Raw genomic sequence first — 288,358 nt, forward strand, 5'->3', positions numbered from 1 at the left:
CCTTGTACTAAAATCAGGAAGTCTGACATTGGAAGTATGACCCTAACATGTGAAACCAGTTTACTTACCATGAACTCTATTTCCAAAAGCCCTTGAAAGGTATTAGATATTTTATTAAACAGTAAGACCGTATCAGAACAGGATATACGGTTCCAGTCAAGGGACGGTGAGTGTTTATTCCACAGATGCAGACACACTGGGCCCAGCCCTGGCCACAGCTCAGTGCAGGATGTGGCTGGGCCTGTGAGGGAAACACGGAATTGGGAGAAGCTCCAGGGCAAGGCAGGATGAGAATGTGAGTGAACAGCACATTCCCAACACTGGAGCACAGTGGTGAAATCGTACAGAAGTTGTGCTCTGCACTTCAGCTGCTGATGAGCTGTGCCTGACTGAATGAGAGGTAAAAAGAGGAGTACACAAAGTATGAAGTGTCTTGCACTGACACTATTTCACCCAGATGTTTTAACACTAAGTACAGCTTTAACTGGGCTTTGTCTGTTTTCCCAACCTTTAATTATGAGCAAGTTTTCTGAGCTCCGCTGTTTTGGCCTTATGAAACAATGACAACTGCAGCTCTCAGTGAGTCAGTTTGTTAGAAGAGGGATTGAAAATAACCCAGCTTCTGCTGTATGGCTGGTGCAACTGGAAGAGCATTCGGTCACCTTGTGTTAAACAGGTTCTGCTTCAAAACTGAGTCTTTTGCCCAGGGCCTGTTTTTGTCTAATGCCACTCATGGATGGACTTCATGTTCAGCTGGTCCTTTAGAGTCACATACATACTAAAGCAGCCTTCAAGATGTCTGGATCAGCACACTCTTCAGCAGCCCTCTGAACACAACTTCTAACCATGCTTGTTGCTGCTAGTGTGCTGTTTAATCCAGCAGCAAGCAGGGCATGACCTTTTTAATGTAGATAGGTAGATCGATAGATAGATAGATAGATAGATAGATAGATAGATAGATAGATAGAACGAATGAACATGAGGCTAGTCCTGAATATAACTTTTTGGGGTTTCTTTTTGAGCAGAACTGTGTAATGATAGCTGCTCAGATCCAAGGATATCACTTGGATCGATTGATCTTAAACAGCAAATTACATTGTACCAAGAGAAGTGCAGAAGGCAGAAGAAAGTGTCAACGTAAGATTTTATGTCCACTTTTTAAGAAAATCCCTTTGAAGTGTTTATGTCAAGCTGGCATCTTAAATAGTAGTCCTCCAGAAAGGACCCTGTGTCTGGAAATTAAAAATCTGAACATTCACTCTCTATTTGTCTATTGGGAAGCAAATGTTTGAGTCAGAGTGTCATTAGCACTGGATAAAGTGGGATCTTCAGGAAGTACACTCACTCTCCTGAAGTTTTTACCAGATAACACTCAAGTAGTCCTTGAGTGGCAGCAGGAAGTGAGTGGGATGTTCTCACACTACAGCAACAAGCTTCACATGGGACTCTCTTGCAAGCTGTGAAAAATCTCAGCTCAGTTGCTTGCCCTAAACAAGGCAGAGCATCTGGAGTGTAGCATCCATATGAGAAAAAAAAGGGAAGGGCACCAAGGGGGTGGGGGTGGGTGGAGATATAATTAAATAGATACAGGCTGACCAATTTATAGTTAAGGGACTAATAAAATATTCCCAAAAGAAAAACAAAAAAACCAAACAACACAAAGACAACCCCAAACCAAAACAAATCAGCTATTCTGGAAAGTTTCCTGAGTGTTTTTAGTATGAGTCCATGGCAGGATGAAACCACTTGTGTTTCAGCTTAGTTACAAGAATCTTGCTGGGAAACAAGTGTACCAGGAGAGCAGCACCTGGAGAAGCTTCTGCCTCATCCAGTATAAATTTCTGGCCCACTCTGGAGTTACTGTTGGAGAAGACACTGCTCACTGGAGAGAGGACATTAACCTGCATTATGGCAATGTAGGACACAAGAGACACCAGTGAGGATGGCCCACTGCTTGTCGAGAGCGAATATGCAGAAAGTGGAATCAGAGGAGAGACTGAAATGCTCCTTCAGTGGCTTCCTGAAAGGGGGAAGGACTTTTAGCCTCTTTGACTTCCCATCGCCCGTCTTCCTGCTCTAGTCTGTCCTTATCAGTCATTTAATTACCAGCAAAATCCTGCCAGCACTGGAGTCTGACAACAAAGAATGAAGCAGGTCCCTAAAAACTACACAACATTCTTCATTAAATGGGTATGACTCAGTTTACCGCTCACAGGGGAACTCCTGATGTGCTAGAAATCTTTTGGGACAACAGTAGTTGTTAAGGAATATTCACTTATGTCTTATTCCAAACCAGAAGTTTATTCCTATGAGCTTCCAATGCAGGTCTAGCTACCAAACCTAGCCCACATTTGCCCACCTGCCAAATTCCGTTCTGTGGCTGAAGACTGGATCTCCAGTTCAAGGGAGGGGTGGGGTAAAAATCAACAGACCTTAAGAACACATCAATAGTATCTTAACTCTTCAGTTAAACTGTGCAAAGGCCATGGCAATAAATATTATATTAATGCTTTGAAATACAAGGGAGGCACACAGGGAATAAAATAGTTCAGCTGAATTTAGCAAGTTAGTGAGAAATTCAGAATTCATGTGCATGTGAGGAAGGGAGGGTGGAAAAAAAGGGGTTTAGATTGGCTATTAGAAAAAACTTCTTCACAAAGAGTTGTCATGGATGTCAAGGATGGTGACTCTGCCAGTTCCCCTGTTGCTCAGGGAACTGATGGAGTCACCACCCTTGGAGGTGTTTAAAATACCTTTTGCACTTGGGGTCATAGTTTAGTGATGGACTCAGCAGTGTTAGGACAACAGTTGGACCTGATGATCCAAGAGGTCTTTTCCAACCTAAATGGTTCTCTTTCTGTTAAAGATGGTCCTTTCTTTGAAGCAGCTGAACTCAACATTTTGAAGAAATGCTCCAAGTGGAAAACTCATCACAGCTCAAACAGAAGGCAAACATCCATGCTACGACTCTCAGCACACAGAATATCTCATGGTTATGCGGAAATTAATTTCAGATGTGAAAATGTGGGAGCTGAGCACTGGCTGTGAGCTGAACCCACAGCTCCAGGTATGTGGAATGAGAATGAGGCACATTGTGAGCTGACTTAGTGCCCTTGCATTGATCAACTGCATGCAAAAATCCATATGGTGCAGTTATTAGAACAATAAAAACTGAGTATTGCTCAAGTCAGCATGTTCAGCACCAGAGAACTTCAGAAAATGGACAGCATTTGTCCTGACTTTGTAATTTAATGGAGCCTCCTTGGGAAAAGACTGATTTGGTCTATACAGCAATAATAACTCATGGGGGGAAAAAAGACTTTTAGGAACTCTGATTAAATCAGCACACTGGAAAACACTTCCTCATACTCAACAAATTTGAGCAATGCCGTTTCCTTCCTTTGCAGAGAGAAGAACGAGAGTTCCACTGTTAGATCAACAGCCCCCCTCTGTGGCTACAAAGAGCAATCTGGACACCACAGCGGTGCCAGTGGCCTTAGGATTTCCTCTAAGGCTTTTCCTAAGGCCTTGAAAAAATATTTCAGCTTTAGTAGTATCACTTTGCTTAATTAGTTGAGCATTGGAAAAATTGACATCCTTTCCCCACTGCCAGGCTACACAGCCACCATTCCTCAAAAGTGATGTGCCGCAAGTCCTAAAGCAAGAGGAACTGGAAAGTTCTTGCAGTTCAATAGGGAAAGTCCACAAACCAGGGCAAAAACTAGTCACAGCGGGTTTTTACTTCTCTTCAAGCATAGTATCCCAAAATTCCAGACTAGCCTAATGCAGTCAAACTATTTATTTCCTGTATTTATTCTGGTATTTCTTTCATTAAACTATCTAAAAGGAACAACTTTTTTTTCTTTCCTCTTCAACATAGGTGTGTTCAGTATCTCTTTTTCTATACCTGCTCACCACACAAAATTATTTCCCCACCTTTTCAGTAGCACTATTCACTGGTTTTGTATTCTCTAAATAACTATGACTCTTGTTTATAATATGAAAACAAGAACAGTGATCACATTGCTGATATCTACATCCATAGCCTGACAGTAGACAGGAATGTATCAATAAAATAATATCAATAATAAGAAAATGCCTCAACAAACAAAAAAGTTACAGTATATTGATGAGCCATCATCTTTCTGGTTAACTACTTCCACCACAGAGACCAACTCAGAAATTAGTTCAAGTATTCTGTCTCCCATCTGTATCAACATCATAATCCTCATCTTCTGAGGACTCAAATGGTGAGAGCCCAAGAAAAAATACAGAAGTGAATACTCAGAGAAGGGGAAGTAGCAATGATGTGACACAGTGGAAAACACCATAATGGCACTAAATAAATCAACTCAGAGCTAGCACTTCTCACAAACACACTTTGAAAAATGCAAATCATTAAATTGTGCAAATACATGTGGAAATTCCGTCCTATATTTTACTCTGCCTTTCCACAGATATAAGGTAGAAGCCACTGTCCAGGCTGTGAGATAGGGCTGGGTTTTCCTATCTCAAAGTACAGATATTTTGAGGTTTCTGATTCAGGTTGGTAAGCCTTGAATTTATTTGGTTGCTGAATCTTACTTATTAATTGCTTTTTTAATTGATTCTCACTTCTGTGCCTGTCCAAGCAGGACCCTGAAAATGAGAGTTTCTCTGGCCCCTGGGTAGCCTCAGCAGCAGACCAGCACTGCTCATGAAATGCAAGCCCCACTGCAAGAATCATGTTCATGGAGGGAACATTTAGGCCATAGAAACCAACAAGAGCCTGCTTCTTGCCTTCACCCCAAACTTAGAGAAAGAAACAGGTAGCTAACCTAGGATAAATTCACCCCAAGAAACCATTGGAAATGCCCCATGGCACTCATCCTGGCAAAATGAGAAGTCACTTTCCCATCTCTCCACTCAGTAAAATTCCCATTGATTTCTCACAACCTAAATCAGCAGCACTCCACTGCCCTCATGAAAAAGCCACCTGGTGCTTTTTGGAGCTGATTTCTGAGGATGACTGAGATTAAGGCAGACAATAACCAAACAGAAGAAGAAGAGCCCACTTTCCAGCATCCTGTACAACAGCTGATGCAGTGAAGCTGCAACAGGGATTTGGAGGGGAAAGACAGTGCCTGGATTCCTGAGGACTGCAAAGCATGGGAGAGCAGGGAACAGGCAGCTCTCAAGGATTTTGTCCACAAGCCATGTTTCTCAACCAGGTGTGATAAATGTGGCTGTGGTAAGGCTGTGGCTGTGCCAGCAAGGCCAGAACTACAAATCCCCATCTCTATTCCCAGCACTGGCGTGCGAGAAGGAAGCCCAGGCTGAGGTGAATCTTACTGACAAATTTCTCACTAGCAATTCTTAATATAGAAAGCTTTAGGAAGCTCATCAGGTGACTAAGACATCTACAAGTTGGGCGAGCTATAGCTTGCAAGTGTCTTTTGTGGATTTAAGTCAAAGTGATTCTTGCAAAGCTTTGCTGATGGCAGCAGTGGAGCCAGAATCTGGAGTGTGCAACTCACTGCCCATCCAGCCACACAGCCAAGGATGAAAGGTGGATTTTGTGTGCTGAGTCAGCCCATGGTACCACACAGGACCAATCTAGATACGCACAGCAAACACAAACATTGCCCATTTCCTCAGTAAATAATCACTCTATTGGCTGATATTTCTTAATAAGCTTTATTCTAGCTCCTGCCATCAGCCACGTCACACAGGTGTTCCAAAATTATCCCCTTCCAGGGACTCCTCCCACATAGGTATTGTAAAGCTGTATTTGCCACACAGCTCCCTTTTTTTTAAGAACTAGAAGTTTCATGAGAGAATTCTAAATCTAACAAGGAACTGAGAAAAGTCAAAGAGGCTCCTCTTCAGCCATTTGCCTACAGACCCTGAAGTTGTGGATATGGCCACGGCATTTCAAGGGAACACCCACTCGAACACCCACTCGCCCAAACTTGAAACTAAAGCTGATTGAAAATACGAGTTTGTGGGCTGTGAAAGGAAGTCCTGACACTCATGGGAAATTTGGTCAAAACACAACACGAAGAACATGGAATGAAACATCACAGTTAGAGGAACAAAATGGGGCAGGAATACCCCCAAATGAGTTAGTTCTGCTGTCAGAAATAAATACAGAAAAACCCATCAGAAGGACGGTAGCCTATTGGTAGCTAACAAACACTATTCCAGACCTGACAGATGTCTCTCAAACACCTAGGCAGCTTCACCTCAAGTTTGTTACCAACCTAAAACACGAAGGACATTTTATCAACATTTTCAGAGCATTTCTAGAGCATAAAGTAATCTCAGTGATTTCAATGCTTGGTTCTAGTGCCATCATCTGCTTCATACCCATATCAGATGGTGGCAATTCAATCAACATCTTGAAATACCTAAAAAAAAAGGTGAATTATTTCAGTATTGCATTTCGGAACTTTTCAAATCTGTACTGTAAGCTAACAGCAGCATTTTGAGACATAGCTACAATTTAAGCAATTTGTAGAAAAATAATAAGAGCACTTAAAAGCTATCTTGCCTTCATGTAAACACGTTATACTGCTCTTATTTTAGAAACTCCAAAGATCAACTTGCCTCCGTTTCAAAATGGAAAGTGCAGGTGCCACTGATATGCTGAGCCAAAGGAAAACTAAAAGATAAGCAGCCCCCAGAGTATGATCTTTGGGATGTTTCACTGAAGTGCAGGATCTAACAAACACTACAAGAGGATTCTCAATTCTGCCAGATTAAATACTACTACATTCCCAGCACATTTCCAAAAGAGATGCTGCACAGTGGGAGAGGGGCTGGTCCATGCTGCAAAGCAGCCCTTGCCCATGAGGAGTGATGTTTGAGGGGACGTGTGTGGGCACCACACCACCAGGCCAGCCTTGCCTCCACAGCAGCCTCCTTCCCTCCCTTCCACCACTCTCTCTGCCCAGAGGAAGGCAGTGGCCACTGCTGTGGGGCCATTCTGGCTGGCCAGGACACCCAATGCAGGTGGGAATATGCAGGTGGCTGCAGGTGGAAGAGGATGAGTAGGAACACCTGGCTGGGTCCTGGTGCTCCCAAACATCCCCAGTGTGTCTGTCATGCAGGACCACAGAGTATTCTGAGTTAGAAGGACCCACCAGGACCATCGAGTCCAACTCTTAAGTGAATGGCCCATACAGGGATCAACCCCCCAACCTTGGTGTTAATAACTCCACACTCCTGGCAGTTTCCTGGTGTCCAGGATGAAAGGCCCCAGGTGACCCCTGTGTCCATGTCAGTCACTCTCGCTACTTACCCATTTCTTGCTTACCCCTCTTCAAATCACACTGTGATTAAATGGATAAACTGCATCCATCCTGAATTGTGAAAGGCAAAATATTTCATGAATTCAGAGAGAAAATTTGCCTGACATTTAAAGCAATGTGAGAAAAAGAGGTTGCTGTTATGTTTTCCCCGTCATTGCCTAGAACTCTTGTAAAGTCATTGGGAAGAGCTATTTTAAACAAACCCACAGCAACAACATACAGATCCAAAGTTTCTAAGATACAATAATCCTTAGATATATTTAGGAATTCACAACCTGAAAAAGGCTGAAAAGGCTCACCCTTGGTCACCAAAATTACTTACAGTTTCATCTGATGAGGCCTCTTCCTCTGGTTTAAACAAGTGGTTTGCTATTTTTTGTTGTACCCTTCTTGGTTTTCTATTCTCACATGCATGTTTTGTGTTTCATCTATGAATATCTCTTCTCTTTTGTGACAGTACATGTTTCAGACTTTAGGCACACTTGTGGCAGAAGTGCTGTCAGTGCCCGCACCCAGATGCCTGTGCCAGCACTTCAAGCCCTGCCTGAAGGGCAGCAAAAGTCATGGGAAAGAGATGGAGCTCTGCTCCACAGCAAAGCACGTGGCCATTGCTGCTCCCAGCAGCTCCCGATGGGATCGTTTACAGCCCACAGAGCCACAAATGCCCTTCATACAGCCACAGGGGCACAGGGAACCCAGAGTCACAGCCACTGCGGGTTCCAAATGGAGCAATCTTTACAGAGACACATGCACCGGCCTCAAACACTTCCCGGAAGCTCAGAATGCCTTTTAGAGGAGCCAGATTTTCAAGCATTTTTTAAATACCTCAGCTTTTAAAACTAAGACTAATACTGTGTGGTGGTCTCTAGACCAAACTACAGAGGGCAATTAACTCCCTTGAAGAGTGTGCAACCCCTACACTGCCTCAGTTTGCAAGGAAACTCTTCTCCTTTGGGAAGTTCCTTTTTTGAGAGATTTCCTTGTGGGTCAAGGTGAGCAAAAAGGCTCCAACCCATGAGCCTTTGCAGTTCTATGTTAATATTTCATACCCCATTGGTTATTCCCCTTGTTCCTGGTTTTTACCCTTCCTGATTGGTTCTATTTGGATCCTTCCCCTGATTGGTCCCTTTTCCAATTCCTTTCCCCATTGGCCAAGTTGTGAAACCCCGCCCCTGGCTACCCTCTACCCTTCCCCTGTCCCCCAGGTCTCTTTGGCTCCTTCCCCTCGGGTGTACAAAGGGCAAATCACTCTGTGCCTGAGAGTGCCTGTGCCTTCGTTTAGCCGGGTGTCTTTTTAAAAGAACCTTCTAGCAAGGAAGGTCATGGCACCTTCACCACTGGACCAGACCATGACAATACTGGTAGACACTTTTTTAATACCTATTAGAAATGTTTAAATCCATGTGTATGTATGCATCTATCTATCTATGTACCTACACGCAGATGCATTTTGCATTTGCAGTTCAGAAATTCCTACCTGTCAAGCATCTTCTCTTTCTGCACTTCAAATGAAAGCAGTGTGGATTTTTATCTTCTACTGTTTTTCCTTTTATATAACTAAAAAACCTAATTCGTTGAGCTCCACCAATGCTCCTCAACCCTCTTTCATGCAAAGAAAATTCTATTTGGCAGTTCTCAAAATCCCAGTGGAAACAGAATTCTATTTTTTGTGTTCTATTCTTCATATTTTACAGAAATCTGAATACTCTGAATTATTGTCTGTTACACTATTACATAAACTTTATTTAATTTGAAATCAAGATAACAATCAACAAGGACAACCTGTCCCTGTTGAGAAGCAGCCCAACTGCAAAAGCTGCTGGAGGAATGTCTTGGCTCAATGGGAAGCAGCAGCAGAGAAAAAATTCTGCTAATGGAAGGAAAAGTGCAAGAACAGGGAACAAAGCTCAGGAAGTTCTTATGGAATATTCATGGAGAAAGTAGATAAAATTAAGGAAGAAAAATACCTCATCTTGCTCATTTAACTGCTGCAGCACAATGTGTAGCATGTGGGACAAGCTGGTGCCTCACTTAACTACAGAAAATTGGTAGCAGCTGTTCTTTAGCAGGGGTTAGAAGTAACTACTTCCTGACTTGCACATCTGTGTAAAATGCCTCCCTGCACAACTTGGCTTTATATGCTCTCCAACAGATAAAAGTCTATCAAGTCAAGGAGCCTGAAAGTGTTTATTTTCACTTACCACAAACGCATTAAAAGCAAGCCACCACTGGTTATTCTTGTCAGTTCTTTATTGGTTTTCATCCTAAAGACTAGCACATTTACAGCATACATGGACTGGATGAACTAGAATATATAAAACAGTAGCCATATGTTTATGATATATTAATACTGCCCAAAACCAAATAAATAAAAATATTTCAATGCACAAAGCTTGGCAAATACAGTCGTGTTGGGACAAAACTGTGTCGTATTATACAATAATTTTACACGTATAAATGAAAAAAGGCAACTGTGCTGTAGGTACTTTCACAGAACATACACAGAACATACTTGGCAACAAGTTTTTTCTTCTTTTACCTTTGTATGTTTTATAATTTAAAAAATGTACTCAAAAAAGGAACATTAGACAGAACTTCATTTTACAGTAATCCTCAGATTCGCCTCTCCTGTGCAACAGAAAAGCTCCCTTCCCCCTTGTGAGGGTCCCGTGCGGATTCCCCGTGTCACAGTTTTCTCTGGAGGAGCCGCTCCAGGCCTCGCTGTCGGGCTGCCCTCGGAGGAGCCTGAGCCCGTCCCGGCAGTTCCGTGTCCAGGACGTGCCATGGGGACACCGCGCTCGCAGCTCCGCACCGCGGGGACACCGCGCCCGCCCGGGGCTGCGGATACGCCACGGGCAGGCAAAATTCAGCAACTTTTTCAGATTACATTGCTATACAAAATAAATAAAGGATTGCTAAGCTCTACAGCAGGTCTAATGATTGCTGGCCACCATCTAAGAGAGCGGCGCTGCTAATCGTTACAAGAGACATTTGTTATTTCCTTCTGAAGCTGAACATTGGAAGATTTTTAGTGTAACAATACAAGACTTAAAATTACCATGTCTGAAATATACAAAATAAAATTATCAACTCATAAAAACTAAGGGATATAAAGAGCATAGTTTATACAAAAATAAAGTAGCATTTAATAATGAGCCAGGGACTGAAGGCTGAGCAGAGCTAATGGTCTAAATAGATCCCATTGAAAAATGTTTCATCCTATATTTGTTTACTGATTAGCAAAAAATAAAACAAAATCAACATTTATTAATTGCAAACAAGATTAATAACATTTCCAAGGGACTGTTCTACTGCAGATGATTTGTTCAGACCTGGGGTAGGTACTACAATACACTGCTTTTGCACAGAATTCCGTGTTTTGTTATTCTAAACAATGGTTACAGCCTAGTTCAGCAGAACCCTCTGACCTGGCTGTGTGACATGCTGCTCAGTGTTAAACTGCAAAAAGCAAAATGCAAAAACTGCTGGGCCTGTAACCCCCAAACCTACATGGGAGCAGAATGAACATGGCTGATTGATAGAGCAGTGACAGCACAGACAAACATCAGTGAGAGGGAGAAAGAAATCAGAAAACAGCCATATACTTACCTGGCTGTTGCTACTCCCACAAGAATAGATTTTTTTCTATTCTAAAACTTAGATCCTTAGAAATCAAGAAGAAAAGGACAGTGTGCTGAATGAAGCTAGCTAGAGGTTACTGGATCCTGTTATTTGGAAATTTGGAAATTAACATCTAGCTGCTTTTTAAAATGCTATCTAGCATTTAGCCGTTAGCTTCTAAGGCATTCTTTGGGAGATTATTTCAGAGTAGATCTGTTGAACATTTTTTATCAAATGCTACCCAACTGACCACCTTTGTCATAAGCTAGAACCCACCTGTGGTTCTCAGGCACAAGCAGTAGCACTGAGCAGTTCCTCTCTATCAACACAGGGCATTGGCACCCTCCTCAGAAATACCCTGACACCGGTCACACTTCCCCCCACCAGGATTCTCAACAGGTGAAATGCAAAGGTAAACAGAAAACCAATTTTGATTTTGGAGCAAGGGGGTGCATTGGGCACTTTTGTCATGACATACAAAACTGATACAGAGAAATCGTACGCTGACCAAAATAATGTAACGCTCCGAGATTCTAATGCTTACAATCCAGAAGTGATATAAAAAACCATGGGTAAAAATGTGTTAATTAATGTACAACACCATGGAATATACTGAACATGTCATGTGCAACATCAGCAATTTGCTTGTTGCACTTGCCTTAGAGTGGGGAAGGGCATGGGGAACTCTTTGCTGGCATTAATAGTTAAGCATCATGATGTCTCTGAAATACTTTTTAAAATCAGTTGTGTGCCCAAGGCCTTACCTGCCAAAGATGACAGGAATTTGTCTTATTTGAACAGAATTACAAACCAGACCTCACATGTCTGGCCTTTTATATATTGTTGATTTCATACATGAAGATGGGATCCTATATACAGTAAAACAATTCCTTCTCCTGCATCTTATTGTGCTGATTTTTTAAAATTAAACCCCGTTTCACTGATTGTAACAATGCGTTCTACAGTTACTAAACTGTCTAGGATCCTTTTTATTTACAACTTTTGAGTTTTACTCTCAGTTTTAAAAAATTTAGGAAAAGCTCAATCTCAAATCAACTCAGTATAAAAAGATGTTATGGAAACAGCTGCCTAAATACCATTCCTAGAGTCTTTGCCCATCCAGGAGGTACCTAGCTATTTGCATATAGGTAATTATTAAGTAGCACAATATCTGCTCATCTTACATACACTGAAGGCTATTGAAACGGGCAGAGAGTCATCACACTATTCTCAAGCTAAGGTGTCAGAATAATTGTTACTATAGATTCCAATTCGGTAACATGCTCTGTATGACCTAGCGAAACGTACAAAAAGGTTATCTCTTCTGGATGACGAAATCATGTGTTAATCTAGAGTGTATCCACATGTTTTAATGGAACAGCAATTAAAGGACATAGTATGCTTATGTTTCAACTTTTCCATAAGTTCCTTCTGGAGGCCTGTAATACTTTGGGAAAGCCTTCAGTTGCAGGGAATTAAATGCATACTTGCGACATCCAACATTCTTCATTGTATTTTCTCGGCGACAACCCTCACTGGGGAAAAAAAACAAGCACAAAAAATGACAGCAGTAAAAGGGAAAAAAAAAAAGAAAAAAGACTTAAACTAAGATGAAATGAACTGGTTATTTTATAGCATTAAAATAAAGTTGGTTATATTTAATGAGCGTTTAATTAATTTGCCACTGCAAATATTAAAAGAGATGACTCATCATACAATGCCGGTAAGAAGCACACAGAATGGACACAAGCTATGTCTGATTGCTAGTTTTGCATTTCTAGAAAGCAGCAGCCCATCTACTGAAAAGGTTTTTTCACGCTGGTTTCATGTATTTCAAGGTGCACTGTTGTGGAGTTCACATGCCATTCCCTGCACAAGGGATCCCAAGGGATTGCTTAAAAGCAGTTCTGCTAATTTATTAACACATAAAGCTGAAAACCAAAACCTGCTGATCTCTCTATAAGAGCTTTAAAATCATTTTATTGTTGCCTGTATGTCAGTATTATAAGTACTTAAAGATTAGAGCTGATACAAAAATAATATATGACTTTCCAGTTATCTCTACATGCATAAATGGATGTGAAAACCAATACAATCTAAAAGAAATCCTAGTCATGAAATAGCAGTGCAAAAAAGACTGGCTGCATTGACAGTCATCACCCCAAAGAAATAAAGCTGTGCAGAATTTAATTTTCACCCAATGTTTTGGTGCAACTGCCTCACATTACAAAGAGGTTCTGTGCTACAATAGAAAACTATTCCAGTTATAAGGCTTCTTTACACTTGTAAATCTAATTCAGAGTTCCTTTGATTATATCCAAAAAACAGACATACAAAGAGGAAGCACTATCTTTTAAATATATATTATAAATCAATTTAGGCTTGCAGGAGAATGTCTTTCCCTGATTGAGGACTGGAACCTAAACAATGAATAGTAGACCATCACGGCAAAGTGTACAGTACAGCATCTTATGGTGGAAATGTCACATTAGTCCTGCCATGGAGATGGCTGCAGCATCTACCAGGTAAGCTGTGATCGTCTGATTCAAAAGGAGGGTTTGGATTCTGGTTCAGTTTGAAAGTTCTCATATCTTACAGACCTCACAGTTCTTCTAATTTTGGTTCATGAGACTGGCTGCAACTGTGTTCTGTAGGTAACACCTAGTTTAACTTCACAAAATACCATCTTTTTTTTTTTTTTTTTTTTTTTTTTTTTTCCTTTAAGGAACAGTTAAACTAAGTTTGAAATTTGTCTCTGGAGCACATTCTGTGCCTGCCTTTTATAGAATGGATCATCTGTGATGACACTGTTTTTCTGGCACTGGCTTGTGTTTCACAAAACTCCCCCGATGGCTCTTGCAGCCAAATAGATACATCAAATGTTTGCACAAATCATACTCCAGAGTACTAATAAAAGCAGTAAGTTTAACTAGCAAATATGTGATGCTAGGTGAGCATTTTAACTGCAAAGTGAATCATTCTCTTCATAACACATTTCACTGCATCTGGTTATTGTATGTGTCCCTTACGGTGCAGATACGGTGACAGGGATATATTTCCTACATTTCACATGCCATCTTTCTTCTCTTGAAAGCACATAAGCAGGATGCACTACTGCATCTTAAGTCTGAATGCCTTAACAAAAGCACAGGCCAGGCTCCAAAAGGAAAAAAAACCCAAACTTGTCCTCATCGAAGTGTAAGAAGAAAAAAAAAACCTACATGTTTTCAAAAAGTCTGGGCTTTCATTTCAAACAGTTTTAAGGCAGTCTTACTGTAACCCTAGCAGTAATCATGAGCAGCACTTTCATACTTAAAACAGATTGATAATCTCAGGGAATTCAGTGAATATGCCTGCCACCAGAGTGTGGCTGGACACTGGAACAGGCTGCCCAGGGAAGTGTTTATGGCCCCAAGTCTCCCAGAGGGCAAGAAGTGTTCGGACAGCGCTCTCAGGCACATGGCGGGAGGCCTGTGGCTGTTCTGTGCCAAGCCAGGAACTGATCCTTGATCCTTGTGGATCCCTGCCAACTCAGGATATTCTGTGATCCTAAAGTTATTTTCACATCTGGTTAGACTGAACCCAAGACACTCCCCACATTGCAAGATTGAGGCCACAGTCCAACCTGACAACTGCTCACTTTGTAAAAGCGTAGCCTGGGGCACCCACAGCAAACAAACCAGTGCTAACCAAAAAGAACAGATGATTTCTATGGAGACACAGCAGCATCAGGTATCAGCAGAGCACAGGGATGTGTTCCAAACCACCATATCATTACAAGCCTCAAGAGCAGTAAGAATGTACCAAAACTCATTGCAACTATAAATAAACAGAATTACATGCTTTATATATTGACATATAAACATATATGTCTTTGTGGTGGTTTCAGTTTTCTGTTTTGTTTTTTTGTTGGTTTTTTTTTTCCTTTTAAAAACAAAATTGGAAGAAGAGTGAGGAATAATATTAAGAGATAGTGTACTGTACAGTCTGATTTCATGAAGACACAAATATAATCACACACTTTTTTTTTTAGTTAGAATAATTAAATCCAAATGTAGGATTTAATTCTGATTTTTATTCTAACTGTGCTTTTTTGGTTTTTTATTTCAGCATACTTCTCTTAGCAGCTCTCAATTCCATTAATATTTATAATAAAAGCTAAAGCTACCTATATTTTTTCAGCAAGTTAATAATAGTAGAAAATACAAATCACAGTACTAGTTCTCCTTAGAAGCCCAATGTCATCTCAGGCACCAAGCAAAGTAAAACCCTTTATGAATTTATCAAACTACATTAAATGAGGTTAGGTTTTTTTATCAGCTATTGCTATTGACAAGCTCTGCCAGACCACAGCATCAACAAAATCTGTCAGTTTAAATAGGCCTCCCCTAGTTTGATGTTATATATAAATGATGATCAAATTTCATCTGCAATTACTCTGCGTCACTAAACTAGGAAGCCACTTTAGTCTCACCACTTAAAAAAATGTTATCTTACCATCGCTCGCTTATCACTAAGTCACTATCAGCATCATAATTTATTAAAGCTGTGCAATGCTTAAAAATGGAAGTAACAGTAATATTTAGTCTAATGTAATTAAAATAAAGCCCAGTGGAAAACCTGAAACCCAGCTATTAAAGGAGATAACTGATACCTCCCTCTTCTTTCCTGAAAATTAAAGATCATTATCTTTAACTTCTAGGATGACCCTATTTCACAGTAAGTTCTATAGCAGACCACCTAAAACAGATAATGGATCATTAGCAGGCTAATGCCAGTCACATCCCCTTCCTAACCACAAGTCATTCTTCTCATGTCTTTAATACATTGCAAAATGCAGATCTACAAATAGAATGAAATAATTCTGCATGCAGCACACTGCAGTTTGTTTTCTGAGTGTTTTCTAGTCTACTAGAATATATTTAACCATGAGAAAGGAACAAGACTATGGTTCTACAAACTGTTCAGTAATGTAATTTGGATATTATACTTTGAAATTAAGGTATAAATTTGTTTCTTCTTTAAATAAATTTCTTACAATTTCTTATAAACCCCACCCATGTTTTTATTTTTCTCTTCATATCTCGTAAAAATGAAAGGCAAGATTAGCATACACCTTAAATATACAAAAAGATACAAATTCTTTTCAGACAGAGTTCCTTTCTCTGGAATACATGAAACAAGTAACACAAAACTGTATTTGGTAAGAGATCCTCAGGCCGGCTAAAGTAACGAGGTAACAGGCCAATGTCAGACTATGTTACAAGCACTGAAAGCAGAACAATAATTTAAAGTTTCAATACAATTCTTTTTGATAAAATAATTTGATGTATATTTACAGTTTAGTACAATAGAAACGTAAAATTGTAAGGCATAATAATAATTCTTGGCAGACAATGCTATGACACATTCCTTTGTCCAGCAGTTACCAAGTGGCAATACACATTCAAGCACTTTTTAGTTTTTGTGGGTTTTTGTTGCTTTTTTTTTTTCTTTTTTTTCTTTTTTTTGTTTTTGAACTCTATCTTCACTTGCAACGTAATCTGGCCACCAGGTATGCTATGCTCAGAAACAGCCACACAATCAGTAAATTGGGGCTGAGAGCTAGTAAAGGAATAGAGTAGAGGAGGCTGGGATCTAGTCTGAAATCTCGGATGGGCACCAAGCCACTCAAGTTCTTCTGGGTGACTATCTCCCGTGTTCCAATGCTGTGAAAAGGAAGAAGTTTGGGAAGAGGGAAAATAAAACAGAACGGAAGATGGACATGCAAATGAATGGATAAAAAGAGATGGCAACACAAGGTGGTCAGGAAAATGAAAAAAACATGGAAGAACGCACAACAAAAACAGAAGATGAAGTAAAGAAAGAGTGGAAAAACATCTCAAAAATATGTTTCAGCACAATTATAGAAATAAGGAGAGGGAAAGAGAATAAAAGAGAAAAATAAGAAAGAAGTACTGTAGTCCAGTGAAAATAAACACATGTAGGTTGAACATTAATGGTTTTCCATGTTCATTCTTTCAGATTACTAAGCAATAATACCCCATGCTGCTCTGCCATGCTTTGGCATGCTGCAAAGAAGTGGAGCTCTGAAAAGCAAGCTGAACATGAATAACCATTGTAGTATTTGACCCTTTCAAACATCTTTCCATGTGGGCTGCAGTGATTTAATTTAACCTCCTAATTACCTGTCTAACACATTAATTAAAAAACCCAAACCAAACCACCCACCTATTTTTCTGTTTGGACAAGAATCCAAGAGTATATCAACAGGCATTTTTCTGAAGACATGCTGCAAAGCCCATCTCATTGTGCACCCACTTCTTACATTGAGCACCAAAGGCTACATTGAAGAACAACTCAGGTAGACTAGTAGACTTTGTGGTGTGGTCTTTAATTTTGGATCACTCTTATAGCCTGAGTACTCCAACTCTATTTTTAGTTCACAAAGAACAACTACATGACCAAGATGAACAGAGGGATGGAGCACCTTTCCTACAAGGAAAGGCTGAGAAAATTGGCTTTGTTCAGCCTGGAAAAGAGATGGCTTAGGGGTGACTGAAGTGCAGCCTTCCAGTACCAGAAGGAAGTGTACAAGAAAGCGGGAGAAAGACTATTTACAAGGGCATGTAGTGACAGGACACGGGGGAATAAGTTCAAAGGGAAAGAGGACAGCTTTAAATTAGATGCAAGGAAAAATACTGAAGGTGGTAAGGCAGCCACAGATGCTCATCCCTGGAAGTGTTAAAGGCCAGGCTGGATGGAGCTTTGAGCAACCTGGTCTAACTGAATGTGTCCCTATCCATGGCAGGGGTGTTGGAATTAGGTCATCTTCAAGGTCCCTTTCAACTCAAACAATTCCATGATTCTGTGATTCTAAATACACTCTGTAAGCCTGATGCTGTTAGAGCTTGTGCACTTGCTCCATCCGTAACAAACCATCCATAACCTCGATGGTTGTGTAGCAGAGTTATGTAAGCATCAGACAATGTCCTGCAAGAAATCAGATAGACCCTGGAGGTGGTGAAAAAGAGCATTCAGATGCTGGTGACACATCAAGTCAAATGGAATTAGGTGGGCAGGGAACTAAACCAACTGTATTTCTGATACGGATTTGATCCAAATTGGTGATGAAGACGTTTTCACTCCTGCTGCCTACAGTGGACAAGGACAGATTGAATCTGTGATGCCTACAAATCCCAATTACCTTTGTAGCAGTGGGGAGAGGGGTGTGTGTGTGTGTTATCAGGATAATCAGCCAGTGGAAACCTAGTGCTTACTGGAAAGTGGTGGATAAAGGCTCAATGAAATAGCTTGGAGGAAGAAAAGTGTTTTAGAATATAGATAAAATACAAAACAATGGGAGAGGGAAAGACAGAAGGCTAAAAACGCTAAGTTGGCATTATGAACATCACATGCCACATCATCATTAAAAATTAGTATCAAGGTACTCAGTTTTACATGAAGATGTATGCACAGACACATATGGTAGGAATGGAGGCAAGAGCTGGAAAGTGATTTCCTTGTCACTGTTGGCCCATGTAGATGCTTCCCCCTGCGGGGTGAAAAGTGGCCTTTTGGAAATACCAAATATACCAAATTTTACAGTGTCTTAAATCAAAACATTCATCAGCAGACTACCTCTAGGAGAGGAGTAGGGTTAGGAGACACAGCAATTTCCCTTCTAATTTAGCTGGCATATGGGAATTCTCTGTGAGGAGAGGCTGGGGCTACCTCTTGCTGGACACTGCTGGTTCCAGCCAGCTTCAGTGACTCCCTCCAGGCACAGCTGAGCCCTCAGCCATGCTGGTGCCTCGGGGAAGGAGTGTGTGAGAAAAGGCAAAGGACTGCACTGCAGTGAAGAGTGATGGGAAAAGATCTGAGGAAGAGCCCTGTAAGCACCAAAGTCAGAGAAGAAGAGGAGAAAGAGCTGAAGCAGTCTCCCCTGCAGTCATGAAGAGGAATTATCCACACTGCAGCCCATGGAGGAGCTCAAGTGCAGCAGACGAATATTTACTGAAGGAAACTGGAGATCATGGAGAGCCCATGCAGGAGGAGGTTCATCCTGAAGGACTGCAGCCCATGGGAATGACCCACACTGGAGTGAAAGAAGAGTGCAAGGAGGAAAGGGCAGAGGAGACTGATGCCTTGGGAAGGCTGACTTCGAACAGAGACTGGACAGTGCTAAGAGAATAATGCAGGTATTTATTAAAAGGCCTTTAAGGATACGCCTAGGGCAGTACAAGAGCCTGGCCAGGGATACACCCAAGGTGGACCCAGAATGGTCACCAAATGGACGGTCACAAGGTCATACACTTTTATAAGTTTTGGTCCATTTGCATATTGGGGTTAATTGTCCAATTACATGGGACTTCAGATCATGAAGTCCCATCCTTCTTCTTTTCTCTCTTCAGTCCACCGTTGTTTATGCTTTTGGACCTGAAAACTTCTAACAGTTCTCTTTGGTCTCCATCTGGAAAAGGATTTTTTTTCTATATCTATTCTGTGAAGAGAGCTTACTAACACTTAATATGAGACTCAGAACTTCACCCCTAGGCAGCACAGAATCTGAAAAACATGAAAGCTAAAACTTAAGGCATCAAGACCTATAATGGACTGACTGCAAATCCCTGTTCCACATCCGCTGTGCATGGCTCAGCATGGGGAGGAAGTAGAAGAGCTGAGAGAGAAGCAGTGGAATACTTCGGTCTGGGACAAGAAGGGAGGTGGAGGGCAAGGTTCTTAGCTTTCATCTTTATTTCTTAACATCCCCAATCCATTGGCAATAAATTAAAAAAAATAAATCTCAGAGTCTGTTTTGCCAGTTCTGTAGCAGTAACTGGCAAGAGACTTCCCTGTCTTCATATGAGCTTTTCCACTTATTTTTTCCCCCTGTCCTGTTGAGGGAAGGTTGTGAGCAGATGGGTGGGCATCTGCCAAGTGATTTAGCTCAACTCAATATGATTTTATTTTTAAAGCAGGTCAATCAGTGAAGAAATCCAACCAAGCTTTTTATCATAGCTGCTTTACTGCAGTGAGTGGTCATATCCAAACATGACTACTATGACTTTATTATGTAATCCTTTTAGACAGCAACATGGTGATTTTCCTCACCTCATTTCCAGCTGCTTTTCAAGAGCCCCTATCAGAAATGGCTCTTCTCTGTTGCTAAATTGCTTGTGTTGCACCTTCCTAAATCCTTTAATGAAAATGAGCTGAGCTACCCAAAACATGTAAAGGATTTTGCTACCCAGGATGATCTTGACTGAAACTGCCTTAGAACATATTCCTACAAACAGCTCCACTTCTGACAGGACAGAAACTTGGTAGGAAGAAGGAGGGTAGGGAGTCAAAGATCTAGTGGGGAGCATGGGCTGCAGATGGAAGAGCTGGATTTTGACTCTTGTTCTGCCTTTACTGATCAGGTAGCCATGACCTCTTATCTTAGACTTCCAGATAGATCATCATGATTTTACTATTGGTGAGCTATTTGAGTTGGTTTTTTTTTACTATTTTACTGTGTGTTTGATTTAGGACAGGAAAAGCTGTAACTTATTTACAGAAAAGGAGTTTATTCTAATAGGGTATTTGTTTCTAAGGTGAAAGTCACAAACTTGTATCTGTAAATTTCTACAAGAATCTAGAAGAACACTCCATATTTCCTCCCTGATGTCCCTGTTCACTGAACACAATTATCATAGATACATAATTATCACAAGGCTAGAAAATAAGGGAATCCCTGAGGACAAGTAAGTGGGAACTAACACCTCTGAAGACCATCACATGGAAGATGATGATGCTTTCTTGATTTTTTTCAAGAATGATATAAGCAAAGACACTTTTCTTCTCTGGGAAGTTGTCAGTAGAGAAGAGATTAAATACTTTGATTCTCACAAATTACTAGTACTTGTTTCCTGTACTTCCAAATGCCTCACAAACTTCAAAAGTCTTTAAGAAAGTACCAAGCCTTCCTTTTCCAGTACAGCTACATAAAAGATCCAAGTTAAAAGAAAAAAAAAAAACATGTTTTGTGAATGTCTTGGAAGCAATTTGAGTACAATTTGCTACCCTTTCTTATCCTGTATCTGTTGTCTAGGTCAGGTCAAACTGTCCAGGCTGGAATGGGATTTGGTGGATTTGGACTCCTACATATTTGTTTCACAATCCTACCTCCTCTCATTAAGCTCTGTTAATGCTGTGCCATTTTTCCCGAGTAGAATAGAGAAATAATTTTAAAAACACAACCATCTATCCTGAAGAGCAATAAGATGTGAGGAAGAATGATAGGCTTGCAGAATGGTCTAATCTTGCTTTTTCTTCTGTAGTAGTCAGTATTTGTTCTGCACAATCTCTCTTAGCCAAAGATTTAACAGAAGAAAAAGTCATGTCTTTCACTTGCCAGAGCAAGTTCCTGATGTTGGTAGAACATTCAAGCCAAAGGCTTTGATTAAATTTGCCCCCTTTCAATATCCCTGTGTAGGTCAACACAACGCAGTATTTTTCTTAGGTCAATATTTTATCTGATCCTGTGCTATATTAAATTGGTAGACTGAAGGACCAAAACAATGTTATTATTAACCTCTCTCTCTATTGTGTCCGCGATTGCATTAAAAAAAAAACCAAACCAGTGACCCAGTAAAAAATTTGAAGAAAGTAACAAGGTTCCCAGTATTTTCCCAAGTTGGTTTTATTCTTATTAAATACACAACTGTGAAGCTGTATAACAGTTTCAGATGTATATATCAACAAGTTGCATAATTTAAATAAAGATATTTGAAAACCACTTAGTCCATTTTAAGTTAGTAAATTCTCCCTGACAAAGCTGTTTCAAGTTTTGTTTCTAATATCAAGGTTTAAGTGTGTTTTTCTGAGTGCACTTTTTGTGTACTGTACTAACTCTGTGACAATGTAGCAAAAAGTGCAGCAAAAAACTGAAAAAAGTCCAGTGCCACCCAATTAGATGTAGATATAAATTACTAGTGTAAGAGGATGCAAGTGTTATTATATGAGACATTTTTCTTCTAGGTAACTGAAGAGTAAGAAAGGGTCAAACAGCAAAAACATACAGAAAGGATAAGAGAATTGAACACTCTAGAGAATTTGGTGAGAAGACACACAGTACAGTACATTCAATAAGAGTGAATGTTGAAAAACAGGACTGAACAGCATTGTTGAACTACATTGATAAAGACTAAAGCTAGATTTCTTATCCTTTCTTTTGGTATGTGACTTACGGAGTTTTCCAGCAGTGCTTGAAACAAGGCATTGAACAACAGTAAACAGATTTTTTTTTTAAAGTACAGTACTTAATTCTGCAAACATCTCTGCTGCTTCAGAATACAGAACATCATTATATTGATATGACAACAGCACACTGACACGTTGTGATGAAATTTGGTTACTGTAGTGTGAAACACTCATACTGACATTTCACCCAGTGAGCAGTGTTTCACTGCTAAAGAATACACATGGCAAACCAGTGCAAACTGCAGGTGTCTGTGTTTCAAAGAACAAAAGACAGGTCATCCCTGAGTAATTTCCCTGATCTAGAACTAAGAAACCTAGTGCTATGACAGTTCAGGTAAAGTCATCAGTAAACAACTTTCAAAGAAGCACCAGTTTCCTGTTCTGTAAGCTCAGCATTAACAGAAAAAATATTTTTACATGCTTGTCTGAAAACTCCTCATTTCTTACTGAAAACTCAAGCCCATCTGATATAAATCTGTTAACAACTAGCTTTAGCATATGCAACTCACATGCACAAGAGGGATGAATTCTAGCAGTCAGTTCTACCGTTTCCTGACTTTATTTTACTTTTTTTCTCTTTTGATGGAAACAGAGACCACCACTCCTCTGCAGTTTGCATGGTTCCTTATCTAGGAATAAGTGAAGCAGTCAAACTCTTACCTTCTCATACACTCCAGAGCCTGAGTGAAGACCTGTGGAGCCATTCCATGTTCATGCTGTAGGATCAAACACTGCTCCAGGGTGATGGACATGGCAGTCCTATCCTTGGCACTTTTACAGCTCGTAAATCGAACACCATTAAGTCTGCGGCATATCTAGAAATGGGATAGACAATCCATCACTCCTCCTACATGCATAACTTTCTGTCAGAGACAACACCTGTACATCCCCTTAGAGAGACACAAATGTTGTGCAGGGCTTTGATGTCCAAGTTTGGCACGTTTGAGAGAGCAGAACTTCACTGTATGAGTTGAGGGGAAATTTCTGATATGGAAAATACATTTGATCTCCCCCATGTCTCACTCTAGAGGAGGTCTAGCCTGGCAGCATTTCCAAGCTACATGCAAGCAAATGAAGAAATTCAAGCATATCAGTAACAAAAAAGGGGCAAATACATATGCATAAGAAAATCAGCTGAGCTATGCAGAGATGCTCAGATGAATAAATACCTCAGCAGCTTGCCAAAGGATATCAACATTCTTGTTTTTCCTTGCATGTACATTTTGTCCCAGAAATCTTAACAGTTCAGGCAGGCACGTCTGACTACGAGATCGAGGTAGACCTATAAAACAAACAAAACCAACTCCACATACTCATCTGTATTCAACAGATCTTTTACAAAGTGTTTCTATATGCCTATTGCTGTCACATCTGTGTTTTCTTGAAACTAGAACAATTATTCAAGTTCTGATTTACTTAGTACCATCAACAAAACAAATTCAAGCTTAATTAAACTCAGTTCAAAATACAAATTTCAGTTATTAAAACTTCAAGGACTCAGAATCTAATAGCAATATAACAAGAGAATGAACAAAGGGAACAAGATTGGTATAGTCTTTTGGTTTGTGTGTCACAGAGATGACAGGAGAACATGCATGTCTTCAGAGCAACTCTGGAGATATTTTCTATTCTGCTCACATTTTCAATTTTAAATTTGCAAGCTGGTCAGCTTTCAGTTACAAGAAACACCCACAGAACACCACATTGTCATGATCTATTTATTAATATTTCACTAAGTGGAAATAAAGTAGTCGAAATTTTTCAGACAGATTTTTACAAATCTTTAGTATCTTCTGTGTTCAAATTGTTGCACATTATCTCTTACATATGTAGCAAGATACTCCAGACAATCAATTAAAAGCATTCAACAAGGTTTTTTTTTTGTTTGTTTGTTTTTGTTTTTGTTTTGTTTTGTTTTTTCTTTAAGGAGTAACAACGGAGAACACCAACTAAAGTTGTCACTGAAAAAATATGGAGGCATGCACTGTAAGAGATGACATTGTGACAAAAAGAATCCTACCTGGGTGACATATTTTAGGCCTACTTCTCACAGCAAACAGTATGTTAGACTAACCTGATCTCCTCCCACAAGAAGGTGAACCACTGAGTAGACAAGGGAAGGCTGTGGACATTGTTTACCTGGACTTTAGCAAAGCCTTTAATGCTGCTTCCCACAGCATCCTCCTGGACTAACTGGCTGCTCATGGCTTGCTGGGACATCCTGTTCACTGGGTAAAAATCCCAGCAGGACGGCCAGGCGCACAGAGTGCTGGGGAATGGTGCTACATCCAGCTGGTGGCTGGTCACCAGTGTGGGTCCCCAGGGCTCAATTCTGCAGCCAGTCCTGTTTAAAATCTTTATCAGTGATCTGGAGGAGAGGATCAAGTGCACCCTCAGTCACTGGCAGATGGCACCAAGCTGGGCAGGAAAGCTCTACAGAGGGCTCTGGACAGACCAAGGCCACTTTTATGGGGTTCAGCATGACCAAGTGCCAGGTGCTGCCCTTGGGTCACAACAACCCAGTGCAGTGCTACAGGCTGGGAACAGAGTGACTGGGAAGCTTCTGGTAGAAAAGGACCTGGGAGTGCTGGTCCACAGCAGCTGAACATGAGCCAGCAGTGTTCAGGTGGCCAAGAAGGCCAATGGTGACCTGGCCTGTATCAGCAATGGTGTGGCCAGCAGGAGCAGGGCAGGGATTGTCCCCCTGTGCTCAGCACTGGTGAGGCCTCACCTTGAGTTCTGTATTCAGCTCTGGGCCCCTCACTGTAAGGACATCCAGGCGCTGAGACCTCAATAGTGTCCAGAGAAGGGCAGTGGAGCTGGCCAAGGGTGTGGAGCAAAAGTCTTATGAGAAGCAGCTGAGGGAGCTGGGACTGTTTAGCCTAGAGAAAAGGAGGCTCAGGGGGGACCTTAGTGCTCTCTACAACCACCTGAAAGCCAGGAGGGCTCTTCTCCCAGGCTACCAGTGACAGGACAAGAGAAAACAGCCTCAAAACCGCACCAGAGGAAATTTAGATTGGATGTTGGGAAAATTCCTTTACTGAAAGGGTTGTCAAGCACTGGAACAGGCTTCTCAGGGAACTGGTTGAGTCAGCATCCCTGGAGGTATTTAAAAAATGTGGAGATGTGGCACTTGGGGAGACAGTTTAGGGGTGGACTTGGCAGTGCTGGGGAAACAGTTGGACTTGATGATCTCAAAGATCTTTCCCAACCTAAATAATTCTACATTTCTATTCTATAATTAAAAATACTGTGTGCCTGTCCTGGTCTGGTCTGCTTGAGTTCTACACCTAGAATGGAAGTAAACCTGTAAACAAAAAGTGGGCACAGGCCATCTCCTCTTTCTAATGACAAGGAGAGCTAACAGAACAAGGACAAGGAGCTAGTGAAGCTAATAGAAATTCTGCAGAGTTTACAACTAAGAACACAGGGACATGGACAGTAGATAAGAAATCAACTTTCCTTGTGTACTGTTCCTGAAGGCAACATTTCTTGCGATCTGCCAGCAGATACTTCACTGGAACCTTTGTCCCCTATAATGATCTGTTTGTTTTTCCTTTTGCCTCTACCTAGCACAGAATACTAAGTGGGCATAATCACCTGGTTTGCAGTTAAATGTAAAATGCTATTCTCTCTAGATAAGGGTTCACAGAAAAGTACACTTCATTTTGGACATCCTAAATATCACCACAACTTTCAGGAGGAAAAAAAAAAAAGGCAAAAGCTAAAAGATCAAACATAAGAGGTTTGGGGAGGAGGGAAGAGACTGAAGTTAAAAAAAAAAAAAAGGCAAGCAAAATTAAAGAGGAGAGGAAGGAGCTGAATGGGAATTATTATTATAAAAGACTAGACAGAGGCATGAACAAAATTCATTTTAAACTGATTAATTTTTGAATCATACAAGAAAATCTGATGCTAGACTACTATACAATAAAAAATTAAATTTTGCAGCTAACATTCCGGAGTGTTTATTATGCAGCATTATGAATGCCTGGATGGAGGGAAGCAGGTTCTACTCTCAGCAGTATAAAAAAAAAAATCAGGGTAAATAAATGTGCAATAACACACTTTACCAGACAGAATTCTTAATATACTGTTGCATGCTGTTGCATTTGAATTTCTGGAATAAAACTGCAACTGTAGGCCACAAGAAATAACCTTAGAAGAGGTTTGATTGTAATAGTTGTATGATATTGTAATAATCAATAATGAATTGATGAATTTTCACCATTTTTGTGGTTACATATAAGTAACACTTACGCCACTGTCTTCTCAAAAAAAAAACCCCAAAAAACAAAAAACAAAAAACCAAAACAACAACAACAAAACCACACAAACCCCCCCCCCCCGCCCCAAGCAGTAACAAGGAAGAAAATAATCAGGAAAAGAACCCCAGTAAAATTTAAGCATGTAGGTTTTGTCTCTCTTCCAGGTTCTCTGTTGTTGGCTGCAGACGCAACAATTATAGGGAAGTGCCAAAGGAAAAACAGAGGGAAGTGACTGAGTTCTTAAAAACTGGTAGTTGCTCTTTTTTATCTCTCTTTTACAGTGCAGGTCTTATCATAAATGCAGGGAGCATCATCAAAAGCTGCACATAAAAGTGTTGCTGCTAGCACCTGTCACTTTTACACCTTTACCTTAGAACAATCTCACTGCCTAACTGGATGATTATACAGTACATAGTGCCACTCAAAAAGAGATGTAAAAGTAACCTTAAAAATGAAAGTAATCAATCTGACCTTCAAACCTCTTGAATCCACTCTACTTAGTACTGAAGTATTAAAAAAGAGTTGTATCATTTCTTCGAGGTTACAAATGCTGGTGTATCATCAACATTTAAAAAACCATCATAGAGCAAACAAATGAAAAAATTAGCCTGAATTGTGCTACTCAAGCAAATTTGTCATTAATCACAAAATACTTACAATCATCAGGCAAAACTTCCTTGAACTGCTCAAAATATGAATTCAATCGCACTAAGCTTTCCATGTTAATTATTTCTTGCAGTGAGGTGTCTCCAAACCTTTAACAGAAGAAAGGAGCAATTAAGCCCAAGATAAAATGTTTCTCTTTTTCTTCCAAACAGCTGCCCTTGGCAATATGCCTCCCAAAAACCAGTTTAAAGATTCATCCCAGGATTTCCCTAACCATTCAAATGCCAGGTGAAGTGTAACAGAGAACTGTTGTAACAACTCACTACGGAGAAAGAAAATACATGAATATGAGGGGGGAAAAGGGAAGGGAGGTGTAAGAAAAATCTTGTAGAAAATGGTATTTAAAATTCTTTGGCTTTCGTGTCTCTCTTTCAATATCAAATTCCTACCTGGCAAATTGTTTTACCTAAATTTAAACTTTTAATAATAGATTTACTAGTTTAGTTCATAAACTAATAATAACAACCATAACATCAGTAGATAGGACTGAGAATGCTGACTTCAGGTATGTAAATGAAAAATATAGATCCAGGAGTAATAAACTATGAATGTAGTAAGTATTATCAACAATGCCCTGATTCATCTCATCTAAATATATGTGCATACACAGATGTACACACAAAGTGCTGATATCTGTAACTGAACTAGTAATCTTGGGCTTCCTTTGTAGGCAACAGAGGACAATAGTAATTGCTGGAATGCTTTTGTTAGACTTTTTCTCATTGTCCACCACCACAGTGCACACTCCAGCCCAATACTGAGGCTGCTGTCACAACATCCATGTGCCTGGCTTCTCTGGAGTGCTCTGTTGGAGCAGTGCTCTGTCAACGCACTCTTTACATGATGTGGCCATAACAGAGGGAATCTGCTGGCCCTTCCAGAACTGAACAGTTTCCCGAGCAAATATGACTACATAATTACATTTTTCACCTTTAAAACAGCAGTGTTGCATTACATAAATACTGCATGTTAAAACAGAGGTGCACCTTGGCCACTATCCTGAATTTTGACAGTGACCAGGAGAGGGAGCCTCAGGGAGAGTGCAAAACCAAGACAGCAAACACACAGCAACACCCAGAATGATCTCAGCCTCTAATGATCTGTCACTCACAGAGATCTTAGGTCACAAGGCAGCACCTGAGTGATAAATAGCCCTTGATAGATCTCCCATTGCAAATTCACATCTGAACCACATAAACCTGCATTAGTCTCAAACACATGAGGTAAGGAGCTTCACAGCTACGTGGCACATAAAGAAGGACATCATTTAGTTTGGCATTTGGCAGATTCATTTAGAACAGTGTTCCCATGTTCATGTATTGGAGAAGCTGAATCTCTCTTAGTTATGCAAGAGTGCAATTCCACATCAATGTAGTTTCATTGCTGAACTGCCAGTAAAGCTGAGCTTGCCTGACTGGATACCTACTTCTCTGCTAAGGTTTGCTGCTCATTGATTCCCACGTTGAAAAGAACAGGCTGAACCCTCAGTAACATTCCACTTTGAATCTCACGTGGCAACAAATCAAACAAGGCGCTTGGCAGAGGGATCCTCACGTTAAATCCATCACTGAAAAGAAATAGACATTAGACATAAGGATCAAAAAGGTACATTGCAAGAATGTGTTATTTATCTAAGGAGGAATAACACCTAGAACATAATATAACCATTAAAAAACAACCATCAGTCAAAACTGACTCTAAGGAACTGCCATAACTTGCTTCTAGTCAGAAAATCTATTCTAGTTCAAAATCAAACCTGCAGCAACCTGTAACGTTGCATTTATATCCTCACGGACATTCAAATCAGATCTGCCGATTTCCTGACAATAGCTGATTTTGCTCTGCTGATTAATACTGCAGTTCTTCTACAATTTGGGTAGAAGAAACCAAATTCTGGCATATTCCCACTCATCAAGGATATTTATTGGTTTTTACCGATTTCCAGTGATGACTGGCAGCATGTCAGTAGATGTATTTGATGTAGCCTGAGTTACTTTAAAGGTTACATTCCTCAAGTCCATGATTCCCAAACTCATGTCCTCCAGCATTGCCAGCTCCTCACCTAAAGCCAAGAGGAAAAAGTGAATTGTAATTACTTGTTTTTCACAAATTCTCTTTGTCACTTTGATGACAACAGTAGATCATCCCTGCATGAAGATGTTCCACAGGTGAAGCAGTGCTGCAGCCCAGGCCTCCCCTTGACCTAAAGACAATGTCATAGCTGATTTTTTGAGTTCAGCAAGTCTAGAAAACACAAGTTATCTGGAACAGTCCAGACTACTGTTCGTTTAAATAGTTTATATGCTGATTTTCCAAATTAGATTGTACTAATAAGTACTTCTCAGCATTGTCAGAGCCATGATATCCTTTGCACTGGAGTAGCTACAAGGTATTCTGGATTTGTCTGGTAAAGCATTCCCTAACCACCATCTAGACAGCTTTTGAGACACAGGAGTGAAACACTTCTGAGTCAAGTACTTTCCCTTTTTATATTCTCCCTTCAGTCTCACATTGTGCTGCAAGGATACAGGAGTTTCAAGAAAATTCAAAAGGAGTATTTTGGGCACAGTTTCTGCCAGCTTACCAAAACTTTCATCCAATTGTTTTCTGAAAAAAAACCCAAACACCACTGTGATATATTTTAGTCTTTCTTAAACCTTTGACATTCTATTATAAAAGAAGTACACTGTATATTTTAGATGCAATTCAAGTAAGTGTGAAGAAATTCAGAGTTGTTAGGCAGTTCAGTACTTCAGCTATAATTTAGTTTTGCATTTTAGTTTTCAAAATCATTTTGTGGCTGAGCTGCAGATCATCCCAAACACTCAGATCCTGCTGTAGCAAATTTAATACAGAATTTGCTGACTCAACAGCTAATCCCACCCCCTGGCCCCATGCCTTTACCATAAGTGCTCAGCAGGCTCTCAAACTGTGCCAGCAAGCCAATGGTGTAGAGTTGTCTTAGAAATCCATCATCATGCAGGCAGTTCCTCAGCTTGATAATGAAACCACAAATGAGAGCCGTCAGCTGTGAGAGAGGAAACAGACAAGAATGAAATGATTAAAAATAAAAAAGGTTCTTCAGCCCCAAACAAAAATGATAGCATATCTAAGAGGTGCAATAAAATCTGTCAAACAGATGCTCTTCTCCCTTTAACATCTTCTTTTCCTTGCAGCTGAAGACAACCAACCAACGAAAACCCAAAACACTCATAAATCAGATTCAGGGCACGCTGCCTTTATCTCACAAGCTGTCTTAAAATGGGGCTGGTGAAGATCTCACACCTTTTTGTTTTGTTTTCTGAACACGATCACTTATGGTAGGGTCCACAACTTATGATTTAGAGAAATTGCTCCTTAGAGAATTGTTTTAGTTTTAGACAGAAAAGCAACACAGCTAGTTCCAGATCAGGAATTTTGATAGCATGAATAAATTACTGTTTTTCAAAAATGACACTTGGGAAAGCTTAAAAATGCAGTATGTTTGCATTAGGCAGATTTAAACTCTGGTGTTACAAGATATTCAGAACAAGATCCTGAAGAGCTAGTACTAAGGTCAGTACTATTATCTAAGATTAATGCTAGTCTTGATTCACTGTCAACAAAGGAATTTCCCAGGTGATGGCCATATACTGTGTACACAGGTGTATAACTCTGTTATAGAATTAAACAGAAGAGAATAAAGTTCTGATTATGATGGATAAATATATTCAAGGGGTTGAGTTAAAAATTATCTGCATTATGAGGTTGGTTTTATACAGGAAAATTCTCTGATTTTATCTCTGTGAGATCACAGAATCAAAGAATCATTAAGGCTGGAAAACACCTCCAAGATCACCAAGTCCAACTCAGCACCAGCACCATGTACACCATTAAACCGTGTCCTCAGCTGCCATATCCACACGTTTTCTGAACACTTCAGGGATGGTGACTCCACCATTTTCCTGGGCAGCCCACTCCATGTCTCAACAACCCCTTCCATAAAGAAATTTTTCCTAAAATCTAATCTAAATCTCCCGTCACAGCTTGAGGACATTTCCTCTCATCCTGTCACTTGTTTTACATTTTTGATATTACATTATGGGACAAAAGCTCTGCCAGTGATGTCCAAGAAAGAAATTGTTTGAAATCAATGAACAAGATAGTGATTTCACAGGAAAACAAACACACTACAGAAGTGTAGTGGGTGAAGAAGGTTTTTTTCTGTGGGACATGGAAATTTTTTTAGTGCAGACACCTGCTAGTCAGTGTCTGACACAAGAGATGTCAGCAGGTCCAGAAACAGAACTTCTGGAAAAAAAACCCCAGAACTAATTTCTCCTCCCACAGCTGGACTTGTGCCCTTAGGTACCATACGTGCTGCTGGGTTTCTCAATGCAGGAAACAATAAAAGGTAACTGAGGGAGTAAACCTCCTACTCACAGACCTTTTTGTCCCCCTCTTTCACATCTTACTACTGCTTTGGCTCAGTGGCATTGGAAGGCAAAGGCTGTTTCTGAACACAGCAGTGTATTCTTACTAGTTCTGGAATAATTTTTGTTTTCAATAGCGAATGAATGTATATCCAAGAGGAGACCTAATTTTTATATTGTCCAAGGCATGTAAGTAACCAGTAAGGACAGGATAGCACAGCTTGTGAGGGGAAATCAGAGTCAAACTGGGGAAGAGATATGAAAAATACTCAAAAGAGAAATCTTTCATATTTCATAGAAACCCCACCAAATGTGGAAGTGAGATTCAAATCATGCATATCTGCTTGCTTACAGTCTGGCAGAAGACAACATCCCTGCGATACTGAAGGCTCAGGCAGAGCCCTATTGTCGGGGCACTGTCCTGCATTAATAAAAAGACCATGGCTTTCTTTGCCTTGTCGCTCATCATGGCTACACAGTCAGTGAGTGTGGTCAGCAAGGGATAAAGAGCTTCACTCCATTCACCTGGTTAAAAGAAAAAAAAAAATTAGCAGCAGTGGAAGCACTTTATTAGAAACAAACACAGATTAAGAAGAAACTTCCTGTTGCAAGTCAAAGTTGTTGATAATTCACCTTTAGAACTCATTTTATTTTGGCTGGATGGCTATTCCCTGTTCTGTAATAATTAAGTAACTTTACAGTGTGGTTATTGCATGAGGAAAATATGGAGAATTTTACTCTGTAAAGCTGTTATGACTTTCCAAACCACGTTAAAGTTACCAGAATTTGCACCCACACAACAGGCTGCAGCTGTACAATAGCTGATTTGGAAATCATAACAGAAACATGAATAACTATATACAGAAGTGTATATAACTGCATGTTTGTATTCAAACAAATCCTTTCACTGCACATACATGGACAGACAATACGGAGTCCACTGTATTACAGAAATAGGGACCATCTGCTTAGCCATTTCTGTTAATGAGATTCTTCCCAAATATCCTGCCTTTTGAATCTCTAGGCTCATAGATGTATCATTCAACTGCCTCACCACCTTATTGATCCTTACTGCACCTCAGTGAGGCAAGATGATGCTCATCTCCTATTTGCAGCTAAGAATAATAAGGTGTGAGGTGAAAAATTAATGTAGGTACTCTTTTAAGTGTTTCTTGTCTCCTGAGCAGTTTAAAAGGCTTTAAGCTAGATAACAAGAAATACTAAACAGTGATTTAGATAGGAGTCATACAGGTTGTTGGAAGTACTTTGGAGCTTTTCTTCCACTGAATACAGAAGAGATGACCCAGAGGGATTCTGTTCAAGGTCCTGCACAGGGAGCACAGAAGTGAAACTGAGCTGTCCAAGCCCTTCCCTTTTTAAATGGCAGGACAATATGTTTTATTTTTTAAAAGCACCAGAGCTCACAAACACCACACAGTTGGCTGTAGGAACAAGGCAATGTACAGACCAGAACCTGCATGAATGAGACATTTAAAACCCCTAAAAGGAAATTGTTTGGGATTTTGACTCAAAGGCAGAACTAAGAGTCAGTAATCATAAACATTCCTTTGATAACGAGCCAAAGAAGGGAACTCTGGAAGTCTGCTAACAGAAACATATCTGGCAAGATTAACAGATCTATCCTTTCGGCTTTTGTTCTATGTGGTAGATAGATAACCTAACAAACTACACAAAGGGAAAGTTGACTCTATTTCATTGCCTTAAAAAAAGCATGAAACATCAAAAGAACAGGCAAGGAATCACAGCTTGTCTTTTAAATTCTATTAAATATTTTATCTCAAAATTAGTCATATGCCATAACATGGCCTTGTGAACACTTGGAAAGCAAAACAGAGATGATGCTAACAGTGTTTCTCTTACTGCACTTAAAAGCTTTTCTGCAAGCAAATAAGAATAACAAGAACTGAAAATATCTTCCAGCACATCATCATTTCATTGACCATATGTACATACGTGTATTCAGTTACTAACTCAGCGAAGATTTAAAACTGTAGTGTGTCTGACAGCACTTCATTTGAAAGATACGTTTATCTTTGGTAATCACAAAGTACCCTGGTGAAGATAATGCAATTATTAGATGGGGTTTTTTTCTTCCAACATTCACATACAATGCAGGGACTCATCCAGCATAGTGAGCAAAAGTCCTCTGTATGTGTATTCTCTTGGTTTAAAATTCTGGCCATGAAAAAACACACCCTTGTCAGTCTGCAAAGTTCTGAAGGATTTTTGCTTCCTACTTCACAGAGGTGTCACCTGTGTTCTTCTGGTTTTTAATCAATGGCAGTCGTTATTAACAGTAAACAGGAATAAAACAAATTGCAATCCCAGTCTCAGATTAGGCTGGGACAAGGTAGGGGTGTTGGGAAGACCATTGAGTTCACATAGTGAACTTCTGCTGGCTATATACTACAGACTATTTAATTTTAAAATAATGTCTTATTAAGAGAACCAAATACATAAAGCTTGTAGGATGTAACGTCAAGTGGGGAAAGTTCTTGCTTTTTTTTGCTCTAAGAGTCTCTCTTCTCCAGAGCAATAAAAAGATTATTCAAACAGCTGTCCTCCAAGGCCTTGAAAAGATATTTTAGGTCTTTTCATATTAAGTACAGAGGGACAAGGACAGAAGAAAGAAGGTTTACACTGGGATGAGACTCCTAAATTCTGTTTCCTGAAATATGAGACTTGCAATCCCCCATACTACTTGGTGTGCATCCACAAAAGAGATTTTTCCAATCAGCCTTGTTGACTCCTCCATGTTCTGCTCAGCTTCTTATTCAGAAAGACCAGCTCAACAGCCTGTGTGAAAGGGCATGTCTGAAATGTTAGACTCCCACAGATTTCAATGACATTTGAAACAGGCCACAAACCATTGTCACATGCATCATCAGTTTGCTAAAACACATCACCTGGAGAGCCCAAAGAGGCCTTGAACAAGCACTCTCCCATATATGGACACATGAAATGACTAAATACCCCCTGCAGTCTTAGGAAATAATAACTTCTCAACAGCTTAGGTAACTCACGTGGTGTTGTAAAGCACTGCCATTTCAAAATGGTCCATCTTAAAGCAAGGCACTTGTTCAGTTAACTGTGAACAAACCCCTGCAGTTTTCAGAAGAAGCAGAAGCCATGAATGCACGTACCTGGGGCAGATTCTTCCAGAGTAGGGCTGCAATCTGCACAGAAATGGAGGGGCAACATGCATGATTAAGGAGCAGCAACACAGTATAAATACAAGCAACTCAAACGCTGGATGCCGGGGTTCTCAAGCATTTTCAGGGAGTGAAGAGGAGCTCAGCAGGAATACTTTGCTGCCCACAGGCACTGAGGGCATGGGCTGTCTCCTCCATTGTTCTGATCAGAGGAACACCTGGATGGGGACTTGGAGGAAAGCCAGTACCTGCTAGCTCAGAGGCTCACTGTGGATTACCAGCAAGTGCACTGTCAATCCTCAGTGATCCACAGGGCACAATTTGAGAACCACTGGTTTACTGCAATTACAAATTAAGCTGGCAGTAAGGCTGCTAAACAGAAGAGCAAAAGACCAGAAGTAAGTTCAATGCACTTAACAGAAAATGACATTAAGGCACCCACAACGCAAGAGTAGCAAAAAACCAGTACTTTGCTACTTTAGTCAAATTTCTGTTACACAATTTCTGAGATAATTAACAGAAACATTAGAATGTGTATTAAGGGCAGAAAGCCCACCAGAGAAGTCTGTGAGTGTTTCATACTCACTTCAGTGGGAGGATAAAGTTGTCAGACGAAAATATACTACAGGTCAATGCTAACAGTAAAAAAAAATTAATATACGCCCTCTTATAGCAACTCCTGCATTAATGAAACATAGTTTACTAAGCTAACAGGATTTAAGCTTCTGTTTTTTATATCTAGATTCACTAGTTAATGAATTATAAATCTGAACATTAACAACAGAAAATATAAAATTCAATAGGATGCGTCAGGACAATCATCTCGGCTAGGTAATCAGAAAAAAACTCTCAAGAAATTAAAATTCATCATGTTCACTAAATAAACTACATGTCCCCATGTGATTTTAGTAATGAATATCTAAGCCAATAACCTAAATACCTTTAAAAATATTATTTTGAAGTTTCCCTTTGACTACTTCAGGCAGTATTTTCTTTCACGCTCATTTCTAGAGAGATCTTCTCAAGTCCTTCAATAAAATTGTACTGAATTTCTCTTACCAACTGTGGAACTATCTTGCTTGGCTGGTTTTTACATTGCTTTCAAAATAATTTCTGTCTGCCTGCTCTTTGCTCCTTTATTCAAAATGCAGAATTACTAACAAGAAAAACATTAATTCTTTGAATACACAACAAAAATGTGATTCTCAACTTAGAGAAAGGACCGTCTTTGTCCTTCAATTCTGCCCCAGGTTCTGTTGGTTAAATTTTCTAAATTTTTTTTTCCTATTTTGGAGGGACAGCAGGGAAAAATTACAGAAATTCTTTGCACTAACAAAATCTTTGGAAGGCCCATGCAGCCAATCCCACTTTTATATGGTCTAAGTGTCAAGATCCAGAGTAGAATTAAAAGATCCATCAAATATAGTCGAAAAATATTGCTCAATTTGATGTTTTCTGCATCAAATTGTCTTGAGAAAAGCTTCTGATATCACTCATCACAGTTTTTTCCTGTGAATTTTTAATATTAACAATCCACAACATTTAATAATTTATGTGAATGTGCATTGAAGGTTACTGATTAAACTTACATGTAAATACATACAAAACTTTGTGTAAACTAGCTAGCAAACAAAAACATTTACAAGTATCAAACTGGCAGAAGAAATTTAGACAAAGATTAATGAAATAAGAACCTACTCTCCTATTTTTTAATAATACACAAAAATTTCAGTCTAATCTAGAAAAACATGGTTTTCTAAGATACTAAATAAACTACAGGTAACATGCAAAACTACACAAAAATATATTAACATTTATTTTTACTTTCTTTTTGCCTTTTTTTTCTTAAGGCACTGCCTTCCATTGCAACCCTAACAATGCGATGGACATGAAGTCACAGACACACATAAGGGACAAAGGGCCATCAAATGATAAGACAGAACAGGACAAAGGAAATGAGAACACAGATCAGTCTTTTTAGAGCTTCAATTCACCCACTGCACTATTAAATGGCCAAATCAGAGTGACCACATTTGAAGAACGTGAGAATAAGTCAAGTATATAAGTAAATTTTAAAAAATGTGAAATTTAATGCACAGCTGCCAAACTGTCAACGTAAACTGATAAGGGTATATTTCATTCACATGCTCACAACTTTATACTACAGCACCCATGTGAACTTGAATTTTGAATGGATTATTCAACTTCCACTGCCAATTCCTACATTCCAGCTACAAGAAGGCAAAATAATCTAGTGCCTCAGCACCACAATTTGGGTTAAAATTTGCTTTGAACGCTGTTAGGTTCATCTACATTCAGCTCAATCTAATGGGACTGCTTGGGATCCTCTCTCAAGCTTTAGCAGTCCAGATGGGACTATCTTTTCAGTAGTGCCTGCACTTCTCTCATTTTTTATTTACCTGTAATAAGCTTTGATGGTTGCAAAGAAGCTGAAGCCAACATGAAAGCTACCAGAGGTGGTGTCTGTCATGGGATAACCTATACGAATGTTTTACCAGCTTAAAACACAGAGTGAAAATCAAGTGCCACTGCCATCAATGTATTTGGCAATGATTTCAGTGGGACTTCAAAATAAGTAATGGACTTAGCAGCTCCCAGTATTTCTGCCTGACATCACTGCTTAACACCACCACTGAGCTAAAAACACATGAGGGCTGTAAGGGAGGCTTAGGAATGATGCCAGCACACAGGAAGAGAGCAGCAGTGGGATGCAGCGTCTGGCATACGCACTTGTCTGGAGAGAATGGCATGCACAGGATGGTGTGGATGAAGATGGTGGTGAGGATGATGAAGATGGTGAGGATGATGAGGCCTCATTTAAATCTTCTGGATTTATCCAGTAGGCACGACTGTCCCGATTACCTTTCTTACTAGTACTGCTGACGTCACACTGGAACACGTCCTCACAGCTGTCACTTTGCAGGCGCTCCTTCTGGAGAAGTTTGTCCACTCTCTGTATGATACACTCCAGACTTTTGTCCACATTCAACCAAACTTTCTCCTTAAAAGAAAACATTTCTTTCTCAGTTTAAAACCAATAGAGACTTTGGGTAACAAATCCCTTGGCAATATTTTTCCTCCTGTGACTCTAGTCACAATTCCACTGAGCTATTATGGTTTTATGTGTGCATACACAAATTATGGCTATAAGTAATGTATATCAGGATGTCAACAATATGTAGTCACATAATATGCGTGGTAATTTGCAAAGCTATTTTCTGTGCAAGTTTGCCAAACAATTTTAAGTTCCTCTTGTACTATTCTTCCAATTTCTAGCTAGCACTATCATTTTCTCCTGAAATTTATGTTTGACGTAATAATTGTATACAATTACACATCCTTTTTTTCTCTGTAACTCAGTGAACAACAGATAAAATTACTGTATTATAGTACTGTCTAAATACTGAACTAGCTTTATTTGTATCTTATTACTGTGACTTTGACTGTTAGTCAAAGTATGCCAAAATAATTACAACTAGCAAGGATCCATTTCCAAAATGAATTTAATTGCTTTTAAAAATTGGTACTTCATAATACTAATAATTGCTTTAATTAACCTTGACTATTTGTGAAATTTAGTTAACTTCTGTCTATTTAAGAAAATGACAGAATTTACACAGTTCAATTCTCATTTTGATTGGCAGTGTGGTAGGGAAAACCCACTGAATAAATACTTTGTGCAAACAGTTTTAAAATGCTGTTCATAATCAAAACAGTGACTGACTGCAAGTTCTAACTGGTTACAGGAGAATTTTTGTAAGAGAAAGGCTAAATTGCATAGCTAGCACCCACAAAATTCTCTTCGTTTGGGAGAATGCAAAAGCCCATTTTTGTATGGTCAGATTTTCACTTCAAAAGCTATTTACTTTCCCTTGGACCTCGCCTTAAAAATGTTATGCATCTACTGTAACAATTTCTACCCTTTAGGAGACTAAGAAATATTTATTAAAGCCTGCTTGTATTCTCCTACAGGACAGAGACAACATCTTTGCTAGCTGACCAATACCTCCTACATACTCATCCTACGCATATCTTGTGATCAGCCCCAGAGCTTATTAAAAAAGAAAGTAAAAAGAACAAAGGATTCATCACTCCACTATGCAAACATACCCATTCTTCTTCATGCCAGTCCACCTGCAGAGAAGATCGGCTGTTTCTTCCTGTCCATCTGGCCACAAGTGTATCTTGATCATTTCTTAGCATCACTTGTTCCCCTTCTCCAGAGGTTGGAGATGCTTTTGAAGCTATATAGTCTGGCCTTGCAGCATTAAGTCCGTGTATTGAATTTGCCAACAGCTTGCAGTCACAGACTGTGACAAGTTGCCGGGTCTAAAAAGCAATAAACGCCAACATTTTGAAAACTTTTCATTATTCCATACACAATCTATACTGTATATTTTTAAGAAAGAAAAAAAGGAAGTAGTATCCTGTAAAAGAAACTATTGCTTTAAGCTGCCTGTTGAATACCTTTACAGAATGACCTTAAAAATAGTATAGGATCCCAAAACACAAATGATACATTTCTGAAGTCTGTACCACTATATTAGACTTGCAGTTGTTGAAAATGTCACTAAGGAATGTGCGATTCATCTTTATTTGCACTTCAGCTTAGAAGAAGGTGGAGACATATGTGCAGTGTTTGAGCACTGGAACCTCCAGGAAGCTCCCCAGGGAAGTGGTCACAGCACTAAACCTGACAGAGCTCAAGAAGTGTTTGGACAATGCTCTCAGGCACATGGTGTGAGTCTGGGAGTGCAGGACCAGGATGATCCTGATTAGTCCCTTCCAACTCACTATATTCTATATTAAATGATTTTATACCCCTCACAACAGTTGCCACACCAGAAGGATTAGACTTCATCCCAATCCTCCTGTCTGAAATCATAACAAGGCTTAAGAGGAGGGCTGAAGGTATAACCCACTAATCAATGCAATTTGTTCCCTGCCTTATTTAGCTGTGTTGTATTAAAGGACTTCTGTAAGCCATATGAATATGAAAACTATGTGGCCTGTGTGTCTACTAAAAAAACCAAACAAGACATTAATATGTTATATATACACATAATCCAGTTGTAGAAAATCCCACAGATCAGTTGTACACTGTACTATTTTGGAATGAATATTATAATAAATAATACATTTACATGAAGTCCCATTATACAAAGTTGTATGCATATCCCTTCCACTGGGACAACTTATGGCAAGCTGATTGGGCACTACTGCTGTTTAGAACCTTCAGATTTGCTTCAAGGACAGAAGAGGTCAGTAAAACTGTATTTGGGTTTTTCCTCCCTGTAAGATTGTGTTCAGCTGTGGGTCCAGTCTGTTTTTGGTTAGCACACATCAAGAAATAACTGGTTTACATCACTATAATTCAAGCAAAGGCTCTGTTACCATTATTCCTTATTTCACCAGTGGAAAAATACAGAATTGTTTCAATAACTTTCACACAGTTTCTGCTGCTTGACAGATGACTCAGAACATAAAAAAATCCCAGGTGGCTATGGAGAAAAGTATACAAAAGAAAGCGAAGAATGCACATTATTGCAATGTGATGAATGAATAGAGGGAATCAGAGGACATTGCTCTCCATTGCACTTTCAAAAGGAGGTGAAGCGAGAGTGTCAAAAGTAGGAGACAATGTAAACAAAAACAAGAACTTTTAAAGGCTAATATAGTTTTTTAGGTCTGTGCACGTTACAACACACTACTGAAAAAGGTAAAATAGATGTTTCAAGAAAACCTACTAAAGGTACAGAAAGAACAAACAATACACTGGACTTCAGCAGGGAAATGAATTATTCTCCTACCTTATCTGCCAGGATGGCAAGTGTTCTTTCAAGGCCATTAGCTGATCTATCCTTGGCAGCTCTTGAGAGCCTCTCTGCATAGTAACTGACCTGCGTTTTCAGGGTGTTGATTTGTGCAATAATTTCCTTTGCTCTAACGATGTCCTGTGGGATGTATATTATAGACTGGGAACTTGTTGAAGTGCTGAAAAAGAAAGACTGATTTTAGGGGGGGAAATTGATCTAGAGGTACACACATTAGAGTGGCATGCTGGGGAATTAATGGCAGACAACAAAAATTTACCTAAACTAGTGATCAACAGTGAAAGTCCAGTGGGCAATTGCACAGCAGGAACATGATCCTAGAGGCTTCTCTGCCTTTGCTAAAAGCATTCAGATGCAGATTTACTAATCCCTAATACCAAGGGGCTGTGGGCAGAGTTTCTACACCAGAGGGACAGTTTTGCTGAGAAGGATGTGGGTGAGAGATTTTGCCATCAGATACAGAACCACTGTTTGCAGAGACATCTTGCTCCATTCTCCCTCTCCTTACAACACAGATACTTCAATGAGGCCTTGCTTACAAACATGTTTTTATCACATACTACCAACATCATGAAAAGAAAATTTGTGTTCCTTCTAACAAAGAAATGCCACCCAGATCCATTATGCAAACCCTGTGGTATTAACGAAAAAGTCCTTCTGCTAGTATATAATTTGCTCTATTGCAGACCAGCAAAAGCAATTTTATGATATGTGAAAAATCAACATGCATCTTCAGGCTAATCCAAGGACACTGTTCTTTGTGTAGTTTCTGTTAGCACACACTTAATATACTAAACTAGGGACAAACATATCTTTATATGGGGATAAAGCTGCTACACTAAGACTGCTTATTTGACACTGGATAACAGTTTATGCCCTTTTAAGTTTAGATGTCTACAGAAGTTGCTTATCCAATCCAAGACAGGTGCTCTACACAACTGCTGGAGAAAGAATAGCACTTCCAAAGGGTAATATCATCTCACTTGAAAGAGACATTAACAAAAGCTGTCTTATAACTTAGTAAATTACTCAAAGCTGAAGCTGTGCTCTTAGTTAATTATTTGGAACCAACTGACCACTACTCCCTTTGTTAAGCAAAATGCTGGGTTCTTCCTTCCCAGTAGGAAAGGTACCCAAAGACCAGGCCTTTACATCATCTCCAGCTGTGCCAAGTGTGATGGCATGGCATCAAGCATGAGGGGACATCAATTGTGTATTATCCCAATTTTATTATTTTTTTTTCAGTCATGAATGGCTTCAGCATAGTAACAGCACAGAAGAACCTACTGTTTGCACCAATCTCAGCACTGCTGAATGGAGACAGCCACGCTGAGAGGTTACATGGAGAGGAGTTTCTTTTTCAGGCATGATTACCACACATCACAACCTCCAACTCCTCTGCTACCCTTCGAGCAATGCTGTTAATTTCTGCAGTGTATCTGTGATGTAGGACATGAGGGTTGCATGGGGAACACTTCAAAATCAGGCCACAATTCCAATTCTTGTCCCTTAATGGATATTAAGGCAAGGAAGAAGTCTAAAGCCAGTGTCTGCCTGAGTTCCATTACAAAATAAAGATGAGAGATTTGTTTTCAAAGGATGTAACTCAGACGTGATTCTTGAAAGAGTTTCCTTGTTTGTGCTCTGGTCACCTACCCAACTGAGGCAGAGAAGCAGAGAACAACCACTCCCCAGTACTGCTGTGTCATACAGCAAATTAATCTTAGCTTTTAGGGCTTTCCCTGTACTTGGCTTGTGCTTTCTAGTGACCAGTGATCTTAGTGACAATTCCTCTGAGCAATTTCTTTCCACGACAGTGTGGTTAACATGCATAAAGACATAGCTGGCAGAAAAGGCCATGCAGCATACTGAGACTGGATTTAGAATTATTCTATTTTTAATCATAAATGTTTGGTAGGATGACTGGGGGAAAAATTAGGGTGTAAAGTTCACATATACTTACTTTCCAACCTGCAAATGCTTTTTTCAAATGAACAGCTCTCACTGTATTATACCAGCAAACTGTAACACAGACTTAAAAAATGCTCAGTGATTTTGGGGTTCAACCTTAATAAAAGTAATTTAGAGCAGAACTTCTGCATTTTTAAACCACCCCATAAACATCTGCTTTTGACAGGACTAAACACCACAAAATGAGGAAAAATATTATGCGAAAATGCTTAAATAAAGACATGGATTACAAAAATATACACCATGCCAAATCTGTCACTATTAAGGTTTTTAAATACATAAAATTGTCTTAATTATCTCCCATCACTGGCAGAAAAGTTTCTCATTCCAGATGATTTTCACTGTAAATAATACAAGAAAATATATAAAATTCTTGCATTCTGATTTTCAGTTTTTTAACTTCTTATGATTTGAGAGAGCCAGGAAACTAGCTGTTCATTGCAAACAAACATTGCAGATGAAATGAAATTCATTCTCACATCATGTTCTACAAAGCAGCTACAATTACTTAGAGCACAATTAGGGATGCCATGATGCATGACATTAAAAAGCCCTGCACACTTTAAAACACACCAGACCTTTGCCAAAGAAAAGGAAAATAAAACAACCCAGAGAACAGAAACCCTCTATATAACTCTCAGAAACAGAAAACTCACCAACACTCCTCATAACTGCTACAAAAACAAAAAACCAAAATAAAATTAGCAGATTGTTAGCAAATACCAAAAGCAGAAACAAAACGAAGTATGATTGGGGAATAACTTATTTGAACCATTTTTTCAATAAGGTGGGTACATGAACTTGTAAACAAAAAAAACCACAGATTGCCAGATGACTATGAGCTGATTTGGGGAAATGCTGTGAATGCACCAAGCACAGTTATGCCAATGAAAGAAGGAACTGAATGTAACAATGAAACTGAGGAGATGGATCTCAGTTCTACTACACTGTTTTTTTGATAACATAGATGTACTTAAAAAGAAAGTTGTTCGCCAAATGTTGAACCTGCAGTTTTCATGGACCCAAAAGGAACAGTTCTGAAAAGCTTAGAGGAAAAGTACTGGATAGAAATTAAGCTCTCCAATCAACTTAAGTATTGGGTGAGGGGAAAAGAACAAATCCACATGGGAAATCAGCTATTGCAGGAGTAAGAACCACTTTAGTGGCTAGGCTGACAGAAGGAGGTTTTTTCAAAAAGAATAGTGGTATCAAAAGAACAGAAAGGGTGAGCCTGGCATAGTGTTCTCAAGTTTACAGTTTCCTCTAGTCCTATCCTAGTGCACTCTGTCAGCCTGAATAATTACACTAGGTATTTTTGCACCAGTCTTTTTATCAGTGCATATCTGACTGACGCTCACAAGATGCTGCTATTCATTTCTCTACTGCCAAAAATCTGCAATTGATTCCCACGTCATTCCCTCCTCCTATCAGCTCCAAATCCTACTAATCCTTTCTTTGGAAGGGCATTATCAAGGTCTCCTTTTCCCTGACTACAACAACTCCTTGTCCTGCTTCTCTTGTGCCTTAAATACAGTAGCAGAAGCAATGCAGACCCTGCAGCACTCTCCCTTCGCTGGGAGCTGGAGTGGGTGCCATGTTAGCAAATGTGACCTTCCCAGCTTCTGCACCTTCCTCTAGTTCATATATCCACACTTCTACAGAGGTCACTTGGCAGCCCCTGCAGACAGGACCATGGGGGCCAAGTAGGGCAGGACCAAATTCAGAAGCCCAACCTGTGCATAAACCCTTAAGCAATGCAGGAAGGCCTCCAGCAATAGTTTCAGAACTAAAGCCACTTTGTCAACAAGGAATTTACCAATGAGACACAGCAGGTTCCTACTGCTGTAGGAGAGCTCAGCAACAGGACCTTGAAGCAATGAGAGGGGTGAAAGTCTCCTGAAAATAATGGATTGAAGCATGATGTAGTGCAGCTGAGGAGGTTCAGCAGACAAATATTCTGACCCACAATTAGGCAGAACCCAAACCCAACGCACTAAATAGCAAAATTAAATGAATCAACAAGTATTCAGAAAAATTAAAATTTTCATAAAAAGACTCTTAGAAAGAGTCCATCAGTAAACAAATAAATACAGTAATATAAGGAAGAAACTGTTTTCCCTCTCCTTCTTTGGAAAAAAAAACCCACAGAAAAATCTTCAATACAAAATATTGTATAGTGGTACTATTGAATGAAATAAAACCAGAATGGAATGGTTTTCCAAATAACTGAGCATGGACCAGGAGAAAAAGGCACAACAACAGCTGACACAATAATATTTCTACTTACTGTTTCTTTGCCTCTTCAAATTTATGCAGCTTTTTCCGCAAGCCACCTGATTTAAAGCCTTGACAATGAGCTGCTGGTGCTCCTATGGTGACTATGTCGTAGTTCTGATCTGGGATGGACAAAAAGGACTTACAAATGAAAACTTGTCATCTTTAACACAGACAAACAACTGTGTAAGTTCAAAAACTTTTTTGAAAGTAATTTCTGGAAAGGTTTGCCATGGTTTGAAAGACATGGAAAACTGAATTGTTCTAGAGGCCCTGGAAAGTCAAACACTTCTTCAGGTGAAAGACCCATATGTGAATGCAGGTCCTCTGTTTCCTAATCTAGAAGATTGACAGTGAAAAAGAAGTCTTGAACACTCGTCTGTATACAAAGCTTGTAGTTACTGGAATCCCTCACATGGACACGTGAGACAAGTGTGTGTCCATGATCACAGGGGATTACTGTTAAAAGAAGGGAAAACCCAGGTTATTTAGGATGAAACAAGCTTGATGTGAAAAAATGTGATTTTGTATAACCATACATGTTGAATCTGGAGAAAAAAGCACACAAGCTTAACAAGAAACAACAGTCAGAACCTTATTTATGCTACTGCAATTCAAAATGTCTGGAAGGGACACAGCAGCTTAACACAACTCTAATAAAAAGGCTAACTTGTGCCACCTAGAGTTCAGTTCATTCCAGAACCTAGTTTTGCCACCTGAAGAACAGCAGTAATTATACTTATATCTCTTCTTTTGCGAAGAGATTTGGAATCTGAGAATGCAAGCTGCTACAAAAATGCCCAGTAGCACTACTACAGTAGTTTGTAGAAACTTTTCTGTATGGTTGAGGATGGTAATAAAAAAAAAGTGGAGAGAAAAGTAACAAGATAAGTGAAGAAAGAGAAATTAATACCTGATCCACCATCATCCTGGACTCTCATCCTCTGTATATGTAGATTTGTAGGAACAAATTCCAATTTTTTATCAGCTTTCAAGCTACTGGCTTTAAATGAAGGACCTGAGAAATGCAAGACAAAAGTAAGCATAAAACCCTTCTCCTTTTGTCTATGCTAAAACATTCAAGAAGCATCATTCATCATTTGCTATGTGCTGAAAGTAAAGCAGAGAAAATTAAAAAGAAAAAACCAAACAAAATCTTTCTGTTGCTGTTCACATTTGTCCTCTACTTCCAGAGTAAGATAAGAGAATTAATAGAACAGACAAATATTCCCAGGTAATAAGCAAACTCACAATAAATATAAATAAAGAAATATAATAGCATTGTTTACTCATCATAAACCATTCTGGGTTCCCAATTTCTGAGGAGCATTAACAATCCTGGTAGAGAAGAATCACTTTTTATATTAAAAAAAAAATCACCTTTATACTGGTGCAGGTCAGTTAGATTTTCCTGGTACGTTAAAATAATTGTTTGGTACTGTGTAACTATTTGTCGACGAAGGCTTTCCCAACAAGGAGACAGTTCTCCCAATTCTTCTAGTTCACAAACCCTGAGGAAACAAAAGAAAATGAGTGGGAGGGAGGGAAAGAGGAGTGTTTATGTCCACAGCCCACTTGACCAAGAATGAGTTTCACATCGTATCAATGCTGACACACTCTCAATTTACCGTGTCTGAGCTACTCACTAGACTGGAAAAGCTTCCAAACACACATCCCAAGGCACATCTCAGAGCATAGGTTAAGCACTACTCTGAGGTAGATTACTTCCTGACAGGCAGAATACACTGTACTCCCCCTAGCAGCCTCAGGTGTTGGTCATCAGCAGAGCTTCCCACCTTTCTGCAGGAGCTCTCAAACTATATGAGGATTGGTAAATGATGGGAATTGTCATCATGTCAGGTGACTTGGGACAATGAGGACCTTTCAAGTACACTTTACTGAACCGTGGTGGCTCTTAAACTAATTAAGAACTGTGACAGAGGTTAGATGAGATATTAGCACCTATCTAATGTTAGGTACAAGGAGTATATTCACTGGTAAGGTATGCAAGTTTGCAAGGCCAGGGAAAGCCTAAAAAGTGTAAGCGTTAAGGGTTTGGAGAGACTGAAGATGAGCCAACAAAACCTTCATCTGAGATCCAGGGGTTTGGGTGCTCAGGGTAGAATAAAGGAGGACTGGACATCCCCAGATATGAACAGGAAAACCCCTGGCTTTTCCCTTGTACCCTGACTGCCAAGTTTCCAGTCACGCATGGCAATCTTGCATTACATACTGTTCCCCAGCAGTGCTGCTGAAAAAATACTCAGTGTATTTCATGTCATGTTTGTATTACTGCCTTCTTGGATTAGTGTATTACTTGGAATAAAGGAAGAAAGGGAAAAAGTAAACAAGTCAACACCAGACACAATTCAACAGCACATTACCCCAGAAAAGGCAGAACAATCATCTGCCAAAAGGATTCAGCAGCTCTTTTTGCAGTTCTCTCAATATCCCTAATTCCATGGTTTTAACCAATTGTCTGTGTATAATTTAAGACAGCATTTCACTGAGCAATTCCCACTCCACAGTACTTAGGATATTACCAAAAATAACTAAATTTCCACGAAAAACATCAGATTGATTTGCCAACAGGCATGGCAAAAAGTATATTTATCAGTGACCTAGATAAAGACATTTCTAGTTTTATCTTAAAACTTGCTTTCTACATAAGATGCTATATTAGAATTACCTCATAAAACTCCCTGCTCAAACCCAGCCATGAATCTGAGCCCTAGTCTTCCTGAACTAAATTCACAGCTTAACTCTTCAAGTTTATTTGTTTGTCCCATAGAGCCAAGACAGCAAGATGTATGCCATAAATAATGATGCAGTCAAAGTATCACACCCCCGAGTGAGATGTTTCTTTTCAAAGGGCTCTGGCCCAGAAGAGTTTTATCTAAGAGACAGCAGGATGTCCAAGGACATTTTAGAAGTCACCAGGATGTGGAGACAGAAACAGCTGTGCTTGTGTAGCTGTCTGTCATTCCTCTGGGCTGCAGCATTGAGAATGGAGAACAGAACACTTGGTCAAATCTGAGTGACTCTATGAATACAAATTGTGATTGTGCACATTATTGAGGGTCACCTCAACTGAACAGAGACAAGGGAGCCTTTCTCAGTAATCACACAAAGGCCTATTTACCTTTGAGCCACACCACCCAGTGTACATATACAAGGTCCTATTAACCATCACCTGCACTGTCATTAACCTGTACCTGTTTACAACAGGCATCCACCAATCTCTGCATGATTTTAGCAAGAGCCTCTGAACAGTCACATTTCATGGCAAGGCCTCAAACTTCACTGTCTACAGTGTCACAGAAAGACACATCTTTTTGCTCATTCACCCTAAATTCTCCTTATCTTCAAGTCCTTAACCTAAGTATCCATCATACATGTCACCTTAGAGCTTGCCAACTTTTTATTATTATGGCTGTACCTCATAATGAATAGGTGCTTTTAAACCTACTGTGAGGAAAGCTGTAGAGAAAGAAAGATACAAAATAAAAAACAAATAACTCATGACTAGATGTGCAATAGCATACCCCTAACCTGCTCCACCAAGGTTCTAGCAAGACAGCTGAACAAGATACAGCATTCAATTTCTAGAATCTAAGTGCACATAATTAAAAACATAACATCAGAAAAAAAGAATCAATGTGAAGTTCAGAAACTGAATTAGTTTTCCCATGCATTACAAAAAGTCTCTGCCATCTTCCTGTGAGAGTTTATGATTTTCACAAAATATGAAAATACCTACAATGAATGGATTTAGCCATGATTTATTTCACAATATCCCAAAGGAACTAAAATGTCCTATTATACAGAAATGAGAGCACTAGTCAGTTTTAATTAAAGTCAGATTTAGTTAAGGTCTATAGGATGGGATTCAAACACAGTCAAAATAGAAGCCCAATACTCAAAACACAGCTAAAATTCTTTAACATTCCAACCTTGGCTTTTATAAAGAATACATAAACCATTAGGTTTGCAAACCACAGCCTACAAACATAGGGAAGAAACACTCATAAAGGATTATGTTGCCTGGAAGAGAGTTAATTGCTTCAAATAGAAGCAAATTCAGAATAAACCTACAAAATGCTTAACAGATTTCCTTCTCCCTCCCACTTCCTAAAATGAGGTAATGTCATTACTGTACCACAGTGTTTCATTTTACTTGACTTTATTCTGTTTTGTTTTCCATTCAAAACTACTCTTCTGACTCTCAAAGCCATTTCTTATGTCAATGAGTAGTCAGTGCATTAACACAGATCTATTCATGCCTTTGTAACTTAATAAAAATTACACCACTGCTGTACTACTGCACATGTAAACCATCCCAAAACTCACCTTGCTGCATCTTCTTCTAGAAGCAGCTTCACAAATTGTCTAGGGATGTGCAGTGACAGGATGCTCTCTGCCATCTGCTCCAAGATTCTCAAGTGGTTTCCATCAGTGGTTGGGAAACGATACATTCGGCAAATGGCACCACCAAACACTACAGAATTAAAACCATATTATTTAAGCCTAGAGTTTGATTTAAAACTGTACAACGTCTCTTTCTTAAAGTAAATGGCTTCAGTTCACTGACATGCTGAAACACCTGCTGTAAAGATCTGGCTTAACCAGGCATCAGTTTACCTTTTGCAAGCATGGTTGTTCTCCCATGACCATTCTTCAACTGTTTGCAGGAGAACCTCCACTACAAATTACTTACTACACTGCTAAGGAAATTAAATGAAATAAATATTCACCTTTTAAAATAGTCACCTTTTAAAATGGTTGGGGGGGGGTTGGTTTTGGTTTGGTTTTTGGGGTTTTTTTTGTGTGTGTGATGGTTTTTGTTTTTTGGGGTTTTTTGGGGTTTTTTTGTCAATTACTGTGCATTTTCCTCTCATGCAATCATTTGCTGGAAAAGTAACCTTTCTGCAAGATTCTTTGTTTAAAGCAACTTGCTTTCCTCTGTCCTTCTCCTCACCCTGCAACAATTGCTTAGGAACAGACTATGAAATTGTATGGAAAATGTTACATTACAGACAGTGGCAAAAGTTTGCTTCTGCTGTTTTTACAATACAGAATAGTGCATAGGATAAAATGATTTATTCTGGTATGACCCTCAAACGACTGCTCAATCAGCAGCCTGTTCCTATTCAAATGAAACATCTGCTGAAATGCCCTGGGGGCCACAGGCACACAGGGAGAGATTAGCTTTTACTGATACCTAAAGCTTACTTGTTACAGCCCTTACCAGATTTCAGCAGTGCATCCTTCCGCAGTGAAGCATATTTGGATCTGATTCCTAAGGATTCTGTTAAACTTTCATCAACTGGCAACACAGTCTGAATGAAAACAAAAACAAGAGAAACCAGAAATAGTAAAGAATGAAACCTCAGTGCCCAACAATATGCAGTGATGACCTAACAGAGAGACTTCAAAGAAATATTCAACTCCACACATGCTTTAAATAAACATTTCAAATATTTTTACTGTGGACAAAAAATATTGCAGGCTAGAATAACAAATCCTAAGCATTCCTATTTACTTCTACTGCACAATTCAAAATGCCACAAAAATTTTCATCCAGCCTTTCAACTACTTATGCTAGCACAGCTCTAGATTCCTGTCAGAAGATACTGCATCAATAGGCACGAACACATCTGGAGGATAGTAAGGGATTCTAATGCACACTGTGAATATAATACACATATAAGAGTTCAATGATCACCAAGATACTCAAAACACAAGCTTTACAGAATTAAGTATACGTCTAGGCTGATAAAGTGTTTCAAACATCTGCTCTCTAACAATTATTTGGGGATCAGAAAAAAAAAAAATCCAGTAGTCGAGTAACCTCTTCAGCTTTACTATAATTCTGGGAATTCCCTAGCATCCTCATTACAGTTTTGCTTAATGGTACCTTCCAGTTCACAATGTGAAATGAAATACCACGTGTCTCTGAAACTGGTTATCCACGCACCAAGTGCACCAATGAACAGTACCAGAAACTTCTTCCAATGAAGAACATGAGTACTTGATACTAAAGCTTAATCATTTTAAATTAATATTTTCTCTCAAGACTTTTGACTCCTGTGGGTGCTCCCACACAGGAGCACCAAGAGCTCTGCAAAACTCAAAATGGCTTCATCACCTTACAGTATTTTGAAAATGTAAAGCACTACTAAATATCAAGATGGACAGGAAAGTTGATGGGAGATGTCAACCTAGCTTATTTCAATGCTGGCAATAAATCTGCATTCTTCTGAATTTGGCACAATGCTCATACTCACCCTTCCATTAATTGTATCAGGTGACCTAGTGACTGGAGGCCTTTGGTCAGATTTTTCCTCCATCTGCCATCCAATAACTGTGATGTTACCAACACGGTCACTTTCAGCCGACCTGCAACAAATACTCTGCGTTGAGATTTTTTTGGAGGAGGACCTGTTCATCAACAAGGAAACACTTATAAAAGGCTATTAATCTTCAAATTTAAATAACATTTTAAACAGGAAGCTTTTCAACTTCATTTGAAATAATTTTAAAATGTGTCATTTCAACAGGAGAACATTCCCCTTATTCCATAAGGATGCAATACAGAATTGAAGGCAGCCTAGGTAGTGCTCTGAGCTCAGCTTATACATTTAAGGGTAACATGACAATGAGAAGAAATGCACATATTCACACATTTTGATAATCAGAATATATTTGATATCAAAACAAGGGAGTTCAATGAAGTCCATTTTCAACTCAGACATGAACTAAGACGTTTTCATCACATCTTAAGCATATTTTGAAGAATTAACACTTAAAAGAAGGAAAATATTACAAACCTTAGTGTTATGTGCAACCTGTGGTACTTCTCCTGAAGAAGATCCTTTACAGTGAATGTCCCAGAACCCAACAAATACATCTGAAAGAAGAGGAGTTCCAGAACTGTATTTACCTTTACAGTGAGCAAAGGTTTTGACTACAGCACTGAAGTGCAAAATATAGTTATTATGCATAAAAGTCCAAGAGTAAAACCATTCCTAAATATGCAATATATAACTAATTACAATCTCTTAAAAATTAATATATTTGATAACTTATAGAAGTTTTTTCTTCTACTGGAGAACAATATGCATTTTTGTTTCTCTAGGATATACGTGGAGGCACCTCAGTACATATGAGCTTAGGCCAAGCAATACAGGAACACTGAAAGCAATCACTTGAACAGGGCTCAGGCTCCATCCTTGACCCAAATTTGCCTCCTCCTGAAGAACTTACTTCCTCTGGAGGTATTAATTTTTCCCTAGAGCTTCCCCATGAAGCACTCAACAGAGAAGGAGAGCTCTGCTGCCCCTGAGGAAGCCATAGAAGAGCAGACACATGAGGCTTGAAACAGTATTCTGGACAACAGAATAAATGGCCTGTATTGCTCACAGATCCGAGTAGCAACATGGGAGCACTGACGCTTCAAGTTTTTTCAGCTAAGAAACAAACCTTACCCCTGAACAAAATCTAATGTATCGGGGCAGGCTGATTCCCCGAATTTAGGTGCTTTGTCCCAAAGGACAGTTTCATTTTGGCATTTTGGCACAGGCTAGAAGCCTTGGTGAGGGATCCTATTCGTTATCTAGTTCCCTAAAGATGTCCACAATGTAAAAGCACAAGTGACAGGACCTTTTTAATTTAAATCCATGGTTTTCCAACTTGCTGCAGACAAGACTTATTTGAGAAAACTGGCAACGCTTCTCACTCTGCCAAGCCAATCTCATTTGTTCCTCCTTTCCTCACCCATCTTGTTTTCTGCATGATCAATGCTGGTATCCCTTTGTTTTCTTCCCCAGATGTTACTAATTTTATCTCTTTGCCTCTCATTTTCCTTGCTCCACACTGACTAGGCAGGCAACAGAATAAAGAAAACTTACTGTTCCCTGAGATCTATCTTTGACGTCATATACGGAGAGTTTGATTTGTGTCATTTGATTGATAAGAGAGTCTTGGAAAAAGGCAATGCTGCTTAGAAAGATAGGATTGCTTGTTCCCTGTAATCATAAACAAAAAGTCAAAAGTTAATGTAAGGTGATATTTGTTAGGGAAGAAGTGATTCCTTTGTTTAGCTTCAATTTTAAATCTAATCTAGAAGTACCTCAGCACTTACCTCAATAATTTCTGTCTGTGCATGCTTCGTCCAGAATGCCTGGGGAGGTGTAGTTACACTCACTGCTACAAAACTATTTGGTTTTCGATCTAGCGACGGGGTTAGCAGCTCACTGCAAGCTTTAGGTATGCAACAGATAAATAAATTTAGATTCAGGATCTTTTTCATACTACTTTTTCTTTTTCATTTCTACTTTTTTATAAAACCACGTTATATAACCTGAGCAATCAAACCACAAAGAGCTTAATATTGATTCTATCGTCACACTATAAAAGCAGATATCACTCACCTTTGTGCATGCAAACATTAAACATGCAATTAGCTCAGTCTGGCACCAAGCTCTAGAGCTGCAATTTAAACTTGTTCTCTTCTAATACATGCCCATCCACCCCCTAGCAGGCTCATTCTAACAGCCTACATGCATAGGTTTTCCCCTGGGAATCTCATGAGCGTGGCTGCATTTGATTAGAAGTAATGCTCCATTAAGCCCTTTATCAAATGTCATTTGCCAAGGGAGAGCCAAAAGAAGTGCCTGGATCAAGTAGCACTACTGAGGAAAACCAGCTTGAAATTGTAAGATGACAACAATTTATTTCCTCTAAAATGTTACTGTGAGTTTAACTGCTGGGGAAGGACCATGGTGAGTAGGAAACAACTTCCAAAAATTTCAGTGAGTGACTCTACACAATTACATTAAACTTCAGAGCCAAATTCTATCTAGCTAGATACAGATAACTACAGTATGGTCCAGCTGTGCTTCAGCTACTTGCAGGAAGTACATTCTGAAATTTAGCTACACAACTTTGTAATTCTAGATATTTTTAGATAAAAAATAATAGAAGTACTTTATTCAACTCTGAGAATGCTTAAGATTATTATTCATAACACAACTGCACACAACTGAGAATTTTTTTCTAATTTTTCATTAGCACACTGTTAAGAGCATAACCTTCCAAAAACCAGTCCTCTATCAAGCCAAGAAAACCTCCTGCAGCTGAAAATGTGGACTGAATTTTCATGAAGAAAATATTTTTCACTTATTCTTCAAGCGAGGTGAGTCAATGCACAGGCTTCTTGTCCAAATTCAAGCATCTCAGAATTCAGGTCACTTCTGCATCTTGTATTATCACTTGACAGCAAAGACCCCAGGGAAGAAGTTACGTGTAATACACAATTCTAAGAAAACATTCTTCCCTAAAATGGTGTTTCCAGCAAATCTTCAGTTTACTTGAAGACCTGAACTGCTGATTTACTGAGAGTAAAGGCAGTTTCACTGCATCTTCACATAAACAGTGTAAGCATTTAATATTATTATTAATAATAATAAGAAGAAGAACAATAATAATAATAATATGCACAAAGTAAATATTTAAAATTTTATATGACTGATGTTTTAGTTACAGACTTCTAGAAACTTCACAAAATGAAACTGCTGGCTGCTTATCAGAAGATACTGTACAAGCAGCACAAAAATTGTACCACATCTCCATAAAAATCAGAGCAAAGTTGCAAACTTTACTATATGAAATGCACTTCAACATTTACAAAACCTCACATACAAATTATTAAATATATTCAACAGTATGCGTTATCAAAACTAGCATAAAAATCACTAAGCCTACCTAAACTGAACTCTAAAATTGGCTCATCTGGATCCTGAATGTTTCCTGTAAATAAGAAAAAATTAACACAAGATTAGCCAGTTCACATCACTGCCATGTGAATTCTTTCCTGAAGTTGCAATCACGCAAAGAAAAGATTACATTTATACTAAAAATATTTTTTTTAATTTAGTGAGCCGTGAATGTTATAAAAAAAAACATTTATCTGGTAATCCTTGGTATCTAATAATTATTTGAAAACCTGGGATGATCTTAGTTTAGAAAACATTAAAATATGTAAATCTCTATGAGATTATATGCAATATGGGAATATTAAATGCTTAATCCCAATAGAAAACAACAGGATTAAAGCCTGAGCCACTATTAACACTGAATTATTAAATCTGTGGTAGTTAATAGGACAAATTTTAAATGTACCTGTCTCTCTCACTAATGAAAGAAAGCCTCTGAGGGTTAGAATCCAATTTTAATAACCAGGAAAGATAAAGGAGGCAAGCCTCAACTCCCCGAACTCTCTTGAAAATTTTATACAATGTCAAAGAATGGGGTTGCCAAGACTCTTCCTAGACCATGACATTATTTTGTTATTTTCTCCCCCATTGCTTTTTTTTAAGTGATAAACATAACTACATAACATCTAACTTAATTTTTGATCTCTCTCTGATTTCAATGTTTTGTCTATTTTAAAAGTAGCAAATTCAAGATTTTTATAGAATTTTTCAGCATAATTCCTTTCCTTTATCTCATTACCTCCAGATAACCAGACAGATCTAAATCTTTAAGCAATTAAAAGAAAATAAACCAACATTAGTACAAGGCAGATTCTGAAAGGAGCAGCAACAGAGCAACAGCTGTCAGGAAGGTCCAAACCTGTAAGAGAAAGGCCAACCATGTCGGAGGTGACATCGATGGTGGAGGCCCTCTGCACAGTGCGGGATTTGGCACCATGGCGGGGGCTGTGTTCTCTTGCTGTCATTTTCTCATGAAGAGCCCTTCTTTTCTTGCTGCTTGGTTTTACTGATGTTTGTCTCACAGAGTAGCAGAGTGCAGCAGGTTGTCTCCAACTGCTATTCCTCTAACATTACCATGCTAAGCAACAGAGAAAGCAAAAACATACAACAAAATTTTAGGACACTATAACTGGTCTTTTTAACAGCAGCAAACCTACTGCCATAAAAATCATCTCAGGTCATTAATATAAAATGTTCAAGCCAGATCCAATGCACACTAACTCCATTTGCATGAACTGTAGCATTTTACAGCGAATTGTTGAAAATTGGATCTCGTGCAAGAAAGCTTTTCTGCCAGAGAATAGGGCTTGAGAGAGACACATTAACAGAACAGCTGCTCTTCTCCTTTGTCTAAGTTATTAAACCATCCTTAATGAAGTTTCCTGGTTTCTAATCCCTAGGGAGTACAAGTAAATTTGTCAGATGGGGCCTCTGTCTGCAGAGGAAGCACTAGGGATAAGGACAAAGGGACAACAGGTTGGTGGAGCGCAGAACAAAAGGGCAGGAAATGTTGTCAGTGTCAGCACACTGTGTTGTTCTAGGCTCTACTGCCATGAGCAAGGGATAATGAAAACTATAAATAAAGCCTACTGGGCCAGAGAGAGGTTGAAGTTCTGGGATGGTGGTGGAAAGAAAAAGCAAAAAGGGATGCCTGCTGATGTGGCAGATGGCAGCGTTTGTGCTTTTCCTCCACCCTACACTTTTCTGGACTACAGACATCCATGATAGTTCTTCTCCTCACAATGCCTATGAAGTAAAAAACTACAGTAGGAAAGAAAGCCTACAGAAAATTTGGTTTTAAAAATGAAAGTTCCTTCAATCAACTGTGTTAGCACTGCAGTTATGGAACTTCTGTATTTGTTTCATACTCTTGTGACAAACATCATTAATTTCGCAAGTGAGGTCTAAAATCTGATAAACCTGAAAAGTACTATTAGAGTAACAAACACCTTCCCAGCAGCCCTTTGTTCATTCTACAAAACACTTGAACCAAATGGCAAAATGGGAGAATATTTATTTTCCTTTTAGTTTGATGGACCTAAAAATTAGCAAGATGTGTTCTAATTAAATAAAACACCTAGCTTATATTTTGTTCTAAAATGCCACTTTAAATCTGTCTGAAGACCTCCAAAGGAACATTCAACCTCCTTAATTTAAGTCACTAAATTTAATTTGTCAGCATCTCCCTCTGGAGGATTTCAAAAGAATCTTCCTCTCTCCACGGGGTACTCAAGCTTCTTCTTAACTATCACTGCTTCACTGGACATCAAAAATTCAAATGCAAGTTAAACATGTAAAACAGCGGAACTGAACACAGCCCTGGCCATTTACATCAGCTTAGGAATTAGATTTTAAATGAGCAGCTCATTCTAGGTCGGAAGGAATTTGGGCTGTGTCTACAAGATAGGCCAGTCTGTTGCCACTCAGAACTAGGAATTTGATTCAAGTCAGGTTTATATAATATGTCATAAGTCAATTCCAAATAGGAAAAAAATTAATTCTTGAATGGAAGAAGAGAAATTGAGATCTCTGAATATCTCATCCCCAAAGCTCTGAAACTCAGTGAAGCATACAAAACAACACTGCCTATAGATATAATTTGTGACAGCCAAAAATTAAAGCAGGCAGTTTTCCAATTTATATTGAATAGTTGAGGTTGGATAAATTCTGGAGTTTATCTAACCCAACCCCCTTGCTCAAAAGAAGCTTCTCAGGACTGTGTCCAGTTGGTTTTGGACATGAATGTATCTCTCTAGCCAACCTAGTTGTTCCAAGGTTTGATCACACAAGTAAAAATGTTTTGTTGTATTTATTAATGCTTGAGTGGCTAGTAAATAACCAACCTTTCTCAAATAGTACTGAATGTCCTGGTATTTATTCAAATAAAATTTCCATCAAAATTCTTCAACAACTTCTAAGGCTTTTCATTCTCCTAATTTTCCCTTCTATCAGCAATAGGCTTTCCTTGGTTTGTTCTTTATATAATGTGCTGTTTAACAGTCTGTAAGTCTATTAAACCTAATTGCCTGATGAAAAGACCTACAAAATGTACTTGTAGAGATTTAGATAGGATGCCATAGTCCCTTCCTCCAAAATCTACAAATAACATATTAGAGAATAACTAACATGTTCACCAAGGTACAGGTCAGGTAGCAGGTGGGTTCAAGAACCCGGCTGCTTTTCAGCTAAAATCTCTGCAATTCCTGAGATCCTTAAAAAGGGTCAATCCTTGATAAGTTAAAAGAGGGCCAAGTATCTAATTTGTTTTCAAGCTCTTTCTATTTAAATATTACTGAGTGTGGTAATTTTACAAGACTCTCTAACACCTCAACTATTCATTTAAATTCCAATATTCATTTATCATCTAATGATACATCTTTACATTACTTACAAGGATCATACTTACAGAGGGCTCCTTTCCTCATGAGGGGAGGGATTTTTTGTATCATAGTATCAGTTAAATCCACATCTAAAAAAAATTAACAAAATAATCATAAATTCACAGTCTTTTTATACTGCATAAATCATAATCAGTGGGCAGGTACCATTCTCAGATTAACTGTAAATTTAACTTCTGATTACCAGTGCTCACAATAAAGTTTACTGAAAATAGAAAAACTGTATGATCTTCTGCTGGACCTCGCCCAGCATTAGTCATGGCAATACCCAGCCAGAGTGGGAGCACAAAGAAATAAGCTTATGATGAAAAGGACTGACTTCAGGTCAGCATTTGGTGAGTGGGTAGAACAGCTGTAAGAAACATACACTAACATTTGGTTTACCAAAAGGCTTGGTGCTATTAAGAAAAGGGAATGTGTATGTTATGTTGAGTATAAGACAGCATTTGTTACTATGCTTGCATTTCTACAGCTAAAATTTCAAAATGTTGTTGTTTGGAAGAGGTATAACTGCTACTGTCATGAGAAAAGCTCCTGTGTCAAAACACAGAAGTTCAAAAGATCAGGATGTAGGTCTCTTACTGCATTGGGTAAAAATACTATGAAAGGGAGGCTTCTACAAACAGCTGGCAATGAGCATATAGCAAAAGCAAATTATTTTACAGTTTACTACAGGTTAAATGAAGGTTTATATTTGATAATGTTGCCATTTCATTCAAGTACATTTACACTAAAAGGCTATGTCTTTTAAGACCTCCCATTTAGGCCACATTACAGTAAAAGAATTTGGGAACTCCAGTCTCAGTTTCTTGATTTAATCACCAGCCCTACCAATTACCCAAGACTGCTTAAGAATTTAACACGAGCTCTTATCACTTATAGAAAGATTTTCTCTCACTAAAAGAACATAGGAGGCAGGTATCTGATCTCAACTCACCACTCAGGTTCTCTGTATAGTCACTGGTGAGACACAGGCACTTCCAGAGAACAAGTCACTGTTTTCCAAGGTAGGTGGGATGAGTCATCCCACGGAGATACCTCTCTCTAATTATAAAATTTAATAAGATGACTCACTCAGTCCTGATGCTGCAGCTGGGCAAACTGGATCCCTCCCACAGTTGTGCTAGCTTGGTCAGGGGTGAGCTCCTTTTACTCAGTGCATAGCCAAACAACAGGTGCTCTGATCCCTTTCCTGAATGATAATTGTCTCAACAATTACAACCTTATGATCATGTTTTTGATAAAAACCAACGGAGGTAGCATTTTTACCAAATTAAAGGTAGTATTAAGAGATCACATAGTTTCCTTAGATGATACCTATCCTTAAATGGATAGCTTCCAAAGACTGGTACCACTCAAGCAGACAGCAATGCCAAAGGCTGATGGAGTTCACATTGAGGAAACCTCTCCTGAAGATGGCATGATTTATCTACACATAGCCTTTGGCTCTGCCCTTAATAAGATGGCAGACAGTGAATGTTGGCAAGTTGTGCAGCTTTGCACTTCATGAAGCTTTGCTGCAAGCCCAGTTTTCAACAGAAACATGAGATGTTTTGACCTCCAGTATTGGTAAAGGCCACATCCACAATTCACGAAAGGCTTCTGAACAAGCCTCTCTTCTGGTATATGAATATTTATTTGGCATTCTATTAGCACAAAAGCGTATGACCTGAAGAAAAGGTCTTAATCTGATGCTACTTCTGCCCTGCTACCCTCAGTCCTGTCAGTTAGTTGTGGAAAGCAAATGCCATCCTGCTCAGCTACGTGACTTTGTGTCTGCTGGGACTGAAACTTTGGGACATTTGACTTCACTCTGCTTGCAAGATCTCAAGCAAAAATGATGATCATCTCAGCCCCAGAATAAACCCCTAATGATTAGTTTGTACAACAACAAGCTAATATTCTCCTCATCTCAACAACTGTTTTGGCAACATGCTTTGATTCTGCTCCCTTCTTGAAAAAAAAATCTTCTACCAAACTACTCCTTGAAACGAATGTGTGAGGTGAGATTAAACCTTATTTCAACCTAACATCTACTTTTTTGACGCTCCTTACGCAACTGCAGAAAACAGAAGTTTTCCAATTCACAGATCAATAAGCAGGAGAAAGATGATACTCCAATTACTGACTGAATCAAAGCCTACTTTAAGACTGTACTTTTCTACAGCCATAGTGTTCTAGGCTTATGGCATTTGATCAGGTAAAGAGGCATGCCATAGCAAAAAATGCAACAGCAGTGGAAGCTAAATGTTATTGACATATCTACATGAAGAGAATAAGAGACAAAAAGGAAGAGTGTGACAGCTTCCTTAATGCTTAAAAAAAACCCCAACAACCACGGGTATAAACCTATTGAAAGTTTACTACCATCTCCAAGAGAGCGTGAAAAAGTAGTTGCGGCTTACTTACTGAACTGCAATTAGTTTTAGAGTCTCAAGGCTCTCTAGACTGTAAGGACCATTGCCTGAACCTTACCAATTAGGATTCTTGTTCCTGAAAAATCCATTCTGACACATCAAGAGGGCTCCTTCAGCCAATTGCATTCTTCAAGTAATGTCTTCATAAATAGTTTCTCTAATTGAAAACGTTTTAACAATAGACAAAATCATGAAAGTGAATATTGTCTCAAACAGTATTTTGGATCTGCAGCATGGCCTGGTTTCCAACTAACATTCTATTAACCATATCAATATGGACAAAATAATGGAAATGAAGAAATGCCTGATTATGCTAGGTTATGAATATGTTGCCTTTTGTGTAAGAGCACTTCCTCTAGTATAACTAGCATGCAGGGAGTATTTATTTATTTATTGCCTCTCACAATAGAAAATCTTGGTAGTGAAACAAGATCTGACATGTTGGCTCAAATCCAACCTTTCAGCAATTCCAGCAACCCACTTCCAACAGCTGTTTGAAAGATGATGCAAGGAACTTTATTAACCGCGCAAGGATCTGAGGCGTAGGTCTAGATCAACCCTATCCCTCATGGCTGCAGAGGCAGCCCAAGAGCAGAGCATCAGCTCAAAGGACAGCAGCTGCCAGCTAAACCCTGCTCAGACGTTCTCCAATTAAGAGCTATTTTCTTTACAGTCTGACATGCACTTCACTCTTCTCTCATTTAATGAGAGACTGAACATCCTGAATCTTGCACAGGTCAAAGCCAGGACTTTGACACCTTGAGTCAGATCCTTCCAGCCAAACTCACGGAGGCAGCAATAGGCAGAGTATGTCTACTGCAGATCCATAGGTTGACAACAGTTTCAGTCCATTCATTCCATGATCTAGGCCTTGGGACGGCAAAAGAATGCAATGATGCCAGCATCCAATATGAACCTTTGCCTCCCACTGACATTGCTTCCCCACAAAGACACGCTCAGCAGGTGACAATTTGTCAGCTCCACAAAGAGGCTGTATCTCCTCCTCTCTGTCCCCCTCATAATCTGGTTAGATGTCCCCTTCTCCCACATACCAGAACCTTGATTAACAAAGACAAAAATACTAAATTTTGGCCTGAAGAATCTTCTTGTCACTCTCTGAAGCTCTCCTGAGGATACTGAGTAAGTGAGTAACTCAGCAAGAACAAGGAAGTCTTCCACAAGAAAATTCAATCAACTAATGCAAGATATAACAAATGTATTTGTGCAATGTGGAAATCCCCGAATGCAACCTTTCAGTGATATTAAGATAAAAGGACATTTCAGCACCAGGAAGTGGCCTGCTTTCTTTTTGCTTTCCTGTCCACAGGTCCCACTTAGTTGCAGATAAGCTTGTAAGTCACAAAATTTCTTCTTGATACTTCCCCACTATGAACTTCAGCAAACTCAAATAATCTCAAAACCTAATTTTACCTCTTCAATATATTTGAATACTTTTAACAGGAAAGTGCATTTCAGGCCACTTAGTTCTCTGTGCAAATTAAAGCTATTTCTCTATATTCACAAGGGAAGTACAATTAGCATTCTTCTTAATGAGATATTGTTTTAATTTCACTTGTCATTGCAGTATTTTTATTCCTTTAGTGCTTCTAGGAGCACAAAAATACGCACATCCAGAGGTGGAAGTGAGCATTTGTAACACACACGTCTGTTAGCTAAAAAGGAAAAAGCAGATTCACTTTTTTTCTGTTTCACTTTGCAGAACAGCTTTTATCAAGTTGAACACAGCCCAGTGCCATGGAAAACGCTGAGTTTTGTTACAGGGAAGTTTGAAGTCCAACCCTCTCAGTCTCCCCCGCCACTTTGCCAGCAGAAACTGAAACAGCTTACAAATGGTCTTTACCCCAAATTAACCTTTACCCTCTTCACAAGAAATGTGCTGGGCACTTTGTGGTAAAGTTTCCTGTGCATGGGATGACTTCTCTCCTCATGACCTGGGGTTCTCACAGCACCTACACAGACATGGAGAAGCCCATGAGAACAGGGGGAATATCCTCTGCTGAGGAGTTTGGACTGGAAACACCTCTCTGAATCTGATGGTCCCTTCAACACCCTCCCAACACCTGCCTCTCCTAGAGCAGTCTTTCATCGTAACCATGAAGCTAACAATGCAGAAATGCACTCCTCTAGCTGGAAAAGAAAAGAGAAAGAAAGAAAGGAAAAAAGAAAAAAAGAAAAAAAAAAAGAAAAAAGAAAAAAGAAAAAAGAAAAAAGAAAAAAAAAAAGCTTACTTAACTCCCTCTCTGAGCTCCTCCTGCTGCAATAAAGAGTGAGGCAGGGGAACACAGGCAGAGAAAAAACCCAATCAAACAAACCAAACCAAACAAACCCACAAAAAACCCTAAGTACCCCCTAAAACACACACATAAAAAAAGGAAAAAACTCCAAACCAACCAACCAACCCCAAAAACACAATCAAACAAAAATCACCAAAAAACCTCCAACAAAACAAAAAACCACAAACAAATCCAAACCCCAACACTTTATGATCTGAAATGGAGACGAACTAGACACACATAACATTTGCTAAAGATTTCATACTGCTGTTGATTACAGATCAATGGCATTAACATACTCTCCCTCATAAAGCCAATGAGAGGGGGACCACAGACAAAGGGATCAAAGCACTGAAACAAGATCTGTAATCTGATGTTTTGGTCAAGTCTGGATTATGACAAAACGTCTAGGAAATTATGTGATCCACCTGTCTATAATGTTCATCCACACCACAGAGTAATGTAGCATTAATTAAAGTTAGTGTATACTGGTCAAAACGGGCCAGGAATCACAGTGTACTGATAGCACTGTCCTCTATGTGTGCGATGGGATCTGACAACCTGCTCTGAAATCACTGAGCTTCACTTGGGCAACAGGACTGCACCTCTGTTACAGTGGAAACTTTTTTCTTGACACTACATTTTCCCACATGGAAAAAATGACCCATTAGGTCACAGGCACACCAAAAAAATCTCTCAAGCACTCTTCATTTCCACATGGCATTGTTCTGATTCACTGTGGTTCTTACACTTACTATTTTAGATGTTTATATAAATGAAAAATACACAACAGCAGCTTAAGATAAACCAGCAATGCATTAATTCTTTCTCTAATATATGTATTTTTAATAAGATATAACTAATTTACTCAGGATTTGAAACAGTGTCAAGTATTTAGAAAATTAAAAATAAATGTTAGCGTAGGAGTAATATTCCACAAAGGCTATTACTAAGATTCAGGCAGCATAGCAAAACTGGAGTGTTAAGCTACAAATGCAAATCGGTTGGTGCATATTTCTCCATCAACACTTGTTTTGTACTTCTGAACTGTGTTTTGTTCATGTATTTCTGATCATGTAACTTTTTTTCTTACAGAGTGCATGCCTACGCTATGCCTAATGATTACAATACTAGATAACTTTTCAAATTTTTTTTCTATCGTTCCAGTATCTGATTCCTTTGTGCTGCTGTCATTCCTTCCTGGAAAATAAAATTATTTGTTTACTTACACTGACCTTTCTAAATCAATGGGAGAGAGGGTTGCTGTTGGCCAAGATCCTGACTGCATGGCTCTTCCCTGCTTTTCTTTCTGGAGTCATGTGAACAAGTGGTGGGATGCTGGCAGTTTGGAAGCATAAGCATCTAACTCCTCAGAGGCCAACAACAGTCTGTGCTTCCCACCACTGTTCCCGTTTCGACGCCTCGGTGGAACAGCTGTCCCAGTGAAAGGAATCCTTTTTAGTGCCAGTACCACCCTGTGGGTAAACACTAAGATCACCCTGTAACATATAGTAGAGGGGGTGTGCTGCTTTGGTTTCCTGCCAATTTCTCCAAATAGTTTCCTTGACAAGTTACAGGAGGCCTGTCTCTAGTGGTGTCCCCCAAGGTTCAATTCTGGGCCCATTACTGTGTAACTTATTCATCAAGGACTTGGATGAAGCGGCAGATGCTTCCTCAGTAAGTTCTAGTGACATAAAGCTAGGAGAAGTGGCTGATACTACAGAGTGCTCTGCAGCCCTTTGGAAAGACTTCAGTAGGTTGGAGGGACAGGCAGAGAAGAACCATTTGAAATTCAACAAAAGCAAATGCAGCTTGTGAGGAACAAACCTGGGCACCAGCACAGGCTGGGGACTGACCTGCTGGGGAGCAGCTCTGCAGAGAATGACCAGAGGGTCCTGGTGGACAACAAGCTGTCCATGAGAAAGCAGTGTGGCCTTGGGGCCAACAAGGTCAATGGTGTCCTCAGGACCATCAGGAGGAGCACTGGCAGGAGGTTAAGGGAGGTGATCCTGCCTCTCTGCTCAGCCCTGGCAAGGTCACATCTGGAGTGCTGTACCCAGTTCTGGGATCCTCAGTGCCAGAGACATGGGGCTCCTGGAGCAAGCCCAGGGAGGGCAATAAAGGTGATTAAGAGACTGGAGCATCTCTCTAACAAGGGATGGCTGAGAAGGCTGGGCCTGTTCAGCCTTGAGAAGAGACTGAGAAGGGACCTCATCACTGTATACGAGTATCTGAAGGGAGGGCACGAAGAGGATGGAGCCAGACCCTTCTCGTTGATGCCAAGCAATACAGGACACAACAGGTAGAAACTGATTCCCAGGAAGTTCAACCTCAGCATGAGGAAAAACTTCTTTACTATGCAGGTGAAAGCACTGAAACAGATTGCACAGAGAGGCTGTGGAGTCTCCCTCTCTGGGGATATTCAAAAACTGTCTGGACACAATCCTGTCCATGTGCTCTGAGATGACCCTGCTGGAGCAGGAGGTTAGACCAGATGTCCTACTGTAGTCCCTTCCAATCTGACCCATTCTTTTAAGTGATTAATTTTAAGTGATTAACTTGTAGCAGAGCAACTAAAACCCAACCATGTAGGAATTGTGATATGAATTGATGATCATCAATCACTTTAAAACATACTGGAATAATACTTGGAATATATTGAAACTGGCTCTATTTGGCTGCTAAATTTAAAAAGCCCACATCAGTAACACAAAATTGGAATAAATAAAGAACACAAGGTACAAAGAAAATAGATAAGTGGTTTGACTGTTGCAAGAGGAAATCAGACCCAATGTAACTGAAATATTTCTATGAATTTAATTACAAATCAATACCTAAGATCAATAGCTTTCTATTGGAACATCATATTTCAACAATTGTTCCATACATGTAAAAATTCCTGTGAGTTCCCCCAGCTTTGACTATCAGCCTTACCAAAATACTATATTCTTTGTTGAGGTGTGATTGAGCAACATAGCTATTAGAGAAAAAAAAAGTCTTGTAGTAGATATTATGATGTTAGCTCTGAGACAGAAACAACAAAAAGTAAAGTTTGGTAAGAGTAACAAAAAGTATTTCAACTGCTCTGATGGTTTTCACATGTAAGATGAACAAACATATGAACACATGAGGATAAATAAAAATGTTGCAGGTACTTATTTCATGTCTCCTCATGCCAATGTATTACAGGTTAAAATGCTCCTTTCAGACAGAAGGTAACAAGTATTTGTGTAACTGCAGAATGTGTTGCGTACGTATTTTATTCTGCCATAACAGTCTTTTCTTTCACTCTCAGCCCCTAACAGACCAGATGTAATAAACAATTAAGTCAAAAATTCCAAGAATTTGAAGAATATAAAGGTTCCTATAGGGTATGACCATGGATTTCTGGAGTACAGGGCTTTTAGAAACAATTTTCAAGTAACCACAATCTACTGGGGTTTTTTTTCAGCAGGTAGTACTGATCAATATTTAGAACTGAAGCAGTATAGTGGCCTTCAAAAATTTATTTAAAAAAATAATAACTGCTGCAGGGATGATAGCAACAATCACAAGAAAAAAATATATAAATGGTATGCAAAGACAAAGAGTGTATGTTAATGCTGAACTCCTTGCAGCCCTCAGTGCTCAAAAATATGAATTTAAATGTTAAAGTTTTGTCAATTCACCAAGTACTTATGTGACTTCTAAAACCAATATGTTACTACAGGCCAAGTTTACCTGAATTTCACTTTCTTAAAAGCAAATTCTGCATGAATATAAAAAAGCTTAAGAATGTGAATGATGTATCTCAAATTACTTTCCTTTCTTAAGTTCATGACTAACTCACTCTCATGACTGATATATTTGACTCCCTACTTTTGCATGTTAAGGCAAGCCATGGTGACGCCAACTTTTGATAACTTCTGTTGCCTCCCACCACACTTTATCAGAAATTCATAACCATGCTGCCTACCTCAGCACTCAAACCTCCAAGGCTTGCAAGGCAGCAGAAATGATCATTTTGCCCACAGCTATCTGTCTTACTCTTCAGGCCCAGATGAGAGCAGGCAGCAACATTTCAGCCACAGTGCATTTACACTCCATCACCTCATCAAAGCCACTTTCAGCAAAAGGTTAAACTAAGCTACTGAACTGCATCACAGTGTGGGCACATGTTCCTATAGCCAGTGTTTCTGCTGCAGAGGCAGCATCTTCTGGCCAAAGGGTGAGACCAAAAGCTGGATATAAAGACTGGGTCAGAACAAAAGCTTAATCAAGCCTGGAGTCTTCTCTGTGAGCTGGCAATGCTAGAGACTGAGAAATCCAGTATGAGCCACACTGGTATCCTGTGCAGCATCTCATGTTTGCACTCCCATATTCAGCTGACAAGCATCCTGAGAACTTCTGAGCTGGGCATCACACCCAGATGTCCACATTTAGGGTCTGGAGGCCACACAACAGACAGTGTGTTAGCAGTGTCCCTTGCTGGTCCTTGCAGCTCTGTTACCGTACAGATACCACACTGCCATCACCAGTGACTGGCCAGAAGCCTTGCAGTAGGGTTTGCAAGCACTGAGCATTTAGGGTTTTTTGGCTTGCTTTGTTTGAACTTCTGTTGACTTGCCTGCAACTTTGTTTTAGCCAGCAATTAAACTTGGTTCAGTTGTGACAATTTTTTCCAACTGCACATTTGGAAATCAGTCTACAGCTGATTTGTTTTTATTTTTGTTTATATTTGCTTGGTATCATCATCATTTTACAACTCAACACAATGATTTAGTGTAGGAAATATAAAGGCCTGGTATGATAGCAGAGGTCTTCAGACTTGGAGACATAGGATGGAATAGAAGCATGGGATAAAAAGAGAGAGGGTACAGAGCTGGCAGGGACTTGGAGGGACCATGGCTATAGCTCACCCATGGTCACTTAAAGAACTGTACACTTAAGGCTGGGCAAAACTGGTTCTATAGTGATCAGTTGTATGTATGGTATCACATACAGTAAATCTGGACATAATTTTGAGCTTCAGACCAATGAGAAAAGAGGCAAGTTTAAAAGCTTGTCATCAAATATAAAAATAACCTTAAGTGGATCCTAGAGTGGAGAAGAAGAAACAAGCAACACGAACATCCATATTCCTCAAATATTTAGACCCTTCATATCTGAAGTTCTCTGGATGCTGACAGCTGCTGAAATGCCTCCATATACCCACCACCAGAATGAAAACACCTTACAGTTCAGAGGGGGAGGAAAAAGGTGAGCATTACAGCATGACAGAAGTAGACTCTTTATGTGTTCAATGAAGTTAACTGCATAGTTACTTATTGAGACTTTCCCCTATACAGAAGCATTACTTCTTTTCCAGTAATTATGGGATCCAGCCAAGTAATGATTCCTGGATCAGGCTGTAACAACTTTTAATTATAATAACAACTGCTGGTCTTTAGATATAACATGGGTTTCATGTTTGCACTTTTATATAAAAAAGATTCTGAGTGTAACAGCACGTATGTAGAATTTTGTGCCATTCTTCACTGTTTACATGTTCAACAGTCAGGAGCACTAATTTTACTGTTTCCAGCCTTTTTAGGTCCTGCAGATCTCCTCTCGACCCTACAGCTTCATTTACTGAGTTATTATAGACTAAAGATGCAAGAGGCCAGTCAGGAGAGTTTGTGATCATTTGGATGATTTCCACATTACAAGCACAATATATCTGCTTTCATTGAAAACATAATATGATTGTCTGCTCATAGAGATATCACTGTGAATCATAGACATCCCTGTAATATATCTTTGTCAAATAATTTTTTTAAAACAGCGAATGTCACAAAACCCAACTTTTTAACTTTTAGAAGTGAAATAAGCTAGAACTGCTTGACAAAACTAAACGGGACATTATTAAACTCAGTTATCAATAGCTTTCAATCTTTCCTGATTCAAAAACACCCTGAAAATTTTCCAGTGTAAGAACAAGCTAATTTAAAGCTACTGATCGTGGGCTGTATTCCTCAGTCACTTCCCACCAACTTTATCTGCATAGTTCATGGACAATTTAAACCCATCAATTTAAGCATTCTAAGAACTAAACGGTTGTTTCCATCTGCTCAGAACTACACAAAATATTCACCTAACATTCTAAATTTTTCCATGTTTGGTCTCAATTTAGAAGCAAATTTGTATTTGGAAAGTGTGAGCAAATGTCTTTCTGGGTATTTTCCAGTTCTGAAAAGGCGAAGTCTATTAATAACTTTCTCTATCCAATTAAGAAAGAAAAAAGAGAAAGCAATCTTTTTTCAAGAATGCAATCTTTTTTTAACAAAGAAAAGTGTAACTGAAGCCCTACAGGGCAAATAGTTCTCCATAAAGTATACAGTTACAAACAATTAGCACACTTGCTAATCCAGAAGTGAGTTAGAAAAACAAAATTCTGGCATTACCTATGTGGAAGAAGTCAGGAACCACGGGTTAAAATCAAGGAGAGTAACCCTGACCTTTTAATACTGAAGCAACAACATTTCAAAGCCCTGTGAAAACCCAGCAACTAAAGGATTATGCAGAAAAAGCGGCATTAGCGTGCATCCAATAAACACTTTGTTAATTCTTCCATTCTGAATATCTCTGTGGCTACACACCTTAGGAGGGATGGCTCTGGGGTAATACAGACAGCACCTTTAAGGAGCACTCCACAGGTAACAAGCTACTAAAGTGCATCCTTATTTTGGCTATGAAATTATCTGAGTGCTAGAGAATGTCAGGTATGCAGCCTCAGTTCACAATAAAGACTGTAAGAGTCACAAAAATACTGTCCTTTATCCTTCATTTACACTCTGAAAGTTATTATATTACCTAAGCCCCAAAAATTATTTAACTAATCTAAATTATTGGTACCATAAATTACAATCTTGCAAATGATTGAGCATTTTCATAGATCCAGAGGGGGTGAAAAGGTATAGAGGTTTGACTGTACAGTCAGGTAGAAGATGCAAAAATTAACATATTCATTAACATTTGCATAAAAGCATATGTCATGAAACTGCAGCTGTACCTACCTTTTACAACTGCAGATAAAATTAGATTGCCTGGGAGTGGACACCAGCAGCATCCAAATAATTAAACATATTCAATTTTTTCTCCCCAGTGACAGTCCCCAGGCCCATCTTGCATAAGTAAGAACAGAATTTGCAAACACTTATTCAAATGAATTTTCCTAATGCATCCTGTCATGTTATACAAGGACTCCTTAATGTCCCATGATTACAACTCAGAATGCAGGATTCAACAGGGCAAAAATATACTGTTAACTTCTCCTCAGTTCTAGGAAACCAGTGACTATGTGGTAATTGCTTTGTCTGTTTTCCAGGCACTTTTACAAACGAAAATCCTTTCAGTCCTCACGTTCAGATTTTCCTTTTTGATCACATTATGGAAACTGACCTCAGGACAAGAGATAACTTACTCCTTTTGTGCTAAATTACTTCAAAGCCAAAACATTAAGTTACAATATGCCAGTGTCATCTCTGTAGTGATGGATGCAGCTGGACATAGAAGAGATCATTCCTATTCTGTGAGGCTCCTATTTAGCAAACTGATTTAGCTAGTCCAATGAAAGATGTTTTGTAATGGATGCTAAGTACTTATTGGTACTTACTGGTGCTCCTGAGGAAGGGGAGGAAGTACAGTTTTTAAAAAAGACCCAAAAGAGAGGCACCAGATGACTGGAGCTTTGCTGGGACAGTTACAAGCTGCTTTAAGACCTGCAGAAAAATCAAGAGACATTTTTTGTCTGCACTTGCCTCTTCCCTTCACTGCCTAGCAAGATATCCAAACTCTCAATTGCAGACAAGCTGGAGTACAACCAAGTGCATTTCTCCAGCTCCTAAAGTTGAACAAATATCAACAAACACACAGTAAAACACAATCAACTGAAACCACTCATTCCCAGTGCTCTGGGCATCTGGTTTGACCTTCATATCATAACCACTGCCCCTCAGCTTCACTTTTGCTCCCAGAGGAGCTTTCTTTAAAAAACAGTCCTCAAAACTTTTTTCTTTCATTTTTTTTTCTCCTTCCATATCAAATACTATCTGAAAGCATTTCTCTCCCAGCCTTCCTTCTCAAAGAAATAGAAGACTGTGTGTGTGGCAGGGTTGACTTCATAACTATTACTTAACCCATCAAAGCAAATGGGTAAACACATATAACCCATTGTTTGAGAATAAAATGCACCAACAGGCACCACACAAAACAATGCTGATTTGTCATACTTTGAATCCAAAATAGAAAAAGCTTTTCTTCTAACAGTATATGTTTTTCAAAGCTGATTAATGGAGAAATATCAGGAAATTATTAAAGTTTTTTATTATTATTTAAGTAAGTAAAGTTCAGAAACTAAATGCTACTTGTAAAACTACTGATACGTGCCACATGTCTTAAATATTCACAAAAGACTTTTTTTTTCAGAATTTATCTTCAACAGCCATTTAATTACACAGTCAAAAGAACTCATCCTTGAAATAGCAAGGATGAACAAAGAGCTCATCCTTGATAGTGCATCATTGTTGACTTCAAAATTTTGTATTATCCCCAACCTTATTGTAAAAAATATGTAAAATGCCCTTAAACCTTAATTTCTATTTTTATCTAGTTCATACCTCTACAGCCTATGAACTACAAAACAGTAACAAAACAAAGGAGTGATGGCTTTCTTTCCTTTTCAGTTACAACATAAACATCGAAATGGCTATGTTGATAAATAGCTGCAATTCTATGCCAAGTTTAAACCATCTTAGACTGGCATGTGAAGATACTCATAACTCTTCTACTGAAATTAAAAAAAAATACAATGAAAAAAAATTAGAGCAGCAAATGAAACTATTTATACATTTATATAAACAATTAGAAAGTAAGGCTTATTTTTTTCCTAATAACAGTGGATGGTGGATTTTGCTGTATAAGATGGCATTGCACAAAACAGATTGCAGTCTGATTGTTTACCATCTTTTCTGTATTTCCACTACCAACAGATTACTAGCATGACATTTTGATCACTAATTTGACATCTTTCAACTTGTTTTTTACATCTAAAGTGGTTACTTTAATTCTGCAAGGAAGCTGTTAACTTTTTTCCTTTCTTAAAGTTTAATAAATCTCCTTCATAGCAGAATTATAGAGTTCCTGTATTAACCAGGGCTCATGCATTAAAAAAAACAGAATACATGGAGACTCCCACTAGCTTAAGAAATAAAGCAGTAGAAAAATATTTTAAAGGAGTGTTTTCCTTTAATTTCTGTGGCAGTTTAGCTAGGGAGAAAGTTTCCCTTCTCTCTGCACTGAAGAGAAAGTCTTTGCTCTCTACCTCATACCAAAATGAAAGCCCTTAAAATAGGAAAATCAAAGCTAGCTCACACGTGTTGCTTTGCCTCCCACCACCCATGAAAATCGTAGTTGGTGCCTTCTGGGTTCAGTTTAAAAAGTCGGGTCTTGTTCATCTAGTACTAACAGTCTTCAATGAAGACTAAGAGACCTGTCACATTTATTAGGTAGAGTCTGAGTCATCTTATAGGATGGGATTAACAAACATTAAGAGTGCCAGCTAAATAACAAGAAAAATACTTCAAGGTATTTTTATATCTACAAGCTTCTGAAAAATCACAGAATCATTGCAATAGTTGGAAAAGACTACTAAAATCCAATCCAGCAGTGCCAAGTCCACCACTAAACCATGCCCTTCAAGTGCCACATCTACAAGTCTTTCAAATACCTCGAGGGATGGTGACTCAACCACTTCTCTGGGCTGTTTGCTTCAGTGCTTGACAACCCTTCTAATTACAGATTTTCTCCTAATATCTAAACCTATACCTATATCTAAACTTCCCCTGTTACATCTTGAGGCTGTTTCCACTTGTCTTGTCACCTATCACTTGGGAGGAGAGGCCAAACTCCACCTGGCCACAACCTCTTTTCAGGAGGTTTTAGAGAGTAATAAGGTCTCCCCTGAGCCTCATTTTCTCCAGGATAAACAGCCCCAGCTCCCTCAGCTGCTTCTCAAAGGACCTGTGCTCCAGACTCCTCATCCGCTCCATTGCCCTTCTCTGGATATGTTCCAGCTCCTCAATGTTCCTCCTGAACTGAGGGGCCCAGAAATGAATGCAGATTAGAAGTGCGGCCTCACCAGTGCTGAGCACAGGGGGACAATCCCTGCCCTGCTCCTGCTGGCCACACCATTGCTGATACAGGCCAGGTCACCATTGGCCTTCTTGGTCACCTGGGCACACACTGGCTCATGTTCAGCTGCTGTTGACCAGCACTCCCAGAACCTTTTCCACTGGGCAGCTTCCCAGCCTCTCTGCTCCCAAATTGTAGCACTGCCTGGGGCAGCTGTAACACAAGTGCAGGACCTGGCACTTCACCTTGTTGAACCTCAAACTTTTGGCCTTGGCCCATCAATCCCACTCTCCCAAGATGCTTCCAGGACACTAAACCAAACCTATATATGTACACAACTGGAGTTTCCTCCACACAACTGTTTTTCTCTACACCTCCACTTTTAATGTTTGACAGTATTTGTAAGATGCCTGGGACAGCTCCAAAAACCACCTTGTCTCAGATCTGACTGATGGAAAGCCTCCAAAGTGAACATGCACAACCACAAGTGAAAATGCCTCCCCTTAGAAACACCAGATCAATGTTCAAAAGTCCCAGTAAAAATAACTTGGTGTTAATAGCCAAGCAGCACTTTTAAAACTCTTTCTTTGCTCATGTTAAAATGAAGCAAAGGCAAAAGTTTCATTTCAGACAGCTTATTATTAAAATGTTTCCAAAGACAGTATGCTCCTACAAGGTCTGTGCTATTATACATTTTTCAGATTACCTTATCTTCTAGACATTTCTAAAATCTAGCAGGAACTTCATTAAGTGTAGGGGTTTTCTAATATAGAAATTACAAAACAATCTTGAACACAAATATTCTGCAAGGTATACATTCTTGTTTCAAAACAAGATCAACATAAACACATTTCAAGAATAAATTCTCTATCATGCTTGACTACAAACCCTCAAAATACCTTGGCAAAATTTATTTTTAGCTTTTATAGCATATATTCTATCCTAACAGCAAACATATTAAAAATATCAACAGAATACACAAATCAGTTGAAATAATCTTCTCTCTTGTACTGTGCATAGAGTTCACTAGTTCATATAGTTTTGTTGTAGAAAAATATTTAGGTTTTTACTACACTTTAGGAATCTGTGTGAAAAAAAGTGTAAGGACAGTGTTTACCTTGATTAAACATGATGCTGTGAAAAGGTTAAGCAAGGGGTACAAGTCTTTGGCTGGGTTTCACTTCACCGAACTGTACTGAAGTTAAGCAAAATAGGGAACTAGACAGAACTGAGTAGGGAAGGATAAGTATCTTCAAAAGGTCATTTTCTCTATCTTTTAAACAGCTATCTTAAGAGACTATGAAACAAGATTAAATTTGCATTCCAGCATCTCATGTTTAGTAATTATCTACAACAGTAGATTGTGCTTATTTGATCCACTACCATCCCCCTCAACCCCCATTCCCACACAAAAAGAATCAGGGTTTGCTGGAAATTCTTCTGTTTCTTCTTCTTCCCCAATATGACTGTGAGATATCTTTTTCCTAAAATTTAGGGGTGGGTTCCCTCAGACCTATAATCTTTTCTTTTCCAGAAACATCTTCAAGTGATGCCTTTCCATTTTTTCTGGGCATCTTTTTTGGTGACAGCCATGCAGGCCTGAGATGCTCCAAGTGTCATCTCTCAGGAAGAGGCTTAGACAGATTTTCAAAATAAGCCCCCAGTTTACTAGCAGAAAAACATGACGTGGAGGTAAATAAAACCTAGAATACAGGGGGGAAAAAAGCCATACATAAACTCAGACAGAATCTAAATCTAAGGTAGTTGACCATGACTCTAATAAAAAATAAACCTGAAAGAGTTTATAAATAAACCTGAAATAAACCTGACACATTTTCACACTTATCTTCTCAATTCTCTCCTCCTTGTCATCCCTCCTCTTGGACTGCCGTTCAAAGCACTCAGTCTCCAACAGAACAACTCCCTTCCAAACTACTGATTATTTGGTGCATAAACAGAGTTTTTCTTCACTGTGGCAACTTGCCAAGTAGGGGCTGTGAGATCATCATACAATTGTTTTTACCACAGAACAATAACAACTTACTACCACTATACAATAATTCATTACAAAGCAGAAGGGAAAATAAAAAAGAAGCAATACTACTCTCTCCTGATATTCTTCTTGGCACTTAAAAACCTCAGAATCCCAGGCTGAGCCCTTATTAATGAACAAATAACTAGAGAACTAAACATACTGCTGCAAGAAGTACATTAAAAATGTTCCTTGTTGTGGTATTTTCCTCCTGCTATTTTATGATTTCTGGTAAAGAGCAACCTGAACAATATCTTAATAGCTGACAAACCCAATTAGAGCAACTCAGAATTTGCAACAGAGCAGAAAGCACGTTACTCACCCTTGCTCAAAGCATTCAACTCCTTTTCAAACCCAGTGTTGGGACAAACCAGTATCCAGGGAAAGGGCAGCTCTTCACTAGCATACAGTTTTAAGTTTCCGTGTTTGTCAAACTAAGGAGGTATCTGGGGCAAGGGCTGTCACTGACTCTAAGTGCTGCATCCATTACTCGTCACTACAGGCACATCAGGGATCTACAGCCACAGTTTTCACTTCAGAGCAAGCTTTTCTCTCAGTGGTCATGAGTTTGCTGTCCAGCAGTCAGCTTCTCAATGTATCTTTGTCACAGGCTAAGCTTAACACGCCTTTGTCCAGCTCTACAAATTCACTCAAAGCCTGATTTATCACACAGCTTTTCCCTGTGCCATGCAGAGGAACTGCAAGGCAGTACAGCAGACAGTCAGCAACATGCTCTATAGGAGTTATCAAAAAGCACAAGCTGCCAAACAGCCTAGGTCCAAAGAATCCAAGCAATCAGTGACCTTCATAAATCTTTAGGCTTGTTGCTAGCTGTATATAAAGCATTCTCCTACTGACTACTGTCATGTATTATGCAATTATCACTATGCATTCTATTTTGGTTAAATATTTTATCCACATGCTAGATGAACACACAAACTCAGTCAGTAAGACATGCCATATATTCAGTTCACATCACCCCTAAATCACACAAGTAGACACTTCTCTTTTGGTACCATAATCTTCCTACAACACCATGATACTGCACATAGTCCTGTATTAGTCCTCTGATGATCTACAGACATCCTGCTTGTTGGCTATCACCTAGCTGATATCACCCACATTTCAAAGCTCCCCATAACTCCAGCAGCAGAGCTGTGGCAGTTACATTTCCCATTTTACCAGTCTTCCTATCATATCCATCACAGCTGTCTCAGACTCCTCTTGTAACATAAGTACTTTGATCATCCCTGCAGCTTTTCACAGAATGGTTTGAGTTGGAACAGACCTTAAAGACCAGCTGAACCTGCCATCGGCAGGGACACTTTCCACTAGACCAAGTTTTTCAGAGCCCTATCCAACCTGGCTTTGAACACTCCCAGAGATGCGGCATCACCAGCTTATTTGGGCAACCTGTTACAGTGTCTCAATACTCAGACCGTAAAAAATTACTTCCTCATCTCTAATATAAATCAGCCCTCTTTCAGTTTTCTCTGCCTCTATTATATACTGAGGTGACATTTCTCAGATACTGCAAAAAGTTTGCCCACTTATTCTATATCAGGTCCCAGCTGAGTTGCCCTCAATTGGAAAAAAGAGGTATCTTTTTGACACTTGCCTGTACCCCATATATCATTTTCATTATGGTATCAAACTGATAGACTAATGACAAACTTGAACCCACTTACCCTCATATAGGCCTTTCTCCTTCAAAATCTTCCATTGCTGAACTCCCTCTTCATAGGAAAAGTTGTTGCATTACTTCCTAAGCTGAGGCTGCAGCACCATCCAGTTTCAGGCATTCAGCACTGATGCCAGAGTCAGGTGCCCAGGCTCTGTTAACAGTCAAGACAGAAAGCAGGAGTTGGGTGCCTAATTAAAAATCTGTCTCTTTCCACTGATTATATAAGAGCTCAGACTGTCATACTGCTAATTTTGACACCAAGGTTAAACTGGGTAAGAGAATTCATGACAATGTGTGGCCTGACACTTCGCTGGGTTGAATTCCATCCCTTTAGTATTATCTAACTGTCCAATTAATTGTATCATCACTCCAACTAAAACTGTGCACTAGAAACTAACGTCCTCCTCCCATCTGCAGGTTTCAACAGCCTGCTTTCAAATACAGCATGTCAACAGTATCAACTCCAGGAAAAAAACAAACCAAAAGAAACAAAAAAGCCTCAAGAAAACTAAACAAGTCAACATCACTTAAATCTACCTCCTTCTGTCTCTCCTGTGTCAGTTCTTCGGGTGCATTTACAGTTCTTACACCAACCTAATCTTCCTCCACCTTGAGCAGTATTTTTGATGCAGCACCAAGTAAAAAGGCTCAGTGGAATCCAGAGAGACCATATCTAGCCCATTTATTTTTCTAGAAAACCTACTTTCTTATTAAAAAAAGATACTAGGCCAGTTTGACATGACCTATCTTAGAAAAATAGATTGTGTTTCACCCTCCCTCCACTCAACTCCCATGTCTTTAATTATTTATTCCTTTAAAAAAATCCTGAGGTTATTAGGGTCAAGTTAACAAGCCTGAAGTTTCCTAGATCACATTTTCCATATTAAAAAAAAATCAATACTATGAATTGAACCTAAAACTCTAAGAAAATCTAGTAATGGATCTGTATTTCACAGATAAAAATGGATCTGTATTTCACACACCTTAAAAAAATTCCCAAATTGCAAACTCCCAATGGAGCAACTTAAAAAGCCATTCTGACAGCCAGAAAGTCCAATTGATTTTAAAATAGGAGACATGCAAAAACTGGATGGTTTTTCTCAGAAATGTAAAATCATGAGCAAAATGTCCAAGACTTCCTGAAACCTCCTGAGACCACAAAAACACAGGATACAGCTAAAGCTTTTGTATAACTTTGTATGTGTTGGACTCAATGATCTTGGGGGTCTTTTCCAGTCTTAATGATTCTACAGGAAATCCCAGTGCAAATCTGAAATGTTTGTGGGATTCTGTTACAAAAACCTCCAAGAGTTGCACAGTACTTTAAATTCTCATTATTCACTACAATTTCTTATATTCACAAACTGTTGAATACGTTCATGAAGGCTTTTTGATTATTTGGGTCACTCAAACATGCAACATCTGGAAAGTTTCTGTTATAAGGCATGATGATTTTCTTGATAATATTCAAAGGCTTTTTAAAAGAATAAATATTCAGAAGAAAAAAAATCATTTCAAGAAAACTGTTAACATTCTGTAAGAAAGGTTTTTTGTTTTTCTTCCTCTACTTGTTGTTTTAGCATTTTGGTGTCTTTACCAGCTTGACATAAAGATGAAAAAAAAAAAAAAAAGGCGCAAAACATTTCCTTAGTCTGCAATTTTAAGCTCTTCTTCTGACCCACATTTGCATTTCTCTGCCTTGAGCTGAAAGTAACCATGTAGTTAAAAGGTAATATTTGTATATGTTGCTTCCTTCAGACAAATTTGGCCTGAATTTTAATATGCTTACTTACTGATTCATTCTTCAAACAGCAAAAGTGTGAGTTGTGCATCTTGGTGCTTTAGAATTAGGTTTGTAGCTGCCTGCACGTGTCACACAATAGTCAAAATCGCCAAGCAGTTAAGATTTCTTCTGGATATCACAGCTAAAAATGTCTAATTGTGCTAAATCAACAGCTATGGGGCATCCAATAGGAGAGGTAGAAGTGGGAGGGCAGGCATCAATCTCTTCTCTTTGGTGACCAGTGACAGAATTCCAAGGGAATGGCATGAAGCTGTGTTGATAAGGTTAGGTTAGATATTAGGAAAAGGTTCTTCACCCAGAAGGTGGTTGGGCATTAGAACAGGCTCTCCAGGACAGTGGACACAGCACCAAGCCTGACAGAGTTCAAGAAGCATTTGGACAACATCCTCAGGCACATGGTGGGATTCTTGGGGCTGTCCTGTGCAGGATCAAGAGTTGGACTTGATAATTCTTGTGGGTTCCCTCCAACTCAGGAGATTCTATGATCAAATAAATGCTGGTTCAGCAAGGCGACTCAGCTTAGGGGCAGCAAATGAGCAGACACATAACTATAAGCTTCAGTTCCACTGAAGCAAGCAGAAAAGTTAATATTTCTCCTGGTGTAGATTTTAAGACTGACCTGACTTTTTAGGAGACTTCAGATCACTGAGAATTGCTCCTGACTTTACCAAGAGCTGCAGATCCTCAGTGTCTACAAAAGACCTTCATTGAGATGTCTGACTTCAGATTAAAGATAAGAATTTGAAAATTTTCCATGACCTCCCCAAAGTTATGAAAAATCCTGCACTAAATTTAAAAATAAATATGAGCCTATTGTGCTATTTATTCTTCAGAATATTTATGTTAGCAATGCCTCACTCAGTTTGAAGCAAACTGCAGATTTTTTGTCTTTTATTGCAGTGGTTCAAGCTATTGCAGCCCCATTGGAGACCATACAGAGTGTTTACAAGTGTTTGTACTGCACAGTCCAGACCTTTTGATGTGGGGAAGTTTGTACCTGAGGACCTACACAGTCACTTTCTAACTTATCTTCCTAGCTAAAAGGAAGTAGTAAATCATCCATATGCAGATTTTCCAAGAATGAAAGTAGCATGGTGAGCAGCTGGTTTTGAAGGTTGGTTTAGATGGCTCAGATTAAGTGTTAATTCTCTCAGTATGTTTTAGTGAAACAATTGTTACTGAAACCCTCATTATTATTCTGTGGTAGTTCATCTAAGTATCTCCCAAGGATGATACTGAGATTATTAACAATTAGGTACTGGATATTGTGTAATTTAAACCTTGTAACAGCTTTATAATTAAAATGCAAACACAGGAGTAAAATTAATGTTATTGAATTGAATGCAAGCGTGGAAACAATAAAGTTCCAAGACTTTAAAGGACTTGATGTAAGAGTAGCACTTAATTCCAGAAAAGGCTTGATTTTTGTACTTGCATAGAGTATAATATAGATAAAATATTTCTAAAAAGAGACAGATGCCATAAGAAAGAACCAAAGTAATAGCCCACAGATCACTGTCATTTCCAGACACTTAAAATATTTGAAATCTTGCCTCTACTTTCTCACTATGTGTCCTCTTCAGCTGTTCTCATTAGCTATGTGACAATCATGTCCTCTTACTCTTCTTTCTTTCCCTGTCCCCGCATTCAGGCTCTATTCAATACCATTATGCCTTTGTGTAACATATTACTCAAACTCAGTTTTTCATCTCTCTCTTCACTTCTAAAAGCCATGGTTAGCTCTGTATACTAAAGCCTGCAGTCAGAAAACCCTCTAATGGAATACAGAATATCACAGAAAGGCCAAGTGTCACACATTATGCAATAATTGCACTTGTAGTTATTGCAATTATAGATGCCACATTGGAATGGGGCATGAATGGATCTTGCATTAACAAGAGGCTGATGAACATTATGGTCTAAGAAACAAGATCACTGCACGTTTAACACAGCCATGCAGTCACACATGGCCTGCTCTGCACTTACACTTTACAAGTTGGCAAGAAGGAAAAAGGAATGAACTAGCAAATGCTGGTGGTTTTTGCTAAACAACTCCCAAACTGTAAAAGCAGATAGTAAACTTGCAGTAAAAGCGAACAGTAATTGTAAAGCAGCCTGCTGTGCTTATTTAATGATCTCTCCTTAGTCAGCCACCCGTGCTGTTTGTCCACTCATCATCTACACCAGTATATACTTTTGCAGGGCACGTTTTCTAGAAATGTCACTCAGAGAACTGACAGGAGAGAAAGTTATGACTGTTATTTAAAAAGGGTGACATAACCTGTCTTATACACACTTAAGGAGCCTTAATCAAAAAAATTATGTGGAATTTTACATATGCAACACAGAGTTTGACTCCTAATAAAGAAGCCACTAAATCTACATCACTGGAAAGAAAATATGCATCAAAATACCAAGCAAGCAGGCAAACAGAAGTGGTGGTATTCTCTTTTCCCTCTCTCCTATTTTCTCTCCAGACCTACTCTAACACAAAGCTTCAAGCAGGTAGTGCAATCTGACAAAATATGGAGTGGGTTGCGCAGCCAGGGTTGCACAGCCAGGTTGAGAAACACTTAATTAGGATGATATGCGGTCCCTTTAGGGAAGCCCCAAATGTCGGCTTTTAGCTCTGTTACTATGGATTTCTTTGCAAGTGTGGAGACAGACCCCACAGGGGAGAAGTCATAGATGTCTTGGGGTAGAATGGCAATTCTTTTGAATTTCTTCAGCAAGAAGCAGCACTGCATTGGATGGAGATGAAGGATTGCCTCAGGCATTTCTTTTCCAATGCAGACAATGATTAATAAAAGAAAGAAAGATGGTATGAATGACTAGTATTACTGCAATTCCTTTTAAGTCACAATATAGCTACAGGGTCTGGCAATGCTAATTTGCTCCTGGCAACTTTATCCTGGCCTTCTTGGGATGGAGAAAGATCTATAAGTGCATGCCTGATTCCCAAGTTGTTCTTCACCAAGCAGTTCAAGAGGGTGAAAGGAAAAAAAAAAATTAGACATAAGCCCCTAGAGCATCCTGTTGTGCACTCTATTCCATTCTGCCCCAATTAAAGACCTGAGTCCATGGTATCGACCATTTGCTTTAATTTCAGATGTAGGCACAGCCATGGCAGCACACCTCTCCAGACTTTTCAGTAATTGATTCTTAGTCTGCATTAAGACACCCATTTAACACAAGAAAAGCAATGCTGCAGGAGAAAGTGCATCTGCTGACTTTGTCTGCTTGATCTTACAAAAGAATTTGATCTCCCTTAGCAGGAGCAGGGAAATAACATCTCTGAGAAGTCAATACTGTTCACCATTGACTCTACTCCACCATTCATTATCTGCTGAACTCTACAAAAGTGCACTGATGGCACTACATCAGGGACAAGGACACTGAGGTCCACCCTTAATTTCTGCACGCAACCATAAGCATCACATTTGACCAAAAGCATCCTGTTTCACCTCTCATTCCCTCCTATTCCCACACCAGCAAAACCTCCTGCCTCTACCAGAAGACTCATTTTATTAGTCTGCTTCGTACTGCCTTGCAGTTCAGGCCACATCCTCCATCTCATCAGCATATGTGGCCCAACTTCTCTTACTCTCTGGAATACCAGAAGCAACTGCTCAGCTCAAAACACAGCTGCTCTGCACACAGGAAGCAAGAGGAGTCCTATGACTGAACTTTGCTTGGAAACAAGTGGCCAAGAGTCTTCTCACTTCTGCTAACAGGAGCCCCACCAGAACAGAGATTTCTCTCTCCAGACCTAGCAATGTGACCATCAGCCTCTGCACCCTGCCACTCCACAGGACATAAATTAACTTTTTCACTGTGGAGGAAAAAATACTTGACAAATGTTTGTGAAGTGCCCAGCAGGGTTCAGTTCCCATCCTTGAAGAATAGTGCTCTATGCTACAGCAATGTTCAATCAAAGGCAGACCTGCCTGCTTCCATCTCTGGATGTGTAAGGAGGAAAACTAAAGAAAGATTGGTTTGTTCCTATGGTAGAAACAGGCAACAAATAATTGGCCTTTCAGCATAGGCTGCATTTTAAATCTCACAGACTTCAAGAAAGACATAATTTGTCCAAATACAAATGTATCATACTGTCACTAGCTATTGAACTTCCTCATCTTCCATGGGCAATGCCCCCAAATAAGAACAGAAAACCCCAAGCCAGTATAATAAACTATCCATAATACAAACAGGATAAAAGCACACCACTGGCGCCAGAACATCAGATCTTGTCAGCACTTCATTATTTCCAAGGCTGAAGTTCCTTTAGAGCTCTCTGCCTCTAATTTATGATGAATCTTTGAACCCTTGCCTTCAGTGTCAACACATCAACACATTACAGTAGTAATCACTAGAACTATCTTACCTTACTCCACATTTCACAAATGAAATTCAGCATGTGTATCCAGTTCTTTTTTTAATGAAGACTGAAAGACACAAAAAAGGACAAATTATTTCTGACTGAATCAATCCAAATAACAGGCTAGTAGTATAGGATTTTTTTTTTCTTTCTGGGGGTGGGGGGTGGGGGCAATAAGTAATAAATATAGGACCAAAACCCCACTAAAAACCTGTGAAAAAATGCTAAGTGTTAACATTTTATAAAATAGCTTCCCTATCATTTGAAACAAAATTGTTCATTCAGTTTCACACCTCCACCTCTTCATTTACACTCAGAGAACAGAGTCTATATAACTGGGAGGTAGCAAATAACTCTATGGATCAAATGTTTTATCTTAAGGCCAAAACATTAACTTTTCAAGTAGTATGCTTCCCAGTATATTTTTTAACCTGAAATATCTACCATTTTGCTTCAACAGAGCATGTTAGAAATCTCTGACTGTGGTACCCCAAAACTGTGGCAAATCAACAGGTTCCTATGTGGAGAAGATGCTTCTCTATTAAAATGTACAGATGGTGCAACCATATAAATATATATACAGCAAGATTAAGAAAGGTAATTTCTTAAATCACAGCAAAAACACAAAGCAAAGCACTCCTCAAAACACTAAATTCAGGAAAGATTAATACATAAAGCAGTGTTCAAATGTGTGATGCAGTAATCAAGATGCAGTTCATCTGTTTACAGCAAAACTAACAAAGGAGAACCAAGACTGAAGTAAAAGAAAGAAGTTAAAAAGCACTAAGATAAAAGAGCACACTACAGACTAACAAGAACTTCTGCTACCAATTGGGAGCTTATCAGCTGAAAAAAAACCAAGAAGAAAGGCCTTGGAGTGAGATAACACAGCCACAAAAAAATGAAATACTTCACTAGGGCGCACCTGCCAGTGCGCTCCTGTTGCTACAGGAAGCAGCAATGAAACTAAGTCAGGAACATTTGCTACAATAAGCTGAAAACCATCCAGCTCAGTCTGCAACATGTAGAGAAAGGCTGGACCTGACAAGGAAGAGGCGCCTTCTGCAAAAACACTGTTAAACTCAGCAAAGTGGAGGTTGATATGAGTTACAATTTGCTCTTTAGAGATACAGGACAAGGTGAAAAAAAGTTAAGATAAACAGGATGTTAACAAAGTAACAAACCTAAAGTGAAGAATAACAACGAAGAAAGACAGTTTACCCAAGGGTAACTTTGTTTTCCATACAATAGGAGTGTTATGCCAATGCTAAAACTTGTTAAGTCCGGAAACGGCATCCAGCCCTGTGCTTTCATGGACTCATCAGCAAAGCAGCTAAAATTTCTTACAAAATTACACCTCTTCATAGAAGTGGCCTGCAAAGCAGCTTATGTTTTGTTCTTTTCATGGTCCAAGGTGAAGGCAGAACAAATTCGAGGTTCACATCTATGACTATCAGTTAAGACGAGAATTTACAAAGCATTTAATTAATCCTGGCTTTTTGTCTTCCATGGGGACAGAGACATAGTCTAACATTATATGGAGCTCTTTTCTGGGTGTGATATGTAAGTTATCATAGAAGAAGTCATATACTATTTAAAATATTTTTTTATATTGGCAAATTCAGTTGCAGTGTTTTAATTTAATACTTTTTATAATTTCAACTGTATTTATTTAGTATGCCTTCCCCCCCCCCCACTCTAAAAGCAGGGCAAGTGCTGTGAAAACTCCTAGATACCATGAAGGCTACTCCCAAGGCAAGTCATTGCCAGTCACAGTCACAAGATCAAGGGCTGATACTATGCACCTACTACATTAAAATCCTGTACTATACTGTACCACCATTCACCTTCAGGATGTCTAACATAAATACTTAAACCTAGTCATTTATTATTTATTTAATTCAAAGGAAGAAATAAAAATGTCAGAAATGATAGAGGACTCTAAAAACTCTATTTACAACACTGTGACAAAAACATATTCGTTCTGTGGAGACAGGTAAATCCTTTTCAACTTTGTGTCTTAGCTCAGGTATCTGTAAAATAGAGACAATGAAACCTAGTAACTACATCGAGCTTCTTTGCTGCCAAGTCACACCCATCTTGCAAATCAACACTGAGATTAGTGATATGTTTTAAAATCAGCCCATCAGTGAGATTTAAAAAAAAAAAAATTCAACTTCTGCAGAGAAGGCAAGACCTACCTACCAATCTCTCTGCAAGTTCTGAGCTCCTGTAGATGTCCTTCTGCTCTACACCGTCTTCTGAAAGCAACTTTGGGTTTACAGCTACATTTCTAGAGGCCATCTTGAAGTTCTCCCCTTTGACACAACCACAGTTTTTAATTGCACTTCAGGTCTGTTGCACTTTGGTACCTGACTAAGAACTGTCCAAGTGCAGCTTTAGCTATAACAACTAAACTGAAGACCAGCAGCATATGCCCAGGTATTACATTCCCAGAGATGCCAATGGCACCAATGCCATGCAGATGAATGATTCTAACTGAGCACCAATTCAAGCCACCCTTTTTCACCCTACATTATAAAGTTTCTTAATTATATTGCTCTGTAATAGCTGTAAAACCACAGCAGAGTGTGGTAACGTATACTACTGTAGACTGGACCAAAGGACCGTCTTCTTCACATGTTCTGCCTTCTGTCTCATTTACATTAAGACATCTTCAATACAGAAAAAAAAATTCTATTGAAGACTGCAGCATGGTTTTGCTTAACTAAAACCATACAGAAATTGTTTTGCAAGCGACCGATGATGGCAGTTCAATCCTTAGAGCTTGCTGCCATTCAGATTTTAAAAGCCATTCAGATGTTTCATTGTAAGGAAATTATACACAGTGAGGCTTTTTTTCTCCCCAGTCACTTATACTTGCATCCAGGGTTACCACACAAACTAAGGAGAACATCAGTTCTCAATTAAATCTGCCACACCATTATTCCAAAGTACTGCAGGAAGTGAAGTGCATGACACTATTGTCTGTAGAAAAACATCAGTGTGATAAGAACCAAGCATAAAAATAACAGGGAGTATACATGCTCCCACTGGAAATCCCTCACCTTTCACCTTTTCTTCCTCCCTCTTTCTGACTCATTAAGTAGCAGCTAAATCATTCCAGGAAGGAAGGCACAACTAACACTTTTCCTTTGCAATTAAATGTGGTGTCAACACCTCTGAATGGTACCTGCAACCCATGACAGCAGGTGCGATTTTGCCTATTAGTTAATCAGGGAAAAGCAGAGCTGCTTTGACTGGAGGTTAGCCTTGATAGCTTTTGTCCAGGTTCAGTCCAACAGCTGTGCTACTCCCTCAAGAACTGTGCCAATCTGAACTACTGTCTCTCATTGCTTGTCCTCGCTTTTCCCTTCTTCTGTCAGCAAAATAGCACATGTTTGTATAAGCTAAATGTCTTTTTAAAAAAAACCCAGACACACCACATGAAAAGCAAACAAACAAACAAACAAAAGATTCCACCACCCCACCTCACTTCTCCCCAGAACACATGGACAGAAAAAAAAGAGCAAAACAGAAAACTGCAAAAGGTACAACGCAAAACCAAAGCTCTTTAACGGGCTCTGGATGGGGAAGGACTGTTTGCTGATAATACTGGCAAATCTAAAAAGCAAGAACCTCTGCAGCGGACAAGAAGCTGAGGATGAACCACATGACAGCAGAGCTGCAAACTGAGGCTCATTCAAAGCAAGTTGTTAGATCTGGTGTAGTTCAGAAGATATTTCCTGTAAATACATTTTAATGGCTCAAGTTTCCAAAAATCAGCCTACAAACACAGGCAGCATGTTCTTTTTCTGGAAGACAGAAAAAAATGTGTCCTGCTGTGCTCTGTCTGATCTCCTTTGCTTTGGGGCAAATAAAATACTGCACTGTCTAAACACTCCTGCAATTATATATGATTTCCTAGACTCTTTCTGCATTCCCCATTTTGAGATACCAGTTTACAGGAAATACAAGAACATGAAGATAAACTCACTTCATTCTGAGCAAATCATTATTGTGATCAATACGGCACCTCTTTTTGCAGTACTTACACAAGACATTATCACCATAACACCAAAATATACCCTCCAGAAAAAGAGTAAATTTGCCTTGTCTTCATCTCACTTCCCCAGAATTATTTCAGATTTGCTTGCATTATGTATGCAACCTGTACTGTGCACATTATTAAACATTAAACATTAAACATTAAAATTTTATCAAATTTCAGTTCCTGGTTGTGAAGAATTAAAACACGTATTTGCAACTCTATCTATCACTTAGTTGCAGCAGTGCTTTAGCATTCCAGATGCTAGGCAGTGTTCCTGATGGAGTCAGAACTTCTTGTTGGGCAGAAATACAGGTACAATTTACCTTGCTCTGCACCTGATTTTTATGAAAAGAAAATCATAGAACACAACAATACCTCCCTAGGTTGAACACACAGAGTCAGAACCCAGAGCATGACCCAACCAATCCTCAACACTGTCAAACACACACCTTCACAAAGTCAGTCTAGATAAACAGTGAGTTCTGCAAAATGGGAAGCCAGGAAGAGAAGATTACAAAAGACAGTCCCAAGGTCAAAGCGGTTTGCACAAGTAGATCCTGTATTTCATACTCTATTGTACATACTAAAGAGAAGACATAGTTTGATTTCACAAGCATTACTGACCCAACCATGTGCTATGTGTTTATGCAAAAAAGATGAGGACCAGGACCATGATGCACCAACAGTGAACAGTTTTGGAATAGTGTTGACAGTAAACGAATGGTGTCCAGTATCTAAAATTCTTACTCTCTCCTTCCATTTATTCTATCATTGTCACAGTAAGACACGTAGAACTTAGCTACCAAATGCTCACAATCCTCTCCCTTTTTTTATCATGGGAGGCAATGTTTTCTATCTAGATAATATTTCACTGTAAAAATTAAACATCCAAGGAACAATGGCTGGAAATTATCCTCATGTTCACAACCAGACCATTTTCTGAGGATGTTCAGTTTTACTCGAATTCCCAAGATGCTGAGACATTAAGATGGGTTATCCTTACTGCACTGACCTTGTAATGTTGATTTTATGAGCCCCCAAATGCAGCTTGAAAGCTCATGTAAATGGGAACATTGTGTAGTCCAGCCATGAAGCATACAGTACAATATGGAGAAATCTAGGCTGCATTATTAACTTTTCATATAAATAGTCATGTTTGGTGTGAAGGCTGTTCTCTCAGAAATGTGAATTACAAAGGAAGGGGAAAAATGCAAGTTCTAGGGAAAGATGTCATACTTTCAAAAAATAAATGCTGCACACTAACATTCTTCCTTCATCAGCTACCACAGCCCTCCCAAATGCCTATTTGACACACACCTTCTAAGCAATCTTTTAGATGTCTGCAAATGTTGCTAGTGACAATAAAGCACTGTGCTAGAAAGAAAAAAGCTCTTCTCGTTTACCCTGGATGCCTTCCTCATGACTGGAAGGGGGATCAAATCTTCACAGAAAATGAGTCAGACTACTAGAGTTCTTGTCTCCTATTTATCACAAATATAACACCAGCTTGGCAGATTGTCACTGGTAAGTGTTCTGTCCTCCATTTGTCTTTCTGCTAAATTTTACATGAAATTGCTATTTAAAGACACCCTTGGTTTTTAAAGAGATAATTCTTACCTGTGCCAGATTTTTTCTAGCCCACAATAAAATCTTACTGGTAGCCCCTTGTGACATTTTTATCTTCCATGAAATTAAAAAATATGGTGATTTTTATATATCTGAAACGTAAATCCCACTAACAAGCACCGAAAAGAATATGCAGTCCTTCTTGAGGTATTAGGAAATATTTGCATCTCCCCCAAAAAAGGCAAAGCATTTACAAGGAAGTCAGAATCAAGACAGCATGGGTATTGAGGCCACACTCCTCCCTTCCTCAGATCACACACACACATAGACACTGGCAACCTTCCCTCACTTCCACACATAAAAGGAGCTGTTTCCCCCCACACTCTCACTGTGCAAATGGAAGTTCATCCTTCCATGTGCCCAAGCAGGCCCCCCTCTCACTGCTCTCTGTACCCTGAAGGTGCTCATCTCTTTCCACTACACCCATGCACTCTGCCTCTCTTACTACACACCAGCAAAATCTGCCTTTCTTACTATGTACCAGCGAAAGAGCAGTCACTCTTCCATGCAACTTCCCTGTGTAAAATCAGTTTTTTGTAGAAGTGTCAGCATTATAATATCATGTTCTCATCAGAATCTACAAAGCCATGGGAAAATGATGAGAAATCTTTCTTATGCAGGCAAAACCACAAAGGCCACATTCTTCCTATTACTCACTGCCTCCTGTTTACCAAAACACAATTGAAAGTCATCTATTTCTCTCAGGAACAGAGAATAATTTGAGTAACTTTTCCCAGACACCCACATTTGAGAGAGAGTTTACAACAGACAGCTCACTCTAGTCAGCTCGGTTGCATGCATTTTTATGTCATGTATTTAGAGCCATGATGCTAATATTTAGTGATAGTAATACTTGTGACACAGTCCTTTTCATACAAATCCACCACACTATCATACAGACCTCAAAAGAGCTCTTCTTCCAAGTTTTCCTGAAACAGAGAACACTGTCAACATGGCATTTATTCCATGTCCTTGTCTGTGTATTATATAAATCAACATTTTGCGTTTTTGCTCCATACATCCTTAGGAGAAGCCCTTCCAGCCAATCCACAGAAATAACATTGAAGCTTAGAAAAAAATAAATCTTATGCTGTAAAGTCTGACCACTTGTGTCTATTTCTGAAATGAGACAGACTGCTTTTAGAGCAGTTTGCATTTCAGGAGTCTGGGACTTATAATACATTCACCTAACACACAGGAAACCTGACTAAGTTACTGGCATTTAGTGCAATCCAAAATATTGCTGTCTGGTTTTTTTTGGTTTGTTTTTTTTTTTTTAAGAGCAGACTTGCTGCCCAAATAACCTGCATGCTCTGTTATTCACCTCTGCCTGTAGCTGCTTTGCCATCTGGCACTATTAAGTATTTATCTAAAAAGTAAATTTGAATTAAGGACCATGAACTCACTCCCTTTAAATTGTGTTTCACCTGAACAGAGAAGGTCAATTCAGTTATGTGAGACATCAAACCTACCAATTAGGTGCTGTTTATTTAAGTTCACGAAGATGAGTCAGAGGTACTCTGCTGCTTGAAAGGCAAAGCATCAATTTGAAATGAAAACTGAGCTAATCCCAGATTTCTGCCTCCCTATAAAATACAAGGACAATTCTGCACAGAAATAACATGCCATCATAATCCAGGCCACAATCTCATTTAACCAGAGTGAAATGAACCATCCTCATCCTTACTTCGGCTCTGACTCGGGAGCAGGACAGGAGTACTATAGTCATGAAGTCAAGTGAAAACCCCGACCCTGAAGGCAAAGGAAAGGACCGTCACTGTTATACTCAGAGTAAAGGCTGTACCCTTCACTCTTTATTTAAACTAGCACAAGCTTCAAAATACACAAAGGTTTAAATAGACAAACAGTGAGCCCATGACTTCTGCCTGATGCAAAAGCTCGTGCAACACAATGAGGTGGGAGCCCCTCTAACAGTTCAGGCCTTCCAGGGCAAACAGGACATGTTCACCCCCTCCCTCTGTGCCCTCCTGCTTGAACTGCTCCAGGATTAAGTGAAGAGCTTTTCAGGACACTCTATAAACAGAGATTTAACAACTCTTTCTCCCTTCTCTTTAAAACCAAGTAACAAATCTAATCCCTACAAAAAGACTTCTTCAGAAAACAGGAACAGGGGCCAAGGAGATGCCCTCTAGATGCTTACACTTGTACAAGACCCCAAAAATAACTCATGTAAAAATTGCCATCTCTAAAAATTGCACAAATAAAAAGGGGAGTTCTCCAGCAAACAAGATGGTCCAGTACTGCAAATGGTGCTATTCATACTGCTCACATGCAAGGATTTTATTCCAATATAACTCCAGTTTACATGGAGTTCAAACATGTTATTGTTTGTTTACATGTTATATTTACATGGAGTTCATGTTATTTCAAACATGCAAAAAAAAAGAAACAAAAACTTCTAAAAAATCCCCAACTCAAACAATATTTTCCCTCTCTCCGTTCAAATTCCTGTTTGAAAATAGAAATGCTGTGCTGTTCTCTGACAAGGATTTACTACACAAACACCAAGATGCTGCTTTTTCATAAAGTGCAGAGTCCTTTCTCAGGAAGTCTAATGTCAAACAGCATATCACCACAGAAAATATGGCAATCATTTTTTCTGGGGGAAAAGTATATATCCTTATTCAGTGCATAAGCCATCTTGTACTTTGTGTAAAACTCAGCTTCTGATATAGCAGTGGTCCAGTTTGGGTTGATCATTAGCTAAAACTGTTATATACAATAAAAAAATATCCCCCATATTAAAGATGACTCACATAAATTTAATGAATGGCAATGACAGGATTGGATTTCCCCTAAGTTCTTCACCAGGCAAGGCTAGTTATAAATCATTGCTAATGCAGCATTTGTGTAAAATAGGAGAGTGCTTCCTCTCACTAAAGTATTTTGGAGAAATGCTTTATTTTCTCTGGGGTCCCTCATTTCTCCAATGACTACCCGCAGCAACAGCTCTGTTTCCTGCTGCCATTTCCCACTGTCATGGCAGGGAGAGGTAGAACAACATGCCCAAGGATGATGCCAACATCTGTTTTGAAACTTCTGCTCAAGGACTGAGAGAGAACGTAAGAGATCAGAGTTAATCCAGCAGCTCCCTGACTGCCAGGATGGCTGACAAAGGGCTCAGAGTAACACAGCTAGCGCATGGCCACAAAAGAAGCCCCCCCCAAAAAAATAAAAAAAATGCAGGAGGTTCTACAAAGGAAGAAACAAATAAAGGACAGCCTGAACACCCCACCTGTTGGTTGGAACACAAACAGCACAAGGAGGAAAAGGGCAATGCTCAGTGACATGAGCTCCGTGGCATTCAAGGCCTTCCTACATGGAAAACCTACCAACGGGAGAGAATCCACACCTGAGCAGCTGAAGCGAGAATCAAAAAGGGGGCTTAAATTTCACCAGGAAGTACACGGAAGCTTTAGAGAAGGCAAAATTAACAAAGCATGACTCTGAAGTAATGCAGAGGCGATAAAACAGACAGTGGTAATATCCTGTAGGTTGGGAACAGGAGGGGACAAAAGAGAGCTGGGATCTTCTGTTTGGGTTTACAGAAAAGAAAGGTCAAGGAGATTATGAACTCTCACAATTCAAGTCCTGCCAAAAGTACCAGTGAAATAATCCAAATAGCTTCTGCCACTTGTTACCTTTGCAGCCTAACACAAAGCCATCTTAAGGTAATGAATCCCAGCTTTCAGGGTGCCTAGAGAGCAAACTTCAACAAGCCATGTTATACTTACTGCAAAATCCCTCCATAGAAGGATCAACTGCAGCTGGTTACTTTGCACTTAACACAGATATATATGAACGTATCTTCCCTATACAAATCTCTGCTACCTTGGATATTTATGTTTTCAGTTGTAACTGGCTAATATATCCCAAAGAAGGTACATAATAATTGACATGGTATCACAACAATCACTACTAGAATTACATTAGTTCTTCACAGAAGCTCTCCAACTCACACAGAGCAAACTGTCTAACTATCTTGCAAGACTTGACCTTTTCTTCTTTTTTCAGCTGATATTCTTTTTCCCTTAGTGGCATCCCAGCAGCAGAGGGATGACATGAATAAGAGGGATTTCTCTCTGGTGGTCAGCTTTTACGCAAAGAGTCTATGGACAAATAGATGGAGAGGATGTCTTCAGGTTTGTGTTGATTTAGGGGCTGTCATCCTGTTTTCTAGATGCATGTTCTTGAAATGTCTTTTGAAAACATTAACTTCAACATTAATTATTTAACTGTGTTCACAATGTGTTACAATAAAGAAATTATGTAAACTAAACTGAAGATAATTGAATTTTATTATAATAAATTATGTGTTCTGACATACTACAGATTTTGCACCCTAACGAATACTTAAAGGCAATCGTTAAGGCACAGTTCTGACAAAATCTTAAATAACAGTAATTAAGATACAAATCAGTAGAAAAATTAAGACTGTAAAGAATACTTTATTTATACTTGTTTGGATTTGGGAGGAGAAGGAGACTGTCACATGCCAGAACTTTTTTAGTGAACAGTCTCAAAACCAACTGTAACACTGTTTAAACTAGTTTGTATTTATAATGCTGTAACATGAGCAATATTTAATATCAGAAACATTAGTCATTAAAATTAGCCAACAAAATTTTTCCTCTGCAAGTTGGTCATCCATGACAGACATTGTTTTAAAAGCTCCTCTCACACTGTAGTTTTCCAAGTTGGATGTCACCAGAAGTATAAAGATACTACAAATGCACTAACAGAACTTACTTACCTTTTTATTAAGAAAACTAATCTATTTTAAAAGCTATATTAACACCAAATCAGTTAATTCATAGCAATGAAAACACTGTACATCAGCAAATGCTATAAACTAGCAAATAGAAGAAGAACCTTAAGTATGGTGTCATTTCTAAATGCTATTACTACGGCACTGTATTTCTTCCAGAAGACAGCTGTCTCTTTTATGTAAATTCTACATGGAGTGGTAATTTCAAGTACCTGAAAGTAACTTAGTAAATGATCAGGTTTTAAAAATACCCTCATTCTGAAAACAAACACAAGAGATCTTGCTGAAAGCAGCTGGCAACTTCACTGTACGATGCTCTTTAAAAGGATATAGCTTTGCAAATCCAAAATAAATGGGGAAAAAAAAAGGCAAAAAGAAAAAATAAATTAAGATTAATTCACTACTGCAGTTCAAAATCAGAATCCCTAGCTTATAAAATCTCTCGTGAGGAATACAGCAAATGCTCAGACTCAGTGGATTCTACATTAATACAGTTCAACCTACATTAAAATTAAAGTACTAAAATGAGTAAAATAGCAGAAAAGCCAGTTTGTAAATAACTACAAACAAATATTATACCTACCCTGCATATGTCAATGCTAACAAGAATATGTCTCATTTTTTGCATATTACTAATTGTCAGAACATGACATATGTGTTTTTAATGGCACAAGATGAAAATCACTCCACTATCTGGAAGTACCATTCATTTACAGTACTTGAAGAAACTGTTTACATCAAGGCACTGCACAGATCACATGCACAGTCCCAGCCTGAATGCTGAAGGCAAAACAACACAGTGACTCTAAAGGTAAACAATTATTCTGCTACTTGTAATGCAACTGCTTTGTTTATTCTATTGACACAGAAATTCAGTAAGCAAGAATTAGAGAACTGCAGCACTCTCCAAAGAACAGAGAGCTGCTTAAAAACTACTTGTTTTCCTTGCCCTCTACCATCTAGCAGCACTGTTTCTTCAAAAGAGGTCTTCTGTCCTTAACATGGCTGCCATGCCTTACATAACATCAATGAATGAGAAAGTAGTTATTTTGTTTCCTAGGACGCACACTGCCCATTAGCCATATGATTCTCCATATGGCACAGCACACAGTCCAGACAAAGCTTTGCAGTAACGCAGCTCCAAAGATCAGCATCCTCGGAGAATAACAGCAACAGTAATTCCGACTTCACAAGCACCAAATTCCCTTTGGTATGTATTTAAATAAACAGGCATTCTTACCTTAAGAAAGCAATACTAATATTAACAGCAGTGCTCAGTAGAGCCTCCTCTGTTTCATCTGTAAAAAAAAATCTTGGTGCAACTGTCTGCTGCAGCAGGTAATCAATAATATAACTTGCTTCTTCTGTTGCCAGAGCTGCTCCATCTGAACGCTAGCTAACGTGAGCACTGTCACTGTGAGTCATACCAGTGACTCAGAGCAGATGCAGAGCTGCAGGAGGAGTTTAAGTTTCAAGCCTTCCTCTCGCTCCGGCTCCCTGTCACACAGGCACTCACTGCCTGCCTGTGTCTCTGTGTGCCTGCAGACTGCCCCAGCTTGTTCTTCCAGCAGAAGATGGATTTTATCCTCTGCCTAATCTTGGAGAGTTGAGCGGTTTGGGTTCTTTGGTTTGTTTTGGGGTTTGGGTTTCCCCCCCACCCCCAGCCAAAAACAGCAATTCTGCTTCTTCACTGCCAATATATTTATCAGGAATGCAAAAGCTTGCTCTGCAGACCAAGTTAATACCATGGTATGTCGGGTCATGTGCTACTACAAGATACCTGTGGGCTCACGAATCTCATCAAGAATAGAGGCAGAACTCCAAAAAAAAAACAGGAAAGACTATAAAATGAAAGTATTGAGTCTGGGCAATATCCATTTATTCACGATAACTTCATAGCAAATTGTCTGAATTCATTAGGTACTCTGGGCATGGCAAATTCGGTCTCAAATGCAGTGAGATGAAAGAACCATAGGAAGGACTGTAGGAAGAGATGCACATGAGCAGAAATGCTGTGTGCCTGACACCAGTTTAGCAGGGAAAAGAGCCTATAGGAAAAGAGAATAGCTGCATTATATACAGGAACAGTGCTTTCAGGTTTAGGGTTGAATTCTGTCAGCCTTTCCCACAGCTATCCATCTCACCAGGCACTGCTAACCTAGTCAAGGAAGCATTTTGAACATGTATTTAATTCCCAGGCATGCCAGAGTCCCCACTACAAACAAACTAGAACAGGCATCATGAAGCCAAAGTCAGGCACTTAATATTGGACACTGTTGATATCCATTGCTGTACTGATCCCACTTATTTCTGAAAGGCACATTATACTAAGCAGTTGCAGTATTTAATAGATTCAGCCTTCAACAGAGGCAGGCGAAGCCATGTAGTACTGAGCCATCAGGTTAAGTACATGGAAACAAATTACAGTGGGATGAATCAAGCAGATATTGTCAAAAGAAGGGGCTGGCTGAAGAAACAATGCCCCTAAAATGTGTAGATCTGCTTAACAGCCACTCATGCAAACATCCCAGATTAGCTTGGGGAAAAAGCACTTGGTTTATGTCAAAGCATTTACAGCTGAACATTTTTCCTCATACTCAGCCAATGTCCAGTTGGCTCTCACCCAGCAAAACAGATTTGCATTAAGATTTCTCATGGAAAGACTAATACCAGGGCATGACTTTCATGGGTCCGTGTGTTTTGTTATTTTAAAGAAATCCTTCTTTTTCAAAGCCCAGTAAAATGAAAGGTACCCCTGCCCATTCAATGCAAGTATGTGTGCAGCACTCTTCTGGACTCTATCTGGCTGTTAAAACTGCTGAAAAAACTTTGTACTATTGATGGGGAATGTTTACTCTATGTATTCCAAAGCAGCCAAGAACACTGCCTTGGCAAGGATCAAGAGATGAGAAGGAATCAAGCTGAGCAAAACAATCCTTGAAGCACGGTCATGGAGACCACATAAACAAGGGGAATATAGAATAGCTGGTATTTAAGAAGATACACTGAATTAAATTCTTTCCCCTAAAACCATTAGTAGTCTATCACTTGGAAAAATCTTCTGTTGAATCCCATCCTTTCCCCCAATTTACTAATGACAATGAATATTTGTTCCTGTCAAGCTTCCAAGGCTTCATTTTCATGTTTTAAACGCCTGAATTGGCAAGAGAATGCTAAGAACCACAGCATGTCAGGGAAAAATAACAAAACACAAAAAACACAGCAGCAGCAACAGAACACCAAACCAAGACTCCTGAGATTTTAATCAGAAAAACTAACATGGTCCAAATGTCATCTGTGACAAAGGCAGAGAAGACAAAACTGGATGATACTTCACATGTCTGGGGGTTTGGAGAATGGTAGTTTCTTTTCTCTTGGAAGGTGGAGAGTTCTGGCTTTTGTCTCCTTCAAACTATATGGCATGCAATTGTGTATCTACATTCAATTTTATGCTGCTGTCCAGCTAAGAGTGAAGATTTGGATCAAAGCTGACTCAAAGACCTGTTAAAGGCCTCAAAGAGATAAAGCACACCAAGAGTGAGCACCCACTGTGTAATGTGCATATACTTGCCTCAGCTGCAAATAACCTCATCTACAAATCAGATGTGATTTAGCTGCTGTAGGCAGCAGCTTCCTGTTGTTTAATTGATGAGTCTTTTTTGCCGGACCTTCTGCAGTAGAAAGGGGTTGGGTCAAGGGTTGAAAAGTGGGAAAACCCAACAAAAGTAAACATATACAGATGTGGATGGAATCCTGACCAGAAATTTAATACAGTCTACTGAACTAAACAGTGCTGCAAGATTCTGCATTAAGAGGTAATGTAGACTATTATACACTCTTTACTGTCTACAGATAATGTTTTTTCCTTCTTCACCTTTAGTAATAAGCAAGCAAAGGCTTTTCTATAGTACCTATTCAGCATGGTACTAGGCTCAAGAATCTTGTTCCTCCTCATCACCTCCCTGCCTCTAGGAATTTGTTTGTTTGTAATTTTATTTTAAGTCATCATTAAACCAGTGATGGTGCAAATGATTTCCCACAGCCTCTTCCAGATTGTCAGATTTCTGATTAACCTGCTTTCTCATGAAAGCCCATATTGTCCTTACTGAGAACACGAACCACTAATCCTGTTTCTGAGCCTTATTCTTCTTAGGTTATATTGTCTGGGGGTGAGGTGGGGGAAAAAAAAAAAAAAAACCAGAACAACATTCATTTTCTTCAAGGACAGCTGGCTCCTGATGCAGTAGGGCAACAGAAGCAGACTGAGGACCACTGCCAATATCCACAGTGCCTACTTCCACCCTCATTCTCCCAGCTTTCCAGTCATCTTTCCAATAACTACACCCTCTACTGCATCCTAAAGTTTTGTAATCTTGTTTTTCTGAGCCCTGTGTAAAGGTAAGAGTTCAGAGGTACTAATTTTTGAGGAGCACTGACACACATTTTCAAGAGGAAAGCAGAACTAATTTCCTGAACAGGCTCATACTCCCTTTATCATTGATATGGGCATTACAATACTTTCCAAAGTACCAGTGAGCAGCCACACATGGAAGTGAGCATTATGCACACACACAGTAGAAGACCCCCACTGCAAAAGGAGCACATATCTTGAAAATACATATAGGCAAAAAGTTGAAAAAATAAGTATTTTTTTCATTATCTTACAGTTAACTGACTTGACACATGCCCACAGCAAAGCAAAATGCCGAAACCAGATCTTAGTGTATTGCTCACCATACTATCAGACCTCCCTATCAATTCATCTCACTAGCAGGTCCCTTGCTTCCATCTAATTACCTTTCACGGGTATTTTGATATGCCGTGACAAAAGCCCTGTTTGCTTCTCAGGAAAATTAAGACTCCTGCTGGGAAAAGTGTCAGAACCAGAATCTTTACCCTGCACACACAGAGGAAGCCACACACGAAGGCAGATCTTTAGCGATAGGGTATGTGGGGGGGAGGGAAGAGGATGATGCACTTACCGCAGTTATCTCAAGGTTTCTGGAGATAAATAACAGGACACACTGTAGCCGTTGAACTCTTTACCTTCACTACATCATTCGCCACTTGGTAGCATCTTGCAGTCCTCTCTAAAAAGCAGTTAGCAGAGCAACCCACAAGAGGCTGTGGGAAACCGTTTCCTCCACATAAGTACATCTCTTCACTGAGACCACCTCCTCAAGCTACTATTACAGCTATGACCCACATAAAATGTATTTTTTATTACTCCCTAACAATCCAAAGCTACATAGACTGCAATGGGAAGAGAAAACAAAGTGACAAGCCGTCAGTAACACACTGCATGCAGATTCAGAGAGAAGTACTTCTGCAAATCCAGTGAAAATGCAAAAGACAACCTAAATGCCCATTTCCTCTTAATTGTCTGTTCTCAGCAGATGAAGCAACGAACTGCAGAGACTGAGATCAGAGAAATTAGCTTAAACAAGACAAGGACAATGTATCTCATAGCAACAAAGGTGTACTGACCAGACCAGAGACTGGTTTACAGACACTGCTGTGGTTCCTGCACGTACAGACAACGATACATTGCAAAGGCTTGCTTGGGTAAGAAGGACTCTCCAGATTGCACTTGATGTCAGCACAGTGTCAGCTGATCTTTTGGCAGCCGGCCTGCTCACATCTATCCACTTCTGCTCTCTTTTTTTCTCTAATGCTAACATCTGCCCATGTTTTGCATCGACAGAAAAGGTCAACAAGACCCTAATGATACATTAAACCTGATAACCAAGCAATGCACCATTTGCAATTACTGTGTGCCTGCTCTTATTCCCCTTATGTTCAGAACTCAGCTTTTTCCTAAAAAAAATCCCAATAAAGGGCAAGTGCAGAAAAATCTGTAATCTCAAATCTTACATGCATGCCCTAGAGTTCAGTTTGGATAACAGAGAAAGTATGTCAGAACACACTCAGTCTTCCCAGGCTTCCGAGAACACTAAAATTTCTTCTATCGATATAGACACAAATCTGTTATTCCAAACAGTCATTATTTTTCTATACAATGCACAACTACCCCTCTGTTACAAACCAGCATGCTCATTTTCTGCACTCATACAATCACTTCAATTGACCAGTGAATCCTAAGAGAAGATCCAAACAAACTCGGGCATAAACTCATTTTGAGGCAAGTCTGTGTGATTTAAACATCACAGTTCTTCACATTGTCTAACAAAATTCTATGCTCTGATGGATATTCTCTAAATCCACTCATTTTGCTCATTCAATACACTCTAAACATTTTCAAACTGAAGTTTCTCCTGTTGTCTCCACAATGCAGGACTTCAGATCTCATGCTGGTGGCCTATGACTGGTAGGTTCTTCAAATGCCTCAGAAAGAACAATTGTCAGTGCTGGACAAAATGAATGCAAAGACTTATTGTTTTCCCAGTACCATCTGCTGCATTAGGAAAAACAAACCAAAACCATGTAAGACTGAATGCAAAGCTGGACATTTTTGATGACTATTCCTGCAGCATTTGTTATAAAATTTACTCCTCATTTCCACAACGAAAGAGCAGCTGTAATGTGAGATTTCTGTGGTTGCACCACAGATTTCTAACGCTTTTTCTTGTCTTCCCAACTCATCTGTAGTCCCTCGTAAGTTAAGCAGTCCCTATTTCCAGCAGAGGAATCATCTTTTGATCATCATCTAATTAGTAAGGCCATGAAAAGTAACTGCCTACTCAGACATGTTTACAGGCCTCTTTCTCTTATTCCTATTTTTGGCATTCTTTGCCTCCATTGGGGAAAAAAAAAAAAATCCTGCTCTTAGCACAGTGTAATACAGCACTTCACAAAATGCTAAGAAGGTCCCCAAATATAAGTTGATCAGTTAAAAAAAAATTAAAGGCCACAAGGTTAAACCATTTTTCTTCTTTCAAAGGACAGAATTATGAAAAACATTAGAAAACAATCCAATCATAAAGAGTTACCTGCAAGCTCACAGCTTTTAAGTCATTATGTATTGTGGTACACTGGAAATTATTCTCCATTTTATTGCCACCAAATAATCAATGGCACTACTCAAAGACTGTGGTACTGTACATGCTGAGTTGCACATCCAGCGGGGAGTACAAGGTGGAAAAGCTTATTAAAGGTGTTGATAATGGAAATGTTTCTTTCATGATTAATCTAAATTTTGACATTCAGAACTTAATTGATTTGAGATCATTTGGGATTTTTCCTAAAATTAGGTCACAGAAAAAGCTCACTAAAAGTAGCACTGTGGTGCTCCTAATGGGATTTCAAAAAAATCTTTATGTCAAAGGCTACATGTCTTATTCTAAGTCAACTCCAAACCAGCAAACCAACAGAGACAGTAAAAGTAGGCAAGTAGTAACAATTTTAAAAAAGAATAGATTCAGAATCTCCTTATTAAAATTTTTTTTTTCTGGCAGGTACATAAAAATACATACCCCAAAGAGACCCATGAGACATGACATCTTTTTCCATGTATCTGTTGGAAGACCAGGTGATATATAAGTGCTGTGATGGGTTTCTCTTTTTCCTTTCAGTGAGTTTCACGTGTTTATCACGTGTTTCACCTGAGTATAATCCATAAGCATGCATTACTATATTGCTGTGTGCTTAGATTATTTGCACTTTCTAGTAGAGTAAAAGGTCTCTGGCATGCGATGGCTTGATGACTAAGGTGAGACCAGAGATTACAGCTGTTTGCATCATACAGTGTTTTGAGAAAAGACGTTGAGTCCTTAAATTTTAAGTTAGCATACAACCTTTTGTTTATAGTTAAACTGCACCAATCTAAACTGGTAAGATTCCTGGCATTATCTTTTTATATTAAAAGGACAATAAAAGAAGTATTTTCTATCAACCTGCTCTCTCCCATTTCCACCTTCTTCAAACTCTGTGATGCACCTCAGCTCTTCGGAATTAATGGCTGTTCCTGCACCTGCCTGATGATGGTCACAGCCCAGAGGTCCTTCCACTCTGCACTCCTGGCAGCTGCAGCTGTCCTTTCCAGCCTGGCCACAGAACCAAGGTTTCCTTCACACAGAGATTACTTCGGTGAAAAGGACAGGTCTGTTGGCATGCATTTTGCGTTTGAGACAACTGAGGATAGAGAAGAAGCATGCACCTGGAGATGAGGTCATGTTATCCTCACTACCTGTTCTCTAGATTACCTCAAACCTTTTAACCCAAACCAGAGGAAGGCTGGTTTTCCTTCCCCCAGCTCATTTTAGGTTTTTCAGGGTGGGAGGAAGGTTTGCAACTGGATGGCTGTGTCTTGTTTTTTTTCAAATGGGAGAATGAAGCAGATTGAGTCTGAGGCTCAGAGGCACAAGTTTCTAGGGCCCACCTCACTGGGCAGCTGGTAATGATTTTATTCATTACTGCCTGACATTATGCAAAGAGTCTTGGGAACTGAATCTTAAGTTCTAATCAGTGCATTTAATATTGGACAAGCTTTATTTAGGGTATTATTAAGTAATTCTGGGATAATACTTAGTTTTGGAAGGAAGATATCCATTTATCTCCCATCCAAACCTTGTGAGGTTGACTAGTCAATGCAGAGTGCTCCAAAGAACTATTTAATAAATGACAGTCACATTCCTAGAAATGTGTATTCAAAACTACATTTACTTTTGCAAGTCAAGGGTTTCAAAAACTTGTTAAATCATTTTAAAGACAAAGAAGACTACCAGACTTGTGGCTATAAACACAAAACCACCAGTACAAGCCAGCAAGAGCCACAAAGACAGATAGTATGAAAATACTTCATCAATTGCTATATTCCAAAATAGCATTAATTCTCTGTTGATTTCTCTTGGGAAAAACAATTTTAGTAACCCTCCAAGCAAGGCCTTCTGAAATAGACTGCAGGACTTTAACATTTGCTGATTATATGAATAGTAAACAGAGACAGTAAGCTGAGCAAAGAGGAAGAACACAGAGCATGAAACCATACAATCCACACCCATAACTGTGGAAGGACTCTTAAAATACACATGCAGTTACTGTGTTACAGCTGTATTTAAGATGGAAAAAGAAACAGAAACATTAAAATGAAAGACAAGTAAAAGCTATCCTCATATTAAACCAGTTTCATAAGTATGGGTGTGGTTTCTTTTACAGTGGGTCTAAAATAGGGTGAGATTTAAGCAGCACCTGTTTTGGGCAGAGTTTCTAAATAACCTGCCTTTTTTAGGAATTCATACAATAGGTTGAAACCACACAAATACTGGCTAAACACTATTTCAAAAGGATTTGATGCTTTGTCAGCTTCATATACATAAGCTAAAAATTTATTTTTATAGACTATAACAGGTAGTCAACACAAATATTTTTCTTCTACAAACACATGTGGCATATTTTTTCTACCTGCTCCCTCCCCCAAGCTCTTCCTCACAAAAAACCCCAAATGATTGCAGGTTTAAACAATGTAATTAAGACACGCCTGAGCCTTTTTACAGATAGTAGCAAACTCTGCATGAAACTGGTAGCAATCTGCACATATATAAGAATGTGAAAAGGAAATAATAATTTTTTACTCGCATAGAAAAAAAATCCACACAGGAAAGCAACATATTTTTGGTATCCTATTTGTGATGTTTTAGTTTGTTTGCTTTTAAGAGAAGCCTTTTCAAGTCTATTACTCCAATGTGCAAACTCCTGTAATTTTGGTACTAAAATGATGAAATAGAGCTAATTTTTTCTTATTAAAAAAAAAAGGAAAAGAAAAAGTGGGAACTTAAAATACTTCATTAAAGAACCAAATCTATTTATTCCTCCTACGGTTGAGGCCTGCTAAAGAGGAATAAAAGAACATTTAAGTACAAGAAGCTATAAAGTCATGCCTTAAAATTCTGCAACACCTCTTGTCACTTCAATAGGTTGAAAATTACTACAATTCATGCTACCCCTTATATGCAAGGAGGGGGATGAATAGACTACATTAGCAAGAATGCCCAGGGGAGTCAGAAAATGCACTGTATTTTCTACTTGCTCAGCAAGAAGACTGGCAGAGTGCGATTCAGAGCACCTAAGCTAAGCAGGAACTATGATTCTGTCAGGAACCACCTCTATAAAGGCAATTGCTTCCCTCTAAAACCACAGAGGAGATGAAGTCTGCTGGTGCTAATATGCCTACCAAGAAACAAAAAATTCCACAGAAGTTCTACAGAAATGCTGCAGTGGCTTAAGTCAAATAGCTATCTAGTAGAGCAGAGCTCAAAATAGAACATAGCTGGGAAGAATCTCTGATGAGATTTTTTTACATGATAATATAAGAAACCGAGGAAATGTCAGAGCAGGGAAATCAAGACTCTCAGCATGGCAAGGATCAATGTTACCATCAACAGGATACAAGTTCCAGTTAACACACCAACCTGAGAGCAGTTCTTAGCATATGGTCTTGAAAGGAGAGAAGAATGTAACACCGTGGTGAATCTCTAATGAGGCAAACTGGTTCACAGAGCAGGAAATGGAGAAGTGATGGCAGAAGTGCACGGCAAGTCATTTTAGGGGAAAATGTGGCAGGGCAGGAAAAACAGCACAGTTAACTCTGATGGAGAAAGATGCAAAGAGGTGGATTCAGGACAGAAGGAACTCAGGCAGAGAAAGGCACACATTTCCCCAGGCAAGAGTGAGCCGACTGATTGACAGGCTGCTCAGAACAAAGAGAAATGCTTGGGGGAGCTGTGACAGTAAAGGGAGAGAGAGGAGACAAAACGACCTGGGAAGAGATCATCAGAAAAGCTTCACAGAAGTACTATTTGGCAACAAAAACAATGTTTGCTAATTCTCTGTGGAAAAAGACCCGAACTTTTTCAGGTCTGTCTCTCAATTTGAATTTAGACAGAAGAGTTTTAAGGCCATACATAAAACTTTGCTGTAGTTAATTATGTTCCTTGACACTAGCAAAGCCTCTTCCACCAAAACAGTTGTCTGAAGAGCCATTAAGAGCTCGATAGGTTTCAGTGTGGAAAAAGGTCCAATTGCATTTTCCAATGAACACATCACTCCCTGAAAGTTTGACTCTGACTTTCAGGAAACCAATAAAGCCTCATTTAGTCAGAGACTTCAAAAGTCACTCCCTTCCTTGTTCAAGGGAACTAACTATTTACCACGAGGCAACAACTTCTTACATCAAAGCAAGTGCTAATTCACATGAAGTATTTAAGGTCTCCTTAGCCTCTTGAATGCAGTAAGGGCAATAATACTTATAATAATACCGAGGAAATAAAGGGAAAGCAATATCATACAAGTTTGCAGTGCTTCAGTCAGAAACTCCTGGCTGGGCATTAAGCACTCCTCAATGGTTTGGCTCCCGAAGCTGCAATATGGAGTTATGCAAGTCCTCCAGGATTTCTGAGCATGCTGGAGCACAGTTACATAAAACACATGACAGGCTGAGCTTGGATGCTGTTTTGGACCACCCATCTCTGAAACTCCTGGCCTTTTGGCTCATGACAGAAACACTCCTTTATTGTCAGCACAGCTTCCTCCAAGTGTCACCTTGTAGATTAGCACTAGTGCCATTTTTCTGAATTGCATGGTACCAACAAAAAAGCCAACAAGTAGAAAAATGTCAGTAACTCTAGAAGAGCTGCAGTGCAGAGCCTCCACAGGATATTCTACTGCGTGGGTTCAGGCCTGGAAAGGTACTGTGGCCTCTAATATTGCAGAAGCCACATTGAAAAAGGAAAAATGGTACTGCAAGTTTAACCTATGATATTCTGTTATCAACATCCTGAAATCTGTGACAAAGCCACCTGTAGCAGTTACCTTTTATTGTCCTCTTTAAGTCCACACATTAGTTTTTGTACTTTGAGCAGCTAGTTAGTACAGGGTCTTCTTGAGAGTTGGACATCAAATACAGGAGGAAAGGGTAACTAACAGGATAGATAGCTTTTTCACATCTTGGAAGTTGTGGAGGGTGGTCATCTTCTTTCCTCCAAAATCTGCTACTCATCAGTTGTCTCTAAGTACAAGGAACACTGAAGGAAGGTGTGAAAAAGGTAGACACATAGAGGGCAGTACTATGTACTCCAGTGTCAGCCTAGTTTCTAAAAACTAAAGACATTAACAGCTGAAGTAACAAGACAAATATGGCTTAAATGCATCACTGTGGAGAATAACAGCACCAGCAGAATGAAAAACTGTCTTTAGCTCACATAACACACAACATTCCCCAATGGGTGTACCAAAAAAGACCAACTCTAGTTTTTCAAAATAGCATAAATTAATACCAGCAAGACATGGGGGATAGCATCCTTAGAATTCAATTTGTGAGAGCACTAAGAGCAGCTGGTGCAGAGCAGCATGTCTCCAAGCTAATCTCTAAACTGTTATCAAGGCCCAGAGTGCTCCTACTATCATCTGCAAGCACAAACATGAGACAATTCAGGAAATTATTGTTTGTCCTTTTTCTCTTCCCTCAGTCTTTCAAGCCTGAGAGCTAACACTCTAATAAGAATGAAAAAGAAAAAAAAAAAAAAAGACAAAATTATTTTTCAGATAAGTAATTAGACTGTTAGGTCTTATTTTAGACAGAGATTATCCAGTTAAACATCCAAAAAAACATTCCATCTCCTAGGTATTTTTTACCTTGTTGCCTGTTTGAACAAACACAATATAATCTATTTTTGCACTATACAATCACCATGGGTACTAAAGAGTGAGATTTATACACTTGGGGCTAATTAAAAGTAATGTCGACACTTATGCACACATGCACCATAATCAAGCACTTACCTTTCTTTGCAGGTGAAAGTACAAAATCAGTCAGCTAGTTTTTGTAGTCATTTTGCTCTGTTTCCTCAAGCTGATCTGCTTTGTCGCTGCTTTGTTTTAATTTACCAAAACATATATAATATGCCACAAAATCATTCTGAGTGAATTGTCTGTTTGAAAAATATCCCTATAGACAGGTGCATTTTTTAAAAGTTAAAACAGGAACAGTTTTCTCCTGGCATTCTTTAAAGCAATATAAAATTTGTACCAAAAAAGTAACTCTTGTATTGATGAGAAATCCTTTAATACATTTCTCAAGAAATGTCACTTACAACGTGAAGTTACATAGACAATAAAACTTGAATCTCTTTAGGATAAGTTCAGCAAATACTTTAAGAGGACAGTACAGAGGTACAGGCCTACCTATCTTTCTGCACACACTCATCCACATCTAGCTCAATGCTCCGTGGAGAGACTGAAGATCAAACCAAGGAAAGGCATTTTTTGCAATGAAAATTAAGGCAGAAAAACATCTTAGGATGAAACCACTGCGGGAAGCATAAGGTAGACAAGATAGACCCTCTGTTATTATGTTGCCCAAGGCTGGGGCAGAGTCAGAAGTTTTAAAGCACCTATGGATGTATATCATGCATCAGGAATTATAAACTCTGTGATATTCAATGTTTCCTCAAAGGCCCGATTGCTAACATTGCAAGACTAGGCAAAAGTCTCAGATCTGATTCTTAAAATTAAGTAACCATCACTGCAAATCTCTACTCATTTCTGTTTTAGCAGAAAGAACTTTGAAGACCTGAACCACAAAAGTCCAAGTGCAAGAACACAGCTAGAAGGACTTTCACCTCATGGTTATTTGAAACCTCATTAATGTTTACAACCAGCTTGAATAGTGTGTTTTGACCACGGCCAGTAAGGTAGCTGCACCCAATTACAGTCGCTGGGACTGGAATACTGCAGAAATATTTAGATCAGGTTCAAGTAGCAAAAAGAAGGATGCATGTTGGCACAAAAGATTTAAAAAAAAAAAAAAAAAAAAAAAAGCTGGTTCCCTCGATATGGGATATGGACAGTACTTTTCTCTCAAAAGAACAGCACCAATGTGAGACTTTCCTCTAAAAAGACAAAGGCATCTTCTGTCCAGTGCTACATTACAGGGTACTCTCTATTCAATTATGCCTGCCCTGTGCCTCTGTAGCCATACATCCACAAGCAAAGCAGCAAAGCCACCTCCCCTTCTCTCTCTATTAACTCCTTTCAATTTGTTTTTAAAATACGCTCCAGGACAAAGTAGTTTTCCCTACGGTTATATGTAATTTATTTAACAGAAGTTATTTAAAACACTGACTCTAGTCAGACAACTTCCTGTTCTGCAAGTAACTTCACCAATGTCAGTACAACTTACTCAGCACAAGAAAGACACCAAGGCTTGACTTCAAGCTGTTTTCAATATGTAGGATTGGTGACAAACAGGAAGAAGTCAACTTCCCAAGGCGTGAGTTTTGTGCCTCTGAGCACAGGAAGAGCAGAAAGCCAACACATGTTACCAGTCAGGAGTGTCTCAGGTGTCTTGTGCAAACCTGTCCCCTTTAGAACTAAAACTGCTAGGAAGCACTGATCAATAACTATATGTAACTCTGAATTGCTTCACTTTGTGTAGGGCTGAAGTAATCCATCTGGCAGTGAACAAAACAAGTCAGGGAATCTGGGGGGACATAAGCACATCCAAAGGAGAGATCAGCAAAATCTAACACATTTGTGATCCATGTTTCTGGGGGGTTTGACAGGTATAAGCAAAAGTGACAGCAAAACATCTACTCTAAAATGTATACCACTTGAGAAATCCTTCTTAGCACCTGTTCTCTTGTTTCATGCTTCATACAGAAAACCACTTTAAGTATTTTAGTGATACAGTTAGAACCACTAAGAAAACACAAGTGCTTAACTTTGCAGAGACCTCAGGTTCCTCGGAGTAAATCCGTTGCCTTCAAATAACAATCCCCAAGTCCCAAATGAAATCTGTTGGTGCTTTAGACCTCACCTTGCCTCTGGCTCACACCTGTTATCCCCATAACCCTGCAGCAGAATGAACTAATAGATCATATAATTTTTCACCTCTTTGTTACAAAGACATTCTAACATGCCTACCTGTAAAGGCCTCAGCAAGTCACTTCAAGCCAGACTGGTGTTAGTTTTACCAGTAAAACCTGCAGAAAAAAAACAATCTGAGCCAGCCCTTCACTCCCATCCTACTTCCAACAACAGGCTCATGTCTCTCAGTGTGCAGACGACTGGGCTGAAGCTCAAATACAAGTGCACTTACAAAAGCCTTGACAAAGACACAAGTGCTGATGCAAATAAGCACATCCTGTTTCAGCTCATTTCCAACAGTTACCTAGAAAACTCTTAACTTCGCTTAAACTATGTTTAATTACACAGTTAATCATTTCTCAGTTCCAAAGGTTTTGCAAAGTAGAAAGGAAACAAGAGTTAAAGATGCTTTTCTGTTCCTCAAAGAAGCAACAGGCAGCCACCTGAACTTGCACCTGACCTGTAAGAGCTAAACCTTTCACGTTCTGTTGATGAACCAGAACATGACACCATTCATTTAAAAGGAATTACTTTTTTCATCTAAAATTATTAGAGCTATTAGTTCTAGTATTATTTCTGTTTTCTGTATATTGCTTATTACCTTCCCTTATGTCAGCTAGTCCTACTTCTCCTGCTACGAAAATGTACAGACGTTTTTTTCTTTCTATGATTCTATGATCTATCTCTAGTCTGCACGACTTCCACAGAAGTAAAGGTTTGATCCAACACCCACTGATGTCAGAGGAAGAGACAAGTCAGACCATAGAGAGAGGAAAATAGCCAGAATGTAAAAGGTCTGGTCTGACCGCTTTAGTGTCTGGCTTTTGCAGTTTTTAATGACACCAACTGCCAAGAACAAAGACTCTCTCAGCTGGAGTCCTGGCAGGTATCATAAGCAGGGATGATGGGTTTGTGTGGACTTCATTCTCTGTGTACTTATCATCATGAGCTCCATTTGCACACTGCCATCTACTTATGCTCCTGCAACAGAACAGAACTTGGAATTTTTTTTAAGGGAAAAAAACCCTCTTGAAACCACAAAAAAATACTACATCTTTTCATCCTATCTTCTGTTACCTATAAAAGTTTCTATTGACTGTAGTTACCTGAATACATACCCTGTACAGCCAAATTTAAGAGTTTCTGTGTATATGGAACTGACATGCATATGTAAGTTGTATATTGCAAATATTTCCTACAGATATGGAGACAAACACTTTTTCTGAGCAGGAAACCATCTATAGATGTCTCACCTATGTCTCTGTGCCCATAGCCCAAAAAAAAAAAAAAAAAAAAGTATGCTCAAATAATTTTATCTTAAGCAAATCTGTCATTATTAGGTCAAATTGAAAGAGGAAAGTGGCCAATATATCAAAAAGAAAAAAAAAACAAACCCATAATATTTTGATTGGTCATTTCATTGTTTTTGGACAGCTTCTGAATAACACTATATAAGAGACAGCTACCAATTGTATTCTATTTCACTCAAATTAAAGGCCAATATCAAGGGTACCAACAACTCTGTCCAGCAAAATAATTTACCATAATGAGTTGTTTCCATTTTTAGACTTTGTTTTCCTTGAGCAATAAGAAAGCACTGATTTTAATTTCTCAAGCATTAAGAAAATTCCCCATCTCAAAGCCTACGTTCATCCTGCCTGGGAAAGAACACATACTTTTTCCAAAGCAACATCGTTATTGACTGCACTGTAGCAATCAGCAACTGCATTACACTTCACACGTCTCTGTGAAGATGATGAAGAAAATCCATGGCCACTAAACCCTTCTATCAGTGATTCCTTGATAAACCCAATGACAACAAGGGATAGCAAAGCCTGTAGATTCTAAACCAGGCAGTGACTTGTACCAAAACACTAACAAAACCACCCCAAAACCTGAAGAACTATTTGTGAAGTTTTTGTTTATACTGTTTCTTGGGGTATTCTAAAAGGACTGGAACTCTCAGCAGTCAACAGCCACATTTAGCCTTCTATGTCACCCTTCAGTCGTGTTGCATTTTTCCCCCACGATGCAAGTAGCCAAAAATAGATGCGGGAATCCAAAAATATGAAATTAGTTTTGTGGGATTTGTTTTCTTTACTTAAAAAGGGGTGATGGTTGAAAGAAAGAAAGAAAAAAAAAATCACATAATACAGTGCAATACATTTAACTACATTTAGAATTGTCTAGGGAAAAGAAAACTCCGAGCAAATCTACCATCTGAAATGAAACCCAGAGTTTTACAGCACACCAAAATAAAAACACACAGAAATACAGAACTTTCCCAAAGTCAGAGTACAGGATGTATGTTTACTTTATGCAGAAACAATCATTGTACACAACAGACATTACTGTCACATCTGATAAACAGATATGATAGCATGGTAGTCCAGATCCCAGCTACGAAGTACTATGTTGAGCAAAATGCATGAGAGGTTTCTTCTCCTTACATGTCCAAAAACATAAAAATGGCTCTACTTAAGCTACACCACAGCAGTTCCCTTATTAACCTGCCCTGGCTCATTTGTGTTGGTAAAAACTATATTTTGCAATCACATCTAGATAACCACTGCTAATGACTCACAGAAGCACATTAGTAATCTGGGACTTATGCCATCTTTTTTTTTCAGTCAAGACTGATTAAAGTGATTTGGCGAGACTGCAAACATAATTCAGCATCTCTGGCACTGTTTATAAAACTGTGATCACAGCTTCACGTGTATTAAGACAGGTGGTCATCTGCAAAATTTCATGCTGATATGTCCAAAGAACAGATATTCAGCCAGCCACTTGAACTAGGGGTGAAAAAAGAGAGTGGGAAAAAAAGAACATGAGATCCAAGAGGGTATGATTAAGCAAATATCCTGTTCCTGAGAGAATAAAACTCCAGCACTAAAAATAGACATTCTGTGCAATGCCATCTCAAATGTTGCATTTTACATTAGCAACAAATTAAAAACTAAGACTTCTATAAAAATATAGAAGACAATTGATTTTGATACAAAATACCTTCTTACAATAATTATTTAAATATGTTATCAAATTGCAACCATGTTCCTCCTCCACACCTCGTCTTCTCTTTTAACTTTGCCTGAAATTAGTTCTCCAATGACAGGAGTAAATTCACTTTGCTTCAAGCATTCTTCTGGCACCAAGAAATGGAAGCAGGGTATCGAGTTAATTAAGAGTATGATATTAAAAGCTGTGTTATCAGCAAAGTGAAGGTGCAGACAGCAGCAGATTTTCTCTGACTCTTTAGGAGAGAACTTGTCTCCACTTCCATCTGAAAGTCAACATCTAGTGCTCTGAATATGGAAATTTAGTTAAAGTCTAGAGGTCAAACAGCAAGAGATTTCAGATTCAAGCGGATATAAGAGAGGAATTCCAGCTCCAACAGGTAGGCTACTGCTGCTACATGGGGCTATGCCTTCATTTGTAGGATTTTCACACAGTTGTTAGCAAATCCTTTCCAGAGGAAAAATAACCCTGTCAGCTGAACAGGGCAAACAAATTACGATATCATATTTCCAAAGCCTTCCAATGTGTTGCATGTCCCTCTCATCACCCAACACCACGTTTTCCAGTGAAAATCATCTTCATGGGGGCATCAGAGAGCTCCCACTCCAGCTTAATGCCCCTCCTGTTCAGAGAGGAGACTGCTTCCATACTACTCATCTTACCAAGTTTACTCACTATGTCTGTCATTTCAAGGATTTCCACATCGATCCTTTCTGCCAGGAAAAACCCCTCTTGAGCCTAAACTCTGCCTTCATTTCCACCCCTGCTAGCACCCAATGCTGAGTGTTGCAGACGAATTCAGTATCTGACAAATGCAATGTCATACACGTTCATCAGTACCAAAATATCACTTTCAAATGTGAATGTGACAGGAGGTCTCTGGGAAGGGACTTTTTTAAGCATTTGAAGAACACAGACACAGAATAACAGGTCTGAACAGCATATGGTAGAGTTTTTTTGTGTAAAAATCAGACAGAAAAAGGCAGCACGTGCCTGAAAGGCAGCATGGAAAATGGCTTTAACTAGGCTCCCAGAAAAATAGAAGAGTTATCACTGGGCTGGTATTTTGGTAAATATAAGCACATTCTATATACACACAGAGGTGCAGCTGCTTTTTCTCCCAGAAAACTTCACTAAATCTTACTGAAGAATATTCAAATCAATTCCCAAAAACATGTAAAACAAACCAACAAAACTATGCTATGCTAACAAGGAAACATGTAGTTTTATCTTCCTTTCCAACACTCCTTTCAACCTACCCCCACCACTACCTTACTCACAGAGCCTACTCTCAGCTGTGTGCAACACATCATTTAGGAGAAAACTAGGTCTACACCCAGATTAGTTCCAGTCACACACAGCATAACAGGAGAGCACAAATATATCCTGCACCATTTTATCAGTCCACTCTCGTCAGTAAACAATAATCTCAGATAAACATAAGAGTCTATTACAAAGTATCTCCACTAAACAAACTGAAAAAAAAAATGCTTTTCTTTAAGTTACCCACCTGCACAATGCATTCAAACACTGTTAGCCAAACGCTTCTTACACACACACACCCATTCACCTGGTAAAAGGGTACAATAGCTGTTCAAAGGCAAACAGGGAGGCAGGAGATGGGATGGGGAAAGGGACTGACTTCCATGTGACAGTCTGGGAAGGCTTAGCCTTTGGGAAGGTCAGGAAGCAGCTCTTCAGAGATAGAGGCTGACTAGAACGACCTCTCACGCCGCTTAGCCTCCAGGAGGATGTAACTGTTTGTTCCCTGTGGGATGTTACTCACCTTTGGTTCAGTAGGAAACAATAAAACCCCTTTATATCCCATATGCCATGGTACTCAGAGCTACCTGACAGGAAGCATTACAAGCAAATGCACCAAACTTCCAGCTCCAACACAAACTTCCAGACACAAGTGTTCCACCTTGACAAACAGCCTAGCCAAGCACCCTGTCAGAAGTAAAAAGCTGTTCATTTAGACCAAGAGAGTAGAAAGTGGTAAGTATCTTGCAGCTAACAGAAACAGGAAAGATGAGATCCAGAACGCAGAGTTACTGACAATATAACAAACCATTTCCTTGGTGTCAATGTCTTGTTGAAGCCACAGTCAACTATCAACCATAGTTTTATTTTTAAGTCATCTTTCTTCCTCTCTGGAAATTAATTACATTTGCACACTTCTTTCTACCCACAGGGTAGCCATTAAAAAAGTTTTCATATTAGTAATCATCGTCACTAAAATCAAAGTAGCTGAGAATATTTTTGGATAACCATGTAAACGGAAACGTTATTTTTATATGCATCAGCTACAATCACTGGTTTTATTTAATTTAGCTATCTATAGTAGTCAGCATGGGAACCTCATGCTTCACTTCTAAGTTTTCATTCTTCCTTTTATGCTTTAGCATGCTGTTTTTGAAAGGAGAGTAAATTCTTATCGCTTAAAAATTATACACAGCCTCTGTACTGGATCTTCTAATTCACTCAGTACCTTGAAGTTGCTCCTTTAAAACATTATTTCAGTATTTTTAAAGTTTGCTGTGCAGAGGGCTGCTGCTCCTTTCATTTTCTTTCTGAGAAATGCAAATCTCCCAATTTCTAAACTTTTGTGTACTTTCACTTTCTCATTGCTAATTTCGTTAATTCACTAGTACCAAACTAGTACCAAAATTCACTCAGAGTTCATAGTTCCCCTTCCTTTCTTTTTCTTTTTAAAATCTCATTTAAAGGGTTGTTTTGGTGATTTTTTTTTCTTTTTCAAGTCTTGCTTCTTGCAGTTCTTTATGTTCTTCTGATCCTCAATAACAATTCTAGACTGCCTTCCATTATCTCCTTCCCAGCAGTATCATCAAAATGACAGATAAATTATATTTTTCCTATATTTTCCATAAACTAACGTCAAGGTCTTTTAAAGTCTATGTGCCTAGAAGCCCTACATATTCCTGCCAAACTTTCACAAGCAGACCATGCCTCTAAACTTGTGCTCTGCAAGTACCTTTTCTGTTCAGGTATATATCTCTTGCCACCTTCACAGCTTCCCTGTTTCAACTGATCCAAATTCTAGTCTAATCCCAAAGTAGAATCATAACTACAGCAATGAGGAAAAAAGAGCCATTTTAAGAAAATAATCCCCTTTTCCTTCTACTTCTAGAAATAGCACCTTTTCCTTCTGCTTACAGCAGTTAACGCTTATATTTTGAGGTTTTTTTATTCCCAAGCTCCTGCAACATTTTAGGTAAACTGAAGCTCTCCTCCCAGTGCCACACAACATTACCTTCCCTAGAGGAATGTGTTTTCAAGGGCTCTCTAACTGGGATGCTAAACAATAAACAAAAAAGGCAAGAAAATAGATGGATTTTTAGCACTTCTTTCTTCCTCCAATCCTCAGATCTCACAGTTTAAATTATCCCAACTCTATCACAAGCTCTAATTTACAAATCTCAGCAGCAGATCTCAGACATGAAGTAACAGACCAAGGGGAGCATGGCATTGCCACAACACTGCTCCCTCCCTACTATTTTCCTTGGCACCATCCATGTGCTGGGAACCTTGGCCTCAGCAAAAGGCTGCATTTACTGCTCCACTTCGGGTTAGGGTTACCCTTAGAGTTATGGCTGAGAAAACCACAAAGCCTACAGCTCCAGGGACAGTGGAATTACAAAAGGCATACCAAGGGGAGCTCTCCATTAAAAATAGTAAAATAGCATGCTGTGTATCACCTGAAATTCTGCTATTCCTGAAACCCCTCTTGATTGACTGTATTTTGCTGTGTTTTCTTCTCACAGAGTATATAATCTTCTGGTCATAAAAGATTGCTTGCTTCCAGCCTGAAAGCATCTCAGGAACACAGAAGTGTAACCTGGCATTCATATATTAAGTACAGAACATTTCAAAACACCATGACATAGCAATCACAAAGTGAGAACCTGATACAGAATTAACAAGGCTTTTTTCCATATCCATCTTCAGATCAAGCGAAGTCGTAAATCCATAGGTCATGCTGGATGTCTGTGTCTCTAGCACTGTTACCACAGCCACTAGTATTTCTAGTAGAAATACAGTTCTTACTGTTACTTCTTGGAAAGGGTAATTTCACTAAAACATAGACTGGGTCAAACTAACAGGAACATGTATTCTTGTTATCTGTTCTTGCCAAAAGAAACATACTGTAGAAAAGATACAATCACAGCATATGTAGTTTTCTCAAGTCCTATAAACTTTGTAAGGTGAAGTCTATCTATTACCTGAATTAAAAAACCCTAAATAATGCTGACAACTTAGATGGCAGCAGCCATACATTTTGGGTTTTGCTCAACAAATGTTTCCTCATGGTTGATTGAGAAAAGGTACATTGCTTTTCTTGAAGAAAAGGTACAAAAGGGAAGAGAAAGGGTTTTGCTAGACATCAAAGCAAAGATGCTCTTCAACATTTCCACTAGTCTTACCTAAAGGGGAAGAGAAGGAAAATCTCTCTTTACAGTGAAAGTAGTTCCTTGTTAACACAAGATTTCCCCTATTTTCCTAATGGCCGAGTCATTTAAATGTCATCACTAGTCCCACACTATTTTAAAAACCTCTTATATGCCACTGCATGTCAAAAATTACGCTGCCATGCCACTGAACAACAACTGAGATACAGAGGCTCCAAGGAAGTGAATGAATAGTTTGTAAAGCACTTTCTAATTGTTCAGCACAAGAGGAGCAATCAGAAGGTGGGACCAGTAGCATCTGTGCCTGTAACTACACCTGCTCAACCACTTCTTAAAAGACTATTCTTTCCACTTACTTACATTTTTCCAAAGTGTATGGGCAGAAATTTTTCATGCTGAGTGTTTGTCTCAGACTGGTTTGTAAAGAACAACCAATAGTTTCAGCTCAAACAGTTCAGCTCCTACCAAGAGTAAGATCTAAAGAAAAAAATTTTTTGCAAAATATGAAAAAAAAAAAGCCCCAACCGTCAGTCTTCCCTTTCTAATCTAATCCTTTGAAAAGTCACAGTAAACACAGATCCAGTAGAGGTTAATTCACAACTAAAATCTCCAGAAATACCAAAAGAATGAGTACTCTTGATTCCCACAGGTAACATAGCTGCACATGCACTGCCTTAAGAGGCACCCTAAGGGGTTCAGAAGACAGTTCCTTATAATAATCATTCAACATTTTGGCTAAATATTGAACTTGGCAAACAGAACATGTATTTCTATGACAAGCCTTCAGGGATAAGAAAGAAATATCAAATTCAAAAACACAGGTAAAAATGGCCAATCCAAAGGAGCAGAAGTAACTGAAAAGCAATACTGGCAAGTTGTCAGAAGACCAGGGCTGATGTTTGCAAGTAGAAATAGGATCAGAACCAACTTGGCTGAGATGAATCATTGCAGTTAAAGAGTTGGGAAATTGCCAAAAATGGGCAGACCAAAGAGATGGGACAAGTAGCATAAGGAAGAAAACGAAGGGGAGCAGTCTAAACTAGTGCAAGGAGGCCAGGAATCATCTCTGGGAATGGGAGAGATACTGGACACAGATTTCAAGGGAGAACCAGACAGCTTTTGTAGAAAGAATAAAGTACCAACCAGCTTGGGTATCCAACTCAAGATACCCACGAATCAACACTGGAAGTATACAGGCTTTTACGTAACATATGCAGTAGTAGATGAGAGAGCTTAGATGTTCTGTGAAACTGAAATCAGATCTTAAATCAGACACACAAAATCTGAGAAATACTGCACTGACCAATGGCAAAAGGAAAAATTTCAAAGACTTGCCTTGCACCACATAGAAACTCTGAGGAGTGTCAGGGCCGTGTCACAGGCCTCTGGAAGTATGCAACTCTCACTTAAGAAAACAATTTTGTCCTCCTCTTCCTTTAATCTCCTGCTTTGATGGCTGTACAACTTCCAATTTCTGCAACAAATAAAGCTGTTACGCCCATTGATGGTTTTTACAGTTCATCCCCAGATTAGACCCTTCCTGTGCACTAAATACAAGAGAAAAGTAGATCATCTAACTAAAGATTTAGCATAATTGGAATCCACGAGGCCAAACTGTGGTTACATAGGTTGCTCTTTTAAGACGGCTATTTTGACAGCAGGGTGGGTCATTTGCAGCTTATTCATGCCTCTAAACTGTCACATTTATATGGAGCAGCATTGCTTTCCATTTGGCAGGAAACCAGTTCCAAACACTTCTCCCAGTCTCAGAATTAATGATGGATGGTCCACCCACACTTTGGGAGTACAAGTTACGATCACTGGAAAACCTCGAGGACCATGTTCATCCATGTTCATAGAAATATGAGACTGGACAAAAAAGCAAGTTTGCGAGTCCACAGGGAGTTAAGTGTAACAGGCCAAAAGCTTTAAGCTTCTAGCTGTGACACAACTTTTAAGCATACATATATATAAAAGGCTTTTCTACTGATATTATCATCTACTGGTGTCATACTAATTGTTGCTGTAACTGTCTGTGTGATACCGTACAATCTGAAATTTAAAAAGTGACCAATAAAACCTGGAAGGGATAAGATAACCATGAAATAATTCTTGCGTGCAGATAATGTCTGTTCTCAAAAATGGAAATGCTGACAAATGCCCTATAGACTTCTGGATCTGGCAGGAAGACTTATCCCAGATTTTACATTTTGTGTGCAGCATCTTCCACAAGACAACACTTGAGTACCACTTTTAAAAGAAATTATGCAATGTTCAGTAAGTTTTAATATTTACAGAACTGTTATCAGAATTAACAGCGCACTAGCACTTACCACTTTATGGTAAAAAAATATAACAGAAAAATGGCACTAAGAGCTTGGCAAGCAGCTCTGGTGACTGAAGATATTACCACACTGCTGTTCAAGTTTATGGCCTCCCCAGCAAAGTCAATGGACCAGATCAAGTGAACACTCTTCAGAAATGTCAAGCCAACATTTTAAATTAAGCTGCTGAACTTTGCACTGAAGTTGCTGAAGCGTAGGGACACATTTCATTCCACCTGCCCTGCTGTGGGAGGCAGTAGTTTCCAGCCTAATGAATGTAAAAAGTAGCGACATGATTGGAAGAATTGTTAGTGGCAAGAGAAAATGTAGGTGGGTAAGGGGAAAAACTAAAAAAAATTAAAATCTTTAGAGATTTTTAGTGATCAATATCTCCTGTATTCAGCACAACACAAACCCCCCTCCCACTCCTCCCCCCACAAGTTGGTGTTTGAAAGAACACAGTGAAAAATTAGAGGCTTAGCAAATTATGAAAGATTATTCTCTTAACCCTGGTCATCACAAAGAAAATGTAGAGAAAGAGCTGGAAAAAGAACAGAAGAGATTTCAAGGAGGCCAAGTATTTTTAAAATACCTGATACAAAGCCGTTTCATTCTGAAGTCTTATTATAACTCTTTAAGACTGGGCAGTTGTTTAAAAATTCTTCTTAAATCTGAATCCAAGCTTCAGACTGCCAAGGGTTAAGACTTGAAGCAAACACAGACCGGAATTATAGAAATGTCCAATGTCTAACTTTAGCAGTAAACCTAGCACTGCATTTCAACACAATGGATATAACAAAATAGAACGAGTGGAAGAACAAATTCTCAGCAAATCTCTGTGTCTCCACTCTGAGCTGTAATTTCCACCTTAGAGACTTGTTCTACTCATGGCAACAAGAAATTCCAAGCATCAAATTCTTTCTAATCACATTTCATTTTGCTGGAAGGAAGTCAGAGAAAACTCAGTGATACAACAGGGTAGAGCCAGGTAAAACATTTTTTCAAGCACGGAGTTAACCTGGGCCTCTCAGCCTTTTATAAAAGGAGGGAAGTGAGTATGTGCAGAGGCATTCACAGGAACTGGTTATAGTTTTAGTTATAGGATAATGGTTATAGTTTTACAGTTATAGGATTCTGCACAGTTTGCAACATTGCAGTAAGTGTACCTTAACTATAAGCTGCCCCAAGGAATTGAAGTGTGCTGTTCTGGGTTTGGAATATTTCCAGATTTATTTTTTTTTTTCAGAAATTACAGCTCCAAAGTGTCCACTGGCAAATGCTACAAAACCTTGATGAGAAGCATACTGGATGAATTTTTCTATCACCATCTTTCTTCCTGTACTGTCTTATCCTCTACACTCATTTCCCTTCACATCCCTCCTCTACATCCACACTCCTTTTCTCCTAAGCTATTCCCTTTCACCTCACTTGGTTACCTCCTTCACAAGATCTGCTCTGTCTGCAACAAACTGCAAGAACACAACTGTATTTAGAGAGAAGCAACCCACACTCATCACACCACAGCAGCAGATGCACAAACAAGATGCAGGCATTAGTGAGATACACAAGAACATGGAGGGAACAAGTGGGCCAGGTCTAAACATAACAGCTCAAGAATGTCAATGTCTTTTTGAAAATATCCTGCTGGTTTCATACAAGGTCTTAGCAGTATTTCACTGCTGTGCATAATGAGTACTCTTAGTGAATATTGATGCATATTTACAAACCTCTGTTGCGAAGAAATCCTTGGTCATATACTACAAGCTGGACAGAAACTCTCCCTCACCTAAGGTCAGGACCTCAACTTGCCTGTAAATTTGGGGGAAAACTACATCATCAAACTATTATCATCAAGATGGTTTTAGCTAGGTTAGGATGTACCTTGGAACTTCAATTTCCCAGTTCACTATTTATTACACATTTGGCAAAATTATCATAAATTCAAGAATTTCACACTCATTAGAAGTCCAGAACCAGTCTTTTTGCTGAGTGAATATACTTTACTGAAAGCTTCAAATGCTGTTTTCAGGAAGCGCTAACATATTTCTGTAGCACTGGTACCTGCCTTTACTCAGCGAGACACAAAAGTAGCTGGATCAACAGGCTGACAGAAGCACAATGTCCACCTGTTGCTCATGCAACGTCATTAATCCCAGTTTATGGTACAGGGAAAACAGAACAGTAACTGCCAGGAAGGCCTGGAGTGTTTGCCTTATCTCCTGTACACCTCCCTTACCAAGTATGACACAAATCACAAAGACTATGACCCTACCACTCCCCTGTGCAGTCAAGAAACACGCCCTCCTCTCAGTCATGTCCTTGATTTACAATGTTCTTGTTATTTTCGGTACTTCACTTGATTCGCTCTTCATACTCAACCTGCTTTATCTTGTCTTGGCTGTTGCTTGGTTTTGCCTCACGTGCCACCAGTCTGTGGTGACACTTCCCACAGTAAGCAAAGCACTACAGAGAACAGAACATGGGAAGCAAAGGAAGGAGGGCAGCGGTAGAAGGAGGTGCCTGTGAAGCAGAAAAGGGAAATGCCTCCTTCTAAGAGCTAGAGGAATCAACTTCATCGTTGATGAAGAACTTATCGTTTTAGATAAAGCAGCAATAGGTGTGATTTGAGGCTATGCCTATCTGTTTGACAGATGTGCATGAAGTAGATACACCCTAAAGCTTTCTTCTTTCAAGGTCAACATTTTCCAACAATGTTTCTGCAAAGGATGTCTGTTTGAGATTTAGGTAGATAATCCAACAATGGAGAGGAAATTCAGTTTGTCAGACAAGAAACAGGAAGGGAAGTGGCGAGCAGAAGCAAAGAGCATATAAGACAGAGCTCTGAGCTGTGCTGCCTGTGTTATTTGATCTCCCATCTCTCTTCAAATACAAGAGGTAGAGGTTTCAAGCTTCATCTCCAAGCAAGGCAATTGCCCTTCATATGCCATCAAAAATATGAAGGGCATATTTTTCCAACAGAGACATCTACAAAGGGGGTCCAAGAGTTATTGCTATATTCCAATGGTGCATCTTACGCACCAGCAACTAGGCAATTCAAATTTGCTGTTGCAGAGCACACAGAGAATTAAATCTTAACAAGGAAACAAGAACTGAAAGGGGATCCTTGGCCTTCTCATTTTTCTTCCTAATTCTAGTAAAATAATACAGAGACTGAGGAACCAGAACACATAGGAAATAAAGCAGTCATTTCTCCTAGCAGTCAGTTCACTCCACAGGGAGAACTTCCATTGAATACAGCATCTGTACAATCAGACTGGACTTGAACAAGTCTAAGACATGACTAATGACATCCAACCCTCAATATATCTGAGATCTCAAGACTGAAAATTCTGCTACCTGGGAAGGGGTACAGCCTTCAGTCTCAGCTGACAGCTAGTGAGACAGATGTAAAGTAAACAAGTTTCTGCAGAGGTGTCATCACCGTCTTCAGTAAGGGAGCCCAACATCCTCTGAAGATCATACGGCTCTTTTGCCACACTGTGGCACGTTCTTTGTTTCTCCATGGCTCCCAGCAAGCTACCACCCACTACAGATTAAGTTAAAATTAGCCCATTAAAAATGAATTAAATCAGAGGCAAAGTTGTCATGTATCTAGCAAAATACATACAGCCTAGATACAGATACTTGAAAACAGCCCTGAGATCATGATTTGCTATCAACTTAGTACGGCAGCAGGGAACAGTGAGTAAAAGAGGTCACATGCACCTCAAAATTTGAAAGTGCCAGAACTTCTAAATTTAAGAATACTGAATGTCAAGTTCCTGCCAAAAATACACATGCCCCCACCACCACCACCATTTGCTCCCACCTAACATTTGCATAGAGAGTCAGAGAGACTTGTGAAAAAATTGGCAAGATATTGCATTCCCTGAGTTCCTAGAAGCAAGGCAGCCCACTGAATTAAGATCTTCAGAAGCAGGAAGAAAAACTTAATAAGCCTTTAATTAAGAGCTTTTGTGAAAAGCATTAGCAAACAGTTGCTCTGCAGTGGGAAACTGCAAAGCAATCTTGTTTGCAGCACAACAGGGTCTTTTTAGAGTTTGAGGGCAGAGACAAAGATCAGTCTCTGCCTCTGTTGCTTAAGAAGTAACCCAGCTAGACCCTCCCAGCTGGATCTCTACCGCCAGCCTAAACAAGCTCAACACCAGAGGCTTCTGCAGAAGGATGATATCGGCCTGCGGATGGAGAGCTTCTGTCAACGCCACGCTACACCAGCCAGGCAAAAGCTCCTCTGTTTTCTCTGCAGTCCAAGCCGGGCTCTGATCAGCATATATTGACTTTACTCATGGTGTAGGGGGAATGTATGCCACTGGGATAACGCTTCAAGTTCATTCGTAATGCTGCTCTGCCAAACCCACATAAGACGGATGATGGTGCATCAGTACTGCAAAGGCATTTCTACCATATTTCACAACCATATTCCAGCTCAATAAACGGGCAAAAATCTGAAATATGCACCAAACTAAACACGCAATCTGCTTCCTTTTAAGGCGTCTCAACATGGGAAAGGAATCGTGAAACCCGTCCTGTAATAAATTAGAGGAGGTTAAACATCGCCCCTGCGCTCGGTGTCTCGCTGCCGCGTCCCCCCGCGGAGGCGGCTGTTTACGCGCTGTGCCGTCCGCATACGCTGTTCGCAGGCACCGCCGCAGCCCGGCACGGCTCGGGACGAGCCACAGCGAGCGCCGGGCGCGCACGGACAGAGCGGCAGCGCTGCCGGTGACAGCGCCGGCCGCCGAACGCGGCGGGCAGGGCCTCCCCAAGATGGGGGCTCGGCCGTGCGCGCCCGCCGCGGAGCCGCCTCCCGCCGCAGCCGCCCGACCCCGCCGCGCCCCCCGCCCGCTCCGCACCTTCTCCCCGCCGCCCCCCGCGCCGCGGCCGGCGCCCATCGCTCACCTCCGCAGCCGCGGCTCGCCGGGCACCGCCCCGCGGCAGCCGCCGGCCCCGCGCCCCCAGCGGCTCCGGCGCCCGCCCGCGCTGACGGCGCCGGGAGCGGCGGCCCCGCCCCGGCCCTGGCCCGGCCCCCTGCGGCCTCAGCCCGGCCCGCGGCGCCCGCCCGCCGGCCCGGAACGGGAGCGCTTCAGCCTGCCCCGCCGGCCCGGAACGGGAGCGCTTCAGGCTGTCCCCCCGGACCGGAACGGGAGCGCCTCAGGCCGCCCCGCCGCCCGGAACGGGAGCGCCTCAGGCTGTCCCCCCGGGCGGGAACGGGAGCGCTTCAGGCCGTCCCCCCGGGCGGGAACGGGAGCGCTTCAGGCTGCCCCCCGGGCGGGAACGGGAGCGCTTCAGGCTGCCCCCCGGGCGGGAACGGGAGCGCTTCAGGCCGCCCCGCCGGCACGGAACGGGAGCGCCTCAGGCCGCCCCCCCGGGCCGGAACGGGAGCGCCTCAGGCCGCCCCGCCGCCCGGAACGGGAGCGCCTCAGGCTGTCCCCCCGGGCGGGAACGGGAGCGCCTCAGGCCGCCCCGCCGGCACGGAACGGGAGCGCTTCAGGCTGCCCCCGCCGGCCGCCCGAGCCACGGTGTCATCGCCGGCTCCGGAGAATCCCAACATAGAGAAACTAGGACACTCTTGTATGTTCATCTGCAGTTAAGCATTGGAGGTGGAAGAAATTTTTCCTAGCGTCCAAACTAAATTTCCCCTCGCCCAGTTTATTACTACGTCTTCTTGTCCTGTCGCTGTTTGCCTCGAGGTAGAGGTCGATCTCCACCCAGCTACAGCCTCCGTTCATGCGGTTGTAGAGAGCGCTAAGGTCCACCCTGAGTCCCTTTTCCTCCAGGCTAAACATCTCCAGCTCCCTCAGCTCCTCCTCATAGGGTTTGTGCCCCAGACCCTTCAGCAGCTCCATTGCCCTTCCCTGGACATGCTACTCAATGTTATTCTCGAATTGAGGAGCACAAAACTGGACACAGCACTCAAGGTGTAGCCTTATCTGTGTGGAGTACAAGGTGTTCCCTAGTCCTGCTGCTCACACTCATATGACACACTCCATTCATCCGTCCGTCCATCCATCCATCCATCCATCCCTCATTCTCCACACTTGAAGCTGCTGGTAGCTGTCTCACTCATGCATGTGTTGAAATTGCTGTGTAGCTGGAGGCTGGGCTAATTTCTTAAACAATTTCTGTAGCTCACTGCTATCAATGAGGGATTTATTGTGCTCAAGCAATGTTAAGAGTTAATGAAAGAATGCAGGAAGAGGTCACAGTCCAGCTCTGGCTCATTCTATTATTTCTACATGGTACACAAACACCAAGGAGAACACAGGTTACTAAGAAGTTACCTTGTGGGAACTCCCAGGAGGGAGGTGAGGGGCTCCTGCACAGAGGAAAGATGCTGAAGTGAGGAATCAGTGAGATAGAGACAGACACACTTGCCTGGGTACCTCCAGCCAACTGTGCATGACCTGCAGAGGACTGCTGCCAAGAACCAGCTGAGTCAGTCCCAACACTGCTCCAGTGTCAAGAATTTTAATTTGCCTGTTACAGTTCCCTTGTGCTGGAAGCTGCCAGCGGAAGTCCCCAGTACAATCTGAACTGGGATAGAGAAGCCAGGAGAGGCAGCTTGAATTTTTCATTTTTCTTTCTGCACATCATTGGTGAAATTCCATAAAGGACTCTCTGCTTCAAAATCACACAGAACTTGCAGAGAAGAAGTGTTTTCAATGCATAGTCAAACACGCCTATTTTCCACATTTACCTTTGCCCATAGTTTAGCACAAAGCTAATGAACCCTGACACATTTTTTAACAAAGAGACAGAAAATAAGAATTCCTCTGCATAACATGCAAATTTAAAGCCAACCTCACATAAAAATACTAAATATAATTGGTGGTAACAGGCTGGAAAATAAGTAGACATTGTCACTACCACCTTTCAAATCAAAAAATAATCTTGACAGCAAAAAACCATGGTTTATTTGCAGCTGATGACATTATTAATCATCATCAAAATACAACCTTTGTAAACAGCAGACTTGGACAGCTCCCCACCAAGGACACTGGAAGAACGATGTTTACTATTGATGTTCATTTAGTATTAAGAGATCGAAACAGCACTAAAACCCAAGGGACCAGAAGGGCCTTACGTTGCACCCGCGTTGAAGGAGGATGTGGAGAATCACCATGTTATTGTAGGCAGAGCAGTCTGAATTACCCAAAGCAAAATACAAGAAAACCCAGCAGGGTAGGAATGGATAGGCTAGAGATGTTTCCCATTTACCTATTTTTTTTTTTGTAAGATTATGTTTTCTTAATTTATAATAATGAAACCTCACAAATAGAGGGGAGTTGTATTTCAGTAGTGCATCTAAGACAGCTGCTCTGGGACAATTACCGGGTTCAAGATTATTTAACATTTTTTTCAAAGGTGTGTATGTATAAACTTGCTGTCAGCTGTATTTGTGCACAACCCAACAGCTGACACTGTGATGAACAAAAGAACTGGGCCATTGAATGAAAAGTTCTGGAACAGATGACAAAGCAAACTGTTCACAACTTTTAATATTTTTTAATAGCCAAATCTCAGGTTACACCTCCAGGAAAAGAACACAAAGCTATACCCTGGGAAAACAAGCTATACACTGTGAAGACAGAGTGAAAAACAACTGACCCTGAAAAAGGCATCAGGGTCATAATGGACAGGGAACTGAACACGAGATCCAAACTTAAGACGGTGTGTTAACTGACAAAATGTGACACTCACCTTGAAAGCACAATCAATAGTGTAAAAAGAAAGCAGGGATTTTACTTGTATGTAGATCAGCAAAAAAATCAGTAAGGTTTATCTCCTTCCTTAAAGAAGATTGCAAATTGCCCCCCTGTGATGGGACTAAGGAAGGCAGGTATATGCATTCCAATACATTTTTTTTCTTTTCCAACTTTCAAATGCATTCCATCAGGAAAACATAAGATACTACTAACCTCTTTGAAGAGCCATCCTCTCTTCTTCTCCCAGAAGTGAAAACTGAAGTAAAATTCTAATCGCAAGACATACATACTCCTTCTACAGAGGGATTACTGGCTATTGAAATATTCTATCAAGAGAAAACATAATCAGATCTATATCATTTTCAAGAGCTGATGCCTTTTTCTGGCATAAAAAGCTCCACAGGTCAGACTAGATGAAAGGTGTCTTACTTTACTGTAAACTTACTTTACTTACTTACTGTACTTACTCTTACCTTAACTACTAATATAAAGCAAGAAGGGACCTGAATGTCCACTCTCAGCTGATAAACGGCTTTATGGAGTTTTTGCCCGTAAACTGAGCAATACAAATTTTTACACATTCGATAACCAATCCCCTCAACGCACTATTTACACTCATCTTCCTCAGCATGCCAACAATCCAACAAGCTGTAACAGATTTCTTCCCACTTGGAATCCCAGAGATCATTCTGCTACAACCATTAGTGAGGTACAGCTGCTCAGAAACAAAAGCCTGAGACAACAGCTAATAAATATTAGACCTTTGTGACCTAAGGTCTTCAAAACTTTCCCCACAAAAAAGCCTCCAAAGCTCCTGTCACAAATTGACTAGGAAAAATTAACATTCCTCTTCCTTTGAGTAGTAACGAAAGACAACACAATGCAATTTTAGAGTAGCACAGTTTATCATTAGAACTTATGAATTACAAGCCAATTTCTGCTTTGCTATTTTTCCACAGCTCCTTTTAAAGCAATAGTAGCAATACTGCAGATTTAAAAAAATCTTGTTCTAGATCACAGAGATTTACTTGCATCCTTTCGTCTGTTACTAAAAAATCTTTAGGGAAATTATCTTTAGGGAAATTATTCTATTTCATTTCACAGCAGCCCATCAGTACCTACAGGCCTGCCAAAAAAGAATATTGCATATGAAAGCCTCCATCAGAACTCACCAACCTGAGCTTGACATAAAAATATATTTTCAATGTTCAGCTACTAAAATATATTATTACTTGAAATATATCACCTTCTACTGACCTAATTAAGCAACTGTTAAAATGCTCATCTTGTTGCTTCTACTTTCAGTGTTCAAGAATGCTATTAATGAACCTAGTGTAAATCCTGAAAATAAAGCATAGCCTCCTCTTCAAGAAGCTGCTCTCTATGTTTACAGGATTTTCTTCCTACAGACCGTCAACCAAGCCACTGTGGGGTGTGCCATTTACAGAAATAACTGGTTTATGATTTTCTGAAGGTATCTTCAATAAGAACCATGCCAGAAACAGAAAATTCAACAGGCAGATTTGGGAAAAAAATGAGAAAGGATCTTAAGGTTTCTGGTTACTATTCTGTCAACTACAAATTATGACTGGAATTAAGCTGTTGTGCTCTTCAGCTTTAGACAAGACACATATTTACAATAAATACACACATTCTAAATGACCCTATATCAAGGCAAGGTAAAATTCTTCTTAACAAAGCTGCTACAGTTCTGTATTTGTAAAGTTTCTAACCACAGGCCTAAACAACAGATACTGCTTACCACCTACATTCTGTGGCTGCATTTTTAGATGATGACTTCATTTAATGTTCTCCTTATGAATAGAAGGTGTTAATCTAGTTTGTTCCAGGCTTTAACTGAAAAGATATAATTTTAAATGTTTTCTTTGAAAAAAAGCATTTCATCCAACCTGCTACTTTCCAGAAACTTTCTCCAGAAACTTTAGAAGTGAAGAGAGACTGGACAACCAATTTCTTATGCCACCCAGTGAATAATGAGTTCTTTGTAATACAAATGCACCCATTCTGGAAGCAGAAAATATTTCAAAAGTGAGAGTTTTTTAAGGATGCTTTGCCTTTCCTTCGGAGAGGCACATCTTAACTACTAAATGTATGGGGTTTTTTTAAACACCAACCCTTTTCTCTCATTTTTTCAACACAAGTACACATAGGCCTTTGTTAAACAGACTCATATGCTTATCACTCTGTACTAACTTGAAAGAACAGTTAACAGCCTAAAGAATTTTCAGAGTAAATGACCACGGCCTATTTTTTATCATCACAAACATGTGAGCAGGTCTGCAATATGTGTTTACAGCTCTGTAAATACAACTGTGTTTTCAGCATTGGACCACAGAGAGAACATTTAAATTGCTGAAATGGGACGTTGTGACACAGACAGGTCCTAACACTGACCGAGCCACAGCCTGAAACGTCAGTGCCCACGTTTAGCACCCTCTGACTCTCCATCATGGAAAACAAATGAGAGGAACAACAGCAACAGAGAGGTCTTTGGAAACTCTGTTCTTTACTTACTCAATACAAATTAGTGGCAATGTTTATATTTGAGATCCTAAAACCAGTATGAGCCTTTTGGTGCCACGCCAACCATCTGTCCTCACCAACCCAATTTCACAGACCCCATCTTGTAAAATCTACCAAAGAATAGAAGCATGCACTTTTTTAGTAAAAGTCAGTAATGTAGCACAAGGCATGAGACAAAAACATCAATATATTAAAATAAAAACATTTTGTGCATTAGGGAAAAAGCTGTAATCAAATGCATAACACTTACGGCATTAATGAAACAAATAATTTTTCCCAAAGAAACATTAATATCTCTCAAGTAGGACAGTGCTCAAAGTCCCAAGAGAGTTATATAATTACTTATCTTTAGACAGAGTATTACGTTACAATATGGGAATTGAACAACTCTCCTGAGCAGATCAGTATTTTGATACCTCTTACAGTATTTTCATACTTTCTAGGTAGTTTAGTGAACCATTAGGAAGTTTTGACACTAACATTCTATTGGATCAAATAATACATGTGTTCTGTTAATTATTAAATCCATAAAATATGCCATAGATTTAATTTTAACACCTGACCTCCACTGGATCAAGCTGATTACTAAAAATAACTATGTGTCTGTCTATGATGTAGCAATCTTCTTGCTCCCTTCCAAAAGGAGCTGCTGCAGCACCATCAGGTGAGGCTTAGTGATTATAGCTGAGAAAGGAATAAAGATCACTTGAACAATCAACCGACAAACCCACGCAGTAGGGCATACCATGGAAGAGTCCTTGACTACCAAACTCATACACCATCCCCACTCCTCTGACATTTAAATACCTGCCATGTGCCTTTATATTTATTTTTAGTACCTTTTTTATGCTTTTCCCCCATAGAAAAGACTTGTGAGCAATACTTTGGAATTAGAGTGTTAAGCTAAAAATACTTTTATAGACATCAATCATCATTTTAGTGTATATAAAGAGACAATATGGTAATTAGGCTGTGGAAAACAAAGGACACTTACAGCACTTGAACAAATGAACTAGCTCCCACATGATCAAAAGAACACAAAAATGTGAAATCAGAGTTGATTTAGGTGGCAAAAATAAAGTCCTACACATACAAGGAATATAAACATTCTCTGACTCATTACAGAAGAGTTGCTTAAGACAGACAGAACAAAATAGTCAACATGTGCTCATTAACTTAAGTCATTAGTTTTAGAAACAGTAAGTGTTACATGCATCTGTTCAGACTGAATGTATATAAGACACTTGGCTATAAACTTCAGCCAAGAAAAGAAGTTACTACGGCTCTGTCCTCTCTCACTATTTCCTCATCTTGCTTCTAATCAGCTTGCCTGAAGCTGAGTTTCCTTATGTAAGAGTTACAGCAGCATTTATTTCTTAAAGGTTGTAGAGGTGAGGACACTGAAGGAAGAAAAACTAAATGTTCCTCTGGAAAAGCAGTTCTTCTACAGAACCAGTAAACATTGACCACAGTCATAGTTTAAGCATTATTTAATGCTTCTTACTCCCATAAATCCCACTTCCTTAGCAGTGTGGGACTGAAAAACACCATCACTCTCATCTATTACACCTTAATTGGGTAGCAAATCTACTGGAGAGGAAGCAGCTTGCACACACATTTTATAACCTTGGTCAACTCCTCATCTCTGAAAATAGCTCTGTTCTGAGAAACCCTCTGAAATACTCCTCTACTAAGGAAACTCTTCCTCAACACATCAAGCGAACTGCAAGTTCCATATCTTGTAATGTTTCTAATAGTATGAGATTATCAGAATTTACAGTAATGTTACAAAAGACAACTTCTCCTCAAAACAGAATAATAACTTCTGCAGCTTCTTCTGGATTTCACATTTTTATTGCAAATACATGATAGGTACCCATTTTGGCCCGAACTTGCAACTTTATGCTTGCCTTATTTTTAACATTTAAATGCACATCCAGGTCAATCTGTTGGAGTACTCAGGAGTAGATACCTTCCACGAAAACACTGCATGAAAGGATGCAGCAGGTACCATCTTCTTACTTTATTCTCTGGTTTGTGTAGAGTGCTGATGAACCCCAAATTCCCATGGCTAGGTCTCTTGACAAGGACTTCAGTATCCCTTCCTTCCTCTGAATCTTGCCCTGGTATCCAACTGAAAATTGAAGACAATATATTATGAGCAAGTATTTTCCAAAAGAAGAATTGCAGAGTGTTTGTGTCACCTTGGCACTTTGTAACATCAGAACAAAGGCCAGAACAAAGCAGAAGGAAAAAAGTGATGGCCAACAAGCCACAGGGGATTCTGATGAAAGAGGCATTATATAATCTTAAACCTCACACAAAACTTGTAAGTGTTAAAAATTATGTGATAAGCTTCCTCTGCATTCTGAAATAAAGCAACATAAATGACAGAACAGCACAGCAGGATGGCAAGGAAACCATGAAAAACAAGGTAGGGTAAATCTGCTCAGATCAGTTTTGCAAATGTAACAAATAAACTGAGGGAGGAAAGTTCAGATGTGGCTGAAGTGGGAGTCACTACAAATGTCTGTGAGAAGAGGGATAACTTAAATACATGAAGTTTCTGGAAAAAATAGAAATAAATCTATTATTTAAAAAAACAGAAACAATATTCAGTTTGTAAAATCTGCAGGTTTATTCTTGGCAATTACAGAAAAAGCATTTAATGAAAGGCTAAAGATGATGGTAAAGGTAAAATAAAAGCAACAGTGCAGTACTTCCAGAAGCTAAAGAGTAAGTTCTTTCCCAAGGCAGCAGGAAAACATACTTTCATCTTGGGAGAATTCTTCCGAACTTAGATAGCCAGTCTTGAAGATGCCACTCAGCCATATTCTCACGTTAGACTGAGGAGATTTATTTCAACACCATTAACCAACCTTCTTCCAAAATTCAGAACTGCAGCAAATTTTGTAAACAGCTAGAGTCACGATGACACAGCTTGTCCAATAACCAAGCAGCTTTCACTTTAAATCTTGGCCCTACTTCAACATCCAAAGTGTACTGAAGCTACTCCACTGATAAGACTTTCTCTTTCCTTGAAATGAAAACAGTATCTAGGCAAAACCTGATGATTTTAGCATACTGTAAATTATATCTGTATTTAGTGTCTAACTTGGTTTTGGACACTCTGTAAGCTTCACCATTATAACAAATAACAAGTTTGACTGAGGACGATGATTGAAATTTATAGAATTAACAGGACAAGAAAATCTTCACTCATCAGCCTTAAAATTTGGGAGAGTTACATCAGTTAAGAGCCAGGCTCTTCCTGCATGACTGGAGGCATTTAGCTAGAAACCTAGTTTCATCTGGCTTCCTTACCAATCCACAGACAGAAAGATACAGGCACATCATCTGGAGATACAATTTCAATATAGATCTTCCCATACACAGAAATAATAATTTATAATAATAATAATAATAACTTTATGGATTAATATGGTTCATATAGAAGAGGTACAAAGAGCTGCTACGACTACAACAAAATGGAAGAAAAATTTAAAGTACCATTTCAACTGTACACTCTTCATCAGATAAAAATTAAAATGAGTCCTGCACTTGTCATTGTTTGGAAAGTTTTAATGCCATCTTTACCACATCTTAAATATGTTTTAAAAGTTATGGAAATACAAGCAAAAAAAAAATCTGGACAAGGAACTCCTATCAAAATACAGAAAACTTTATCTAATTGCACTTTTTAAAATGACTTGTTGTTTCCATATGAGGTAGTTCATTATATTAAAAAAAACTGTTATTTATCATGAATTCTAGTACTCCAAGAAAATTAATAACTCAACATGAATTCAATGCAAGATCCTGCTTCCACAGTGAGTCTCCCTTCACTTCATTTAAATGCTCTCTACACAGAAGTTTTTCAAAAACCTTACAGGCAAAAGATATCTCGTCAACATTTTATGTCACGATTACTTAATCTACTAATATTTTTAACCTAAAATTCTAATAAAAACAATAGTGAGAAAACCAGCCTCATTTACCTGTGACATTCTAAGGCTAATCCAATTTAAACATGTTTTTTCTACTCTACAGCTTTTTCTTGATGAGAACTGAGTGTAACACCCATAGTTTAATTAGGATTCAAAGGCAAGAGATTTTCTGCTTAATGAAACCTTCCTGAAATAACGTGTTTTTCTTAAAAAGTGGAGGGAAAGCACAGGAACATCCAGGCAAGTAGCAGGAGACACACCACACTTACCACTGATCTTTTGCATGCAAAGAATGTCACTTGCAAACTCCTACAGTGTCCTTCCCTCAAGCATTGTTTAGGGCTTTTATTTTCCTAGTAGACCAAAAAAAAAAAAAAAAAGAAAAAAAAGGATTAAAAATTTGATTTCTACAGCTCGTCAAAGAGACATCAAAACACTTCACAGAATCACATTACAGAATCACCGAATATTCCGAGCTGGAAAGCGCCCACAGGGATCACGGAGCCCAGCTCTTAGGAGAAGGCCAGCACAGGGAGCCACGACTCCGGCGTTATTAGCACCACGTTCTGCCCAACTGAGTAACTGGGCTTGGAAGGGGCCCTTGAGGATCATCTACTTCCAACTTCAGAGAAGTTCACGAGGGATTTCGCTTCGCTACGGTGTAAGTTAGAGCGCTCTCCCTTGGAGCAGTAATTCCCTAAGCTGCTGCAAACAGAGGTAAGAGGCCGCAAAAGGGCGGCCCGCGGGTGTCCGGCCGCGCTCACCTGCAGGACGCAGGGGCTCTCCAGCAGGCACTGCCGCAGGTCCTCCCTGACGCCGCCGCAGGCCCGCCCGTCCTCCTCCTTGTCCTCGTAGTACCTGGGCATGGCTGCGAGCCCGGCGCTACGCCCCGCCGCCGCGCCGCCCGCGCCCGCCGCCCGCCGCCGCCATGCCGGGCGCCGCGGCCGCTTCCGGCGGGGGCAGGAAGGGCCGGGGCGGCTCCGGGGAGGATCCCGAGCGCCTGCGCCGCGGACGGTGGCGGAAGGCTGCGGGAGGCGGCCGCGGCGGCGGTGCCGGGCGGGGCGGGGGTCGCGGCGCGGGCCGGGGCAGCAGGTGAGACCCTCAGCGCGGCGCGGGCTCGGGGCGGCGGCGCTGCCCGGCTCAGGGCGGGCCCGCCGAGGGAGGGCCGGGGTTTGTCAGCGGCGGCCGGGCCGCCCCCAAGCCGTGGCATCGTACATTGGTGAGGGCTGAAGAGACCGTACAGATCATCCGGCTCCAGCGCGCCCGCCGTGGGCAGCGGGGTCTCCCACTAGAGCAGGTGGTTCTAAGCCCCGTCCGGCCGGGCTTTGAGCGCTGCCGGGGTTGGGGCGTCCACAACCTTCCTGGGCAGCCTGTGCCAGTGCATCACCCCCTCCCACCCCGGTAAAGAACTTCTTCCTTGTGCCTCACCTAAACTGTTTCGCTTTGTACTCGTTATTCCTTGTCCTATCACTGCAGTTCCTGCTGGAGGGTTCCAGCTTCCCTGTTTTCCCCCTTCAGATATTAGGAGGTGCTAGGAGGCCTCCAAACAACCTTCTCTTCTTCAGGCTGAACTGCCCCAACTTTCTGGCCTGTCTTCATCAAGGAGGTTCTCCAGCCCTCTTACCAACTCCACGGCCTCCTCTGGATTTGCTCCAATTTGCAATTTGTCATTTGCAATGCAATTTGTCATTGTTTGTGCTCAGGTTTTGTCACTTCAGCATTGCAGCCCTGGCCTGCGTCGCATTATTTTATTCGTACCCCATATTGTGTGCAAAATCAAAGACATCTTTTGAAATTCTTTCTTTAGCAAGATGCTGCCAACCACACTGGTTAATTCTGGGAGCCAGGGCAATGGTGTTCTGAGCCCCAGAGATGCTGCGAGGCACACGGCCGGAGCAAAACGCTACAAGTACCTCCGCAGGCTCCTCCACTTCCGACAGATGGACTTCGAGTTTGCCCTTTGGCAGATGCTTTACCTGTTCACTTCACCACAGAGGGTTTACAGGAACTTTCACTACAGAAAACAGACAAAGGACCAGTGGGCGAGAGATGATCCTGCTTTCCTCGTGCTGCTCAGTATCTGGCTCTGCGGTGAGTGCGGGAGAACAGAGAGCATAAGGAAGAGGGAGCGAAAGTTTAGGGATGAACGTTTATTTTCCTTCTAGTAACACACACACAAAAAGGACCAATCTGTATGGGTGATCTTTTAATCAAAGTAGAACAGAAGAAAACGGCCTAGCCTTTTTGAAGTTAAGGTGGGAAGAAGAAATCAGAGTAGGCGTAAGTGGTACTCAGTAGTCTTGAATTGATCTCTCCATTGCAACTCATCTTCTGTTGCATTTTAAACTGCACAGTTCACTGTAACATTACAGACAGCAAGAAAACCCTGTGCCACACGGCAGTGATTTTGTTAAAAATACTGAGCATTTGGTTTATCTGAATATTATGGATAAAACACTGTTTTTACCATAAATGCTCTGTATATTGCAGAATTAAGCTATAAAAAAAGTGGCTAATATAAATAACTGAACTGCAAATTCAGTATTGTCTCAGTTGCCTTCTGTTAAATAGTATATTGTTGTTTGTAATATAAAAACTCTTCACTGAAATAGAATTACACATGTGGTTTGGGTTAACAAGGAGCTTTTATGAAACAAAGAACGTTCTATTGTAGCATTGTCTGAATTTTTTTAAAAAATAATTTGGGTGGACCATTGCAATTAGACCCAAGTACAGATGAGTGTTCATATTATGAATAAATTGCATTATATATTGTTTTTGGTGGAAAAAAACCTAAGCTGTTGGAGTGAAAATCTTGGGGGGGGGGGGGTGGGAAATAAAAAGGAAACTGGAGATTTCATAACAAAATACTTAAAAAACCCCCATCAGTTTAAGATTTTATGCTTTGTTTCCCAGCTGACTTTAATGATTTTTCTCTGCTTTCAGTGTCTACTGTAGGATTTGGATTTGTGTTGGACATGGGCTTTTTTGAAACAATAAAACTGCTACTTTGGGTTGTATTCATAGACTGCGTAGGCGTTGGGCTCCTGATTGCAACTCTGATGTGGTAAGTAGTGATTTCTGAAGCCAAGTTCAGTGTTGCTGTTCAGACACAGAGTCCTCTGCTGTTTGTGAGACACTTGGTTCTTTGTTTGGGGTAAACTTACACTCAAGTGTTGACTATAGGGTTTATGCTGTTTTAGTAACTGTTTCAAAATGATACTTTAAAAAAGAATACATCTCTTTTTTTACTATTTCCTACAAAGTTAAATGGTCAGAAGGCTGCGCTATGATGAACATTCCAGCTTTTTTTCTTTCTTCCTGGTTAGTGTTCAGCAGTAATGCCAAACAAAAACAAACAATGATGATTAAAAAAAAAAACGACTGTTCAATCAAAATAACGAACGAAGGAGTCAAGTTGTGTAAACCTGAGGATGATTCTGTTTAAGCAATATGCACTTGGCCTGTGCTTCTTGCTGAAGACTGTAGCTAGGACCATGACAGCTACAGCTGTTCTGCCTTGTGCTTGGCACCTTTTTGCTTTGTTGGTAGATGCTGCCGGTTTTATCCTCTACTGTCCATAGACTTGGAGAAGTAGAGAGGCAGGAGCAGGTCATTTTACAATCCAGGCCTCATCAGCACCATAGATGTGTCCTGCAGCAGTGAGGGAACCATGGAATGATGGGAAGCCACTGTTTCTGTGCTGCAGCAAGGGGAGGGCACCAAAGAAACAATTTTTATTTTACAAGGAACTTAAGAAAGCAAGAGCATTTAGGAGTTCTTAGGGATGGAGCTGACATCTTGAAGTGATGATGACTGGAAAAGGGACAAATCCTGACAGTGGCCTCAGGAACTCCTGCTTGTAATTGCAAAATTGAGAATGAAGTACATAAAAGAAACATAGCTGATAGATGAAAGGTCCACCTGACCTATGCTGCTGTCTGGGACAGCAGCCCATAAATTGCTTGGAGAAAAGCTTGTAGTAATGCTGCCTGCCCCTACCCTCCAGGCAACTTGTACTTCAGGATGCAGTCTCTTAAGGCAGGAAGACTTCAGCGTCTGCTGGTTTTTGTCTGTCTTTTAGTCAGCTTCCTGCAGGCCTCAATACTAGTCACCTGGCTTGAGTTTGGTTCAAGTCCCTTCTTCCACTGCAGGCTCACCTTTTTTTCCAAAAGCTCCCCCCATTCCTAATGAATCTAAACTCCTTCTTGCCTCACCTCTCCTCACCTTGCACCCAGGCTTTGCCTCTTTGCAACCCCACCCTTGGCACAGAGTGAGTCAGAGGAAGCTTCCATGAAAACTCTGGTCTCTTATTTCTGAGCATGTATTGACTTCTTGTTCCTCTTCTAAATGGGATAAATGTTTTGATGTCAGCAGAGCTTAAGCTGAAGGAAAGAGCCTTGGGGGTCATTCAGTAACCTGCAATACCAGGCAGTGCACATTGCATTTGCACATTTCTTCAGCACTAATGGGCATGTGTTATGAGCACTCTCCTGCCCTCCGCCTGTCCTTGCAGTGCCTCAGTTCTGTAGAGATGAAATAAACCATCTCTGTGTGAGGTTGTGCTGATCCTTTATGAGCACTTCACTGAAGTCATCTCCCTGTGTGTACAGAGAGAAGTGGCAGCCTGTGACTGCACTGATAAATTGTACCACTGATCTCCTCTTTGTAAAGAAGTTTTGTTTCTGTATTACCCACAGGGTATTTCAGCTGCCTGTAGCATGCAAGGGCTGTGATGGTAGTTTTAACAAAACCATTTTAACAGTAGTCTGGTCTGCATGATTCTCGCATGTTTTTATTCCCAGATAGCAGAAACTTTCTGGTGGAGAATAAGGATCACATATGACTTACTACATCAAACCTATGTTTTGTTTATAGATTCAGATTAACAGCAGTCTCAAATATCTTTTCATGTAGGTTCATTTCAAATAAGTACTTAGTGAAGCAGCAGAACAGAGATTATGATGTGGAGTGGGGATATGCCTTTGATGTACATCTGAATGCTTTCTACCCTCTTCTAGTCATCCTGCATTTTATCCAGCTGTTCTTCATCAACTGTAAGTAGAATACTTTGAGCTCTCTGCTTCACAATGGTGCTCTGTCAAAACAGCTGAGAGCAGTTCTCTCTTGCAGATGTCATCATATCTGATTCTGTCATTGGCTACTTTGTTGGGAATACGTTATGGCTGATTGCAATTGGCTATTACATCTACGTGACATTCCTAGGATACAGTGGTGAGTAACATCAACTTCTTTTGTATTTGTTTGACTAAAAAGAAGAGCATGTTTTCAGGCTATTAATCTTAGCATATTATTTGTAAAGCAGAGGCTTAGCTGCATGTTGAAGTAATTCTTTGGTTGTGGTAAATGAAGTTTGATGGAAATGTACCAGTCCATGTTTTCAGCTGGGTGGACATCTTAACCAAAGAATTTGTATTCTCCACCTCACCAAGTTCCCTTCTTGTATTAGACCTGGAGCACCACAGCTTCATTTTCTTGTTCCTCTGTAAATTCACTTGAAGATGTTTGCATTAGATAAAAATCCTGTAATGAGTTTTAGTTTTAGGTAAAACAGTTCCCCAAGGCATTTTGAGATAACTGTGGGGCTAGCAGGGCAGAGATGTCTGAGGAAGACAGCAGAGCAGAACTACTTTTTATTGCTGCCTTGCCCCAAGGCTACTCTACCTCAAGCACCCTTTTTAAAGAGCACTACTTTATACTTGCTTCAATATTGCTTCTGTTTCAGCATTGCCCTTTTTGAAGAACACAGCTATTCTTTTGTATCCATTTGCACTTCTCATCATGCTCTATTTGATCTCATTAGCATGTGGATGGAACTTCACCAAGATGCTTTGTTCCTTTTATAAATACAGAGTGAAATAAAACTAGGACTTCATGTATCTAATGTTTATTTTGTTTCTACCTTAGCCATTTTGACAGTAAAGAAAAAATTAAGAACATTTTGTAAATGGTTGTAAATTTCTCTTTATTGTAGATAATTGTGTAAAAAAGTTTGAAGTGTCCTTTTTTATTAAAATATTTACAACAGTAAACATGTTAGCAATTTTGTTCAAATACTTTCGCAGTACATTCCTAAAAACAAGTTACTTGTACATTTCTGTAGCTTAAATTTAACTGCAACAAGTCTATGTAGCATAACTCTTACTGCAGATACTTTGCACATACTGGCATAAGCTCTACATTAGGAGGGGTTTAAGTGACACCAAAAAGCAGTTTTCTTGAAGAGTAATATTGGAATACCTTGCCTTGGGACCTTGTGTGAAAGTACAGGTCTTAATAGTGTTGCAATGGTAAAGCAACAACGGTCTCTAGACACAGATCTGTCCTCTCCTTGTATGAAAGACTGTGAGAACAGATTTACTTCAGTGACTACTTCAAATATACATGGACAGCTCTGGCACACAGAAGAAACAGTGATGAAAGGCACAATTAACATGACCCATATCAGGTTTCCAAAGATAGCAGCAAGTTTTAAACCCAATCTCTAACAGTCCAGTGGGTATTACTACGTCCACCATTCTAAGTGGCAGGTCAATGAACATGGAAGGAAAGTACAAGTTGGTTTGGCTACAGGGGTGGATTCATGGCAATGCCTGCAGCTGTGAAGTCCACAAGGCAAAAGTATAAACTGACCATCACCAACAATACCTTTATGGAAAGTGAAGATGACAGCTTTCCAGTGTTCAGCATGAAACATGAGCACTAGGATTCAGTTTCCAAAACAACACAAGAGTAAACTGGTTACAGTAAGACAATTTCAATACTAGAATTTGATCTCTAAGGAAAAAGTATAATTTATCTTAAAATACCAAATATGCTGGCAGTGCATCTTACAGTACTGTGTGTTTCAGCCACTGTTAAGGCTTGAAGAGATTCATGTTTCCCTCTCAGCAGATGCTGAGCAACGTTCTCCTTTAAACAAGGAAAGCACTGAACTACTGACCCATGGAAGGTGAAGGATTCCAGTCAGGATCTGCTCCCTCTCTGGCTAATAGCACAAGCTCCCGTCCTGCAGGCAGCTGCAGCCTAACTGTACACCTTTTCCCTAATAGGAATCCTGGCATTGCTGATCATCCACTTCAGTCCAACAGTAAAAATACTCGGTATTTAGTGCCCTGTGCTGCGATAGCATTGAAGTAGTCAGGGCATGTGTACCTTCCCTTTAGAGATATAAACGTTTTTCCCCTTGAAAGAAGGCTTCATCATTCTCAAAATTAAGCTACTTTACCTCCCAGCAGTTCACTGTAGACAGCAGAACTTTGCAAAACCCTTTAGAGACCACTAAGGTCAGAAAGGTGATGCTCAAGGACTAATTCACCAGGTCTCCATGAGCTGTTTTACATGATGTTTTACATGAGCAATCAATGCTAGCCTGAAAACACCAGTTGCTTAGTAGCTTTCAGCCTTATGCTGGTGATTGTAAAGATGATTTAAAAACACAAGGACTTTATTTTTTTCCCTTTCTAGCTAGAGTTACTTGTTCTAGCTTTTTCAGAATACATCCTTCCTAGTAAGAACAAACATAAAACCTTGGGTTCATGTATTTTAGGGGAGCAAGGTTTGAGAAGATTTCATTTTTCTTCTCCCCCACAAGACTAAAATAATACTTTCCAAGTTGGAGGCAAACTACAAATTACTATGATACTTCATCTGGAGCAAGTACTTCCAACAAAAGACAGAGATTACTGAAATTATAATATATCTGGGGAAAAGAAAAAAGAAGGAAACTGTTACACAGTTCCCAAATTTTTCCAAAGACTAATCACACTTCAGCTCATTCATGGAATTGTGTTTCACACAGGCAAAGTATAAATTGCTTTGCTCTAAAGTGACTCAAGGTGTTCAAAAACTGCTTTGAAACAGCTAGATAAGCAGTGATACGACAGAAGACTCCAGTCTTTTCTTGGTCCATGAATCACATCTATCTGAATTTTTCTAAGCCGTCTTTAAGTACAGAAAAAAATGAATATATCGATAGGAATTTCTTCCATCAATGAAAACACACGGTTGAGATGCCTGCAAAAGCTCAAAGCCTTATACAGTGCTTTAGAAACACTCTAATTATCACATCCTGTTCACATTATTTACAAAGTTTTCAGTAGGATGGCCCACTGAATGAGCAAAGCAAGATTATACTGACAGTCTTGTGTTTCCTTGGTCCCAAGCAATCCTGCTCAGAAAAGCAAATGTTCACATCAGCCAGTCTGTCTGGCATCCAGTATAAGTCCATTTGCCCAGATAATGAAGGTTTCCGGCTATGCCTTTCGTTTCACGAAAGTTTGCTTTTCTGAAGCTTTAACAGCATCAGAAGGTGCTAACAGGAGCAGGGTTTTTTTTAAACACTTTCCATTATTGGTTAACAATCTTAAGATTCAGCAGCCTTGAGGGGATTTTTAAGATCACAAAAAAATAACTTGAAATTGAATACCTGCAGGAAAAAACTCTTTCAAAACAGGTAATAGGTTTAAGATGTTGTTTAAGATCTCTTATGGTAATATTGTCCCTTCCAATGGAGATGTGCAGGAGCCATTGGCCCACTGGTGTAGACCCAATCACAAAGGCTACCCAAGCTAAAGGCTGATGAGCCAAACAGCCCAGGTGTTCTTAGTTCACCATTCTTCCAGGAAGAAGACTTGCACCACTTTAGCCTGACTTGGAGATTGGAATTTAAAGGTACAAAGCCCAAAATAGCTGTCTGCAGAAATAATCTACCTGATTACACCAGCTCTGAATTTACCTGGACCTATGAAACAGAATTTGTATTAATGTGGCACATTTATCTAGAGAGCCTGTAAGTTCAGGAACATTGAAAGTATTGAAGCAGCCCAGAGTATTTTCAACTCCTACTACTATAAAGTAATAAAAATGCATCAGTCATTAGAAGATGACCCACATTTTACTAGTTTCATTTGTTGTCTTGGATAAATTTCTTCCCAACATTTTTAAAAACTAAATATACTACTATCCAGTCTTGCAATCAATGTGGTAGGGGTTGTATGTATTTAAATCGATTAGCAGTGATTCATCTTAACTACTGTGAAAGGTCAGGAACAGGGATGCTTTGAGAATAAGCACACAGCTTTCTTACACAAATGGTACCAGTAAACTTCCGGACTTATGGAAAAGGTCACTGTCAGCAAAACTAATTATATTAAGAAACTGCAATATCTAAAGTATTTCTGCAGTCTGGATTGTAATAAATAACCCTGGTTTAAATAACTTGCATCATTCATTCACAGACACAGCTGAGAAGAAAACCTAAATACTTTCTCAGACCTTTGCTAGCCGATGTGTGATAAAAAGCTGTTGCACGTTGGTAATTTGATGGCAGGGCATTATACAGGAAACAAACGGGGCTGTAGCACCACAATAAGCTAGAGACACACAGGATTCAGACCCCAAGTCACCCACATTCCTAAATCCAAGAATAATCCTAATTTAGGTGACCAGTGCTTAGCTTATGCCCTCAATGTCTACGGGCAACACAAGCTTTCCAAGTAAGATTTTATTTACGCCATCTGATGCAATCAGAAAAAGTAAACAAGGTCCACTTGGTAACTTATTTTTCTTGATTTTACACCAGTCAGCCTAAACAGAAGGTCTTACCTCTGTGTACAATTCTTGTCTTCCTTGTGTCCCCAGACAACATAGCTAAACCAAAACGACAACAGTCTGTAGAAGTAGTTAAGTTCTTCAACTTGAATATTGCTGAACTGTCAGAGCTATGGCACAATTCTCCAGGCAACAAGGCAGAAGAGAAGACATGTTGACACTATAACCCAGTGGTGAGGGTGTGATGGAGAGGCAGGTTCAGGTTCCTGCTCTTAGAAACATCATGAAAGAGAGGCCAAATCTATCAGCCGAACTTTAACGGGGAAGTACAAATTCAAGACCCCTGCTCTAGATCAGGGGACCTGCAACAGGTTTTGTGCATCTGTGCCCTGATCAAAAAGACAATAAAGGTAATTTCCAACATAAATGATTCTATGATTCTGTGTTGGGGGTAGCAGAGCATGGGTTTTTCTACAGGGAAAGCTGGCCAGCTTTTGAGATGTTAGTTCCAGGAGGCTGGTTCACAGCACAACTGAGATTACCCAAGCTAGCATGGGTGCCTCCCTCCAGTGTCAATCAGGCACTTCATTCCTATACAGGGGAGAAAATCCTGCCTCTCTTTCTCTCGGCCATTCCTGACTAACTGAATTTTTCCCATGCCTGAGTCCTTACACAAAAGCAGCTAAGCAGAAGGACTCCTAAGAAAAGCAGCAGCATTAGTACTGCAACAGTTCCACTCTGATGTAATCCAGATTACATTCTGTTCCTGACCGAATTTCTGATTCATTTAAGATCACTGTTGTTTCCTTTGAAATGAAAAGGCAGGGTACTAACTTGAGGCCAAATTCAGTTCCTACTATAAAGTTAGGGCGAGTTACCATACTGACCCATAAAGGAGTCAGACTAAGACCTTGTTCTTAAACAAAGGAAGAAAATAAACTGTAACTACTCACTAATGTATCCAAAATAAACACTTCAATAACAGAACTTTTTAAAAGGAGACCTCTGTAAATCAAATGTATCTACTGTTCATTCTTTTGATAAAAGGTAACCTCTTGTCACTCCAAAGCAAAGTTGGAGAATGATTTTCTTCAGTACAGAAAATGAATTTGTTCAGCCTAGGAAATGTTTACAAATATTTTTAGAAAGAACTGGTTTGGAGTAAAAAAAATTATTCTAAAATGCAATGGATTCAATCTAAAATCACTGCAGATTTAGTACATAATATGAAACAAGACATTTCAACATGCTTTTTATGTGGCTACAAACTGTACATAGTGGAATTTCATAGCCCCAAAGAAGAATGCTCTTCAGAACTCTGTTTATGCCTCTGAACATCATTCAGATTCTGTGTATAAAACTACGTAATTTAGAAACTTAATCTTGTTTTTTTTAAACATGGCAGTATATTTGAAATATGGTATTAATTTATGTTTGTATCTCCAAAGAAAAATGTAGAAAGATAACTTAAACTAGAGAATTCATAAAAAAACTATATCAATTTAAAATTTTACTGCATAAAAATATGTACTTTTCAAATCATTTTAATAAATTAAATATCCCTAGCATTTTTAATATATATCCCTGACAGTCTATAAAAGAGGGTTCTTGTTATAGAAAATAAATGGAACTCCGAAAGTACCCCCTTCATAAAACTTATTTAACAATAATTATATTTCTTTTTCTTCAAGGAATGTAACAATATGTACAACTCTGTATTACTATACTATCAAAATAGTACAGGTTAAGCTTAGCAGGGTTCTGCAACCATAAGATGGTAAAGTCACATTACAGTGGAGGACAACTTGGGCCTCGGACAAACGTTATCAGTGTGGAGCATCAGTTTCTGGATGGATCAGATAAGAAGGGGTAAATACAATCTTCTCATCTACAGTAGATTTCACAAGAGGTAGAGTTCAAGTGAAAAAGAATGACATTTGGAATAAGGTGCATGCTCAGTATTTTCAATTTGTGACTTGCTAAAGATGTTGGACTTCATAAGAAGAATTTTCAATGATTCTTTCTTTTTCCTCGTAAGCAGATTTCCATGATCAGTTTGTAATCTTTTTAATATGAATCTGAAATAGAGAATCAGAAAAAATAAGTCATGGCTCAGTGTATTACATTTCTCAGTAATAAAAGGTAACTACTTTTAGTGTTAGCCAAAAGTCTGAGGTTCAAAATAAAATTAAGAAATCTCCCATTCACTGGTTATGTTTTTCAATGTTTTACTATCTCTTACCTCATTCAGAATTGCCCAAACAGCTGAATTTTGTATCACTGAAAGCCGAAATGATGAAATAGGATTTAGGCTGGGGTCAACTGTTCCTTCAGCTACACCATTTTCAAACTTTCCTGCAAAAGTACATACTCAATTAAGACCTACCCAACAAAATTAAGTACAAAATCCAGAAAATGTATCTGCAGTATCACAATTCACAGCATCATTGTGACAGAATCACAGTGAAACTAGTATCGTTTCCAAAATAAAAGGCAGTGAGTGATTTTGACATCAGATTCAGTTTTGCAGCAATGAACAATATGGGGCACGTCATCAGCACACACCTATCTGAACAGGATTACACATAAGAATAAAAGCTTTGAAACTGTCTAAAGGCATTAACACCTCAAACACAGTCAAGGTTTTGGCACAGGTATTCATTTAATATCACAGAACTAATATGATGCCTTTGGCTTATGTGTTTTAAAATAGAATGAAGGACAAGGGATATCATTCATGCATAACATATTCCTATTTAAAGTATCTTCAATTATATTAGGATGAGTAAGAATTCAATTTGAAAGCCCAGTTAGACTTTACAGTTAAACCGTAGACAACTGTAATTTATTATGACAAAAAAAGTGCTTCCACTAGAACAGGATTGCCCAAACTATGTCCAGCAACTAATTAAAATCCATGTGTAAAATTTCTCTTCCTTGACAACATGTATCCAGGCACCTTCCCCAGCAGCCACTTGGCTGTTGAAATGCAAATCTCATCCTATGATGAGACAGCTGATTGTCTGTAGGGTGGGTTCAAATCCAGGCCAAGCATACAACTCACACCAAAGCACTTGTGCAGTCAAAGGACAGAGGAGGTGATTTTACAAAACCTGGAAATGCCTCTATTATTAATCTAGGTGATCAGTCCTGGCAGAAAAGTTGGATGTAGCTGCACAACAACTAAGTAAGCTGCACTACAATTAAATAAAGCCTGCAGGGTCATGTACCCAAAAACAAATCATAAAAACTCAGATATAGGTTTGGGTTTGTTTTAATAAAGATGTCTTTAAGAGTTGCAATAGTAAGAACACACAGTTTTTTTCTACTGTTACATACCTATCCTGAAGTAACCATCCTCTAAGCGTTTGTCTTTGGTTTCTTTGCTTAATACCAGTTCTTCACTCTAGAACAACAAAGCATAAATAAGATAATTTATTTTGACATATGACTTTGCCAGAGAAAGACAATTGTGTCTGCACTCTTCTTATATATTCACCATGCACTTTTTCCAAGTAGTTAAGAACAAGCCTGGAATATAGTTATTTACAGCTTTAGACAAGAAAAAAAAAAAAAAAAAAAAAAAAAAAAAAAAGAGAGAGCAGGAGCAGAGGAGCAGCAGTGTTCCAGAGTTGAACAATACTTGGCTTCAAAGGAGAAAAATCAGGTACTCTAAGTGCCCCATGAAACTCATATGGCAATTGCCAGGTGAACAGAATACTTAACACATACTGGCTGGCATACTCTGTAGGAGACAAGCTAAGGCAGGACCTTCCTTCTTTTTCTGTGGCTTAACAAGAGCTTTCTCTCTTGGACAAACGAAAACTTACAGCTTACTTTTTGATCTAAGACTTGAGATGAGAAGATGAGATGGAAAGCCAACAGACCAGCGAGGGAAGCGCCACAATTATCAGTGCCTCACTATATGGATGGGGATCAGTAAGGTTTTTTAAATAAGCACAAAAAACAATAATTGTAGAGCAGAGCTTAAAAAAAAGCTTGAAAATTACAACCATGATCCTATACTGAAAGATCCACTCTAAGAATTTCCCAGGAATTAATTAAAAATGCTTGGTGAAATGGAATTTTTTTTTTTAATTCCTATTTTGAAGTAAGGCTGCTGAAAAAGTGGTGGGAATGTTTTTGGTTATTTATTTGAGGGGCAGGTATTTTGGTTTTCTTTGTGGGTGGTGATGTTTGGGGCGGTATTTTGTTATAGATTGTCTTGAGGGTTTTTTAGTATGCTGCTTGAATCCCAGACAAATCCAGTCTGGGGGTAGTCTGGTTTCTAAGGGTTGTTTTCTGTTTCTCTGAATTCTACTTAAGGAAGATCAGGATTAAAATACTTGAATGAGTTCTAGCTCTACTGAAGTCCAGAGTGGAGAAACATGGGCCTCAGGAGCTGCTGTCCTCTGCTGACAATATTTTACTGACAATATTTTCTGCTGACACCAGTGGCTTAGGAACAGACCAGATGCAGAATTTCCTGTTTATCTTTTCCACATATTGCATCAATAGCAATTGAACCTCTGTCCCATTACTTCCTTAAAGGATGCTCCAGTGAGGGACATTCCACAGCTGAGTAAAGCCAAAAAAGAGATGTCTGATGCACATTTTTGCTCATTATTTTGTGCATTCTTGTATCTTGGGCTTAGATGAATTGAGGGCTGTTTTTGTGGTTGAATGTATTTGCACAAGTGTTGAGAAACAAACCCCCCAGATTTTATGATGTAATATCCCACATAATATGTTGTATATGTTGAATAGTTAGAATCAAACTAACAATTTTCTTTTTAAGGATGGGAATAATAAGGATTTCCTATTTTTGCCTGCTCCAAGGAAGGCAGACAGGGAAAATGGGGATATGAACTTCTCCATGACTACTTACTTCATAACAATAGATAAAAAGAAAGTTTTAAAAAAAGAAGATTCAACATATGGCAATTTCGGCATAGATTTCAGGATTCCTACACTAGGTATACAGGGGAACACAGACATACTTTGCCATTTTAACACTAAATAAAATAAACTTTTCTGAAGTAGTATCTAATCCTCTCAGTCTTATGTGATATGAATAGTTAACCGTAATATCTAGTTGAAGAAAAAGAACCCATACTATCTGACTTTAAACAAGAATATACTTTAGATAGTGTAGTACTCTCCTATGGTAAAAGTGGCTGATTTATGGGGAAAAAAAATCAGAAATTGGGAGAAAAGTACACATTCTGTTTAAGAATCTATATATTGTGGTATCTAGTGGGTTTGGATGTGTGTCAATCCCTGAACTAAGACTTTTTTACTAAGTCAAACAGCAGATTGACATAGGTTCCCCCTTTCCCAAAATACACAAGAGAGGGAAGACTGTTTGGTTTTTTGTTTTAAATAGTAGCACTGAACTGGAAGAAAATGATCTTGTTCACCTCAAAATTACCAACAGCACTTGTAGCAGACTGTACCCTGAATGAATATCTGAAAAGCTACAATAGTCTTCTGTGAATATACCCAATTAAAAAAAGGAAAAGTATGAGAACATCATAACATCATCATACAGTTAAAAGAAGCATTTATGTCTCCTCACCCTTTTAAAAAATTCAATAAACAGACTTAGCTTTTATCCTGTAACGGAGACGACACAAATCAAAAAATTCATACCTGAAAAGGCAAAACTTCTACAGTCGTGTTTAGAAGTATGTCTCCTGGATGCTCTGGATTGCCACTGTGAAACAAGTATCTATAAAAGAAAAGGAAAAACAAAGACAGTCTACATACATCAGTCAGAATCAGCTGTGTTACTGTCTTACATGTTAATTGTCACATACAGATGTTACAAGGATAAACACCATTTTTATACTGGGCCTACACCAGCTGGGGCTAAGATGGTTTCCCATGTCCTCTAATTGGAAGGGGTCAAGTTTTTCAGTTGCTCAAGAATAGTTGGGCAATATTTTACAGAGGAAGGGAGTTTGCATCATCTGCTCTTGCCAGACTGCATTACACAAAGCTGTAGTCATTACTGCCTGGCACACACTGGTCTCATCTCCAGAAGCAGGAGCCCTGGCTTCCTTCAGCCTCTCCCCAGCACACATCACCTTCTCCCTGTGCCCACAGGATGAACTCTGCAGATCCATTCTGAAACAGTTCTGGGAACTTAGCCAAGTCAATATTTTGCCAGGTGAGTGTTCCCCAAGTCCATCTCTCCACCATGGTTCATTGCAAAAATCTCATTGATGATTGTGCCAGGAATTCCTAACCCATATCCACACCCTTCATGTTACCTGAGTTCAAACTTCTATTCCAAGGACAGATTTAAGAAAAAAATCCTTCAAAAAACCCCAAACCATAAAAGCCTGTTTTTGACATGTATACACACATAAAAAGGACTTTTTAAAACCTGTACAAAGTCCCAATTACTCTCACTCAGTTGTGCAATTCATTTTTATTAATAAACAGAATAAATATTTTTGAAACGTTATCTAAACCATCCCTATCAGTCACTGAAGTGTTCAAATTCTAGCTGCCTACTCTGAACAGCTTTGACAGTATTGCACATGTGTAGATCATGTTACAAAAGAGACAGTTTAATTCCTCTTTCTTTATATATAACAGGAACTTCATGTTATTCTGAATATATATTATGTAAACCAGTATTAATATTTTTTACCACTAGGTGGAATCAATGCTTGAAAATTGTTCACTATTGCCATTTTTTCCTAGTGGACTAAATTACTGTCATAAACTAATTAGATCCTACACCTACTCAGATGCCACTTTTAGGAAGACTATTTTATTATGTTTAAATGAATATGTAAAAATCTATCAACACATTTCAAACCTTTCTTCAATTGGAAGTATGATTAACAGTAAGATGGTACTTACTGTTAGTTTCTCTTTGACATTAAATATGTCACCAGCCAGAGACAAAATTAGTTCAGAAATTATCACTTGATTAAAATTAAAAACATTAGCTCAATTTGCAATTTATTAAGGCGCAGTTAGAAATGTAGATTTCAGCTTGTCTTTATCCAATATATCTGAGGCCAGGTAGAATACCTGCCATTAATCTATACTCCATAGCTACAAGAAGAGTAGAAGAAAACAGTGCTCTGACCCTGACTCAGAAGTGTCTGTGACCCCAAAATGATGGAAGCATTTTAAGAAAATGCACACACACATAAAATATTTCTTTTATCAAGGCTCAGAAAAGGACCAACACCTCACATTGTGATACAAGAAAGCCACCCTGATTTCTGTTGCACTGGTTTCAGCAGAACTGCACAATTGTACTAGAAAACAGAACTGAGGCTAAATAAGCCTCACTACTGTGTTTCAAGAAAAATCATTTCCACACTGTACTTTAATGTAAAGGTTAGTTAATTCCAAAGTATAAAAGCTACCTAAAGCATCCACAGTTCTTACAAAACAAATCTTGTGACTTTTTCTAGACATTAATGACACCCAAAATACCCCAAAATTATTTTTTCTAGGCCTTCATTGTACATCTCAGTAGTAAGCAAAACGAAACTCTCAAGAAAACTGAATGGAAAACTTAAAGTACATTCTGCTGTTTTTTTATCTAATAGATCAAACTAGCCATTCCTTAGTCTGTTAGATATCTTAAGGAGTTCTGGCCATTTTTTCCCCTTGAAAATACTGAGAATTCTAAGGAGACTTAATTTAAAATGGAAGTAATCAAACACTCGCCATCTAAGGTATTCCCAGCAAATGCTCCACCCAAACCACAGACATGCTGCTTTTCCTTAGCACTTGGTTCTGAGAAGACACACCTAAAAATCCACAAAGAAACTCCCTGTGATCTGGCATCACTGTGCTCTCAATGAACAGGAATTGGCTTTGGAGGTTTGGATGGGTTTTTGGGGGCAGCAGTAGCAGTGAGGGCTTTGTTTATCCATGAGGGGTTGTCATTTATTTATTTGGGTTTGTTTGCTTGTTTTTAAAAACAACCCTGCAAGCACACAACCACAGCCAACCATTTCTCCTACTGTGCTATCAGCTTTGAGACTGAGATGCAGCTTCCTCCCCTCAGCAGTTGTCACTCCATTAGAGCAGTGTACTCCCGAGCTGGCACAGTGCCAGAGCAATTTACAGCAGTAATTAATCAAACCCGATTTCCATGTAATCAAACCTGCTATTTTAGTATATTTTCTATAACTATCTGTTAATCCATATGCACACACAAATGTACCACATGCACATGTCACATTTTAAATTATGTTTAGAAAGGAAAGATATTTTTATATCTGAGCCTTGCTTCAACACTTGACAGATAACACCTACTTAGACATTAAAAGTTACACAGATTGAAAACAGAAGCTTCAATACACATACAGTCAATCCGTATCTGTGATAAATATTTTGTTTAGAACTAAAATTTACCAATTAGAAAACTTTATTTGAAATAAATTTGAATTTCTGAACAGACATATTCTCCAGCTCCTACAGTAAGTGTCATTAGCTATTCTTTTGTAAAACTTGCTTTTCTGATGGGCGTTTTTCCAATGGAGATTATTTGGAAATGGGTTGAGAGAGTAAAACTCATTTTGAAACTAAGGTCAGTTAAACCTCCCATTCAAAAATACTTGAAATGGTTTTTAAGGAACCTGTCTTTACCTCCCCAAACCTTTTAGATTTGCACTCTCTATATATGCCAAGACCTTTATTACAAACTTGCTGTTATGCTAAATATTTAACCGGACAAGAGAGTATTATGGGTTTCTTCCTCCCAGGTGGAGGGAAGACCCTTATATCCCCTAACTAATGAACTGATTAATTTATCTGATATTTCTTAAGTAAAACAGACATTTCTAGAAACCACAGAGACATTTGCAGGACATTTAAGGTCCTCATTAAATCACTAATGTAGAGTAATCCAGCTGATAGCCATAGGATTACAAGGTTGCTTCCTTTTATTTAATTCCTGTAGTAAGTAGTAAGTAGTAAGAAGTCTGGCCCAGTCCTTTTTTCTTCCAAGGGAAACACTGTTTTATAAGGGACTGAATGACCTAAATGTCTTTTCCAACCTAAATGATTCTATGAGTCTAAGGTTTTCAGACTATGATATGTATTTCTCAATACAGATACTGAAGGAGGACCTGGGAATAGCTTTGCTTTCAATTGCTAAATTATTTTGACACCTGTCATGGGATTTACACATGACAGTCCATGTAAACAGTAAAAACACGTGCTTCTTTCCCTAATCATTTAAGATTTCCTTGTCTACCAGCTGCTTAAACCTAACACCTTCTGAACCATTCCTTCAAATAAAAATTCTGAAAGCAATGGATCTCTAAATATAGTGATCCCAACCAAACACAAATTCACCTGAAGTTTAAAAACCAAACACTACTATTGCCTTATAGAACATTATTTCACTACTTTCTTAATTACAAAATACAAACATGAGCACAATTGAACATTTTTGATCAAAGGCACCAGAGAAAAGCACCTCTAACTTCTCTAACTTACAATTGCTAAGTATACTACTAATGTATCTGAATCAAAGAGAACCTTTTCTGCTGGCAGTGTCTTTTTGAAGCATCACAAGTCAAAGATAATCACCATCTACTCTAGATAGTCAAACCTCCTCTCTACCAGAAATAATTAAAGGTATGAACTCACTTACATACATTCTGCTCATGACCTCAATGTGGTATGAGAGTGAGAGGAGGCTAAGTATTAATATTTCACGTAGCATTAAAAAAATACACAAAATTTCAAGAGTACTGAAGGTTTAAAAACAAACTGAAAAAAACCCTCACCAATCATCAAACTAAATGGAGCAAAGTTGCAAAGAAAACTTCTGTTTTCATACTTAGTGACTTCAGTATTTACCCAGTCTGAGGGGTTGAGTTGCTGCCATGAAGCTAGATATACATATAAAATCAAGACAAATAGAGGGGGAAAAACCCCCCAGCCAATAAACTGAAACAAATATTCACACACATCTTCACACAGAGAGGGAGGGGATGGCAGAAGTGTGATTATAATTTGTACACTGACGAAAGATACCACTAGTTTGCCAATGAATTTAACTACTAGGGTACTTTAAAAGCCCACACTCAGGTTCAGAACCCCTCCAATAATGAGCACCCAGAAATATTCTCACCTATTGTAAAATTCCCCAGAGGATGGATAAAGTATTATTACTATTCTGAACTGCTGAGTTTAATATTCTTTTAATAGATAATGTTTTTCATCACCTGTGCTTTAAAAAAAAAAAAAACAAAAAACAACAAACCCCAAAAAACTCCCACAACAACAACAAAAAAACCCCAAACAAAACCCAAATCAACCATGCATGCCTCTACCCATTTCCTTTCTTGCTTATAAAGGGATGTATCTCTCTTCTTTCTCTCATATCCAAGCATATTTAGGCCCCAAAATCTCTTATTCTCTCTATTACCCAATTTGATTTTTTTAGGTGTTAAAATATCTTTTATATTTTATTTAAATAAAGTGCTAATAATTTTTTCACCTATAGAAAGTATTCTAATTATGTGTTCTAATTAAAATAGAACTGAATATGCAACAATTTTATTAGCAAATTATAGCAGTTTACAAAAGGAAACAGTATACAAAAAGACTTTGAACATCACAATTCACATCCACTGTCAATATATCTGGGTTTTTTCTTGAAGGAAACAAATTATCTCACCTGATACTAAATATGATTCTAAGAATGTAAGAAAACAGTGGCCTTTGTGCTCTGCAAACATCAGGAATCAAATCCTTTCCTTCATATATCCTCCTTAGGTCTCTTTTTAGCAATCTGATGTATTTTAGTATATCCCATTTTCAGAAAAGGAAAATAGGTAGGAAGGCAGAAAGGAAATGTTTCCTTCCACGTTTGAACAAATTATCCATAGCAACATGCAGCCTTAGACTTTTTAATTCTGCACAACATGAATTTCTGTAAAAGCAATATTCAGTCAGCAATTTTTTGGCTCTCTACAGATGTCATCATCCACTGCAAGAGTCATTATTCATCAATTCTTTCCAGCATTTTTGATCACTGGATGCAAATGTAGTAAAAAGAAAACTAATCTACCTCCTTTGTGTCACTTTCCCAGAATCCTAATTAGGAAGTGTTATTCTACTGTCACTGGAAACCAGTATTAACCAGGCACTATTTCCTCATGAAAAACACAAACAAAAGATGAATAATTTCTTTTCCTTCTCTCAAGCTCCATTTATTCTCCTATTTTTCATGCCTCTTACTAAGTCATTTGAAAAAATTGCTTATACTTCCAAAAAAAGTGCAATTCCTCCAGTCTTTATATATATGCATCTGCCAAGTACTCACAATAGGTAAGCAATGTAGTGGAAGCTTTTGTTATATATATATATAACACCACAAAGAAAGAAGAAATCCCCTGGCCTCCCCAAACAACACAAACCAAATAATACCTCCAGCCTATTACCTTCTATGCAAAATTCCTGGTATTTCACCTTCTCTGACAAAATGAGCCCATCTAAGTGTCTTTATCTAAATTGGGCTGCATGGTTGAGAGCTGCAAGGGTTCAATTCCCCATTTTCACAGAAGTGTTGACCCAGGGCACCTAATGGAGTGAACTTTCTCATGTTCGTCAATGGGCCACAAAGTAGCTTGACTGAAAAAGTGATGGAAGGATTTTGGGGAGTGGTCTCAGTCTGTTTTAACCATCATATGCCTAAGAAATTAATTCTCTCACACCACCTCAAAACTCAATCTGAATCTTTTAGTCAGATTACCTGTACCATTTCCTAACCCTCTTTACTTGTGCAGTATGTGTAGAAGGTATTTAGCTGTGTAAGAAAATCTCATTCTCTGGTCTACTCTTCTACTGTTGCCCAGACAGCACTATGATATCCACTTTCTAAAGCTGCACTGTCTCTCTAGAGTGGGCTCACAGCAACTGTAATAAAAAAGCCTGATGTTAAATTAATTTTTAATTTTTTTTATTTTGAAAGTGGTATGGGATTTTTTTCTATTTCATGGAAATAGAAAAAATAGGGTTTGTTCATTTGCATTTTTTGCTGGGGGTGATTGATTGTTCTTTTACAAGGTTATTTCTCCTGAATTTTTAATCTGGTGAGATGCAGAAAGGCTTTGCTGGTGTTTTGAATTTAGTATGTATGTGTGTATATATGTGGGTGTATGCACATAAACATTCTTTACCCATCCAGCTTGGCTTGGGAAGCACAAATAACTCCCTTCAGTTTTCTTATACACAGGCATTTGCCACCATTTGAGATTGCACTTGGGTATGTGATCTCATTGCAGGCTGGAAAGATGCAATGACAACATCTCAGAGACTCCAGTCCTTCTGGAAATCACGTGAAGCATTTTAGAGTATCTCAAGTGGCATTAGACATCTAACATTTTGGCAGCAGCATTTAAGCCTCCAAGATTTCTGACTAAGAACTATAAATCCAGGAACACTGCCAAGTACACAAATCTTGGATATTAGTACCATTAAGGAAGAAGCAGCATGTCCTTGGCTTAGGCAGCTCTTTTCTTCTGTCTCTGATCCATACTTTGAGGGTTTTTTTCCCTTTTCATATGAAGTCCTTGCCTCATTGTTATGGGCAGAATTCCATGCCCAGAGCAAACGGCATCAGTGTCTGGGAGCCTGCGTGCCAAATCCCTGCTGTCAGTGCATCCATTTGAGGATGTTCTACTCATTAGTACAGAAGCTTATGCAAACAGAGAAACCAAAGTCCTCAAATTCTCTTTTATGGACACTAAAAATAATATCCAACCCAAAATGTACTGACAAACACTGAAGCATTAAAAATAATACACTCAGATTTTCAAATATTTCCTATCAGCTGACATGACCATTACAAGCTTCATAAAATGGTGTTACACTTTAATAGCATAGATCTTTAGAATCAAAATTAAAGATTACTTCTAAATTATACACTATGAGTATGCACTTACATAGTTCTTGAGCTAAAACTGCCCATAAAATGTTTAATGTATTGGGCTGAAGGGGGAGTTCTACACTGAACAGTGATTATGAACAAAGAACAGCTTATACATCAGGCAAGTCACTACTGTACTCATCTAAAACCAAAACAATTTTGCATGTCTGTAAGGTTTGAGTGATTGTTTGCAAAAGCAACAGCAAATGATGAGGGAGTTCCATTTCCAGTTTTGGAAAGCTGTTAGGAAGGTTGTTTGGTTTGTTTTTTTTTTTTCCCCTGTTGTACTGCATTTGACCTCTCTAGCCACAGGAGGACTTGCATCCCATAGGATGGATAATTAGTTACATTTTGGATACATACAGGACTGACTGTTATGATACTTCTTTGGTAACTTTTTTGTACTTAAAAAAATGACTTTGTATTTCATGCTAGAGAACCTGTTTTTAAAGCTGCCTTTATTTTCCTTTACAAAACATCACACACCCATCTGTCACTTTTTATGCAGGTATTTTTAAGCACTGTCACAATAATTTCAAAGGAGACAAAATAATGTATATGTTTAGTTACCAGGAGTCCAACAAGATAGTATTCACACTCAATACACTGATTTTCTAGCTTAAATAGTAAAATATATATTTTCTTGAATGACTACTAATTCTGTGTTCTGAGAAGATGCCACAGGAAATATAAGTGAGGTTAACATCATGGGTTCCCTGCAATTCCAATGTCCAGAAGACAGAAAATTAGATGAATAGTCTGAAATACTGCACATCTATGCCAATATTAGAGCACAACCTGGTAAATGTATTCTACAAGGTGGTTTGTTAAAGCATTAGGATTCCACTTGAAAACTGAAATTCCAGTCAGCAAGTTGTACCTTATAGAATCATTTTATTAATAGTCAATGTCACATTAGGATGACTACTCAGTAACTTAAAAGGAGAGGGCAACCAGCTACAGGCTAACTATAGAGTTCAAAGCAGTGATAGGGAGGAAGGGGAAGGAAAAAACCCCAACACTACAAACAAAAAACGCATTGCACCTCCCCCCAAAAAAGTAAACCACTAGTCCTTTTGAAAATATTCAAAGTAACACTACGAAGCAGCATTGCAGCAGAGTCTGGAGCACAAGTCCTGTGAGGAGCAGCTGAGAGAGCTGGGGGTGTTTAGCCTGAGAAAAGGAGGCTCAATATGTCTCTCTCCAAATGTCTGAAAGGAGGAAAGAAGGTTGGAGCCAGGTGAGGGTCAGTCTCTTCTACCATGTATCAGTGGAAAGGACAAGAGGAAATGGCCTTTAAGTTGCATTAGAGGAGGTTCAGATTAGATAATAGAAATATTTTCTTCACTGAAAGAGTAGTGAGGCACTGGAGTAATGTCCAGGGAGGTGATGGAGTCACCACCTCTAGAGGTTTCCAAGAGGCAACTGTATGTGGCACTTGGGGATAGGGATGCTGGGTTGATGGTTGGACTAGCTGGGGATAGGGATGCTGGGTTGATGGTTGGACTAGCTGACCTTGAAGTTCTCTTCTAACATTGATGATTCTGTGAAGCAGTTACACACAAAAAACAGCGAGCCTCATATTTTAAAAAATTATATATGTATCGTAGTGAGGTTGGGGTGAGTTTTGGTTTTTGGTGGTTTTTTCTTTTCCCCAGTATAAAATACATACTTGTCTTTTCCTGCAGCTTTTGTCTTTTAAAGGTCAACATTTGTAATCCATTTATACTTGAAGCAAACCTGAAGCCCTTTCTAAAAATATCCATTCAAAATTCCTATGGCAGAACAGCCATAAATTATACACTTTCAAGGGCTTTCTCAAAGTAATTAGTGTGCATATGTTCTTTGAAAACCATATCTGATTTGTGTCAATCATACCTATAGGGAGGACTCTGAAGCTTAGTCAAAAAAGAAATGGTTGTGATGATGATGGACACCAGCATCACTTTAATGTTGCAAATAGAATGTCTTTTTCAGATGTGTTTTGACTGGTTCATAAAGAAACTTAATATAACTGTCAATTTTAATAATTAAATCTCTGCTTGGAACAGCAGTGTACATACCAAAACAGCAAGTGGATTTCATTAATTATGTAAAAACCTGAGGGAACAGAAATTCAATACTTTTTATGTTTACAATGTAGGCTGTTTTGAGCATTTAGCGCATTAGTATTTTAGAGGTCCATCCCTTTATTTAAAAAAAACCCCAACCAATCAAAACCAAACATACCTTCAACACTGTTAAGTAATTTGTTTTTAGGAAGAACATCTTTCAATCTACTTTCCTTCTCAAGGATTTTCTACTGAAGGAAATGTACATATTTTCTTATTGCAAAGCATGAGATCCTAGATTACTATTAAGAGATTTAGTGTTTTGGCTGGAAAACTTTTGCTTGGAAAGAAAAAGCTTCAGTACAAGAGCTGTCACTAAAGTAAGTATTAGAATGTTCCAATTTACACATCCCTGTTCTCCAGGTGTGGTTTAGAACAAGCACCATCTATTTTACTGTTCAATATCCAGCAGGAATCTGCCAGCCAGGTCTTGCATAAAATAGGCACAAATGTTACTTTCTGCTCAGTGAAGTGAGCTCAGTTCTCACTTTCAGTTAAGAGATCCGTGACAGTGTTATCCCTGACAATATTCTCAGATCTCAAAAATTAAATATTTAAAGACTTAATGAAAGCTAATTGCTGAACTGCAGAAAACTCAAATTCAGTTCAGCAAAACATTCAGCGTGGAAAAATAAACTACAGGAAAAAGTCAGTGCTCTGTCAGTGTAATAGATGTGCCATTTATTCAGTCAGAGCTGTGGTCAGTATTTCCATTAAAAAACTTAATCACAAATTTATTATGGGAGTTACTAAGCAGTTACCTCAAACTGACTTGGCAGACAAAATTTCCTTTAAATTCAAAGAGCTCTTCTAATACTTAGAGAAAAAGTAGCTGTTGCATCTTTTCACAGACACAAAATCACTATCAAAAGTGTATTTTTTACTCTTAATTCCCACCAACAGATTCATTTCCCCACCAGGTAGGTCTTCCTAATGCTTGGTCCATTTTCCCTTTTCTGGGTTTCAATCTGCCAGTCACAGCATTATTTTTGACTGCCTCAGTAAGCAGCCTTGAAATATCAGGAAACTTCACTGCTCTACTAGACCAGCACTTGCCAAATTCTGCAGCTGCTGCTCAAGTTACACAGGCAAACAAAAACAAGTCCCCAATAATTTGAAATTACAACATCTGTAAATCTAATTAGTCACTGACTTCAGAAAGGTAAAATACTGTAATTTTGAGGACACTGCAGCAATAGGAGCTAAAAGTCATAATAAACTTTGAAATGGCTTACAATGATAGCTGAATAGATAGCATCACTCAAACTTACAGACTTCTTTTGAGGAAGCAATAGAATGCAAGATGTTTTCTTTCTTTTAAAACTAAAATGCACTTCAATAAATAAAAATAACAAAACAAATAAGGAAAAACTGAAAATCTCCAAATTAAATGACCAAAAAAAACCAAACCAACAAACAACAACAACAACAAAAAAAAATCCCAAACAAATCAAACAAAAAATCCCACAAAACCTCCACAAAAAACACACAACAACAAAACCCTCCAGAACAAAGAAAACCAAACAAAAAAACCCAAAAAAACCACACTCCCCCCCCCAAAAAAAACCCAAGATAAATCCCCACAAACAAAAGAAACCCCAAACCAAACAAAACAAGACCCTGAAAAACCTCACTTCTTCCACCCAAAAAAACCAAAACATACAATCCTCTACAGCTAAGACTATTCTTAACACAGCAGGTTAAGAATAATGGTAGTTATGTCCTGGCTACAATTTTCCAGGGCACATTATTTTCCCATCTTTTACACAGAAAATTAGTACTTTCTCATTCCTCTAGTTCCCTTTAGCATTAAGGCAACAGGTATAAAAAATGTGGTTTTTTTCAAGTGTTTTTTCAAGAAAAAATATTTTGCCTTTAATCCAAGGAAGTATGGCAGTTAAGTTCCTCCACACATGCACCTTGGGAAGCTAACCAGGGAAGTCTTTTAAAGAATAGCAATCAACTGAGAGAGTAATTTGACATCTCAAACAACAACCTTGAGTTTCATAGGTCAGACTAGTTTGGAACAACATAGTCACAAGGGAACTACTTATCTTCACTGTTGTGCTAAGCCAAGGTGAAGACTTAGCCTTTGATTATGTACCAAGGTATACAAGTTGACTAATTGGATTCAGTTCAGGATAGCAAAAAGGTCTCCTTGACAAGAAAAACATCCAGTCAAATAGATTCAAAGAAACTTTGTTCTACCAAGCTATAGATATTGGCCTAAAAAAACCCACAGAAGGTGTGTGAAGTAAGAAGAAAAGGAATCCACTAACATAGCAATACTTCACTAGACATTAAATAAACCATGTATTTTATAAATCTTGAATTACTATGTTGGCGAGACAGTAGCCATCAAAGCAGCAAATGAGTCCCAATAAAACTAAAGGATGACTAACGTCTACAGTGCTAACTCAATTACCCTTAATTAATCTGACCAGGGTTGAAAAGTAGTCACCTTTAGTCCTCCAACAAATCTCAGCTATTCATATTTTGAAAGCATGCATCCCTTTTCTTTTTTGTTGCATTTTAAGATTTTTTAAATAGGTCAACCTGGAATCTTAGTACAGTGACTTTTTTCAAGCCCCAAAGCTACATCTTAAAAACATTTCCCTTCAGAGTCCCCAGCTTTCAGGTCTAGGGACATCCTTATACGCTCCAGCAAGATTTCTGGTATGGACAACGAAGGGACCAAGGCCACAGGGCACAACACACTGTACAACATACCATGCTGTGCAACTGCTCTGTAATTAGAAACAGACTAACCAAATACAAATAGGACCAAATTGGCTTCTTTTAAATCCTCTGCATCAGAGAAGCACTGGTTTCACATTGCATTTTTCAAAAAGGCTCCAGATTAAATGAAAAAAAAAATTAAAGCAAGACAAAATCTATCATAGTAAAAGAATCAGAGGGAAGACAGTAATGATCACTGTTTCAGCTGAACTCCAAATGTACTACACCATTTCACTTTGAGTTATAATAACAGCCCCAAATTCTACCTTAAAGCATTCTTGGCACAAGCAACTTAATATATGAGACCAACGGCAAGTAATTACTAACCTTTCTACATTGACTGGTTTGTCAAATTTAAAGAGAATATAATCTCCAGCAACTGGTGTGACAGCCCAGAAAAAATCTTCCCCTACGTAGGTTTTTTCTAGCGTATGTCCCTGGTAGACTTTTAAAGATGTCGAAACCTCTGCAGGTGGATTCACGTGGATTTTATGCAGTAATGGTTTCAGGAAGTCTTTATCCTAATTGAAAGACAGACAAACATCATACTGGTCAGAAAACCTTGTTTATTATGTTTCTTTCCCAAGTGGTTACACTTAAAACAAACATTGGCATAAAATGGAAAATGAATGCATTATTCATTTTGGGTGCATCAGATCTTGTACTGCTTAGTAATATGGACATACCATGAAAGTAAAAAAATTAGAAAAAAAATCCCCTAGCAAAAATCCACATAAATAAGTTGGACTAGCACTTCTACTTTATAGTAATACCAGTCTGTAACAGATTTAATTTCAGCTGGAGCAATATACATCATGCTTGAAAATGCAAGACAACAAGAAAAAGCCTGTTTTCTCCATTGCCACAATGTTTTTTATTTAATCAGCCTGCTCTGTAAAGGAAGGGAAATATTGTCTACTAACTGTGAGTTTCTGGATCTTCCCTGCTAGAGAAGAGTGGAGGCCAACATGCTGGAAAAGAGAAGGCCTGAAGCGTATTCGTAGGTTAGATTTCTGTCGATCACAATGTTTCTGAAATGGTGGGGGGAAAAGGCAAGGGTGGGATAAAAAAACAAAAACAAAACAACACATTAGTAAAAACCAACACAAGGTAAGAACCTAGGCCTATGTATCCAGTTTTTCTTGTTTGCATTCCAGAAATCTACCAAGACTGCTGTGCAAAGTTAATACTGTTCAAGGTCCTTGCACAGAACCTGTTTATTCAGGAAGGGTGTTTCTTGAGAAATGAAGGGCCAAAATATGAAGTTTATTCCCCATTTTGAACTTTCTCCAAGACTGCTATCCAAGCAGTGACATTCTGCAGAGCCCCATGGGTGGTTGCATGTATACGTTTATTTTAGGTCTGTTACACATAGAATCTAACTAGACTTTTGCTTTTTATCCTTACTGCATCCATCTCCAAAATCTGAAGCAATAACAGCTATGATGCCCCTGAGAACTGTCCCTCTAAAGCTCTTTTTGAGATAAAAACCTTGGCAGGAAGACTCCTCCAGAACATGCAGTAACTATAATGTACACTATGCTAGCTTTCAGCTCACAAAATCAACTCATTCATCATCATGAAAACATTTTAGAAGCTTTATAATAAAAACACACTTACAGCATCTTTCTCAGGGTTACACACTTTTACCCAGAGGATATGGTCCAGGAGCCAATCAATAGGTTTCTCCTTGTAAAACATAAATATGAACTCTACAATAAGAGTGATATCTGGAGACTGGAACATTTTACCTGTGGGTGACATTAAGAATAACTGGAGTTACTTTAGATTAGAGATAATATTGTCTTTTGAAATCAATGTGATAGCAGATGATAACATTTGTGCCAAGACAAGAAATGTTAGCACTGAACAACTTAAAATTTCAATGTTATTGGAAGTTCCATACCTTTCAACTAAATAAAACAACTATTCAAACAAGAACTTGTTGTCATATATCTTGGTACTATCAAAATATTCAAGGTATATTCAATGTACTACAACACAGCCTCCTTAAGAATAGAAATTGTCAGCTCAAAAAATTAGGAGAAAGAAGATTTATGAATTGGTATATATTATTCTCCATGTCACATGTAAGTTCCAGCACCCGAGACAAGGAGCATTGCAAGTGTTATCTGCCCAGTCACACAATTTCAGCTTCTGCAGGTACAAAAAGCAGAGATGCAGCACCTACCACTAACTTCAGAACCTTCTGGGCAGGAAATCAAAAGGAAGGAAAAAAGCTACCAGAACATACCCAGAGACAATACAACTCAAAAAGAGACATCCCACAGTGGCCAGAAGGGGGTTTTTTCTGCAGTGCATAGGCCATCAGCAGGACTTCTGGGTGGCACTGTGCAAAAGGATTCTTGGGAATCCTACAAACTGTGAAGCTTCAACAAGGCATTTACAAAAGAAGGAAACTTACTGTAGATGAAGAAAATCTATTTAATATCAACATGAGCAATCACCTCCATGGTTGTGGAATACACTTCTCTGGCAGTAGAGGTGTCTGAAGAGAAAGGTGGCCAATACATGGAGCTATTGTGTCAATCTGAATGCAGCACTTGAAAAAGGGGCCTTGTATGAAAACACTGCCCAGGAGCAACAGAACTGGGAGTGGGACAGTCCAAGGCTGAAGATAAACTGACAAGTGCTTGTACCAGGGACTGCACTGAAGCACTGGAAAGGCTGCTGAGGGGAATGCTTAAGGCACAATCCCTGGAGGTATTTAAAAGACATGTAGATGTGGCACTTGGGGACATGGTTTAGTGGTAGATTTGGGAGTGCTGAGTTAGTGGTTTGACTTGATGATCTTTGAGGTCTTCTCCAACCAAAATGATTCCACGACCACGTGCCAGCTAAAATCCCAAAGGCAGTTCCAGATTTCAAGGCAGATTCAGAAAACATCTCTAAGTTTGCAGATGAAGCTGAAGTCTTTGCTAGGTTACAATGGAGAAGGTAAGGAAAAAAGACACCATGTGACAATGAATCTCTCAGGAAGACACCGGCTGAAGTGATTCAGTTCTGCACGTGTTGCTGAGATGTGGGCAGTGCTGGAGATAACAGGGATGGGCTCTTGGGGCATGTGTGCATCATCAGATCAGAGTCCAACTTTTCCAGTGCAAGTCTTCTGTCTCTCCACATACTGGAGTGCTATACAACACACTAACACACAGCACTCAGGCACAGGAAATGTTTTAAGGGGTTTTTTCCACTTGTGAAGAGGGAAAATGTTTTGAGGGATGGGAAATGTTTTGAGGGTTTTTTTCCACTTGTGAAGAGGCTTCTAAATAACAAAATCCACTAGAGGTAGAATATTTTCACCTACTCTTAGGAAAACTCTTAGCTGGAGTAGACATTAAGAAGAAATCACTGGAAGAGCCTTGCCCTTTTCAGAAAGCAGGTCTGATGCAGTCTCTTTTCTTTATGACTTGCGTGAAATTGGATAAGAACAAAGCCAATGAATACTCAAAGCAAAGAATACTCAATGGAAACTCTGAGAGGAGTTTGGAGGTGTCTGAGTTATCACATCATTATGCCATGTAACAAATACGGAAGAAGCATCTAACTAAAGCACCAATTATTTCACCTGTTAGAATGATGCTATACTCATAGTAGACCATTTCCATATTGAGGTGGAAAAGTGTTGGGGGTTAGGTTTTGTTCCTTTTTACTCTAAAGAATTTTTTTCCCATAAGTTACCAAGGAGACTAAATGTCGTACTTAAGACTATTTAACAAAACAAAGGGGTGGTCGAAGCTCAGAGGGGGGTGGGGGTTTGAGGCAGGTAAAGGGCAGAGCTTCAGGTAGCCGGGTTTGCTGTTTTTCGGCGTTAGGGGAGAAGGCACAGCTGGGTTGGTGCTCCTGCTGGAGGAGTTCACTGCAGTCCAGTCTTGGGAAATCTACCATCATCTCCTCACCTTGGAGTTCTGAGCTCCTCTGCCGCCCTGCGAGAGCTGGGCCAGCCTTGCCCTGCCGTGGTGGTTCCATCAGCGCTGCTCATCTGCTACAGCGTGACCCTGCATCCCTCTGCCCTGCTGAGATCCTGCCCCTGGCCTGCCAGGACATCCTGCCACTCCAGCCACCAGCCCGAGACTTCTCCACTGCTCCCAGCTTGGTGCTCTGAGGATCCTGCAGAGACACCGAGACCAAACTGCCCTGGGTTTTTGTGAAGCAAAGTCCTCGAAGTTCCTGGTACTTTTTTTTTGTTATCAATGCTGTAGTTGTTTTTGTGTTTGTTTGTTTTTTGTTTGCTTTGTTATAGATACTAATAAAGAACTGCTATTTCTATTTCCAAAGTCTTTTGTCTGAAAAAATTATAATTGGAAAAAGGGTGGTGGTGGTGATGGTTTACAATCTCCATTCCAAGGGAAGCTCCAGCTTTCCCTGGCAGATACCTGTCTTCCCAAAACCAAGACAAAGCATAAATGTGCTAAAACATGTATTGATTTGATATTGCTATATCAAAGTTGTCCCTTACAGAAACTTTTCATCCAGCCTTTTACAAAGCAAAATGTCATCATTTTAAGTAGCTGCTGCAATGAGGTCCTCAAATAGGTATCGCCACATGAAAAATACTCTGTAAGTAAAACTTGAAACTCCCACTACACAAGGGACAACTCCTACTAAGCTAGGGACAAATGCAAATTTTATTCTTAAAAGACATAAGAAAGATGTTATAATTTTTATTAGTACATTGTTAGCATTTACACGCTATATTGTTGCATTGTTTAATGTTATTTGTGAAAGTAAATATTTAAAAATGGGTAGGAAACAATGATATGATTAGTTAAATGTTGTGTAAAATACTCATGCAGAATAACAGCTTTCAGCTTGTCACACTTCCAACTAAACAGACCCCGATTTTCCTGGTGATTCATCTCCGCCTACTGTTTTCAATGACATTGGGCAGGAGAAGAAAAAAAATATAGTAAGCCCTAATAAAACACCAGCTAAAAAAATGGGACTAATCAGATGTTTCTGGGATTTTTATGGGACTGAAACCATCATTTCTAGGTGATACCTGCTGAGGCAGTCTGTCAGTCACATCTGTTTCCATAGGAAGTGCACCTTTCCATGTAGTGTCAGAGAGATGCACAATACGATGAGAGTCAGAAGACAGAAATACCCCAACAATATTGCCCTAAACTCAATGCAAGTAGACTGAAGAGACAGTTTATCCTCTTCCAGGATCTATACACAGCCATGATGCTCTAGAATCCTTTTTTTCTTCTACCCAAGGACAGAGCAGAAGAATCACGCTGACTTTTTTTCCTTTGACTAGCTCATCTTCTGAACAAAGGATTATCATCTTTACTTGTCCTCACTCACAGACTATGTAACTTAGAACTTGGCATGAAGGTACAGGATCCTACAATTCAGTAAACTGAGAACAACACTGAAGGTAAGAGTAGAAATTTACTCTTATCCCTAATTTAAATAATCCTATTTTTTTATATAAAATAGAAACAGGATTATCAATGAATTATTTACCTCCATATGGCAAACTTGCCTAGGCTCAGAGGCAGTTTCCTCTAGGTGGCACTCCACTGTGCACCATACAGTCAACTACCCCAGACTTGGGCAATAATCCAATTGCCATGGTGATGTCTACTGGGCACACCAGGGAAAAAACAAACTAGCAAACAAAACCCAACCAACCACAAACAAACCAATCAACCAACCAAGCCACCCTGATACATCCAATTGCAGCTAGTCAGAATAAGGGAGATAAACCAGCTGTACCTGCACTGGCATCTTTAGACCCAAGTGGCCTCTCTGTATTACACTGTGTAGCACCATGGAAGTGTTCAACAGTGGAGACAAACTCTTCTCATGTTAATTCCTAAAGAACACTGGAGGAAAGACCAGGAAACATCCTGGTCCCAAGACAAGCCCTTGTCTTCCTTCAGTAACCAAGGACAGACATCCACATACCACTTTCTGAAATGCCGTCACCACCTTCCACACACAGCTTGGCACAGTTTGGCCCCAGTCCCTCGACTCTCTATGTAACATTGCCTCACTCATCTGTCATTTCTGTCTTAGGACACCACTGGCACAGCAGTGTGGATTCTGCCGTGGATCCATGTTCCCTTTTTTTCCATCAGAACAGTCTTCTTTACAGCAGCTCAAAACCAGAGCTCTGCAGTGAAGTCTCTGGTAAAACAGGTCTTCAAAGCTCTGGATCCCTGACGGGCCACACCTAGTCCTTGTAATGGAAACCAGCCCAGTAAAACACCTACTGCACAGATCCAACAGCCAGCTCCTCTGAAACCAAATCAACCAAGCCCTTGCCTAGCTATTCCTAAGCAAGAGCAGTAGCTGGGCTTCCACAGAGCACAGACACAGCACAAAAACAGGTGCCAGCATTTGCTGAGATCCTTCTGTCCTGCAGCTCCCATACTAGGAGCATATGAGGAAGGGGTTGTGAACTACAGAACCATTGAGACACCATCCAAATCCAACCTACAGGTTGCCCACTGGCCATTCCCAATGTGCAGTCAAAAATCATGAAGCCAAAGACACCTAAGCAAAACACTGCAACGAACACATCCTGCTTCAGACCGCAAACTCTGTGGAAGAATTGAAGCAATGGCTCATCTTGCACCATGTTCATGCACTTGGTACAGTATATGGGAACAGACATAAACTTCAGACACTGTGCTGACAAAACTTCAGAGCTTTTGGATTCTGGGTGCATACAACCTACCATTGTAAAAAAACTTCAAAATTTGAAAGAATTAAGAGATAAAGATTGCTCCATAAAACCCTTGAGATACAAAATGTAGAGTTTCTCCAAATTATTTGTCTATATTGATAAAAATTATGATCAAGACTGAAAAAACACCTAAACTGTGGAACTCTCTCTGATTTACTGTGCCCCAACAAGACTTCTATTCATTTTTCAGTCCTTTTAAAGGCCATCCTTAGTGAATTATTCTGGTCCTCTCAGTATTTTGCTGATAAATACAAGGCATACACAGAATGAAACACTTTGTTTTCTAGTTCTCTGAACTGCAAATATCTAAATAATCCATTTTAATTCTTCCACATGAGCATCACCAATATTGAGTCTACACCAACAATAATTTTACACCTGCAAGCACATATTCTAGCTATAGCTGATGTTTTCAATGCTTTCCCTGTTAATGATATGCAAATTGCTGGCACTAAAACCAGAATCTCTTTGAAGTTATTTAAAGCTCAAATGTTTGACTTGATCTGCTCTTTCCCAAACTTCAACTATGTGCACAGCTTGAGCAAAACTGCAATCAGAACAACTTAAAATAATCAGAACAACACGCCCTATAACATCAGGGCACAATAAGGCTCAGAGGAACTGTATAAGACAACCAAAAGGCCATTTCAGGCCACTCCAATAAATGTTTGTGACAGCTGGCATTATAGCTAGAGTGCAATGATTGTAGTTCCTCTGGAAAACACTTCAGTACACAGCCAGTTGGAAGACAAATCTTTATTCCTCATAAAAAGCTAGTAGGACTTTCCTACATTAGGTCACAGGGCTCCCAGTGCAAATAAGAATCCAGAAGAGTAAAAGATACATCTCCTTCCACAGAGCTTCTTAAGGAAACAGCATACATCTCACCCATTATTTATTAGATACTTGACAGCACTTAAGACTATGCTTTCAGGATTAAAAAAAACCAAAGGAAGCAACGTCTGTTCCGTGGCAGAGGTGACAGAATTCTATAATCCTGCTGTCAGCCTAAATAGCTACATTTGCCATTTCCTCATGTAGCACTTGCATAAATTAGATTTTCAGTTCAGAAATACACTATGACAAAAAATCCCACGTTTTTACCTTGCAAACTTGCAAGCTAATCAGGGTTTCCAACAGCTAACAGTGAATCAGCCACGTCTCTCTTTTTGAGAGATTATTTCTAAATCAGTAGCATCTAGACAACAGTTGCCCAGAGAAGCTGTGGATGGTCCATCCCTGGAAGTGTTCAAAGCCAGGCTGGATGGAACTCTGAGCAAGCTGGTCTAGTGGAAGGTATCCCTACCCTTGGCAGGGGGGGTTGGAACTGGATGGATCTTTAAGGTCCTTTCCAAACCAGGCCATTCTATGATTCTGTGAACTGAGTGCTCTACATTCTTTCTTAGACATCTACACATAAAACTCATCCCCAGGTACAAACTACTGTTACTCTACCCAAAGGTATCTGCATTACCAAATTACTGCAGTATCAGTCTGCATCAAGATCCATAAAGGGATAGCAGAGATGAGGAAAATCTACATTACTTGCATAAAATTTCCAAACAATATATGGTTATAGCACACAAATATGTATCAGACCCAAAAGTTTTAGTTGCTCTTATGAATACTGATTTTTCTCTCAAAACTTAAAAACAGGATAAGTAGCTATATTGAAAGAAGAAAAGGATATAATTTAATTTTCTAGGTTGAAAAGCAATGTTAAGATCTTTAGCCATAGCTAAATGCATCTGAAATTCTACTGATATCATCTAGTTAAAAGCATGCAAACAAATATGATACAAGGAACAAAGAACAGGGAGGCAAGCAGCAGGAGCTAGCAACTAAATTTAACTACAGCTACTTTCAGAGCCCACGCTGCCCAGAAGTATACAGACAGTATAGAAAAACAAGATATTTTTAAACAGTTGTGCTTTTGATTAAGCCATGTCTCAGTATTAAGAACTATCTACCTACTCCACCAGGCTTAAGCATTGTACCCTCTACAACAGCACAGAGAACAGAAAGGGGAGGTGAAATACAAAAATACTAAGCAAGTTAAGTGACCTGAAATACAACTGCATGGGGTAGACAGTGCACATCCTAAAGTGTAAGCTGATTTAATGCCCATTTGACATGTCATTCTCACAGAGTGACAATTTGTAAGCGAGCACAGTCTACTACTAAATCAGGCAAATGCAGAATAAATGTAAATTCTATAGCCCAGGAAGTTCATACAGAATTTACACTTAAAAGTGCAATTAGACTGTGGGTAAAACACAAATTGTGGGTTTAGTCTGGATTAGAGAAGAGGAGAAACAAAGTCTTATCAAATGCTATATTTAACCAGTCCCTACTAGCACGTAACAGAATGTTGCGAGGAGTTCCCCAACCAAGGAGAAGTTTATTTAGGGCAAGATGTCAGTAAACTACAGCAAGTCTACAGAATACCATTCTGTACCCTAACATAGCATGTACAAGGGATAATTACTGTTTTCCTTTCTACTCCAGGAACCTCTGGGACCCCCAAAGTCAGGGAGCTATTGCACACCTAATGCTGAGCTGGAAACAGGATAGCACTTATTCAAGTAGTGCCAACATTCTCAATTCTCAGTACAACCATTAAGGGTTACTGACCTAAAAATGAAGCATTCTGTGGCAAGTAGATTCAAAGGAAAGAGAACAAGAATTTCCAAGAGAATGACAGAACTCAAGGCTGCACTTTTATCTGTTACATATAGGATTTTCTTTCTATTCTGAACTCAACTTACAGCCTTCATATTGGAATTGTTTGTGTTGACCACAAAAATCTCTACAATCTGCCCCAGCTTTTGACTTTTCCTTGCATGTCTCCAGCCTGCTGCTTTTAAAGAGATAATGACACATCAGTGCAGTAATGAAATAACCTTCTGATTTGAAAAATTCCTTCAAAACTTCTCTATCATTGCTTTTTTGTTTAGTATCTCTCCATGAAAAGATAAGTGTAAGAGCAAAGAACCATTATTTCCAGAGCACCCTGGCAGTCGACCCACAACCCAAGATCCTGCATTAACTCCTCTCAGTGTTGCTCATTGCAAATGACAGACTCAGACTGCATCTAGGAAGGAGCAGACTATCATAACTTCTCCTTCATGAAGTAGAAAGGTGGAGAAAGAACAGGCTTTGCAACAAACTGATGCCTGCTAATTCTTGGAAATTTTGGCAGAAACAGCAATGAAGTTATTTTAAATGGAGCTAATTTTCATGGTTTTTCTTTACTTCAGTCATGTTTTAATTACTTTTTCATTTTAACAGCAGCTAAATTAAAAATAAGTCATGCCTTGCAGTTTGATTATTAGTATTTTTATAAGTCAACCTTTGGTTATAAAAATGTCCTCTTTTCCAACAGTTTGAGTTTGCCTCCATCATACTTAAGTATACGAAACAAATGAGGGGCAAAAGCAACAACCATGAACTAACCCCAAGTTCCTAAAAAAAAAGCGATGAATTTCTTCTTCTTGGTCTATTTCTAGTACAAAGAAGATAGCTTTGAAGTCAGATCACTATTAATTCACAGGCTGAGTACGAACATGTCCTTTCAAACTGCAGAAGTGAACATTTTCTTACCAATGAAACCCAGCTGAGAAAATTCTAGAATCATCCAATCTTCAGAAGCGAGCTGAAGCGCAAAATTTTTTATTGTGCTGAAATAATTCTGCTTGACAACAATGTCATCTTCAAGCTAGAGGAAGGTAGAAGTGATATCAACATTAAAAAAAGCATTAGCAAAGCAATAGAAAAAAAAGTACAGCAAGGAAATACTGACTTATAATATATTGCTAACACATAGCCATATATTTCTAGTGCTAGCACTGATATAAAACAGATGCCATAGCCTGGAATAACTATTGTAGCGATCAGTCTGTCTATTTGTGGAGAACTAATACAGAATGCTTCTGTAATAAGAACCCACAAAGACATCTCAACTTCCTACTTCACAGCACTGCTTTTCCAGCTTCTTTCTTCAAAGGAAAATCATCTATGAAATAATGTTAGTCTAAGTGGCACCATCAGAACAAGTTCAATATCTGTATTGTTTGTACACAAATGTGACTTTGCTCACAAATGTAAGAGCACTGAAAGAGTTTCTCCTCTGAGACAAGAGGCTAAGAGACACAATATCTGTAGAGGTAGGATTCATCTCACCTGTCCAACAGAAGCACAGGTGCATAGTCCATAACCACCTAGTCCAGGCTGCAGAACTGCAAACACAGGGTGCTACAATCCCTTTAATTCACAGTAAGTGCAGGCCATTGCTGCATTAGGGATCCTGCTTCTCCTGTCCTTTCTCACAGTGCAGTCATGCCCTCCCCTTGTGCTGGCACTAATATTTGTGCAACTTCCCAGTATCAAACCAGACTGTCACATGTTACTGGCTCTGCAGTTTCCCAGAGAGCTGAGACTCCAACAGCTCTCAGAGAGGAGTCAGCAAAGCTTTGTGAAAACTAGATGAGATGTGTGGGACTTTACACCCCAAGGACACAGGCACAGAATCTAAATAAAGATCATTAGTGCAGTTACTAAATCTGCAATACTTGTAGGTAAGACTTCTACTTCAAAGCAGAAACACACGATAGGAACAAATCTGGGCTAAACCAAAGAAGAACTGCTTAACTCTGTTGTTGGAAATCGCTTTATTTAAAAAAAAAAAAAAATCATCCTATGTCTATGCACAACAGTCAGTTTAAAGTGACACTGCACTTTCAAAAGAAAATAAAAATAGATTTTAGCTTCCTTTCCACAAAAACTATGCTGGCTTTTGGGTTTGTTTGTTTGTTTGTTTGCCTAAGCAACTCAACAAGAATTCATTTTGGGGACAAGGAAGAAACAGTAGTTAAGCCGCTTGGATTCCTTCACTTTTTTGCCAGGCATCTTAAGATAAGTGACATAGGATACTTTCTACTTCAGAGACAGTGCCCTCCTCAAATTACTTCCATATATAGCATAACCACCATACTTAATGTCCTCTTTAAATGATGGGATCAAGTTCTCTGTTCTGTGTAGGTCCTTCTGATGTGTCCAATAACATAATTTCTGGAGACTCATTTGAAAACTTGTCTCAAAATAAAGAAGAGAAATTTACCTGAATGTAATAAACTCCCTTTTTTTGGGCATACATCATAAGAAAACAATAATCCAAGTTTTGTTTTGTTCTCCATCTGAAATTAAATTGAAAGCTTAAGGTTATTTCAATACATGCTGGAAAGATAAAGTAAATTTCATTATGAAGAATGACACATATTAGTGAACTGTTAGGACAGCTGCTTTTGGCATTGTTCCCTCAGGAAATCCACTGTCTGAAAAAAAAAAAAAGGAGCACAGCTTTCACCTTATGCTTTAATGCAGACATCAAATTGGTTTAATTTGAACCTGACTTTGTGACAACTACCTGACATTTCACTAAAAACACATGTGCATTTAAAATGGTAATTCAACAAGAACTACTGGGTTTTACTCTGTATTTCATGAAGAAAAACAGGAAATGAAAGAGTCCACATACAGGAATAAAAGTATCTAACAAAAGCCTCAGTTCTCCCAAAATTTAAAACTAAATGGTTTCAACCAAGCATAGGCTCTGATTGTGCACAGAACAGCACATAGCTACGAATGAGATGGATTCACAGAGCAGTTTTAGCATCTCCACACTTGCAAGAATTGCAGTAAGAAAACATTTCAGGAATTCACATCCCACTTGCCGTCTTATAAACAAGGAAAGTGTGGGTGTGGGAGGAGATGGGAAAAAATCTGGGGGAATAAACCTACCTCACTCTCTCTTTTGAGTCTCCAAATGTTTCTTTCAAGTTTGTCAAGTCAGGATAATATGATGCAGGAGGGGCTATTACTTCCACCAAGCCAGAATTGATTTCTGTAGAAAACCTGTCAATAGAAACATCCTGAAGTCACATGACAGATTCTGAGTCCCATAGCTCCTGCTCCATTTTCTGTTGGAACAGTTATTGTGTCTGGTTATGAGGACTTGCTCAAATGAGGCATATAAAAGAACAGTAGTATAGTATATTGTTTTCCTTAGCACGTCCTTCAGAGCACTATTGCCTCTTGCCAATCAGAATCAAATTACATTCTAAATTTTTTTTTTTGCATTTTCTCAGAACCTCAAGATTTTTTTCTACAGTTCTTTTTGAACATGCAGAATACAAGGCCTTAACACAGATGTCACAAATTTCCATTCATGTTTAAACAATCCCATCTGTTTATGGTGCATCAAATGATTTAATCCCACTTACTGTTTTACAGTTTAACTGAATGAATCACTGCCCCTTAATTTGTCATATCTTACTTTTTTGTTCAAAAGTCTAAAGCTCCATTAAACAAAATGGCATGATCTCTTATTTTAATTGCTTATTGTAACCTGATTTAGTTTATCATCAATAAACTAAGAAATCCCCGATTAAAACTACAACTTACTCTCTTTCCAGGCTTGCAACAACACTGTTAACATAATCAAGATCAGTCTGGGGGAAAAAAAATAAACAAAAAAGTGAACAGATTGCTTGATAGTTCTGGTATTACATGTCAAAAGAACAAAGTAAAATAAACATTGCAGGTGGCTCTCCTTGAAAATCACTTTCATTGAGTAAGATATTGGAGCAATACAAGAACACATCACAGAAAGAACACACACACTTTTTGTAAACAGAAAGGAATAATTATATCTGCACTTAACAGAAAATTGTTAAAACTCACACTCTTGATGATTAAATGATTGCTGAGTATTTGTGTGGGAAGAACTTCATATTATTATTATTATTATTATTATTATTATTATTATTATTATTATAAAATATTACCAAAGAAATCTTTCTGGAAAACAGTGCATTGAACACACAGACACACACTCTTCTTTAAAAAGTATATCTCCCAAGCTTTGCACTTAAAGCAAATGCGCTAACCACAGACAGCAGTGAGCCTGCTGCCTTTTTACTAGGGTTGCTTTTTTGCAATAGAGACTAAATTTGAGGGACTACCAATCCTATCAATCACTCATAGATGCAAAAATTCTAAAAATTGCTCATTGGTAAAAATACAAATCGTGACATTCTGCAAAAGTCTAGACCATCTAAATTGCCAGCACTGGACAATTATTCAACCTGGCTGTACACATGCATACCAAGAAAAGAGAATTTGTGAACGCATTAATGGACTGAAACCCCTGGTCTTTGTTATTAATCTAATGATTTCACATAGTGTTTATATTTTTGAAAAGAATAGTCTATATATCACTCCAGATTCTGGCTCATGAAGATTCTGGAGAAAGAGTTGTCTTTGAAATGCCAGAAACAAAGGAACAGTTCATATTTTTTCTGATGCATTTGTAACACAGGATATCATTAAAGGATTATACACAGAGAATAAATCCCTCCCAGGCCTTTCTATAGAATTGTTAATCTTGTTTGATAAAGGTGCTTACCCTTTGATCTTAAAAAACAATCATCATTTCTATTTTTTAAAGATTTATTTTTATGAAATCAAACATAATGCCAGTGACGCACACTATTCAAAAACGACAACAACAGCAGTAGATTTCTTCCAAGAGCAGGTTTTAAATACCACAAGAACATGTGAGTAGAAAACATTTCTCGTAATCATGCCATATGTATTTTCTTTCTAAGTGCTATGCCTAGTGCTGGGCAGAAGTTCTAGTAAGCTGGTAAGGTGCTCACAACTTAAAACGCATCCTGAACTGAGTTTCACATGAGAAGACTCACAAGTCTATATGGACCTTTATATATCACTGTTTAAATACATTTATGGACTGTTCATACACATTTAATTATTAAAATGGAGTTAGACATAACTTTTTATGTTTTGTGTAACAGTTGCAAATCACAGTAACCTAGTTACTACCTAAAAATAATTTTAGTATACCCATCTTTAACTGAAGCATTTCTTTCTCTTTTCAAAACCTCTTAAACATTAAAAATACAGAAACTACATCACATGAAAAGACAAAAATTTGCATTTCAGTTGGTATGCCAAATTTCAATTACCCAGTCCAGCATCAAGAATTCCAACATATCTAATACATTTCATACTGTAATTGCATAGAAAAATATAGGATTTATATATATCTACATACACACACTCAGAAGAAACACATCTAGCTTCTATTCAGTTTTCCAGAGATTAAAATAAATGCCAAACTTCATGCCAACTGGAATCATGTATTTGATCACAAGCCTGTGCCTTAGTGCACATCTCCTTAGCGGGAACATAGTTTTGACCTATTTTCCAGACTACCATGAAGCCTTGCTGCCGCTTGCAAAACCTTACTCTCTTATACACAAAAAATCACAATCAGGAAAAAAAAGTCTGGAACAAGAGGAGTTTTTTCCCTACTTCTCACTATTTGTTTGCATGCTTCACATGAAAGGCTGGCAGTTTTCCCAGTCAGAGCTGCAATCACAATGGGATCACATCAAAAAGATGCAGCTTGAAGTCTTCCAACCTCATATTGTAGTCTTGGCTGTCACAAAAAGTCAAGAAGGTCTGGTCTAGCTGCTGTGAACATGAGATACAGAAAATACCACTGCTGGCATAGTAGGCAGCTTTTCCTTCTCAATCAGCAATCACTGCATCACTGTAGTGCAAAAACAGATGACACTTTTAGAATGAAAAAGAACATGTAGTTAGAAGAGTTGATGCCATTTTTCACATGATCAAATGGATTAAAACACTGGTATTGTGCCATCATTTTTAAATAAGCAGCTGTATTTGTATCTACCAGCAGCATATGAGATTCAGAACCAGGATTTCAACACAATACCCTTCCCCTCAGGTTGACTGTCTTCTTTCCACATCAGAACTTCAAAAGGCAAGCAGCTCCTCTCATTGCCCAGTCTAACACTAAGTAGGATCTTTGCCAACACCCTTTGGAATGGACGTGTCCCAAGAAGGTGGCCCTTCTAAATTAGTCCATAAAACATAATGAAATATGTATGAGAATACACAACAAATTTGATCAAGCTGTGACTATATCCAAGGTAAGAGTTAAATAGATGGAAGACTTTGCAGGGTAGCAATGGAAGGAAATTTGGAACAGCTTAACTAAATCTAAGGATCTTTCAAACACTATCAATAAATTCAATCAGCAACTTAAAAGCAACAGAAAAAAAATTCATTATTAATCAAAATCTATTCCCCATTTTTGAGGAATAAAGTGTTTATTGCCTCTACAAAATAAGATGCAAGGTCCTCTTCGTCAGTCTGAAGGACACAAGACTGCTCATCTTCAAGAATCTTAAACAGGACAAGACAAATCCAGACTAATAGAAAAAAATCACCAAGAAAGAAAACACATTCTTTAGGCTTCCAGTGAAAACCAGCTGGAAGATACTAGGTTGGCTTTGGAGTAGACCTGATGAACCTAAAATCTGTTTCATTATATCAGTGCTGCTTGTAACTATTGAAATTAGATGTTGTTGGTGATTGCAACAATTCAGTTATGAATGCTTTTGTCTATCAAATCCAAAGGCATTACTCAAACTTATTAAATAATTTTTTCTGACTAAAATTCCTAAGGCTGAAGATGAAAAGAAATCCCTAGAAACCCATAAAAAAGAAACACAAATGAATATTTTAACAATAAATCCCTTTAAAGCAATTAAGTGCAAAATTGTGTTAGGCCCCAACCAAAGAGTTAACATTTCCAGCCACAAAGATGCATCTTATCAATGAATCACATGAAGCCTTACAAACAACTTTGTCCTGGTGAGTGGATCTCTGAGAATTTCATGAAAGGTATAAGTAGAGATGCTTATTTTAGTATCAGCAGTTAAAATCTTCTGGCCTGTTCTTTCTTCCTAGTCATATGAAATTACTGATGTTCAAGAGAATGCATAACACTTGAAATAAGACATTTTCCTTTATTCACATCAGACCAAGGCCTGATCCCCCATGAGCACCTTGCTTCCAGTAGAGGCAGCCATGAAAAGATGCATAACAAAGAATAAGAACGAGATAAGCACATACAACACCCCTTCCTGGTATCATCCATGCTCCAACTACTTTCAGGTCAAGTTACTTCCTGAGACAGATGTGATTTTGTGTATTTAACGTTCTTCAGTAGACTCATCTTCAAGGTACCTCATTAGCATCCTCTTGAGCTTATCTAAACTTTCAACAGGAAATGAAGATTCTAGTTTATGAGATCTGTGGAGTTTCATAAGCCAGTGAACATGGCTGTATCTAAGGTTTAACTCTTTACATTAACAATTTTGATGACAAATGCATGCAGAATGTTTTGATGAATCTCTCTTTTAAAAAAGCCTCAGGCTGTTGTACAACAAACTAAAGTTGCAGATTGTCCATGAAATAAGTTTTAAAATTTCCTCTGTTTTTGTAAAATGCTGTACTCCACTCTCTAAAGCACTTTTCTGTAGTGCCAGTGAAGCTGCATGTCAAGTTTGTGCCAACATTTGTCTGAACAGATATCATTATTCTCAGCAGATGCAGAAAGAACCAGAGCAGCAGTGAACTTTCCAATCTTTATTGTTTTTTATAAGTAAATGTGTGCACAGCAAAGCACCAGAATACATTAGCTAGCAGACAAAATGAGAGGTCAGAAAGTTGGGATGAACAGCTGGCCAAATGTCCTACCAAACCAAGATCTCTACTTTAGGAGTCTACCCTTTCATACTGTTAAATCCTGACTTTGTACCCTCAAAAATGACAGAAGGCAGACTGTTTCTAAAAATGTAAGTAAAACCATGGCATTCAAGACCAAAGGTTTATTTACTGTCCTAAGTTGCAGGAGGAAAAAAAAAATGCAACCAATAAATCTCTCAAGCTATAAAGGACCCAAAAGGATCATCAAGACCAACACCCAGCTCCTCAAACAACTTCCTAAAACTAAACCATATGACCAAAGACATCATCCAAATGCTTCTTGAACTCTGACAAGCATGGCGCCATGACCACTTCCACTGGCAGCCTATTCCCATGACTGACCATTCAGTGAAGACTCTTTTCCTAGTGTCCAGTCTGAACTTCCCCTGATGCAGCTTCACACCATTTCCACGTGTCCTGTCACTGGCCACCAGAGAAAGGACACCAGCATCTCCCTCTCCACTGACCACCTCGAGGAAGCTGTAGACTGTGATGAGGTCACCTCTTAGTCTTCTCTTCTAAATTTAAGAAACCAAGAGACTTCAGCTGCTCCTTCGAAGTCTAGACTTTTAGATTATCCAGATCTCAATTCTTAAATAAAATGTACTAAATACTTAATACTTAAATAAAATCTTACATTATTCAAGAACACGTTTTAAGAAATGAAAAAATCCCTGAGAAAAAGAGCATGCTAATCTGCATAGCTTGGTCATTTTATTGCTTACTAATTACAATTTTGCTTGATCTTTCATCATCCAGTGGAGTGAGATAATTTTACCATGTATTTCATGTAATGACAAGCAATATAAAATTACAGCCTTCAGGAAAGGCAAACTACACGTTTAATTGCCTTGAAATAGTAAAAGTTCATATAAGTATCATTACCTATATACAGGGCATAAAATTTTCATAGGAAAAATCAGCCACTAATGTGGCATTTAGACCTATTTTAGGATATGTATGCAGTGAAGACAAAGCCCTAAGGAATAAAAGTGCAGCAGTGGCTTCCAGTGGTTGCAGTAGTCTATGTATATAAACAAAGCCTGTGGAAAAAGGTAGTATCATCTTTTAGAGTTCAATAAATGCACTGAAAAAAAAATTGTATTCAGGAATACAGTGTCTTCTTTTGAATCTGAAGCAGTGAGTTCAAGTTAAATACAGGGAACATGAGACCAAGATGCAAAGCAAGAAACAGGAATGAGAATAGTGTCATAACATAACCAGCTAATATTACATAAGCAAAATGCAGCCTGTGTCCTACATGAGCTAATGACTTCATCTCTCCCTTACTGAAATTCCCTCCCCTCTACCACAGAGGCAAGAAATTTCTGTCTCCAGTCATCTCTGTGATTAACTCAATGCAGTTCAGGACAGAGTTTCACAACCAAAAGCCTTTGGCAGCAACAGCAGGAATACAAGTATACTCTTGTACCACTCCACTCTTGTTTCTCCCTACTCTTGTGCCCTGCCTGTCAGATCCTCAATCATGAGGGCAAATATCCATATGGATTGTGCTGTGAACCACAACAGCCTGTCAGAGAATGAGTTTTTAAGAAGGTCAGTCAGAGCAAAAAGCATCACATTACAATTCAGGACCAGACATTCAGGTGTAAGTTATGCTAGTGTCATACAGCCACTACTGGTTTTGTGGAGACTGAAAGAAAGCAGCATATACTGTCTTGCAGCAAGGGAAACATTTTGTTGTCCTTGGGGAAGCCTGAACATTGTTGAAATGGTCTAGACAGCTTGACTTCCAGAAGACAGGCGGGTGGTTGCTGCATATGGTCTGAAGTACCCTTCTACAATTTGTGCTCTTTATTTGAAGAACAGAAGGAATTTTTAGGTCAAGGCAGACCACTGTAGCAAAACTTGATAGTATTGTCCAAAATGCAGGGCCAATTCAGTCCACAAGTAAGAAGTCACCTGCTACAATGTTTCTGAAATAAGATTATTACTGTTACTTCCCACCTTACAAGTGCTCTAGATGTCACCACAGAGATCAGACACAACTCTGGCTATCAACAGTGATGTTCCCTTACCAGAAGATTCAGGTAGTTATTGTGGCCCAGGTGCACCTCAGCAAGTATCTCAGAAAAGCATTTCAGTCAACCATACAAGTCTAGGGCTTGAGGACAGAGCAAAATCCTGGATTTTATCTCTGTGCTGAGATATCAAATTTCTCTCAGGTACATTCAAGTTTTCAAATCTTGTCAAGGATCTTTTCTTAGATCTAAGAAAGATTTTATCACTGGTTTAGTTCCTTATAGAAAGTTTGCTAGTCACTGACAAGAAAAGAGAAGCATAAAATCCTGTGTTGGTGCCCAGTATCAGCAGTCCATACTTCTGTGTACCAAAGCTTAGGTGACAAGTGAGCAGGAACTGCAAAAACAGCAGAAATATCTCAAATTCTCACAGACAGGTCAAGCCACCTTTGCAGATACAAGAGCTAGCAGTGTTTCAAGAAGGTGTGTGCACCAAAATCGATTTTGAGCAAGATGTTCCAAAGATTTCCATCTGTGTAGGCCTTTGATATTATTTCGTGTAGATAATGTATCTTGACATAACAACTTTGATTAGCTTTGATTTTTTTAAAAAATATTTATACATTATACACATAAACATATGTACCTGCATGCTAAGATCTACCAGACTTTCTCCAGCAAAAGATGTATGGTGTCCTGGGTTGTAGTTTAGGATGTATTCTATCACCATCTTTAGTTAATGGCCCATCAATGCCTTGTGCATGACTCATAGATAACTCCCTCTGGGAGTTATCTCTCTTTAATGGGCCACCAAGGACCCACTGTATGACTCATCATCCCATTGTGAGATGCTCCGCCCAAGGGAAGGAGCCAAGCATTCTCACCTGGATATAAGCTGGGATTTGGGACAGTACAAGCAGCCTTTACCCACTGTATTTCCGGACGACCAGAGCTATCAGGCCTTTCTGTGGGATCACTGCTTCAGGAAGACCACCTCACCTGGACCGCTTCCATCACCCTGCTCAGGTTGTATTCTGACTCTGCCAGAGGGGGTTTTTTGTATTATTGCTTTTTTTTTTCTTTCTTTCTTTCTTTTCTTCTCATTAAATTGTATTTCTGACTTGGAGCCTCTCACTCGGTTTGCTTTCAAACCACAACATATGGTCAGGTCTTTCAAGGATCAGGAATACATTCTCCAGGGCAGTTCCAAGAAGAGGCAGCTCACAAATAATTAGCAGAAAGCATGACCTCTGTAGCTGGGATGATGCTAATACATCCAGGCTGAGAGCAAGAGAGTCAAAATATTCTTTTGTTTCCTATCAAGAGAGGTGTTGATCAGAAAGAGCTACAATTCAGGCCCAGAGGAAGAAGAGGTGAAAATACAGGCTTGTTTATTTTGTGGAGAAGGTCTGCATATTGCGCTGCAGTGTCAACACCTACAAAACAGGTTCAGCAAGATTTGACACACTATATGCACCCAGTCCTTAACTTGCTAAGGCTTTGTTCCTATCAGCGCACAGGATGGTAACTTGCTGGGTGCTTGTGTCACACTGACCTAACCAGGACAGAAATTTTTCCAAAGAAATAATACATAAAAAAAGATTCTCCACAGAAGGAGCACAGAGGAAACACTATTAAAGATCAACATCTTTGAATTTAGCAGCCATTGTTTACATTAAGAGGTAACACAGTGATAGTACAAGATAATCAAGATACACAAACGTTTCCAGCTTAAGCGAACTGTATATACATGAAACAACAGAGTAAGATTAAAATAAGGAATACGTAAGAAAATATAACTTGTGGCCTAATGCTCCAAGAACAAATGGTTTGTCAATTACTACCTAGTCAGATGTAATCAGCAGCACAAAAATAGCAAAATGCTTTTGATACCTGTAGTCTCTTCCAATTCTTCCTGAAATGATTTGTCCTTCTGATATTTTTGGTCAAATCAAGGGCTTATAGTCTTTACAGCATGCACTGATTACTGTTTGTACTCTGCTAAGTGCAGTCTATGATTAATGAAGTGGACTGACAGTAATTTCTGATATATTTAGAACAAGTCTAAGATGCATTTTCTTCATTCTAAATGAGATCTCCCCACAGAAAAAAACCCCAACATTCCATTCAGATACCAGGAAAGTATTCTAATTTCACTCATATTCAGTTGTGTGTGTATATACATGTCTATTGTTCCACTATGATAATTTAAAGTACTTCAAAACCATGTTTCCCATGTTAATTGCAATCCCTAATAAGTAAAAATACTAGACAACAATTTTAACCCGGAGTTCATGGTTTCTTAAACCTAGAGTCTATGGCTTATTCTGAAAACAAGTTCTCATAAAAAGCAGGTTAATGAGATTTAAATAATTTGTTTTCAACTCATAGCTAGGAACTAGCTACATAGTGAGGGGGAATAAAAAGATTTTGAAGTACTAAGGAATAATGAATCATACCTATTTATTAGTCATCCTAATGAATACCTGCAAATTACTCTGCCATAAAGTTATTTTAACAAATTGGAGAACACAGACATATGTCAGTAACTAGGACAATTGAACAGTTTACTGTCAAGCAATTCTAGTAATTATTTAAATTGGCAATTAGTTATCACCTAAGCTGAGATATTTCAGAGTTTCTCGAACTTCCATTAGGGAAACTTACTGCATACTATTACATTACTGAGAAATATCCATACAGTAAATGAATATGCAGATCTCTTTATTTAGCAACCATAATGCATCTATATTTACTAGCTCCTCTGTTTACACTGTTGATGCTGTCTGCAGACAGCCATTAGCCTTCTAATTTGTTTTCTAGTCAAAAATGAAATTACAAGAAATGAGTGAGATTGAACTACTAAAAAGTAGCAGTATTAGAGGAGTTTTGTAGCGTGTTTAGCACAAAGATATTACAGTCCATGACTATGGCTCCCAGCAATTCTTCTTAAACACTGTAAATTTGATTGCTCAAATAAAAATAGCAAGAAAATACTAAAAACCGTTTAAAATGCTATTTTTTCTATAGTTTTCTTCCAAAACCATTTTTGTAGTCTAGTGCTCTTTTTTTTTTCTACAAGCTATAGACAAGGCAGAGATAGTAATTTTAAGCTTATTAGCAAAATTACATAACCTCACCCTATGACCATTTCTTGCTGTACTTAAACTGCACATATGTTTGAGCAGAGGCCATTACTTTTTTTAGAAACTTTTGACATAATTTTTAAGATAAGCCTAGTTGGCGAAAGCCCTAACGTATTTTTAAATAAGCCTTTATTATTGCAAGTGTTAATGACAGCAATAGCCTAATGCATTTCAAGCTAGGAGACCCCACAGACAAGGCTATTTTAAAAGACCGAGCCCTTTTTTTCTGTTTAAGGAGAAACAGAAGTCTACCAGAGGAGTAGATCTTCCTTCAAAAAGTCAGAGAAATGCTTAATAAACCTACACTTTTCATCTTGCAAAAGGAAACTGAAATATACAGAATAACTCAGAAAAAGCATAGCACATTCCAGGATGAAGGATTTAATGCACCATATTAATAATGTAGAGAGATCCCTGTGGCCATTACAAAGCAAACCATAAGGTATTGAGCTTATGAACATAAAAAAACATGGTCCAAGAATAAAGAAGGGAAGATAATAAATTGGATGGAGTAAAGAAAAAGAAATGCAAATCTAGCAAATGGTTACAAGAGAACAAAAACTTAAACTGTGTTTCTTCAGAGGTTCCCATACATTCCTGACTTGTGGTGCCCAAAACAGGTACCTGAATAAGCACACAGAGCTGCTCTCAAAGTGGAACAAAGAGGTAAGACACAGAGGGTAACTGTACCCCACTCCAGAGCCAACCACACAACTCTCCACAGGAACAGGAACAGTATCTCCCACGTTAAGATGTTCAATTCACTGATGGTCACTTCTGTAGAATCACTCCCAAGGTGAGAGTATTCCACACTACCTTAAAGGAAGGAAGTTTCCAGGTATGGAAAGCCCAGGTACAGCAATATGGCTTGCCTAAGGCAGCAAAAGATGGTGCACCTGGGGACACTTCAGTCCTATTGCAAATTTTACAGAAGAGAGAGAATCCAATGATAATAGACAGTCCTCATAGCTCAGACCTCCTTAAGCAAAACAAATGAAACTTCTGCTTTAAACCTTGAAAAGAAGCCACACTCACAGGCAATAAAATTTCTCTAACTAATACAGAGAAGAAAAACACAGCATTCCAGTAATTCAGAAAGAATTTTGTTCCCCTGATATTCTCAACCTAGAGATGTTTTAAAAGCATCTTTTTTTTCCCCAGAAAAAAAGTACCTATCCAGACAGATAGTTTTTGACTGGCTGTCAAGAAAAAGAAAATAGAGCAATTTATATTAGAAAATACTAAGAAACAATTCTCAGATAGAAGCAAAATGTTTACAAACTTTCCAAGGAAAGTTCTAAAATATGTTGATAATAGAAGTATTAAAATGCCTGATTTTCCACTGATTCATCCCTGAATGGACACTGGCTCACTAAATTAAAACCATTTTCAGTTATAATTGGGGATTTGAATTTTCATCTGTGGGGCTTATAAAAGACTATTTCAGCAGAGCACCACAGTTAGATGGATGAAGGTCAAACATAAATAGAAATTTCTCACTGTCCAAGTCAGACTTCCGAGAAAAGCATAGAGAACAAAATAGGTACACGCAATTCCCAGCATACAACAGAATTATTTCTGAAAGTACTCTATCATTTTCCTAAATTTGATTTCCACTAAATCAGAGCCAAAGTGAACAAACAGTCCAACTGAACACTGAATTAATCCATTAAAAAGGTCTGGGCTTCAAACATCCACATTGTCCAGAAAATTAATTCAATAACAGTGTGCCTCACATCATGAACTGCAGCCCTTGTTTGACAGAGGACGAAGCAGCAGCATAAAGAAAATGGAATGACTCCTCCCCTACGACAGAGATCCTCAGCCATTATTCGTATGTTGAAGGAATAGCACATCTTTGTCACTAGATACAAACATAAGATTTGCAAAATAACCACTCCACTGAATTCATGTCCACCATTCCCCTGATAAACAGAAACATCTAGATTCTTCAGGATTGTATCTCAGAAACCCAAGACTGACAATTCCCTTTTCCTGGAAGGAAAGAATCATCTGTCTGCATCTTGAAGAAAAAGTAGATCTTCATCGGTTCCTGAAGGGAATGTTATTTGTGATTAAAGGCAGGTTAGAAATGATACAAAAAAAATTAAGTGATTACCTCTCCTATAAAGACAACCATAACACAATCCAGTTTTTCTTCAGGGGACAGCTTATCAATAAGGGAGTGAAGAGTTTCTGTAAGGTAAGACTTGACTTTTCTTTTCACTGTAGGTATTCCCATTACAATGGAAACTGAAATCAAACAAACCAGAAAGGTACTTTCAGTGATTTCATACACAAGATAGAAAACAAAAATCTTGCAGTAAGGCATTACTTAAGAAATGCAAAGGTTTAAAAGGTGGAGATTACAATAATTAAAAATAGTTTAAAAATATGCCACTCAGCATCAGGAGTATGACCAACAGTTAACACTAATGCTCAGAACAAACACAGCAGACAAAAAAGCCCCCAATCCTAGACAGGTCAGACTATTGTGCAGGTGTGTTGGGCTGATCCTGACTGGACACCAGGTACCCACCAAAGCTGCTATATCGCTCACTTAGCTGGACAGGGAAGAGAAAACAAAGAATGGCTTTGTGTAGAAATAAGGCCAGGGAGAGATCGCTCGCCAGTTAGTGCCACGGTCAAAGCAGACTTGAGGAAGCTAATTTATTACCAATCTAATAAACAAATAAATCCAAACCTTAAAATAATTTTCCTTCACCCTTCCCTTCTTCCTGGGCTCAACTTCACACCTGATTTCTCTACCTCCAGGAGCACAGGGAATAGAGGCTGGAATTCAGTTCATCAAACACAATCTCCAGCACTTCTTTCTCCTCAGTGGGAGGACTCCTCAGACTCTTGCCCTGATCCAGGATGGGATCCCTCCCATGGCAGATGGTCCTCCACGAACATCTCCAATGTAAGCCCTTCCTAAAGGCTGCAGTTCTTCATAAATTGCTCCAGCATGGGTCCCCTTCCATGGGCTGCAGTCCTTCAGGAACAGGGTACTCAAGTGTGGGCCCATCACAGGGTTACAAGGTTTGCCAGCAAACCTGCTCTACCGTGGGCTCCTCTCTCCATGGGCCTACAGGTCCTGCCAGGAGCCTGCTCCCATGTGATCTTCCCATGGAGTCACAGTCTCTTTTGGGCATCCACCTGCTGTGACATGGGGTCCTCCAGAGGCTGCAGGTGGATACCTGCTCCATGGGCTGCAGGGACACAGCTGCCTCTCCACACTCTTCACCATGGGCTGCAGGGGACTCTCTGCCCTAGACACCTAGAGCACCTCCTCCCTCTCCCTGCACGTTCTCACTCCTCTCTCCAGCTGCCATTGCCCCTGAGCAGTTTTTTTCCCCCGGCTCTTCAATCTGTTATTCCAGTGGTGCTGGTCTGGCTATTGGTTCCACTGGACATAGGGAAAGCTGCTGGCACCCTCTTAGAGAAGCCATCCCTCTAGCCCCTGTGACCAAAACATTGTCACACAAACCCCAATACTATAGGAAATAATCAACAACCATGGCATTATTCAAACAAGGTGCACCAAGAGTGATTAAACTCCCTGATTTCAGTTTAAAAATATAAGTGGTATAACCATTCCTCAAAACTCAAGTATTTAACTTCTCAGAAGTCATCTTTTAAAATTATACTGCTGAAAGCCTCTATTACTTTCATTTTATCTGGTTTTGGTTCTTCTGAAAAAACAAGTCCAGGAACACAGAACTGCATGGAAGTTCCTCAGTGAAATTCCTTATCTCTGACAAAAGTACCAAAAATGCAAAGCAATACATCCCCAGCTACAATGTTATTAACACCACCTTTCAGCAGGCCATTTGAGTCCTGTGTTACTTAACTTTTCCATAACGTTTCTTCTGCACTGTGCCCTGGGCTGGCTACCAACTGGGAACACTGCAGATAGCAGCAGGAAAGCAGTGAAAGACTTCATGAAGTCCTGAAACCCTGAAATTCCCCACTCTGTTTAATTAAATAAACCTGGTTCCAATTCCTATTTTGTAATTCCAAATTTCTGCCATATATTCCCAGGGGGACATAATACAGACTTCACTTAAAACAATGATGAATTATTAGATTTTTCCTCCCTGAACAACAACATTGAAAAAAAAGGTATTTATAGTAAGAAAAATAAACCTGTGGCCCGAGCCCACGCATTTGTCATACAGGTATGCCTTCTGTTAAAAGAAGGAGCAATCAAACTCACTGATGTAATTAAAAAATAAAAGCCATCAGTGACTACATCACTGAATTTTTTTTTCCCCTCCAGTGACTGTCCAGATTTTATTGATGCAATTATATCTGATTTTCTTAGTTCTCTCAACATTTAATTTATACATTGAAATATACTGTTCAGAACAACAGAAACATCAATGCTAAAATAATTATAACCATGCATGGTTGCCCTGCAAATCTGAAAAGCCAAAGGGATATATCCATTAGCAGTTCAGAATCTGAAATGCTTGAGCTTTGTTTCCTTTTAGCTACAAAAAAATTCATCCAGACTAAATGGTTCTTAATGCATACCTTAACACAGCATGGGGTGTGACTGAGATTATGCAGAAAAGAGCAAAGCTGAGACCAAGCTCCTTTCATCTTGGATTCAGTGTGAATTCAAAGAATACCAATATCACACAAGTTAAATGAGATGTCCTTGATCTACCAAGAAATACAGTAAATTCTTTTTCTAAAACTAGAAGGTCCTCCAGATATAAAACATTAAATAACCATCATATCAGCATACCTCCTGTCCTTCCAAGGCCAACCTGCACAGAAGGTTGAAGGCTTCCTTCATTTTTCAACAAATGAGGCAAATGGTAATAGATATTTGGCACTTGAAGAGATTTTCTGCTTGTTAGCTCTTTCAGCAATTTCAGTGTCTCATCTGCAAACATACAGGAAATCAGTAATGCAGAAACCAAATTATATTAAGTTTTAAGCAATAGTAAACAGTATAAAATTCCAAACTTGGTCCTAACTGAAAGCCAGAATAAACTGTGCACTTTTTTGAGTCATTATATCTTGTCTACAAAAGAAGACCTTTCTTTTTTCCATTTTTTTAATAAACGATGGCCAAGACTATTTTGCCCCTATTGTCTTCTTACAGATACAGTTAATATTTACCTGATCACATAGGACTCAGTGTGAATTTACAGAAGTAAAGAATGCTCCATTTATTTGGGGGATTGGTGATTTTGCTGGTTTTTTCCTAATTAATCAAATGGGAGGCTTATTTCCCTAGATAATTTTTTGCTTTTGTTTACAGAGGTCATCACCATCCAGCAAACACTACTGCAAGTAACTTTTCAGAGCTATGAATACATATTGGAATATACTGCACATAGATATATAAAACAAATGCTATATATAGCATTAAACATACAGGTGATATTTTGAGTATTCCTGAAAAAAAACCTAACGTAAATTTATTTTAGTCCACTAGAATAGAATTATCCTATTAGATTACATTAGAATCATTCTTGCTCTTTCTGGTGCAACTGCCTTTCAGTATGTCCAGGTGGCTCTCAAAGTCACAAATCACAGGTTTTAAAATTACCCTGCTGTGTGTGTTAATTTTCTTGCATCAAGTGTGAAAACAACTCATTTTAAATGACAAATATGATAGCATATGGATCTTTGAAAACTTATGGGCTTTATTATCTCAAGTTAAGTAAAAACTTAACTTAGTAGTCAAGGTTTCTTGAGATAAAATTGAGAACTAAGAAAAAGAAAGCCATAAGTATAATTCCTCTCAGATTTTGAGCAGAGCTGCTTTAAAGATAGATGGGTTTTGTTGTGGATTTTGGTTCTGTATGTTTGGAGATTTTTCAATTATTTATTTTTAGGTGAAACAAAATTCCTAACCACCTCAAACCTTGCAAAAAGCCTTGTAAATGGATGCCATAAGTAGACATGTCTATTTTGATAGACTCCAATACAAGCACATTTTACTTCTGCTAACATTTTTTTAACTTCATCTGCAAAGCCTGGACTAAATTCTGTCCAAGTATGACAGCTCTTTGTCTGAATGGATAAGAATCTACACAAAACAATCTGGAATTCTTTCAGCCTCAAAAAGAGCAAATAGTATTATGAATACCTAAGCGTACTAAGCTTGATAAAAACCTATCTAATACTATGTTCTGAGCACAAAAGCTCAGTAATTCAGCTGGCTTCCCCTTATGGTTCTAAATGAAAAAATGTGGATGTCCATCCCAGCTGGGATCCAGACATGGTAGAATGTTAAGTGAGTTATTACTTTCAGCTACATCAGAAGAGAGTACCTCCCTTTAAGTATATTGTCTAAAAGCAAGCTAAGTCAATTTTAGAAACAAATGTGGTAATAACTTAATCCAAAATCAAGAATCAAAATTATTTGACCTCCTCCATGCTTTACTTTAAAAGCAAAAAAACACACATGAAATAGGAAGACAAGATTTATAGACCATGCTAAATGTAATCTTTATCTGTGCAATTCTTGGAGATCCAGGGAACTACTGAGATCAGGCCATTAGTGTCAGACAGCAATTCATGAGTGGCATCAGCACTGGAGCCTATAATTATAACCATTTCCCAACACACAAAAAAAAAAAAAAAAAAAAAAAAAAAAAAAAAAACCCAAAAAACTATCGAAAATAGTAAATCATAGCACAAATGCAAGTAAGACAAAAATTCAGAAACTTTGTCCCAGGCTTTTGAATTGCAAAACCCTTCAGCTTTCAACTCTTCATTAGACCAACACAGTGAAATTTCTGCAACCTACCAAGTCAGACACCTTGACAGAAAATTCGTACTTGTTTGTTATTCATTTTCCATCCACAAAAATCAGAGCAATGAAACAGTAACGGTGTGATTTTAAAAGTTAGTGTCTATAGTCTGGTGAATATTGCAGTGTTTTTCCTCCAATATTGACAAACAGCTTTTTGTAAACGTGACCATCCACCTCCAAAATGGGTAAAAACTTATGGAAGACTTTACCAGTTTAATCACTAGTTATTGAAAAGGCCATTTCCTGTACTTTTTACAAATCATAACCAATACTTTAGTCTGCATGATTTAATACCTTCTAGTTGAGCATATTTTAATACCTTGCTTTTAAGCATATTTTTAACTGCTTCAAGTTCATCCATTTCTTCTGTTTGCTCACTCTTCCCCTCTGACTCTATTTTAAAAGTGATGTAAATTAATTGTCAAAATATATTCAATGTAATAAATAAGTAAACAGACGTTCCAAACTTTGGGAGATAGGTGTGGAGTAAGTAATTCTTACGACTTTAGACACTGAATAAGGGTGGGTGAATCATTAAGAACAACAACTGGAAAAAAACAAACCAAAAACATCCACACCAGATACAACGTATTACATACACATTCTTTATTCACACTGCTGAACAGTTTCATTTGGCTTTCTTGGTAGCAATTTCTTATTCTATAGTAGTAGGAAGAGATGTTGGCATTGCAGAGCGATAAAAAATACCTCCGAGTGCGTACCTGAGAAGTTATTCATTGCATTCTTACTGCTGTTAGTTTCTGCCACGGCCCTCCTGAACTGCTCCAGGATGGCGTTGAGCTCGGAGGAGCGCTGCAGCGTGCGGTGCTCGGCGATGCGCAGGCGTTCCTTCAGAGCGTGAAACTCCCGCTGATAGGCAATCAGCTTTTCTAGGGGGGAAAGCCACGAGTCGGGTTATTTGCAGAAACAAGCACCTCCTGACAGATGCGACAAGCGCCTGACGCTGCTGGGCGGTGCAGCACCTGGAAGGCGCCCGAAGGCAGAGCGGAGGAGCGCGGCGCCCCGGCGTCGGCCCAGCGCAGCGCGGGCAGAGCCAGCGGCACCACCGCGGCGTGCAGGGCGGGCAGTGACCGGGATACCCCTCACCGCAGCCACACGGGCAACCCTGAGCACCCAGCACAAGGCAGCTCCCGGCCACTTCTTGGAACAGACGCCCACAAAACAATTCTTCTAAGAAGCCACACAGGAGCGGCCCCTTACTACGGGTTTTACCCACTCTCCGATGGCCAGCCTGGCAGAAACGTGGCTACAATAATGAGCAAGACGGCTGATCGAGAGCGCCTTGAAAAAATCAAAAGGGTTTTATTAACGAAGGAAAATAATACAAAAAGCAAAGCAAACAAAGCTAAGCACAGCACAGAGACAAACTCCTTGCTTGCTACAGCATCTCGAAAAGCGTGGAGTTCCTTTGTTCTCTCTCTTTAGTACTTACTAGCTTAGGTGGGCTTTTCGGCCCTTGGCCCAATGAGTGTAAGAACAGCCTTTGGGTAACATTCTCGGGGTCCAGTCTACACTTCTGGGCTGGCTCCGAGCCAATTACAAGGAGAAAGCCACAGAACTTTCCAGCTAACTTCTTAACGTGTCAAAAGGTAAAGTGAGACTCTTTTCCTCTTTGGAAGCACCTGCTAGAGGTGTAGGGATTGCATTACCACACCTTACAAAAGCGCAGGTAACATCTCCTGAAGGACTCCTCTGAATACTCTGCAAGGATGAGTGGAACCTGACAGTATTTCAGACAGAACAATTTTAAACCCAAGTTTTAACTTAACTTTATGGTCAGTACCTGAAAACTGAAGCACAAATTTTTTTTAATCAAAATTCTGTTGATGTTGATATATATACATACTCTTGAAAGGGGACCAAAAGGGAGATGGAAACACCAAAACTGATTTGCTGATACATTCCCTTTGCCCTTGACACCCAGTAAACTAAGTGGGTCTGGATTTTGTATCCTTTCTTCTTCCAATTGGTAATTTCCTCAAATTTCTGCTCACCATCATCACTATCACCCTCCTTCAACCAATGCACAGATCCTGGAGTATTTTAAGTGAATTTGGAACTCAATCAATATTCCAGTATTTACCTATCCATTCCTAGTCTTTGCATATTGCGATGGTAGGGAAGCAGAAGTTTAGCAAGCAATTTGAAACTTTCATTGTTATATTACATAACACATGGGGCAAGAAGGGCATTAGAGTCAACTTCCCTTAATTAATAAGGCTGCTTTTCCTCCAAATTATTTCAGTTTACATTTCTTTGATTTTTTTTCTTTTTTTCTTTTATTGGTAGTTGAGATGTACTCCTCCCATTATGTTAAGAAACCTTAATTAACTAAAATGCCTTCTGTTTTGAAGACTGAAAAATAAAAACATAGCTCACTACCTCTTAAAAACATTTCCTGTGCCAGCTTTTTCTTTTTTTTTTTTTTTTTTTTTTTCTTCTTTCATTAAAACCAAATGGTTATTGCTTTTGTGCCAACAAACCCAGAACACAGATGCTGGCCCACGACACAGTGCTAGGCACACTAGACACTGCCGACTGAATCCAGGCTGCTATTTGAAATAGGAATTGATGCTTTAGTCAGCACTACTTAGAAGACTGGGAAAGCTTTTTGGAGTTTCCGGCATGAAAGCCATCCTCATTTGCCAAGGATAACTAACGAAGTAGTTCAGTCCTGATGTTTCCAGAGAACTGTACCGGTATTGCATTCATGGTACTTGAGACCTCAAAAGCATTAATTCCTTTAAGAAATACTAGACAAGTAGTCAACTTCTCCCAGTTCCTTCAACCAGACATATCTAGGTTAAGAAGGCTGCTTTAAAAGATACATAAACTCCTGGCACCTATCCTTCACAAACATATGGCAATTTTTTTTCCATTAAGCACAATATCATTCAGTCAAGTATAATTAAAAATCCTAAGATTACAAATACAGTAAGATTTTAAGTCTACTACCCTATGAGAATTTTTCTAGTTATTTATGCAAAATGAAATAAAATAATTCTTCGCTTATGTGAATTTAAGTGACCTCAAACAATTACATCTCTAACACTACTAAAGCTAGCTCTTCCCATAGTTTGGGAGTTTAATGTGTAATTTGGCACTTTGGTACTTGTTTTATAATATGGCTGCCTGTACTTTTAAATAAACAAACTAAATTTAAATGTCTAACATTCATAACACTAGCACACTTTCAGTACTTCAAAGATCAACTGCTCAGATACTTAATTACTTACAAACAGAGAACCACACATTTTATCTCACACTGAAATTTTATTTCATAGTGAAAGGCACTTGCAGAGAAAATACTTCTTAAGACTCCTACAGTACCACCATTAGCAGTGACCACATGTCCTAGACTTTAGAAAAGCAACCCTTAAGTCATCAGCGGTTTATAAATATTCTAATTTGACTTTCCAGAGTTCCTGACTAAGTACTTGGGAATGAGCCTACAAGATTAAATTTAAGAGTCTATTTTTATTTAAACTTTGACTGAGCTCAAGTTTGGTAGAGAAAGTCCTATTTAACTAATTTTTATCATTCTGTGATGAAATCACCCTCCTCATGGATGAAGACAAAGCGAAGGCAAGGCAGTGGTTGGTACAGTCTCACCTGGAGCGCTGTGTGCAGTTCTGGGCCCCACAGTTTCAAAAGGATGTGGAGTTCTCTGCATCCAGAGGAGGGCAACACAGCTGGTGACAGAGCTGCAAGGTCTGTTCTGTGGGGAGTGACTGGGGACTTTGGGTTGGTTTACTTTGGAGAAATGGAGGTTGGAGGGGTGACCTCATTGCTCTGTGTAGCTTCCTGAGGGGGGAAATTGGAGATGGACATGTTGAGCTCCTCTCCCTGGTGCTTAGTGATAGGACACATGGGAATGGTCCTAAGCTATGCCAAGGATGTTCAGATTGGACATCAGAAAGCATTTCTTTACTGAGACATTGGTAAAAGGCTGGAACAGGTTTCCTAGAGAGCATAAAGTATTTAAGAGGCATCTGGACAATGCTCCTAATAATATGCTTTAGCTTTTGGTAATCCCTGAAGTGGTCAGGCAGTTGGACTAAATGATTGTTGGTAGGTCCCTTCTGAGATATCCTATTCTGTGATAAGCTGACTTGCAAGCACTGTATATACAAAAGAGTCAACAGTGAATGTGATATTTTCAAAATACATTTGACCCTTTATTGTTTTATTCCTCAGAGATTTCTCCAAAACCAAAAGAAATTGAATTGATTTCTTGTCCAGAAGTATGAAAACACTATTTTTGATTGCTGTTACAGTAAAAAGGAAAGTACTGAGCCTAAAAATCACTAAGGAAACAGAGGTCAGTGATCACCATCATAAAAAAAGATTATTTTTCTACAAGATTATGAATTCTTTTTATTCTCATACTGATATCTAGAGTTATTTAAGAAAACAGAGGAAAGAATTAAGACAGGAGTAGTAGGTTACTGGCCTTAGAACAGTTAGAACACTATGAAAGAACCCCAAACATAACACCCCTATTCTCTGACAAACATAACACCCCTCCAACAGCAGTGGTAGCCAATATTGAAGAAATTTGGTCTCCAATAATTTCAAATTATTGCTCCAAAATATCCTCCAATACAAGCATATTTTTATTTAAGAATAATGTACTATGCATATTTTTATTTAAGAATAATGTACTATTTTACATTGAAATGAGAAGATTTTCCACACTTTTCTCTGGAAGCCAGAAAGATCACATAAAATAAATATCTTGTTAAGAAATTACTTGAGAACTGAAAGCATTAATTCTTCATAATTTTTCTCTTAAATTCTAGTTGGTTCAGCAAAACTCCAGGAGCTAAAGCCTAAATATTTTAGCTGGCCAGATGTTGTGCAGTTGTCTCAACACTATGTCAGTACTTTACCAACTGAATCAGTACTTTACCAACTTTTTTCCTTTGTTGCAATACGTTCTCTTCAATATGCAGAACCTAGAATTTAGACAAGCTCACTTGAAAATTGATGCAGAATTTTGAAAAGTGAAAATTCAAATGAAACTCTGGTGGTTTGCCTGTTTTTAGCCAGAGATAAAATCTCAGCTCTCAGCCTCCTCTGGGTTATTTACAGTTCTCCTACTAAGTAACTGTTAAAGGAAAGTTATTCCAAAATGACACCACTAACCCAAAATTACAAACCCAGGCCACTCTCCTCTTAGCCAGAGACCATCTTGACTACATAACTTGCTTAAGAGTTGTCTATATTTGAAGAAAAATTCAATTTTAAAACATGGAGCTTCTGAGCATCTTAGAATGCATCTAATTTCTTAGCTTGGGCTTTTGTACTCCTTGAAAAAATCTGTTTATGTACTTCAACCCCTGCTTTTTCTAACAGCAAAGAGCTTTCCCTTGAGATAAAAAGGGACATCAAAGAAAAGGAATAAGAAAACAGGCTATAGTTTGAGTTTAGAAAAGCATTTTGCAGAGTATCTGAGCTCAACTAAAATAGCATAAATCTGAATTGCAGGTAAATTACCAACACTGTCAGAACATTTGCTGTATTCTAATTCCAAATGAAATATCTACTGAACAACAAAACAGAAAAATACGTTGGAAACTCAATCAAAGCAATTTTAAGGCTATACAGTTTCAAAGTCAATAAAAATTATCAACAGCTTAGTTTATGTTCATGTTACTTTTTCAGCAAGGTTAGATTTTTTGATGCCCCAAGCCTGTCAGTGTTTAAGAGGCATTTGAACAATGACCTTAACAACGTGCTCTAACATTTGGTCACACCTGAAGCATTGAGGAGCACTAGATGACCACTGCAGTTCCCTTCCAGTTGAAACAGTCTATGCTATTCTACCATGAAAACTTTATGAAGTTTTTCTTCACTATTTGAGTGCACTGCTAGACTGAGTGGAGTGTGCACTTCTAAAAGGAAACAGAATTACCTAAAGACCCTTTCACAACTCAAGAACGTTTCAGCAATTCTCAGTTAGTACTGTCATTATTCCTCAAGGAAAGCCTTAACTGTCTGCTAAAATAACTACAGTCTACAACATAAAAAGCAGTATGAAAGCTTTGCAAGCTGTTATTTAACTGATCAATCAAACAGGTTCCCAAACACATTAAATCACAGACCATTTTCACAACTGAAAATTGAACACATTGAACTAAGATTGTTGAACTAAGGTGGCTGCATACACATAAAAAAAATAAATAAAAGCTCAGCTATAATTTACTCAAGAGCTCTGTGTTAATATGGCTGTTTGTGCCAAAGACAGATGCATCAGACAAGATCAGGAAAAGCTTTATGACCCTCCTATATCACAAGCAGGCAGTTGAGCTTTCCTTCCAACTCCAAACCAGCTAAACACCCAAAGTGATGGATCTGCCACACAGACAAAAAGGTAACCAGCCATAGACTTGGCATTGAAAAAAGACAGCAAGCCAAGCACAGAGGGCTTAGCTTTGCCAATTAATTGTAGGCCTGATTTATATTTTCTGCCCTTACCCAACTGAATCATAGAAACCACACCCCCTTTTCTCATTAAACAACAACAGGACACAAAGACAAAAGACTGTGGTTGACAACAAAGCATTGTACACAAATACTCAATGAGCAGAACACTTAGAGAAGGAACAGATACCTGACACAACAGGACTTTTCCTCTATCCAAGTGTGGAAACTTTAAATCATTATTCAAATCAACAGTGTATCACTGGCAACATCTCTACATTTGCCAATGTATCAATTGATGGCCCACCCTAGTGACAACCCTTTCAGCTTTTACAAGTTAAAGGTTCCGCAGCAAATGCCTCATTTTTCTGTACACCCTGTTGAAGAGTTATTAAAATGCCATTAAATAAATGTTTGAATCTGTGAGAACACATTGTAGTAAATGTTAATTCAGGTATTTCTGTGATTAGTTATTCTACAACTCATTTACTCCCATTATAAAAACCCTACAGTAGTTACCATCATGCCGTGGGTCAGAGACACTAACAAGTTTCATGAACTAATTCATTACACTCCCACCAAGGATGTTGATCAGTTTACAGATCCATATGGAGTAGAGGTCTTAACTGACAGCAGGCTTCTAAACTGGGTTTCATACAGAGTCAGTGGTGAGGCAAGAGGAGGTTACTCTCCAGCGAATTAAGGACTTGTCAGGATGCCAGCCAATTCAATTTGGCTCTTACAGGGCTCTTCTTTGTTTAAGCTACATGAGGTATAAAAATTAAGTTCTGCACTTCCCATAAAATCAGTTCAGATGTTTTATGTGATCCATGAAGCTGCAGTATCAAGTAAATCAGTATCCAGTAAGTCATGATGATACCTGTATGGGCCTGCACTTCAATCCCACAGATGTAAGCAATGAGAATTTTTTAGACCATGCTTGGTTCATAATATCCGAGCAGCTTATAAGCCATCACATTTGTACTATTACTGATAAAATACTCATCTTCATCTTTTAAAAGCAGATACCCTTTTAAATTAAAACCCTGCTATGCTAATATGTAGCAGACTAAATTATTTCCACTGTCAGCCACAAAAAAGTGAATTTCTTTAGTATATAAAATAAAATTCTTACCATGCTAGCACTTAAGTAATTCTTAACTTCATCTTAAAACTGACACTTTGACAAAGGCTACACTTTCTCTTTAGCACAGGTTTTGCAAAATATAACTGCAAATACAATTACCCAATAGTGTAATACAAAATTCTGTTCCTACTGCACTGTACAGTCATCCAATATCCACGAAAAGATGCACAGACAAAAACAGGAAATTCACTGAGATAGCATAAACATTGCTTGCTTTGCCCTTTGGAAGTGACTCCAGAGCTCAGAAGATATTCACAAGGCACAAACGAAGCACTGCATTCTCAAACGTCTGACCGAGGGGAGGCAAGCAGAGGAATTGTCAAACCAATCACACAGGCACAGACAAAAAGCTACGTCCACACAAGAGAGATACTAAAGATGTTCCAGAATCCTCCAGTGACATTTAGACTTACAAAAACAGCAAAACATTGCAGCAAGCTGAGCTAATTATCAAGTGTCAAAATCTGCACATAGGCACAAATCATATTTATAATCAGCAATGTCAAACAGTGAAGAGTAAAGAAGGTGTTAAAAAAAATTTGCCCCCAAAGTTTAAACCTCAAGCGTGCTCACAAATCAGATTCTGACTTGTCTCAAAACTAGCTAAAAGCTGATATATGGTGTCCTTGAAATGTTACATTGTATTACCATGGATGACTACTCAACAAATGCTAATGAGCTTCCCTGCTCCTAAAGTGAAATTAAAACCTTTTATAAACAAGCTATGATGAGTTATAAACCCCAAAGCAGTAAAGCAATCAACAATGTAAATAAAAATAAAGCAGTATACTGTAAAGGCTAACAACAAGACATGCTATAAATAAAAGCTCTTAAGAAAACTGCTCAAGGTCAAATTTTAGCAGTCCTCTCTGAACACTTGATTCTGTGGGCCTTTTTAGTTACAGAGCTTGTGGCTATGCCTACTCATAAAGCTATTTTATTATTTTGAAGGGATAGAGAAAATGCAATTTTTTGCAAGTATTATAGTCTGTGAAATTAAAGACAGGAAAATATGGTAGATGATTTACAAAAAAAAAAAAAAAAATCCTGCTAATAATGAACAAACATTTTCTGCATCGGGAAACAAACAAAATCAAGATGCAGGAAAATAAGTGGGTACGTAAATTCTTTGTCCTTAATCTTGTTATTCAAATTGATGGATCATTTCAGCAATTCACTATTCCAATCTCCCAAAACAATCCATCAGAACCATTCTTTATTGCCCTTGTTTTCCACATAGAAATGTACTTATTAGGACTGCAAGCATTTTGAAAAGCACTTCTTCAAGTAGCTTTCACTGTGAATGGCTTGTTTTTGAGGGAAGGTTCTGCAGGTTTTCCTAACTTTGGTAGAAAAAATAACTCAATAATTCTAATTACTTTATTTCTCACTGCAAATTTTTCATATTTTGCACTTCTAGGGTCTCTATAAACAAATAAATGTTTTTTGTTCTCTCCAAATTTAATGCACTAGAACAAGTCTCAAGTGTTTACTTAGAAACTTTCAGGGCCTGATCCAATCTCAGTCTAGATACTTTTGTTTAAACATTCCTTTGCAGCAGGAACTAAAGTTGTTTTCTCTAAAAATTTTTAAGCAATCTAAATATGATCCTTTGTCATATCAACTGGTAAAACCTCCCTGTTTTGAACTGCAAATTTCAGAATCAATTTTCTTGTAAATAGTCCTTTGATCTGAGAATCTGCTTCCCCATTTTTTCCATCTTTAATATAAACACACTAAAAATGATGTAGCTTACTAATCAAAATGGAAGCATGAAACAGCACATGATGTTTGTTCGATTTTTTTTTCTAAAAAGCCACAGAATACAACATTTTTCTAGAGGAACAAATATCCTAAGAAATTAAACAACCAAAGAAGCCAAACAAGATTTGTGACAACTAATGAATTATTTACTCAAGGAGTATTTTCATAGCTGGATAGAACAGTAAGGAACAGTTTTAAATGTCTCCAGATGCAATTGCACACCTTTGCCTCTAGATATCATTTGTTCAATAGAGAAAGGTCACAATTCAGAAGACTTCCAAATCAATTATAAAATCCAGTATGACACCACATTCAAATCTCACCTGATGAGGGCTGACAGAGAGTCTGAATGTTCCTTTGGACACAAAGAATAAAAAGAATAATATATCAGAAAATCCAGACATCCACAAATAAGGAGGTCAAGTCGACAGAAGCATATGGTGTTCTGTCTGTGCACTGGCTTCAGACAATAAGGATAATTAAACACATGATTTGTTTGAGAAGAGTTATTGGTAGCACTTGAGCTGAAGGTCTTCTTTTAAAGCAGAGAAAAACAAGCTACAGTGATGGGGGAAAAGCAAGGAAGCAAACAAAAAAAAACCCAACCAAATAACAACAAAAACTCTCTCTCTCAAAAAAAAAAAAAAAAAACAACAAAAAAACAAAAAGCCAAAACAAAAAACCACACAACAACCACACCTCCCCCCCAAAAAAACTACCAAAAAAAGAAATCGCACATTTGCATATTATTTGTCCTGATCTGACTGTTAACTTCACTAGGATCACACTTCTATGACTAGTAAACAACACTGCCCAACACTCTATGGATGAATATAAACCTCAGGGCTTTTTAGGTTCCAGCTACTTGGTTCTTATTTTATTCCCAGTGCTAAGAAGTAGAGTCACTTCTACTGGCATTTCTTCATTAAGGGAAAAGTGATATAAAACCATCACTGATATCATGCGCTGAATCTGTCTCACAATAAGCAATCAGTATTTAACACATCCTTGTCCCTGAACAGAAACACTAAGATATAAACAAAAGCTTCATAGATTGTATTCCCAAGAAGCAAAGCAGAACAAAAATTACTGCAACTTCTATTGCAGACATTCATTGCACAAAGAGTTCAGTTTAAGAAATTGATTTAAAACAAGCTCAGCTGCGCATACAAAGCATTGAATTCATGAAACCTGGAGAGTCACTCTTTACAGTGAAAAAAAATTACCTCCAAGGAACTGTCATTAAAACATCCCAGTCTGACATTTCTGACATGTCTTGCACAAGATTTAAAGTGCACAACAGTGTAAAAGAAACTAGGAAACTTTAAACAAAATCACAGCATTACCTCAAAAACACGATTTACAGTAACAGCTTTTATGAAGATCATTATGTCACAATTATTTTTTCAAACTAACTGACAAATAAAAAGCACGACTGTAACTATACTGCTCAAGCAAGCACAAAGCTCCAGTTTAAGCAAACATTACAACCATAACACTGAAGCACACTTAAGACACAGGACAGGTCAATAGCTAGCCTGCATTCTTGGCAACACTGAAGGACTGAAGCATAGGTAAAAGGTAAAAGAAAGCATTTCTATTCCTTTTTAACATACTAAAATAAAACTGTCCATTCTAGATTTCTGCAGAAACACCTATATTGAGCACACATGTCACATTCATTTATTATGCTTGCTTCCATCATTTAGTTTAGATGTATGATTATACATACATTTTAGTGCTGTCAATGAGCAAGAGTATCTTATAAAACCACATAGCAGCTAATTACACTCATTTCTAACAGGACATATCAAAGAAGCCATAACCGTTGATCTGATCTGAGCAGTGTGTGGCTTTATAATCAGCATCTCTGCATGGTATCATAATTTCATTATTAAAAATACAACAAAACCTAACCTTGATATAACACATTTCTTTCACATGCATTAAAAGAGCATAAGAAGCAACGCCTTCACCTGAAATACTTACAGATTTGCTGACCATGTAAACAAATGTAATTATCCTGTAGGTAATCTGACCTCTTAGAGTCAGTTCGACTACAAGTCATCTGTGACATCTCATGTTTCTCCTCAGATCCCAATCAGACAATAACACTTTCAGCTACCTTTTACAAACAAGTACATACACCTATATTAAGATATCATGCTATCTAGTGGCCTCAAATTCCTGGGGAGTTTCTTCTGTGGTGTTTTTTTATTTTAACGAAAAATACTTCTCTGCATACCACTTTTTATAACTTACTGAACTTCTAAATTCCATTTACTAACATAGCATTCTCTGCTGTAACAGAATTCATAGAAGTAGGGAGTTTGATTCTCCTTGTCACTGACCCAGTAAGTCAAAACTGGAAAAGGTATTTGAAAGAGAAAACAAGTTTCCATAAAATTACTAATTTGGTATCATTCGATCTTCCTCCAATCCTTTAAGTCTCACCTCTTGCAAAATGCCAGACTTGGCACTTCTTAACATCTCTGTTGTTGACCAACTGTACCCTCAGCAAGTTTGCCAGCACCACCAAGGTGTGGTGTCTGATGGCCTGGAGGGAAGGGATGCCATCCAGAGGGACCTGGGCAGCCTTGACACATGGAATCAAGTGAACTTCATGAAGTACATATGACGAGGCCATGTGCAAGGTCCTGCTCCTGGGTAACAGCAATCCCAGATTCAAGCACAGGCTGGGGGGAGAATGGATTGAGCAGCTCTAAGAAGCACTCGAGACTTTTGGTTCTACAGGAAGAAGCGCTACAGGACTCATCAGTGAGCACATGTAGTCCCCAAAACCAGCTATGTCCTGGGCTACATCAAAAGCAGTGTGGCCAGCAGGGTGAGGGAGATGAGCCTTTCCCTCTTCTCAGCTCTCATGAGACCCCACCAGCAGTGTTGATTCCACCTCTGGGGTCCCCAGCAGAGGAAAGACACAGACGTGTTGGAGTGAGTCCAGAGAAGGGTCATAAAGACGATCAGAGGAGCACCTCTCCTATGAAGACAAGGCTGAGAGAGTTGGGGGTTGTTCAGCCTGGACGGGAAACCTTAGGGCACTTCCAGTACCTAAAGGGAGCCAACAAGAGAGCTGGGGGGGGACCATTTACAATGGCTTGGAGTGATAGGAAAGGGGAAATGGCCTCAAACTGAAAGAAGGAAGGTTTAGATTAGGTGCAAGGTAGAAATGCTTTACTATGAGGGTGTGAAGCACTGGAACAAGTTGCCTAGAGAAGTTGTGGATGCCTCATCTCAGGAAATGTTTAAGGCCAGGCTGGATGGGGTGTTATTAGCACCATGTTCCAATCAACTGAGCTAAGGTCAGTCACCTCACAAACAGGAAAACAATGGTCTTGAAACAGTAACAAAGATGTTTGCACAAGGTTAGAGAAGGCATTACTGAGCTTCTAGTTAGACTTGACTAAGGCCATTAGAATGTGTGTTACACAAGGTATAAGAAGGTGAAATTTTACATGTTTTTGGTGACAAGTAGAGTCTCAAAAATACTCAGTGCAGAAAATCAGTAGTTTGGTTTAAATTTTCCAAATCATTGTGCTAATTACATATTTTAAATTATTTTTCCAGCATAATACTCTTCATTAGTATTATTGAACATTGTGATGCTACAACAACACTGAGAAATATGGCACCATCTGTATTGCAAATGGGTTAACCTTTCTGAATAGAATTACCATTTTCATATAGATCCTTTTGGCAACAAGGAAACAAGGAGTTTGTAGAACTAGCATAGTGAAGTAATTACTTCCATAGAAGAGCTCTAAGAAGCATAATCCTAATAAAGATTAACTGATAAAAGAGGCTTTTTTCCTTACAGGAAGGACTTTGTGTTTTGTTAAAGATTTGGTCCCAAAAATTTTGGCATTGCCAAAATTGGATGGAAAATTCAGTTTTTAATTTTGAAATATGTAAATCAATAAAGCAATAGAAGTTTTTATTAAGTGTCCTGTTACTTTCATACCATTAGTGTGGTATATAAATCAATTTGCCATAAAGCTTTTTTTTTTGAGAATGAAGGGTAGAGTCAACTGCATCAGCCACACACTCTGCAGTTCCACCTAAACAACACAAATGGCAACACTCCCCTTTAGTATAACAACCTAATCTAACAACAAACTCCTACATCTAACTTCCATTTGAAAAATGCATCTATAATGTCTCAATAAACAACAAAGCCAACTACCCTCTAATGCCTTTTTCTTCCATGGCAGATTTAATAAAAACAACAGCATGGACAAAAGGTTAGGATGTACCACAACACCAGGTATAGACAAAAGCAAAAAAAGCTGAAGCACAGATTCTTGCCAGGCTTGGAGAGCTATTCTCCATTAATTAAAAACATAAGCAAGTACAATAATAGGACTGTGAACACAATCACAAGCAGTACGTCTTACACTTTGAAGGATTAAACCAGCAGTATCATGAAAAACCCAAAATTAAGGCATACAATTTACATGTATACCTGCTTGAGTTTTAAATAAGCCATCTCTCTCACCTGGCACTCTGGTAAGTTTGTGTGCACAGAGAGCACCAGGACTGTGAGGTGGGGAGGGTACACCCAAACTTGGACACAGGTACCGCATCCACACAAGCTTCACAGATTTGATTTCCTACAGCAGTTTCCACCCCTCCTCACCTACAGGAAGTTCTGGCAGAGCAGCCCCTGCTCTCTCCTAAGATTCTATTCCACACCCCAAGATCCTCTGCTGCTCTGCCCCAGCCCTCAAAACCAGCATTCAGCCCAAGCACACAGAAGCCCTAACTTTGTTCCCCGTGGTATGTCTTCCCATAACAGACCTGCTACCCATGAACAGCACCTGCCTTTAACCCCCAGCAGCAGCAGTGCTGCAGCAGCTCTGCACCCACACAGTTAGCAGAATGCGAGCAGTGGCAGCAGAGTATTCCTCCAAACTCAGAGGAATACGTTAATTTGTATTCCACAGTAAATTTGAACCAGCCAGACTAAAACAGTATTATAAAGGAGCAACAGAAGGAAAAAGAGGATACAGCAGTATGTTTTAAATGCAATTTTTTTTAAAAAGCCATTCTATATTCAATATCCAAGATGTTGGGTTATCTTACAACTACACATAAAACAACTTAAAGCCCTTACTACTGTATATACATTCTGTCAATGTCCTAGCATCAACTTTTTGTCTTGTGTAAGAATAAATTCTCAGCTTCACCCAATTAAAACCTTTGAGCACTTTAATCTACATGTAGCTAAAATACCACAAAACCCAATTCAACTAATGCTGGATCCCCAAAGCACAACAACAAGAAAAGTCTTCCATTCAGTGACAGTTCATTCCAAGTTAAACACTTTCCTCAAACTGAGTTAAATACAGTTAGGTCTAAAGCAACATACTACAAATACAGAATAAAGCATAAGTTCCTTTTTCAGGGTCTTTGTATAATATAAAATTGCATTCTATACAACTGCCTTCTCAGTAAAGCAATGTGAAGGAGAACAAGGGAAAATGAGCCCTGACCTGAAGGAGTCAACTCTACCTACAAGAAAGCAGTTATTCTACCAGCGTGTATGTACACATGTGAATTCCAGAAAGGTCACCCCTATTTCTTCCAGAGCCTCTCTCATCAACAGAGAGCGCAAACAACCTTCATGTAAAGCAAAAATGTTTATCCCTGATGCTTCCACGCAAACAAATTCCACAACACATGCACCTTCACACATCCTCCAGAATGTGACTCACAGCACATACACCAACCAACTGTGCAGTAACTGACCCCTCTCAGACATCCCAAATGCACACAGACTTGCACACTATTGTGTAATTGCCCAGCAACTACTTATCACAAATATGCACTTAGATAAAACTTCCCAAAGGTGTCACTTACTGTGCACACTTAATCTGTGTGTACACAATTGGAATTTCTGGTCATGCAGTAACCTCATCAGCAACAGGATGCCTGTGCAGCAGCACCCACACATCCAGGCTGCAGGCTCTGCATCTGAAGGGATTTCTGCCCAGGCAAAATTTCTGAGAAGAAATTGAAGCCTTCTCCACGAAAACCCATGTGTATGTCTCAAACCTTGTCCAAGAATTATCACATTAATATGCTCACATACCCTTGAACATTCAGGACCCAATATTTTTTAGAGTTAGGATGCTGAATATTCTCAGCATAATTAACTTAGAGTCAAATGTAGCAAGGAAACAAAGCACACAGCAAAGTAGAACACAGCAAAAGCAACTATTTCTGACAACCTGAAAGCTTCCAAACACTTTAATGTGATTTGTTTCTACTACAGAACTGTCAGTAACTCAGTGAGCTTCTGTACATGTAAATCGAGATGCTCTTTAAAGCATTCCTTTCCCTCCCCTAAGAAACAAACATATTCATACAAGGCAGGAACTACAAGAAAACCCAGCTTCCTAAACTAAATAGAGATTAGTAATGGTTGACCTATAGCCAAACGTTTAACATAGTAGTACTTGAGAAAAGAATTCATCTAGCAAAAATAACTGGCCAGAGGAGTGCTACAGCCTCAAAGTTAATAGCATTATTTTAAGAGCTGAAACTTTTAGAAATTCTTAATAGCCTGGGCACAAAACTGAAGTCATTGCGGAAGTCTGGTTATTGTTTCCACACACGCTAGTGGGTTGAGGTTGCCAATGCTCCTTGTTTCTTTGTGCCTTGACAACTGTGTTGTACAAACTGTTTCTGAGAACATATTCTTTCTAACTTGTCTTCCTCACAAGCAATTCAGGATCAAAGCTTCATCATGCTCACACATTGCTGCAAATTAACAACCACCTTGTAAGTCAAATGTAATCCCATCACATTTGGTTTATTCAAATCTCTCTCTAACAGTTTCTTTACAGTTTGTCTCCAAGGGCTGTGCAAGCAAGTATGAGTGCTGTTTATTGGTGTCAGTGCTTCAGTAGTAATTTGTAATGGAAAAAAGATTTAGTTCTGAACTGTCTGAGGAAACTTACACATCCATGGCATTGATACGCAAGACTACAATGTATCTGCAGGCTACTATAGCAGAATGTATGCTTGATAGGCACTGAAAACTTTTAAATTCTTTTTGAGCATCACATAGTAAAATTATATACTGTCACAAGCAAGAAAGGGGGGTTCTGTTATTCACAGTTATATAGATGGGTGGCACATCTGTGGGAAGCATCCACAGGAATAGGCAGAAAGCTGCATGAAAGCTGAGGAGACAACCAGAAAAACAGCTGGAAGCACAGCTCTAAAATACTGCAGAGTAATTGCTTTTTAGGCAGAGACTAGCTGGAATAAAGCCTTGCACTGTGAGCAAGGAAACTGCTTTCTATTCACTTTCTGCCATGCTCAGGAAAGCAAAATATAGTGCATTATAAACAAAATTATAGACTTACTTGTGTCTCATCTTAAAAAAAAGCAACTTTCATGATTCTAGTCCTAAAGATTGTATCAATAATGAAAAAAGCTTTTTTGTTAGCCTGGCAGCAAATAAAGTCATAATTACACAGCAGGAAAAAGGTTACTGAGTAAGATACTACTCTGTACTGTGAGAGTGAGGGAAAGAAAAAGAAAAAAAAAATCACACTTGAAAATAAAAGTAAGTCCTTTTTTGATGTTTTTCTAATACAGTACGTTCATGGCTCCTAGCTAGAGAAGTGGGTGTTTATTGTTAATAACAGTTAGAGATTAAAATAAAGAGATAAGGGAATCTGCAAAAATACAAGCAAATATTTTAAGTATTTTAAGGGATCAAATTATATTATAACAAAGGGCAACTCTCACATATCTCATGCAAACATCAATATTATTTAGTAATGAAACATACTGACGTGTTGTTCTTGGCATAAGGAGAGATAAACCTCTTGGCAAATGCCAAGAATAACAAATATAATTTAGGTTAAAAGAGACTTCTGGGGGTCACCTAGCCCAATCCCCTGCTCAACACTAATTTTACCACAATTGCTGCTTCAAAGCTAGAGCATTCCTGCCAGCTGTAGGTCTTCCCTAGCTAAGATTTATTTTGGAAGTGTCATATTTAAAATCAGTATAACTCATTCTTTTTTGTGTTAGCCCAAATCTCTATTGGTACCAATTATGGTATCATTTACTTTTCACTGCTGGTTTAACTATTCTTGAAACTGCCTACATGGAAATTCTTCACCACCAACCCCTCCCCAACAATCTACTCTAGTATGTAATTATACTCGCCATTACAAAACCTGTCCACTATTGAACCTTCCTCTCCCATTCAATTTCAGTCCCTTAGATCCTGTTATCCACTATGGTCACAAACAACAGATTATGTCTTTTTCCTCCCTCCCCCCCCCCTTTTTTTTTCCTTTTTTTGACAAGGAATTCTTGGCAAGAACTTTAAAACATTTGAAAATTATCTTCCTGTCTCTCTCCTCACACCTCTCCTTTAAAGTAAGGAATGTCAAGATGCTGACCCTTCCCTTACAGGGTAGACTTTCTGGATCTTTGATCACTTGTTGCTTCTTTGAACCCCATCTAATGAATCTACTTTCTTTCCAGTGCACCATCCCGAAGCAGACACAGTACAAAGCAGAGCAAAAAGACAACTTCCTGCATCTTGCTGGAGCAGTACACTTCATATGTATTTCCTTAAACCTTTTTTTTTTGCTGAACTTCTATTGTTTTCTGCAATAATGCAACGAGTCACATGTAGCATGACTGTCATTGCTACTTTACAATGCCAACATCAAATTTCTTCCCAATTTTTCACATATGCATTTGATTTTTTTCTTTATTGTACCCCATGTTTTGACTGGGGTACTTTCACCTACCTTCAACCCACCATTCACGCCGCTTCCTGACTCAGTTTCCAATTTGCCTAATCAATTTTAAACTTCAATCTCTTTGTCTGCTTTGGTTGCTTCTCCCATCATGCTGCTGCTTGAAATCCAGTAATAATTCTATGCCTCTAATCATCTAGATTCACTAAGGAAAATATCAACTACCATCAAAAAAGGACAGATCATCACAAAGCCCCTTTTACTCACTTGAAAATGTTAAAGTAAGGTATGAGCAGCTGTGTCAGATGCAACTGCCTTTCCTGGCTTGGCTAAATTACACCCATGATAGTCTCAATAGTCTCCAGATGTGAGAGCAACCAGCATTTTGGAAGAGTTGTTACCAAAAATCGGTAAAAATAAAACCCTTTAACACTAATGTAGCATTACAAAGCAGGCATTCTTTATTTGGCTGGGTGCAAGAGGAGATATCTCATGGAGGCACAGAAGACTCAGGCTGAAGAAGCATTATGAGAAGCTACACTGAGCAGAAGCACAGGCTTTCCCTAGCTCTAACATTAGGCTGTAATCAAGAGCAGTACCTCAAGATGTTGGCTAAATCAGATTCCATTAAATACTCTGTAGCAACCAAGTTTTATAATCCCATAAACAGATGGGCTAACCTAGTCAGCAAGTTACAAAAAATGCAAGGGACAAGGAAGTGCTGCAAACCCCATTGGTACCAATCCTTTTCACTGCAGCTCTCCAAAATCCACTGGTGTCAGAGGAGTTCTCCTGCAGGAGCCATAAGACAGACCCAAAGATGCTGCAGACTTGAACACTGTCTCACCTCAACAGCTATTAAGCTATTCTGTACTGTTCACCTGGGACAGGGTGTTCACTACCTGCACAGGACTCTGAGTAACTAAACCAAACCTACATTCCTGATTGGCTTTAATGAAATTCAACTATTTTTAGTATCAGTAAGCTACAGGCCAATTTCTTGTTGAAAACAATCTTAAAGTGTATTTTAGATAAAGAACAGAACAACATTCATGTACTGATGTTAAAGGAAAAAAGGAAACTCTTATTTCTTTAATTTCGGCTCCTGGAAGATCTGCAACAGAATTTCCAAAGGAAACCAACATTTCCCTTCTATTTAACAGAAAAGAAAGAACCTCCTCTTCTCCAAACTGGCATAAATTGTTATAAGCACTTTCCCAGCCCGTCCCTTCCCTTCCCCTCCCTTCACTCCTCTCAGTTTGTAGTCCATTTAACTTTTTTGGTTGGCTAGCCTTAACTCACACATCAGTGGGAAATGAGTGTCTAACTCTGAAAATCAGACCATGCAGTCAGAAGTCTGTAGCAGCATTTACCTGCATAACAGCTTCTCTTAGGGTCCATGTAGAAACTAAGGTGGGTTATAGCTGCAAAATACATGTATCTCTCAGATTTCTCAACCTTTTCTTAATGAGAATATTGTATAGCCACTGCCAAGGGGGAAGACAGATAAGACAGACAGATAGAACAGATTCTGTCCTCCTTGCCTTGTTTCCTCTGTGGTTCTTCCTGTAGGACTCTTCTTCCTCTGGGAATAAATATTCCTGCTTCTTACTCCAAAATTAGCCACCACTGGCTGAGGTTTTTTGTTTTAGTCTCAGTTAGGTTTTGTTATCCTTGCTAAGTTTAGACGTTTTTGAATACATACGATTATTGTGGCTGAGAACCAGCATGGCAATTCTAATTTTGTGAAAACAGACAGAGGAGAGAGAAGATGACATTTTTATTATAAAGCCCAGGCCATTTTCTCTCCAAATAAGAGAAAACTTCATGCTTAAAAGAAAATATGCTCAATCATCATTACTTAAGCATGAGTGAATTTTTAGTGAACCAGGATGCTAGATAAATATCTCAAAAGTTCTCCTGGAGGTCTTCACATGGGAATTTGCATTGGTGTACCAAAATAAGCCATCCCCACACACTGAGGAAATCCTGCAGTTATGACAACACCCTTGGATGAATTGAAAACCAGAAGTTCTTCAACTAATTCTTCATCATTAAAGACAAACGATGAAATACACTAGTGGTTTCAGAGTGCTGTGAAAACTACATAGTTTGACCAATTCTGAAGGGCTAAATTGCATCAGATTTTCACAATACAAATTGCAATACCTGTTCTCAACACAAGCAGCCAAACATCTCCTAGAAGTGTTGCAAGGCACTGCAAATGACTGTCTTTGACCGAGAATAAAAGTCACATACTTTAAATGAGAAAATACTCAAATTCCATCCTAACATGCCTGCACTAATTCAGTAAAGTTATTTACCTTCCTTCTCAATTTCCACAGCCATCAGGAAGTTTGTCTATCCAAGAAAGGGAGGTTCTTTAGCATTATGAAGCATACGGCTCTTCCTGGAACATTACGTACTCAGACTAAGAGTCACATTAAAGAACAAAGCATCAAGACTACACACTTCACATAGCATACAACTAACTGCTTTGACGTGAATTTTGTGACTGGTCTAATAGGTATGCAGTACTGTTCTTTACTGGTTAAGAGCAGTGCATTTAGGGTAAAAAACCTACCACATTTCTAGAGCTCACAAATGAAGTGGTGAAGACCAGTGACCCTGAGCAGGTCAGGAGTACCTGAAAACATAATTCATTTTCTAAAGAGATGGTATTAGGCATGAAGTTATTCCTTGCTTGGTTTTAGGAGGAGCTCAAGGATATCTTACACTGAACTAACTGTGAATGTGAAGGGACTGCAGATCCTATAAAAGTGTTTCTTCTGCACACCACAGTAATCAGCATTTTTTAAGATTCCATTTCCAACACGTGCTTTGTTCCTGCTAACCATAGGCCATTTTAAACCTTAGAAAATGGTCTTTCAACTGATTTGCAAGAATCCCCCAGGAGAGGTCTTTCCCAGGTGCATTCAGGGCTTGTACTGCTTCCTTACTACACCAGAGCTTCTACACATTGAATGAAGTCCAGAAAGCAACAAATATCTCGGACTAATTTTGAAGACTCTCTCCAATGACCAAAGATAGTTCAGTCAACCTTCTTCAAACACAGTTATTTTAAAAGAAAAATCATATCATTGGCCATTTCACGCAAATAGCAATATACGCCTTAGAGAAATATTCACATAATCAAACTTCTGGGTAAGATAGAGCCATGCTCTTTCCAGCAATGGCACTTCAAACAGAATATTTCCTCAGCTCCTGACAACTTCTCAGCATATCTTAAAGTTTGTAAAGCATTCTTCAGCTGAGAAAAACTTCTGTCCTTTAATGTTTTACCAAAGTATATATTACTCAGAAGTGTCTAAACCCTATGCTGCATAGATTAAGACTACATATATTTACTAGAAGAAGGTATGATTGACAAAAGTATCATATCATCCCAGTCTAATTGATATTCTACAAATGCTGCTGCATTTTAAGTGACAATTATCCAAGATCTTAGTTTCTAAATTAAAATTAATCACTTGAAAACTGATTAGAGTAGTTAAAAAAAAAAAAAAAGCATTATGCTTCTGCTTTAAAAAGCAGAATTTGTTCTAGTTATCACTGGGCAATATGAAGGGGGTTGCTTTTTCTTTATGAAAGTAAAAAATAGCATTTTCTTTCTAACTGGAGATTTAATATGCTGTCCAAAGATTGACAAATACCTACAGGAATCTAAATGTAATGAAAAACAAAATACGATGATTGAAGAATGTGACACCCCACAGTCTTTCAGTGAATGGGAACAGCAAGCTATGTTTGCTTCTAACTTAGCCGCTCAAAAATTCGTAATGAAAATGTTATCAATGAATTAAAATACTATCCCACAAGGCCATAAAATTACATCAAACTGAAAAAAAAACCACTTTAGTAAATATTTATCATCAGTTTCTGAAAACTTTCCATTGTGCATTGATTGAAAATGTGAGACTGAGTAAATTCAAATCTGTTCTGATTTTGAATAACCTGTGAAAAAATAAAAAAGCAATGTTGAAGGTATAAACTTCTCTTGAACAATATTATTTAGACTTCAGTTTCATAACTGTGGTTTGATTAATTAACACATTACTGATGTCTTTTTACACTGATTTTTATTTCACAAATTTTCATCTTAATGCTCAACAGCAAGATCTTGAAGATAAATGCAGAATTTTTATACCAGCATTAAGAAAATATTGATTCTAAGCATTCAGGTAGAAAAAAAGTATAAAAAAATTGAGCAGTCTAACTAACAAAAGCTTCAATTGTTACAATTGTCATATATCAAATACTCTCCAAATAGCATGTTTTTGTTAATTTAGCAGAGACTTTTCTTTGTGTCATGCTTTGACAAAAGAGAACAAGACTTGTAAGTCATATCAGGTAAGAAAGAAAAAAAAAATTGAAGAATTTCAGATACATGTCCTTGCTGAAGGGAAAGCAAAATTCTTACTATGTTCTTAAGCAAGAAATTAGTAAAAATACAACTACTGAATTTGTTACTAGCCAAAATGAATAAAGTACTATTCAGACACCCTTTTCTTGTCTTAGGCACATCTAAGCCAAATTTTGTTGTCTAATTAAAAAAAAAAATCTATATATTACCATAACCTTGAGAGCCTGACATTTTTCCTGCTGCTTGCATTCAGAAGGGTAGCCTACCAACCAACTGCTACAGCAGAAATCACACCACAAAGCATCTGCTTCTTGCACAAGTGCCCAATGGAAAAAAAAAAAAAAATTCAGCACGCCACAGAACTCATCCGCTTCTTTTATACTTAAATAAGAGTAACAAGTTGGCCATGCTACAACAGACAGCATTCCTGGAAAATCTCAGCTTCCTCTAATTGGACCTGAGGCACAACTGAAAATAATATTTTCTGGAGAACAATCAGAACAATCACTGAAGACGAAATTGGTTTTAAAATTACTTGATCTTTGAAGGACATGGTCTATTGTTTTTCAAGAGACCAGATGTTTAAAAAAAAAAAACAAAAAAAAAAAAACAGTCCTTTCTTCTTCTAGAAAATATTGCTAAACAAGTTTGCTTTACTGAAGGACAAAACCAAATCACCTTACTTTCATAAACAATCCCAACCCTCATAGAAACTGAATTTTTCAGGGTTCACAGGAAGTTCAGTAAGATCAAAGATATAAAACCAGGTAAAAGTCTACTATTGACTACACAAAACAGTAAGTAAAGTATTTTATAAAAATTGCTTTTGTTATTTTTATAGATGCATTTCCTATTACCTAGTCGATTTGATCATTTTATTTCACTTACATGGTACTTTAACAAAGAGTATTTTAAACTTTTTTCAAAGACAGCAAGAAAAGTCTTTCAACAGCATTGATTGGCAGTTTGCCATTGCCATCAGTAAATCACCAGGGAAGACAGAAAGCAGCACCAAAAATAACATTCTGTAGTTGGGTCCATTGGCCATATGTTACACGCGAAAAAAAATAAATAAACCATCAACCAAAACCAAACATATGTTTCTCCAACAACCATAAACCAGGGAACAAACAAATAATAAAATCGAACCACAACTCCTCAGCCTTGACCAACCCATTCCTCCAAGAGCAGTATTTGGTTTTGTTCAGGTATCTTTTTTTTTCCTTCTTCCTTTTTAAATGAGGAATACTCGAAGTTAATTTTCCTGAACTTATTCGCAAGTGTTTATTTCTCACCAAGACAGTACCTTCTGTAGCAGAGCTAGTGAACAAGCAATTTACAGATTGCCAGCACACAGCAGCACCACACAGAAATGCAGCCACGTGAAGGTGATTGGGTTTTGGAGCTTTTTCCTTACCTTTCCCATTCTGCCATGCAGTATACCAAGACAAACTGAGGAAAGTAGTGATGAAAACTAACACGGTGGCCACAGTTCCATTTCGGAGCCTCATCTCATTTCAGCATCACACTTGCTTATGTTCTGTTAGTGATGAGGACCTATCTGCTGGGCTTGCTGCAATGAAGTCAGCTGAAGTACTCCAGCAGCAGCTGGGCAACAGTGACACAAAATGTAGCCCTCATGTATCAGACGTATCATAAATCAATCCATTCCAAACTGTTGTATGCTTTCTTATAGTTCTCATCAATCCAACTTCTCTTTATTCTTCTAGTCCTGTTTAAAGGAAACAAAATTTTAACAGATTATGCCAAAAAATACTTAGAAGAGTCCCCCAAGAACCAAAATACACTACACCTTCATTGCTGTGTCTTACGTGCACCTCCCTCTCTCACTGCCCCAGTCTTGGCTCAGAGAATAGAACTTGTGAGATTAATGTGTGCCTTTTCTAAGACTGTTTGCATCTGAGCAAGCTGTATTTCACAGGAATTTGGTCACTGAAGGACAAACACACACATCATCACCACCACAATTTTATTCTCAACTCAAGGCAAGGTCACATGTCACCTGGCAGGTGTCAAACATACAAAAGCTGCTTCCAGGATGCAGTAGATCAAGGCCCCGCTCCTAAGACCTCACTTGAACAAAACTGCTCTGAAATCAGTGAGGTCTCATGTAACTATCTCAGCAGCTAAAGCACAGACTACCGTCCCACATGCAAAGACTGCTCAATCCATACCAACTGCCATCAACCCAGAAGCCGTCAAAAAGCCATTGTATGACCTTATTGTTCCTCTATCTCTACCACACAGGCATAAAGATACAACCTAAGTTACCCACAGTTCAGTTTTATCCCTCAGGAAGGCTCCATTCCATATCCTGGTATTAGGCAATCATCAACTGGCCAAACACAGCCAGCATCTAATCACACTATCCTAAGCAAGACAAAGAGAATATAGGGCAATAAATAAACCAACTTCAAAAGGGAGGGGAAAGGTTTCAAAGTATTAAATCATCTTTACAGTAGTCAAACATTAGCAGTCAACATTCTTTCAAGGCACCGCCAAGTTTTTTCCCCCACTATAAACTATATCTGATACAAGTATGTTACTCAGCAATAAATAACTTGCTCTGCATTTTCTTTGGAAGCAGTCTCTGTCACCTTCTTGCCTTGCTGCATTCAGAACAACAGGGGAAAAAATACTTTTTATCACTACAGTAGTGAGAGATTCTAGTCAAATTTGAACTATTCTTCCCAAGCTTATATGACAGCACATAACACCTTTACCAAAGGGCCCACAAAACAAGGCATAACCAACAAGCATGGTTAAGAAAAGAATGGAAGCATACAATAAAGTTGCAGAAAAACACGCTTTTGTGTTCACATCTCAGTCACAACATCCAGGTTACAGGAAGTGTTTACCTCTGGACCACAGTTACCTCAGCTATTATGCCAGTAACATGCTCTATTTGAGGAACTTCATGCACAGATACGCTTGTGGCTTTAAACATTAACTCAGAAAAGCCCAAAGTACCTATGAGGAAGGGAACAAATGCAAGTACATGGGAAGCAGACACAGTGGATGGTAAAAATCAGTGAGAAACAGAATAATGAACTGGAATAGAAAGAACTGCAAAATGCCGTATGATATGAGAAACCCAAGCTCAACACAATGAGAGATAAAGACAACTGAGACACCTATAGAGAGCCAACACAGAGAGCACAGAATGCCAGGAAATATCATCAGTCTGAATGGGAGATGGACATAGTAAAAGACAGAAGTATCAGCAATAATAATTAGGTGAGAGGATTAAAGTCTTGATGAACTTTGATAGCAAGGACAGGCAAAGACCCCAAGCCCCAAAATTTTATAAATCCTGTCTATATGAATTTAGGAACTTCATGTAATTCCCAAACTAGCAGAATAAGCAACAAGGATACAGAGATGAACAGTTTAACTCAGCTGATGTGTCTCTGGAGCAAGGATGCTTAAACTGGTATCTAGTTTCCCCATTATTTTAGCATCAATCAGATCTCTCTGGAGCAGCTCAGACATGCACAAAGGACCAGGCTGCAAGCCACAGGGATTATCGCAGTGAGGGCAACTGGTCCAATGTGCTAACGAGAGAGGGCAATCAGGCGAGAAGAAATATTATCCCATAACGCAAGGAAAGTGAACCGTCCGCCCTTCCAGAAAATGCGGGCACAATTTTTACATTTCCTGCAACAATATCAAGATGTTGTGACCAGGGCCTGTCATTGTGCTATCTGAATTCTCAGAAACAGAGTCAGGAAAAACATTCAGAAAACAAAAAAGCAAAAGGAATAGCAGCAACCTGATTAAACCGGCAGTCAGTATGCACAACATTGTGTCAAATCAATAATTATCATGAGTTTGAGTTGGCTGGTTCTGCTTTCATCCTTCTCTTAGGGTGTTGCAACCACTCCTCTCAGCACAGGCACCAGCAGCTCAGCTACAGCTCAGCAATACTTAGATGATTATTTAAGCACTTCACTGTATCAAACTACATACATCAAGGCCACGCATAAACCAGATACCTTCCAGCTTTTAAAAATGTATATAGCCAAAGCAGCAGAAACATGTGTAGTTGGACATAAATTATTGAAGTCCCAGGTGGTCACTTTTGGTTTGTTCAATAATTTACAGCACGATCTAAACAAATTTAACTGAGGGGTAATCCAGTTTGAGATGACAGAGTGATAGGGTGTAACTACACAGATGAAGCCTACGAAATTTGCCAGCGCCATTATGACCTGAACCTTTCCCACTGCAGATCGAAGGGAATAACCCGGCTGGATGCTGAAGGCCATGGGTTCTGAAGGTGCCGGCATCTCTCGGATGCTGAGCAGAACTCTACTGAATCACCTCTTAAATAAACCAAGAAGTTCCTGCTTGTATCCAGACACTCCCAAAATCCACACAAAGCATATTCCCAACCGCAAACCATAAAAAACTGACACACTCCAGTGCGCCTGCAAAGGCTCTTCACATAGCTGCTGAAGGGTTGGATGGTGCGGGATCACAGCACGAAGCGTGCCAGACTTCCAAGAGGATGAGCCAGACCCCATCCTGGCGGGAGGGTGCGAAATCACCTACCGCGGTAGCACTGCTGCACTGAAAAGATTGCTCTTGAAGGCGCGGAAGAACGGCCCGTGAGGAAACAGCAGCTAAAAGGCGAAGGCGGCGGGGAACTGCTCAACAGGGGCTTTTCCGCCGTGTTTCCACTGACACGCTCCCCCACAGCCCGCGGCGCGCAGCCGGCCGCCGCCGCCCGCCGCTGGCATCCCGCAGCCCTCAAACCCGGGGAAAAGGGATCGGCTGCCGCCGCGGAAACCGTCCGAGTTGGCCAGGACCTTCCCCGGTGTCCCTCCGCCCCGGTCGCAGCTATCTCGTCGGGGAAGCGAAAAATCGGGGGGGTGACGGGCGCCGGGAGCCGCCAGCTCTGCCGGGCGGCAGAGGGCGAGAGCTGACGGGGACGGAGGGAGGCGGGGAGGGAGAGCGCCGGTCCGGGGAGCAGCGCGGCGCCCGGGGCATCGCAGCGAGGCTGCGGGGGACGGAACAGACACAGGAAACTGCAAACTCTGCCGAACGCCCCTGCGATCCCGGCGCGCGGCGAGGAGGAGCAGGAAGGGTGGGAAGCGGGGTATCCCCCAGGCACCCCAGCAAGAGAGGGAGAGGGCGCAGCGCCGCTCTGCCCCGGAGCCCCGCGGGCACCCCCGAGCAGCGGGCGAAGGGAGAGGGCGGCAGCAAGTCCTGCGGACCAGCGGCCGGCGCCCCCCGCACCGCCACGCAGGTGCACAGGAGCGCAGCGGGGAGCGAGCGGGCAGATGGCGGAGCAGGACGGCCCCCGATCTCCCTCCGGCGACACCGCAGAGACCCGCAGGGAGGGGAAGCGCCTCCGCCGTACTGCCGCTCCTCAGGGTGAGGAGAGCCGCCCGTCCCCGGACCCCCCCGGAGCCTAGCCGGCGGTCCGCAGGGGCGCGGGGCGCGCAGCGGCAGCGGGACGCGCTGACCGCCGCTGCCGTCCTCACCTGTGCGCGGCGCTCCGGCACGGCAGAGCCGCGGGGCGCGGGGGCTGCGCGGACTCCGCCGGGGCTCTCACTCCCCTCGCCCGCCCGCCCCTCGCGTCAGCAGCGCGCCCAGCCCCGGCGACCGCCCCCCGCCCCGAGCGCCATGGAGAGTGGAGCCCCGCCCCGCCCACCCGCCGGCACCGCGGGCAGCCAATAGGCGCCGCCGCGGATGGCGCCACTCATTGGCTGGGCAGCCTGTCACTCTCTTCGGCCCCTGCTATAAATGGCGCTGTCTCGCAAAACCTCCCGCGTCGGCTGCGGCGGCAGTGCGGGACGGGGGTGGTGTCTTGGAGTGCCGTTTTCGGCAGCGTGGTTCTTGTTTTGCAGCCGCTTTGGGGGCTTTGTGGCTTCGGGGGAGCCCCAGGAAAGGCTTAGCTGCGCCAGCGGTTGGGTGCTCATTGCCCCCTGTTCAGGTGCACTCTGAACTTGGATCACGGCTGAGCCCCTGGCCTTCTCCGTGGGTGTTTCTCTATCTGCCTGTAAGTGCCACACGAACCACACGTATCGGTGCCCCGTGTGACCTACTGGCTCACCGCTTACAAGAAGTCACAGTCGTGAATTTTACCGTTGAGTTCATACCCTGCTAATAAACACCTCCAGGAGGCTGGATTGAGAGCTGTTGAAATTAAAGAGCAGCTTGTTGCTTCACGCCGGTAAAAGGAGCCCTGTGTGCTTTGTCCCGCTCTGGGCAGGGTGTTCCCGTGCAGTGGCGTGTGGGCCGCCCACGAGCTGGTTACACAGGTACGGCCGTGTGGGTGTGAAAATGGTCTCGGCTTCCTCCAGGGGTTCCTGCACTGTGCCATCGCTGAAAGTCAGTGGCAGCTTTACTCTGAGGGCTCGTTATTTAGCGTCACGATGCTGCTGTTCTGTAAGTAATCCCCTATCTTCAGTGGTTTGTTTCATGTGTTCCAGGAATTCCATGCAGCTTTTAGGGTCTGAAAACTTCCATATAAATCAGATGGCAGGCTTAGCTTAGGGCCGTTCTATCTACCTCACCAGAGCTCTGCTCTTGGTGTGTAGTGCTCACCGGTTGGCAATGTTCAGTCATTTCCATGGACTTGATTTCTTCCACTTCTGTGCTTACCTTTCACCTGCTTCAAAGTCGATAGTACACGTTTTTAATCTCCATAGATTTATTTGATCATAGTACAGATTGTATTGGGAGGGACCTTAAAGATAATTTTTGTCCAAGGCCTCTTGCCGTGGGCAGGGGTACCTTACACTTGACCAGGCTGTTCAAAGTCACATCCAGCCTGACCTTGAACGCTCCCAGGGCTGGGGCATCAATAACTTCTCTGGGAAACCTGTGGACTTTTATTCTCCATTAAGGCTCTTACACTGGATGTAGTGGGATAGCTCCCCCACTGGAACCTTAGAAACTGTGGAAAAATCTTGCAAGTTATTCTGTCTGAAGAGTGACATTTAACAAGTTTCCATATGCTTTCATGTTTTCTTACCAGTGCTTCAACACATTACAGTATTTTTACACATTCGGGTACCTGCACAGTAGCCCTCAGTGATTTTTCTGTCTTTCTCAAAGATTTCAAAGAAGGTCTGGTGGCAATTCAGGCAGATCGCAATAAAGAAGCTCAGGAGAAGTTTGCAAGGTCTTGACACCCAGGCTGTTCTGTGATTTTACTCATTGAGTGGTGAGAATTTATTATGTAAATGTGTACTTCAATCCTCCCTTTTACAAAGAAGTGGAATGAAGTGGGGTTTTCTTTATTGAAAAACAAATTTAGCACAATAACTTCCAAACAAAAATGAGAGCATGCACATCCTCATGCACACAGGCACATCTATGGCAGAATTTTTTGTAGAGATCCCAATGAGCTAGGAACATTAAAAGCACCATTGTTTGCATCTAATAGATCAGTGCTGCTTAGGGATATGAATTTTTGCATTTCTGTGCTGGAAAACTGGCAGAGGCATTTTCACATAAAAGTCCTTTTGTCAGAAGAGCTTAGTCTGCTGAAGAAAAGACTCTGTTACAAGATGAGTATAATGACAGTTATTTCACAAGGATTGTCTGAGCCTTCCTACTTTTTGTCCTTTCACTGACTGAACGTTTGCATTAGGAAGGTTTACTGACTGGAGTTTGGCAGTATCTAATTAACTATTAACTTCCCCAAACAATGAGTACGTGTAATGTTCCTCTGACAGTCTGCCTCTTGAGTTATTCTTCTTTCTTGAGAAAGAAGGCAAAGTTCAAAATGGGGGGAAAAAGTCCACATTGCCCTCATCTGACCCACTACAGCAATAATCAAATGTCTCTTGGCATATTCCACTGCTTGATGCACGGACAAAGTGCAGGGTGAAGGAAATGCTGGAACTGCCAGTGGAAAGGAGTTGGGACAGGCACACTGAAACATCTTTTCTTCTGGTGAGGATGGCAGGCCCCCTTTTAGGCCTGAACAATATTTAATACTGGCATATTTCTAAATTCATTCTTCCTGCTCAGTTATTCTTTCATCCTGCAGCCACTGCTGTTCGAGTGGAGTATCCATTTGAAATGGGAGATGATTTAGCAATCTGAAACTCCAGAAATTTTATTTAAGTGCAAATGTAAGGTACATACACTGTAACAGCCTTAACAGGGGAGACCTGAGGGGAAAAAATAAAATTTTAAAAATACAGGAAGTATAAATCACTAGTATTCCAGTTTTGGTTGCTGGAAAAAAAAAAATCCCAAGGAACTTGCTCTTCTATACCAGCAGTAAATAAAGCAACAAAAGAGAGAAATGAATAATCATATTTCAACAGAGGGAAGATTTCATGCTGAGAGATTTTTGTTAAGGTATTACCTAACTATCAGAGTAAAGACAAATTGGTAGAAGATGCTCCAGGCCTGCCATAATTTCATATATGCTGCAGCGGCTGCACACCTGGACACCCAACTTCTATAGAGCTGTGTGGTTGTTGCTATTCATTGGATCTGAGGGTTGTTTTATCCAAGCATTTTTCTGACTCCTTCAGAAACACAGCACTGTTGTTTTTCTTGCATTTCACTGTGCTTATGTTCAGGCTTTCTCGGCACTGGAAAAATGCAAAAAAGGTGGAGGTGCTTGGCAGTGGCAGCAAAAATCTGAATGATTGTTTGGCTGAAAAATGGCCATCTGAAAATTGCCTGCAGCTCCCAACCAAAAATTGAGTTCTCTCCTAGAGATAGGATTTATCCCCAGCCTGCCACTGAGTCCTGTTTTTTTTAACAGAGCAAATTCCTCTCAGTGCTTCTACTTCCATTTCACCTCAGTTTTATTTTTTTCAACTGTAAACCTTTCATGGCCAAAATCTTTTTTGCTTTATGTTAGCTGAGCACCTCACTCAGAGAAGCTGTATTTTTGCTGGGCCTTTTCTGTAATCCTATATCGACAATGAAGAAAGAGGGGCACAAGTACACTCAGTGTGTATCACAGAAGGACTGGCCATGGTACCCCCACTGCCCCTGCAACTGCGCTGTGCCCCTGGCTGGCTCCTGCCTAAGGCCATGTGCCATCCCGACAGTACCTGCCTGGGGGAAGGAAAAGCCAATTGCCCTTCAACCATGTTCTTAAACCTGGTGTGCTGAGGAGCTGGGCTTCAAATCATAGCACAGCACAGGGAGATCTGAGGCTCTCACCTGGCACCATGGCAGGGCAGCAGGAGGCCCAGCTCATGTGAAGGGACGGGAAGGAAGAAGGGGAGCTTTCCCTTCCTATGATGAGGTTAAACATTGCATGCATGACAATACAGAAGGTTTTTCCCATCTCACAGGTAGATTTCATGCTCACGCAAATTCAGATCTCGTTCCAGTTTTGTAGATGTAAACTGAAATGAATGCCTCAGTTGCTGAGCTAGTTTGCAAAATACAGATTTTGGTCCGTAGTATTGTAAACTTACTTTATACAAAAAGCTGCTAGATGTAGAGTTCATGGTTTGTGTAGCACCTGTTGCAGCACTAATACTCAACAAGAAAAGGGATGTAGAAAATCATATTGAAATATGATTATATATACAAATGCTTGGTAGCCACAAAATGCCACATTTAGGTAATCTTTATTCTGTCTTTTCCGTGATAACATTATGAAATAATCTTCTATGTCGTGATGCCACATCTCCACATGGAGCTGTTTCACTCAGAAATCAGGTGTGATCCTTTCCAGTAGGTAAATTGTTGTTCCACTTTAACAAGATAAAAACTGAGGAGTGAGAGAGAGCAAATAATCTGTCCAAGCAGTCTTTTGGGAAGGTAGAAACAGAGGTTAGTCTCCAAACTTACAGAATCATAGGATCATTCAGGTTGAGAAAGACCATTAAGATTATTGAGACTGTGTTTCTTTACCCTCACCCCCACATCACTGTCATTCCCCTCTCTGTGGAGATTCTGTCTGAGCCACAAACGCCTCTGCCATATGCTCAAAGGTGATGAACATTTACATTTATTCATCTCCTTCTGAAGACAGATGCTTTTAAATGCATTTGTACTGTTACATAAACATGAACCTGGAAACTCTGAAGTTCATAGTGTGCCAGTATTGTCGGTGGTAGCTGAGGTCCAGTGTCTGGGTAAAGAGCAGTCAGATACACTTATATTGAAGATATAGTCCAAGTGAAAAGAAATCACATTAAAATTACATTAATTTGATTGCCAGCTCATTTTTCAGTTGCCTGCTTCATCGTATTGCTCTCATACAATTAGAAGAAAAATGTTCAGGGAAATTTTGATAAATAGACTTCACACACTGGACATCTTCATTGTAAGCAAAACACCCTGAAGGTGGCTCCTTTAACTTACCTCAGGGTAACTTGGTGGATGATCCACTGACAGCCAGGAAGCTGCAGTTAAAGGGAAGTCTGAATTAGGTCCTCAGCAAGTGTGGGTTTCTGAACGTTGTCTTCTAAAGGTCTGTTTCACTCTTTCATAGAAAACCTGAATATAGGTCCAGACAGCATGGCAAAATAGTCCAAGGCAACTTGCACAGGCAAAACTAAGATAATTTAGAAGGGTCTGTCAAAATCCAGCATATTGTCTCACTGATAAGTGAGCTTTGAAAGAGAGAGTCTGTGTCCCCCCCCGTAACTTAATTATTTTGTGCAGAATTGTAAAAAACTATAATGATTTTCTAGCTTCAGTCACTGGAAATGGCCAAATGCCTACTTGAATAATTCAATTAAGGCTCTAGTGTATTTTCCAAAGATGTGAAGATTTGTAAAGACTGATCTAAAATTTGCAAAAACAATGCCAATCTAAACAACTGACTGCCAAGGGGTACAAACTACGAAACTTTGTACTCCAGATTTCTGGCACAGGTTCCCCTGCCAAAGAGTGGGCTGATTACACATTAGTCTTTGCATCACTTTCTTTGTCTCATCTCTCTTGTCTAACCCGGGCTGCCTCTTCTTTACCAATCCTTCTTCCCACAGGAAGGTGGGGTTATTCAGGGCATGGTTCAATCCACTTTGTTAGAACCAGATATTAAAGAGTCAAACCAGGCACCAGGCTATTGGCTAAAATCTAACTCTGGGGCAAGTACTCTTGCCCTGTGACTCAGGAGCTATCTGGAGAGTGGATGTCTTTTCCTTCCACTGTTGACTGAATGGCAGATCTGGACATCTCTTGCAGACTAAACTGTAATAAAGCATTTGCTGCCACATACCTTCACTTTATATTTTGTTTCTGATGGGGGTCAATAGCCTGAGAAAAGCCTCATTAAGACAAGGGCTCTACAGATGAAGTAAGGGAAAGCTTCCTGTGCTTCCTCGTGCTGACCTGACCTCGTTCTTTATAGAGAAAGAGCACTAGCATGAACATTTTCTGCCACTAGAGACAGCACGGGGCAGGGAATGAAGATTCCTTTTCACAGCAAAAGATCAGCTGGGAGGTGGGTTGCAGCAAGTTAATAATGGAATGTTTTCAAGGATGGAGCAGGCTACGTGTCCATGAATTACTCTAGCTGTGTGCATTCATGCCTAGTGACCTCATTCCCGGTCCAAACTGTGTATGTGGAGCCTGATACTGGAGATGATGGCTGGGTGAAGATATCTGCTAACTGCAGTGATTGCCTGTGGCCCACCAGCATGTGAGCCAGCATTACCTCAAGGGGCAAAGCAGCAGAACCCTCCTCTTGAGCCTTCCTCACCACACCTGCTGCTCTGATCCTGTGCCACTCTCCTGTCTTGCCCAGCTGCTTTGCTTTCATATTGCTGTGCTAATATTGCAAAGAGCAGGCAGAAGTGGTTGATCCCATTAAAACTGGTATGAATGGAAGAAGAAGAGACAGATTCTTCAGCACCTTTACAAAGCATGATCTTGAAGCTTGCACTCTTCTAATCATGTCCAGCCTCATCCCATCAGATATGGGTAAAACGTTCAAATCCAGTTCACCCCTACGGGATTTTTGGTCTCCCCATCAACCTGCCTGCTCTAAATTTCACCCTGAACAGTGTATTTACTGTCCAAGTCATTCACACCACAGCAGGGCCATGGACCAGTGGGCTCAAATCCTGCCTGTAGAGGATGAGGTCTGTTGCTTGAACTGAGGCTTATGCCCAAGTGATTTTGTCAGCAGGTGATTTGGGGTGGGGGGAGAAGGATAAGAGAATTTATACCTTTAGAGTCCCTTGTTCAACCTATAATAAAAACCCATTAACATTAACTTCTCTTCCTCCAAGACACATCAAGTGTCAAGATAATCACTGTGAGCCTGTGAACTGCAGCACTGAAAATAATTATCAAAGCCACTCTCCATTTAAACTAGAAGAGCTGTTGCTCTGCTGTAGCGAAAAGATCTTATGCTTTGCCCTATCACAGCAGGGATCCAGGCTGCATTAAGTCATTCTTACTGGCCTTAAAGGCTTTAGTGATGTTTCTTTCATTTGTGCGTTATCTTTCTGCCAATTTAGAATCCCATCTCCTCCCCATAAAGCAAACCTGTAGTTATCCAAGCAGTAGTGGAGGATGGTAGGTGGCAAGGAAAACACAGATAGCACAGGAGCATTTTTTGTGGCATTTAGAAACAATGAGTACAATTTCCTCGGTCTTAGGACTTTTTAGACCATAATTTTAGGAAAAGGAGAAGTGAACCTCAGTCAGACAGGAGCCCTAACCATACAGCTGTAATGCCATGTAAGTAGTAACAAGCTAGGCACTGCTGCAGCTCCAACAGGCAACAAAAATTATAGTAATAACGTAAGAGCTTTTGGGACTATCAGGCAGCTCCCTCCCCCAGGAAGGACACTGAGGACATACATTTTTAAATGAAGCAGTGTATTCCCTTTCTTCACTGATTTAAAACAAGCTTTAGATTCCCATCTCCACTTGCAAAGTAGGTGTTCAGCCTCCTCTCAATTGAATGCAGATTACTCTCCTGGCATACAAAAGGAAACCAGCAGTTTAAGAACAATGTGTTGATATTGTATTTTATTCCCAAAAAGTACGTTTCATAATGACAGCTCCTAGTGTGATCCCACGTGCTGTGCAGCCACGTGGGCAAATGCTAATTCCACCCACCAAATATGCAGCTAATGTGACTGAATGGGACAGGGGTCAGGAGCACACTCCAATCAAAGCTGTTGAGTACCACTTGCAGATGGAGCACACTGAGTAATTAATAAACCCTTTCCTAGGTTGGTACCATGTTGGTGATGGCGAGTTTGATAGCTGCAATAGCTGTATCACTGGCATATTACATGTCATGCATAATACTGCTGTTATCCCTGTCCTGAGAGAAACAGAGCTGTAATATATGTCAAAACTGACACATGCAGTCCTTTGGTTTTTAAGGTGATTCCAGGCAACAGAGTTAAGGCACATGTGCAGCAACATGTTCCAAGGATGAGTCCTGTTAATGGATAATTAAACTTTAAAACCACCAAGGACTGGGTGTTTTCCCTGACTGCCAGAGCTGAAGGGGGTGAAAAGTAAGGACAAAACAGAGAGCTTGACATTGGGCACAGGTGAAGTGGACTTACCTGGAAAGCAGTGGCTTTCCTCCCTGTCTCTCCTATGCTGCAGGCTGTGTCTCCTTTTCCGTCTGCTTTTAGGTGAGGTTGCCAAGTGCATGAGTGTGAGCCTGAGGCTGGTCTTGCTTTGCCAGGCAGCCCAGCTGAGATGGTATGTGGCCCTTGGGGGAAACACATCTGACTTTCTTCTCACAGAGCACGGTTGCAGCCTGGCTCTCAGTCTTACCATTGCGCTCATCCTGTTTCATTAGAACCTGTTTGTATTTTTAATACTGTATCTGCTGCTAATTACAGCCCAACAATACTAACTTAGTGTGCAAACAAGGCCATCATCCAAATATTGTTTTGCATAACCAGAATGCTGGGGTTGCAAACATTTGCATAATGCTTAATTATTTAGGCAGAACATAGAATTTGTCTTCCTCTCAAAAGCATTTTTGTGAAATGTCTCAATAATTAAACACCACTATGTTTATTAACAGCAGGGAAAATTCATGAAATGTATTAGTCAGAAAATAGCATGTAGCTGCATCTACAGTAATCAAAATATGCCATTCCAAAGTAGGTCCCCAAGCAAGGCAAATACCAGTATGAACTCCTATGTGTAACCAAGCAGAAGACAATTAAAAGTGTAACAGTTCAGCAGCTGTAACGTGGAGGGGTCAGAGAGCCAGAATTCAGTAGCTTAATTCACTCTTTAATCAATACATAACATTTTGAGAAGACTGGTTCAATTATATTGAGCTAGCTGAAGTGAGCCTTTTGTCTATGAAAGGTAAAATTTGGAGTCAGCTGGAGGCTTTCATCTGGTGCTGCAGCCTGGGAAAGGCGTCTGCAGACTCCTGCTCCAACATGCTGCCTATTGGAAGGTGCCTGGGCCTACACACCAGGTGATAGACCCACATTTGTCCCACCCCAGTGGGACCTGGGATAGGTGGTGTTTCTTCACAGGGTTCCTCTAGGCAGTTGCGTAACAGGCTGGAGGTACATAATAAAAACATCTGCCTTGATGGCATAAGAAAGGTGTTCCTTCTGCAGTATTTCTGCACCATTGCTTGCTGATAGGGAAGAGTGACCAGCTTGATCTCAGTCATTTTGGTGTGTAAACACGAAAATTTCCCTAAAATGAATGGCTGGAGTATAGACTGAGGTTGACAAATGTGTTGGGATATCCCAGCACCAGGCAAGATCCAGAGGTTTGTTCAAGTAAGTAAAATTTGCAGGCTGCAGAAAAAAGACAGACCCTGGCTGTTACCTACTAGACTCCAATGTGATCGAAATAGTTTCTTTTGCCCAAGTATAAAAGCTCCAAATTGCATTAGGCTTTTTGAAAGGAAGGCAGAATTCAGCACCAGAAATTGTTCCTCAATTAAAGGAACAATTTCCACTAAATTAGGAGGAATTTTTGTTTCTTATGTCCTGGGAACAAGCATTCACCTCTAAAGTAAAATATTTTAATAATTTGAAATTATGATCTTGCATATAAGAGAAGCATAAAATTAAAAGGTTATTTTATTTTATTTGGGTAAGATTGAGGTTTTTATCCTCCCTTTTGAATTTGACTTTATGCTTCAGTTGTATTTCAATAACATTATGCAAGAAATTAAGCTTGTGTCCTTCTGCCCTCTCTGAAACTCATCTATTTGCTATCAAGAACTATACATTACTCGAGCCAATTTCTGCAGCATGCATATAGTTAAGAGGCTCCCTTTTTGTCCATCAATTACATAAAAGCAGCCAAGAAAACCACCTCTCCTACCGCTGGTGTAACTTGCAGGGTAATTTGTAACTTGTCTGAGCATTACTGTTTTGTGGCACGGTGCCAGGGGTCCTGTCACCCAGGAGATGGTGAGGGGATGGCTGGCTTTGGTAGGTGAATTTGGGGAAATGTTTGGTCAAAAGGATAAAGCAATTAGGGAAACCAGCACAAGTTTATCTGCTGGAATAACCACCCTCTGCTTTCACCACATGAAAACCTGGGCCGACATAAACAAGCTTTGACAGCAAATGCTATGTTCTTCCTCAGCCAAAGCAAAACCCTCCTTCCCATCCTGCTTTAGGGAAGTAGGTCACAAGGTAAGATAAAATATATTCTCACTTCAGTCAGGAAAGTTGGGGCATGAAAAGGCAATTCAAAGGCTCTCTAGTGAGCAGCTGACAACACCATCCACCATTATAAGTGCCCTGAACTCCATTGCTGGAACAAATTCAGTAGCTAGATCTGATTCTGCAGAAACACAAGGCACCCTTGGGTGGCAGGCAGCTCACTCTGGGCTGTTTCAGCACGCACAGAAAACATACAGAAAATCATAGAGGAGGAAGCAGCAAGGAAACTGGGCAGTTGGAATTCCCAGCTGAGGTGGAAAGGTTCCCTCTGTTACCTCTAGCTCAAACTTCTTTACTTTGTATTGCTTTTCTTCCTTCCAAGATTGTAGCAGCACCGTAGCCAGGCTGTGTCCATCACATTGCCCTGCTGCACAAAAGCACAGGCAGCGTATCAGGTGTTGGAACACATCCTGGGAGCACTGGAGCTGCAGTTACTGAAGAAGCTCTGCAATGCCACAAGGTTGGGGGCCAGGGAGTGACTGGTGCCATGACTTGTCTTACTCGAGGCTCTCATTGTTGTGGCTTCATTAAGCAAAAAGCAATCCCTTCTGTGTACTTGAGGTGAGTGCTGCAGGAAGAGGCAAAGGAGTTAAAAGAAAGTAAGTCTTGTTTCAAGGAGTGGCTAGATGGGGAAGATGATGTCTGTTTTGCCTGGACAGGCTCAGGACCTTATTCTGCTGCCTTGTCTGCAGGCAGCCTGCCCATCAAAATTATCTCCGGTGCTGAGTGCAGAGAGGATGAGCCAACAGCTTATTAAATAGGAGTCTCTGTTATTTCTGCTGAGAAAGGTGGCTTTTATTTTCCTGAAGGGTTATTAACTAAATTCTTCTCTTGTCATAACTCTGGTTGTTTTCCTCTGCTTTTTCCAGACAGTTCTCCTTAGTTCTTCAATGTAGTCAATGACTTGGAGGGATTTACTGGTAGTCTTGTTAAATTTGAGGCAAGAAGAATAAAAATAATATGGAAATAGGATTTCTTTGGGAGACACAATCACCAGAGCCTGACTTTGGGACAAACTTGGCTCTGCAGTTCAGCAACTGCTCATTTCTAATGGAGTGCTGAAACCTTCACAGCACCTTGGACTGCAACCTGCATAAACAGCCCTGTGACTGGAGTTGGACCCCAGAGATGTGTTAATTTTGTTGGCCTCACCTCAGTGTAGTCTGGTACCAGGTGCTGGCTGGGGAGGGCAGCACAGATCATGGTGGGCAATAGGAGGGTCTTGCTGGATTCCTCTGCCTCCTCACCATCTCTGATGAGGCCATGGTTTTCTGCTGCTTGGCCCAAGAGCAGCATGGATGGCCCATTTGCCTTGTCCCTGAGCTGCCAGCATGGGTGACAAGTGCCAGTGTAAAAGCCATGTGCTGGTAATTGTTGCAGGACCCATTGGTGCAAAGTGTCATTTTTAGTAGACAGTGAACAGAGAATTCTTCCTTTTTCCTTTCTTTAATTAAAGGTTTCTTAGGAAGAACTGACTCTCAAAGGCAGGGTAATAATTTACATGTCAATTCTAAACTTGAGAAATCAAGCCATGTTTGGGAAAAAGTGGAGACTGCTGGTTCCAATGAGTTAAGATACCACTGTATTTGCTCAGCAATCTTGAATATGCTTCAATGGAATTATGAACCTGCAAAATACAGCATTTCATACTTACTTGCGTAGGTAAATGAACAAAGCAAAAAGAAATCAACAGTGAAAGTATTCAGTGTGATGGTGTATGAGATGGAAGGAAACTTATCTTCAGTCACTTTGCTTCAGTAGTATTTATATGCTCTTAGCTGCATTCCTAACAATTCTTAAGAGAAAGATTTGGGGTCCTGGAGAGAGAGATAGTTCAGCATTTCCCAGAATGATCTCCATTTAAGTTGCCTTAAGTGAGCTAGAGTGGTTTTCTTCTGGGAATACAGCCAGTGTACACAGAGAGTTAGAATTCACAGGAAAGGTGCTACAAGATACTGCAGAGGAAGAATAGTCTGTGAATACATGTCCCATCAGCCCCCAGCTTCAAAGTGAAACATGATGCAGAGAATTATCTGGGACTAATAATCCATTAAAAAAATCTGTATGTGTTTTTTATTTTGTAAAGTCAGACAATAAAAGATCCCATGCTACAGAAAAACTCAGTGCTTTCTGTCGCTTGTTGAGCATCTTGGCAAACATTGGGAGTATGTGAGCCTGAGTGAGACCTGTCCCCCACTGGACCTGAAATGTCTTCTCCTAGGAGAGTTAATCCCAGGCAGCCCCTTTGTGCAGGATCACACAGGGTTACATTCCCTCACAGGGTTTTTACAGACACACAGCACTGCCCAGTGTTCACACTGGGTTTGGGGTTTTTTGTTTGTTTGTTTGTTTTTTGTTTTTTTTTTTTTTTACTCTGTAACAGTACAAAAGTTATCTTCCAACCACAAACACAAAATCCTATAATTAAACTTTTGTTACCCACAGCAGAGGGCTCATCATGTATACAAAGCAAACATTTTGGCAAGTTTATTGTGCTCCTTGAGACCAAGACAGAATTAATAGCATTGCAAAATTACAGCAAGCTGCTTGCTGTGCTGCTGCTGGATTTTTTCACTGGCAACAAGATTTTATGTTCTTCTTCATCTTGAAAAAATTGCAACAGTTTTTATTGTCAAAGGCAGCACAGTGCAAAATATCATATCAAAGTAAGGACTGAGGAGATATTTCAGCCTTAAAAAATTGCACTTCACTGTCCATTTAAAATCATTCAGTTGCATTTTTTTTCACATAAAATTTCTAAACATTGGGAGATAGCTGGTTAGGGTAATCTAACTAGTAAATGGCATAAATCATAAAATTTAGGAGCTTTGTGCTGAAAGACACCTGATAGATTATTTCATTTGCATTATCTGAGGCCCTTCACTGCTGGGAAGGCACCTTGCTCATTAAACAGGAAGCCAAAGATGTCTCATGCAGTACTTCTGGAAGAGGAAGCTTCTATTTTTCAAGTCCATTTTGTTGTTGTTCTTGGACTGTAATTCCAACTCTGTTTTAGTTTATGTGCATGAGTCATGAACAAAAGGTGAATTTTTACATTTTATTTCCCTGTTAGATGTTATATTCCAGCAATATATATTGCAGCTGCCTGAGCAAAATGCATCAGCCTGAGTTAGTCATATTGCCTCTCAGCTGGAAAAGTATAATGATGTCCTCAGGAAGGCTGATCAGGTCTGAAAGGCTTTTCTGGTGGCATTGAGTGTGAAACATAACTCACTGTTCATACAGAGGAGGAACTATATTTTTATTTGCATCTTTCTATTTCCACAAATGACCCATTTCACCAAAGAAAAACACATGAGTTCTAAAACTATTTTCTGCCTACCTGCTGCAGGACAGCTATAGCAAGTCCTACTTGCATGACCCACAGTCTTAGAAATCTGGAGACAGAATAAAAATAAAAATTCCCCTGGCTGTCATATCAGAGGTTCAAGTAGCCAAGTGGCTTCTCTTGAAAAAAGGCCAGGGCCTTTGCAGTGGTGGGAGAATATGAAAAAGACCACTGATTGCAAAGGAATTTTAAGAAGACAGAATGTGCCTTTAACTACATTTCCTGAAAACTTTTTCAGGGGCTGCAATCATTAGTGGGTACAAATTTGGTCTCTTTTTATATGTTATATTCCTTAAATAGAGGAACTGTTTTTTCTTTTTTTCAAGATTGCAAGAAAAGGTAATAGCATGTCTTAACGTATTTACACTTCATGTTAATTAGTTATTTATTTCAGAAAGGGTGTTTTGAAAAGAAAGGCAGTTAAGATGGTTTTTATTTTATCTCAAAAATGTGGCTATTTCTACTGTAGGTCCTAGAATATTAATGTCAAAAAACAAAAAAATACCACTTGAGATTAAGGATTGTGCATGCTTGCTCATGGGGGGAGAAGTGTGAAAGTTTTTTGCACAACCAACCTTCAGGCAACTGAGCACAAGGTTGCATGTCCTGTAATTAAATTACCATTTTTGGAGTGATCTGTTTGACAGCTGTCTTGCCATTTGTGATTTCAGCAGGTACCTCACACTGCCTTTTGCCATTTGCAGGAAGGAGAAAACCGTGGGACAGCTGGCAGAGTCCTGTTTGGGTCGGGGCTAATGACAGCTGTGTGGGGCTGCAGCGGGTCTGTGCACGGCCCCGTTCAGGATCCCAGCAGCCATGCAGACTGACCCCAACAGCAATGTAGGCTCACTGGCTCTGCCCTAAGGCTCTGACAAACATAAAACTAGCTTCTCCTCCTCCTGTTTTTAACAATGAAAGACAACCTGACTGGAAACCTTTAATAGCATCTTGGATATTCACGTGCTGAACTCTCCATTCCTTTATTCATTACTAAATGCAGTTGTCATTACCGAGAGGGGCTCAGGTTTTCCTTCCCACCTCTGTAGAGAAGACAGGATTTCAAAATTGCAAACACAGGTGCTAGAAATTCCTATGTTTCCTAAAGTCTCCTCACATTTTTCCAAAGAGAACATAATGTGACAATAAAATCAAAACCACTATTATAAACATAAATAAACCTAGGGATTGCAGTGCTAAGGTAGTACTTCACCCATGCATACAAAAAAATGAAACGCTTGTCTTAGCAGTGGGACATCACAGGATTTGTCCTTGGCTTCTGTAACACATAGGAAGGTCTTAAAATATGTTCAGAGTAATTTCAGTCAATCAGCAGGAAATGATTTATCTTGTCAATCTTGTTAAACAAGTGAAGGTGAAGAGCCTAGGAGACTTCATGAGTGGGAGTCACAAGCTGGTGGGGGAGACTCAGGCCAATGAGCACAAGGCTGTTACATAAAGGCAGTCAAGTACAGACCCGCTATCTGTATGTTACTGGTTTTTAACGAGAGGAATTAAGATTATGTGGGGGGTGATATGTGAAGCTGGCACTGTGATGAAATTCAGTTTTCCCCAGCATTTCAGTTTGAACTTTAGCTCCAGGATTTTCAGTTCTTAATTTTTAATTAAGTTCATATTGACCATTGTTACTAATACCACCCTCCTGACTGGGCACGAGGTTTCACAGGAAGGAAAGCCAGTTGCAGCCAGATGAATCCAGACAGGAAAGCAATTGTGAATGCATTGATGAGCTTCCAACTGCAGTTCTGTTTCCTTGCTGCTCACCTGCTTGAAAACACTGTGCAACCAAGGCTGCTCACAGAAAGAACTGAGGAATTTTTTTGTAGTCACACATAAATGTGCCTATTTGTGCCTCCTGAAATGCAACCTAACCCCAGAAACTGTTCCACTGGCTTATCTAGGCAAACCTGCAGCTCAAGCAACACATTTTAAAGGAGTAGTCACTAGTAGCTATTCAGGAATACCTCCACAGGCCTAATAGCTTTGGTAGAAAGTCACATGATTCCAGTGAAACACATCAAGAGAATCAGGATGTAAGTGCACAATTTATAACTGTAAACAGAGAAAACCATAACAAATAGAATTTTTCAGTAACAACAGAAGTTCAGCAAAGTTTAGCAAAGATCCTGTTTGGATACAAACATCTTTAAAAGCAGAAAATGCAAGAAATACATAAGGCAAAAGTTTTATTTTCCAAGGTGTAAGTATGTCCTTAGCATAATTTAAGTAATCCATTGCCATTGCAATTCTGATTGCTACAAAATTGAAGGTAAACTTTTTGACTGCACCTATTGCACACTTTCTCCACAGCTGTGTAATAAAACCCTTCTGTATCAAGAGACTCTTCACTGTAATTAGCTGGTCTGTACAAGTTCAGTTAAGTAGTTGACTTAATTATAAAAGATGCTACTTGTTTGCATCATTCTATTTTATAATCTGTGGCATATCACTCCAAGCTTGAGACTTCTTTTTGGCCAGCTCCATCCATGATGGCTGATCTGGAGCAGTATTACTGGCTTTCTTCAAGTGGCCTATTTCCTCCTTATCCACCAGGGCAGGTGATGGAGCTACTGTGAATAAAGCACATGGACATTTTACACTTACCTGCTGTGCAACAAAACACCCTCTTTTATTAAATACTTCCCCATGCCTTGCCCTGTGGTAGAAAATCTTTACATTTCACATGGAAGCTTCTTGTGCAATAAGTTATTGAGGAAATTACCTTTCTGTGCTCTAAATAATACAGTGTTTTTCTCATCACTAATGTATTCTGATCCCTAAATTTACCAAAACTCAACGTGATGACCTGGATTCCTTACTGTGCCCTGTGTTAATGGCCAGGCCAAAGAAGAGAGAGTTTTTCATTAGCTAAAGTGTTCACATGTGAATTCCTCCTTTACGCAGCCCCCAACTCACAGAAATTTTATTACTTCAAAACTTCTGCCCTTCTTTCAAATTTTAATTTACCAAAGAGACTTACAGCAAAATCAATGTGGGAGGACTCATAGTCAGATAGTTTGTGATTGCACCATTCCTCAGCTTGCTGAGGAAGCCACATTTAAATTAAATGCTATTGTAAATATTTTTTTGTTTACATTTTACACTGGGATAGTGCATTTGGGCCTCTGTCCTGTGAAAGGGCTTGGAGTCCTTGTTTCACATTGCTTTCAACACAAGTTTTTTGCTACCCCTTTTTACTCTTTTGTTTGTAATCAAACTAGTCAAAAGAATATAAATAAATAAAACATCAAGTAAAATTATAAATTTGTAATTTTACAATTTTACACCTACTAAAACCCCAAACACAAGTGCTGAGAAAACTTGAAAACTTCATTCGCCCTGGCTGATGTGGTGCTGAGGAAGAGATTAGGATCTAGCCACTACTCTTTCTGGGGCACACTCAGGAAGGATTTCTTCTGACAAGGTTGTGAGATAACAGCATACATGTGAAGCATTTTGTTTCTTACCAGGGACGTAATGTGACAATGAATTGGTTCTCAGCAGGGGCTTCGCTTCAGACTTTGTGTCTTTCCTCTGCTCTTCAGTAGTGGTTTTAGGTGCCAAGTGTGAAGGTTTGCTCCATTGTTGCTTCACTGGCCCCTAGGCACAGAGAGGGATACAATCCAAGTAATTCAGGGAGAATGAGTTCAGTTTGGAAGAAAACGAGTTAAGTAGTGGTTGGGTAGCCTGCCACAGCAAAGCAAACATAGGTCTCAGTCCTCTCTCTGAAGTTGATACCTGTTCAGAAAGTGTTTTCATGTAGAATCCATGATACTCAATTTTACAAATTAAAACTATTTCTCCGAACCCTTATTCATAATGGTAGGAGTAGAAAATTATAGTCTTCACTGCAAAATGTATTCCAAGTCTTTTGCACATGTCTACAAGCATACACAGGATTTGGAAACAGCCTCATTCTCTCATGTTTTCCTTCCATCTCCCAAATTTTGTGGGCTAGGGCACTGTATTTTTGGACAGTTGATGGTAAATGGATTTTTCATTAAAAAAAAAAAAAAAGTCAAACACATCCTCCAATTGATTTTCTTGCCAGTATCAAAAACTACCCAGAAGTGATAGTGGCTGGTGCCATGTGGGAGAAAGAGAAAGTGGGAGTAATACAGTGGCACCAAGCCTCACATGCTGCAGTCAAAAGCATCTTGGCATGTTTCTCTGCTAGCTGCTATATGGAAATAAAATGCGTGGCATGAATTTCAGGGATCATTTCCAGCTAAAATCTGGAGTTTCCTGTTCTGACACAGAAACTGTATTTTGGGATCGTGTTGGGCATTACTGCAGTTCAGAAGTTTGCCTAGACATCTTATTTGGTATTATTTCTTGTTAATCTAACCACTGCTATTTTTCATCACCTAGACATCATCTCTTATTCCAGGATATAATACACCTGTCTGGGGCTCTAGAAATACCATCTGAAGCAAGTAAGTAGGTCATTTGCACTGGGAATGCCATACTGGTATAGGACACACATGCTCCTGCATAGATCAGGGTTCTTATTTGTGCAGGATGCAAAACAGTCAGGTTACTGTTCTGGATTCATGCCAAGCACTTCTGCTGGCACAGTTGTGCCATCTGGGAAGATCATTTGCTACAGGTATCACCCTGTTTTACATGGGATCTCTGAAGAAGCAGTGTCAGCCCACATTCCATGGCACCACAAGGGCTCCTGAATTATCCATATACAGGGAACCAGAATTTATATATTGGCACTCTTTACAAGTGCAAAAGTTATTTTTATCCTATTTCACTTCGCAGGGCTCTAAAAATTGTTACCTAGAAGCTTCTGGGACCAAGCTGTTCATTCAGTGTTGAATCAGTCAGGAGCTATGAGAGGTTCAATGAAAGGCTGTGCTTAGAAGGATAGTTAGAGAGAACACATTTCCTCTGCATTGAGGAAGACCAAAGACTACAATTTAGCACTTCATTTTGGATATTTTAGCATGCAATACACATGTTAGATCTGGTAGGTATGCCAAGAAATTTTACACACTTCACATAGTTCCAGGATTTCTTGGAGACACAAAATTACATATCTGAACAATCACAGAACTTTGAATCTGCAACACATTTATGAGAGCAGTGTCTTTGTTAGTTACAGTTACACTCATTAAGTACGTGTAATCATTATGGAATGACTGGTAACACAGAAATAGATCCAAAAATTACTACAGGAGGTGATACAGAAGCATCACAAATTTGTACTGCAAGTACCTCTGTTTGTTCCTTTCCTTTATTCTGTTTCTCTGTATTTGACTTATCATCTGCAGCCACGAGCTTTTCTCTGCCAAGTTCCTTCTCCTGATGCATGCCCCTCTGTTTTTGCCTTGCAATGGAAATCCAGGCTGGCTCTGTAGGAGTGTCAAGATCTCTTCCAAAGTCTCCGGCAGCCACGGGGGAAAGCAGGCTTTTCTCTGTTGACATATTATTTATGTACATGGTTATAGGAAAAAGAGTTGTAATCAGCTTCTGCTCATATTTCTCAATATACTGATTGGTCCCAGGATAAGAAACCAGCCTGGATAAATAGGAATTCTGCTTAGTTTGGTCTCCAGAGAGCAATTTTCCCATGCTCACAGGTTTAAGTTATCATTCTACTGGTGAGAGACACTTTGCATCTTTTTCCAGTGGGAGTTGCAGTGTCACTACTCTCACCTGAGGGAGATGCAGAAACATGAATCAAGCTTCACTAATCTACCCATTTTCCAAGGTCTGCTCCTTTTGCTCCCTCTTCCATGGTATCTTAGAGACAAGCAGCAGACAATTCAAAGGTGGACACAGAGGGACTGAGGTGTTCCAAAGGCAACCTTTTCCCCACTATGGCTGCCCTTGGCTCCTGCTCTTCTGATGTCCATACAGCAGCAGCCCATGCCTTAGTTGTTTCCTACTTTTCTTCCACCCCTTTAGGAGCAGCCCCTCCTCCAGCTCCGTGGAGTCTGCAGGTTCCATGGGTGCCTGTGCACAGCAGTCTGTGGTGTCTGAGTACACACAGGTACTGCTAAAACCACAGAGTGACTTTCCAGCCTTTTGATGTGAGGTTTACACTGTCTTATCCCTGCTGATGCTGACCATGGGCTTCACTGGGGCCAGTAACTTCCATTGTGCCCGATCAAAAATGAGACTTGAGTGACGCAAAAAGAAAAAGACAATTTCTGGAGAAGAAAGTCAAAACTATTTCCCTGCTAACCTCACAACTGATACCCGAGGACCTGCAGAATCTAGGGTTACAGGATAGAGAAATACTCTGTATTTAAATATTCTGTGAAGGGAAAATCCTGTCTATTCACTGTACTCAGGCAAGAAAGAGCCTCAGCAGCTCCATTGGCTCCATCCCCCTGGTTCTCCATTTTTTGACTCACACTGAACATAAAATTGAGTTTCCCAGTGAAGGGTAGAGCTTCTGTGTAGTTTAAGTGAGAAACAAGAACAGGACTAACAACCTTAGACCCAAGAAGGTTGATGTCACCTTTCCCAGCCAGTTCTGGCCAATGATGTATCAAAATTTACGGAAGGCTGTTTCAGAGCAGAAGTTAAGCTTCTCGTCTTCAAATCACGTGTGGTTCTGCTCTTTGGAAAAGGCTGCTACTTAGTCAGCATCCTGTTCAGGGACCTGGGAGGAGGGAGACCCAGCCAGAAAGGATGACTGCCCTGAGGCCCCTGGGGGCTCAGCTGCTCTGCTGATGTAGAGCCAGCCACAGGATCCTGTGGAGCTCAGACACATTTCTGGAGCACTGTGGTCTAGTTTGGCAGAATGTGGCCCTGATCAGGAAAGCAGGCAAATGTCTCTGAAGGCACATTTGAGATGCCTCATGAAGGCATGGAAGATAAAAGGCATGATGCACTCCCAAGAGCTGAAGTCTGCCAACACAGGCGTATTATGAAAGCCCACAAACTTGCTTTGCTCAGGGATTTTCTCAAGTCATTTTTATACCTCACCAGAGAGAGAGTAGTTATTTGAAGAAGAAAACATTGTAAAGCCTATGTCAGCTGAAAAATGAAAAAGAGAAAAAACCCTATGCTTTAATGCCAAAGCAAGATATTTTGCCAGCTGATGCCTGCATTTCCCTTCACATTCACCTCGCGCAATCTTGCAGGAAAACCTCTGGAAGAAACAACTCAGAAGTCCAGCTGTGCAAAGGTAGCACAGATAAAACAAGGCCCCTGAACACTGAAGGAGCTTCTTGCACAGCATGTTACTCCAATTCTCTGCATCCCACCTAACCCCTATCCTTGCATGACAACAGCTGTTCCTCCCATATTTTTACAATCACTCTCTTTTTCTGCCTTCCACTGGCTCTCCTTGCTTCATTTTTATCTCATTTTACAGAATGATAAAGAATAGGGCTGGGAGAGATCTCAATGTCATGTAGTCTATCCTTCAACTGCAAGGCAAGATCAGCTGAAAGATCCGTTTCATAGAAACTGTTTCCTCACAAATATGTATCTAATTCTCCAAACACAGGACAGATTTCAAAGTTTTGCCAGGCAACCTATCCTATGGCACAGTTATTTTTTTTAAGGTTTTTTTTGGGGGTTTGTGGGTTTTTTTTCCTTTTGGATAAGTTAAATATTCCTTGCTCTAATTTAAATCCTTAACTACTTCTCCTACACACTATGGACACGAGCAGATTACTCATAGTCTCCTTGCAACAGCCTGTTATGCATTTGAAGACTTAGGCCACGCTTTTCCTATTTTTTTAACTTTTCTGATTAATCATATTCTCTAGATCACCCTTTTTTTGGTATGAATTATCCTAGTTTGGTCAAATCTCCTTCAAATATGATGGTCAGAAATGGCACTTGGGATGAAACAGTGTTAGCATCAGCTGACATGAGAAGACCACACCCCTTCAGCTGGAATGGTTTTGTGTACACATCAGTCAGTGCCCCTTAACTTCCACAGATCTCCAAGATAACCACTAGCAAGTCAAAGTTTGCTAGCCCATTTTCTCTCAGTATTTAGGACAAACCTCCTTAGGATCTTCAGGAGTAAAACCACACAGTTGAAATGATGTCATGTCTGCTAATGCGTCTTCCATCACATTCCCTCCTTTCCTTGCAACCATGCCCTCAAACCCATCTGCAGCCATCTGCACCTTTTCAGGTGGTGGGCAATTTGGGCAGGACTTGTTAGTGCATTGCCCAGTAAAACCAAGTGCTACACTTCATCAGCTCCCAAAGCACTCCTGCGGCACGGGGATGAGCTGCCATGACTAAGGGTGATATCCTGTGTTCCTCAGAGCTCAGGAGCAGCTCTATGGCTGTGCAGCTGCAGACACACCACCACATGCATCCTCTTTCACTCCCTCTTTACCTTTCCTCACCATCTGTAATGTCTTGGTGCTCAAAAAGTCCAATGTCATTATCCTGAAGGTCCTTTTCTATCCACCCACCTGGTGAGAACCTGGCTTCTGCCTTGATGCTGCTAGTGATGCACATCTTAGTTGCTGTGACTCCAAATCCCCCTTTGTGTTTTGTCCCATTTTCCCTGTCACACCACAGGAGTTTCATGTAAACATCAAGGTTTTTCCTCCTCTGCTTCCAAAACAATCCACACTGACAAAATGAATGCTATTCCCAGGTTCTATTTACTGCACTACATGGTCTTATTGCTACCTGTGCTTCCATTTCTCTGTCATCCTCATGAACTTAGGATTCATCCTGCTGTTACTTCACTGTGCATTGCCTGGCACAACAGGGTTCCCAGCCCTGCAGTGATATGTATGGAGGCTGGTATTATAACAATGTTTTTCATAAGGCAGACGGTCTAAAGAAGGTGTCAAGCACCCTTACTCTTCAGGCAGTTCTCCCTGATGAGATGCCAGACATCCTAGTCATGTCAATTAGTAGGCAGCCAAATGAGAGCTGGGTATCAATCCATAAAAGATGCTATCCAAATGTCCCTTTGATAGTCGGGAACAAAAGCTCTTTATCATAATTTTCAAGATTTTATATGTATCTTACAGGTCAACTTAGGACAGCAGAGTAGTATCACCTATAGAGGATCAAGAACTGATCTGCTGCTGGGAGAGGCTTTTTTGTATCTTTAAGCAGTTACATTCTGCTCTTGTTCCTCTGAGTCTTTGCTGCAGAAAGCCAGACAGGCAGACAAGGCAGGGGAAGTGCCTCATCATCAGAAAAAAACCCCATCAGACACAACCCACGCAGTATTTGCTACCTCATCCACCAGCCAGAATTACTGTAAGGGATAGAAGAGGCATATTCACTATTTATTGTCTTTCCCATTGCCCAGAGGTCCTTTACATCCTCCCACCTCCCATTAGATAAGGTTTCTTGGCAGCATATATGCACCATTGTTCTAGCCAGAAAGATGTAAGGTGGTGAAGAAATCCAGGAGATAGTATGGTGAAGAACGCTGGCAGTTTAAGGTGACCTGAGACTGCCTTATGAAGCTCCTGGTACCCTAAGGGACACAAAGCAGCAAAAAGCTTTCTCAGGAAGTGACTGTTCTCAAGGGAAGTGCTGTTCAGACATCTTTCTGGGTTCATGACTGATCACCTTGAACAAGCTCTGTCTTATCTAGTCATGGGATAGTCCATGTGCTTTTATGCTTCACCACGTGGCAAAGCACAGCATTTAAGGAACTGGGTAGCCAGAGTGGAACCAAAAGTACTCAAAAGGACGATTTTAATTCCTGCTTCTGCTGCATGTCACATGCACAGCCACCAGCACAGAAACTCCCAGCTGGTAAATGCCACTCTTAGGGAGATAAGAAAGAAGCACAAAATGCAAGTAGTGGCACCCTCCATCTGAAGCTGAGTCAGTTTTGACACACCACAGCCACCACAAATGCTCTGTGTTTCATTTCTCCTTTGTTGAAGCCTCTTCTTTCCGTGTTACACTTGAGAGACTTTCAGAATAAAGCTAAAATCTAAATAATATTCTTCATTTCATATTATAACATGTTATTTTAAACAATGTGCTATTCAACTCATTCCTTAATAACTTCATAAGCTAATAAAGGATATTGCTGGCAGCAAATTGTCTCTCATTCATTCACAGCTTTAACCTTGTGATTGCATCTTTCCCTGGTTTCCTTGGAGTTGGCTTGGCCTCAGGCTTTTTTGAAACAGAGGAGCCCCTTCTTCCTCTTGGGATAAGCCACCAACAATGGAAAGACACCAGGTCAGAACTTGTCAAGCCAGTCTGTGCATAATGTCACCATATATTAAAGCCAGCAATTAATGTAAGCTCCTGAGATCTTCTGCTGCCACTTGAAACCACATTCAGAGGCTGCTGAAGCCTTCCCTTCATGTCTTTTCCACAGCCAGCAAAAACACACGGGACAGTCACAAGGTCAGCTGTTCTCTCTGCATTCTCCACCACTTCCACAGCTTCAAGACCAACCACTGAGGATAGCTCTGAAGCCAAGTGAACCACAGCCACCTTTTCAATTCCCTCCTGAAGATCAGAATTCCCCAAGCTCTCCTCCACTGAGTCTAAAAGCATCAGGGCTGGCTGCCTCAGTGATCCTCTAGAGGAGGGAAACTCCCCTGCTGCAACCCCATTTAATGCAGGTATCTGTTTCCCTTAGTATCTTACTGAAACTTTCTTTTTTTCCTCAGACTAAATCCCTGATCTTATAGATGAAATTTTTTCTCCCTAAATATTGTGGAAATAAATGTGTATACTTCTGACTGATATTTGGATATTATCCTGTAATGTGTGTCAGACTGGTTGTATGAACAATAAGATGAAGATAACACATTAATTTTAATGTACAAAAGGGACTATACACTCACAGAGAAAGTGAAAGAAAAATACGCACCTATTTCTGCCTATTGACAGACAGATATACTTCCTGCATTCAAATGTACCTCTGTGTGTGTGCTGCTTATAAACACAGCAAAGACATTCTTTTTTAGAGATGGCCTCAGATTTCTTTAAATCTGAGACCTGCTTTTTTTATATCTAAAAGCCTCTGTGCACACAAATTGTAGGAGAGGTTTTTTATGAAATATAAGTCTCATACTTGGAAAAGAACATCTTATGCCTTCAAGGACTGCAAAAAGTGGTTATTCTTGCCATACATGTGTGCAGGCAAAAGGTCAGAGACAGAATTTAGTGTCTTTTTAAAGTCAAACCATTAACAGCAAGCAAAGCTAGCTTGTGGATTCCCTGAGTGTTTTAAAAGCAAACATACTCAAAACTAATCCAAACAACTTTAAATGGGGAGATAACACTCTCTGTATGTAAGTGTCATTGTTTTATAACACTGCTTATGCATGCATATTTAATTCCACACTGTTGTATCTTTGCTCATTTATACAACTCTAGTTATTTTAAGAAGGGCTTTACAAATGCATATAGCATTTAGAATATCCTGGCCTACATATTTCCCTTTGTTTATTAAAGCACTACATGCATTCATGTCAGTATACACACCCAATTCCTTAATTTCAGACAAAGCTATTCTAAAGATTTGGTTAAGTATTTCTGACATTTCTTTCTTCCCTAAGCTGCTCTGAGAGGTATTTGACTTTCAATTGGGTCTATACCACCAGTGCCAGAAGAGTCTTTTTTACACAAGAAACTTCTGTTTGCATCAAAGTCTATTTCACAGCTGGAAAACAGCCATGTTGCAAAATAGCCTGACACAACTGAGAAAGCAACTTCTTTTGGGAAAAAAAAAAAAAAAAAAAAAAAAAAAAAAAAGACAGCTTGTTTTTCAGCTGTAGCCAGGACAGCATTAAAGCAATGCCTTTTTGATGTAGAGAAAAACACTTCTCTTGTCATTCCAGAGCCTGTATTTGCCAGACAATACACACCAATTTCATTCACCATAACATTCATCGTTCTTCCCTGAGCTCTTTTTCTCTTTTCAAAGGATGTCTCCCCACTACAGCTCCTCAGTCACTGATTTTTGTTTATCCTAATATGCAGATTCAGAGAAGTATTGGTTATGGTTTCACTGTTGTAATAGCCTGGTAACATATGGTAATTGTTTCTGCCCTTTACAGGATTTATAGCAAAGTGTATCAACTCCAAACAACACAGCTTAACCTTTTAAATATTGCAAGGACTTGCGCCTTTAGCTCCAGAAACTTAAAAATTACTGCTTCTGGGGTGACTAATTTCACACAGACATTAAAGAGCTTCCTTGCAGCCTGAGAGAAGGAAAGCAATCCCTCACTAGCTCCCCAGAAAACTCTGGGGAGCAGGAGTGCTGTTTTCACCTGGCATGGTAAGCCAGCATCCCATCAGCTCTCCTGTTCCTTTGGTACCAAGTGTGCTGAAGAGCTAAAATGTGAACTGAATGAACCACACTGCTCCTGCTGACCTCAGTGGTGCAGCAAACTGACTTTTGAAGTGAGTGTACATGAGAAGGAAACTGCATCCCCTTGTATCACCATTTCATAGTTTGTCTTCTTGCTCAGCACACAGATTTCCTAACATGAAGTGGGAAGTAACTGCCTGACAGCATAAATTGTCTCCTGATGGTGACCAGAGCTCTTTGAAAAGGCTGATGAACTCAAGGGCTAGGAGAGGGCTGGGTGGGTGTAATTAAAAAAAAAAAAAAAAAAAAAAAAGAAGTGAAGAAGTGTGTCCAGGCAGATCTGGAGGCCAGAGATGCCTGATAAGACACATATGATCCATGAGGAGCTTTGTTTGATTGTATTTGTCAGATTTCTTCTGTTTGCTGTTGCAGAGTCCTGACTCACTGAGCTGAGGAACTTTTTAAAGAGCTTCAAATTATGTTTTGGCAGGACTACCGCCCTGCAAAGTCCTCATTGCATCCCATGACTCTCCTATGCCTCACATAGGCAGGGGACATAATTTTTGGAATATATTTGGGACATAATTTTGGTCATTGTGCAATTTTTCTCAGTAAAGCTGGTGTGGTTCCAGGGCACTCAGAGGAGGTGGGCATGCCGCATTCACCCATGACTTCAGGTGGTTATGTCAGGCTGATGTGGCAACTTAGCACAAGGAGGTGCTTGGTCAGGTGTCTAAAGAAGGCAGTAGATAAGGAAGAAAACTAATTGCCATCACAGACCAATCTGGACCATCATTTTAGACAACTTCAGGCCATACAGATTTGATATAATAATACTCTTGGAGGGAAAGGAACAGAGCAAGGGAACTTCTTAACCCCATTTCAAACTCCAGGTGCATGTCTCTCTATCAGGGAGACCAAGGCACAACTCTCACCCACAGATCCTTTTTTGCAGAGGGCAGTCCTGCATCTCAGGACAGTCTCCTTCACCCTAGGGCTGAAGAGGCACAGGAGAAGCCTGGAGTAGAAATGTGCTTCCTGGCTTCATTTCTTTCCCTTCTTTCTTCTCCAGAACTCATTGTCTTTCACTGTAGGAAGACATTCCAGTCCATTTGGAGGCAGTCTGGGACTCAGCAGGAGGGATGTGATAAAGGGCTGTGTGAGGGAGCACTGGTACTCCCACTGCTCTCCTCCATACCCTGCCAGAACAACCCTGCTATGATAGATCTTCTCTCTTGTCCCAGTATGACCCCCTCCAAAATCTCCATCAGAGATCTGGGCATCACTACAAATAATCAACTACTCAGGGCAGCATAGAGGGGGAAATGCCTGTAAAGGGAGTATTGGGATTATATTAAAAAAAAAAAAATATATATATATATATATATATCCTGCCTTGCCTGCAGGGTGTGGGGAGGCCCTGGCTGGATGGTGTGGGGACCTCATCCAGCTGTGGATCTTAATTAATTCCCTCCTTTATGATGGCAGGGAGAGCAGGAAACTGTGAACGTGGCCAAAGCCCTGCAAAAATGTCTGTGATGCTGCAGCAGAGGACAACTGGAATCAGATGTTGCTCCAGGCATCAGCAAGTTGCCTATGGGGCCAGGAAGAGATTTTTGTCATCCCAGAGGACAAGTGGCCTCCTGTGCCCTGAGATCTTCTTCTGTCTTGGTGTTTCCCAACTCCAAAGCTCAGAGACTGACCCCAACCAGAGAAGAGCAACCAGATGGGGGTTACAATGCAGTGGCACAGAGACAGCCTATTACTTGCTTGGCCAGCATCTTCTCACATTTTTCACCCATGCCCAGACAGGTCCAGGACAGGGAAGACTTTCTTCCACATATCAGAAGACCTAAAGATTTTTTTTTTTTTTTGCTCTTGGCTGTTCTCTGAAGTGAAGAGCAGAGGTCTGCTAGAACTGCTTGAACATGCCTTACCTAACTTGTTTACTGTCATTGCAAAGACCCTAGGCATCAGTGCCACTTCCAGTCTTTTCTGTTCTTTGCCTGTAGTCCAGTATATTAGTCTCCAGAGGTCTGATTTATATTTTTTTTTTATCTCTAACACAATTATATAATACAGACAACAGAGTGAATTATAACAATCTGCAGTAGACTCAGTCTTGTGATGTCTCCTGGCTTTGAACTCCAGGAAGCTGCAGAGTTGTTAATTTTTGTTTTAAACAAGGAATAAGTAATGATAAAGATAGAGAAATGAATAAGTGAAGCTCACAGGAGACAATAAATAAATGGTGTGTTTACCATGGCAGGCAGTGACCTGAGGCAGGAGCCTCATTGCATTTCTACCTCAATGCTATGGTGAAAAAGAAGGTCTAGAGGTCTGAGTCACTTGTCCCACACTGAGTACTACTCTTAATATGTGCTCTTGCATTTTAAATTGCCATGCAGCAGCTCTAAATGGGGACACTTAGTGACTTGCTATTTCTGTTTTCCAATACCTGCTAGCATACGTTATTTTTTGAGTGTCACTTTGAACATCCTTTAAACAATAACCTGAAATTCAAAAATCAGAGGTAAAAATATCTTACTCTGCTGTTTCTTCCCTGCTTTTTTATAATCTTTTTTATAATCTTTTCTATAATCTTTTCATCAAGGGAAAATAAGGGAGCAACATCACTCAAGGCAGAGCCATCAGTTCATGCTCACCAGGCAGACACAACAGTGCTGCCTCATGCTCTCTCACAGGTAAGGTTACTTTTTGCAAGTGAAGGAAACTTTAAAGTTTTGGGAGTCTTACCAGGCACTTTACAAGTAGTTGACTGTTTCTCCAAGTCTCTGTCTTCATTTCTGGATTCAGGAGAGTGAATAGCTTTGTCCTGCTTCTCCTTGCTTGCAGTAGTGTTTGGAATGGTTATGCTTTGCAACACTGGCTTTTTAGGCAATGGGGGTTTGCTGCTAAGCTGTTCAGAGGACTTTGCTTTGGGTTTGATCTTTCCATATAAAGAATCAACAGTATTTGTATTGGCTGTTTTTCTGATCTCTGCCTTATCACCTCTTAGAAAGGAAGTCAATCCCTCATTTTCTAAATTAAATTCTGCACTGTATCTTTTAATCCCTTTTGATTCTGGTGGTGAGTTGTCTTCATATTTCAAGGACAGTGAGGTGGATCTAAGTTTCACTTGAAAAGGACTTTTATCTTTACAACTTGGCTGATTCTGAGATACCACTGAAGAATTGCTTGGCATTGGTACTGCATCAACAGCTGGGGAAACATAACTGGCCAAAATTTCTGTAGGTTGGCCTGTGTTCTCAGAGTAGGACTCTGGCAGTAGAGCCTCTTTTTTGTTGCTACTTTTTTCCTCATCCAGATCCAATCCCTTCTGGAAGTCGTCTTGCCACTTTTCATTTCTTGAAGAGACTTTCGCTTTGGACAGGAAGAATCCATTATTTAATGGGCTTTCCATCTCTGATCTTTCTGGGAAATGCAGGTTTCTGGTGCTTGGTCTCTCCCATGCAGAAGAAACGGAAAACTTTTTGAAGGCATCGAGTTCATTGACTGCTTTTTGAGCTTTCTTCCCCAACAGTTCCTCCCTGTGGACCAGTGGCTGGCTGTTCTCCTTATCAGAGGCAGCTACCTCCTGTGTTGTCTTTATTTTCTCTAGAGAACAGAAAGTAGATGATCCCACCTGCATTGAGGAAGCAGGAAGTGAAACATGGAATGAGTCCATGGGCTGGGAAGAACCCATGAAAAACTCCTTGCTGGACTCTGACAATAGGGTAAACTCTTCGTTTGCTCCTTTATTAGAGGGCATTTCCACAGGTACATCATCATCCTTCAGTTTATTTTCTTCTGACCTTCCCAAGCAAACAATACTATTCTTACTAATTGAAATATTTTCCTCAGAAGGTAATTTATTTAATGGAAACACAGTAGGAAGCTCCTGATTTTCTTGATTTACAGTATTGATTGACGTATTCTCAGAAAACAGAACCAGTGTTTCTGAGGAATCTGTTTGCTTTTGTACTTCTCTGTTGGAACGGGAATAGGAAGAAGTTGCAGAGTCTTTGCCTTCCGACGTCAGTGAGGGCTCAGACTCGTCACATGTCATTTCCAGTGTTGGTTGTGAGTCCTCTGGCTTATTCTCTGGTAGCAGGGCTTCCTGTCCAACAGCAGACTCGGAAGTAGGCTGAGTCATCACTGGTCTCAAAGCAGGGGGGAGGTCCTCAGGCGTTCTGGGCTTTGGCCAGGAAGCCACATTCTGCGTTGCAGTTGTGCTGCATGGCAGTTCTTGATTGCTGGGTTGGAATACAGCATCATCCTCTTCTTCTTCCTCTGGGGTACAGCTCAAATCAGTCAGAGATTCAGACTGGGTCCTCTGTAAAAAAGAAATTCAGGAAGCCTCGTCACCATGTACAGCTTCACTTTTTTTTGCTTATTCATCATTACATTTAGAGCTGAGATCTTAGAAAGGAAGGGAATACTTGCCACCAGTGCCGAGCTTGCAGTTTTCTTAACCTACAGACTGGATGCTTTTTTAATTAAGCAGATTCTGGAATAATGCACTTAACCATCATAAAAGCAATGTGTGACATTTCCTTCTGCACAACTAGTGCTTTCATGCCTTTGTAGATGGGAAGTCCATCAGAACAATGGGCATTGGACTGTCCTTGGCAATTGATTCTCCAGAGCATACTGCCTATGTTGTGCTGCTCTTAGGCAAAAAGCAACACTTGAAAGAGAAATAGCTGTCTCTTTGTATTTTGCTACTCCATGCTAGCATTAAAATTAAACAACCCATTCTTCCTGAAACATGATTCTGAAGAGGAAAGGGTACATAGAAGCAAGAGCAAAAGCCTAACTAATCCATCCGGTTGTGACACTCCATTCCAGCTGAGAATCTGCCCCATATGGCAGTCTTGTGTCTAATCCCACTGTCATACAGCATTACAGCCTTACAGCCTTGCCTCCTTTGTTTAAAAGTCTTCTTTTTCTTTCAAGAGTTAAATTTTGATAAAGGTTTATGAATTAATTTACAATTATAAAGGGTACAAATTTATATATAGTTATCTGTGAGATTTTGTGATTAAACTTGATGTGAGGACCGGCTAAATACACAGGATTATTTGAAAGCACAGTACTGAGCTGCTGAATATGCCTTTTCAACAGAGCCTGTATTAGCTCTCTGTTCGCCATAGTTTGTTGGGTAAATATATACTTTGGATGTAGGCCCTAATACTAAGAACACAAAAACTGCACTTTAAAGATATTTCAGGGCTCTTACAACTTCTTGTTTTGCAGCTGAAAAAAAACCCAGTTGCAATGCCACCTGCATTCACAATTCATATACACAAGAACATAAAAGCAGAAGATATCAGTTGGCCAGAAACAAGGCATGCAGGCAGAGTTGGGCAAGAAAATATTAAAAATTGTATTATCAAAACATGTGAACACTCTCTGTGGGAATCCAGAAGGGCTCAGTCAGCTGGCAGTTCATAGGCAGTCTGGACAAAGCAATCGTATTTTAGTAACAATGTTAGAAGGGAAGAGAAGGATTGATCAGTGAATTATTGCCTTATGTGTTTTTCTAAATAACTGGCCTTATCATTGTGCTGCTCACAGCAGTGCTCTACCAAGCTGAAAGGTCACTCACAGATTTGGAGAAATACAGAATATCAGCTAGTAATATTTTGAGACAGAGGGAATAATATTTCTGGTAAAAAGCAAGCCAAAATAATGGTTTTACTGTATTTAAAACATTTAAAAAACCATGAACAATAAAGTACAAATACTGTAGTAAAAGCTGAAAAACTTCAGTGCTAAAAGAAAGGAAGGACAGAAAGAAAGAAGAAAAACTAAGCTACTGCCCTTCACAAAATATGACAAAGGATTAGATAAATGGTGTTTAGAAGAATGGTCTAGAATAAAAGATGTTTTTTTAATACTATACACTTTTTAATCGCCTTTTTAAAAGAATATGCACTTTCATTTTTATTGTGGGTTTGTTTGTTTGTTTTCTGTTAAAACTTACTTTAAAGCTCTGTAGGGCATGTAAAGGATTTACAGGTTTTGGGACAGGGAGAGGTCTGAATTTAGAGCAGCCTCAATGTACAGAATTTGGCTCAAATTAATAGGCCAAAACTTATTCTTTCTGTACTTTTTGAAAATATAAGACCAATTCTAATTTGGAAGTTAAAACAGCTCCTCCATGAGTAGTCTCCCAAAGACTCAAGATTTTGCAAGATATTCCAGATTAGGAAAAGTACACAAGTTCATCATAACACTTTAAAAAATCTTTTAAGTAAGAAATGCAGCAATCAGTCCAACTTCTGCATCACAAACAGGATACTAAATTGTACTGCACAGTGAATTTAAGAAGAAATTGTTACATAAACTGCTGCATCACAAGCTAGCAGGTAAAATCATAATATTTAATCTGTTCTTAGTGTCTACTTTAGATACTTGTCAGATAACAGCTATTAAAACCCAAAGAAATATCCATGCAGAAAACTGATTTTATCATGTCTGAGTTTGAAGTACAAAGCCCAGTAAGAACTTTCTGGGTTTGTGTGAAAAGTGTTTATTTTCACATGTACCTGAGAAAATTTTCTCATTCTACTGGATCTCTGGTTCCGGGGTTTTATTAAAAGCTTATGTTTAGCAGCAGAATTATCCAAGAAAGCAGAAAGTTCAGGTGGACTGTCAAAATTTGCTGTAGGGGAGATGGTGCTACTGTCAGATGTCCGGGGAGACTCAGTTTTGGAACTTCCATGCCTAGTGAACAGCTTACCATCTGTAGAACAAGATCTAGAAGAAGAACCCAATGTAACCTGAAAAAAAAAAAAAGAAAAAAGTTTCTCTAAATGGAGAATCAAACAAAGAAACAAAGACACAAAAATAACAATTCTATAGACGACTAGCCATATTTATTACCATTTTAAGTTTGCCTCTTTTTCTTTTTGACATTTCTTTAAAATACATTGCATTTCCTAATGTTGCATGTGATGTACTGGTGTTAGCAATTCTGCATTTCTAGCTGCTTGAGTATTACGATATACTGTCAAGTAGGAAGGATTAAATACCATCTAACTGGAAGATCTAAAGCACACAAATACATGGTCAGCATGTTTTAGAAGACAGATTTATGAAGAGTACTCAGTTACAGAACCTAAAGGGCCATTTTCCTTTCTGGGTCTGTCCTCCAGCATCTTTGCCTAGGCTCCTACCCACAGTTGTTTTGTGCTGAGCATCTTTAGCTTCCTATATGTCAACAGGCCCCTTCCAACTCTACAATACCCTCCCAAAGACAAAATAATTAAGAATTAGTGGCATTGACACTTAAGTCAGCTGTGATTTTACCTCATGTATTTATATCTGCATCTACTGGAAACATAAAGTTTCATCAATAGACTATTCTGGGGAAGGAAGCAATGGATAATTCCTACTAGAGGCCAGAAACAGCCAGAAACTCATCCAGAAACAGCTCCTGAATGCTGCAAGGGGTGCCATACTTTCACAAAGCTGGAATTCAGTTTGCCTGTGAGTTTCACCAAAACCTACCCTAGTTCCAGGGATGATGCAAAAAGAATGCTGGAAAATTTGTAAAAAATTACTCTAAAAATGGTTCTTCCTTTCTCTCAGATTCAGTTTTGCAAATAGGGAAAATGCTTTTTCCAAACTATCTGTCATTGCATTAACATGACCTCTGACAACTCATGACAGCACTCCCTTTGTAGGCTTGAAATTCTGGTTCATTTCTTTGGAGGAGATTTCCTCCTTTGTCACACCTTCTTCTCTGGGCATTCTTCTTTCTTCTTCTTTCTTTTTTTCTGGAAGTGGTATTTTACTAAGGAGGTTGGATGGGAGAAGGGCGGGGCAGGTTGGTGTCCATTTTATTTTGGAAGGGAAAACCATCAATATTTACTGCAAGTAGAATTCTGCAATACACACTGCAGCCCAAAGATACTCCATAGTGTAGTGAGGGCCTGTTACAGCTTGCTAAATTGTCAGGGGAAAACTCCCACTGATGTTAGCAGAGGCTGGATCCACACCTTCTAATCATACTTTCTACTTAAGAAAAAGAAGGTAGCTCAGACGTGCTGAATAATGGATGCTCTCATTAATTTTAACTCTACAATATCTGCAGTCTAGTAGTGGAACATGACTAATGTACAACAAACGATAGGTGTCTGCATTATACATTAGCACCTAACAGTGAATACATTGACACTTCAGCTCCATGATACAGACACAGCACATGTTCTCTTTCAAAGCACGTCACCATTTGCCTGCCTTTTTTCTGGCTCCTGCTTTTCCTCGAGAACTTTGCATGTCTTCTCCTTGGCAGTGCTCAGTGTTGGCCATTACACTGGAAAACCCCAAATCTGGTTTATTACTTAAATTTCAGCAGCCTTAGAGAATGCAATTTCTGAGCCAGCTGCAAAAGTTGTTTGTCCCACAAAGCCTGGCTTGGACAAAGCCTACTGGAGGAAGGAAAGAGCTGGCAGACCCCTTTCTCCAAATCTCACGTGCACATGGCTCAGTCACCCTTTAGCTGGTCATGCTGGGTGGCACAAGGTGGGGGGCCAGGAGGAAACCCCATCCCCAAAGCCCAGACAGGAGAGCTGTGATTCCTTTCTTCAATCCAGAAAAGCGGCCAAGACACAGCAAGAGGTCACTGCTGCCCAAAACCTCAGGACTGGATTGTGCAAAATTCCTCAGCCCTGTGACCTGGTCTCCTCTAACTTCTATAAGCATTTCTCCAAAATGCCAGTAGATCCTGTGATTTGGGAGGAAAGCTTCAGATGGAGCTGCATTCAGGCTGCACTTTCAAATTGGCATGGGATGAAGAAAACTCTGGCCTAAATGATAGGGCATGAGGAAAAAGCTAAGTAACTGTGTAGTCATCACCACGACTCAGGAGTCAGCAAGTGAGTCAGAAAGTAATGTTAATGGAACAACAGGGAGACATAAGTCCTCTTCCAGCAAACATGCATCTAGACTGGGCACAATTACAGTGAGCCCATAACAGCTTTCAAGAAATACTTTCTTCATGAGTTCTGTTGCTTTTATTTTGAAAATATCAACATTGTACTGCATATAAGCAGTTTTTTCAAACAGCTTCATGTGGAATCTTTGCTGAGCCCTGCTGCAGATGGTCCTGAAACACATTTTGCATAATTACCAAGAAATGGTCAGCTCAGGCCTAGTTTCTCTATTTCATTTCTGCAATTTCCCTACATCCCTCCTATTTCTAGAAAATGCTCTTCCCTCTACCCCCTGTGTTGTTTCCACCACGACTCCAGCTGTGGACAGCTAAAAGGGACTCTTCAGAGCTTTTCAAAACAGCGCTTTAATCAGCCAGAACGACTGGCTGCTGATTGAAGAAAGCCATCCATGCGCCTATACTTGAGCTCTGAAAAACATCACTTCAGCGAAATTCACAGCCAGAATCGACTGAAGGCTGAACTCAGACTCCTAAGCAGCAATGTCAGCCACTATCATCAGGCAAACACTTTCTGTGTCAGTGTGAGGTCCCTTCATAGTAAAAGCAGGGTCTTGGCAGATTTCAGAGGATCTAGAGTTTGCTCCCATCTCTTCAATAAGCTTTCTCCCTTATCCTATGCATGTAACTCAAGCAGCCTTTACTGCACTTTCCCATCTTTGAAAAAACAGACACTGCTTCAAATGTCTAAATCTGGTTGGTTGTGCTTGGGGATTAAATCATGCCTATAAAGTTTGCTGAAGGATATAAGCTTTTTTAGAGACAATAATTATTATCAACGGGAGATTACTTTGCATCAGAATTATGTTGTTAAATAATCATAGTTTTTTATATTAGACAGACAGACAAACTTTAAAACAGCAAACAGGCAGACGATTACATGCATACAAAGTTGGTTTTTGCAGCAGACAGGCAACAAAATAATATTTTTTATATTTCTTTTAAAAACTCCTATGGGTAATTACTTGTCCCTTAATGCATTTGGCAGAAGTTACCTGTTCTTCTTCTTCACTGCCTGTTCCAGCTAAACTCAAAGAGCTAAGGTGCCTGTGAGAGTCAGAGAACTGTGGGATGGAATGAGGAAGAGATTCAGTAAAAGATGACAAACAAGGTGGATATAATCACAGAAACCATCTACACAAAGTGCACAAAGGTACTGACAATGTAAGTTGTTTTTCTCTATAGTCTTAAGGATTAGCAAGGACACTGCAAACATAAAGTGTAAGACGTGCAGATAAAGAATGAAATAATGTCCAACAAAACTATAATTTTAAAAAAATCAGATTATTTTGTTTCTTTTTCCAATGACAACCTAGAAGAACATTAAAGAGTTCTCTTATCAACACATTCAAGGGGGAATACAGATTTTTCAGCTTTATTTTTTTTATGCCTGGCAGCTCTTTGTAGTGTCTATAAAAAAACACAGCATTCCCATGCATGCATACAATCACATACTCTTCTTGCTAATTTGGAATTTTCTGGTGTGATATTTATGTTTTAACAGGAGTATAGTTTCCAAGTAGTTGTTTACAGATAAAGAGAGATTTTTCCCAATTTGAGTAAGTTATTTCTGAATTGCTCAGAGGTAAATTAGAGAGATGTAAAACCAAAAACTTTATTCTGCCATCTGCTTATAGGTAAAACAAGTCATTAAACACTTATTTTTGTCAACACTGGAACTACTCACTCTTGTTCTCATGCCTGAGTTTAAGCTTTCATGAAGCAAAGACATTTCTGGAGGGCTCCTGGGTAATCCATCATCTTCAGAACTAGTCCCAGCATCCTCTGTTCGTTTTGCATGAAGTCTAAATGGAGGCGGAGGTCCCAATTTCATGGTAGGCTGGAGTTTCAGCTTCAGCGTGACATAAAATACATTAGCTTATGATAGTGATGTAGGTTCCCCCAGAACATGTTTTTTAGCTGAGGTCAGTGAGTTACCATTATTTTAACTTCTCACAGCTGAATGATTCGGGACACAGGACATCTGACTTTACACATTCTCTTAGGGAGCCAAATAAACCACCCATTTTTCAGCTATCATTTATGTAGAACCAAGACAGGATACTGCTGTCTAATTCACAAATGTGACATTTGATGTAAACAGATAGTACTTACTAATCAAACATTCAACCACAAATACTATAAAAAAAAAAAAAAAAAAAACAAACAAAAAACAACCAAGCCTGGAAAGACATTCCACCCTTGCATTTGAAGAAAATCGTGTTGTGTAAGTTACCTGCAAAGCTCTAATCCGATCAGAAACATTTTCTTGAGAAAACACTCTTACTGGCCTTGCAGGCTCTTGCCCAGTCTCAAGGATGAAAATGCTATCATGTGACAAAGCTCTGCTTCCCATAATGCCTTTATGTGTCCTAGAATAATATAACAAATGAATGAAAACATGCAAACTTTTTTTGCCATTTCTCTTAACTCAAGTGGTCTATTGAATATGGAATGGGAGACAGGGACGAACAGCATACATCACAAACAAGATTCCAGACTTCTCCATGAATACAGCCATTCAGGGTAATCTAAACCCGCCCCCAAAAATTGTAAATGCTATTATCTGTCATGTTGACAAATTGAATCAAAGTTAAAGACAGTTTAACCCCAGAAGATGAGTTATGGGTTATGGAAAAAGCTACTGCCCCTTGGGTGGAAGCCAGCAGCTGGGTGGTGTCACAGGGCCACGGGCAAGCCGAGGTGCAAAATGGAGATCACATAAACGAGTCTGTACTGAGACTTCTAGCTAATGTAAGACCATGTCTTGCAAGTGAGTGACCATTACCATAGGAAGAATAAGTACCTTTTACTACCTAAATGTGGTAAAGCATTTAATATATCTCTGCCATATAGATCATTAGCAAAAACATTTCAGGCTGTCCTGAAATGTAGTTCTCACATGGAATCCTTTACATAAATCCTTAAAAGGTGTTGTGCTCTGTATCAAGATCCCTTGGATTTTCTCTTATGAGCCTGTGGGACACATTTTTTCATGGACAATCTTTGTGGCCTAGTTAGAGGAAGTGGGAGATGCTTTGTGGGCATTTTTTCTCATATTCTGTTCCCTACTTCAGATACATGTGTTATGCAACTTCTTTTGCAAATGGTGCATGTGAGATGTGAGCACCTTGCCTCCTTATGAGATTGGTAGAGGAGGCCCACAGATAGCTAGCTGCTAGGAGATTTCTTGTGCTCATTTTCCTCAGCTTAGCTCATACCCTGACTGAGCAGGGACAAGAAATGTGTGCACACAGCATTTTCTGTAAGAGTACCTTTTTCAATTTTTTTTAAATCAGGGAGCTATGAAATGGTAAATGAGTGCAGAACAGAGAATTGTTTGGGTTTATGTAGCTATCAAGTTAATTGGGCAGAAAAGAAAAAAAGAACTGTATTTCTGGATCCTAGATACTGTCATAGGGACATTGAAGACAAACATAAACAATCATGGTAGACGGTAAAGTTTTCCTCATAATGGCTGCTATAAATATGTTTGATAAAACAATAGCAGGAAAGAGTTGATCTACATTCTTGCTGCAATAGGAAGGAAAGCCTGCTACTTCTGCTTAATGCATTAGAGACATTAGAAGAACAATTTATCTAAGTGCAAATGTGATCTCTGCAATGCATCCAAGGTCAGCCAGATCTGTAGCAATTTGCAGAGCAGATGCCAGTCAGGGCTGCAGTGGTGCCCCAAGCACCAACATTCAACAAGGCAGCAGCCACACAGGCAGTGTCATTGCATGGGGACATTTATCCCAGCATTCCATCCTCATTTCCTCTTTCTAGCAGATGCATCCCTCCCAGATATACTGTGGAGGTACCCTCCGTGTCTCCTCAGATTAAGAGTGATCAAATTAATTTTCCTTCCTTTCAAATAATTTCCTGGACTTTGTTTGTCTAAATAAATATTCAGAAACAATAATGTAACAAACCTGCAAGTTACAGCACAGGAATATGGCCAAAACAACCAGAGATGGTACCCACTCAGACATGACCTTGTTAAGCCATACATGGGGGAAAGAAAATCTCACCATCCGCATCTTGTAAATAAATTGTCAAACAACAGCACTACACACCACCTGGCGCTGACAGCCCAGAACTCCCAGGGCTTCAAGTTGGACTAGCTAACATTACTACTGCCAATGCCATGAAAGCAAAAAGAAAAAACCAAACCAAACCAAACCATCAAAGAAGAAAAAAAATTATTAGTTTCTTTTGGTTGTTTGGCGCTGCCTGGTGGCCACATCGAATAATGTCAATTTAAATGGCCAGGATGGTTTCTTTTCCCATTCCTGGGCACAGCAGCACCCTTTGCTTGAGAACCAGGAGACTTGTTCTGAGAGACACAACATCCACCACTGCAAAGACTTGCTGTTTAGAGTTAGCCAAGAGGCTCTTCAGTCCACCTCTCCATCCAGAGACATATTTGAATGTTTGGACCAGGTTTATCATGGTTACTTTTCATAGTGGGTGACGTTTTTGCAATGTCTGGATGAAGACGGGGTTTTCAGAGACCAAGAAGTACACAGGACGGGACTCATCTGGTCTAACTTCAGACATCAAATGGCAGCTATTTACATTGGAGGTGGTTATCCCAAGCTCCTGTTTACATTCAGTGGGGAGACATAGGCACTTCCAGTGCCTATTTCATGCATAAGGATGACAAAATCTTTGTTAATAATGCTGACTTCTCTCTAATTATAAAAGGCAGCTAGTAACTAACTATCTTTGTCCATGGTAGAGGTCGGTACGTGGTGATCTCTGAAGACCCTTCCAACTCAAACCATTCTAAGAATCTGTGGTTCTGTAACTCAAATGCAGACATTTTTCCTTTGGTCAGTTGAAAAGGTATACAGAGGAAAAAAGGCTTCAGAGCCTCTGGATCCTGCTGATTTCAGTTGCAGTCATCTCATTACTCCTTCCTTGCTTTCAAACCCTGGTGTAAATGGTTAGTCATCAAAATTTCTTTGACAATTTTTAGCAGTTACATTTTAGGGGCATAAGACAATCCTGGTAGGACATAAACTGATTATCTAATTCATTTCTGAAGATGGGAATTCCATGCCTTTGAAATTATAACCCAAGGCTTATTTATGATTAAATGAAAGGCTTTTCATTAATATTTCTTGCTACACCCCATCCAATTCCCTTCTGATTTGCCTTGCATCAACCATTTTAATTTGTACTTTCCTGGGAAAAGCAACTATTTGAAAATTTAGCATTATGAACAAGGGGAGGAGGCAATTTTGGGGTGTCTTTAATCTACACACATTGTAGCAATTTTGTATTTGTTTACCAGACAGTCCAAAGACTTACTCGAGTTCATCTTCAGAATCATAACTAATGCGCATGTCATGAGAGGCTGCAACATCACTTGTTGACTGGCACAACTTCAGACTGCTGCTCACAGAAGATGATGTCTCTTTCCTTTTCTTTTTACCAAAAAACTTTTTGAAAGATTTGAATTTTGATTTTTTCTTTCCTAAGTGAAGAAACATAAAGAAGATGCAACCAGCAGCATGGGCAAATTTTTGAACAATAACGTTGCTCTATAATATTTTGCATAAGTGGATTTTTTTCCTGGAAAATGCAACACAGTTGCATTAATGTCTTTCAGGACTGTAGAGATAGTATGAAATTACTGTTATCTCGGAAAATGGATGGCAATGTTTATGAGACATAAGAAATAACCAATGGTGTAGAATCATTCCTAAAAGAATTTCAACTTCCCTCTTGAGGTAATAAAACTCTGAAGGAAAAATTTGGTCTTAACTGCCTGGGATATGAAAAAGAAATAATTACTTGGAAATCCACTGCCTTTGTTCAGGAAGCTAAATAGTGTTGATAAGAGCAATGCTACCAAAACCAATTTAAATGTAGAAGAGGCATACAGAGGTGAATGCACAGTGTTGGGAGGCTTATGCTTTTAAAATGTTGGATTTATAATACAACGAGAATATTTTGAATGGTAATTACATGTGTCAATGGATCACCAGGTATTCATCTAGGAACCAAGCAATAACCTGGAAAAATAATTCTAGTCTGCTCAGTGAGGAAAGACCTAAATTAAGATCAGTTGCAGCTCTGTAAAGGAAACTATTTCAAATTAAATCACTGTTTTGCATGAGAATTCCAACAGCTTGTGCCTGGCCTGTTTAAGTTGGCATGACAGCACTGCGAGGCATCCCTGTCAGCACTCACTCTCGGACCTTGTTGGGTAAAAAAAGTCAGTTTGGTCACAAGAAGCTATGAAAATCTTATTTCGAGCCTCTGAAAAAGCTGAAAACATGTAACAGCTCTTGAAAACAGGTGAAGAGAAAGGCAGAATGCATTCTCTAAACAAACAGATTCTATGATAGAGCTAAGGCATAGAAGCTCAAGAAGTCACAGCACTTTTCATTCACCAGGGAAGGGAGGAACTATACCTGAATTGTCCTCTCCATCTCCTTCAGCCTCTCTCATCTTATGGTCCATTATCCTTGAGGAACTCATTTGGCAATCACTAAAGGAGGTACAAAAAATGCTAGTTGTATCAACAAAATAACAATACTTCACTATATATATGAACACATACATACAGGCAAGTTACTACTAAAATATAAAACTATAGAATAGATTATTATGTGTATGCTTACATAATATATATCTCCACACATGTCTAAATGTGTGTGTATATTATATATAAGCATACATAAAATACATAATATATATAAAATATCTCATTATTATTATTACTTATTAAGCTAAGGTATAATAGATTACACAGGCTATTTCCACTTTCAGAAGACAACAGGACATGACAATTTAGCCAACCAGACTCTCCTGTCTGAAGACTGACTTTGGTGAATTCTTGAATGCTTCTAAAAACATGTATCAGAGGAGGTGGACTTCTTTGATTCTCCCTTTCTCAGCCCATTCAGGTCCAGAGACAAAATGACAAAATGGCAGCATTTGAGTAAGTGTACAAGTAACAATATTAGAGAACCCCATGTATTTTTCCCTTATTTATATCCATTTTGAAGTATTTACAGATTGTGGCTTTTCTTCTTTCTAAAGAAACTTGGGAAAAGGTAGTGATGCTTTCTATTCCTTTCTTTTTGTAGAGATAACAGAGTTCGGGAGAATTAGTAACAGAGAAATACAAGTAAAAATAAAACAACTGATTTTCCTTTTTTTCCCTCTCTACCTTTAAGAAGCAAAATACTACTTTGCTTATTAAGGTTCCTAAACAAAAAAAATTTGCCAAACTGTACATGTCCAAAGCCTGAAGATATTATATCTATAACTTAAATTATATTTCTGGTGCACTAGTCTGTTTGTGCTCTCTTTTGTTCATCTGGAGAGCCATAGTTTCATGGTCAAGGGAGAAGAAAGGTCATGGATGCCATTGATTGGATGGTGAGTTAAATGCTGTAGTCACTCTTTGGGCTGTAATGGTGGCAGATGCTCATGCCACAACCTGGATGGGAGGAGGAGTAGGCTGTGGCTGTTTTGATCCACTGAAGTAGCAGACTTAAGGAATAAGGCTCGTAAATCCAAGGAGCTAGTGAAATGGAAATGAAACCTTTATTACTCAAATCTAAAGCACAACACATCACCTGCACCATCTGCAGCCACTTGAGCTGGGCCACAGCTCACGGCTGCAGTTCAGCCACAGCAAAAGCAGCTCTACTGCCTGGCAGCTCCAGGGCTTCTGCACCAGCCAGACCCAGAGCCTGGGTGTGAAACACGTCCTGCCACCACCCACTGGGTACCAAATCAGAATTAACACAAACACAACTTCTGGTCGAGGGCATCTGCCTGAAATATGGAGAATTAATAAGGAACCTACCCTAGAAAAAGACATGGATGAGGGTGGGGAGGCACTGGAACAGGCTGCTCAGAGAAGCTGTGAATATCCCACCCCTGGAAGTGTTCAAGATCCGGCTGGATGGGGCTTTGAGCAACCTGCTCTAGTGGAAGGTGTCCCTGCCTATGGCAGGGAGGTTGGAATTAGGTATTCTTTAAGGTCCATTTCAACACAAACAATCCTGTGATTCTAAGATACCCTTATTTTTAAAGTAAATGTCCACTGGGAGGTGACAGATAAATATGCATTGTGGGCTGTGGCATACCTAGTCAATTGTTAAACAGGGTGTCTCAGATTCCTGCTGTCACGTTGCAGTAGCAATGGCAGGAATGTAAATCAATACCTTTAAAGCTTCAGCTGTTATATGCATGCCCTGTAGCATCTATAAGCTACACATATCCAGAAGTGAGATTCTACAGTCTCTGTATAAATTGTACATAAATCACATCCCCATCTGTGGCTCACTAGCATCATCCTGCTGCATGCACTCAGGTGAGGGTATATTTTTTTTATCCAAATGTTTGAGTGCCATACTTCACTAGTTCTCAGCAGCAAAGCCACAGAGGGATAAACCCCCACACAGTGACAATGTTTGTTGGAAACATGCAGGCAAGTATGAACATGTTCCCTCTGGCAAAATTCAATCAAATAATGTATTATATTACTGACAAACCAGAATTATGTTCCTGTCCCAAACCTTGGCAGCCAAATTTCTAGGGAAGAAAACCAATTAAAAAAAAAAAAAAAAAAAAAAAAAAAAAAAAAAAAAAAAAAAAAGCTCCACCAGCTCCACCATCATGTGTGCAAAGATTAGTGTGATTTATTTTGTGACATCTGAGGTCACAAAGAATGCTTCCACTGGATGCCCCAAACACTGAGGGACACTAATACACGACCAGGGATGCAGCATGAATATTCTCACTTAGATGAAACAGACACTGAACCTTGATGGGCACTCTCCTTGCCATTTTGCTCTCCTTGTGCATTTTGAAGCAAGATCCTCCCTCTTTTTCTTTCCTCATGCAGCAATTCTTTAGGTCCACCACATTTTTGCTGTTTCCTAATATTATTTAAGAGTTAGTGTGTCTCACCCAGAAGAAGGCAGCCCTCCACTACTGTGTCTCTTGCAAGAGTTGGGCTGGAGCCATGGCCTGTGAGAAGGAAGGAGGTGCTTGGCCACCACATGTGAGTGTGTGTGTGGTACTATTCCATCATTCCTGGAATCCTGGGGATTTGTTATGTGGAGAAATCAAATTCCTAGGCTAAGGGAAGATGCAGGTCAATGTGCACCATTATTAAATATTATTTGTGCTGGATATGACCCACCATGGGCCAGTGCTGGCCTGTTGTTGAAGGAGTGGTTCCATCTACAAGAGCAATACAAAACAATCGAAAAAAGTATGTGGAGTTGACCTACTGGCAAGGGGAAGTTGGGCTGTCTGGCCTCAGATTAATCCTGGTTGGGATTGTTATAATCAGAGACAGATGACTCCCAAAGTGTGATTAGAGCTTGTGAGGAGACAAGTAAATTGAACTAAAGTACAGGATTGTAGACAGAGACCAGAGTAACATACAATGACTACTAGAAAAGACTGTAATAGGTGCTGTTGAGATACAGGGGAATGACTCTCCAGAATCTTAATAATATTGTATTATTATTTATTATAATAAAATATAGTAGCAAGTGTATTTGTGGACCCAGCTGCCTCTGACATCTGCAACTATTTTAAGGATCACATGTCACAGTGACAAAGAGAAAATCAGAAAGATATTATATTACCTGGGAGCTCTATACTTGTCCAATATATAAATGATTTGTTACTTGCCAGCAAAACACACAAAGATTGTTTGAAAGATACTATTTTTCCATGTATTGCTTTAGCAAGTCATCCAGGGATTTCTTTGTTTAAGGACCTTCTTGAGAGATGCCCAACTCAGTAATGCTACTGATAAAATGTAATGTTATTGAAAAAAAGTATTTTTAAAATACTTTTACAGAGGAATCTGTCTTTCAGCTTATTGATATGGCAGAAATCTAACTGAACCCGTTATTGTATCTGGCCTGTGGAATTTCCATAACACCAGGTCCCACCATTGCTTCCAGAGTCATCCCTAGACAGCTCAGTGTCACCTGGGGAAAAATCTGGCTGCTTTGCTGTGGGAGACCTGGCCAAGAGACCCGGGCTGTGTGCAGGGAGGAAGGTTTTCCAGGTAAGATAACTTCAGAGTGAGGCACAAAGCAACCCCAGGTGCGGGTCAGGAGGCACCTGGGTGCAGGAGACACTGGGCACAAATACCAGTGGCCTCAGCCTCCTGCGCAGGAGTCCAGAGACTCTCTTAAGCTCAGCAAGGAAATGGTTATTTTATATCACGGCAAATAAATCCTGTAATTTTGGGTCAGGTAAGCAATACTGGGTTTGGAGTGAGATGACAATAAGGCTTTTATAAAATATGCCTCTCAACTCATCATGCAATCATAAGAGTTTGGATTTCAGTTCAAAAGACAAGTTGCCAGCCCAAAGTTTGGTGTGACTGCCCCAGGCCAGTGGTGGCTGACACAGAGGAGGAGGTGACAGCAGCCCTTGCAGCAGTCACTATGTTGTGCAAATATACACTATGACAAGGGCAGCGAGGTGCAGCCACCCGCCCCATACCAAGGATGCAGGAAGAGTTTTGTGCCTTCTATTACCAAGGGGAGATTTTTTTCATTAAGGGATGAATGGACACATGCTTCCTTAACCCATGAGAATGGCATGGTGGGGCAGGAATCAGCAGTCAGCAGAGAGGACTGGAAGAACTTGCAAAATGCTTCTGGGCTGTGTGCTGGTGTTCAGGTTTTCAGAAAAATGCTCAAAGTTAACAGATTCATATTTAGCAAACCCTGGGTTTGAGCAAACACTGAAGCTGACACTTAACCACTTACTTGAGCACTTTGCTAAATGATGGTTGGCTTTGGAGCTATATTGCAAGACAGTGTGGAGAAATACTGGTCCTTGCTGAGCATCCAACAGCTGCCAGAGATCCCTGTGTGACAGTCTGCAAGCCAGGCACTGGCTGAACTAGTGTCTCACCAAACCAACCTGCAGACAATCACATTCATTTCTGCCTTAACATTTACTGTGTTGCTTTTATTAACATGAGGGAAGCTGGGTTTCCTTTTAACTGCTTCGCTTGCACTGTCAGAGAAACACTGGTTTTCACCACCAGGAGATAACTGTATTTTTTCTCCAAATATATAAACTTGGAGCACCATAGTATCTGTATCTTCCCTTTTTATTTCAGTATAATGTATTTTAACAGTATCTCTTGACAGATTTTCAGCCCTTCAAGCCGTTTCCTCAACATTTGCAGCAAACTCTCCAGTATTAAGACATTCATCATAGAAAAGACTTCATTGAAACATGATACTTAAGAGAAGAAACAAAAAAACCCAGACTTTCCCCTTGGTATAACTGTAACTGCATGTCATTTCCCTGATGTAAACAGAGATTGCAGTTTTTGCTCTGGAGCCAAATTTTCACCTCAAAGCTTTATTTAAAATCTACAAAGGCCTACAAGCTTTAGAGCTATGCAATGAAATACTGACAAAACCCAGCAGCTTTGAATTTGGCACCCACTGCGATGGGTGGTATTCATTGTGCACTCATGCACTTGGATCTAGAGGCTCAGCTGCTGAGCTTTCTCATTTCCAGTTTCCCCAAGGATTTACTGAAGTCCATCACTTAATTAAATCATCTTGTGATCTGAAGACTCAGCAAGATTTTTCATCCTAAAGAAGCAACCTGCATTGGTTCTCCCTTGTAAGCAAGGGCAAGATTTACCACACCACTGGCAGTCACACCTTTTTTCTCTTTTTTCCCCACATTGTATGTGTGGTTCTTTTCACAGTGGAATACTAGTGGTACTCGGTTTATCAATTTATTATGAGCTTTTATAAGCCAAATATAATGTCTGTTGACAAATTGCTAAATATTACCTGCTTATAACAGTATTTTTGTTATATTGCACTTTCCCCAGCAGGCTTTTTTTCACGTTCCTTCTTCCTTCCTAGGTCCTTTCTAGATAAGCTGGTATACAAGAAATGTTTCTGAGACTATGCCACTGCAGAGAACAGAAATAGAATGTAGCAGCACAACAGGTTTTTATTCCCCTTCTTATCCCTTCCAAATGCCAGTACACTCAAAATTGTGTATCCAAGAGCTAAGCAACAGCAATTTACACCTTCCATTTCTCTTCTGTATAAGAATATCCCTTTCCTAGTAGAAGCATGAGAAGTTAAACATCTGAATTTAGGGGATTTATTTCACATGTGAGGAAGAGCTGCCCTTTTCTCCAAACATCACAACACACACCAACATTCCTACTGATATTACACAGCCTTGAAGATTTTGGATGGGAGGGGGAGGGGTGGAAGAAGAAGAAAATACAGAGGGATTCTGGGGATATAGAGAAAACCCAAATACTCAGAGATACTCCTTTAGTTGAGAGAGTACCCAACCCAAAACCATCCTAAAATGCCAGGCGCAAAGACTGAGGCAGCCTTTTCTCATCCTCCCCGTCTCTGAGGACTCAGACCTGAAATGAAGGCACCAGAGGCCACACAGCCTCTTCTCCTGTCACTTGGACTGTAGAAACTGGACTGCTCAAAGTTTCCAGAGGGACCAAACCCAGAGTGCCTACCATAGTCCTCTGCCATTCCAGGCACACCAGCAGTGCTTTCACAACGCTGGAGACACTCCAGCTCTCTGGCATGTGCATTAGCAAGAGCACCTGGACACAGCCCCAGGGTGCCGTGCCTTGGCATAGCACAGGTTCAGCAATGTGTTGTGATCACCTGCCTCCCAAGCAAAGGTTTATCTCTGCAGCCAGGGGAGAGCTTGTGCTGAAAACATTGTGCAGGGTGTGGCAGAAGGAAGTGTAGAGCAGCAGTCAGGCATTCACCTAGCTCAAGAAACCCTGCTGTTCAACACACCTCTCTGCTGAGACATCCTCCTGCTAACAGAGATCATTGTTCCCTCCTTTCAAACTCTCAAACAACTTTCAGTGCTCCCAAGAGATAATGCTTGAGCCTAGCCAAAACTGAAGTGCTCACAGTGTGTCCAATTATAAAATCATTTCCAAAGGGCAGCTGTCATACTGAACTTTTGTTTCTAAGATAAACCACCTGCAACAGGAGGTCTAAGAAGCATAGTGAAGTGCTCCCCCTGAGCTAGCACAGCACATATGAGCCCAGGTATTAGGAGTGTTCACATGAGTGAGGTGCAGGTCTCTGGGAATCTGATTAATCTGTATAAACACATCCAAAAAGCTCATAAAAAGGACAGGAGAATTTCATAACAACTGCAACCTCATTTCTAAAGCCATATATATTTTCCTGCTTCAGTCCTCTCATTAGGTCAAAGGAGTTTCACTTTACATTTTTTATTTGGCCTCCAGTTTTTAAATCAAGTGAACAAATGCACCTGAGTGCATGTTTACATACACAGCCATCCTAGAAGCTTTATCCAGAGTGCCAGCACTGGGACTGAAGGGCCTTTCTACCATATGTCAGCATCTCTACAGTATCTGTACATATTCTAGCTGCATCCTCATAATTTGTGAATTATTAAAAATAATTTACCCAGAGAAGACATTTTCTGAGAAAACTGCACTGGTTTCTACTACAAAACATCAAAAATAAACTTCATGCTGAACCAGGAAGAAAAACATCCTTTCACTTTTCGTATACAACTTTGCCTTTTGTTTTCAAAATTGGGCAGACAATCATCTCCTTCCATTTTGCTCAAATGGTGTGTATCAGTAAACAAAAAGTATTGCTTTGCAAAGTCTGTGACTTCATGTGTTCTTTGCTGTTAGCATCTACTTGCTTACACTGACTGATGTCCCTGCAAACATCAGCAAAATGTGGTACTTTCACAAATGGTTTGCTGTCTAAATGATAGCTTGCTATCCGTTTTCATCTCTCCCACTAAAGCTTGTACACTTTACCCATCTTTTCTTATCTGCATTATTGGCTTATAAAAGGTTTGGTTTCCTTGCTTGTGGCTAACATTTATCTCCAGCTAATGTGATGTTTGTGGCATGCATTTGCATTAAAAGAAAATTTGCATATTGCACAACCATGTTGCCTCAAGTTTGCCTGTTTTTCGCTTTTTGCATTTTGTTCTCACGCAGCTTCAAGTAAACTATGTATATTATTAGAATTGTTTACATTCTTCCGCTGTAGGAGGAGAATGATGATTGATGGTGATGTTCACCAACGAGGTCGAAGAAGTGGCTACCTGTGTAGCCAATCTTGGCCTGTCTGTAAATTTGTATATATATGGAGTCAGAAAAATAAAGTAGAAGCTTTCCTGCTTGACCTCCTGCTGGCCTACATCGTCCTTTCATGCTCATAACCGCAGCCGCAAGTGTGACCCTCTGTCACAAGTGGTGACCCCGATAGTGGGAAAGAAATTCAGCCGTCTGTGTCTGAGGTCACACAACCACGTTGGGGTAGTGAGAGCCTATGACCCACTCCTCAGGCTCAGAGCAAGGCTGGCTCCCATGTCTTTGCTGCCAGCATCCTCCCCATGGCTGCACAGGCCAGCATCCAGGCGAGAACACACAGCCTGAACACAAAGTCAATGTCCTTCTCTTTTAAAATTCTGCCAGTTCAGGATCCTCTAATCCTCTTCCCACTCACTGTCAAAATAAATAGAGCCAGCTGTGAGTGATTTGCCCTTTCTCTCAGAAATAACTAATAAAAGTTGCACCAGCACCTATCTCTTCCAATGCTGTTCCTTGCAGCAGAGTTCGCTACTCTTCCACCCCCCAACATGGGTGGAGGTGGAAGAATACCAAGCTGTGCCACAAGGCCCAGCAACTGACAACTACTGACAACTACTGCCCCTTTGCATCAGCCCTTGCCTTTGCAGTACTCGCATCCATCACTCAATTCCTGTTGCATACGATGTAAACATAAGGTGGTGATGGACATCCCTGTGATCACTGAGAAGACACATCAAAAGATGTCACGTAATAAGATATCTGCTAAAAGGAAGATGGGACAGGGCAGACAGGATAGAGTTTGCTTCAAGATCGAGCCTTTGTGCAAACAGGGCAAGGCCTGCCACGAACAGCAGGTGATGCTTTAGGGGCTACAACAGAGAAATCTTCCCAACCCTTGAAGGGCTTTCTGGGCATTCAGTTGTTTTCAGTCTTCCACTGGTGTTGGGTAGTGTGTGCTTTCCTTTGCCTAACCACCCCAAACTACCCTCTGATGCATCTGCCCCTGTTAGTCCAAAGGCTGTGCAGATTCTCACCAGATCCTCATCAGCCCTTCTGCCATGCCCCTGCCAACAGCACATTCCTTTCTCTATTACAAGCACAGCGCATTTCCAAGAGATGGGAGAGGTAAAAACCTTCCTTTTCTACTTCTTTTCCCCCCCCTCCAAAATTAATAGTCCTTCCTTCCCTCAGCATTTATGAGAGAGGTGAGAAACACTCCATAAAATGAACTTTCCTCCCAAGCAGCTTGTAAGGAGTGAGATTTTTATTTTTTAAAACAGTGCACTGCTACAGAACACACAAACACAAGAGGTCAGAAGGCATTACTAGAACTGTCCAGTCTGGTGTCCTGGACAATGCAGGGAATAAGCTGTTCCAGAAGGGTGAAGGGAACTTTCTTCCCTGATAAAGCCCAGTAACTTTACGGAATACACCTTCACAAAGGTCATATTTTGTTCACAGGAAAAGCCTTAGCTTGACTTGCATTCTTTCTTTAAACAAGCAAAAAAAGGCCCAACAAACCAAAATCAAGCAAAGCAAACAACCATATAAAAAATTACAGGAAGGGGGTGGGGGGAGGAGTCTGCATGGGCAAAAGAATAAAGCAAACTCATGTGAAATGTCTTATTCCTATCTTATTCCTATGCAGTAACCCTTTCCTTTTTGCTTTCAGTTCATTATTTTTGTGATTTATTAGAGGGCCCAGGAGATTTATTCCACCAACATGGAAAGCATGATTATAAAGAGAACTGTTAAAGTAAAAAAGCCACATTGGCTTTCCTTCTTCCTCGGCATTCAAGGATAATAAGGGCGTAGCTGTTTTACACAAAGACACAAAACCTCCCCTAGCTAGCTGCCTACCAGAGATCCTCTGCTGCATTTATGAGCACAAACAGCTCAATACACTACCAGACCTTTAGGTTTGTACCAGCAATTTTTACTGATAGAAGCACAGTCTGTATTTTTAACTTAAATAGTATCATGTGTTCACATAGAGTTTTTGCTAATAATGTTCTGAACAAGGTCATACTTTTTTTTTTTTTTTTTTTTTTTTTTTTTTTTAACAATATCAAGCTAACATCACCCAAAATCAAGGGTCAGTGAAGTATTAAAAATTCACTCATTGTGCCTCTCCTTGAAAAGCAATAGAAAATAAAGTAAAATATCTTTCTTTAGTTAGAACAAAATTACATTTGATTCAACATATTGCAATTACTGTTGAATTCAGCATTGGGAACATTCCTGAAGCTATTTCACAAAAATAATTATACCAGGTCTTTTGGTATTCAGAATGAGTAGAAATATCAACAGTGTTATAAGGTCTCAGTGCCTTTTAATTCATGGAAATATAACAGGGCTTTCATCGTTCCATCCTAGCTTTTTTGGAACCATGAATACAATAAATTGCCTAATCACCTGCATACACACACACACAGAGACATACAGACTTTCTTTGTGGTGAAGAAACAGTAAGTCTCCCCTGAAAGCACAGCAAGCCCTGAGCAATGGCTCACTGACACCTGCTGCCCCATCAATTAGCCTAATGTAAGGGTGTTCTTGTACAGTGCAGAGGTTAATGGGAGTTTAAGATGCAGAAAGTGTTTAGCAGTACCTGGAATGAGATCCTTGTTCAGCTTTATCTGCTATTCTGAAGGAGACTTGGTGGGCCAAGTTAGCCAGACACAGAAGTCAATTGCTAACATCTAGAGCTGAATTTGGCCCAATTTTCACAGGTCCATAATGTGTGGTATAGTCAACAGTGTCATTTCAACAGTTTTATTAAGTTCCTTTAAAAGTTACTGACAAATCTTTTAAAATGTTGAGTTCAACTGGACACAGAATATAGTTATATCCTAGGCCTACTTTCAAACATTTTACCATTAGTGAGATGAAAATTAGACAAACTTAATTAAGAAGGAAAGTGAATGAAATAAAGAGACTAAGCTGGGCCTTACCAGCTTCCTTAGGAATTCCTGTGCTGGAATGATGAAGCAATTATTGAAATCATCCATGAACCATGCACAGAATAGTTTTAATACTGGAAATTTAAAATAGAGATTAAAAAAAAAGAAAGTTGGAAATGCAAAGAGAAGGAAATAGATATTTCTAGGAGAAGGGCCTGAGCCTTCCAGGCAGAGACACACCAGCCTACCAGCTGAGACTAGCCAGCACACGAGCAGGCTGATTTCCAGGACCTGCTCATGAAAGGTGCCATCAGGGGCTCTCAGTCCCCAGCCCCACCTCGTTCCAGCCCAGAGGGCTCAGCAGAACCAGCTGCAGCCGTGTGCTAACCTGGAATCCCCTCGGATGCAGGGATAACAAGAAGCCATGTCTCCAGCACAAGGAGCAGCTCACCCTCCCGGGTCATCCTAGCACGAAGGAGCGGCAAGAATGGAGTGAGATCCAGCCGACGCCATGGGATGGCAGGGGGATGTGGTGGGGAAGGGCAGGATCATGCCCTGCATTCCCTCTGTAGACTGCAGACTCTGGGGCCAGTTTCCTTCCCAACATCTGCGCAGTCTGTCCGAGAGGTACGGCCACTGTCAGCACAGTCACAATCCTCTGAAATATCCCCAGGCAACAGCACTCACATATTTCAGCAATAACTGCTACCTTGTAAACACATTCCACATTCCTGTTGCATTAAATCCCACAGGTCAAATGCAAAGCTGAACAGCCTCTTGTCTAACTGTTGTACAAGGCTTGCTCTGAGGTAGTACGTGTGGCAGGCTTTTGTTTGGAAAGGACCTTAATTAGCCTCTTTTGACCCTTCCTAATTTGGGCCCTCTCAGCCTCCAAGTGATAATTATTTTTTTAAGCCCTGATGAGAGACAGATGAGCCACAGGCTCCTTTGTCTTTCCTCCATACCAGTAACATTCAGATCACTTCTAGAAAAAAAGAGCATGAGATTTTTAACACAAGGTCACCATAATACATGACTTCCTCAGAGGTTTCTGGTAGGAATTGAGTTAAGTTGGACTTCATAATCAAATAATTTCCTACACAAAAAGACTGGAAGGTTGCTTTCTGTCCATGCCACAAACATCATGGCTGAGTCTTTTCGTCTTTGTTTGGAACCTTTCTCCACAGTCTATAAGAAAGACAGTCAGGATTTCACCAATGTAAGAGCCACATGTCATTTACTACCTTCATGACATGAACTTGCAAACTCTTTATTCTTACTATCCATTCAACTTATTTATGTCCAAGGACATAACTGGTCTTTGTATTTGAAAGAGAGGAAATATTTTTCTGTATCTCTTATCTCATTTACTTGCAGGTCCATGCTCCAAACCACACTGTGCTCCAAAGCAAGGATATGAGCAAATGGAAATAACTGCCACTAGCTCAGATTCTTGTTTTCTCCTTCACTCCTTCCCTGCAGCAATAATCTCAGCAAATATAACCTCTGGCAAGTCATTCTGTCTGTATCACCTCCAGCTGCTGCTTTAGACTCGCAGACTTTTTAAAGTCAAAAACCTGAATGCAGCCTAATAGTTTTTACTGCCACCTTGTCAGAAATCCAGAGGCAAGTCTCTAGTGTGCCACCTGCACAAGCTCACTCATTCCCTCAGACTGGGAAGCAGAAAGCATATCACAATCACATAATTGTTAGGAGTTGGAAGAGACTCCTGGAGATCATCTGGCCCCAGCTCCCTGCCAAGGTAGGGTCACATGGAGCATGTCCAGGTGGGTTTTTAAATGTCAGCAGAGAGAGAAACTCCAGAACCTCCCTGGGCAACCTGTTCCACTGCACTGTCATCCTCAAACATAGAGAAGTTCTTCATGTTGAGGTGAAACTTCTTGTGTTTTAGTTTATAGCTCTCATCCTGTCACTGGGCACCCACCACTGGAGTCTGTCACCATCCTCCTGACACCTGCCTTTGAGATATTTATATCCATTAATAAGATCCCCTCTCAGCCTTCTCTTCTCTAGATTTAACAGGCCCAGCTCCTGCAGCTTCTCCTCATGAGAGAGGTTAAATGGTTCTCCCAACGTTCTTCAAGCCGCAGCTCTCAGAGCAAGACCACAGTAAGTCTGCCATGCAGCTGTGATGCTCAGCTCCAGGCCTGGCCCTTGGTCCAGCTTTGCTGGAGCCAACAGCAGAGACTGAGGTGCCCTCTCTGGCCTAGGGCCCAGCTGCCCTTGGCACTCTGCGGGGTAGTGGAACTCAGGAGGCAGATGGAACTTGATCGTGCTCCCCAGGGCTCTGCTGGAAGGACTTCCAGGGACCACGAGTGCAGAATACACTGTGAGAAATACCCCCCTTTTCCCACATCATCACTTGCCCTCAGCCTCTTCTCCTTTCTGCCACTGGGACAGGAGTTCTCCCCATCCCACTATGACATGATAAGTACCTTCCTTGTTAAACTCCTCCCTGCTTAAGATCTCTGTCAGAAATCTCTTGCTTGCACATTTGCCTCAGGCAGCATCTCCCTCTCAACAATGGAGAGAGGAAGACGTTTCAGGAGTGAATAAGTCTAAACCACTTTACCTGAAAGAAACACCCCTCTGCAGAGGAGATCTCTTCCCTTCTGCCCCTTTCTAAACCTGGTTTTCAGGTTCCTATATAGTCTTTGGGGCTTACTTGGCAAGGGAGATAGAATGATGGGGACAGGAATATAAAGCCATTTGGAGACATCCTATTTGTCCCCAGGCTCCCTTCTCTGAATATACCACAAATGTTTTACTTCAATTCTCAAAAGCCCAGTGAGATGCAGGTTATTAATTCATGACTATGACAACATTATTATGCTTAATTTAACATGTGCAGGCACTTAAGTAACTACTGTTGGGAAATATTTGTTATTAATTCAAAAATTCCCTGCCTGTAATTTGGCAAATATAAATGCAAGTGTGCAGGAGAAATCCAGCATGACATAAAGAGCACTCATCTGCCATCACCTTTACATGTGACTGTACAAAGCTTGATCTCTGCCTGATTTAAATAAGCACAACAAAATGTACTGCAGCATTCATAAATTAAATCCCATTCACATTCATATGCTAGACAGAGCCCAGATGTAGGAAGAGAAACAGAGAAGCAGACAATATCCTCATGGGCAGCAAAAGGGACACCACTGGGAGACAGGGTGGCAGAGCAGTATTCCTAATCAAAGCTCAAAAAGCAATGCTGTGCAAACAAAACCCACTTGTGTGGGATTTCTCCCACCTCCTGTGGGTCTGCCATAATTCCTACCAAGGCAGGTGGTGCAAAGTGAAACCACCGACGTGGTTTCAGTCAGGAACAACTTGTCTCAGGCACAGCACAGACCTCCAGGGTCACCCCCCATCACCCCTAGGGAGGGAACTCCCTGCCTCAAACTGTTGTGTTTTGCTTGCTTTCCCAGGGAGGTAGCTGTGTGGAGCTAGTTACAGCAACAAATCAGAAACTCAAGTCCAAAATAATCAGTTTTACAGCATCTTTAGAAGGATTCCAGCATTTCTTGGCCTTTGCTGATTCCTTGGGCAGGTCTGAAGTCAGTGATGAGTCGTTTTGCTCACGAAGGATCTTAGGCTGTGGTTTTGCAAGACCTATCACTATGCATCCCACTATCAGGCTGTCCTCATTGCAGGAGCTCCATGCATTGCCTGGACTTTTTCAGTTTTCTCATATGGTGAAAACTCCTTAGGGAAATCCTGAGGAACATTTTGGTACACATATCTTTGAGCTTCATATAGGTGTTTCAGAATAAAACTTGGGAATATAGTACCAGAGGGAATTTCCTGAGCATTCAGTGCAAGCAAAATAATCCCTTCACAGGCTGATTGAAGTCCTATTTTGAAAACTATTCAAATTCAAATGCTATTTCAGAACTTAGTAACTCTGAGGGTTAAAAAATCCCAGACTAAATCACTGGTGTATACCTGTTTATTTTTGTGCTAATGTAGTATTTTACTTGAAGGAGCCTTTTTCTTTCACCACAGGTATTTAGAGAAGATGTCCATCTCCCCTTTCACCCTTCCTCTGAAAAGCCAAACAAGTCATGGCATCTTAATTTCCTTATGGATATAAGCACTCTATTATCCTGATATTTTACTAACTCTGCTCTCCACCTGCCCTACTCCAAGCTCACCTCTTCTGGCAGCCAGAGCCAGAACCAGACACTGGGTCCCAGGCAACCTCTATAGCTAAATGACACAAAGACCAGTCTTTGATTTAAGCTTCCCAGCTCCTAGTTAGGTTTGCACATGTTGGCAGATGAATAGAGAGAAAGCATTCACCTGCCTCCTCTTGACTACCCTACTGCAGGGTCCAAGTACGTGTTTGAGCTATTTGCTCTCAAGAAACACTGTTAGTGCAAGGCCAGTGTTTCAATAACCTTTCCAGACTTGGCTCTTTCCTATGTCCAGCCACTCAGATGCTGATGCTGTCTGCCAATACAAGACTACAGGACCCATTCCAGCTTCTTTTCAAAGCACAAAGTGCCAGCATATGCTCTCTTGGCTGAATTTGTGAGGGCCCAGCCATCTGTGGATCTACAGAGTGTCTCTGGGGTAGGTACAATGGGAAAATATTTAGCCTTTTACATGCAGTTGGCAAATATACTAGCTGAAGCCTGAGGAAATCCTGATTCTCTTTGCTTAGGAGTCTCCTTTTTTAAAACATTTTAAAAATATTTGTGAGTCACAGCAATGGGTAGGGAATGAGATATCTAACAGAGCTCCTAGCTCTGACAGAAGAGCATTACTAAGAGGACACTACCAGGCTTTGTGAACAGAAGAAATATCAGGAGGTTCTGGGTGACTTAATCTCTCAGGTCCCATGCTATGCTCTGAGAGTGCTATTTTACTGAAAGAGCCAGAGGAAAGCTACTGAAGAGGTTTCTGCTGTTAACTGTCTCCTGAAAGTTGTTGACCTAGAGACCGGAACAATTAAATGAAATGTGAAGCACCCCCTCAAACAGATATTTTTCCTACTCTGTCCTACATCACCTAATCAGACAGTAGTATGAAGTTACACACTTGGGAGAGCTTTTTGTAATAAAGGACATCCTGAACTGCATGAAGTTACTGACCTGGTATATATTTTTTCTCTCTTCTTATATGGACATGCACCCTGCAAGTCCTAGGAATGAATGTATGAGCTCTCCCTTAAGTATGATAGAGACAAAAAGTCTGGGATATCAAATTGGATATGCACTTAAAAAGCAGCTGCTGTCTCAGGTCTGCAATGTGAGACTCTGGGAATTGTTTTTCTGAATACTAAATGTGGAAAATATCAATTGAAGCTGCACTTAGTCTCTCTGAAGAAATCAGCTTCTGAACACCTTGTAGTCAGCACTCAAACAGCTCCATATTAGAGATAATTAAAATACATTGCTTAAAAATAATCTGGTCTTTTATGACCCTATTCAGAATTCACCACTGCAACTTCTGTGCAAAAACCATATAAAAATGCTTACAGTGTACCTGTCCCAGAGATGTGCAGCCAGATTTTTGGCAGACCTTTGCTCAAGTTAATTTGAGCTGTATCAATTCATATTTCTGAAGAGATGGAATGTACTGCTTTATGGACTTCTGAAAAAGGCAAGTTAAACAGCTATGTACCTGGAAACATTCATTTCCATGTTTTTCAAAATATGAAAAGTGTATTTTTTGTGAGGAGTGGTTCTTCAGAAAATTATCATTCCAACACTAGATATGAACATACTCTGGTTTGATTCCAACCATCTCTACTATCTGTGAGTAGAGAAGAGAAGCTACAACACAAGGAAGACAAACTTTTTTGGTAATTATTTTTCTTAGAATGGTACTTCACTCTAATATTTATATTTGACAAAGAGCTTCTACTTGTAATCTATCAAATGGAAACAAAAAGCAGTAACAAATCCCATTGTGTTACTAACCAGAGGCAATGAAGGCTGGCCTCTGCAAACAATACATAGCCAGAGGGAATTGCTGCTTTCTATTTTGCAAATATGCTACCAGCAGTGAGTTGCGCTGAGAGCATGGCAACCAGTAACTCTCGATCACTTAAAGATTTTTCATTAGCCAGTTCTACAATAAATTAACTAGAAAAGTTTAAAGGTTGTTGTCAACAATTTATATATAAACACACACCACAAAGAACAAGGGAAGACAGTTCATCCTTCTACTTATCTTTTTTACTTACCATCCAGTGAAACTTTAATAGTACAAAGGCAGGTCAATAGTCTCAGAATTGAATGTTGTGCACCTGTGTAACCAAGAAACACATTTCACCTGTAGGAAAACGACCCTTAAAGTACCTCAGCCACAAACTCTCTTCAGCTGCTTACCTGCGTAGGTTCCTGTTTGTCAGACTCAAAGCACCACAAAAGGCTACTGGTGTTTCAGAAGGGATCTGTCACCTTGCCAGACATTTAAGTGGCAGCAAAACCGGCAGAGGCACTTTCAAGTTTGCCCAGAGAATTCTGAAAGCCTCAATTCGGTTCGACTTGGACACTGCACCCTATGTCTCATCAGATACCCAGCCCGGGGCTACTCTGCCTTCCCAAAGCATGAGTGAGGAGCACTGCCCTGATCCTTTCCCCAAGTGATCCCTGTATCTAACGCGGAAGGAGTCGGTCAGAGGAGAAAGCACCAGTATCCCCCAGTTGCTAGGTAACAAGCAGGGAGATCCTGACCTGAATTCTTAGCGGCCGCTGATGTTACTCAGGAAGCTTAGCTGGGTCCTTCCTGGAAAGGCAGGGCCACGCCAAAAAGTTACTTCTGGCTTTGCAAAGTGTGTAGCACCCAGGACAAAGGGACAGCTGCTGAGCTATTTTTATGATAAAAAGGCATCTGTTGTGAAAATAGGAAACACACATACTAAAATGGAGGGTGACATTTTCTGCTCTTCATGCCAATGAAACCAGAAAGTTTTAACCTTACAATAAGATCCATTTCAAATCTGGTCATTTATACAGGAGAAGAAACCACCCCACCATGTGCACACCCTCAACAATAACAAATGCAATGAGAGAATATTAAGCATAAGAAAATATTTTTTAAAATGTTATCCCATACACGATACTCTGAAGCATAATCTAAAGCCAAACTCAACACAGAAAACTGAAAGGGAACAAATCAGGGAAGTTTATGACGACACAAGAACTCTGCATTTTCTGGCCATGTAAATATTTTAACTTATTGCCATACCATTGTAGTAATTACTCTATTTAGGTTGCAAATTCCTCAGGATGTATTTTCTAAAACGTGAAAAGTAAATACTGAGCCAGACCTGAAGAGCTGAAGTGCCTCTGAGTCCCTTGGATAGGGTATACCCGATCCTGTATAGCAAAAGGAAATAATGCCTCCTCATACACAGCATAACACAAATGTCAAAGACCAAATTATCTGGAAAAGATGCTTGTTTGCTTTCTACTGGATCCAAGGAAGATCTTGGCAAAAATGGCATGAAAGCAGTGTTGTGCACACCACATGTGGCATGGCTCCCACAGGCTGGAGGGGCCCATGAGGCTGGGAGGGCCGAGGGCTATCTGTGCAGAAACAAGTCCTTTCATTCCAGCTGGCTGCTTCCCCATCGCATCTGAGCACATGCTCACGTGGGAGCAGCTCCCTCACTGCTCAAGTAGATTCTGCCAGTCCCAGACAGGAATATCTGTGAGGACTCCAGCTCATCCAGGCCAGTAGCTCCTGTATCTCTGCATGAGTTTGCAGTGGGTGTACCTACCACCCAACCACCACACAGGCAACTGCTTTCTTAAAGAAGGGTCTCAGGGACAGGAGAACTGGCCAGTCACATCTACAGAAGTCCAGCTATGACCTTGAAAGGGAATTACTCCACAATATTCCTCTATATGGTAGAAACAAAACAATGCTTTAATGGAAGGGAAAGGCACACAAGAGTCTTTGCAGAATGCCAGCCTCACTCAGCTGTGCAATGGCACACCTAATGGTTACTCATAAAGCATGTCGTGTATCCCCCAAAAGGCTCTCCTTTCACTGTAGTCAGGCTCAGTGGGCTGATAAATCTGTGTTCAGTACAGGCTCGAAGTCAGGAAGCAGTCTCTTAGCTATGCTTGAGATCTCTCCCTCCCTATAAATGTCCCTATTTATCCAGGGAATCAATCTATCCCTGCAGCAGCTATAACTGCCCCAAACCAGATGAGTATTATGGTGTTTCAAGTACCTTTCTGAACAAGAGCCAAAGCTCATCATATTGATAGGAAAATTATAGTTCTTTCATTCATTTCCCTTTCACATTTTATTGCAGAAACAGGAAGAGCTCAGAGTTGAGACCTATCCCATAAGCACTTAAATTTCCAAACAAAACAGTTACAGATGTCACAGTCTGAATTCAGCAGGGTTAATTAATCCCGGTGCTAAATATGGTCAAAATATAAAAAACCCTACAAATAAGCAATAGACATTTGGTGGAAACATACTGAAAATCTAAGATATTAAATATGTACTCATCTGCTGCTAAAGAAAAACTGGTCATGTAACAACTCAGCACAGATCAGGAATTATAGCTCTGTGCAGTGCAACTGATTTTTAAGCAGTGCAGATACTCTGAAACAATTTTCTGATGAAAGACTATCTTGCAAATACCATCACCAGGAGGTAAAGAGTGCAGAGAACCTACTCATAAAAATATTTGTGTTTTAGATGGCTCTAGACTAATTCTTTTACTACAGATTCAGCTTTCACAAACCAAGTGAAGTGGATGGCACTTCAGTGATCTTTTCTTACAGATTCTTCCAAATGGTCTTAATGGTCAGCCATACAACAAGCTGCATTAAATAGCAGATACTAAAAAAAAAAACAGAGAAAGCTTGGCAAGATAAAAGGTGTGGAAATGTAAACTTTTACTAGTGAGGCCCTTAATAGAGGCAAAGAGAAACTAAAAGACACAAGTATGGTATATTTGAGAAGAAATGGAGAACTGGTGAGCCCAAAAGGGAGAGGAAGAAAGAAACAATTTCAGGATTCATGTAAAAGTTAGAAAAATACGTAGATGGGAACAGTGCTGTTGGAAATGCTGAGTCTATGGAAAGCACAAACTGGACACCTCTCCTCCTCTCTTTAACATCTCCTCCAGGCCTGTCTTGAACAGCAAGAACAGGAAAGTAGTAAAATGGATTTAAGTGGGATAGAGAAAATCCACTCCATACTGTTAAAAAAAACACCTGTCACATCTTCCTATTGTCTAAATTGGCGTAACTCCACCAGCTTCATTTTATGCCAGCTGAAGATTTGGTCAAATGCAATAGAGGAAGGTAGCAGTTCCTCTTACATATTTCACTTTGCCTGCAGGCAAGCTTCAGCAATGGCATATCTATTCCAGGGGAACATACCTAACGAAGGATTTAATCTTCCTGATGAACACAGAAGGATGCCAAACTGCCAAACTTGTCAAACATACCTCGCAACAAAGACACTGTTAAAATTTGCTTTTCTTGGCTATATACATGTAAAGCCATGTAAAACAGGTAGCTCCAAATTGCCTGACTCAGCCACTGAAAGTCAAACACTGCTGTCCAAATCCCTTTGCAAAGGTGTAGATTACAGTAATTGAGATGGTCCATAATCTGCTCACATCTCTGCTCACATCAGTAACACAGTGCCAAGAAGTCTCCCAGTTGTTCAGCCAACAGAAGGAGCTGCGTGAAGCACTGATTCACACTGATGAATTGTACCAAGCACCACGGCCAGCATCTCTCCAGCCCATTGTTCAACTGAGCTGGGGAGAATAACAGCAGAACAGCACTGAAAAAACCTGCCAAACTCCCACTTCAATTAAAGGATACCATCCCGCTAACACTAGGCCTAGTAATTCTTTAACCAAAATTTACAGAAATAAAACTGTTACTTCTGTCTCAGTAAAAATAATGACATGCATGAAGGCAGTAATTAGATTCCATGTATCCAGGACCTCTTGTAAATCATGTTTACAAAAGAAAGAGTTGAAATTTACTTTACACAAAAAATGCAGGGCAATGAATTATTCATCTGAGCAGAGGGACAGAAATACTGCCGTTCTGTTAGTCTGGCTATTAGATGCTGAGGGAAACTAAAGAAAACTTTCTCAGATACAGTAACTAATCAGTAACAACACAGATGAGATGGAAAGAAAATGGATATTTGAAAATTTTGTTCAGTGAAAGTTGGCAACTTTTTCCCATGTAAACGTCCAAAAACCAACAGTAAATGCACAAAATACTGCTACTACTTCATCACTCATGTGAACCTTATCAACAGAGGCATTAAAAACTTAGGTTACAATACTGCAATCTTTTCCTTTTATTGCCGTTAAATGGTGGGATTATTTGTTCTTTTTAATACCATGGGCCTGGATATCAGGAATAAAATTCACTACAAAATTATCCACTGTTGCCCTTTATGGAAATAAGATGGACACAGTCTGCCAACAAAACTGTTGGTTACTAGACGTTTTTGCAATGTTCAACAGTATCCCCATTTTACCAGAAAAAAAAAACCATGTTTAAATTAAGAATATGATACAGAATTTACTCGTTTTTATAACATAAAAGACAGGCTAGCAGCTGTAGGCATTTCTCAGAGCATAAAAACCAAAAGCACTGACCTATGAAACAGAAATAGTAATAACATCTGCTAGACTTCTGGGCTCTGAAATCACATTCCCTGAGAGCAAATTTCCAAAAGAATGGCTGGGTACTTAAGTAAGATACCAATTCCTTTTTCAATGGACAGTATTTCTCATTTGAAATTTTAAGTAAAAGCCTGAGTGCAAAACCACACACATCTTTCTTCTCCAGGAATTAATGTAGTAAGGCAAAGTAACAAAATGCCATGGCATTGGCATAAAAATAGATTTGTCAATGTCTTCAGATTCATGATATCATAGGATCATAGAATAGTTGGGTTGGAAGGGACTCTAAAGATCATATAGCTCCAACCCCCTGCCATGGGCAAGAGCACTTTCCACTAGATCAGGCTGCTCAAAGCCCATCCAACCTGGGCTTTAACACTTCCAGGGATAGAGCATCCACGACTTATATTAGATCACCCTCTTTGCTTACTACCACACTTATCTTTCTAGAGCCTCTCTATAAACAAGGTTCCTAAGTGTGGTCTTTTCAATCCCATCACGGGGCAACAAGCAGTTCTGTGTTCACTGTTCTATGTGGAGTATTACCAGGATCTCATGCAGGCAGGAATGCTGCTGCTTAGGCTCTGCCTACTAGATAGTTTACGGTCCTTCTTATAAGTCCTCAACACTGCCACAGGCTTTGATACTACACAGGACTCATAGACTCAAAAGCCTGCTCTCCCATGGTATAATTCCCACCAGCTTCCTCTCAATGTGAGCAGATATTTAAAGCAGAACTTGGTCTCATCATCTTCTTTCCCTTCATATGCATGCCAGATGGCTTTATTTAATGTCTGTTCTCTGGATTGGCTCTTAGATTGATTTTTTTTCCTTTACATTTGCCATCTGCTGTCCAAACAGCTGAATGATACACTTCCTTTTCAATCTCATGGCACAAATTCATTCTTGCTGTCAGCTTGGCATCAAAATAGTATGGCAGGCAGACTGGCAGGTCTGGGTAAGGCCTTGCTCCACCAACAGGAATTTTCTCCTTGTCCCTTTGAGAGTTAGAGTAGGAGCAAAGTTTTGAAGTAGGAATAAAGTACAAAGTCAGGCAAAAGACAGGTACCAAGAAGAACTCTGAACTGTGTTGTCTCAGTGATGGAAAGTGGTCTATGTTGCAGCTATTTCTTGGAAGGATTTACAGCCCCAGCAGCTGGCAGTGTGTGTCCTTGTACAAAGAGAAGACATCAAGTTGTGCAGCAGCTAAGGGCAAAGAATTGCACGTGGACTTCCAAAAGAAACAAATGCTATGTAGGAAAACTTGACTTGGAACCTTCAAATCATTTTCCAGAGTCTTCAGCAACTGTCTTGTTCTTTCCAGTGAAAATGTATGAGGACTCTTGTGAAATAACTGATGTGGATATGGGACCGTGCCTGCACAGAGTATCCAGCCTGGGCTGCACTACAAGGGCAGTGCCAGAACAAGGGCTTGCAAAACTGCAACAGCAGCTGGTTGGCAAGGGTGTCATGAGGACAGAAGCAGCACAAGAGGAGGAAGAAGGAAAGGGTGCCAAAAAGTCTAGTTATGACCCCACCTAAATGCTGAACAGCAAGGTATTACTGAGTTGCCTGAATGCGTATGTTTTACCCATTGTTATGTTAAACTCAGAATTTTTAGAGATGATTCTGTCTCTTGAGTATTTGCAGAGTCCAAGCACAATAGCTTCTTGTGCTGGCTGTCCTTTGAATACTGTAAGAATACTGTAAGAATTAAATAATAAGAGCAGTAAAAAGCTTGATGTTATTCATACTTGAGAAGTATGGCTCTGGACAAATCACAGCAAGCAAGCACTCTCAACAAACACATTTGCTAATCTTCTCAGCTTTCTTTTGAAGGTAAAGACAGAAAAAAGTCATGAAAAGATATTAACTGTATTTCATATCTGAGTGCTTCAAAATCAACGGTTTATCCAAATAGTGGAAGAGAACAAAAGCTTGAGAAATCTTACTTCAGTGCTTCTCTGTATACTTAAATTTGCAAATATACTTGCCTTTTTCTGTTTCCCCTGTGGTTTTGGTGGCTCAGCTGACATCCAGTAGCCTGTCTACGCTCCATTTTCTCCATGCATTACATGGTCAAGTAAGTGGGAACAGTGTGAGGTTTGCAGTGTCTTGATCTCTAATGTTTAGATAAATGCTGGTACTACAGAGCTGGTCCTAGTTTTCCAGAGCTTCCTATCTCAGTTATGAAGGTAATAAACCTAACTCAGTGATTCAGTGCCCTTGGTCTCAGCAGCTCTGATCCAATGCCCACTGAAGCTGAAAGAAACATTCCTTAATTAGCCAGTTAGTGTCAAATCAAGTGCAATTAGGCTCGAGTGCCACTGAAGAATAAGATGTATAAATTCTTTCGCAATGCAAATTCCTTTGCTGCTGAACTGTATGGAACTGACCTACCTGCTTCAGGTCTCCATGTAACCTGATACTTCGTACACCACCCAATGTTCAAGGGAGTGCTGAAAACAGATTTCATGAAATTCCCAAGCTGCTTTATATGCTTCACATCAGATTTCTGGTTGTCACCATCATGAATGGAAGATAAAAATTCAGTGACAAGTTATGAAACGTTACATCTGCTCAAAAAGGTAGATCAACCATCCAAAACCAATGTGTCAAAGAAACGTGTAAAACAGCTCCAGATTTAGCCAGATCCAGCACAAGCCAGGTCTATATTTGAAAGCTGCACTGGTACAGATGTTAGTAGGTGTATGAATTAAGGATAGGAAGACTATTGCACCAGTTTGCATATCCATGGTAACTAAGAGAGGATCTCCTGAGGAAAGGGACCATGAGATGGGGAACACGAATTTTTCCCCCTTTAAGGTCTAAATAGCTCACACTATCTAGAGATTATTTAGGCTGGCATGTGTCTGTGTCTGGATTATAAAAGCAACAAGGAAAAGAGAACATGGCATCTTCAGTCCTCAGAGGGCTTGTCTAGCCTGCACTGCAGCCCACATCTCTGCATGTTCACAGCTCTTGTTCAATCTAGGCTGAAGTTGATGCAAACACACCCAGTGGCCGTACAAACAACCCATTATAATATGCATACTGTACAGTACCCAAGACATGCATTGGCTGGTTGGGACATGAAGGCTACAGAAAGAAACAATGGCCTTCTATGCATCTCTCAGAATACAGTATTTAGACATAAATCATGGAACCATTTAGGCTGGAAAACATCTTAGAGGCCACTGAGTCCAACCTTTAATCTAGCATTGCCAAGTACCAGTGCCACTCATTTCCCTCTGTGTGTGTATATGTTCTGAATACATTTATGATGACACAACTGCATCTGCTCTAGGCTGGGTTAACAATCTTTACTGTTTCATGACTAGTCATAAAAGTTCTATTACTACTGAAGGACAATGTCTGGAGAAAGTATAAGCAACTTCAGAAGAATTAAAAAGCCAAAAGACTCCGTGCAACACAGAGTGATACCAGTGTCCTCACACATGTGCCTACTCATTGCTCTAATGATTCAAAGGGCAACCACTTGAGTTCCCAGCTGCTCTGTGTTCCCCAAATAATTCTTACAGAGCTGCCATCTATCCCCATTTCCTTACAGCAATCACTGGAGCAGGTGGCAGTACTACCACCAGCACTGAGCTGAGCCCATTTGGACTGGATTCTGGGTGCCTGCATGCAGAGCTGCCAGGCGGACATCAGACAGAACAGAAGAAATAGGCACCATCTTCCATGCTGCTGTACATAACCTCTGAAGCAAAAGGATGAAAAATTTCTACAAATACAGTTTTTTTAATAATCTCCCTTACTTATTCTCCTGCCCCTGCCAAAATTTTTTGGTTTAGATATGTGAGTCTGGCAGCTCTCTGCACATGGTCCAATTCTCCAGCATATTTCTGGTCCAGGTGTTTCTTAGGTTTTACTGGAGGCAAGAAGACTGATATCAAAAGGGCAATAGAAAGAAAACTTTGGAAAGCAAAGCCTTTACATACCCAGAAGTCATATGAATATCCAAACAGAAGCAGAAAAGTTTCTTCTTATTTTTAAATATATCTTCTGTTTCCATGCTATACTAACTACACAATATGTTTTTAAACAGTCTGTTTTAAAATAAGTTGGGCGTGATCTAGTTACTAAATATTGCATGATTTGATAATGCAGCAGAGCAAACTACTTTCTAATCTGGAGTAAGATGTAAAATTCTGCAGTGCCTTTAAGAGAAAAAGTAATTTCCTATTTTAGTTGGTTTGAGAGTCTTAGAATTGATATTTGCATGTAAACAATTTACACCCTCAGTTTTACAGCTACATGAAATCAGCATTAATTCATGCAGCACCCAATGTTGTTATTTCTTGATTAACCTCCCTTCAGGTATTTGCTATAAACCAGTGATATTTTACTAGTGATACTTGTATTAATTTCATTCATTATATTCGATTGCTCATAACTTTGGCAGGTGTGTAACTTTTTAGGTCCTTTGAGTGGGGGGACAAAAGGATGAATAACTTATGATGGTGTAATTGGAGTCCACCCCACAAAGAAGAGGCAGGTTACAGCTGCACAATGAACTTTGGTTCTGACACACTCAATCTTGTGCTTTGACTCAGCAAAGTAAATAATGCTCTTTACAAGCAGTCTGCACAAAATTGCCAGGGCGTTCTGGTTTAACACACAGCATGTTATCAGGTATTACACATCCAATGTAATTAGTTAAGACATTTAAAAATGGAAGTTGTTTCACCCAGTATACGTAAACTTGCTGCTCGCTAAGCAAAGTGACTAAGCAATAAGAAACTGGCTAAAAGTTGAAGATCATTTTGACAATGAACCTTCTCATGTAAGTAGACTATTTGCATGTTCCTATCACAGTAGCACTCTTACCTTCACTAGCAAATAGGTTTTGCTTCCTTACCCTAACTTTTTAACCCAGATATTGTCTCCAGATGGCTACAAACTGTACAGACTGTTGTGGAGTAAAAAGTTTTAATACATCACAGCACTCTTGGGCTGAACTAATACAAGCACTCAGCTTCAGTCTAATTCTAACAGCCAAATAAACAGAGTTAGGAAGATGCTCAGTGCTATTGTAAATCCAGCCACATTCCATACTGAAGAGTGGATGGAGAAAACAAAATTGTGTAATCATTTATAAATACTATGAAGAAAACTAGATTGGTCACTTCTATTTTGCCCTATGCTTCAGAAATAGAGGCTATTAAAATTACAACTAGTCAGATACAAAAAAGCTAGGAGGAAATGAGACTTTATATTGTGGAAATACAGCTGACAAATGCAGTGCTTTGTAGGAGCAGATGTGGTGAAAAAACAATTAAATACTTTTCAGCAGAATTTGCAAGTTTGTTTTGTGGAGGTGGAAATCCAAGAAGCTCTTGCAGGAGATTCCCACACCATCATCCACTGATCCAAAGTACCTAGGAGTTCAACAGGAAGTTGAGATGTACCTATCTGCACACATGGTCCTCTTATCTCGTTGTGATTGAGCTACAGCTTGACTTTCATTCAGACTAAGACTGCAAAATAGCTGAGCTGGTTATTAAACCAGACTGTTGAAGCAACATAAATAAAATCCACAAATCTGATTAAAAGTTACAGTCTAACTATCAGTATTTTGCTTTGACTAAGAAACTTGCTATGTCAGGCTCATTGCAAGAGTTTCAGAGAATGCTTCAAGAAAACTGACTAAAAACTTTTGTGTACGCACGACAATTTACAGTGTTCTCTGCTCACAGAATCGTCTCATAGCAGAGTCACAGGATTAGCTATTGCTAAACAAATCCCCTCACTGTGAGAAAGGTCATGGAAACAACCTCTTTAACTCTAGAGCAGACAGCACTTCCTTAAGGCACTCCATCAGAGTCCAAATAGAAACAGTCATATGCTTGTGCTAGCAGTGCTGAGTTACACAAGCATTGGCAACCAGTTTGAAGAGCATAGTGTTGTTAAAACAGCAGGCCAGCTACCATTATCCTTCTGTATAGTGCAGACTCAATGCAAATGTCAGAGGAGCAAGACCATTTACTTGGTTCAGGTATCTCTGAAATGGACTAACCTTCAGCGTCATAAAACTTTGAACTTTGCCTGTTCAAGGGTTGAAGCCCACTCGGGGATTTTGGAATATCAGATAAGCAATAGTATATTATTACAAACCCATGATTTCAACTTGTTTTTAGGAAAGAAATATACTTCTTTTTCTCCTATCATCTTCCACCATTAAATTTCAAGTTAATAACCCATTGTTGTGACTGGTTTAAGCATTACTGAAGCAATTCAAAGCAAGCATAAAAGGCAACAGAGCTTCCTTATTCAAGAATATATTGAAAGCAACTGAACCATCATCTATAGATGCATGGCAAGTCCAAAGAAGCAACTGATGTTCTGAGGCAGAAGAGATTGCTATCACAAATGCAGGTATTTGTATGCCAGAGAGGTTCCTGTGCAAAAGAAGAAAGCAAGGAAGGAGAAACTCTGCAGGGAAAACAGTAAAGCAGCAGAAAGTCTGAGAGAAAGCAAGAAGAGTTTTTGAAAAAAAAATTCCTAAAAAGGGCTAATGACAGAGTACCACTTCACTGGTGGCAGAACAAAGTAGGGAATAATGCTCAGAGAAGCCTCTCTCCTCTCAATGACTTCTACTTCATCCATGGAATCAAGGTTTGTTTGGGTTTTTTTAAATTACCAGGATTACATCTGGCTTCATCATCAGACTAACATTAACTGAAAGCTTGGTTTTGACCTAAGTTTTGACAGCCTCAGATCTCAAGTGAATCCAGGGACACAAGCCAATTCTGACCTTGCAGCAGATCCTTGTTCTGTCTTGCCCACATATGGCTTTATTCATACACACACTACATGTGATCTCAAATGCCAGTGCAAAAGTGTAAGCAGCAGCAGCAGCAGATCGACTTTGAGGTGGGTTTTGTTGATTTCTCTCACAGCTGTGGCAAGAATTAACACTGGTACACTTGTCAAAAGAAGCAAGTGAGCCTGTTCTACAGCCAAGAGGCCACAGAGAGGACAACAGCTCTGCACCACACCAACACATGAGACCCACACTTACAGGACCTGTGCTAGAAGGCTCCCTTCTCCTGTGCTGAACTGCATCCACCTTTCCAGGAGCCATAATGCTCCTCACTGTATTCTGCACCCCAGCTTACCAGACGTGTTCCCTTCACACCGTCACGGCACCCACCACGACTCTCCTCCGACACATTTGCAGGTACCTCAGAAATTTTTTCCAGCATATGGAAGGAGCTGATTTCCTGAAGTCCTTTTGGCTTCTCAGCTGACTGCACTATGTGCCACAGTTTCTCAAAACTAATCTGCTGTTTCAGAGAAACATGAAACTTATGAGGAGAACATGTCAATTCATTCACAATATACGCTCCTCTACAAATATGTAACACAGATTGGTACTGACATTCAAGATGACCCACACCCTATATAAGCCTCACAAAAACTGCCTAGTTATTCACTTTTCCAGCTTGGCAAACTAAGCCTCCATACTCAGTGTCAAGCTAAACATTTGTTAAAATAATTCTTGGCTTCCTTCCACTCCAACAAATTCATCAGACAGATATTCCAAGTCATTTTGACTCAAGCAAGCAGAAGTAGGAAGGTACAAAAGTAGAGATGTAGCAGCCTTCATTAATTAGAATATGACTTTTTTTGTACACCTTTCCTTCCACATAAGGATAATGGAGGGTTTCAGCTATTTTTGAGGTCACTGTCTCCAATTAAGAGAAATGCATGAGCTTTAAACAAATCAGACAACCGTGGAACAATTTTAATCCCTGAATGAATAAATCCCTTGGGGGACGTGGCTGCAGAGAAATCAATGGGCAATTCTATTAAGCCTTAACAGCAAATAAGGCACAATCTGGCTTCTACAATGAACCTCAAAGCCACAGATCCTGTCATAAGAATTTATCAGATTTGTGTGATCAGTCATCAGTGTAGAGTCTGATTATACCCAGAATATCTTCTGCTTACAGCAGCTGTTGGAACAGTGTTGACTAGACCATCTTTGAGTTAGGGGCTATAATCTTACGGCAAAGAAGTGACAGAAATGAGCATTAGCTGGGTGAATACTCATTTGTTCCAGTGAACTCCTACTCTTTTCAGCACCCTGCTGCCCACTGACCTTACCTCCAGCTCTGAAGTGTAAAGAGAAGTGTGAGCTGTGACTGTGAGAAAATTGCCATTTGCTCCCACAGCCTTTCACAGCAACACATAAATGACCTCCTTTGCCCTACAGACTGGAAGTGCTCTCTCTAGCTGTGGGATCAAACACGAATCACTCATACCATGCAATAAAAAGTCCACAGACCAGCACAGAAAATAGAACTGTGCTTCAAAAAAAAAAAAAATCATCAAAACAGAAGATGCAATTTTCCTCCCCTTTAATATACCTAAATGCTCACCTACTGACATCTGCCAGGGTAAGGACAAAATCACTTTGCTTGATGTGGTTGATGCAGCCTAGCCCACATCCAGGAGCCTCTGCCTTGGGCAGCAACTGCTCTTGTAAGTGAAACACTCTCAGGACTGTCCTGTGGCACTGAAGGCAATGCTTGAAACTAGACTGCTAAACTCCCATGACCTTCAAAAGAGGTTGACTACATCCACTTCACACACTGAAAATCATCACCAGGCTATCCAACTACAATTGTGTGCAGGGCTGTTCCAACAACTCAAGATCAATGATGGCCTGACCCAGGAACGTTTCCTGCGCCGTTTAGTTTAGATGCATCTTCCCTGTCCCAAACTGTTCAGATCTGAGGCATCTCCAAGGTACATGAAGTCACCTTCTTCGCTCACGAACCAAATTTTCTTTCCTTGAAATCAAGGTATATGGACAAGGAAAGAGGGTGAAAATGACACACATAACAGCTGCTACCCAGACAGAGCTATACTACAGAGATGGCATACCCAGTGCTCACAAGTTGAAAGTACTCCCTAAGAGCACCCACTCTTAGAAAAATAATTATTGAGGGTCAAGTTTTCACAGCCATTAAACACCTAAAGATACACATGGGAGCCATCACTTCTTGCAGTGAATAGGAATAATTTATCCAATAAGAGCACAGCGGATTTTCAGGTTAGGTGTCGCTGCTTCCTATTGCATTGTTGACTGGGTTTTATCCCTGAAGAGTTAAAAGCCACTGGTTGAGTGTGATGCCTTTGTCGTTATCCCTTTACACAAAAGTACAGTGTCTCTAATCCATTACACTGGCTTATGAAAGGAAATACAGGAGTAATATACAGGCAAGTGTTTTTCCTCCCTCTGCTGGGTAAAAAATCCCACCTGCATATTTCAGCTTTGCAACCTTGCTTCATGTCTATCTGTGAGCAACAACTGAAGTTCTGTGGAAGCTGCTCAGGTAAATGACAACAC

At 39.7% G+C, this 288,358-nt stretch overlaps 5 protein-coding genes across 29 annotated transcripts; 1 reads left to right on the forward strand and 4 right to left on the reverse strand.

Annotated features, from left to right (window-relative positions):
• Window positions 1-9,524: 9,524 nt before the first annotated feature.
• INPP4A (inositol polyphosphate-4-phosphatase type I A) lies at window positions 9,525-122,793 on the reverse strand. Of its 17 annotated transcripts, none has more exons than XM_066313610.1 (28): window positions 122,687-122,793; window positions 82,718-82,778; window positions 76,534-76,680; window positions 57,962-58,024; window positions 55,415-55,633; window positions 54,545-54,589; window positions 52,923-53,041; window positions 52,690-52,806; window positions 51,610-51,689; window positions 51,067-51,178; window positions 50,028-50,118; window positions 49,130-49,277; window positions 46,160-46,290; window positions 45,693-45,797; window positions 44,793-44,901; window positions 43,162-43,179; window positions 40,511-40,694; window positions 38,811-39,029; window positions 37,563-37,701; window positions 34,671-34,703; window positions 31,859-32,031; window positions 29,999-30,122; window positions 29,030-29,156; window positions 28,521-28,661; window positions 27,086-27,183; window positions 23,330-23,442; window positions 22,821-22,975; window positions 9,525-12,448 (listed from the first exon to the last, which is right to left on the reverse strand). In XM_066313610.1, exons 5-28 carry the CDS (start codon window positions 55,518-55,520, stop codon window positions 12,316-12,318), a joined length of 2,820 nt encoding a protein of 939 aa, XP_066169707.1. In that variant the 5' UTR covers window positions 55,521-55,633; window positions 57,962-58,024; window positions 76,534-76,680; window positions 82,718-82,778; window positions 122,687-122,793; the 3' UTR covers window positions 9,525-12,315. The 17 variants fall into 17 exon arrangements, with proteins under 17 accessions (XP_066169707.1, XP_066169700.1, XP_066169706.1 ...); XM_066313603.1 differs by having other exon boundaries at window positions 37,431-37,701; XM_066313609.1 differs by having other exon boundaries at window positions 51,067-51,220.
• Window positions 122,794-129,869: 7,076 nt separating this feature from the next.
• COA5 (cytochrome c oxidase assembly factor 5) lies at window positions 129,870-132,883 on the reverse strand. Its single transcript, XM_066313623.1, has 3 exons — window positions 132,749-132,883; window positions 132,254-132,337; window positions 129,870-130,171 (listed from the first exon to the last, which is right to left on the reverse strand). The coding sequence occupies exons 1-3, from the start codon at window positions 132,848-132,850 to the stop codon at window positions 130,130-130,132; spliced, it is 228 nt and encodes a 75-aa protein (XP_066169720.1). The 5' UTR covers window positions 132,851-132,883; the 3' UTR covers window positions 129,870-130,129.
• Window positions 132,884-132,912: 29 nt separating this feature from the next.
• On the forward strand, window positions 132,913-162,168 carry UNC50 (unc-50 inner nuclear membrane RNA binding protein). Of its 7 annotated transcripts, XR_010742977.1 has the most exons (7): window positions 132,913-133,076; window positions 133,792-134,075; window positions 134,931-135,051; window positions 136,902-137,041; window positions 137,118-137,219; window positions 147,666-147,729; window positions 160,119-161,273. XR_010742977.1 is itself a non-coding variant. In XM_066313616.1 (6 exons), exons 1-6 carry the CDS (start codon window positions 132,913-132,915, stop codon window positions 161,654-161,656), a joined length of 981 nt encoding a protein of 326 aa, XP_066169713.1. In that variant the 3' UTR covers window positions 161,657-162,168. The 7 variants fall into 7 exon arrangements, 6 of the variants coding, with proteins under 6 accessions (XP_066169713.1, XP_066169716.1, XP_066169717.1 ...); XM_066313616.1 differs by lacking the exons at window positions 147,666-147,729; window positions 160,119-161,273 and adding an exon at window positions 161,487-162,168; XM_066313619.1 differs by lacking the exons at window positions 147,666-147,729; window positions 160,119-161,273 and adding an exon at window positions 146,944-147,179.
• On the reverse strand, window positions 137,945-216,711 carry MGAT4A (alpha-1,3-mannosyl-glycoprotein 4-beta-N-acetylglucosaminyltransferase A). Of its 3 annotated transcripts, none has more exons than XM_066313614.1 (17): window positions 216,627-216,701; window positions 213,413-213,507; window positions 212,534-212,848; window positions 189,347-189,514; window positions 186,600-186,740; window positions 183,963-184,096; window positions 172,516-172,562; window positions 171,853-171,966; window positions 171,173-171,248; window positions 169,657-169,771; window positions 160,953-161,083; window positions 160,256-160,363; window positions 159,660-159,853; window positions 147,210-147,288; window positions 144,897-144,963; window positions 143,800-143,912; window positions 137,945-143,635 (listed from the first exon to the last, which is right to left on the reverse strand). In XM_066313614.1, exons 3-17 carry the CDS (start codon window positions 212,625-212,627, stop codon window positions 143,609-143,611), a joined length of 1,608 nt encoding a protein of 535 aa, XP_066169711.1. In that variant the 5' UTR covers window positions 212,628-212,848; window positions 213,413-213,507; window positions 216,627-216,701; the 3' UTR covers window positions 137,945-143,608. The 3 variants fall into 3 exon arrangements, with proteins under 3 accessions (XP_066169711.1, XP_066169712.1, XP_066169710.1); XM_066313615.1 differs by having other exon boundaries at window positions 213,409-213,507; XM_066313613.1 differs by lacking the exon at window positions 213,413-213,507 and having other exon boundaries at window positions 216,627-216,711.
• Window positions 216,712-232,018: 15,307 nt separating this feature from the next.
• CRACDL (CRACD like) lies at window positions 232,019-257,786 on the reverse strand. Its single transcript, XM_066313624.1, has 10 exons — window positions 257,720-257,786; window positions 256,611-256,776; window positions 253,528-253,663; window positions 252,979-253,143; window positions 252,287-252,355; window positions 248,884-249,117; window positions 245,087-246,665; window positions 235,306-235,505; window positions 233,547-233,679; window positions 232,019-232,649 (listed from the first exon to the last, which is right to left on the reverse strand). The coding sequence occupies exons 1-10, from the start codon at window positions 257,784-257,786 to the stop codon at window positions 232,504-232,506; spliced, it is 2,895 nt and encodes a 964-aa protein (XP_066169721.1). The 3' UTR covers window positions 232,019-232,503.
• Between the last annotated feature and the right edge of the window lie 30,572 nt (window positions 257,787-288,358).

This window comes from Sylvia atricapilla, chromosome 2, assembly GCF_009819655.1.
Source record: "Sylvia atricapilla isolate bSylAtr1 chromosome 2, bSylAtr1.pri, whole genome shotgun sequence".
Lineage (NCBI taxonomy): Eukaryota > Metazoa > Chordata > Aves > Passeriformes > Sylviidae > Sylvia > Sylvia atricapilla.

Excerpts from the sequence above, each read along its gene's own strand:
- INPP4A (XM_066313598.1), bottom strand. The coding sequence starts at position 55,520 with ATGACAGCAAGAGAACACAGCCCCCGCCATGGTGCCAAATCCCGCACT. Across the intron at positions 50,119-51,066 it reads CTGATACAATTAATGGAAGG|ACTGTGTTGCCAGTTGATGA; the intron begins GTGAGTATGAGC and ends GTTTTCATTCAG. Across the intron at positions 28,662-29,029 it reads CCAGTCATCACTGGAAATCG|TGATGGATTTAACGTGAGGA; the intron begins GTAAAAACCAAT and ends ATTTCTTTTCAG.
- COA5 (XM_066313623.1), bottom strand. The coding sequence starts at position 132,850 with ATGCCCAGGTACTACGAGGACAAGGAGGAGGACGGGCGGGCCTGCGGC. Across the intron at positions 132,338-132,748 it reads AGAGCCCCTGCGTCCTGCAG|GAAAATAAAAGCCCTAAACA; the intron begins GTGAGCGCGGCC and ends TTGGTCTACTAG. Across the intron at positions 130,172-132,253 it reads TTGCATGCAAAAGATCAGTG|TTGGATACCAGGGCAAGATT; the intron begins GTAAGTGTGGTG and ends TTCAATTTTCAG.
- UNC50 (XM_066313616.1), top strand. The coding sequence starts at position 132,913 with ATGCCGGGCGCCGCGGCCGCTTCCGGCGGGGGCAGGAAGGGCCGGGGC. Across the intron at positions 134,076-134,930 it reads GCTCAGTATCTGGCTCTGCG|TGTCTACTGTAGGATTTGGA; the intron begins GTGAGTGCGGGA and ends CTCTGCTTTCAG. Across the intron at positions 137,220-161,486 it reads GACATTCCTAGGATACAGTG|CTTCTGCAGGTACAAAAAGC; the intron begins GTGAGTAACATC and ends ACACAATTTCAG.
- MGAT4A (XM_066313613.1), bottom strand. The coding sequence starts at position 212,627 with ATGAGGCTCCGAAATGGAACTGTGGCCACCGTGTTAGTTTTCATCACT. Across the intron at positions 171,967-172,515 it reads GTTGCAAGCCTGGAAAGAGA|GTTTTCTACAGAAATCAATT; the intron begins GTAAGTTGTAGT and ends TTCTATTGACAG. Across the intron at positions 147,289-159,659 it reads AAACCAGTCAATGTAGAAAG|ATACTTGTTTCACAGTGGCA; the intron begins GTTAGTAATTAC and ends TTTCTTTTATAG.
- CRACDL (XM_066313624.1), bottom strand. The coding sequence starts at position 257,786 with ATGAGTTCCTCAAGGATAATGGACCATAAGATGAGAGAGGCTGAAGGA. Across the intron at positions 256,777-257,719 it reads AGATGGAGAGGACAATTCAG|GAAAGAAAAAATCAAAATTC; the intron begins GTATAGTTCCTC and ends TTCTTCACTTAG. Across the intron at positions 235,506-245,086 it reads AACTACTTGTAAAGTGCCTG|AGAAAAGCCTGCTTTCCCCC; the intron begins GTAAGACTCCCA and ends ATATGTCAACAG.